The 233185-nt window shown below is 44.9% G+C and overlaps 2 protein-coding genes across 2 annotated transcripts; both read left to right on the top strand.

Annotated features, from left to right (window-relative positions):
- Window positions 1-29923: 29923 nt before the first annotated feature.
- LOC137361451 (NACHT, LRR and PYD domains-containing protein 3-like) lies at window positions 29924-39903 on the top strand (the record flags this gene model as incomplete). Its single annotated transcript, XM_068026313.1, has 7 exons — window positions 29924-30068; window positions 30171-30394; window positions 31984-32027; window positions 32479-32587; window positions 34007-34178; window positions 34284-34349; window positions 38219-39903. Coding segments are annotated over exons 1-7 (2445 nt in total), but the record flags the coding sequence as incomplete, so codon positions are not given.
- A 12692-nt stretch (window positions 39904-52595) lies between these two features.
- On the top strand, window positions 52596-183591 carry LOC137361457 (NACHT, LRR and PYD domains-containing protein 3-like). The gene is made up of 13 exons (XM_068026319.1): window positions 52596-52747; window positions 53004-53073; window positions 110107-110191; window positions 113534-113629; window positions 117585-117751; window positions 126708-126879; window positions 126982-127047; window positions 130645-132382; window positions 161900-161986; window positions 162225-162395; window positions 176141-176311; window positions 182910-183065; window positions 183234-183591. The coding sequence occupies exons 4-13, from the start codon at window positions 113620-113622 to the stop codon at window positions 183319-183321; spliced, it is 2826 nt and encodes a 941-aa protein (XP_067882420.1). The 5' UTR covers window positions 52596-52747; window positions 53004-53073; window positions 110107-110191; window positions 113534-113619; the 3' UTR covers window positions 183322-183591.
- The last annotated feature ends 49594 nt before the right edge of the window (window positions 183592-233185 follow it).

The following is a 233185-nucleotide window of genomic DNA, read 5'->3' as shown; positions in this document are numbered from 1 at the left end:
GGACCTTTTTGGGGATTATCAGGAAGTAGGAACAACATTTAAAAAACAGGTCCTCAAGGGTTATAATCTCTGGATTATTACCCGAACCACATGCAAATTGGCTTCGGGATAAGAAAATCATGTAAGTAAACACATGGCTAAATGAGTGGTGTGGGAAAGAGGGGTTCCATTTCATGGGGCACTGGCCTCAGTATTGGGACAGGAGGGTACTGTACCGTTAGGACAGACTCCACCTGAACCGATCTGGGACCAGTGCCCTAGCGGAAAGGATAAATAGGGTGGTCACAAGGACTTTAAACTAGTAAATGGGAGGTGGTGGGGGGGAAGACTCAGGGAATGTCAATACAGTTTCAAAAACAAGTAACAGGGCAGAAAGTAAAGGAACAGTCAGGAACCCTCCTGCAGGTAATGGCAAAACTGCAAGAAGTATACTGGTTAAACCAGAAGAGAGAAATAATAAACAGGCAAATAAAGCATCAGTGCTGAGGGGCAGGTTAGTGGGTATAGCTCAAATAAGAGTTCTTTATACAAATACACGGAGTGTAAGGAATAAACTAGATAAGCTGCAGGCGCAAATTCAAATGGAAGATTATGATATGGTGGCCATTGCGGAGACGTGGCTGCAGGATGGTTGGGACTGGGAACTAAGCATACATGGTTATAAAGTTTACAGGAGGGACAGGGAAAATGGCAGAGGGGGTGGAGTATCCTTACTGATTAGAAATAATATCACCTCATTGGTGAGGAAGGAGATAATGAGGTGAAAGCATCCAGTGGAGACTTTACGGGTGGAACTGAGGAACAGAAAAGGATCTAAAACTGTAATAGATGTTGTGTATAGATCCCCTGGTAGCAGTTCTGAGGTGTTAGATTGTATAAGTGCACAAATTAGGCAAGTATGTATCAAAGGCAGAGTAGTATTAATGGGGGATTTTAACTTACACATAGATTGGGAGAGGCAGACTAGCACCTGTCAGAAAGGTAGTGAATTTCTGGAATGTGTCTGGGATAGTTTCCTACAGCAATATGTCCTAGATGTAACAAGGGGACAGGCAATATTAGATTTAGTTATAAGTAATGAGCCAAATTTAATTAGTAGCCTAACTGTGCGTGAACATTTATCAAATAGTGATCACAACATGATCGAATTCAAGGTAGTGTTTGAAAGTGAAAAGCACGGATCAGCTACTGGAATTTTAGACTTGGGTAAGGCTGACTTTACTGGGATGAGACAGAGACTGTCCACGGTAAACTGGGAAGATCTGTTAATGGGTCAAACGACTGAAGAACAGTGGAGGATATTTAAAGAAACATTGAATGAAATACAGAGCGAGTGTATACCCCTGAGAGGAAAAAGCTCCACTTCACAGAAAAAAACAGTCATGGACAACCAAAGAGATTAGGGACAGCATAAAAGTAAAAGAAAAAGGGCCTACAAAAATGCAAAACGCAGCCCAGATCCGGCCAAATGGGATCGATACAAAGACCAGCAAAGGGTCACAAAGCAGCTTCTCTCTCTCTCTCTCTCTCTCTTTGGCCTCCTTGTCTCGAGAGACAATGGGTAAGCGCCTGGAGATGGTCAGTGGTTTGTGAAGCAGCGCCTGGAGTGGCTATAAAGGCCAATTCTAGAGTGGCAGACTCTTCCACAGGTGCTGCAGATATATTTGGTTGTCGGAGCTGTTATACAGTTGGCTCTCCCCTTGCGCTTGTCTTTTCTCCTGCCAACTGTTAAGTCTCTTCGACTCGCCACACTTAAGCCTCGCCTTTATGGCTGTCTGCCAGCTCTGGTGATCACTGGCAACTGACTCCCACGACTTGTGATCAATGTCACAGGACTTCATGTTGCGTTTGCAGACGTCTTTAAAGCGGAGACATGGACGGCCGGTGGGTCTGATACCAGTGATGAGCTCGCTGTACAATGTGACCTTGGGGATCCTGCCATCTTCCATGCAGCTCACATGGCCAAGCCATCTCAAGCGCCGCTGACTCAGTAGTGTGTATAAGCTGGGGATGTTGGCCTCCTCGGAGGACTTCAGCGTTGGAGATATGGTCCTGCCACCTGATGCGAAGGATTCTCCAGAGGCAGCGAAGATGGAATGAATCGAGACGTCACTCTTGGCTGACATGCGTTGTCCAGGCCACGCTGCTGTAGAGCAAGGTACTCAGGACACAGGCTTGATACACTTGGACTTTTGTGTTCCGTGTCAGTGTGCCATTTTCCCACACTCTCTTGGCCAGTCTGGACATAGCAGCAGACGCCTTTCCCATGCGCTTGTTGATTTCTGCATCGAGAGACAGGTTACTGGTGATAGTTGAGCCTAGGTAGGTGAACTCTTGAATCATTTCCAGAGTGTGGTCGCCGATATTGATGGATGGAGCATTTCTGACATCCTGTCCCATGATGTTTGTTTTCTTGAGGCTGATGGTTAGGCCAAATTTGTTGCAGGCAGCCGCAATCCTGTCGATGAGTCTCTGCAGACACTCTGGTGTATGAGATGTTAATGCAGCATCGTCAGCAAAGAGGAGTTCCCTGATGAGGACTTTCTGTACTTTGGTCTTTGCTCTTAGACGGGCAAGGTTGAACAACCTGCCCCCTGATCTTGTGTGGAGGAAAATTCCTTCTTCTGAAGACTTGAATGCATGTGAGAGCAGCAGGGAGAAGAAGATCCCAACCAGTGTAGGTGCGAGAATACAGCCCTGTTTCACACCATTCAGGATAGGAAAGGGGTCTGATGAGGCACCGCAATGCTGAATTGTGCCTTTCATATTGTCAGGGAATGAGGTGATGATACTTAGTCGCTTTGGTGGACATCCAATCTTTGCTCGTAGTCTGATGAGACCACGTCTGCTGACGAGGTCAAAGGCTTTTGTGAGATCAATGAAAGCAACGTAGAGGGGCATCTGTTGTTCGCGGCATTTCTCCTGTAGCTGGTGAAGGAAGAACAGCATGTCAAAGGTGGATCTCTCTGCCCAAAAGCCACACTGTGCCTCAGGATAGACACGCTCAGCCAGCATCTGGAGCCTGTTTGAAACAACTCGAGCAAAGACTTTCCCCATTATGCTGAGCAGGGAGACTCCATGGTAGTTGTTGTAGTCACCGCGGTCTCCCTTGTTCTTATAGAGGGTGATGATATTGGCATCGCGCATGGTCTGTGGTACTGCTCCCTCATCCCAGCACAGGCAAAGCAGTACATGGAGTGCTGAGAGTACAGCAGGCTTGGCACTCTTGATTATTTCAGGGATAATGCCGTCCTTCCCAGGGGGTTTTCCACTGGCTAGAGAATCAATGGCATCACTGAGTTCCGATTTTGTTGGCTGTTCGTCCAGCTCATCCATGATTGGCAGGGACTGGGCTGCATTGAGGGTGGTATCAGTGACAACATTTTCCCTTGCATTGGTCAGTGATTATGTCCCTGATTTAGACTTGAAGGGGGCGATCTTCTTGATGGTTGGCCCAAAAGCTCTCTTAATGCCATCATACATTCCTCTGATGTTTTGGTGTCGGAGGCCAGCTGAATACGACTGCATAGGTGTTGCCAGTAGTCATCTGCGCAGCGCCTGGCTGTTCTTTCTGCAGCGCTTCTGGCTGCTTTAAGTGCTATGGATGTTAATTCGCTTTCTTGTAGTTCAACAGTGCAATGCGCTTCGTGGCTATGACAAGTTCCAGCTCTTCAAAGTGAGATTGAAACCAGTCTGCATTCTGCTTCACACGTTTGCCATAGGTGGTCATTGCTGAGTCATAGATGGCGCCTCTGATATGGGCCCACTTGGTCTCTGCATCCTCTGTAGGAGTGTTTTGAAGGGCTTTTCAAGTGAATTTAGAAACTTATGTAACAGCTGTGGAGAAGAAATTCTGCTAGTGTTGTGCGGGCGGCTTATAAGAGCTTATAAGCAGCTGATGAGAGCTACTAAAAGGGATTATGAAATGAAACTTGCAAGGGACATCAAAATCAATGAGAAGAAATTTTATAGTTACATAAAGGGAAAGCAGGTGGTCAAGAGCAATGTAGGCCCACTAAAAGCTGAAACTGGAGATATTGTCATTGATAATGAGGAAATGGCAGACATGTTGAACAATTACTTTGCCACAGTATTTATAGTTGAAAAAGCGGATAACTTGCTGGAAGTTCCCAAAAGATTAATAGCCAATAGGGACAGGGTCTTAATACAATTAACGTAAGTAAAACATCAGTAACAAGGAAATTAATGGAACTAAAGAGTGAGAAATCCCCAGGACCTGACGGTTTCCATCCGAGGGTGTTAAAGGAAGTAGGGGAGCACATTGTAGATGCCCTAACTATAGTCTTTCAGAGTTCCCAAGATTCGGGAGTTGTCCCTCTGGATTGAAAAGTTGCACATGTCACTCCACTTTTTAAGAACAGCGAAAGGGGAACCAAAGTAATTACAGACCAGTTAGCCTGACATCTGTGGTGGGCAAGTTGCTGGAGTCTATAATCAAGGATAGGGTGACTGAACACCTAGAAAAATTTCAGTTAATCATGGACAGCCAGCATGGATTCATGACGGGAAGATCATGCCTGATAAATCTCATTGAATTTTTTGAAGAGGTGACGAAGATAGTGGACAGGGGAATGTCTATGGATGTTATATGGACTTCCAGAAGGCATTTGATAAAGTCCCACATAACAGACTGTTAACTAATGTAGAACCCCATGGAGTTCAGGGCAAATTACATGGTTAGGAAGTTGGTTGAGTGGTGGATGACAGAGAGTGGGGATAATGGGTAAGTACTCTGATTGGCAAGATGTGACTAGTGGTGTCCCACAGGGAACTGTGTTGGGGCCTCAATTATTCACATTATTCATTAATGACTTGGATGATGGCATAGTGAGTCATATATCCAAATTTGTTGATGATACAAAGTTAGGTGGCATTGTAGACAGTCTAGATGATAGCATAAAGTTGCAAGGAGATATTGACAGACTAGGTGAATGGACAAAACTGTGGCAGATGGATTTCAATGTGGGCAAGTGTGAGGTTATCCATTTTGGTCCAAAAATGAATAGCGCAGGGTACTTTCTAAATGTGAAGAGGTTAAGTACAGTCGATGTCCAAAGAGACTTGGGGGTTCAGGTGCATAGATCTTTAAAATGCCACGAGCAAGTGCAGAAAGTATTCAAAAAGGAGAATGGAATGCTCACCTCTATATCTAGAGAACTGGAGTATAAAGACACAGAGGTTATGCTGCAGCTGTACAAAACCCTGGTTAGACCCCACTTGGAGTACTTTGAGCAGTTCTGGGCACCACACCTTAGGAAGGATATATTGGCCTTGGAGGGAGTGCAACGTAGGTTTACAAGAATGATATCTGGACTACAGGGGTTATGTTACGAGGAGAGATTACACAAATTAGGCCTATTTTTGCGAGAATTTAGAAGGTTAAGAGGTGATCTGATTGAAGTCTTCAAAATATTAACAGGAAAAGACAGGCTAGATAAAGATAAACTATTTCCACTGGTTGGAGAGTCTAAAAATTAGGACCAGACCATTCAGGAGAGATGTTCGGAAGTACTTTTATTTATTTTGATTTACAGATACAGCACTGAAACAGCCCCTCCAGTCCACCGAATCTGTGCCAACCATCAACCACCCATTTATACGAATCCTACATTAATCCCATATTCCCTACCACATTCCCTCAATTCCCCTACCTACACTAGGGGCAATTTACAATGGCCAATTTACCAATCAACCTGCAAATCTTTGGCTGTGGAAAGAAACTGGAGCATTCGTCAGAAACCCACACGGTCACAGTGAGAACTAGCAAACCCTGCACAGACAGGACCCAAAATTGAACCCGGGTCGCTGGAGATGTGAGGCTGCAGTGCTAACCACTGCACCACTGTGCTGCCCAAAGGGTGGTAGAGGTGTGGAACTCTCTCCCACAAACAGCAGTTAAAGCTGGAACAGTTGTGAATTTTAAATCTGAGATAAATAGATTTTTGTTAAGCAAAGATATTAAGGGATATGGGCCAAAGGCAGGTATATGGAGTTAGGCCGCAGATCAGCCATGATCTCATTGAATGGCGGGACAGGCTTGAGGGGCTGAATGGCCTACTCCTGTTCCTATCTTAGTAAGGAGGACTTTGCAGGGTCGACAGGGTTGGGCTTGCCGTTATCGTTTCCGGTGTATAGGTCGCTACCGGATGGTCCGTCCAGTTTAATTCTTTTTTATTGACTGCGTAGTGGTTAGATACAACTGAGTGACTTGCTGGGCCATTTCCGAGGGCATATAAGAGTCAACCACATTGCTGTGGGTCTGGACTCACATGTAGGTCAGACCAGATACGGACAGCAGGTTTCCTTCCCTAAAAGGACATTTGTGAACCAGATGGGTTTTTACAACAATTGACACTGGTTCCATGGCCATCATTAGACTAGCTTTTAATTCCAAATTTATTAATTGAATTCAAATTCTACTTTCTGCTGTGGAGGATTTGAACCCATGTCACCAGAGTAATACCCTGGGGACACTGGGTTATTAGTCCAGTGACAAAATCAGTGCACCACCACCTCCACTACAAGTAAAGGTTGCAATTTAGGGAATTGAAGGTAAATTATTGACTTGTTTAGGAACTGAACGACAGGAGACAGAGAATAAGGATAATGGGCAGGTATTCTCATTAGCAGGATGTGACTAGTGATGTCCTGCAAGGATCTGTGTTGGGGGCCTGAACTATTCACTGTATTTATTAATGACTTCGCTGATGGGATAGAAAACCACAGTGTAAGTACCCTGGGAAATTCCTATATTGGGTTTTCTTGCTAATTCATAAAAAAGCAACTTTCATCCTATAACTGACTGTGCACTGTAATTTCATTGTTATACTGAATCATAGAATCATAGCAATAGTTTTAATCCTGTTTGTGAAATTCTCAGGATAAAAGTGGCTGAGATGTGACATGATGGGAAACTATGAATTGGGCCTTCATTGACCAAGTGTTTTATTGCTCCGCAATGTTTAAAAAGAAAAAAAACTGGTCAAAAGTAAATTCAACAGAGATCCAGTAGAGTGTGAAAACAGGTGGCCTGCTGTGTGAGAATTAAAAGATAAAAGACCTTCGCAGAATCTCAGAGGCCCAGGTATAGGTGATGCTGAGGCAAAATAACTGGGTACTGAGGCCACATCATTTTTATTGCTTTTGCCAGGCATTAACATTGGATTGTTTATGAGCTGACAGGAGTCCGCGAGGGGGAAACCAGAGATTTTGACAGTCTGACCTGGCTTGGCTGCATAGAAGGTTACATGACATATTTGATAAATGGGCAGTTCACACAATAGCAAGGTCAGGATTGGGTTAAATCAGTCTCCATGGATTTTGCTATGACCAGAAAATATAAGAAGGGATTCCCTGAGCAGGGAGGGAGAATATTTTGGCCAGAGAAGGTTTGTCACATCCCACAGACAGGTCCTCGCAGAAGAATAGGCTGTCAGAGGGATCATATGTGCATGTTTCGCATTGACTGGGAGCACAGTACCTGGGGCACGACCGGAGAGCAGATACCTGGTAATTCCACATGAAATAGGAGCAGGGGTTAGATGATACAGCCCCTCGAGTCTCCTCTACCATTCAATACGATCATGCCTGATCCTCGGCCTCAACTTTGCTTTCATGCCCACCCTGATATTCCTTGATTCCCTGAGAGACCAAACATCTATCTCAGCCTTAAAGATATTCAATGATGGAGCATCCACAACCCTTTGGGGTAGAGAATGCCAAAGATTTACAACCCTTTGAATGAAGTAACTTCTCCTCATTACAGTGCTAACTGATCGGCCCCTTATCGTGAAACTGGGACCCCGTGTTCTAGATTCCCCTGCCAGGGGAAAGAATCTCTCAGTACCAGCCTAACAAGCCCTTTCAGAATAATGTATGTTTCAATGAGCTCATCTTTGATTATTCTAAATGCCAGAGAGGATAAACCAAATTTACTCAGCCTCTCACCATAGGACGACCCTCTCATCACAGGAACCTATCAAGTGAAACTTTGCTGTACCACCTCCAATGCAAGTATATTCTTCCTTATATATGGAGACCAAAATTACACACCCTGCTCCAAGTGTGATCTTACACAATTCCTATACAATTGTAGCAAGATTTCTTTACTGTTGTATTCCAATCCCCTTGAAATAAAGATTAACATGTCATTTGCCTTTCTAATTAGTTGCTGTACCTGTGTGCTAACTTTCTGCTTTCCTTGTACGAGTGCACCCAAATCCCTCTGAAAATCAGCATTTACAAGTTTGGCATCTTTTATGCTTTTCTATTCTTACTACCAAAGTGAATAACCTCACACATTGTATTCCATCTGCTACCTTTATGCCCACTCATTTAACTTGTCTGGATCTCTTTGCAGCCTCTTTGTGTCCTCACAGCCTACATTCCCACCTGGCTTTGTATTGTCATCAACCTTAGATACATTATTCTCAGTCTCTTTGTCTAAGTCATTAATATAAATTGTAAATATTGGAATCCCTCGCACTGATCCTTGCAGCACTCCACTAGTCACAACCTGCCAAGTTGACAATGTCCAGTTTATTCTATTTCCTGCTTCCCTTCCGTTAACCAATCCTCTATCTGTACTAATATATTACACCCAACTCCATGAGCTCTTATCTTGTGTATTAGTGTTTCGTGTGAACCTATTAGTTACATCCACAAAAAACTCTAACAAATTTCTCAAACATGATTTCCCTTTTGTAAAGCCATGTAGACTTTGTCTGATCATACTATTATTTTCCAAGTGTATTGTTAAGACGTTCTTAATAACAGATTTTATCATTTTCCTGATGACTCGTGTCAGGCTAACTGGCCTGCATTTCCCTGTTTTCTCTCCCTCCTTTCTGAACAGCAGTGTTATATTTAAGAATTGATGAAAATAGAGACATGTCAAAGTTTTTCATCTTGCACTCATCAGGACAACACACAAAAATAACCAATGTAAGGGAACACAACAACGTATAAGGCATGAGAAGAGAGTACTGCTTGGTTGGCAAGTGAACTCTAATTGGTAGAGGTGTTTCCGTGGAGAATGCACCAGTTTACGGTGACTGACAGTTAACTGCTGAGCTTTATTTGAAATTTAAACCAAGCAGCTTGACTCTGATTGGTCAAGACATTGCCCTGAGGAATAAACCAGCGACTGGCTGTCACTTATTTTGTTCAGCTGAAACAGGTGCAATGTGTGTCCATGTTCTTTCTGTCTGCAGAGAACAGGGCCCTGTGTATTAATATATGTAGCTGTCAGTACATGCACACGAGCCACACTGCAAGCCCTACTGACAATCTTAAATTGGTTGTTAGGTTAATTCTTAGTCCACTGCGGATAATTTAGCAAATGTTGTCCAATCATGGAATCACATCTAATGTTGGACACTGTGTTTTGATTTTTGCAAGCATTGGCTGTTTGGGTACGGCCTGTACCTTGCCCATTGCAAATAGAGGAAGGGACATGTTGTTTTACACGATCCGCTAGTCTTTGGGACGTATAGCCTATATACCCAGCATCACACTGGCATTGAAATTCATATATCACATTACTCATCTGTGTGAGTACTATGTTATTACTTTTACGATGAGATTACTAATCAGCACTGCCTCATTGCGCTTCTACACAGGGCATAATGGTAATGCTGTTGTGCTTTGATACTGCTGCTCAGACATTAGCATGTAGCAAGTCTAACTTATCCTGAATAAAATATAACCACTAGCACCAATAAATAAGATTATCACTTTGTATCATTTACGAAGGGGCGAAAAGATTAATTGATTTTGTTACCCCCAGTTCCAAAAACAGCCAACATTATTAATGGCACAATGATAGGTGGCATTGTGAGCAGTGTAGGTAGTAATATAAAATTACAAAGAGATATTAATTGATTATGTCAGTAGGCAAACTCTGGAAAGTAGATTTCAATGTAGGGAAGTGTTTGGTGTCACCCACTTTGGACCTAAAGAGGATAGAACAGATATTTTATAAATGGTGAATAGCTAGAAACAGTTAAGGACCAAAGAGACTTGGAGATCGATGTACATAGATCATTAAAATGTCATGAACAGTACAGAAAATAATCAAAAGAGCCAAACAAATGCTAGCCTTTATATTGTGAGAACTAGAATATCGGGGGCTATACAAAGTCCTGGTTAGATCACACCTGGAATATGATGAGCAGTTCTGGGCACCACACCTTAGGAAGGATATATTGGTCTTGGAGTAAGTGTAGGGTAGATTTACCAGAATGATATTTTTGATCCAAGTTTAAATGACGAGGAGAAACTACACGAACTGTGGTTGCATTTCTTGGAATTTCACAGGTTGTGGGGGGATTTGATAGAAGTTTTCAAGAGATGAAGTGGAACTGATTGGATAGTTGGAAATTCTTTATGCTGGTTGGGAGTCTAGGATTAGGGGACATAGTCTAAAAATTAGAGCCAGAACTTTCAGGGCTGAAATTAAGAAACAATTCTACACACAGAGGGTGGTAGAGGTTTCGAACTCCCTTCCACAAACAGCAATTCATAATAAATCAATGATTAATTTTAAAACTGAGACAGAGAGGCTTTTGTTATCCAAAGGTATTAAGGAATATGGGGCAAGGGCAGGCATATAGAGTTCATAGAGTCACTTATGACACAGAAGGAGGCCATTTGGCCCATTGAATCAATGGAGCTAGGTTGTAAATGAAGCATTTACCAGATTGGTTCCAGGGATTTTAGTTACAAGGTTAGGTTGGGAAAGCTGGGCTGTTCTCCCTGGAGCTTGAGGGGAGATTTGATAGAGGTGTACAAGATTATGACAGGCTTAAATAAATTAGGCAAAACTGTTCCCATTAACTGATGATACAAGGACTGGGGGGAACAAATTGAAGATTTGGGGCAAGAATGTGAGGAAGAACTTTTTTCTGCAATGACCTGGAACTCATTGCCCAAAAGGGTGAAGGAATCTGAGACACTCAATGATTTCAAAGGAAATTAAATGGCCACTTGTAGGAAATAGACTTCCAGGGCTACAGGGATTGAGCCAGGGAGTGGGACTGACTGGATCGCTCTGTCAAGAACCGGCATGGACTCGACGGGCCGAATGGCCTCCTTCTGTGTCATAAATGACTCTATGACCTCACTGAATTTTGAAACAGGCTCAAGAGACTAAATGACCTACTGCTGTTCCTTTCATTCCCTCTATACCTGGTCATCTCATTGGCCTGTCTACTATTGTCTCAACAACAAAGTCATCTTCAATCACTTCCACCTTTCCCTCACAACTCACTTCCAACACCATTTCTTCTTGTGCCTGCCACTGCTCCAAACTCTCCCCTCAGTAATTTACTATTATAATTTTTAGTTGCCAACTATCTAACCATCAGATCCCCTTTTGTCATGATATTCCTATTGCTGTCAATCTGCCCCTCCCCCAATGATGACCTGGATCCCAGTAAATTCTTTCTGGTCCAACCTCCATTTTAGACAATTCAAAGCCGTACAGACGTTAACGTATCTGGTGGACAACTAGTTCAACCATCCATCAACAGATCTGACTGAACCACATCAAGCACTACAGGACCCTGCTCTCTGTCAAACCTATTCATTATTCCAGCAGCATCCTGAATTACAGTTCACTGTTACAGGATGATCATAGCAAGTAAAGATAACCCTTCTTATTTTCTCCACTGCAAACTTAAACACTTTAAACTCTGTTCCTCCACTCACATCACTCTCACCTCCCACAAGAAATGTTCTTAGACTCAGTGTCGATATTTATCTGATTCAGCTTCTGTGAAGCACCTTTGGATGTTTCATTATGTTAAAGGGGCTTTGTAAATATAAGCTGTTGCTGTCTTTGAACTTATTACTTTTATTCTTGATTAATGAGAATATACTTGGAAATGTGTTCCTGTGTTTCCATTTTGCGGCAGTCCAAGAACTTCAGTACCAGCAGTCTAATGTGAAATGGAGCTGACCATTCTGCTGAATCACAGTCCCACTTCCCCAAACTGGCAAGTAGAACATAGAACATAGAACAGTACAGCACAGTACAGGCCCTTCGGCCCAAGATGTTGTGCCAAACCTTTAACCTACTCTAGGATCAAACTACCTACATACCCTTCATACTACTATCATCCATGTACCTATCCAAGAGTCGCTTAAATGTCCCTAATGTATCTGCTTCTACTACCACCACTGGCAGTGCATTCCACGCACCCACCACTCTCTGTGTAAAGAACCTACCTCTGACATCTTCCCGAAACCTTCCTCCAATCACCTTAAAATTATGCCCCCTGGTGATAGCCCTTTCCGCCCTGGGAAAAAGTCTCTGGCTATCCACTCTATCTATGCCTCTCATCATCTTGTACCCCTCTATCAAGTCACCTCTCATCCTTCTTTGCTCCAATGAGAAAAACCCTAGCGCCCTCAACCTTTCTTCGTAGGACATGCCCTCCAGTCCAGGCAGCATCCTGGTAAATCTCCTCTGTACCCTCGCCAAAGCTTCCACATCCTTCCGATAATGAGGCGACCAGAACTGAACACAATATTCCAAGTGTGGTCTAACCAGGGCTTTATAGAGCTGCAGCATAACCTCGCGGCTCTTAAACTCAATCCCCCTGTTAATGAAAGCCAACACATCATACGCTTTCTTAACAACCCTATCAACTTGGGTGGCAACTTTGAGCAATCCATGGACATGGACTGCAAGATTCCTCTGTTCCTCCACACTACCAAGAATAGACCCAGAGTCCTATTCCATTATTCCAATTGGGATATTCAGAGGACCAGCCTGCTTTGGAAACTTTATTTTCAATTAAATGTTTTGAACCCAGAACACTCAGCTCAGAGCATCCAGGGAGCCCCAGAGGCAGGAGTTGCAACAGGAGATCGCTCGTCTCTGCCGACCAGCAGCTACATCCCAAGATCCAACTCCTAGCTTTTTAACTGCAGCAGCTTTAATGTAGAGTATTCTAGCTGGAATTACGGTGACTGCTGGCACCAGACTTACCCTCCAATAGATCCTCATTAAAGGATTTACTGACAGATCATAGAGTCACAGCGATAAACACCGCAGGTAAGGATGTGCCCCATCAGACCGAGAGCCCGGGAGAAAGGATGCAGCATGGGGCAGGGAGTGTGATAACCTCACACACCATCCCCATTAAACTGCTTGGTCTGGACAAATAGTTTTGTTTTTATATTCTTCACAAAGATGTACCGACACCTTCATCTGTTGTCAAGGTTTTTTCACTGTCTTGAGAGATGTTTTATTTTGCTCTGTGTTTGTTCTGCGGTCAAAGCTGATTTCTCTGAGTTGGTCCCAGAATTCAGTCTCGTTAAGTTTCAGCTGTGTTCCACTTGTTAAAATGGAGGAGCGAGATCATGTGGGACAGCTACTTGAATGGGTCCAGCTACGGGACCCAGGGACTGCCTTTTTCAGCCTGCCTGAATTTAAAACTGGAGCAGTTGAGGGTACATCTTGTTCCAAAACCACAGCTGCCTTGGGCAGAACCAGAGCTGCATTCAAGCTGCATTGACTGCACTATAAGACCTTCCAGAAAGAAAGGTTCAAGCAGAGAGAAAGGCGAGGCAGTTGGAGGCTGCCAGGGAAAATCTCTCTTCACCCAGTAACCGCCAAATCTCCCTAACCCAGAATCAGGCTTTGAGACATTTAAGTATGCCAAGTTCATACAAAAAAATTGAAGAGAGTGAGATAGAATCCTTTGTTGTCACTTTTGAGAAGGTAGTGGGACAGCTACGATGGCCACAAGAAATGTGGACCCTCATAACTCAGGGTCAGTTAACAGGGACGGCTCAAGAGGTCTATTCAATGCTGATTCCTGACATGTCTGTTAATTACGAGCAGATCAAAGCTGCACAAGTGGTTCCAGAGGCATATCGCCAGCAATTCAGGAATGCTAAAAAAAAAAGTCCCATGCAGAGTTATCTGAATTCGACAGGCTGAAGCAAACCCCTTAGTCCGGTGGTCCAGTCTGTAAAAATACAGCACACCTATGAGAAATGACGTGAGATAATATTGCTGGAGGAATTCAAAAATTGCCCACCACCCCCCCCCCCCCCCAACCTAAGAATGCACTTAGAGGAGCTGAGAGTCTGCACAGCAAGAGAGGCTGCAGTCGATGCCAATAGCTATGAACTCACACATAGTCCTGGCAACTCAGGCAGATCCTTCCAAAGCCACCCCCCAAAACTGTGGGTGCATGAGAAGGGAGAATGGGATAGAAAGGGAGCCACACCTGGAAAGGGGAGTCCACCCCAAGCCCACAAAGAGAAACCCCAGAGACCAGTGTGCTCCCACTGCAACAAAGTGGGTCACTCCAAACTAGAATGCTGGAGGCTAAAAGGAAAGCCAGTGGGTCTAATAGGTCTCTGCAAGGGAGGTCCCAAGGAGGAGAACCCAGTAAGGATCATAGCAGGACCAGCAGAGGACCTCACTGTCGAGCCTAGACCGTCTGAGGGTATTATCCTATGCATTGCTGGACCAAACAAAATCCCCGAGAATTACTGGTGTTTTGTCCTTGCAGGAACCGTGCCCCCTTATCCTTCCCAGGAGATTATCAAGTCCATTGTACTGCTCAGGGATACAGGGGCCACTCAGTCCTTAATGTTAGAGAACAGCCTAAGCCTCCCACATGAAACCTCCATGAAAGACAAGGCCCTGATCAGTGCAGTGGGAAGAGGACACCTGTCTGTTCCTTTCCATCAGGTTCACCTATAGTGTGACCTAGTCTCAGGTCCCATAATCGTAGGAATTGTCCCAGAGTTACCAGTAGCAGGGATAGACCTCCTAGTAGGGAATGACTCAGCTGGCAGCAAGATAATAGCAACCACTGTAATCTCAGACCAGACCAGCGAAACCAGGGAAACCGAACAACTACAAGAAGTAGTACCAGGGATCTTCCCCAATTGTGTAGTGACTCGGTCCCAAGCCAGACAAGCCAGATTAGTTGAAAGGGAGTCTGTGCCCCAGCTGGATGAGCCGGAGGCCTGATTAGCTGAAACTTTCTTCAAGGACCTGCCCGAAATGGAGGAGGTGCTTAGCCGAGCCTCCCTATTTAATGCTCAGATGGCAGACCCTGAAATAAAACATATAGCACAGACTGTTTGTTCTGAGGTAAAGGCCACTAAGATCCCTGAGTGTTATTATGTATGTGATGGGGTAGTAATGCGGAAGTGGAAACCCGCGGAGGAAGTATGGACAGTGCTCCACCAGATTTCAGTGGCCCCAAAATACCAGCTAGACATTTTAAGGATATCCATTGCTGCTCCAATGGCTGGAGATGTGGGTATTTGGAAAACTTTAGCCCGAGTAAGCAAACTCTTTAACTGGCCTCGCCTCTGGTCTGATAATTATAAAACCTGCCATGTCATCGAGAGATGCAGCACTGAAATAGGCCCTTCGGCCCACCAGGTCTGTGCCGACCATCAAACACCCATTTATACTAATCCTACATTAATCCTATTTCCCTGTCACATCCCCACCTTCCTTCAATTCTCCTACCACTTACCATTTACAATGGCCAATTTATCTAACAACCCACAAGTCTTTGGCATGTGGGAGGAAACCCACACAGTCACAGGGAGAACTTGCAAACTCCGCACAGGCAGGACCCAGAACCAAAGTCAGGTCACGGGAGCTGTGAGGCTGCAGTGCTAACCACTGCACCACTGTGCCGCCCACATTGCAGGCATACCCCAGGCCACAATTAAACTGGCCCCCCTCAAACCCATTCCGGTGTTCGGTGAACCCTTTGACCGAATAGTGATAGACTGTGTGGGGTCACTACAAAAAATCAACACTGGCTATCAATACCTCCTCACCATAATGGACTTAGCCACCCGATTCCCCAAAGTCATAGGTCTCAGGAAAATCACAGTTTAGGCTGTGATCAAAGGAGTAATCCAGGTCTGCCGAGGGAGATTTAATCAGAGCAGGAATCTAACTTCATGCCCAGAGTGTTTCAGGAAGTTGTATATGGCTTAGGAATCACTGAAGTCCTCAGTGTATCACCCTCAGTCCCAGGGAGCACTAGAGAGGTATCACCAGACCCTGAAAACCATGATTTGGATTTACTGCTCTGAGTATCCACATGACTGGGACAAAGATTTATAACCTGCAATATCTACGTGGAAATAGAGAGACAGAACATCCGAACAGGATCAGGGTAAGGGTAATGTAGCTTCTAAGCTGCAGTTATGTATTTTATTCTTTCATTGCTCCCTTTCCTCTTCCTGTCTAAAAGCCTATTTCCAGCGGTCTGATATGTTCCTCTGCTCTGGGTGGAGTTATTTTGTGAGTGCGGAATCAGACAGTGACAGCAGTCAGTCCATATAACACAGGGTATTTCAGGACTGAATCTACTCCTAGTCCCCAGCAGTCTCTCCACAGACAAATGTATGAACATTTTCGAGACTGAAAACCCATCTTAGTCCAGTAATGCTTCCTTATTTTAGAATTTGCGGGATCTTTAGCAAAAGCGTCAGTGTTAGCGAACTTTCCTGGAACAAGAGATAAAGGAACATTTCTAACTAACTTTGTTAACAGTTTAAACGGCAATGAATTGTGAAGCAGGTTCAATTTAATGTAAGCAGGAAGGTCTGTACCATGTTCTGGAATGTTTGAATTGAAATCCATCCTGTATCCTGGCAGCAGCTTTCACAGAGGGTGGAGGGTGACTGAATTTCACACAATAAAGATCAGATCAAATTCCCAATTTGTAACTTCACAAAACAATTCCAGGAATTTCTACCTGATTGGTTGTAATGAAATAACAAGGACAAAAGTCTCAAACTCTGCACGGAAATAGACAGAAAATCCTTGCGGGATCAAGGTAAGTTTCATTCCTATCTTATTCTTTAATTTCTCTCTTTAATCTTCCTTTTTGCCGCAGTTTCCCACAGTCTGGTATATTCCGCAGCGCAGGGTTTACAGTTATTCTGAAAGTTTGCGATGGCTGTAACTGCCGGACAGTTCATTTTATACCGGGGATTTCAGGAATAAACCCAATCCCGGTCTCCACCAGTCTCCCCGTGGACACGTTTTATGAACCGTTGCGAGACAAATCAACAAAACGAGCTCTGGAGATTTAATCCAAACCAGTGTAACAGCGTTTACTGGTTTAGAATTTGCATTTCAGACAGATAGAGTTGGGGGAGTAATAAAAGCAAAATACTGCGGATGCTGGAAATCTGAAATAAAAACAAGAAATGCTGGAAATACTCAGCAGGTCTGGCAGCATCTGTGAAAAGAGAAGTAGAGTTAACGTTTCAGGTCAGTGACCCTTCTTCGGAACGGGGATAGATTTGGGGACCTGGGCCCCTCTAACACCGTGTGATTTTTTTTTGTGTTTTTTATATATTATCACTTACTGAAACTTTCATTACCCTGTACATTTTAATTTAACTGATGAAAGGTGGGATCAGAGGTTCAGCTCAGTAAACGCCTCACACATTCACACAAGCAGATTATCGCTCACTGCCGAGCACCTGGAAAATCAGCCTCTGGTTAACCTGACACCAGACTGAACACTATCCAGTCTCAGCATCAGATCGACTCGGGAGATATAACTTGTCAATTAATGTGGCAATGACAATTTAACTCAAAGAGGGAAGGATATGAATTCCGTGGATAATAGAGCAGGGATTTGAGTTTTTGCTGCACAGTAGTTTATATTGAAGAGGTGGTTAATGACAAACTGGATGGAAAAATACAGAGGTCACTCCCTTTAAAAAGAACAAACTTGAGAAATATTTTAGATCGAAACCCGTTCAGGCTGAAAGCAGCTTTCTTACAGAAAGAGGGAAACGAATTCTTGATCTTTATATAATAATCCATTCTGAGCCCTGGCAGCAGCTTTCTCAGAGAAAGCAGAGATATGAATCACACAAGAATCAGATCAAATTCCCAATTTGTGACTTGCTAAAATAAATCAAAGAGCTCATAGCTGATTGGTTGTAATGGAATACCAAGGATAATCGTGACAAAATCTGCACAGAAATAGAAAATCATTGCGGGATCAAGGTCAGATTCATTTATGTTTTATTCTTTCATTTCTTCCTTGACTCCTCTTCTCTAAAGCCTGTTTCCCGCAGTCTGATATGTTCTGCAGCACCGGGTTTGTATCTATTCTCAGACCGTGCGGTGACTGTGACTGTGACTGCGGACAGTCCATTTATACCGGGGATTTCAGGATAAAGCCCACCCCCGGTCTCCACCAGTCTCCCATAGACACAGTTTATGAGCACTTGTGAGACAGAAAACAGCAACACGAACTCTGGGCATTTAACCCATCCTCTCCAACACAACATCCTTCCAATTTTACGTAAGGTTGTGAAGCTGCACTTTCTAACTCCGCACGATTTATTTTATTTAATAACAATTGAAGCTTTTATTGCCCCGTATATTTTTTAAAATGTAACTGATCAAAGGCGGGGCCAGGAGGTCAGACTGAACATAACTCAGCTCAGTAAACGGTTCACACATTGGAACAGGCAGGTTATCACTTCAGGAAAATCAGTCTCTGGTTACCTGAGGATGGAATGAACACGATCCAGTCACAACATCAGAGTAACTTGGAAGATAAACACTGACCCTCTTCAATGACAATAATTCATTATTATTTTAGCGGGGCGATGTCAATTTAACTCAGTGAGGAAATGATGGGAATTAGGTCGGAGAATACAGCAGGGCCTTGGGGTTTTTAAAACTGGACAATAGTACATGTTAATGAACTGTAAATACCAAGCTACCTGGAAAATACAGCAGCAGCCTCTCCCTTTAGAGAGGAACAAACATGAGGAATATTTTAAATCGATTGAAAGGATTTTCTGTCTCTCTATTTTGCGAGTTATATTCTTGTTATTTCACTACAAACGAACAGGTAGAAGTTCTTTTGAATTATTTTAACAAGTCACAAATGGTTAATTTTATCTGATCCTTGTTCTGTGGGATTGAGAACTCCGCCCTCTGTGTAAAAGCTGTTACCAGTCCTCAGGATGGATTTGAACTCAAACCCTCCTCAGTTCCTTCAGGTCAGGGCAGATTCCTTTCTGTTCATTCAAATTGAACCAATTTCAGGTTTTACTGTCACTCCAACTGTTAACAAAGTTAGTTATAAATGTTCCTTTTTCTCTTGTTGCAGGAAAGTTCATCACATTTGTTAAAGTTCCCATGGTGCTGTTACCTGTTGGTAATCTGAGTAGTTAGTTATTAAATAAAGATTAGTAATGCGGCCTCCTACCTGTTGTTAATTTGAGTCGTTACTTTGATATAAAGATTGGTGAAGGCGCCCTCCTACCTGTTTCAAGCTGAAAGCACCTTTCTCATAGAGAGGGGAAACGAATTACTAATCTTTATATAATAACTAACTCCACAAATCAGACTAATGGTGATTCAGTCAGAGCAGCGCAGCAAGTGCAGAGGTAACATTTGTCCCAGATTATTTATAATGATAAATTACTGTTTAAGGAAGCAAAGTCAGTTTCAGCCAGCTAAGAACCAATCTCAGTTAGGTTTGAGAATGAAGCAGGGGCTGTGTTTTTGCTAAAATAAGTTGATGCTATTGAGGCAATTTGTGAAACTGACTGGAACAAAACAAAGCGGCCTCTCGCCTTGGATAGAAACAAATGTCAGAATATTGAAGATGGAAACTGGTTGCTGGTTGAATTCACCTCCCACAGATAGGGGGATCCTGATCACCAATCTTGACAGAAAAGGCCACTACTCAAATTACCAACATATACGAGGGTCCCGTCACTAAAGTTTAATGATTATATATTTATTTACGCACAGATTTTTAATTCAAGCATCTGATTCTAAGTCAACAACAGAGTGAAAGTATTCAGGCATCCCTGTAGTCACTGCTTGTCCTGCATCTCCTCAGTGACCACAGTGGTAATTAAAAGGGACGGAGTCATGGAAACCCCATTTAAATCTGTTCATCCCTCAGCTGACATGTTTAAACATTCCTCACAGGTGGCCTTGAAAGTCAAAACTAGAGGCTGGACTTTGAGATCAGCAAATCAATCATCATTAACTCTGTTTAAGCTTTTTCTTGACACTTGGCACTCCATGTGAAGGTGACATCTTTGCTCGCCAGAGGAATTGTCTCAACAGGTTGTCTGAGCTACAGTGATGAAATATATTGTTTTAAAGAGTGATAGATGCGGCATTTCTTGCACTTAAGCAGAAGATTGTACCTGTAATGTTCGATAATAAGATTGGTGAGTTACAGGTGCAGATTGCCATGTGGAAATATGATGTTGTGGCTATAACAGAGACCTGGCTCAGAGGAGGGAAGGAGTGTGTGTAAAATATTCCTGGATACATGGTGTTCAGGAAAGAAAGGAAATGAAGAAAAGGGGAAGGAGTTCAGGGGTCCAAGAGGGGTCAAGGACAGAATCCATTTGGCTGGAGATAAGGACAAAAAAAGGTGAAATTACATTGCTTGGTCAAGTCTATAGTGGTCTATACCAACTAGTGGAAAGGAGGTAGAGGAACACATTTGTAAGGGAATTATAGAGGTGCAAGAATTGTAGAGCAGTTATAATGCGGGAATTTAATTATCCAAAATAGACGAGAATAGCAGTAGTGTAAAGGGTGGAGAAGGGCAAAAGTTCCTAGAGTGTGTTCAGGAAAATGTTCTACAGCAGTATGCTTCCAGTCCAACGAGAAGGAAGGCACTGCTGGATCTGGCTATTGGGAATGAGGTGGAGCAAGTGGATCAAGTGTCAATAGGAGAACATTTAGATCACCGTATCGTAAGGTTTAGGTTGGCTAAGGGAAAGAACAAAGAGCAGTCGAGAGTAAGGATAATTAACTGGGGGAAAGCCAACTTCAAAGGGGAAAGAATGGATCTGGGCCGAGTTAATTGGAATCAAATGTTGGCAGAAAAGACAGTAGCTGAACAGTGGGCCAGCTTCAAAGAAGAGATAATTTGGGCACAGTCAAGATATATTTACTCAAAAGGGAAAGGTAGGACAAACAAATCCCTGCATGACAAAAGAGATACAGATGAAGATGAAGAGGAAGCATGCTTATGACAGATATCAGGTAGATAATATAGTGGAAAACCAGGATGAATTCTGAAGCTTCAGAGAAAAGTGAAAAATTAAGTAAGAAAAGTAAACATGTATGAAAAGTAAAAAGTATGAAAAGAGACTGGCAGCTAACATAAAAGGGAATACCAAAGTCTTCTATTAGCATATAAATAGTAAAAGGCTGGTAAAAGGAGGAGTCGGGCCATTTAGGGACCAAAATGCGGATTGACACAGGGAAGCAGAGAGCATAGCTGAAGAATTAAATAAATACTTTGCATCTGTCTTTACCAAGGAAGATGATGCTACACAGGCCATGGTGAAAGAGGAGGTAATTAATACACTAGAAGGATTTAAAATTGATAAAGCGGAGATATTAGATAGTCGGTATATACTTGCAGCTGATAAAGCACCAGGACTGGGTGAGATGCACCCAAGGATGCTGAGTGAAGTGAGAGGGGAAATTGCAGAGACCCTGGCCATAATTTTCGAGTCTTCCTTACTCTCGGGTGGTGGCAGAGGATTGGAGATTTATAAATTTGAGAGCTAGCTCTAAGGAGGGCAGATCTGTGTATTAAATATTCCTGGATACACGGTGTTCAGGAAAGATAGGAAATGAGGATGCAAAGATAAGCCCAGCAACTACAGGACAGACAGTTTATCATCAGTGGTGGGAAAACTTCCAGAAACAATAATTCAGGAGAAAATTCATATTCACATGGAGAAATATGGCATAATTAAGGAAAGTCAGCATGGAATTGTTAAGGGAAAGTAATGTTAACGAATTTGCTGGAGTTTTGTGTAGTGGCAACAGTGAGGGTTGATGAGGACAATGCTGTTGATGTTGTGTACATGGACTTCTAAAAGGCATTCGATACAGTGCCACACAACAGACTTGTGAGCAAACTTATAGCTGATGGAATAAAAGGGACAGTAGCAACATGGATACAAAATTGACTGAGTGACAGGAAACAGAGGGTAGTGGTCAATGGATGCTTTTCAGGCTGGAGGAATGTTTGTAGTGGAGTTTCCCAGGGATCTGTGTGAGGACCTTTTCTCTTCCTGACATATATTAATGACCTAAACCTTGGTGTGCAGGGCACAATTAAAGTTTTTATATTCGTTCATGGGATGTGGGTGTTGCTGGCCAGGCCAGCATTTATTGTCCATCCCTAATTGCCCTTGAGAAGGTGGTGGTGAGCTGCTTTCTTGAACCGCTGCAGTCCATGTGGGGTAGGTTCACCCACAGTGCTGTTAAGAAGACAGTTCCGTCCATTCTTTATTGACGTTGTAACGGTTAGGTACAACTGAGGGCTTGCTAGGCCATTTCAGAGGGTGTGTAAGAGTCTACCACATTGCTGTGGGTCTGGAGTCACATGTAGGCCAGACCAGGTAAGGACAGCACATTTCCTTCCCTAAAGGACATTAGTGAACCGGATGGGTTTTTACAACAATCGATGATGGTTTCATGGCCATCATTAGACAAGCTTTTTAATTCCAGATTTATTAATTGAATTCAAATTCCACCTTCTGCTGTGGTGGGATTTGAACCCATGTCCCCAGAGCAATACCCTGGGTCTCTGGGTTATTAGTCCAGTGACAATAACACTACGCCACTGCCTCCCCTTATTGCAGATGATATAAGACATGTAAGCATTATGAACTGTGAGGAGGATAGTCTAGAACTTCAAAAGAACATAGACAAGCTGGTGAAATGGGTGGACAAGTGGCAGATGAAGGTCAATACAGAGAAGTGTGAAGTGTTTTATTTTGGTCGGAAGAACATGGAGAGAAAATATAGAATAAAGGGTACAATTCTAAAGGGGGTGCAGGAACAAAGGGACATAGGTGTATATGGTGCACAAGTCATTGAAGGTGGCAGGACAGGTTGAGAGAGAGGTTAATAAAGCATACAGTATCCCAGGCGTTATTAATAGGAACATAGATTACAACAGCAAGGAGGTTATGTTGAACCTGCATAAGACACTAGTTTGACCTCAGCTGGAGTATAGCGTCCAGTCCTGGGTGTCGCATTTCAGAAAAGATGCGAAGGGATTGGAGAGAGTGTAGAAAAGATTCATGAGAAAGGTTCCAGGGATGAGGAACTTCGTTTATGAAAATCGATTGGACAAGTTAGGACTGTTTTCCTTGGAGAAGAGAAGGCTGAGAGGATATTTGATAGAGATATTCAAAATCACGAGAGGTCTGGACAGAGTAGATAGAGAGAAACTGTTCCCATTCATGGAAGGATCAAGAACGAGAGTGCACAGATGTAAGGGAATTGGCAAAAGAAACCACAGCGAATAGGAAGAATGTACAGGGTTATGGGGAGAAGGCGGGCATTGGCACTCAGTGAATTGCTCACTCGTAGAGCCTGTGCAGACACGATGGGCTGAATTCTGTGCTCTAATAAATCTGTGATTCTGTGATAAGCCCGACAGCCAGGCCAGTTTGGTTTGTTGCATGTACCTTTAATTATACAATTTGCCACAATACAAGCCCAGAGTCTCTTAGTGCCTGTGCATTGGATCCCCAGGTAAGACCGAGTTAAATGATCTAGTTGAGTCTTATCTTTCGCAAGTTTTTGCTGAGATGTTCCAAACAGCTGGATGGAAATACTTTGGGTCATGGGACAAGAACCAGTTTAGAGTCTCACTGCACAGAGTCTGTGACGATAAGAGCTTGATTACAGAGTCTCAGTGCAGAAAGTCTGAGTGAGGTAAAGTGCCAGGAGAGAGTCTCACTGCACAGGGTTTGTGAGGCACCGTACCAGATTAGAGTCTTGCTGCATAGTGTTAGTGAGCTGACAGGTTCCCGGTTAAAGCCTTGCTGCACAGGGCCGAGAAGACCAAGTGTCAGGTTCCAGAATGTCACTGCACAGGAGGCTGGATTTTAAATGTCCGCCGCTGTAATTGGTGGTGGACATAAACTATGAGCGGACCGCACATCAGGGAACCACTGTGATATTAAAGGGGGCAGCTCATTTAAATGGCCGGAGTGGGCAATCCGTCCCCGGAAATGGCACCAGTCACTGGCACCATTTTTAAAGGGTTTCGAGCCCTTCCATTTAATTTAATCTTTTTTTTAATTTTTAAAAAATAAATAAGGTTATCCCGATCCTCTCCCCCAACATGAACATCAGATTCATTACTTGCTCTCTTCCCAAAAACCCTTATCTTGTGGTCCTGACCGTCCCCACCCCCACTCCCCAAAGTTTATAAACTTTAAACCTTACCCCTTCCCACCACCCCCTGTATAATGAGACAAGTTTGATTCCCCCGTCCCCAACCATCACCGAAATACTTCCCTGCTCCCCCCTCTCCACCCTGTGTCCCCCATCAGCTTCCCAGACAGGGATCCGAAGGCAAGGGAGTGCCGGCCACCGGCGCCAATATCACACCGGGATGGACAGTGGGAGTGGGGAAGTAATTAATCCATTTATTTAAATACAATTAAATATTGACATTTTGCTGCCATTGCCGAGCGGCAGGGTGGCCCCCATAAGGCCTCATCATCACCAGTAATAATATAACTATATATCCACCTCTCTGTCCAGTCTCCAACTCCAACATCCCTGAAATTGCTGTCACTTCCCAATGCCACCCGTACTGGAATACACTTATTAACATTACAAGTGACATCCTGTTTGCTTATTATATTAGCCCTCCTCAACCTTTTCCATCTCTCTGTAACATGTGCCATGGTCAAGAAGAAAATCTTCCTCTAATGCATTTGCTTAGTTCAATGGGTCATCCCTCACTCGGTTCCACTATTTAGCTGTCCAGTCGTAACCACGGCCTCTCCCAATGGCGCCTCTTACTGCCCCTGCATCACTACTTATGGAGTCATCAAAGGTGTTTCTCACTCAAGACACAATCACACTCACACCCAACACATTCAAACTCACTGTGCAGGTGGGAAACACAGAATAGAACAACTAGCTCACTCTGTAAAACTGCAGACAAATCGATAACATTTATAGCATTTTCTGAGAGTTCAGAATATCTAAAGATGTACAGAAATAAATAAGGTGCTTCAATTAACTGTTTAAATTTACTATATGGCAAATATATATCAATGTTAATGTTCGTAGAACAGTGGTAAGTATTCTCACCTCCTACAGTGTTCATCAGTCAAATGCTGATAACATGAGAGATTATGTAAGTACACTAAAAACAGATACTGACTTAGAAAAATGTCCCTTAACATGGGGACAATGTCACTGCACATAGAGAGAAGGAGAAATTGGATCTGCTGTATGTTGTATATACGGTGCATATGACATTCAGAATGTAACAAAATTTAATGCCAAAATAGTTCATTGTCTAAAACTCAATGAAGGATTAATGAATAAATCAATGATTATCTCACTACATATTTTCCTGCAGAATATTCCCTACATCAGCAACAAAGGTTGGTGCTGGCTAGCATTGTCTGAGTAAATTTTGCCAAGGAACACTCCCAGTGTAGAGTCTCGGCCGGCGGGCACTCAATTGTAGAGATCAACAGGACTCGCTGGATTTCACTGGGCAGCTGTCTGTGTCACATCTGGTGTGAAGTGTTGAACGTAACACTCACAAAATGCCTGATCCCAGAGTTAACAGCTGTTGTACAGATGGGGAAGGAGGGATTTCATAGCATGTCTAAGGAGTCAACATGCTAGTTCTCCTTTTAATATATGTCTGTCCATCCTATTAATATTGTGTCTATTACAGAGCATCATGATCTGGGAATCCCTGTCGCCACTGTGGCTGAAGTTTTAAACAGGGAAGGAGATCCAACATCTTCAATGAGAATGGACACAGGTAGGTTCACAAAATTCTTTAAAATATAAGTTCTGTCCAGACAAATTGTCCAGGTCACCTGTGAGAATGTACAGCCCACACAAGTAGAGACATCCGGGCAGAAGCTGAGCAGAAAGAGGGCAGTGAGTGACCGACCATCTAGATGGGTATCGCAGTCACAGGTGCAGGTACAGCCTGAGTACTGGAACTGTCCAATAGGTACCCGGTATTGATGACTGTAATGTGGAGAGAGACAGTAACTGGGAACAGGGATTTCCTCAGGATTTCCAGTAGGATGGGTTGAGAGGCAGGCGTGGAATTGAAATAGGAGAGTGACAGTAATGGGAGTTTCAATAGTCAGGGAAATAGTCAGACTCTTCTGCAGCCCTGAGCAGGTCCTGATAGTTACCTCCTTGGTACTAGAGGGAAGAACTTTCTGGAACAAGTGGTTGGAGATTGGAAAATAGCCAAAGGTTGGAAGCGATATCACTCAGAGAGGTAAGTTTATCGAGGAATTATTAAAACTTTTTTTTATTCATTCTTGGAATGTGAGCGTGGCTGGCAAGATCAGTATTTATTCCCCATCTCTAATAATCCTTGAGAAGATGGCGGTGAGCCATCGTCTTGAAACCTTTTTTCATTTGTTTTTGGGATGTGGGCATAGTTGGCTAGGCCAGCATTTATTGCCCATCCCTAATTGCCATTGAGAAGGTGGTGGTGAGCTGCCTTCTTGAACCCCTGCAGTCCATGTGATGTAGGTACACCCACAGTGTTGTTAGGGAGGGAGTTCCAGAATATTGACCCAGTGACAGTAAGGAAATGGCGATATAGTCCCATATCAGGATTGTGTGTGATCTGGAGGGGACCTTGCAGGTGGTGACAGACCCATGCATCTGCTGCCCTTGTCCTTCTAGGTGTTAGAGGTTGCGGGTTTGGAAGGTGCTGTCAAAGGAGCCTTGGTGAGTTGCTGAAGTGCATCTTGTAACTAGCACATACTAGGGGACAGTAGCATAATGGTGATATTACTGGACGAGTGATCCAGAGTTCTGACTGATGCTCTGGAGACACAAACTCCAATCCCACCATAGCAGCTGGGGAAATTTAAACTCCATTAATTAATAAACCTGGAATAAAAAACTAGTCTCAGTAATGATGATCATGAAACTACCAGATTGCTGTAAAACCCCATCTGGCTGCCTCATGTCCTTTAAGGGATGAAATCTGCCGTCTTTACCCAGTCCAGTTTCCCTGTGACTCCTGACTCACAGTAATGTGGTTGACTCTTAACTGCCCTCTGAAATGGCCGAGCAAGTGACTCCGTTGTCTCAAACCGTTACAGAAAACTCCAATTAAGATTTAAGATGGAGATGTCTGATTGTTTTCACTGGGCCACTAAAGGAGGGAAATATGAGATACATTAATGAGCTCCTGCATGGCTGCAGCAGGAAGCAGTGTTCAATCTCTTAGAGCACTAGAGTGAGTTCAGGGGAATGGGAAGGGACGAGCACGATCTGAACCGACCAACAACAGTTGTTTCACACGGTAGGTGAATGAAGTAGTGGGAAAGACATCAGCTGACGAAACGAGATGGTAATTTTAAAAAAACAATTGGAGCAGGAACAAATAGTATTGAAAGTTTACTAGCAGGAAATAAGGAAGGTGGTTTTGAAGTAGTGAGAGATAAAGTCACTTGTTACTAAACAAAAAGCAACGACGAAAATGTTACAATATCCCCAAAAATTGGAGTTAGGGTTGAGTGTTGTGTATGTAGCAGACAATTACCAGAGGCGACATGAGGAGACAATTGTTTTACACAGCACATTGTTACAATCTAGAATAAACTGCCTGAAAGGGTGATAGAAGAAGATTCAACCATAACATTCAGAAGGCAATTGGATAAATACTTAAAGGAAAGAGTTATGGCTCTTAGAAAGAGCAGGTGAAGGGAACTAATTGGATAGTTCTCGCACGGGGCCGGCACACACACGATGGGCTGAGTGGCCTCATTCTGTATTGTATCATTCTGTGATTCTATGTGAAATTACAAAGTAATCCAAACTCATTGGAAAGTCAGAAGCATGAGAGATATGATCTAGTTTCTAAGTGAGGTCCTCGGCATCCACAGAAATCCGAGTGAAATACTGGTTATAACTTTTTATAACAAACAGTTACGAACTCCTGCGTGTTAAAGAATTCCAGGACAGTGCATCAACAACAAAAACCCACTTGTATTTAATTCCATTAACGTAGTCATGCATTCCCGGTCACTTCTTGAAAGAGCGCTATCAAACAAAATGTAACACTGAGCCACATATAGAAACATTGATCAAAGAGCCATTTGGTGTAAAAAGAACTGTAACAGTCCTGATAGAAAGTTGATAGTGAGTTTAGTTTTCTCATTTTTGTTCACAGATCCGAACTCCACAATCACTGAGTTCTTGACAAAGTGTAACAATTACCAGTTGTTCCAGTTGATGAAATTCTACCGGGACAGACTAGAACAGGCGATTGAAGCAGGGGTGGACGGAGTCAGCTCATTGTTAACATACCAGAGACATTTCAGTGGACAAGAACATCGGGTGAGTGGGAGAGACACAGAATGAGTTTGAACGATGTAAACATCACAGAACTGACAGGATATCAGATCTTCAAATCATAGAATGTTGCAGAAGAGAAATTGTAAACATCCTGAATCTGAAACAATATGAAGAGGTGAAGATCCATCAGGATCTGTCCATAGGGCTGGTAATGGTTCCGGTATAACTCTTCTGTGGAATGAAATCAAAGGGTGACAGTTTCAGTGGAACTGGGAAGTGCAGAGAGCAGAGGAAACAGATGAGAGGTGGAGGAAAGGTCATCAGTTAATTGATACGGAAAATACTTCAAGGGAATTAAGGAACAGGCAGATGACAAAAATTATCTGCGGAGTTATTTAGAGGCATTTCAAGAACAAAAAAAAAATGTTAAATAAGATAAAATGTATGAACCTCAATCAGAGAATCTAACCAGAAACAAACTGTGGGGATTGAAAGCCCGATGCTGTGTTGGGTTTATTTTCCCCTACAGATTACCGGGGTCAATTACAACTCTGGTGGAGGCTCAGTCTGGGCGATAGAACTTGTAGTGGAGCGTCACTCCCCGAGACAGCACTTTAGGAAATTCCGAGCAAGCAGCCAGTAATGGACGGGCATCCAGTTCCCTTTAACAGAAGAGAAGTAAATGGATTTGATCACCGAGCAGAGTGTATAATGGACGGGCATCCAGTTCCCTTTAACAGAAGAGAAGTAAATGGATTTGATCACCGAGCAGAGTGTATAATGGACGGGCATCCAGTTCCCTTTAACAGAAGAGAAGTAAATGGATTTGATCACCGAGCAGAGTGTATAATGGACGGGCATCCAGTTCCCTTTAACAGAAGAGAAGTAAATGGATTTGATCACCGAGCAGAGTGTATAATGGACGGGCATCCAGTTCCCTTTAACAGAAGAGAAGTAAATGGATTTGATCACCGAGCAGAGTGTATAATGGACGGGCATCCAGTTCCCTTTAACAGAAGAGAAGTAAATGGATTTGATCACCGAGCAGAGTGTATAATGGACGGGCATCCAGTTCCCTTTAACAGAAGAGAAGTAAATGGATTTGATCACCGAGCAGAGTGTATAATGGACGGGCATCCAGTTCCCTTTAACAGAAGAGAAGTAAATGGATTTGATCACCGAGCAGAGTGTATAATGGACGGGCATCCAGTTCCCTTTAACAGAAGAGAAGTAAATGGATTTGATCACCGAGCAGAGTGTATAATGGACGGGCATCCAGTTCCCTTTAACAGAAGAGAAGTAAATGGATTTGATCACCGAGCAGAGTGTATAATGGACGGGCATCCGCTACCATTTATTTATTTGATCATAACTCTTCAGAATCTGAAGATGTGCATGAATTTTTCATTGAATCTGCTCATCTATAGTGGAATGAGCCCAAAGTTCTCAAATCCCTCTCCACAACAGTAACTCCAATAGTTCTGATCACAAGCTAGTGAATTTGTGCAGTGATTTTCCCATTGCTTCTGTTTTCCATCGATGGCGTGTTCAAAAACTGTACACAACAGAGCACATTTCCAGAACCTGTGTTTTTGTAAAGGACCATCACATCCCGGAGATTCATATCCAGAAATCAAGATCATCCAGTCTGCAATGACCTGTCTCTGTGCTCTTCTTGTGGATGGTCTTTCACACAGAACAAACAGGATATTGAGCTCAATCTGTAACTCTGTAACTTTCTGTCAGTTCACCTGAATAGATTGATTTCTGATTTGTTTTGCTTAAGGAGTGAATGCCTGGAAAATGACATATTGGCAGCTTCGTGTTTTATTTTACAATCGGCTGCAGTTTGCAGTAGAAATAATGGTTGGGCTAAATGCGCTCACTGGTATTAAATTAGACAGTAACTTCTGGCGACAGCACATGCCCAGTTCAATGCGAAGATCAAGAAGTTACTCTCAGAGATGTCCTGCTTCTCCAAAAGCTGAGGGAGAACGGTCTGTCACCAAGGTACTCCCCAGTGTTACCTGATATAGACACATTAAACTCGCCAGAAAAAGTTCAGGCTTGTCCGTTCCAGTGCAGGTATTTTTCTAACAGTTTGATAAACCTTAATTACTGTCAAACAAACTCAGCACCAAAAATGAACTTGAACAAGTGTGAAGTCTCAGTCCTTCAGATTTAAGTTATTGTTGGTGATTTAAGAAAATAATAACAAATAAGTTTTAATATTTTCTTTCATTCCCTCTCTTTATTCCGCTATCTGTGTCTGATTTGATGCTGAATTGAATATTCCGACTGACACTTGCTGGTTCAGACTCTCCCCTGCTCATTAATGATTCTTCAATCTGATTGTTTGAGAAGATGCACACTTGCTGGTCAGATTGATACTGTTCCCAGATTCTCAATGGAGAGGGTGCTGTGCTTTTTCCAGAATTGACTGAGAAGAACTCCTATTACAGAAACCAAAAGTCTATGGACAAGGCACTAAATGACTGGCGTTCGTTGCAAAATGAGGCCCATTTTTCTTTCTCTATTTATAATCTATCTTTTTTTTTTTAGCTCCTGTCATTTATTGAGCTTGAAATGTCCTGCAGTTAAATATTGGGATGCCTGAAGTCATCGTCTTCTGCTGCCAACACAAACTCTGTCTCCACGTCATTTTGTTTCTTCCCACTTTCTGCCCACTCTCTGAAACTGAACCAGTCTGTTTACAACCTAAACCTCCTATTTGCTCACCAGCTTAGCTTTTGATCCCATATTTGCTTTATCATAAATACATCATATGTCCACCTCCATAACATTGCCTTCTCCACTCAGCTTTTGAAACCCTCATCCTTATCTTTGTCACCTTTAGACTCAATTACTTATATTATTCCCTGACCAGCCTCCCCTCCTCCAGCCCCATTAAGTTCAGCTCATTCACAACTCCTGCTTGCTCCCTGTCCCACTCAGCTATTAGTCCTGTTCTCAAACTCTTATGTCTGTATCCTCCTCCAGCCCTATAACCTCTGTGGTGCAATTGCAAATCACAGTTTCCTCTGACTCTGGCCTTTTGTGCCTCCTGATCACTACCCCTCCACCCCCATCCCTATCCCCCCCAGTGGTAGCTGAGGTTGGATTAGACTAGGTGTGATGTGGATAACAATATGAATGAAGGAGGAAGGTGGTTCTACTTTCTTGTGTTTGAGGTGGTAATTGCCTGCACTTTGTGTGATGCAATTGCTACCTGACACTTGTCAGCCGAAGCCTCGGTCATGCTCAGTTCTTTCTGCATGTGGTTGCAGATGGTTGGGCCAAGGGCGCTGCCCCATTGAACTCCAGCAGGGATGTCCTAGTGCTGAGATGAATGGCTTTGAACAAGCAAAACAATCTTTATTTGTAGAAGATTAGATTCAAACCACTGGCGAGTTTTCCCCCATTATCTCCATTGAATTCAGATATACTCGGGCTCCTTGATGTTACAGTCAGTGGAATACTGACTTGATTTCAAGGGCAATCACTTTCTTCTCATGTCTGAAATTCAGCTCTTTTGTCCTTGTTTGGACCAAGGCTGTAATAAGGTCTGCAAATGATTGGTGCTGGTTATTGTTAAATAGGTGCTGCTTGATAACACTATTGATGACTTTGATGATGATTCAGAGTAGGCTGCTGGGACGGTACTTGGCCACCTTAGGTTTATCCTGCTCTGTGTATACAGAGCATAACTGAGCAATTCTCCATATTGTCAGGTAGATGTCAATGTTATGGCTGTACTGAAACAACTTGGATTGAGCAAGGGCTAGTTCCAGAGCACAAATCTTCAAAGCTACTGCCAGAATACTGTAGGGATCCCTAGCGTTTGTTTTGTCCAGAAACTGGCCATTAAATTGTGCAACCTGGACTACATTCAGTACACTTGCTGCTCTCAGTCGTTTCTTCGAGTTGAGTTCAATATGGGGAATTATTGATTCATCAGCTTAGAAAAGGTGATAGCTGATCATCAATCGGAGATTTCCATTCCCATGTTTGGTTAATTTTTCAGCAGCTTCTGGAACAGGATGTAACAGGACTGATGAGAATTAACTGGATCCATTGGTTCTGTGATCACTTAGCTCTGTCTATCACATGCTGCTTCTGCTGCTGATGGAGGAGTCTAGGACGTTGACTAATAAATATGATGTTATAATCATGATTGTCACATTCTTGCTTGACAAATATATGGTCCATTTCTCCCCATTTTGGTCTAAGTACCAGATATCAAAGAGGAGAAATTTTCGGGGTCGACTCGGCTGGGTGTTCTTTTATCACGTCCAAATCCATCACCGAGGTCACAGCCAAGTGTTCCATCTGTTTAGATTCTTCTCCATTGTAGCAGCTTGCTAGTCCATTTCAGAGATGACCACATTGGTGTAGAACTGCAGTCATATAGAGATCAGACCTAAAGGATACCAGGTCTTATAACAATATTCTTTACTGATCTCAGCCTTTTATTTCTAAATATTTTAATTTGAAATTTGAATTTGAATTCACAAACCACCAAAAACTCTCTTCTCTAGATTACACGTCCAGTAACATAACCAGCTCACCACCGTAATCGATGTTCTTTTACATTGAAGCCTCTTTATAAATGTAAGATTTGATGAATAATATCCTGAGTATTCCCAGTTACTGAGGTTTCACACTGGCAGTAACTCTGTAAAATAATGGGTGTCAGATAGTTCAAATACTGAGGGAAAATTGATTGGAGTGATTGCATTTTTCATCATGATTATTATTGATCAATTTTCCTGACCGATAAATCAACAGCGGTTATTTCGATTAGTTGGAAATTTTTCAGACAGTTTTCCAGCTGCTTCCCTCAGTTCAGAAATGTCCCTTCCTGGGTATTGGAATTCTGATTCACTGCTGTTTTATTTCTAAGTAAATCACAAAGTGTGACAGAAGGAAGTACATGTGAGAAGTAAATGGATCATATTGTCAATCAGTAATCTGCTGTCATGTTGGATATTGGTTAACATCCTTCCATCTACTAAAGATGTTGGATACACATCAAACAATCCATTTAGGTGGGATGTCTGCTCTTCGTGCACCTTTGCTGATGGCTGTGAAGGCCAATCCTTGAGATACAAGTTCTGCCACAAGTGTTGGATACTGAAGGACAGATAAAATGAATCACATTAAAATTACTCCAATTTGTTTGTGATTCCTCCCTCTCCTAGAACGACATATCTGATTTCTATCTGTCTTCCACCTTATCACACACATTCCCTTGTGTACTTTCCTCATCTGCCCCATCCTTTTGCTGTCTCTGTACATACTTAAAACCTGTTTCTTCTGTACGTTTCTAGTTCCAACGAAAAGTCACTGAACCGAAAACATTAGCTTCCTTTCTCTCTCAACAATGCTGATGACCTATTTCCAACATTGTCTGTTTTTACCGATGATCTCTATTTTAGTTTCATCTGATTGAATTATTGTTAATGACTAAATCAAGATGTTTACAGAATGTTCAGACCATGTTCAAAATAAATCAATACATGGCCCAGTGATTGTTTTACTGTCACTGAGCAGATCCTTTACTTATTCCCCGTGTTTATCTTTCACTCCACTCCTCAATCTATGCATTAATATTCCTTACAGAAAGTCACTGTGCTCGTGGAGAAGGGAAACCGGGCGGACAGTTCTAAACTTCTCCTCAATCTGGTGATGGAGAAAGGCTCTCTGGCACGAAGGGTGATGTGGGAAGCCTTTGTGAAAATGCGTCACGGGTTACCAAAGTTGGAGAAAATACTGAAAGAAATACAGGAACTCAGTACGGTAAAATCACACACTGAATTCAACTTCAGATTCAAACACTGCAGAATTTACTATAATATTACACAAATCTGATTTCATGAAATGTAATTAATTTAAACAGGTTCTGAGCCATTTGATTACATGATTATCACTCGAGCTTTATCTGATGTACCCAAGCACCTGAAAGGTAAGTGAAGAAATGGCAATTTCAAACAACTGAATTTACACAACATCTTTAATGTAGTAAAATATTTCAAAGCGCTTTGCAGGAGCATTCTCAAACAAATGTGACATGGTGGCACAGAAAGAGCTGTTGGGGCAGATGATCAACAGCTCGGTAAAAAAGTAGGTTTTTAGGACTATCTGAAAGGAGGAAAGAGGGTCGAGAGGCAAAGGGAGGGAATTTCAGAACTTAAGGATGAGGCAGCTGAAGCATGGCCAATAATGGAGGAGCAATTAAAATTGGGGATGAAGAGGCCATAACTAGAAGAGCACAGATATTACAGATGGTGTGGAGCTGGAGGGGTTTGTAGAGATTGGGAGGGGAGAGGCTCTGGAGGGACTTGGAAACAAGTATGAGAATTTTAAAATTGAGGAGTTGCTCAACTGAGCGCCAATGTAGATCAGCGAGCAGGGTTGTGATAGGTGAATGGACTTGGTTTGTGTTCGGACGCCATAAACATAGTTTTGGATGACCTTAACTTTAGGGAGGGTGGAAGATGGGAGAACGGACAGGAGAGCTTTCAACTAGTCAAATCTAAGGGCAGAAAAAGTATGGATGAGGGTTTCAGCAGTAGATAAGCTCTGGCAGGTGCAGAGTTTGGCAATGTTATGGAGTTAGAAGTGGTGTTTATGATGAAGTGGATGTGTAGTCGTAAGCTCAACTCTGTTATAACACTTTGGAGAATCAGAAATACTGGAATCTAACTGTTTGTTTAGAAGCTGTCGGAATCTGGAAATCAGAAGCTCAAAGGCTGGGGAAATAGGTTTGGATGTCATTTGGATTTGTCCTGCGTTCTTAACTATTCAGCAGAGGTTCAATTATAATTTACAGGACTTACAAAATACCCTGTAGGTATGTGGACATTGAACTATTTCCCTGAATCGAGATGTTCTTCATTAGATCTTGCAAAACCATATACTCACGTGGCAGGATCCTGATACACTGTGAAACCCCATACACACCTGGCAGGATCCTGATACACTGTGAAACGCTATACAAAGCTGGCAGGATCCTGATACACTGTGAAACCCATACACACCTGTCAGGATCCTGATACACTGTGAAACCCCATACACACCTGGCAGGATCCTGATACACTGTGAAACCCCACACACACCTGGCAGGATCCTGATACACTGTGAAACCCATACACACCTGTCAGGATCCTGATACACTGTGAAACCCATACACACCTGGCAGGATCCTGATACACTGTGAAACCCATACACACCTGTCAGGATCCTGATACACTGTCAAACCCCATACACTCCTGGCAGGATCCTGATACACTGTGAAACCCCATACACACCTGGCAGGATCCTGATACACTGTGAAACCCCATACACACCTGGCAGGATCCTGATACACTGTGAAACCCCATACACACCTGGCAGGATCCTGATAGACTGTGAAACCCCATACACACCTGGCAGGATCCTGATACACTGTGAAACCCCATACACACCTTGCAGGATCCTGATACACTGTGAAACCCCATACACACCAGGCAGGATCCTGATACACTGTGAAACCCCATACACACCTGGCAGGATCCTGATACACTGTGAAACCCCATACACACCTGGCAGGATCCTGATACACTGTGAAACTCCATACACACCTGGCAGGATCCTGATGCACTGTGAAACCCCATACACACCTGGCAGGATCCTGATACACTGTGAAACCCCATAGACCCCTGGCAGGATCCTGATACACTGTGAAACCCCATACACACCTGGCAGGATCCTGATAGACTGTGAAACCCCATACACACCTGGCAGGATCCTGCTACACGGTGAAACCACATACACACCTGACAGGATCCTGATACACTGTGAAACCCCATACGCACCTGACAGGATCCTGATACACTCTGAAACCCCATACACACCTGGCAGGATCCCGATACACTGTGAAACCCCATACACACCTGGCAGGATCCTGATAGACTGTGAAACCCCATACACACCTGGCAGGATCCTGATACACTGTGAAACCCCATACACACCTGGCAGGATCCTGATACACTGTGAAACCCCATACACACCTGGCAGGATCCTGATACACTGTGAAACCCCATACACACCTGGCAGGATCCTGATACACTATGAAATCCAATGGAAATATGGTAGTATATTCAATTACTTTTGCTAGAATTCTCCTATGTGATGCAAATGCACTTGGGGCTCACAAGTAAAGAGCATTTTCTTGAGGCAGATACCAACATAACCTATAGGGAACGAGCTGCAGAAATGTGAAACTTTAAAATGTTATCATTTCACAGAGCAGCAGAAGGCATCAGGAAGTATATGATCTGATCTGAGATTTACAGATGTCCACACAATAGAACATTAATCCATCAAGAAATATGAGAAAAAGGCAAAGTCCAGGATGATGAGAAAGATATTGACTGCTTTCCCAATTACAGGGCAAGAGAAAACCTTATTCCACGCAAAGAAGTACCCTTTTAATTCAGGACTCTTTTTAGACCCAATGTAATGACTAACAAAGGCATATTTCTAATTTTCAATAATAAAAACAAGAAATGCTGGAACCACTCAGCAGGTCTGGCAGCATCTCTGGAAATAGAAGCAGAGTTAATGTTTGATACTATCTTTAATGTTTGTTGCTAGATCTGTTCAAAATTTATTCCATTTTGCACAGTTTCGAAGAAGGGTCACTGACCCGAAACGTTAACTCTGCTTCTCTTTCCACAGATGCTGCCAGACCTACTGAGTGGTTCCAGCATTTCTTGTTTTTATTTCAGATTTCCAGCATCCGCGGTATTTTGCTTTTATCTTTTTTAATTTTCAAACCTGCAATATGGGAAACTAAGACCAAAATGAAACAACAGAGTATAACTATTGGTAAAACAACTGAAATGAACTGCAAATATTTTCTGCTTTAACATTAAAGTGAAGAGGGTTGGAGTTCAAATGCTATTTCGAATCGGTGATATGATGGGCTGTTATTAAAACATATTCAATGAATGTCTGTGTAAAACTGCTGAAAAACTTCACAATTTCTGAAACACAACACAAAAATGATTAGGGACAGGAAAAGTTCATTCAGCACAAAAAGCCTGTCCCTGTCAGAGATGAATCCCTGTGTTCTTCCACTCAGTGCATCCACAGAAAAACGTTCCACTGTTACTTAGGTTCTGATGAAAGGTCATTGGACCAAAACCGACAAGTGCCGTCAGACCTGCTGTGTTTCTCCAGCATTTTCTGGTTTTATTTCTATTGTCATTAACCACTTACACTGCCCCTTTCGTGTCTTTCCCCAGTATACCTGCTCTACTATCCATTGGGTATAAAATTACCTTGATGTCCATTCTGATTCAGACTTTCATTTTTCACCTATTAATTATTTTGGGAATTGTGAGCTTGTTTCCTTCTCTAATGTAATGAATTCAATTAAAACATTTCAATACTCAAGTCTCTTGCCCAAACAAAATGTGTCAAATGTTCCCACCCTTATCTGATAGAGTTTTCATGAATTGAATCATTTTTGGAATTCCCTATGTATCTTTGTACTGGCAGTAACCTTTACCTGTTATCAGATGTCTATTGAGGAGCAGGTAATACACCAGATAAACTATACGAGCCCTGAAACAGGAGCAATTTCACAATGCACAGTCTGTCCCTCTGTTAATGCACACAAAACCCAGATAATGTGAGGTATCCAGAACTGAGTTTTAAATTCACCGATAGTGAAGCTGTGAATTAAATCTTGTAATGCTTCACAGAATAGTGAAATGATATCCAGAAGTTGTTTTTATATCAATACAACTAACATTGAAAACCACTTTCTGTCTGTTCTAATTGAAGATGTTCAACAGAAACACAAGGAAACACTCCGGGTACAAACTGAAACACTGAGAGTGAACACTATCCTAATAAAGGAGAAGGTTAAGATTTTCCAGCTGGTTGATCGATACGCTGAGCTAACGGTCATTTCTGCTGTTCAAGATCGGACACTTGTAGAACATGAACTGCTGGCAAGAGGCCGAGACCATGAAGAGTGGAGAGAGAAACATCTCCGGAAAGAACTGGAAAAAATCCGAACTGATCAATTGTTCCAGAGCAGTTTTTCCCTGAGAAAATCCAAATCTGGGAGTTCAGCAGCAGTGAGTGGAGTCCCGGGGATTGGAAAAACAACAATGGTACAAAAGATTGTCCATCACTGGGCCACTGGGAAAATATACCCAAACAAAAAATTTGTTTTCAGTTTTAAATTCCGAGAGTTGAACACTATCAACTGCAAAATAAACCTGTGGAACATAATATTGCTTTTCTATCCATACATGCAGAATATTTTGGAAGAGCTCTGCAACAGCCCAGATGGATTGCTGTTTATATTTGATGGTTTGGATGAATTCAAGGACACGATCGATTTTGGTGACAATCGGAGAAATACAGAACCTCAGTACATGTGCACAGATCCCGAATGCTGGTGTGAAGTGTCTGACATTGTGTACAGTTTAATACAACACAAGCTGCTCCCAGGATGTTCAGTGTTAGTGACCAGCCGTCCCACTGCATTACATTTATTGGGAAAGACTGAGATCAGTGTCTGGGCTGAAATCCTGGGATTTGTTGGTGATGAACGGAAGGAATATTTCAACAAGTTTTTTGAAGATCAGACGGTGGCAGCAGCTGTTTTCAAACACGTGGAGGAGAACGAGATCCTGTACACCATGTGTTACAACCCTTCCTACTGCTGGATCCTCTGTCTGTCACTGGGTCCCTTCTTTACACAAAGAGACAGGAAACAGCAGCAAGTTCCCAAGACCATCACCCAGCTATATTCCTACTATATTTACAACATTCTGAAAAACCATAGCCGAGAGATTGAAAACCCCCGTGATGTGTTACTGAAGATCGGTGAGATGGCCTTCACAGGAGTCTCCGAGAAGAAGATTGTGTTTAGAGATGGAGATTTGATCGAGTACAATCTGCAACCTTCCCAGTTCCTGTCTGGATTCCTGATGGAACTTTTGGAGAGAGATGATTCTGTCCAGAGTGTGGTTTACACATTCCCACACCTCACTATCCAAGAGTTTGTTGCCGCACTCACACAATTCCTGACTCCAGATCCCAGGGACATCCGGCATCTCCTCAGTGATGCTCACAGTGAGGAAGATGGGAGATTTGAGATATTTCTGCGTTTTGTTGCTGGTCTCTCCTCCCCACAGGCAACTCGACCCCTGGAGGAGTTTCTGGGTCGATTTCCTCATCAAACAACCTGCCGAGTGATTGACTGGGTGAAGGAGAAGGTTGAAGGAGAGATTGGAAAGAGTGCAACAGGTAAAAGGAATCTCCTGAATACATTGCATTACCTGTTTGAGTCTCAGAGTACAATCCTGGCTCGCACTACAGTGGGATCTGTGGAAACACTTACATTTAGTGGATTGCGGCTGATGCCGATTGACTGTGCAGTCCTGTCTCAGACCATTGGACTCTGTGAAACATTGAAAGAACTCGATCTGGAGAATTGCTATATTCAGATTGAAGGACTCCAGTGTCTGGGACCCGTACTGCATAAATGCCAGGAGTTGAGGTAACAGTTTATTTTTCTCTAACTGTTGGGTGAATTGTGGAGCAGTCATGGATTGTGTTGTTGCTCCATAATGAAGGGGAATGAACAGTTCAGTTAAATCGGAGAGTAGTAAATTCAATACAAATATGACAATTAATAAGAGGATCAGTCAGTAATTCCCTAAGAATTGGAGTATGTAAAATGGATCCTTGTGAACAAGTAGGGATGTTACAGTCTTTATCGGTTAATACAGGTCAGTGAGAGTCTGATCATTTAATTAACTGTTTTTCATATTGACTAAGATATGCCCATTGAAGAAGTTGCTCCTTACTGTTATTACCACATAGACTGAAATAACTGCAGCAGTCCATGTGTCTAAGCATCCCACTCTCTTCACCAGGTGTAGGAATCATAGAATAGTTACAGCACAGAAGGAGGTCATTTGGCACTTTGCCTCTGTGCGGGCTCTCTGCAAGAGCAACTCAGTTACTTTCACTCCCCCTCCCTTTCCATATAGCCCTGCATTTAGTTTTTCTCTACAGATAATTGTTCAATTCCCTTTTGAAAACCGGAGTTAGTGAACCCAGGAATTTCCCATAACCTCCCCCGTGTGTGTGAGAGGCCCCATGTGGGGAGGGATCTTCCAAAAATGCCACAAAAACTGTCAGACTGGTTACACCAGAAATAAATGCAGCACTAGTTCAATGGGGAATAAAGTGAGACTCCCCTCCCCTGTACTTTAGAGTACAGAAACATTTAAAACTTGCAACAGAGAGAATAAACTCTTCCTGCTACAAAAAATCCTGGAAGATGTATTTTACAGCAGCAGCTAGCACCGTTTCTACATGTAACTCATTCCGCAATATTATACAGATTATTATGATGCTCAGAATATATACTGCAGGAAGTCACCCCTAATTTAATTGGGTAAAAATTGCTCCATTCCCATAATATCCGGGAAAGGACCTGCAGATATAAGACATTTTTCCCTCAACATGACCAGGCTGTCACTGAGCTCCAGGAAGGTAATTCTGCTCAGGGAATGAAACCAGACTGAGTGACATTTAAATGCTTCACATAGACAGTACTTAATTTAATAAATACATTTAATAAGTACATTACTGACAGTTCCTGAATATATGGGGAGTCAGACAAAGTGAGATTCATTGCCAGTGTCAGGAAAATCAGGCGATTAATTTTCCTGAGGTTTTTCTGTGTTTTTTTTCTGTATCCAACAGAGAAACGTTGTCTCAGATTCAGGATTTGATTCAGTTTGTGTCTCATTCTTTGTTTGTCTTTAGACTGGGGATCAATAAACTGGGAGATTCAGGAGTGAAACTATTGTCTGCAGCTCTGAGGAACCCGGACTGCAAAATCCAGGAACTGGGGTAGGAATCAGACTGTGTGAGATTGTGTTTATAATACTTGGATGGCTGACTCTGCACAATATTAATGAACACCATGTTATTAGTATCTGTAATATTTTCATTAATAAACACTGAATATTATTTTATTAATAATTTTAATAATAAACTCCAGATATTTATGCTAAAAAAATCTCTCACTCTGTTTCCCTTTTTATTTCTCTCTCTGATCGGCAGCCTGAATGAAAACGGTCTCACAGACTCTTCTGCCGAGGATCTAACCTCCACTTTCTGTACAAACCGGTCACTGACGGTTCTGGACCTGGGTAATAATAAATTGGGAGATTCAGGAATAAAACTACTGTCTGTCACTTTGAGGAAGCCGGACTGTGGAATAGAGGAATTGATGTAAGTACCAGACTATGTGAGACTGTGCTTAGAATAACTGAATATCTGAAACTACCCAATGATTAATGGTATCAGTAATATTAACAAACACTGTACATTATTATTAGTTTCAGTAAGAGTGTCATTAACAAACATTGGGATTCATCATGATTCATCGTATCCCTGTCTCTTTCCCTCTGAACCCAGGCTGACTAATGTCGGTCTCACATATTCTTGCATTGGGGATCTTGCCTCTGCTCTCAGTACAAACCGGTCACTGAAGTTCCTGAACCTGGGTTACAATAAACTGGGAGATTCTGGAGTGAAACTATTATCTGCAGCTCTGAGGAACCTGGCCTGTGAAATACAGAAGCTGTGGTAATTATCTGACTGTTTGAGATTGTGTTTAATATAACTCAATATCTAACACCATCCATTGTTATTAGTATCATTCACTGTGTTATGAATAAACACTGTACATTATCAGTAATACTGTAATTAACAAAGACTAGGATTGATCATTATAATATTATCTCTTTCTGATCTCCAGGCTAACTAAAGTCTATCTCACAGATTCTTGTGCTGATGATCTCGCCTCTGCTCTCAGGACAAACCGATCACTGATGGTTCTGAACCTGGGTTTCAATAAACTGGGAGATTCAGGAGTGAAACTATTGTCTGAGGCTCTGACCAACCCAGCCTGTAAAATACAGAAACTGCGGTAATTACCTGACTGTGTAGATTATGTTTATAACAACTGGATGTCTAAAACCATACATTATTATTCGTAATAATATGACAAATAATAACCTATATTAGTATTTGTAATCATGTTCCCAATAATTTACAGTTCATATTAGTATCAGTAATAGTGTTAAGTATTTTCTGAACCTGTGTCCATTTTCATTCTTGTTGAAGATGTTGGATCTTCTTTCCTCTATGAACATTCAGTCATGTTGGTGACCAACTTCCAGATTCTGATGCTCTGTAAAAAACATAATATTAATAGGCGGGTTAGATGGAAATATTAAAATGAGAATGAGAACGTTGCCTTGTTAAACATGATATCAGTCCCTCCTCCACCATCAGTACAATAGTTGTTAGCTCTGGGATCGAGCATTTCCCGAGTGTTACTATAAACTCTCCACATCACGTGTGACACAGACAGATTCCCAGTGAAATCCAGTGAGTCCTGCTGATCTCCACAATCCAGTTCCAGACAGGCTCCCATTGGCCCACACTCTGCACTGGGAGAGCCCTTTGGTAAGATTTACTCTCACAGTACAGTGAAATACCAGCCTCATTGGGAACACAGGAACAGGAGTAGGCTATTCAGCCCCTCGACCCTATTCTGTCATTCAATAAGATCATGTCTGACCTGTATCCTAACTCCATCCACCCATCATGGCTTCATAATCACTTAATAAACTTTCCCAGCAGAAATCTATTGATCTCGATCTGCAATGATTAATTGAGCTAGGATGTTCTGCCTTTTATGGGAGGGAGTTGTACATTTCCACCACCCTTTGAGAGACAATGTTTTTCCTTAGTTCATTCTTGAATGGCCTGACTCTGATTTTCAGGTTATGTTCCCTTGTCCTAGATTCCCAACGAGCAGAAAAAGTTTCTGTCTACTCTCTCAATCCATTTCAAAATCCTAAAAGCCTCAATCAAATCACCCCACAACCTTCTAAATGTTATAAATAAATGGATAAAAAGATATAACCTGTCTAAGGTGCAGTACACCGTTCTGAGCTTGTGAATATTCTGCAGGGAAATATGAAACAGAATTAAATGATCCTTCACTCGGTTTTACACAGTGTGCTAGGAAAGTATTATTTTATTCACAGATTTATATTTCATGTTTTGATTTGTTGTACTTTGATATTACATTATGGTAATTTATGAATATATATATATATAATATATCTCGATGTGATTCCTCTAGTCACTATGAACAGTGACATTGTCCATGTTGGTTGGTGTTTCTATTTGAATATATTTACCATATCTCACAGGGTGCCAGCACCTGACTAGTCAGCACTGTAGGAGGTGAGGACATTTACCACTATTAACATTATTCTGCAATGTAATGTTATAAATCATGTGACTTTAAATAGTGACGTGATGCACAGATTGATTTCTGAAATGTTTTTAGGGGTAGAAAATGCCCTAAATACTGAAGTGGTAGATTTGACTCTTTTACATTCATTATCCTCTACAATGTAGGAAATTTAGTTTAGTTTAGTTTAGTGATACAGCACTGAAACAGGCCCTTCGGCCCACCGAATCTGTGCCGACCATCAACCACCCATTTATACTAATCCTACATTAATCCCATATTCCTACCACATCCCCACCTGTCCCTACAACCTACCTATACTAGGGGCAATTTATAATGGACAATTTACCTACCAACCTGCAAGTCTTTTGGCTTGTGGGAGGAAACCGGAGCACCCAGAGAAAACCCACGCAGACACAGGGAGAACTTGCAAACTCCACACAGGCAGTACCCAGAATTGAACCCGGGTCGCTGGAGCTGTGAGGCTGCGGTACTAACCACTGCGCCACTGTGCCGCCCTGTTATAGGCCGGTGAGCCTTACGTCAGTGGTAGCAAAATTATTAGAGAGGATTCTTAGGGACAGGACTTACTCCCATTTGGAAACAAACGAACTTATTAGTGAGAGGCAGCATGGTTTTGTGAAGGGGAGGTCATGTCTCAATAACTTGATTGAGTTTTTTGAGGAAGTGACGAAGATGATTGATGAAGGAAAGGCAGTGGATGTTGTCTATTTGGACTTCAGTAAAGCCTTTGACAAGGTTCCTCATGGCAATCTGGTACAAAAGGTGAAGTCACACGAGATCAGAGGTGAGCTGGCAAGATGGATACAGAACTGGCTCTGTCATAGAAGACAGAGGGTAGCAGTGGAAGGGTGCTTTTCTGAATGGAGGGATGTGACTAGTGGTGTTCCGCAGGGATCAGTGCTGGGACCTTTGCTCTTTGTAGTATATATAAATGATTTGGAGGAAAATGTAGCTGGTCTGATTAGTAAGTTTGCGGACGACACAAAGGTTGGTGGAGTTGCGGATAGTGATGAGGATTGTCAATTATTTTAAAACTGTGATCTCTGGTTGCTGACACTTGCCAGAGGAAACAGATTCTGCAGACTCACTCAAACACAATCTCTCAATGTTTAATATCTCTATTCAATCTGCTTCCCTGCTCGAAAGAGAACAATTTCAGCTTCTCCAATCTCACCATGTAACTGAAATCCCTCACCCCTGGTATCATCCTGGTAAATCTCCTCTGTATCCCCTCCAAGTACTTCCTGAAATGTGGTGCCCAGAATTGTACACAATACTCCAGCTGAAACCTCACCAGTAACCAAATCAGTAACAAGGACTTTAACTGAGTAAATGGAGGGAAGGGATCTGGTAGAAAAGGTAGGAATACAATTAATTATCAATAATAGTTCAAAAGCAAATGAAAGGGAAGAGATTAGAGGAACAGTTCGAAATTGTGCTTCAGGCACTGTAGGTTAAGGGAAAACAAAAAAAATGTGAAGAAATGTAATGGGGAGAAAGGAATAAACGTGTTATTAAATTAGTGGAGCAGAAGCACAGGTTAGGGGGTGTGGTCAAAATCCAAAATAAGCATTCTCAATACAAACGCACAGAGTACATTGAACAAATTAAATTTGGTGTTGAGAGAGACGGATACAATAGAAATGAGGAAAGGTCATTGACCTAATCGGGGGAGGATGGACCAAGTGTGATCAGACAGTGTGTAACCCAAGGAGGATGGACCCAGTGTGATCAGACAGTGTGTAACCCGGGGAGGATGGACCCAGTGTGATCAGACAGTGTGTAACCCGGGGAGGATGGACCCAGTGTGATCAGACAGTGCGTAACCCGGGGAGGATGGACCCAGTATGATCAGACAGTGTGTAACCCATGGGAGGATGGTCCCAGTGCGATCAGACAGTGTGTAACCCGGGGAGGATGGACCCAGTGTGATCAGATAGTGAGTAACCCAGTGAGGTTGGACCCAGTGTGATCAGACAGTGTGTAACCCGGGGAGGATGGACCCAGTGTGATCAGACAGTGTGTAACCCTGGGAGGATGTACCCAGTGTGATCAGACAGTATGTAACCCGGGGAGGATGGACCCAGTGTGATCAGACAGTGTGTAACCCGGGGAGGATGGACCCAGTGTGATCAGACAGTGTGTAACCCGGAGAGGATGGACCCAGTGAGATCAGACAGTGTGTAACCCAGGGAGGATGGTCCCAGTGTGATCAGACAGTGTGTAGCCTGTGGAGGATGGACCCAGTGAGATCAGACAGTGTGTAACCCAGGGAGGATGGTCCCAGTGTGATCAGACAGTGTGTAGCCTGTGGAGGATGGTCCCAGTGTGATCAGACAGTGTGTAACCCGGGGAGGATGGACCCAGTGTGATCAGACAGTGTGTAACCCAGAGAGTTTATGAGGGCAATGCTGGTGATGTGGTATACATGGACTTTCAAAGGGCGTTTGATATCGTGCCACACAGCAGACCTTTGAGCAAACGTGTAGCTCATGGAATAAAAGGGACAGTCGCAACATGGGTAGGAAATTGGATGAGGGACAGGTAACAAAGTGTTGTGGTTAATGGATGTTTTTTGTCTGGATGAAGGTTTGTAGTGGAGTTCCCCAGGGGTCAATGTTGGGACCCTTGCTATTCCTGATATATTAATGACTTGGATCTTGGTGAACAGGCACAATTTCAAAATTGCAGCTGAAACAAAACTTGGAAGCATTGTTGAAATGTGAGGAGGATAGTGTAGAACTTCAAAACGGCATGGAAAAGCTGGTGGAATGGCCACACACATGGCAGATGAAGTTCAATGCGGAGAAAAGTGAAGTGATTCATTTTGGTAGGAAGAAAATGGTAAGACAATATAAAGTAAAGGGAAGGACTCTAAAGGGGGTGCAGAAAGAGAGGGACCTGGTTGTATATATGCATATGTCATTAAAGGTGGCAGGACAGATTGAGACCAATTAAAACATACAGAATGCTGGCCTCTATTAATAGGGACAATGAGTAGAAGTGCAAAGAGGTTATATTGAACTTGTAATAATACACTAGTTTGGCCTCAGCTGGTTTATTGCATCAGGTTCTGGGCGCAATATATATGGAAAGATGTGAATACATTGGAGAAAGTGCAGAAAAGATTCACAAGAATGTTTTCAGGGATGAAGAACTTCATTTATATAGGAACATAGGAGTAGCAGTAGGCCATTTAGCCCATCAAGCCTGCCCCGCCTTTCAATACGATCAAGACTGCTCTTCCACTTCAATCCCTTTTCCCACACTATCCTCCTATCCCTTTACGTCATTGTTATTTAGGAATCTGTCAATCTCTGCTTTAAACATTCTCAACGACGGAGCATTTACATCTCTCTGGGGTAGAGAATTCCAAAGATTCACAACCCTCTGAGTAAAGAAATTTCTCCTCATCTCTGTCCTAAGTGGCTTCCCCCTTATTTTAAAATTATGTCCCCTGGCTCGAGACTCCCTAACTAGGGGAAATATCTGAGCTGCATCTACCCTGTCTATCCCTTTAAGTATTTTGTAGGTTTCAATGAGATCACCTTTCATTCTTCGAACCTCTAGAGAATACAGGCCCAGTTTACCCAATCTTTCTTCATAGGACAGTCCGCCATCCTGGGAACAAGTCTGGTGAACCTTCGTTGCACTCCCTCTATGGCAGTAATATCCTTCCGAAGGTAAGGGGACCAAACATGCACACAGTACTTCAGGTGCAGCCTTTTCTTTTAATCTTATTCAATCCTTAACTTACTTCCTTATCCACCACTGACTGCATTTATTTTTGTGTTTTTATACCTTGAAGGAATTTATAGTTGCTGTAAATTATGTAATATTTCTTTAAAGACTATCCATTGCCCATGTACTGTCATACCTTTTAATGTATTTTCCCAATCCACCTCAGTCAATTTGCCCTCGTACTTTCATAATTTCCTCTGTTCAAATTAAACACCCTGGCTTCGTATTAAACTACATAACTTTCAAACATAATGTAAAATTCTATCATATTATGGTCACTCATCCCTAAAGGTTCTCTTACAACAAGATTATCAATTATCCTTGTCTCATTACATAAAACCAGATCTAAAATAGCCTGTCCTCTTGTCGGTTCCTCAACATACTGCTCTAGAAAACTATCCTTAATACACTCCAGAAACTCATCCTCCACAGCAGTAGTGCTCATTATGTTTCATATACAGATTGAAGTTACCCATGATTACTATATTACTATGCCACATGCTTCTTTAATCTCCTGATTAGTACCATGTCCCACACTACCACTACTGTTTGGTGACCGATAAACAACTCCTATCAATGTCTTGCTGTTTCTTCGCTCCACCCAAACAGATTCCACATTTAGTTCTTCTGATCTGAGATCCTCCCTGACTAATGTACTGAATCCATCCCTTATTTTCAGTGCAATACCACCTCTGTATCCTTTTTGACTTTCCTTCCTACATGTTGAACATCCCTGAATATTCAGTTCCCTTTAAATTCTCTACCTTGTTGCAAATGCTGTGTGCTTCTTGACATTATTCTGCATTTTAAGCCAAGTTGATGCTCACCTTTGTTTTTCCTGCCTTTGAATGTCACTTGCTACTTTTCTGCCTCCTGCTACCAGCTTTACTTTCTTCCTACGAAGAGAGATTGGAGAAGGTGGGACTGTTTTCTTTGGAGAACAGAGGGCCGAAAGGAGATTTGATAGAAATATTCAGAATTATGAGTCTTCTGGACAGAGTAGATGGGGAAAAACTGTTCCCCCTCCTGAAAGAATCAAGAATGAGAGGGCACAGACATAAGGCAGGTGGCAAAAATAAACAATGGTGACACGAGGGAAAATGTTTTCATGCAGCGAGTGGTTATGATCTGAAATGCACTGCCAGAGAGTGCGGTGGAGGCAGGTTCAATCAAGACATTCAATAGGGAATTAGATAGTTATCTGAAAAGGAGGAATACACAGGGTTATGGGGAGAAGGCGGGGGAATGGCACTAATTGAATTGTTCACTCAGAGAGCCAGTGCAAACATTATTGGTTGAATGGTCTCCTGCTGTGCCCTAACAATTCTGTGATTCTGTGATTATTGGGCAAAGGCAGTTATATAGAGTGATCAGCCATGATCAAATTGAATGGCAGAAACGGCTCTAAGGCCTGAATGACCTACTGTAGGTGTAGAGATCAGTGAGGGGGATTGTGATATACCTGAACAAATTAGCATTGGAAGGGAGGAGTATTAGCGGTTTTAGCGGGCTTAAAATTGGATAAATCCCCAGGCCCAGATTAAATGTATCCAAGGCTGCTATGTGTGGAAAGAGAGGAGATTGCAGGGGCTCGGACACAAATTTTCAAATCCTCTGTGGCCACAGGAGACGTGCCAGAGGACTGGAGGACTGCAAATGGTGTACCATTATTCAAGAAGAGGAGCAGGGATAAACCAGGTAATTACAGGCTAGTGAGTCTAACATCAGTGGTAGGGACACTATTGGAAAAAACACTGAGGGACAGGATTAATCTCCACTTGGAGAGGCCGGGATTAATCAAGGATAGTCAGCATGGCTTTGCCACAGGGAGATCATGTCTAACTAACCGGAATGAATTTTTCAAGGAGGTGACTAGGTGCTCAGATGAGGGTAAAGCAGTTGATGTCGTCTATATGGACTTCAATAAGGCTTTTGATAAGGTCCCTCATGGGAGATTGGTTAAGAAGGTAAGAGCCCATGGGATCCAGGGCAATTTGGAAAGTTGGATCCAAAATTGGCTTAGTGGCAGGAGGCAGAGGGTGATGGTCGCGGGTTGTTTTTGCAGTTGGAAACCTGTGACCAGTGGTGTATAGCAGGGATCAGTGCTGGAACCCTTGCTGTTTGTAGTGTACATTAATGATTTAGACATGAATATAGGAGGTATGATCAGTAAGTTTGCAGATGATATGAAAATTGGTGGTGTCGTAAATAGTGAGGAGGAAAGCCTTAGATTACAGGACGATATAGATGGGCTGGTAAGATGGTCAGAGCAGTGGCAAATGGAATTTAATCCTGAGAAGTGCGAGGTGATGCATTTTGGGAGGACTAACAAGGCAAGGGAATATACAATGGATGGTAGAACCCTCGGAAGTACAGAAGGTCAGAAGGAACTTGGTGTAAGTGTCCATAGATCACTGAAGGCAGCAGCACAGGTAGATAAGGTGGTTAGGAAGGCATATGGGATACTTGTCGTTATTAGCCAAGGCATAGAATATAAGAGCAGGGAGGTTATGATGGATCTGTATAAAACTCTAGTTAGGCCACAGCTGGAGTACTGTGTACAGTTCTGGTCACCACATTATATTAAGGATGTGATTGCACTGGAGAGGGTACAGAGGAGATTCACCAGGATGTTGCCTGGGCTGGAGTATTTCAGATATGAAGAGAGACTGGATCGGCGAGGGTTATTTTCCTTAGAGCATAGAACGCTGAGGGGGGACCTTATGGAGGTATACGAAATTATGAGGGGCATTGATAGGTTAAATAGGAAGAAACTTTTTCCCTTACCGGAGAGGTCAATAACCAGGGAGTGTAGATTTAAGGTCAGGGGCAGGAGGTTTAGAGGGGATTTGAGGGAAAAAAATTCACCCAGAGTGTGGTTGGAATGTGGAACACATTGCCTGAAGAGGTGGTAGAGGCAGGAACCCTCACAACATTTAAGAAGTATTTAGATGAGCACTTGAAATGTCATGGCATATAACGCTATGGGCCAAGTGCTGGAAAATGGGATTAGAATAGATAGGCTTCATGGTTGCACGGTTACGATGGGCCGAAGGGCCTGTTTCTGTGCTGGATAACTCGATGATTCTATGACTCTACTGTTGTCCCTATGCTCCAAAGAGCTCCAGATGTCCCAGCTATAGTTTCTTGACTAATATTTGCTGAGTTTGGAGCAGAGATTGTGGTGAATGAGGAATAATTTTGTTCCACAGGAACATCCGGAAGAGCGGAGAGTATGTACAGTGATGTATGACTGGAAGGGATTAATGAAAGAGGGAGGGAATCAGGCAAGAAGGGTTTGTAATATGCAGGCAAAAATCTTCAAACCAATTTACTGGTGGACTGGGAGCCAGTGGAACTTGGCACAAAGGCAGTGAACAGGCGTGTGGAACTTTATCCAGGTCAACCATTACAATGTGACACTGAGAATCGTTTCTGAAATTGGCTCAGTGACAGGACACAAAGGGTAATGGTCGATGGATGTTTTTGGAATGGAAGGCAGTTTCCAGTGGCGTTCCACAAGGGTCAGTGTTGGCCCCTTGCTGTTTCTGGCATATATTAATGATTTGGACTGATATGTGGGAGGCATGATTGGGAAATTCACAGGTGACACAAAAATTGATCATGTAATTGATAGTGAAGAGGATAGCTGTCGACTCCAGAATGATATCAATGGTTTGGTTGAGTGGGCGGAAAGGTGGCAAATGGAATTCAATCTGGAGAAGTGTGAGGTAATGCATTTGGGGAAGACAAACAAAGCAAGAAAATACACAATAAACAGGAGGATATCGTGAGAGGTAGAAGAAGTGAGAGACCTTGGAGTGCATGTCTGCAGACCCCTGAAGGTGGAAGGACAGGGAGATAGATTGGTGAAGAAGGCATATGAAATGCTTTCCTTTATTGGCCGAGGTATAGAATACAAAAGCAGGGATGTAATGCTGGAGCTGTATAAAACACTGGTTAGGCCACAGTTGGAGTATTGTGTACAGTTCTGGTCACTACATTACAGAAAGGACATAATTGCTCGAGAGAGAATACAGAGGATATTTACAAGAATGTTGCCCGGGCTTGAAAGTTGCAGCTAACAGGAAAGATTGGATAGGGAGGGTTGTTTTCCTCAGAACAGAGGAGGCTGAGGGATGACTTAATTGAAGTGTACAAAATTATGAGGGGCCTAGACAGATTTATCACGAAGGAGCTGCTTCTCCTAGCGGAGACGTCAATTACCAGGGGGCACATATTTCAGATGATTGGTCGAAGGATTAGAGTTGACTTGATGATAAACATTTTCACCCAGAGGGGGGTGGGTATCTGGAATTCACTGCCCTGATCAGTGGTGGAGGCAGAAACTCCCAACTCATTTGAAAGGTACCTGGACCTGCACATGAAGTGCTGCAACCAGCAAGACTACGGAGCAGGTGCTGGAAGGTGGAATTAGATTGGGAAACTAGATTTTTTTCAGCCAGTGCAGACACGATGGGCTTAATGGACTTTCTCTGTGCCTTAACTTTTCTCTGGTTCTATGGGAGAATTAGGATTGTAGGAGGTGAGGGAGGAATGAAAACTTCAGAAGTTAGGACCATAATAGGTAGACAAACCTGCAAGGAGTAACACGGAGACAGAGGAAAGGGAATTAGACATGGGGGAGTCAGGAGAAATATAATTTTAAGCAAGAAATTAATTTTCAAATTCCTTGAAACGCAATGAATTGAATCATGTCAGAATTTTTAAAAATGAAATTAAAGTATAAATTTACAGTCAGACCAATAATAGGGAATTAGTCAATGTTACAGTTGTTTCACTTATTTATGACACACATTTGCTGATTCAGTTCCAGTAAGTGAGACTTGGAGTATAATACTCATGGGGGTGAACATTCTGATCAAGGTTGATCAATGAACTGAAGACTGTCTGCTGAATTTTATAATCATTGATCTTTTGTTAATAAATTACAATGATTGGTTGGCTGTGCATTTTATTCTGGTGTTTGATTCTAAGAATCGTGATCTTTATTCCTTGCTATCTGTGTCTTTTTATAGTCCGATAATAAGCAGGCTTTGTGGTGAACAATGAAATCGGAAACACCCTATTTCTGTGGGGTCTTCTGAACCACGGAATCGTTACAGCGCTGAAGGAGGCCATTCGGCCCAACATGTCGCCACCAGCTCGCTGAATGAACAATTCACCTAATATCACCCCCGTGCCTTCTCCCTGTAACACCGCACATTCTTCCTGTTCAGGTAACAATCTAATTCCCTTGTGAAAACCTTGATCGAATCTTCTCCCACCACACTCACAGATGAGGTGGTATTTAGACATTGTTACCATACACAGAATCCATGACATTAGATAAAAGATCAGTGATTCAGTTCGAATTTGAATGAGACCGTGTGGCATTCAGATTCTCCTTGCTCCAAACAACAGGGCATGTTGTATTGTAATGAAAAGTCTGAAGGTCATCTTTATGACTGAAATGTGGAATTAATCTCTAACCAGGGTGCATGCAGAACACACAACTCGAACCCACCAGACAGTCTGGAACTGCAATCAAGAGACACAGCACAAGGTAAGGACCCTGAATTTACTGAACACAATTATATGTACCCGAATGGACTCGTCGTCTTTTCTCTGCATAGTTGATCAAAGTTATTGATTAGTTGTAATATCCATAATAGATCGAGTTAGAAAGAATTGTTTTATTCAGAAATTAACTTACTGGAAGCAGCACTGTTTAATAAAAAAAACTTCAAAATATAATCTCGCCAGCTAACATTGTACTGTTGTAAATAACGTTTAAATGTATTTCATTTTAATTCATTCACGGGATGTGGACGTCGCTGGCCAGGCCAGCATTTATTGCCCATCCCTAATTGCCCTTGAGAAGGTGGTGGTGAGCTGCCTTCTTGAACCGCTGCAGTCCATTTGGGGTAGGTACACCCACAGTGCTGTTAGGAAGTAAGTTCCAGGATTTTGACCCAGCGACAGTGAAGGAACGCCGATATAGTTCCAAGTCAGGATGGTGTGTGACTTGGAGGGGAACTTGTAGGTGGTGGTGTTCCCATGTACGTGCTGCCCTTGTCCTTCTAGTTGGTCGAGTTCACGGGTTTGGAAGGTGCTGTCTAAGGAGCCTTGGTGCATTGCTGCAGTGCATCTTGTAGATGGTACACACTGCTGCCACTGTGCGTCGGTGGTGGAGGGAGTGAATGTTTGAAGATGGGGTGCCAATCAAGCGGGCTGCTTTGTCCTGGATGGTGTCGAGCTTCTTGAGTGTTGTTGGAGTTGCACCCATCCAGGCAAGTGGAGAGTATTCCATCACACTCCTGACCTGTGCCTTGTTGATGGTGGACAGGCTTTGGGGAGTCAGGAGGTGAGTTACTCGTCTCAGGATTCCTAGTCTCTGACCTGCTCTTGTACCCATGGTATTTATATGGCTACTCCAGTTCAGTTTCTGGTCAATGGTCGCCCCTAGGATGTTGATAGTGGGGGTTTCAGCGATGGTAATGCTGTTGAATGTCAAGGGGAGATGGTTAGATTCTCTCTTGTTGGAGATGGTCATTGCCTGGCACTTGTGTGGCGCGAATGTTACTTGCCACTTATCAGCCCAAGCCTGGATATTGTCCAAGTCTTGCTGCATTTCTACACAGACTGTTTCAGTATCTGAGGAGTCACGAATGGTGCTGAACATTGTGCAATCATCAGCGAACATCCCCACTTCTGACCTTATGATTGAAGGAAGGTCATTGATGAAGCAGCTGAAGATGGTTGGGCCCAGGACACTACCCTGAGGAACTCCTGCATTGATTTCTACTGTATGAAATGGTAATGACGATAAAGTTAGAGTCCAGGATTCTTCAACATAACCCCTATCACCGAAATTCAAAGTTTCCAGCCCTGAGTTTGGGGGAGGGGGTATGGGGTAGTGGGAGTGGAGAGGTGGGTGGTTACGGGATTGCAGGTGGGGGCACTCTTTAATCCATATAGAGTTCAGGATGTTCGGGTTCTTCATTCCCAAAGTGAGTCAAATGCTGCCTTGTTAAGGGGGAATTGCAATCACCATTTCTCTGGAATTTAACTCTTGCATTTGTGAATAAGTCTGAAGATTTCAGGTGCAATATGAACTGAACACCCACAACCAGTTTATTGTTGGGTCAATACTGACATTTAAAGGCACTATTGATGAGTTCATCTATCACTTTGCTGATCATTGTGAGATGGCTGATAGGGTGATATGTTTAGACTTTGTGGATAAGATACAGCCGGTTAATGTTTTATATTGTCCAATATGTCAGTGTCAGATGCTTTGGAATTGCTTTGCTCGGACAGCTTGTTATGATGTTCAGCTCTTCAGCTGCTACTGGTGGAATGTATTCACAACCCAGAGTATTCACTGTGTTCCACCATTTCAGCGTCATCTTAATATCAAGTGCAGTGAACTGAATTGGCGGGACAGTGACTCTGTGAGGGTGACAATCTCTCAAAGAGTTAAAAGAGGATTACTTACTTGGCAGTTTGCACTTCTCTTTTAAACTCACGGGCTGTTGCTCCATTTATTTCAGGATAAGCATGTTCATGGATCCACAGAATCAGGGTTAGTTCCTTGGCTTGAAGGAATTGAAGAACTGAGTTGTAAGATGACAGTTTATGTGGGAAAGATTATAAACAGCAGCAGGTTTCATGGTGAACATTAAAATTGCATTGATGATACAGAAATTATTCAGGCAAAGGAACCCGATTTCCCTTCGGAACAACAAACAGAAAGAACTGGGAGACCTGCAGTCACTGTTACAATGGTTAAAAGATTAGTAATTTCAATGCCATTTAATATTATTAGGACCATGTTGTACAGGGCGGGAGGACAGAGAAGATAGATCCAAACGGAGGAGTCGAGTGATAAGTAAAAAAAGATGTGTAAGCAAAAATTAAAGTAATATTGAAGAGGAATATTAACCAATTGCTCGCCCAGTATTGTAGGTATCATTTTCCCAACCAGTAACTACATTTGGCAGAGACTTTGAATAACTTTGATGAATCCTTTGCAATGGATGGGAAATCCAACTTTCAGCAGGATGGAGAGGGGAGCAGGGATAGTGATCCGACTTGGAAAGGGAATCAAATAAAGAGCTGGGGAGCAAACGGATACAGGAGCAGAATCAGCAACCATGCAAGATGAAATGAAGGGAATTAAGATTATTGTAGGTGAGGCGGGAAGGTAAAATCAGGAGAAACAGGATGTCTTTTCGGTTTGATGACAGCATCCTGTTAGTGGTGAACACCACACGTGTTACTACTGCAGAGTAGCAATGTGAAACATCTATCTTCACCTGCTTATCACACAAATGAGTAATGTGATATGTGAAATTCAATGCCAGTGTGATGCTAGGTATATCGGTCTTACGTTGCAAAGACTGGCAGATCTTATCAAACAACATGTCCCTTCCACTGTTCACAATGGGCAAGGTACAGGCCGTACCCAACCAGCCCGTGCATTCAAAACTCAAAACAAAGTGTCTCACATTAGATGTGATTCCGTGATTAGACACCATTTGCTAAATAATGCTCAGTGTGCTAAGAATTATGCTGACAACGAACTTAAGATTGGAAGTCGGATTTGCAGTGTGGCACATTTGCATGCACTGGATAAAAACGCATATCAATGCACAGGGGCCTATTCTTTACAGACATACACACATTGATCCTGTTTCAGCTAAACAAAATAAGCGACAGCCATTCACTGGTTCATCCATCAGGGCAATGTATTGACCAATCAGAGTCAAGCTGCCTGGTTTAAATTTCAATCAAAGCTTATCAGTTAACTGTCAGTCACCATAAACTGCTGCATTCTCCGTGGCAACACCTCTACCAATCAATCAGCACTGTCTTGCCAGACAGTGTAAAGTTACTTCTTTCCCTTGCATTGGTATTATTTTGAATTTTTTTTTATTCATTCATGGGATGTAGACGTCACTGGTCAGGCCAGCATTTATTGCCCATCCCGAATTGCCCTTGAGAAGGTGGTGATCAGCTGCCTTCTTGAACCGCTACAGTCCATTTGGGGTAGGTACACCCACAGTGCTGTTAGGAAGGGAGTTCCAGGATTTTGAACCTGTTGTCCTGATGAGTAAAAGATGAAAAGCTTCAACAACATGTCTCTATTTTCAGCAATACTAAATGGAAATTATAATTCTGAAATTCATGAACATTTCAGTTTTTCAGTCTCACAATTAATTGAATCTACTGCCAAATCTTTACTTTAATGAAATGAAAAGGTAAATTTGCAATACTAGCCAGCCAATGATACAAAGGATAAAAGCAAAATACTGCGGATGCTGGAAATCTGAAATAAAAACAAGAAATGCTGGAACCACTCAGCAGGTCTGGCAGCACCTGTGGAAAGAGAAGCAGAGTTAACGTTTCGGGTCAGTGACCCTTCTTCGGAATTGACAAATATTAGAAAAGTCACAGGTTATAAGCAAGTGAGGTGGGGGTGGGGCAAGAGATAACAAAGGAGGTTTTGATTGGACCAGGCCACATAGCTGAGCAAAAGGTCACGGAGCAAAGGCAAACAATATGTTAATGGTGTGTTGAAAGACAAAGCATTCGTGCAGATTAGTTGTTAGTACACTGAATATTGAACAGCAGCAAGTGTAAACCTGAAAAAAACAGTGGGTAAGCAAACTGAACAAACTAAGATGAAATGAAATAAATGCAAAAAAAAAAGATTGTAAAAAAGTAAAAAAAAAGAAGAAAAATAACTAAAAGTGAAAGTAAAATGGGGGGCTGTCATGCTCTGAAATTATTGAACTCAATGTTCAGTCCGGCAGGCTGTAGTGTGCCTAATCGGTAGATGAGATGCTGTTCCTCGAGCTTGCGTTGATGTTCACTGGAACACTGCAGCAATCCCAGGACAGAGGTGTGAGCATGAGAGCAGGGCGGAGTGTTGAAATGACAAGCAACCGGAAGCTCAGGGTCCTGCTTGCGGACTGAGCGGAGATGTTCCGCAAAGCGGTCACCCAGTCTGCGCTTGGTTTCCCCAATGTAGAGGAGACCACACTGTGAGCAGCGAATGCAGTATACTACATTGAAAGAAGTACAAGTAAATCGCTGCTTCACCTGAAAGGAGTATTTGGGGCCTGGGATAGTGAGGAGAGAGGAGATAAATAGGCAGGTATTGCACCTCCTGCGATTGAAGGGGAAGGTGCCATGGGATGGAGACGAGGTGGTGGGGTTAATGGAGGAGTGGACCAGGGTGTCGCGGAGGGAATGATCCCTTCGGAATGCTGACAGGGGAAGGGAGGGGAAGATGTGACTGGTAGTGGCATCACGCTGGAGGTGGCGGAAATGGCGGAGGATGTTCCTTTGGATATGGAGGCTGATGGAGTGATAAGTGAGGACAAGGGGAACCCTGTCACGGTTCTGGGAGGGAGGGGAAGTGGTGAGGGTAGAGGTGCGGGGAATGCGCCGGATACGGTTGAGGGCCCTGTCAACCACAGTGGGGGGAAATCCTCGGTTGAGGAAAAAGGAGGTCATATCAGAAGCACCGTCATGGAAGGTAGCATCATCAGAGCAGATGCGTCGGACACCGAGAAACTGGGAGAATGGAATGGAGTCCTTACAGGAGGTAGGGTGTGAAGAAGTGTAGTCGAGGTAGCTGTGGGAGTCGGTGGGCTTATAATGGATATTAGTAGACAACCTATCCCCAGAGATGGAGACAGAGAAGTCGAGGAAGGGAAGGGAAGTGTCAGAGATGGACCATGTAAAGGTGAGAGAAGGGTGGAAATTGGAAGCAAAGTTGATAAAGTTTTCTAGTTCGGGGCGGGAGCAGGAAACGGCACCAATACAGTCATCAATGTACCGGACAAAGAGTTGGGGGAGGGGGCCTGAGTAGGACTGGAACAAAGAATGCTCGACATATCCCACAAAAAGACAGGCATAACTAGGACCCATGTGGGTACCCATAGCGACACCTTTTACTTGCAGGAAGTGTGTGGAGTTGAAGGAGAAGTTGTTCAATGTGAGAATAAGTTCAGCCAGGCGGAGGAGGGTGGTGGTGGATGGGGACTGGTTGGGCCTCTGTTCCAGGAAGAAGCGGAGAGCCCTCAAACCATCCTGGTGGGGGATGGAGGTGTAGAGCGATTGGACGTCCATCGTGAAGAGGAGGCGGTTGGGACCAGGAAACTGGAAATTGTCAAAATGACGTCGAGCGTCAGAAGAGTCACGGATGTAGGTGGGAAGAGACTGGACCAGCGGAGAAAAGATAGAGTCTAGATAGGAAGAAATAAGTTCAGTGGGGCAGGAGCAGGCTGACACAATGAGTCTGCCGGGACAGTCCCATTTGTGGATTTTGGGAAGGAGGTAGAAGTGGGCTGTCCAGGGTTGTGGGACTATGAGGTTGGAAGCTGCAGAGGGAAGATCTCCAGAGGAGATGAGGTCAGTGACAGTCCTTTGGACGGTGGCTTGATGTTCGGTGGTGGGGTCATGGTCCAGAGGGAGGTAGGAAGACGTGTCCGTGAGTTGGCATTGAGCTTCTGCAAGGTAGAGGTCGGTACGCCATACGACAACAGCACCACCTCCAGGTTTTATGACTATGTCGGGGTTAGACCTGAGAGAACGGAGTGCCTCAAGCTCAGAGGGGGACAGGTTAGAGTGAGTGAGTGAGGGGGGCAGAGAAATTGAGATGACCAATGTCTCGCCGACAGTTTTCAATGAAGCGATCAAGAGCGAGTAAGAGGCCAGGGGGAGGGGTCCAAGTAGAGGGAGAATGCTGGAGGCAGGTGAATGGGTCTGCTGGTCGGGGGGAGGACTCCTGGTCAAAGAAGTGAGCCAGGAGGCAGAGGCGACGGAAGAACTTTGTAAAATGCCTGATACTGAGCTTAATACAGCTAGGATTCTATATCGCATTATTGGTAAATTAGAATCAGCTCCAAGAAACAGCTCATGATCTAAAGGAAAGGTAATTCCAAATAAATGCCATGTTAAATCAGATTGTTCACTTTGCCCTTCTCTATGAAGTTTGATCCCAATAAACTAACCACAATCTTCGTCCCTTGCGGACTCTGCCCGTTTATAGTTTGATAATAGAGGATTTATGGTGAACAATGAAACCAAATTCAGGATAAAGATTTGATTCCAGCTACCGAACATGGTTTCAGTGTGGGGTCTTCGAAACAGTTTGGGGGCAGTTTAGTGATTGTATATGCAAGTAATTTTAATGACTGGTTAAAGGATCAGGACAATCTAATCTGAATGAGATGATGTGCGATTCAGATTCAGCCCTGTGCCAGAGAATAGGGCGGGGGAGGATTGAACTGATCAAGCTGAAGGTTGTGTTTATGACTGCCTTGTACAACTGATCTTTACCCAGGGTGTGTTCATTACCTGCAGAACTCACAACACTGACTTACCCGGTGACTCTGGGGCTAGAATCAGGAGAGTGACCAGACCAGCAATATGCTGAGAACAATCATTGTGCTTTACTGTAGAGAAATGGACACATCAATTTTAATGCAGTTTTCCCCAAATATTTTCCATCTGGGATTCAGATGGGTCTACTTCTGTAATTACTTAAATACTTCCACCATTATATTTAAATAACCACCTCCTTCCCTTCCTCGTCCCCATGTTAGTTTAGCTTATAGTTTAGTTTAGAGATACAGCACTGAAACAGGCCCTTCGGCACACCGAGTCTGTGCCGACCATCAACCACCCATTTATACTAATCCTACAATAATCCCATATTCCTACCACATCCTCACCTGTCCCTATATTTCCCGACCACCTCCCTATACTGGGGGCAATTTATAATGGCCAATTTACCTATCAACCTGCAAGTCTTTTGGTGGTGGGAGGAAACTGGAGTACCCGGAGAAAACCCACGCAGACACAGGGAGAACTTGCAAACTCCACACAGGCAGTACCCAGAATTGAACTCTGGTCGCTGGAGCTGTGAGGCTGAGGTGTTAACCACTGCACCACTGTGCTGCCCCACTCCCCTCCTCCATGATTACAGTTGATATTGCTAATGGCTTCCTCCCTTCAGGAACTGTCCTCCTCTGTTTCTGTTGTCATTACCCTCTCCTCAACAGAAACACCCTTGATCCCTCTGTCGTTGCAAACTACCATCCTATCTCCAAACTCTCTTTCCTGTCAAGCTCATGAATGTGTTGTCACATCCACAATGCCTGCCTATCTTTCCATGAATGCCATGTTTGAGTGACTGCCAATCAGGTTTCTGCCCAAACCACAGCACTGATGCAGGCCCTTATTAAAGTTACAAATGATATCCTATGTGACTGTGTTTGTTTGAAGTTCCTTCATGACCAGTCTGCAGATTTTGACATGGTGAACTCACCATCCTCCAGCAACACCTCTCCTCTGTTGTCTAACTGGGTGGGATTATCCTCTCCTGATTCCAATGCTCTCGGAACAATAGTCGCCAGATAATCATCTTCACTCACTGTCAAAGGTTTCTCTTAGAACATAAGAACTAGGAGCAGGAGTAGGCCGTCCGGCCCTTTGAACCTGCTCCGCCATTCAATAAGATCATGGCTGATCTTTTCGTGGACTCAGATCCACTTACCCGCGCTCTCACAGTATCCCTTAATTCCTTTATTGTTCACAAAGATATCTACCTTAGCTTTAAAAACGTTTACTGAAGAAGCGTCAACTACTTCACTGGGCAAGGAATTCCATAGATTAACAACCCTCTGGGTGAAGAAGTTCCTTCTCAATTCAGTCCTAAATCTGCTCCCTCTAATCTTGAGGCTGTGCCCTCTTGTCCTAGCTTCACCTGTCAGTGGAAACATCCTCTCTACTTGTATCTTATCTATTCCCTTCATAATTTTATATGTTTCTATAAGATCCCCCCTCATTCTTCTGAACGCCAATGAATATAATCCCAATCTACTCAGTCTCTCCTCATAAGCCAACCCCCTCAACTCCGGAATCAACCGAGTGAACCTCCTCTGCACCCCCTCCAGTGCCAGTACATCCTTTCTCAAGTAAGGAGACCAAAACTGCACACAGTACTCCAGGTGCGGCCTCAGCAGTAACTTATACAGCTGCAACATAACCTCTCTGCTTTTAAACTCAATCCCTTTAGCAATGAAGGACTCTTCTCATTCCAGCCACAGATTTTTGACATGGCTTGTCCGACATCCAGTATTTGATGAGCATAAATTTACTTGAATTAAATAAATATTGGGGAGACCTAAACCATTGTCTTCGGCCATGATGTAAATTCTGTTCTCTAACCACTGGCAACATCCCTCTCCCCGACAACTGTCTGAGGCCGAGTCGAACTGTTTCCAACCTCGGTGTCCATTTTGACCCTGAATTGAGTTTCTGACCACACATACTCTGCATCACCATGACAGCTTATTTTCACCTCCTTAACATCGGCGACCTCTACTCCTGCTTTTGCTGGTCAGCTGCTGAAACATTCATCCTTATCGTTGTTACTTCTCGACTCAAGTATTTCAGTGGTCTCCTGGTCAGAATCCCAGCTTGACCCTCCATAATCTTCAGCTCATCCAAAACTCTGCTGTCTGTATTTTAATGCACAGCTTGTCCCGTTCACCAATCAACCCTGTGCTCACTGACCGACATTGTCTCCCTGTCCAGCAAAGCTCTGATTTAAAATTTATCTTTATCATTCAGATCCCTCCCTGGTCTCATCCCTCTCTATCTCTGTAATCTCCTCCAACCCTACAATCCTCTGAGATGCCTGCACTCCTCAAATTATGTTACATTCCAGATTTTCACCATTGGGGCAGTGTCTTCAGCTGCCTCGGTCCTAAACTCTGGAATTACCTCCCTAAATCTTTCCTCCTCTCTACCTGTCCTGCCCGTGGACGCTCCTTACCACCTACATATTTTACCAAGACTTTGTGAGATTTAGTTTATTAATACTTCCTGTGAATTGGATTCTGATGAAAGATCTTTGACCTGAAACATTAACTCTGCTGTTCTCTACACAGATGCTGTCTGACCTGCTGAGAATTTCCAACATTTTCTGTTTTTGTTTATGTCACTGGAAATGCCTGGATTACCAGCAGGGAGGAACAGTGCGTGTGTGCAGGAAATCCCGGGTGTTCGAGGAAGCCAGACTGTGTTTGAGCCTGGCTGATTTGCTAGCGATTATTTAAACAAAATAACAATCAGAAAATGTTGGAAAGACTCAGCAGGTCCTGCAGCATCTATGGAGAGTGAAACAGAGTTAACAGCTCAGTATTGTGACCCTCGAGTTGTACTATGGGCGATCATGGTTGAACCTGCGCCGATGTTCTGTAAGCAGTCGCATCTCTCTCCACTGCAGAAAGACCTGGACATCATTCAGGCTTGGGCTGGTAAGTGGAAAGTGAAGGCCTGCTCGGGTCTGCAAATGAAACCCGACCCGGCCCGAGTCCTTTCATTCTTTCCCATGCCCGACCCGACCACCGGAATGTTCAGTAAACCCAGCTTCTGTTTTTTACTTTTTAAGCTTGTGCAGGTAAACAACAAAAACTGTAAATGGACTTGAAAGGTTGTTGAAAAAGTACATTAATACTGGAGCCATGTACTGGAGGTAGTGAGCCGAAGATTGTTACCATAGAAGTTAGTGATTGTTTGGTCACTAGTTAAACAGAAACCCATGGAGTTGTGTCCAGACAGGTTGTCCCACACTGTACCAGTATCTGTATTGCTTAAAATAAACACAGCATTGCCCGAAGGCTCAGAAAATATCATTATACATGACCTAGACTCCTGCTTTACAGGTTGAAATACTTGCTGCAGGTTTATCCAGTGAGCAGCTGAGATGCAGAGACCAGGAAGGTCCTGAGTGATTAATTATAAAATATACATTCCTATATTAAAGAGGTTGTGCTCTACTTTCGATGGAATCATTCACTGCAGAGCAGTGCGAAGTGTTTCCTGCCTTGACGTCCTGCCGTCACTGGATTGAGTCCAGGTCTCTGGATTACTAGTCCAGTAATCTTTGAAATGTATCTCCTTGATTCAATATTTTAATCCAGTAGGTCAGATTTTGCAAACAAAAATATTAACTGATTTACGACCGCTTCGTCACATGAATAAAGGAATTAAAATATATTCAAAATTATATATCAACTGTTAAGTACCAATGCCCAGATTTGTATATGAAAAATGCCTCTTAATTTCATAAATTATCCATAAACACTGAGGCCATATTAAACTAAAAACAGTGATTTATCAGGTCTGACAATTCATTAAATATATTCCAAATTCAAAGCCTAATTCGTTGTCTTTCCCCTATAAATCTCTTAATTTACTTCACAAGCCTCCTTTACTTTCTTTATTCAATACAATATGTTTTGAGGCAGGCACGAGAAGTCTTTCCAACACCTAACGAGATGCAGTCGATTCATTTGAAAACTGTGCAATTAAAGAAAAGGGCCAAGTTCCTATTAATGCAGATTGAAGCTGTTAAACTGCTTTTGTCACCAAGAATACAAAGCACGAAGGGAAACCAAGAGATAAACTAAACACAAAAAATTTAAATTTGTGTCAATGAAAAATAGAACTCATTAAAAACATCTTATTACATAACAGTGCAGCAACTGATTACATTGTAAATATTTCATTATGATTAAAACGGCAAAGACTTTCAACACCCCTAGAATCAGGAAAAGGCAAGAAAGGGCGAACCGGATAATTATGAGCCTGGGGCTGAGTTCTGCTACAGTGTAGGTAAGAACCGTTTATTGATTAGTACACAGTAAGTTGAAATACCAAGCAGAGTAGGAAACACACTTCAAAAGATCTGCGTTTTCTAGTGTTTCACAAACAATTGTTACGCAAGCAAAAACAAGAAATGCTGGATTCACTCAGCAGGTCTGGCAGCATCTGTGGATAGAGAAGCAAAGTTAACGTTTCGGGTCAGTGACCCTTCTTCGGAACTGACAAATATTAGAAAGACCGCAATTGTTGACAACGCGATCGGTAGGTGGCGCTGTTTTGGCACATGCGCAAATACAGCATGTGCCACGAAAACGTCACAGCTTGCGACTGTAGCAGCTGCCAGGACTAAAGATGGCGCTGTTCAAAGAATCACAGAGATGAAACCTGACAATCACGTGGCAGAATACAATGGCCGGAGTGAGAGAGTGGCACGGGCCGGGAAGAGCAGCGCGGGGGCCGGGGAGAGCAGCGCGGGGGCCGGGGAGATCAGCGCGGGGGCCGCGGAGATCAGCGCGGGGGCCGGGGAGAGCAGCACGGGGGCCGAGGAGAGCAGCGCGGGGGCCGGGGAGAGCAGCGCGGGGAGACCAGAGGAAGCGGTGCCGGGGGGCGAGGGGGGCGAAGGGAGAGGGAGGAGAAAGAGGGAGAGGGGGAGAAAGAGGGAGAGGGAGGGGTAAGGAAGTGGGGAGGGAGAGAGCTGGGGGAGAGGGAGGAAGGGGAGAGCAGCGGAACGGAAGAGGAGCGCCTTTTTCTGTGCATGCGCCATAAGCACAATAGCAAAAGACTTACTGGCCAGTCCCTGGACCCGGTGACACCAAGGTCTTCGTACACTCGCTCCCCGCGGCTCTCTACAGCCTCTCGCTTCCGGCCCTCTCCATTCAGCCATTCCCTCCAGCTGCGGATGCCCAATCCAGTTTCTTTCTCCCCTACCCAGTTGCTTTCTCTACTTCTCCACAGTACTTCAGGCATTGCAACTGTCTGGTCCCTGCATTTTGCATGCTCCCTCTCCCCACCCCTCCCCGCTCTCCCCACCCCTCCCCCTCTTCACCCACCCCTCCCTCTACCCCCCACACCATAGTTGAATATCTGAAGTGTAGTTGCAAAGTCGGGGAAACAGCATGCAAAACAAAACCTCAACAATTCTGGGTTTAATTATTGAAAAGTTTTATTAAGTTCATTAAGTATCCGAGGAACTTCTGTGCATGGATACATGAGTGTTGTGTCCAGCATTCCCGTTAGACAGACAGGCCGAGTCTCTGCTATTGAATCTTCAAACTCCAATTCCCCAATCACCTCGAATGTATCTCGAGAGTGATCCCGATAAATCCTCAAACTCCAATTCCCCAATCACATCTATTGTATCTCGAGAGTGATCCTGATAAATCCTCAAACTCCAATTCCCCAATTACATCTATTGTACCTCGATAATGATCCTGATAAATCCTCAAACTCCAATTCCCCAATCACATCTATTGTATCTCGAGAGTGATCCTGATAAATCCTCAAACTCCAATTCCCCAATCACATCTATTGTATCTTGAAAGTGATCCCGATAAATCCTCAAACTCCAATTCCCCAATCACATCTATTGTATCTCGAGAGTGATCCTGATAAATCCTCAAACTCCAATTCCCCAATCACATCTATTGTATCTTGAGAGTGATCCTGATAAATCCTCAAACTCCAATTCCCCAATCGCATCTATTGTATCTCGAAAGTGATCCTGATAAATCCTCAAACTCCAATTCCCCAATCACATCTATTGTATCTCGAGAGTGATCCTGATAAATCCTCAAACTCCAATTCCCCAATCGCATCTATTGTATCTCGAGAGTGATCCTGATAAATCCTCAAACTCTAATTCCCCAATCGCATCTATTGTATCTCGAGAGTGATCCTGATAAATCCTCAAACTCCAATTCCCCAATCACATCTAGTGTATCTCGAGAGTGATCCTGATAAATCCTCAAACTCCAATTCCCCAATCACATCTATTGTATCTCGAGAGTGATCCTGATAAATCCTCAAACTCCAATTCCTCAATCACATCTATTGTATCTCGAGAGTGATCCCGATAAATCCTCAAACTCCAATTCCCCAATCGCATCTATTGTATCTCGAGAGTGATCCCGATAAATCCTCAAACTCCAATTCCCCAATCACATCTATTGTATCTCGAGAGTGATCCTGATAAATCCTCAAACTCCAATTCCCCAATCACATCTATTGTATCTCGAGAGTGATCCTGATAAATCCTCAAACTCCAATTCCCCAATCACATCTATTGTATCTCGAGAGTGATCCCGATAAATCCTCAAACTCCAATTCCAAAATCACATCTATTGTATCTCGAGAGTGATCCTGATAAATCCTCAAACTCCAATTCCTCAATCACATCTATTGTATCTCGAGAGTGATCCTGATAAATCCTCAAACTCCAATTCCCCAATCACATCTACTGTATCTCGAGAGTGATCCTGATAAATCCTCAAACTCCAATTCCCCAATCACATCTATTGTATCTCGAGAATGATCCCAATAAATCCACAGGCTCCAATTCCCCAATCACATCTATTGTATCTTGAGAGTGATCCCGATAAATCCTCAAACTCCAATTCCTCAATCACATCTATTGTATCTCGAGAGTGATCCTGATAAATCCTCAAACTCCAATTCCCCAATCACATCTATTGTATCTTGAGAGTGATCCCGATAAATCCTCAAACTCCAATTCCCCAATCACATCTATTGTATCTCGAGAGTGATCCTGATAAATCCTCAAACTCCAATTCCCCAATCACATCTATTGTATCTTGAGAGTGATCCCGATAAATCCTCAAACTCCAATTCCCCAATCACATCTATTGTCTCTCGAGAGTGATCCTGATAAATCCTCAAACTCCAATTCCCCAATCACATCTATTGTCTCTCGAGAGTGATCCTGATAAATCCTCAAACTCCAATTCCCCAATCACATCTATTGTATCTCGAGAGTGATCCTGATAAATCCTCAAACTCCAATTCCCCCATCACATCTATTGTATCTCGAGAGTGATCCCGATAAATCCTCAAACTCCAATTCCCCAATCACATCTAATGTATCTCGAGAGTGATTCCGATAAATCCTCAAACTCCAATTCCCCAATCACATCTATTGTATCTTGAGAGTGATCCCGATAAATCCTCAAACTCCAATTCCCCAATCACATCTATTGTATCTCGACAGTGATCCCGATAAATCCTCAAACTCCAATTCCTCAATCACATCTATTGTATCTTGAGAGTGATCCCGATAAATCCTCAAACTCCAATTCCCCAATCACATCTATTGTATCTTGAGAGTGATCCCGATAAATCCTCAAACTCCAATTCCCCAATCACATCTATTGTATCTCGAGAGTGATCCCGATAAATCCTCAAACTCCAATTCCCCAATCACATCTATTGTATCTCGAGAATGATCCCAATAAATCCACAAACTCCAATTCCCCAATCGCATCTATTGTATCTCGAGAGTGATCCTGATAAATCCTCAAACTCCAATTCCCCAATCACATCTATTGTATCTTGAGAGTGATCCCGATAAATCCTCAAACTCCAATTCCCCAATCACATCTTTTGTATCTCGAGAGTGATCCCGATAAATCCTCAAACTCCAATTCCCCAATCACATCTATTGTATCTCGAGAGTGATCCCGATAAATCCTCAAACTCCAATTCCCCAATCACATCTATTGTATCTTGAGAGTGATCCCGATAAATCCTCAAGCTCCAATTCCCCAATCACATCTATTGTATCTCGAGAGTGATCCTGATAAATCCTCAAACTCCAATTCCCCAATCACATCTATTGTATCTCAAGAGTGATCCCGATAAATCCTCAAACTCCAATTCCCCAATCACATCTAATGTATCTCGAGAGTGATTCCGATAAATCCTCAAACTCCAATTCCCCAATCACATCTATTGTATCTCAAGAGTGATCCCGATAAATCCTCAAACTCCAATTCCCCAATCACATCTAATGTATCTCGAGAGTGATTCCGATAAATCCTCAAACTCCAATTCCCCAATCACATCTATTGTATCTCGAGAGTGATCCCGATAAATCCACAAACTCCAATTCCCCAATCACATCTATTGTATCTTGAGAGTGATCCTGATAAATCCACAAACTCCAATTCCCCAATCACATCTATTGTATCTCGAGAGTGATCCTGATAAATCCTCAAACTCCAATTCCCCAATCACATCTATTGTATCTCAAGAGTGATCCCGATAAATCCTCAAACTCCAATTCCCCAATCACATCTAATGTATCTCGAGAGTGATTCCGATAAATCCTCAAACTCCAATTCCCCAATCACATCTATTGTATCTCAAGAGTGATCCCGATAAATCCTCAAACTCCAATTCCCCAATCACATCTAATGTATCTCGAGAGTGATCCTGATAAATCCTCAAACTCCAATTCCCCAATCACTTCTATTGTATCTCAAGAGTGATCCCGATAAATCCTCAAACTCCAATTCCCCAATCACATCTAATGTATCTCGAGAGTGATTCCGATAAATCCTCAAACTCCAATTCCCCAATCACATCTATTGTATCTCAAGAGTGATCCCGATAAATCCTCAAACTCCAATTCCCCAATCACATCTAATGTATCTCGAGAGTGATTCCGATAAATCCTCAAACTCCAATTCCCCAATCACATCTATTGTATCTCGAGAGTGATCCCGATAAATCCACAAACTCCAATTCCCCAATCACATCTATTGTATCTTGAGAGTGATCCTGATAAATCCACAAACTCCAATTCCCCAATCACATCTATAGTATCTCGACAGTGATCCCGATAAATCCTCAAACTCCAATTCCCCAATCACATCTATTGTATCTCGACAGTGATCCCGATAAATCCTCAAACTCCAATTCCTCAATCACATCTATTGTATCTTGAGAGTGATCCCGATAAATCCTCAAACTCCAATTCCCCAATCACATCTTTTGTATCTCGAGATTGATCCCGATAAATCCTCAAACTCCAATTCCCCAATCACATCTATTGTATCTCAAGAGTGATCCCGATAAATCCTCAAACTCCAATTCCCCAATCACATCTATTGTATCTTGAGAGTGATCCCGATAAATCCTCAAACTCCAATTCCCCAATCACATCTATTGTATCTCGAGAGTGATCCCGATAAATCCTCAAACTCCAATTCCCCAATCACATCTATTGTATCTCGAGAGTGATCCCGATAAATCCTCAAACTCCAATTCCCCAAGTACTGTTCATATTTCTAAAGATAGTGATTTGATGCCTCTTCAGACTAAGTCTAGGCTGTATTTAATTACGCAGTCTACTTTAAATCATTCAGTTACTGATTCTAATTTTCACTCATAGCGATTTTGTTGCAGACATGTAAATGTATATTGTCCAGTTGTGCATGTAAATTGCCATTCACAAAAAAAGAAAAGCAAGTTCATTGCTGATGGCTTCCAATTTTACTCATTCACTGCATGCACTGTCTCTAATTGGGAACTGAAGATAGAGACATGGGGAATGAACTGTTACTAACTGGGGACAGAACCTTGAGACATGGGGAATGAACTGTTACTAACTGGGGACAGAACCTTGAGACATGGGGAATGAACTGTTACTAACTGGGGACTGAACCTTGAGACATGGGGAATGAACTGTTACTAACTGGGGACTGAACCTTGAGACATGGGGAATGAACTGTTACTAACTGGGGACTGAACCTTGAGACATGGGGAATGAACTGTTACTGACTGGGGACAGAACCCTGAGACATGGGGAATGAACTGTTACTAACTGGGGACTGAACCTTGAGACATGGGGAATGAACTGTTACTAACTGGGGACTGAACCTTGAGACATGGGGAATGAACTGTTACTAACTGGGGACTGAACCTTGAGACATGGGGAATGAACTGTTACTAACTGGGGACTGAACCTTGAGTCATGGGGAATGAACTGTTACTAACTGGGGACAGAACCCTGAGACATGGGGAATGAACTGTTACTAACTGGGGACTGAACCTTGAGACATGGGGAATGAACTGTTACTAACTGGGGACAGAACCCTGAGACATGGGGAATGAACTGTTACTAACTGGGGACTGAACCTTGAGACATGGGGAATGAACTGTTACTAACTGGGGACTGAACCTTGAGACATGGGGAATGAACTGTTACTAACTGGGGACTGAACCTTGAGACATGGGGAATGAACTGTTACTAACTGGGGACTGAACCTTGAGACATGGGGAATGAACTGTTACTAACTGGGGACTGAACCTTGAGACATGGGGAATGAACTGTTACTAACTGGGGACTGAACATTGAGACATGGGGAATGAACTGTTACTAACTGGGGACAGAACCTTGAGTCATGAGGAATGAACTGTTACTAACTGGGGACAGAACCTTGAGTCATGAGGAATGAACTGTTACTAACTGGGGACTGAACCTTGAGACATGGAGAATGAACTGTTACTAACTGGGGACAGAACCTTGAGTCATGAGGAATGAACTGTTACTAACTGGGGACAGAACCTTGATTCATGGGGAATGAACTGTTACTAACTGGGGACAGAACCTTGAATCATGGGGAATGAACTGTTACTAATTGGGGACTGAACCTTGAGTCATGGGGAATGAACTGTTACTAACTGGGGACAGAACCTTGAGTCATGAGGAATGAACTGTTACTAACTGGGGACTGAACCTTGAGACATGAGGAATGAACTGTTACTAACTGGGGACAGAACCTTGAGTCATGAGGAATGAACTGTTACTAACTGGGGACAGAACCTTGAGTCATGAGGAATGAACTGTTACTAACTGGGGACTGAACCTTGAGACATGGAGAATGAACTGTTACTAACTGGGGACAGAACCTTGAGTCATGAGGAATGAACTGTTACTAATTGGGGACAGAACCTTGAGTCATGGGGAATGAACTGTTACTAACTGGGGACAGAACCTTGAATCATGGGGAATGAACTGTTACTAATTGGGGACTGAACCTTGAGTCATGGGGAATGAACTGTTACTAACTGGGGACAGAACCTTGAGTCATGAGGAATGAACTGTTACTAACTGGGGACTGAACATTGAGCCATGGGGAATGAACTGTTACTAACTGGGGACAGAACCTTGAGTCATGAGGAATGAACTGTTACTAACTGGGGACAGAACCTTGAGTCATGAGGAATGAACTGTTACTAACTGGGGACTGAACCTTGAGACATGAGGAATGAACTGTTACTAACTGGGGACAGAACCTTGAGTCATGAGGAATGAACTGTTACTAACTGGGGACTGAACCTTGAGTCATGAGGAATGAACTGTTACTAACTGGGGACTGAACCTTGAGTCATGAGGAATGAACTGTTACTAACTGGGGACTGAACCTTGAGTCATGAGGAATGAACTGTTACTAACTGGGGACTGAACCTTGAGACATGAGGAATGAACTGTTACTAACTGGGGACAGAACCTTGAGTCATGAGGAATGAACTGTTACTAACTGGGGACAGAACCTTGAGTCATGAGGAATGAACTGTTACTAACTGGGGACTGAACCTTGAGACATGGAGAATGAACTGTTACTAACTGGGGACAGAACCTTGAGTCATGAGGAATGAACTGTTACTAATTGGGGACAGAACCTTGAGTCATGGGGAATGAACTGTTACTAACTGGGGACAGAACCTTGAATCATGGGGAATGAACTGTTACTAATTGGGGACTGAACCTTGAGTCATGGGGAATGAACTGTTACTAACTGGGGACAGAACCTTGAGTCATGAGGAATGAACTGTTACTAACTGGGGACTGAACATTGAGCCATGGGGAATGAACTGTTACTAACTGGGGACAGAACCTTGAGTCATGAGGAATGAACTGTTACTAACTGGGGACAGAACCTTGAGTCATGAGGAATGAACTGTTACTAACTGGGGACTGAACCTTGAGACATGAGGAATGAACTGTTACTAACTGGGGACAGAACCTTGAGTCATGAGGAATGAACTGTTACTAACTGGGGACTGAACCTTGAGTCATGAGGAATGAACTGTTACTAACTGGGGACTGAACCTTGAGTCATGAGGAATGAACTGTTACTAACTGGGGACTGAACCTTGAGTCATGAGGAATGAACTGTTACTAACTGGGGACTGAACCTTGAGACATGGGGAATGAACTGTTACTAACTGGGGACAGAACCTTGAGTCATGAGGAATGAACTGTTACTAACTGGGGACAGAACCTTGAATCATGAGGAATGAACTGTTACTAACTGGGGACAGAAACTTGAATCATGGGGAATGAACTGTTACTAATTGGGGACTGAACCTTGAGACATGGGGAATGAACTGTTACTAACTGGGGACTGAACCTTGAGACATGAGGAATGAACTGTTACTAACTGGGGACTGAACCTTGAGACATGGGGAATGAACTGTTACTAACTGGGGACTGAACCTTGAGTCATGAGGAATGAACTGTTACTAACTGGGGACTGAACCTTGAGACATGGGGAATGAACTGTTACTAACTGGGGACTGAACCTTGAGTCATGAGGATGAACTGTTACTAACTGGGGACAGAACCTTGAATCATGGGGAATGAACTGTTACTAATTGGGGACAGAACCTTGAGACATGGGGAATGAACTGTTACTAACTGGGGACTGAACCTTGAGACATGGGGAATGAACTGTTACTAACTGGGGACTGAACCTTGAGACATGGGGAATGAACTGTTACTAACTGGGGACTGAACCTTGAGACATGGGGAATGAACTGTTACTAACTGGGGACTGAACCTTGAGACATGGGGAATGAACTGTTACTAACTGGGGACTGAACCTTGAGACATGGGGAATGAACTGTTACTAACTGGGGACAGAACCTTGAATCATGGGGAATGAACTGTTACTAATTGGGGACAGATCCTTGAGACATGGGGAATGAACTGTTACTAACTGGGGACTGAACCTTGAGTCATGGGGAATGAACTGTTACTAATTGGGGACAGAACCTTGAGACATGGGGAATGAACTGTTACTAATTGGGGACTGAACCTTGAGACATGGGGAATGAACTGTTACTAACTGGGGAGTGAACCTTGAGTCATGAGGAATGAACTGTTACTAACTGGGGACTGAACCTTGAGTCATGGGGAATGAACTGTTACTAACTGGGGACAGAACCTTGAGACATGGGGAATGAACTGTTACTAACTGGGGACTGAACCTTGAGTCATGGGGAATGAACTGTTAGTAACTGGGGACTGAACCTTGAGTCATGGGGAATGAACTGTTACTAACTGGGGACTGAACCTTGAATCATGGGGAATGAACTGTTACTAATTGGGGACAGAACCTTGAGTCATGGGGAATGAACTGTTACTAATTGGGGACAGAACCTTGAGTCTTGGGGAATGAACTGTTACTAATTGGGGACAGAACCTTGAGTCATGGGGAATGAACTGTTACTAACTGGGGACAGAACCTTGAGTCATGGGGAATGAACTGTTACTAACTGGGGACAGAACCTTGAGACATGGGGAATGAACTGTTACTAACTGGGGACTGAACCTTGAATCATGGGGAATGAACTGTTACTAATTGGGGACAGAACCTTGAGTCATGGGGAATGAACTGTTACTAACTGGGGACAGAACCTTGAGTCATGGGGAATGAACTGTTACTAACTGGGGACAGAACCTTGAGTCATGAGGAATGAACTGTTACTAACTGGGGACAGAACCTTGAGACATGGGGAATGGACTGTTACTAACTGGGGACTGAACCTTGAGTCATGAGGAATGAACTGTTACTAATTGGGGACAGAACCTTGAGTCTTGGGGAATGAACTGTTACTAATTGGGGACAGAACCTTGAGTCATGGGGAATGAACTGTTACTAACTGGGGACAGAACCTTGAGTCATGGGGAATGAACTGTTACTAACTGGGGACAGAACCTTGAGACATGGGGAATGAACTGTTACTAACTGGGGACTGAACCTTGAATCATGGGGAATGAACTGTTACTAATTGGGGACAGAACCTTGAGTCATGGGGAATGAACTGTTACTAACTGGGGACAGAACCTTGAGTCATGGGGAATGAACTGTTACTAACTGGGGACAGAACCTTGAGTCATGAGGAATGAACTGTTACTAACTGGGGACAGAACCTTGAGTCATGAGGAATGAACTGTTACTAACTGGGGACTGAACCTTGAGACATGGAGAATGAACTGTTACTAACTGGGGACAGAACCTTGAGTCATGAGGAATGAACTGTTACTAATTGGGGACAGAACCTTGAGTCATGGGGAATGAACTGTTACTAACTGGGGACAGAACCTTGAGTCATGAGGAATGAACTGTTACTAACTGGGGACTGAACCTTGAGACATGGAGAATGAACTGTTACTAACTGGGGACAGAACCTTGAGTCATGAGGAATGAACTGTTACTAATTGGGGACTGAACCTTGAGTCATGAGGAATGAACTGTTACTAACTGGGGACTGAACCTTGAGACATGGAGAATGAACTGTTACTAACTGGGGACAGAACCTTGAGTCATGAGGAATGAACTGTTACTAATTGGGGACAGAACCTTGAGTCATGGGGAATGAACTGTTACTAACTGGGGACTGAACCTTGAGACATGGGGAATGAACTGTTACTAATTGGGGACTGAACCTTGAGTCATGGGGAATGAACTGTTACTAACTGGGGACAGAACCTTGAGTCATGAGGAATGAACTGTTACTAACTGGGGACTGAACATTGAGCCATGGGGAATGAACTGTTACTAACTGGGGACAGAACCTTGAGTCATGAGGAATGAACTGTTACTAACTGGGGACAGAACCTTGAGTCATGAGGAATGAACTGTTACTAACTGGGGACTGAACCTTGAGTCATGAGGAATGAACTGTTACTAACTGGGGACTGAACCTTGAGACATGAGGAATGAACTGTTACTAACTGGGGACAGAACCTTGAGTCATGAGGAATGAACTGTTACTAACTGGGGACTGAACCTTGAGTCATGAGGAATGAACTGTTACTAACTGGGGACTGAACCTTGAGTCATGAGGAATGAACTGTTACTAACTGGGGACTGAACCTTGAGTCATGAGGAATGAACTGTTACTTACTGGGGACTGAACCTTGAGACATGGGGAATGAACTGTTACTAACTGGGGACAGAACCTTGAGTCATGAGGAATGAACTGTTACTAACTGGGGACAGAACCTTGAATCATGAGGAATGAACTGTTACTAACTGGGGACAGAAACTTGAATCATGGGGAATGAACTGTTACTAATTGGGGACTGAACCTTGAGACATGGGGAATGAACTGTTACTAACTGGGGACAGAACCTTGAGACATGGGGAATGAACTGTTACTAATTGGGGACAGAACCTTGAGTCATGAGGAATGAACTGTTACTAACTGGGGACTGAACCTTGAGACATGGGGAATGAACTGTTACTAACTGGGGACTGAACCTTGAGTCATGAGGAATGAACTGTTACTAACTGGGGACTGAACCTTGAGACATGGGGAATGAACTGTTACTAACTGGGGACTGAACCTTGAGTCATGAGGATGAACTGTTACTAACTGGGTACAGAACCTTGAATCATGGGGAATGAACTGTTACTAATTGGGGACAGAACCTTGAGACATGGGGAATGAACTGTTACTAACTGGGGACTGAACCTTGAGACATGGGGAATGAACTGTTACTAACTGGGGACTGAACCTTGAGACATGGGGAATGAACTGTTACTAACTGGGGACTGAACCTTGAGACATGGGGAATGAACTGTTACTAACTGGGGACTGAACCTTGAGACATGGGGAATGAACTGTTACTAACTGGGGACTGAACCTTGAGACATGGGGAATGAACTGTTACTAACTGGGGACAGAACCTTGAGACATGAGGAATGAACTGTTACTAACTGGGGACAGAACCTTGAGTCATGAGGAATGAACTGTTACTAACTGGGGACTGAACCTTGAGTCATGAGGAATGAACTGTTACTAACTGGGGACTGAACCTTGAGTCATGAGGAATGAACTGTTACTAACTGGGGACTGAACCTTGAGTCATGAGGAATGAACTGTTACTTACTGGGGACTGAACCTTGAGACATGGGGAATGAACTGTTACTAACTGGGGACAGAACCTTGAGTCATGAGGAATGAACTGTTACTAACTGGGGACAGAACCTTGAATCATGAGGAATGAACTGTTACTAACTGGGGACAGAAACTTGAATCATGGGGAATGAACTGTTACTAATTGGGGACTGAACCTTGAGACATGGGGAATGAACTGTTACTAACTGGGGACAGAACCTTGAGACATGGGGAATGAACTGTTACTAATTGGGGACAGAACCTTGAGTCATGAGGAATGAACTGTTACTAACTGGGGACTGAACCTTGAGACATGGGGAATGAACTGTTACTAACTGGGGACTGAACCTTGAGTCATGAGGAATGAACTGTTACTAACTGGGGACTGAACCTTGAGACATGGGGAATGAACTGTTACTAACTGGGGACTGAACCTTGAGTCATGAGGATGAACTGTTACTAACTGGGTACAGAACCTTGAATCATGGGGAATGAACTGTTACTAATTGGGGACAGAACCTTGAGACATGGGGAATGAACTGTTACTAACTGGGGACTGAACCTTGAGACATGGGGAATGAACTGTTACTAACTGGGGACTGAACCTTGAGACATGGGGAATGAACTGTTACTAACTGGGGACTGAACCTTGAGACATGGGGAATGAACTGTTACTAACTGGGGACTGAACCTTGAGACATGGGGAATGAACTGTTACTAACTGGGGACTGAACCTTGAGACATGGGGAATGAACTGTTACTAACTGGGGACAGAACCTTGAATCATGGGGAATGAACTGTTACTAATTGGGGACAGATCCTTGAGACATGGGGAATGAACTGTTACTAACTGGGGACTGAACCTTGAGTCATGGGGAATGAACTGTTACTAATTGGGGACAGAACCTTGAGACATGGGGAATGAACTGTTACTAATTGGGGACAGAACCTTGAGTCATGGGGAATGAACTGTTAGTAACTGGGGACTGAACCTTGAATCATGGGGAATGAACTGTTACTAATTGGGGACAGAACCTTGAGTCTTGGGGAATGAACTGTTACTAATTGGGGACAGAACCTTGAGTCATGGGGAATGAACTGTTACTAACTGGGGACAGAACCTTGAGTCATGGGGAATGAACTGTTACTAACTGGGGACAGAACCTTGAGACATGGGGAATGAACTGTTACTAACTGGGGACTGAACCTTGAATCATGGGGAATGAACTGTTACTAATTGGGGACAGAACCTTGAGTCATGGGGAATGAACTGTTACTAACTGGGGACAGAACCTTGAGTCATGGGGAATGAACTGTTACTAACTGGGGACAGAACCTTGAGTCATGAGGAATGAACTGTTACTAACTGGGGACAGAACCTTGAATCATGGGGAATGAACTGTTACTAATTGGGGACAGAACCTTGAGTCATGGGGAATGAACTGTTACTAACAGGGGACAGAACCTTGAGACATGGAGAATGAACTGTTACTAACTGGGGACTGAACCTTGAGACATGGGGAATGAACTGTTACTAACTGGGGACTGAACCTTGAGTCATGAGGAATGAACTGTTACTAACTGGGGACTGAACCTTGAATCATGGGGAATGAACTGTTACTAATTGGGGACAGAACCTTGAGTCATGGGGAATGAACTGTTACTAACTGGGGACTGAACCTTGAGTCATGAGGAATGAACTGTTACTAACTGGGGACTGAACCTTGAATCATGGGGAATGAACTGTTACTAATTGGGGACAGAACCTTGAGTCTTGGGGAATGAACTGTTACTAATTGGGGACAGAACCTTGAGTCATGGGGAATGAACTGTTACTAACTGGGGACAGAACCTTGAGTCATGGGGAATGAACTGTTACTAACTGGGGACAGAACCTTGAGACATGGGGAATGAACTGTTACTAACTGGGGACTGAACCTTGAATCATGGGGAATGAACTGTTACTAATTGGGGACAGAACCTTGAGTCATGGGGAATGAACTGTTACTAATTGGGGACTGAACCTTGAGTCATGAGGAATGAACGGTTACTAACTGGGGACAGAACCTTGAGACATGGGGAATGAACTGTTACTAACTGGGGACAGAACCTTGAGTCATGGGGAATGAACTGTTAGTAACTGGGGACAGAAACTTGAGACATGGGGAATGAACTGTTACTAACTGGGGACAGAACCTTGAGTCATGGGGAATGAACTGTTACTAACTGGGGACTGAACCTTGAGTCATGAGGAATGAACTGCTACTAACTGGGGACAGAACCTTGAGACATGGGGCATGAACTGTTACTAACTGGGGACTGAACCTTGAGTCATGAGGAATGAACTGTTACTAATTGGGGACTGAACCTTGAGTCATGAGGAATGAACTGTTACTAACTGGGGACAGAACCTTGAGTCATGAGGAATGGACTGTTACTAACTGGGGACTGAACCTTGAGTCATGAGGAATGAACTGTTATTAATTGGGGACTGAACCTTGAGTCATGAGGAATGAACTGTTACTAATTGGGGACTGAACCTTGAGTCATGAGGAATGAACTGTTACTAACTGGGGACAGAACCTTGAGTCATGGGAATGAACAGTTACTAACTGGGGACAGAACCCTGAGTCATGAGGAATGAACTGTTACTAACTGGGGACAGAAACTTGAATCATGGGGAATGAACTGTTACTAATTGGGGACTGAACCTTGAGTCATGAGGAATGAACTGTTACTAATTGGGGACAGAACCTTGAGTCATGGGGAATGAACTGTTACTAACTGGGGACAGAACATTGAGACATGGGGAATGAACTGTTACTAACTGGGGACTGAACCTTGAGACATGGGGAATGAACTGTTACTAACTGGGGACTGAACCTTGAGTCATGGGGAATGAACTGTTACTAACTGGGGACTGAACCTTGAGACATGGGGAATGAACTGTTACTAACTGGGGACTGAACCTTGAGACATGGGGAATGAACTGTTACTAACTGGGGAATGAACCTTGAGTCATGAGGAATGAACTGTTACTAATTGGGGACTGAACCTTGAGTCATGAGGAATGAACTGTTACTAACTGGGGACAGAACCTTGAGACATGGAGAATGAACTGTTACTAACTGGGGACAGAACCTTGAGACATGGGGAATGAACTGTTACTAACTGGGGACAGAACCTTGAATCATGGGGAATGAACTGTTACTAATTGGGGACTGAACCTTGAGTCATGAGGAATGAACTGTTACTAACTGGGGACTGAACCTTGAGTCATGGGAATGAACTGTTACTAACTGGGGACTGAACCTCGAGACATAGGAAATGAACTGTTACTAACTGGGGACTGAACCTTGAGTCATGGGAATGAACTGTCACTAACTGGGGACTGAACCTCGAGACATAGGAAATGAACTGTTACTAACTGGGGACTGAACCTTGAGTCATGAGGAATGAACTGTTACTAATTGGGGACTGAACCTTGAGTCATGAGGAATGAACTGTTACTAACTGGGGACTGAACCTTGAGTCATGAGGAATGAACTGTTACTAACTGGGGACAGAACCTTGAGTCATGAGGAATGAACTGTTACTAACTGGGGACTGAACCTTGAGTCATGAGGAATGAACTGTTACTAACTGGGGACTGAACCTTGAGTCATGGGGAATGAACTGTTACTAACTGGGGACTGAACCTTGAGACATGGGGAATGGACTGTTTCTAACTGTGGACAGAACCTTGAGTCATGAGGAATGAACTGTTACTAACTGGGGACTGAACCTTGAGTCATGGGGAATGAACTGTTACTAACTGGGGACAGAACCTTGAGTCATGAGGAATGAACTGTTACTAACTGGGGACTGAACCTTGAGTCATGGGAATGAACTGTTACTAACTGGGGACTGAACCTTGAGACATGGGGAATGGACTGTTTCTAACTGGGGACAGAACCTTGAGTCATGAGGAATGAACTGTTACTAACTGGGGACTGAACCTTGAGTCATGGGGAATGAACTGTTACTAACTGGGGACAGAAACTTGAATCATGGGGAATGAACTGTTACTAACTGGGGACTGAACCTTGAGACATGTGGAATGAACTGTTACTAACTGGGGACAGAACCTTGAATCATGGGGAATGAACTGTTACTAATTGGGGACTGAACCTTGAGTCATGAGGAATGAACTGTTACTAACTGGGGACAGAACCTTGAGTCATGAGGAATGAACTGTTACTAACTGGGGACAGAACCTTGAATCATGGGGAATGAAGTGTTACTAATTGGGGACTGAACCTTGAGTCATGGGGAATGGACTGTTACTAACTGGGGACTGAACCTCGAGACATAGGAAATGAACTGTTACTAACTGGGGACTGAACCTTGAGACATGGGGAATGAACTGTTACTAACTGGGGACTGAACCTTGAGACATGGGGAATGAACTGTTACTAACTGGGGACTGAACCTTGAGACATGGGGAATGAACTGTTACTAACTGGGGACTGAACCTTGAGACATGGGGAATGAACTGTTACTAACTGGGGACAGAACCTCGAGACATAGGAAATGAACTGTTACTAACTGGGGACTGAACCTTGAGACATGGGGAATGAACTGTTACTAACTGGGGACTGAACCTTGAGACATGGGGAATGAACTGTTACTAACTGGGGACTGAACCTTGAGACATGGGGAATGAACTGTTACTAACTGGGGACTGAACCTTGAGACATGGGGAATGAACTGTTACTAACTGGGGACTGAACCTTGAGACATGGGGAATGAACTGTTACTAACTGGGGACTGAACCTTGAGACATGGGGAATGAACTGTTACTAACTGGGGACAGAACCTTGAGACATGGGGAATGAACTGTTACTAACTGGGGACTGAACCTTGAGTCATGGGGAATGAACTGTTACTAACTGGGGACTGAACCTTGAGACATGGGGAATGAACTGTTACTAACTGGGGACTGAACTTGAGACATGGGGAATGAACTGTTACTAACTGGGGACAGAACCTTGAGACATGGGGAATGAACTGTTACTAACTGGGGACTGAACCTTGAGACATGGGGAATGAACTGTTACTAACTGGGGACTGAACCTTGAGACATGGGGAATGAACTGTTACTAACTGGGGACAGAACCTTGAGACATGGGGAATGAACTGTTACTAACTGGGGACTGAACCTTGAGTCATGGGGAATGAACTGTTACTAACTGGGGACTGAACCTTGAGACATGGGGAATGAACTGTTACTAACTGGGGACTGAACCTTGAGACATGGGGAATGAACTGTTACTAACTGGGGACTGAACCTTGAGACATGGGGAATGAACTGTTACTAACTGGGGACAGAACCTTGAGACATGGGGAATGAACTGTTACTAACTGGGGACTGAACCTTGAGTCATGGGGAATGAACTGTTACTAACTGGCGACTGAACCTTGAGACATGGGGAATGAACTGTTACTAACTGGGGACTGAACCTTGAGACATGGGGAGTGAACTGTTACTAACTGGGGACTGAACCTTGAGACATGGGGAATGAACTGTTACTAACTGGGGACTGAACCTTGAGACATGGGGAATGAACTGTTACTAACTGGGGACTGAACCTTGAGACATGGGGAATGAACTGTTACTAACTGGGGACTGAACCTTGAGTCATGGGGAATGAACTGTTACTAACTGGGGACTGAACCTTGAGACATGGGGAATGAACTGTTACTAACTGGGGACTGAACCTTAAGTCATGGGGAATGGACTGTTACTAACTGGGGACTGAACCTTGAGACATGGGGAATGAACTGTTACTAACTGGGGACTGAACCTTGAGACATGGGGAATGAACTGTTACTAACTGGGGACTGAACCTTGAGTCATGGGGAATGGACTGTTACTAACTGGGGACTGAACCTTGAGACATGGGGAATGAACTGTTACTAACTGGGGACTGAACCTCGAGACATAGGAAATGAACTGTTACTAACTGGGGACTGAACCTTGAGACATGGGGAATGAACTGTTACTAACTGGGGACTGAACCTTGAGACATGGGGAATGAACTGTTACTAATTGGGGACTGAACCTTGAGTCATGGGGAATGAACTGTTACTAACTGGGGACTGAACCTTGAGACATGGCGAATGAACTGTTACTAACTGGGGACTGAACCTTGAGACATGGGGAATGAACTGTTACTAACTGGGGACTGAACCTTGAGACATGGGGAATGGACTGTTACTAACTGGGGACTGAACCTTGAGACATGGGGAATGAACTGTTACTAACTGGGGACTGAACCTTGAGACATGGGGAATGAACTGTTACTAACTGGGGACTGAACCTTGAGTCATGGGGAATGAACTGTTACTAACTGGGGACAGAACCTTGAGTCATGAGGAATGAACTGTTACTAACTGGGGACAGAACCTTGAGACATGAGGAATGAACTGTTACTAACTGGGGACTGAACCTTGAGACATGGGGAATGAACTGTTACTAACTGGGGACTGAACCTTGAGACATGGGGAATGAACTGTTACTAACTGGGGACTGAACCTTGAGACATGGGGAATGAACTGTTACTAACTGGGGACAGAACTTTGAGTCATGGGGAATGAACTGTTACTAACTGGGGACTGAACCTTGAGTCATGAGGAATGAACTGTTACTAACTGGGGACAGAACCTTGAGACATGAGGAATGAACTGTTACTAACTGGGGACAGAACCTTGAGTCATGAGGAATGAACTGTTACTAACTGGGGACAGAACCTTGAGACATGAGGAATGAACTGTTACTAACTGGGGACTGAACCTTGAGACATGGGGAATGAACTGTTACTAACTGGGGACTGAACCTTGAGACATGGGGAATGAACTGTTACTAACTGGGGACAGAACCTTGAGTCATGAGGAATGAACTGTTACTAACTGGGGACAGAACCTTGAGACATGAGGAATGAACTGTTACTAACTGGGGACTGAACCTTGAGACATGGGGAATGAACTGTTACTAACTGGGGACTGAACCTTGAGACATGGGGAATGAACTGTTACTAACTGGGGACTGAACCTTGAGACATGGGGAATGAACTGTTACTAACTGGGGACAGAACCTTGAGACATGGGGAATGAACTGTTACTAACTGGGGACAGAACCTTGAGTCATGGGGAATGAACTGTTACTAACTGGGGACTGAACCTTGAGACATGGGGAATGAACTGTTACTAACTGGGGACAGAACCTTGAGTCATGTGGAATGAACTGTTACTAACTGGGATATTAACCTTGAGTCATGAGGAATGAACTGTTACTAACTGGGGACAGAACCTTGAGTCATGGGGAATGAACTGTTACTAACTGGGGACAGAACATTGAGACATGGAGAATGAACTGTTACTAACTGGGGACTGAACCTTGAGACATGGGGAATGAACTGTTACTAACTGGGGACTGAACCTTGAGACATGGAGAATGAACTGTTACTAACTGGGGACTGAACCTTGAGACATGGGGAATGAACTGTTACTAACTGGGGACTGAACCTTGAGTCATGGGGAATGAACTGTTACTAACTGGGGACAGAACCTTGAGACATGGAGAATGAACTGTTACTAACTGGGGACTGAACCTTGAGACATGGGGAATGAACTGTTACTAACTGGGGACTGAACCTTGAGTCATGGGGAATGAACTGTTACTAACTGGGGACTGAACCTTGAGTCATGGGGAATGAACTGTTACTAACTGGGGACAGAACCTTGAGACATGGAGAATGAACTGTTACTAACTGGGGACTGAACCTAGAGACATGGGGAATGAACTGTTACTAACTGGGGACTGAACCTTGAGACATGGAGAATGAACTGTTACTAACTGGGGACTGAACCTTGAGACATGGGGAATGAACTGTTACTAACTGGGGACTGAACCTTGAGTCATGGGGAATGAACTGTTACTAACTGGGGACAGAACCTTGAGACATGGAGAATGAACTGTTACTAACTGGGGACTGAACCTTGAGTCATGGGGAATGAACTGTTACTAACTGGGGACAGAACCTTGAGACATGGGGAATGAACTGTTACTAACTGGGGACAGAACCTTGAGACATGGGGAATGAACTGTTACTAACTGGGGACAGAACCTTGAGACATGGGGAATGAACTGTTACTAACTGGGGACAGAACCTTGAGACATGGGGAATGAACTGTTACTAACTGGGGACTGAACCTTGAGACATGGGGAATGAACTGTTACTAACTGGGGACAGAACCTTGAGACATGGGGAATGAACTGTTACTAACTGGGGACAGAACCTTGAGACATGGGGAATGAACTGTGACTAACTGGGGACTGAACCTTGAGACATGGGGAATGAACTGTTACTAACTGGGGACTGAACCTTGAGTCATGGGGAATGAACTGTTACTAACTGGCGACTGAACCTTGAGACATGGGGAATGAACTGTTACTAACTGGGGACTGAACCTTGAGACATGGGGAGTGAACTGTTACTAACTGGGGACTGAACCTTGAGACATGGGGAATGAACTGTTACTAACTGGGGACTGAACCTTGAGACATGGGGAATGAACTGTTACTAACTGGGGACTGAACCTTGAGACATGGGGAATGAACTGTTACTAACTGGGGACTGAACCTTGAGTCATGGGGAATGAACTGTTACTAACTGGGGACTGAACCTTGAGACATGGGGAATGAACTGTTACTAACTGGGGACTGAACCTTAAGTCATGGGGAATGGACTGTTACTAACTGGGGACTGAACCTTGAGACATGGGGAATGAACTGTTACTAACTGGGGACTGAACCTTGAGACATGGGGAATGAACTGTTACTAACTGGGGACTGAACCTTGAGTCATGGGGAATGGACTGTTACTAACTGGGGACTGAACCTTGAGACATGGGGAATGAACTGTTACTAACTGGGGACTGAACCTCGAGACATAGGAAATGAACTGTTACTAACTGGGGACTGAACCTTGAGACATGGGGAATGAACTGTTACTAACTGGGGACTGAACCTTGAGACATGGGGAATGAACTGTTACTAATTGGGGACTGAACCTTGAGTCATGGGGAATGAACTGTTACTAACTGGGGACTGAACCTTGAGACATGGCGAATGAACTGTTACTAACTGGGGACTGAACCTTGAGACATGGGGAATGAACTGTTACTAACTGGGGACTGAACCTTGAGACATGGGGAATGGACTGTTACTAACTGGGGACTGAACCTTGAGACATGGGGAATGAACTGTTACTAACTGGGGACTGAACCTTGAGACATGGGGAATGAACTGTTACTAACTGGGGACTGAACCTTGAGTCATGGGGAATGAACTGTTACTAACTGGGGACAGAACCTTGAGTCATGAGGAATGAACTGTTACTAACTGGGGACAGAACCTTGAGACATGAGGAATGAACTGTTACTAACTGGGGACTGAACCTTGAGACATGGGGAATGAACTGTTACTAACTGGGGACTGAACCTTGAGACATGGGGAATGAACTGTTACTAACTGGGGACTGAACCTTGAGACATGGGGAATGAACTGTTACTAACTGGGGACAGAACTTTGAGTCATGGGGAATGAACTGTTACTAACTGGGGACTGAACCTTGAGTCATGAGGAATGAACTGTTACTAACTGGGGACAGAACCTTGAGACATGAGGAATGAACTGTTACTAACTGGGGACAGAACCTTGAGTCATGAGGAATGAACTGTTACTAACTGGGGACAGAACCTTGAGACATGAGGAATGAACTGTTACTAACTGGGGACTGAACCTTGAGACATGGGGAATGAACTGTTACTAACTGGGGACTGAACCTTGAGACATGGGGAATGAACTGTTACTAACTGGGGACAGAACCTTGAGTCATGAGGAATGAACTGTTACTAACTGGGGACAGAACCTTGAGACATGAGGAATGAACTGTTACTAACTGGGGACTGAACCTTGAGACATGGGGAATGAACTGTTACTAACTGGGGACTGAACCTTGAGACATGGGGAATGAACTGTTACTAACTGGGGACTGAACCTTGAGACATGGGGAATGAACTGTTACTAACTGGGGACAGAACCTTGAGACATGGGGAATGAACTGTTACTAACTGTGGACAGAACCTTGAGTCATGGGGAATGAACTGTTACTAACTGGGGACTGAACCTTGAGACATGGGGAATGAACTGTTACTAACTGGGGACAGAACCTTGAGTCATGTGGAATGAACTGTTACTAACTGGGATATTAACCTTGAGTCATGAGGAATGAACTGTTACTAACTGGGGACAGAACCTTGAGTCATGGGGAATGAACTGTTACTAACTGGGGACAGAACATTGAGACATGGAGAATGAACTGTTACTAACTGGGGACTGAACCTTGAGACATGGGGAATGAACTGTTACTAACTGGGGACTGAACCTTGAGACATGGAGAATGAACTGTTACTAACTGGGGACTGAACCTTGAGACATGGGGAATGAACTGTTACTAACTGGGGACTGAACCTTGAGTCATGGGGAATGAACTGTTACTAACTGGGGACAGAACCTTGAGACATGGAGAATGAACTGTTACTAACTGGGGACTGAACCTTGAGACATGGGGAATGAACTGTTACTAACTGGGGACTGAACCTTGAGTCATGGGGAATGAACTGTTACTAACTGGGGACTGAACCTTGAGTCATGGGGAATGAACTGTTACTAACTGGGGACAGAACCTTGAGACATGGAGAATGAACTGTTACTAACTGGGGACTGAACCTAGAGACATGGGGAATGAACTGTTACTAACTGGGGACTGAACCTTGAGACATGGAGAATGAACTGTTACTAACTGGGGACTGAACCTTGAGACATGGGGAATGAACTGTTACTAACTGGGGACTGAACCTTGAGTCATGGGGAATGAACTGTTACTAACTGGGGACAGAACCTTGAGACATGGAGAATGAACTGTTACTAACTGGGGACTGAACCTTGAGTCATGGGGAATGAACTGTTACTAACTGGGGACAGAACCTTGAGACATGGGGAATGAACTGTTACTAACTGGGGACAGAACCTTGAGACATGGGGAATGAACTGTTACTAACTGGGGACAGAACCTTGAGACATGGGGAATGAACTGTTACTAACTGGGGACAGAACCTTGAGACATGGGGAATGAACTGTTACTAACTGGGGACTGAACCTTGAGACATGGGGAATGAACTGTTACTAACTGGGGACAGAACCTTGAGACATGGGGAATGAACTGTTACTAACTGGGGACAGAACCTTGAGACATGGGGAATGAACTGTGACTAACTGGGGACTGAACCTTGAGACATGGGGAATGAACTGTTACTAACTGGGGACAGAACCTTGAGACATGGGGAATGAACTGTTACTAACTGGGGACTGAACCTTGAGACATGGGGAATGAACTGTTACTAACTGGGGACAGAACCTTGAGACATGGGGAATGAACTGTTACTAACTGGGGACTGAACCTTGAGACATGGGGAATGAACTGTTACTAACTGGGGACAGAACCTTGAGACATGGGGAATGAACTGTTACTAACTGGGGACTGGACCTTGAGACATGGGGAATGAACTGTTACTAACTGGGGACTGAACCTTGAGTCATGGGGAATGAACTGTTACTAACTGTGGACTGAACCTTGAGACATGGGGAATGAACTGTTCCTAACTGGGGACTGAACCTTGAGACATGGGGAATGAACTGTTACTAACTGGGGACTGAACCTTGAGACATGGGGAATGAACTGTTACTAACTGGGGACTGAACCTTGAGTCATGGGGAATGAACTGTTACTAACTGGGGACTGAACCTTGAGTCATGGGAATGAACTGTTACTAACTGGGGACAGAACCTTGAGACATGGGGAATGAACTGTTACTAACTGGGGACTGAACCTTGAGACATGGGGAATGAACTGTTACTAACTGGGGACTGAACCTTGAGACATGGGGAATGAACTGTTACTAACTGGGGACTGAACCTTGAGACATGGGGAATGAACTGTTACTAACTGGGGACTGAATCTTGAGACATGGGGAATGAACTGTTACTAACTGGGGACTGAACCTTGAGACATGGGGAATGAACTGTTACTAACTGGGGACTGAACCTTGAGTCATGGGGAATGAACTGTTACTAACTGGGGACAGAACCTTGAGACATGGAGAATGAGCTGTTACTAACTGGGGACTGAACCTTGAGTCATGGGGAATGAACTGTTACTAACTGGGGACTGAACCTTGAGACATGGGGAATGAACTGTTACTAACTGGGGACTGAACCTTGAGACATAGGAAATGAACTGTTACTAACTGGGGACAGATCCTTGAATCATGGGGAATGAACTGTTACTAACTGGGGACTGAACCTTGAGACATGGGGAATGAACTGTTACTAACTGGGGACTGAACCTTGAGACATGGGGAATGAACTGTTACTAACTGGGGACCGAACCTTGAGACATGGGGAATGAACTGTTACTAACTGGGGACTGAACCTGGAGACATGGGGAATGAACTGTTACTAACTGGGGACTGAACCTTGAGACATGGGGAATGAACTGTTACTAACTGGGGACTGAACCTTGAGACATGGGGAATGAACTGTTACTAACTGGGGACTGAACCTTGAGACATGGGGAATGAAATGTTACTAACTGGGGACTGAACCTTGAGTCATGGGGAATGAACTGTTACTAACTGGGGACTGAACCTTGAGACATGGGGAATGAACTGTTACTAACTGGGGACTGAACCTTGAGACATGGGGAATGAACTGTTACTAACTGGGGACTGAACCTTGAGACATGGGGAATGAACTGTTACTAACTGGGGACTGAACCTTGAGACATGGGGAATGAACTGTTACTAACTGGGGACTGAACCTTGAGACATGGGGAATGAACTGTCACTAACTGGGGACTGAACCTTGAGACATGGGGAATGAACTGTTACTAACTGGGGACTGAACCTTGAGACATGGGGAATGAACTGTTACTAACTGGGGACAGAACCTTGAGACATGGGGAATGAACTGTTACTAACTGGGGACAGAACCTTGAGTCATGGGGAATGAACTGTTACTAACTGGGGACTGAACCTTGAGACATGGGGAATGAACTGTTACTAACTGGGGACAGAACCTTGAGTCATGTGGAATGAACTGTTACTAACTGGGATATTAACCTTGAGTCATGAGGAATGAACTGTTACTAACTGGGGTCAGAACCTTGAGTCATGGGGAATGAACTGTTACTAACTGGGGACAGAACCTTGAGACATGGAGAATGAACTGTTACTAACTGGGGACTGAACCTTGAGACATGGAGAATGAAATGTTACTAACTGGGGACTGAACCTTGAGTCATGGGGAATGAACTGTTACTAACTGGGGACAGAACATTGAGACATGGAGAATGAACTGATACTAACTGGGGACTGAACCTTGAGTCATGGGGAATGAACTGTTACTAACTGGGGACAGAACCTTGAGACATGGGGAATGAACTGTTACTAATTGGGGACAGAACCTTGAGACATGGGGAATGAACTGTTACTAACTGGGGACAGAACCTTGAGACATGGGGAATGAACTGTTACTAACTGGGGACAGAACCTTGAGACATGGGGAATGAACTGTTACTAACTGGGGACTGAACCTTGAGACATGGGGAATGAACTGTTACTAACTGGGGACAGAACCTTGAGACATGGGGAATGAACTGTTACTAACTGGGGACAGAACCTTGAGACATGGGGAATGAACTGTGACTAACTGGGGACTGAACCTTGAGACATGGGGAATGAACTGTTACTAACTGGGGACAGAACCTTGAGACATGGGGAATGAACTGTTACTAACTGGGGACTGAACCTTGAGACATGGGGAATGAACTGTTACTAACTGGGGACAGAACCTTGAGACATGGGGAATGAACTGTTACTAACTGGGGACTGAACCTTGAGACATGGGGAATGAACTGTTACTAACTGGGGACAGAACCTTGAGACATGGGGAATGAACTGTTACTAACTGGGGACTGAACCTTGAGACATGGGGAATGAACTGTTACTAACTGGGGACTGAACCTTGAGTCATGGGGAATGAACTGTTACTAACTGGGGACTGAACCTTGAGACATGGGGAATGAACTGTTACTAACTGGGGACTGAACCTTGAGACATGGGGAATGAACTGTTACCTACTGTGGACTGAACCTTGAGACATGGGGAATGAACTGTTACTAACTGGGGACTGAACCTTGAGTCATGGGGAATGAACTGTTACTAACTGGGGACTGAACCTTGAGTCATGGGAATGAACTGTTACTAACTGGGGACAGAACCTTGAGACATGGGGAATGAACTGTTACTAACTGGGGACTGAACCTTGAGACATGGGGAATGAACTGTTACTAACTGGGGACTGAACCTTGAGACATGGGGAATGAACTGTTACTAACTGGGGACTGAACCTTGAGACATGGGGAATGAACTGTTACTAAATGGGGACTGAACCTTGAGACATGGGGAATGAACTGTTACTAACTGGGGACTGAACCTTGAGACATGGGGAATGAACTGTTACTAACTGGGGACTGAACCTTGAGTCATGGGGAATGAACTGTTACTAACTGGGGACAGAACCTTGAGACATGGAGAATGAGCTGTTACTAACTGGGGACTGAACCTTGAGTCATGGGGAATGAACTGTTACTAACTGGGGACTGAACCTTGAGACATGGGGAATGAACTGTTACTAACTGGGGACTGAACCTTGAGACATAGGAAATGAACTGTTACTAACTGGGGACAGATCCTTGAATCATGGGGAATGAACTGTTACTAACTGGGGACTGAACCTTGAGACATGGGGAATGAACTGTTACTAACTGGGGACTGAACCTTGAGACATGGGGAATGAGCTGTTACTAACTGGGGACTGAACCTTGAGACATGGGGAATGAACTGTTACTAACTGGGGACTGAACCTGGAGACATGGGGAATGAACTGTTACTATCTGGGGACTGAACCTTGAGACATGGGGAATGAACTGTTACTAACTGGGGACTGAACCTTGAGACATGGGGAATGAACTGTTACTAACTGGGGACTGAACCTTGAGACATGGGGAATGAACTGTTACTAACTGGGGACTGAACCTTGAGTCATGGGGAATGAACTGTTACTAACTGGGGACAGAACCTTGAGACATGGAGAATGAACTGTTACTAACTGGGGACTGAACCTTGAGTCATGGGGAATGAACTGTTACTAACTGGGGACTGAACCTTGAAACATGGGGAATGAACTGTTACTAACTGGGGACTGAACCTTGAGACATGGGGAATGAACTGTTACTAACTGGGGACTGAACCTTGAGACATGGGGAATGAACTGTTACTAACTGGGGACTGAACCTTGAGACATGGGGAATGAACTGTTACTAACTGGGGACTGAACCTTGAGACATGGGGAATGAACTGTTACTAACTGGGGACTGAACCTTGAGACATGGGGAATGAACTGTCACTAACTGGGGACTGAACCTTGAGACATGGGGAATGAACTGTTACTAACTGGGGACTGAACCTTGAGACATGGGGAATGAACTGTTACTAACTGGGGACTGAACCTTGAGACATGGGGAATGAACTGTCACTAACTGGGGACTGAACCTTGAGACATGGGGAATGAACTGTTACTAACTGGGGTCTGAACCTTGAGACATGGGGAATGAACTGTTACTAACTGGGGACTGAACCTTGAGTCATGGGGAATGAACTGTTACTAACTATGGACTGAACCTTGAGACATGGGGAATGAACTGTTACTAACTGGGGACTGAACCTTGAGACATGGGGAATGAACTGTTACTAACTGGGGACTGAACCTTGAGTCATGGGGAATGAACTGTTACTAACTGGGGACTGAACCTTGAGACATGGGGAATGAACTGTTACTAACTGGGGACTGAACCTTGAGACATGGGGAATGAACTGTTACTAACTGGGGACTGAACCTTGAGACATGGGGAATGAACTGTTACTAACTGGGGACTAAACCTTGAGACATGGGGAATGAACTGTTACTAACTGGGGACTGAACCTTGAGACATGGGGAATGAACTGTTACTAACTGGGGACTGAACCTTGAGTCATGGGGAATGAACTGTTACTAACTGGGGACAGAACCTTGAGTCATGGGGAATGAACTGTTACTAACTGGGGACTGAACCTTGAGTCATGGGGAATGAACTGTTACTAACTGGGGACTGAACCTTGAGACATGAGGAATGAACTGTTACTAACTGGGGACCGAACCTTGAGTCATGGGGAATGAACTGTTACTAACTGGGGACTGAACCTTGAGACATGGGGAATGAACTGTTACTAACTGGGGACTGAACCTTGAGACATGGAGAATGAACTGTTACTAACTGGGGACAGAATCTTGAGACATGGGGAATGAACTGTTACTAACTGGGGACAGAACATTGAGACATGGGGAATGAACTGTTACTAACTGGGGACTGAACCTTGAGACATGGGGAATGAACTGTTACTAACTGGGGACAGAACCTTGAGACATGGGGAATGAACTGTTACTAACTGGGGACTGAACCTTGAGACATGGAGAATGAACTGTTACTAACTGGGGACTGAACCTTGAGACATGGGGAATGAACTGTTACTAACTGGGGACTGAACCTTGAGACATGGGGAATGAACTGTTACTAACTGGGGACTGAACCTTGAGACATGGGGAATGAACTGTTACTAACTGGGGACAGAACCTTGAGACATGGAGAATGAACTGTTACTAACTGGGGACAGAACCTTGAGACATGGAGAATGAACTGTTACTAACTGGGGACTGAACCTTCAGACATGGAGAATGAACTGTTACTAACTGGGGACTGAAACTTGAGACATGGGGAATGAACTGTTACTAACTGGGGACTGAACCTTGAGACATGGGGAATGAACTGTTACTAACTGGCGACTGAACCTTGAGACATGGGGAATGAACTGTTACTAACTGGGGACTGAACCTTGAGTCATGGGGAATGAACTGTTACTAACTGGGGACAGAACCTTGAGTCATGGGGAATGAACTGTTACTAACTGGGGACTGAACCTTGAGACATGGGGAATGAACTGTTACTAACTGGGGACTGAACCTTGAGATATGGAGAATGAACTGTTACTAACTGGGGACTGAACCTTGAGACATGGGGAATGAACTGTTACTAACTGGGGACTGAACCTTGAGACATGGGGAATGAACTGTTACTAACTGGGGACTGAACCTTGAGTCATGGGGAATGAACTGTTACTAACTGGGGACAGAACCTTGAGTCATGAGGAATGAACTGTTACTATCTGGGGACTGAACATTGAGTCATGAGGAATGAACTGTTACTAACTGGGGACTGAACCTTGAGTCATGGGGAATGAACTGTTACTAACTGGGGACTGAACCTTGACACATGGGGAATGAACTGTTACTAACTGGGGACTGAACCTTGAGACATGGGAAATGAACTGTTACTAACTGGGCACAGAACATTGAAACATGGGGAATGAACTGTTACGAACTGGGGACAGAACCTTGAGACATGGGGAATGAACTGTCACTAACTGGGGACAGAACCTTGAATCATGGGGAATGGACTGTTACTAACTGGGGACTGAACCTTGAGTCATGAGGAATGAAGTGTTACTAACTGGGGACTGAACCTTGAGACATGGGGAATGAACTGTTACTAACTGGGGACAGAACCTTGAGACATGGGGAATGGACTGTTACTAACTGGGGACTGAACCTTGAGACATAGGAAATGAAATGTTACTAACTGGGGACTGAACCTTGAATCATGGGGAATGGACTGTTACTAACTGGGGACTGAACCTCGAGACATAGGAAATGAACTGTTACTAACTGGGGACTGAACCTTGAGACATGGGGAATGAACTGTTACTAACTGGGGACTGAACCTTGAGACATAGGAAATGAACTGTTACTAACTGGGGACTGAACCTTGAGACATGGGGAATGAACTGTTACTAACTGGGGACTGAACCTTGAGACATGGGGAATGAACTGTTACTAACTGGGGACTGAACCTCGAGACATAGGAAATGAACTGTTACTAACTGGGGACTGAACCTTGAGACATGGGGAATGAACTGTTACTAACTGGGGACTGAACCTTGAGACATGGGGAATGAACTGTTACTAACTGGTGACTGAACCTTGAGTCATGAAGAATGAACTGTTACTAACTGGGGACTGAACCTTGAGACATGGAGAATGAACTGTTACTAACTGGGGACTGAACCTCGAGACATAGGAAATGAACTGTTACTAACTGGTGACAGAACCTTGAATCATGGGGAATGGACTGTTACTAACTGGGGACAGAACCTTGAGACATGGGGAATGGACTGTTACTAACTGGGGACTGAACCTTGAGACATAGGAAATGAACTGTTACTAACTGGGGACAGAACCTTGAATCATGGGGAATGGACTGTTACTAACTGGGGACAGAACCTTGAGACATGGGGAATGGACTGTTACTAACTGGGGACTGAACCTTGAGACATAGGAAATGAACTGTTAATAACTGGGGACAGAACCTTGAATCATGGGGAATGGACTGTTACTAACTGGGGACAGAACCTTGAGACATGGGGAATGAACTGTTACTAACTGGGGACTGAACCTTGAGACATGGAGAATGAACTGTTACTAACTGGGGACAGAACCTTGAGTCATGAGGAATGAACTGTTACAAACTGGGGACTGAACCTTGAGTCATGGGGAATGAACTGTTACTAACTGGGGACTGAACCTTGAGTCATGGGGAATGAACTGTTACTAACTGGGGACTGAACCTTGAGATATGGAGAATGAACTGTTACTAACTGGGGACAGAACCTTGAGACATGGAGAATGAACTGTTACTAACTGGAGACTGAACCTTGAGACATGGAGAATGAACTGTTACTAACTGGGGACTGAACCTTGAGACATGGAGAATGAACTGTTACTAACTGGGGACAGAACCTTGAGTCATGGGGAATGAACTGTTACTAACTGGGGACAGAACCTTGAGTCATGGGGAATGAACTGTTACTAACTGGGGACTGAACCTTGAGACATGGGGAATGAACTGTTACTAACTGGGGACAGAATCTTGAGACATGGGGAATGAACTGTTACTAACTGGGGACCGAACCTTGAGTCATGGGAAATGAACTGTTACTAACTGGGGACTGAACCTTGAGTCATGGGGAATGAACTGTTACTAACTGGGGACAGAACCTTGAGACATGGGGAATGAACTGTTACTAACTGGGGACTGAACCTTGAGACATGGGGAATGAACTGTTACTAACTGGGGACAGAACCTTGAGACATGGGGAATGAACTGTTACTAACTGGGGACTGAACCTTGAGACATGGAGAATGAACTGTTACTAACTGGGGACTGAACCTTGAGACATGGGGAATGAACTGTTACTAACTGGGGACTGAACCTTGAGACATGGGGAATGAACTGTTACTAACTGGGGACTGAACCTTGAGACATGGGGAATGAACTGTTACTAACTGGGGACAGAAACTTGAGACATGGAGAATGAACTGTTACTAACTGGGGACAGAACCTTGAGACATGGAGAATGAACTGTTACTAACTGGGGACTGAACCTTGAGACATGGAGAATGAACTGTTACTAACTGGGGACTGAACCTTGAGACATGGGGAATGAACTGTTACTAACTGGGGACTGAACCTTGAGACATGGGGAATGAACTGTTACTAACTGGGGACTGAACCTTGAGACATGGGGAATGAACTTTTACTAACTGGGGACTGAACCTTGAGTCATGGGGAATGAACTGTTACTAACTGGGGACAGAACCTTGAGTCATGGGGAATGAACTGTTACTAACTGGGGACTGAACCTTGAGACATGGGGAATGAACTGTTACTAACTCGGGACTGAACCTTGAGATATGGAGAATGAACTATTACTAAATGGGGACTGAAACTTGAGACATGGGGAATGAACTGTTACTAACTGGGGACTGAACCTTGAGACATGGGGAATGAACTGTTACTAAATGGGGACTGAACCTTGAGTCATGGGGAATGAACTGTTACTAACTGGGGACAGAACCTTGAGTCATGAGGAATGAACTGTTACTAACTGGGGACTGAACCTTGAGTCATGAGGAATGAACTGTTACTAACTGGGGACTGAACCTTGAGTCATGGGGAATGAACTGTTACTAACTGGGGACTGAACCTTGAGACATGGGGAATGAGCTGTTACTAACTGGGGACTGAACCTTGAGACATGGGAAATGAACTGTTACTAACTGGGGACAGAACCTTGAGACATGGGGAATGAACTGTTACGAACTGGGGACAGAACCTTGAGACATGGGAAATGAACTGTTACTAACTGGGGACAGAACCTTGAGACATGGGGAATGAACTGTCACTAACTGGGGACAGAACCTTGAATCATGGGGAATGGACTGTTACTAACTGGGGACTGAACCTTGAGTCATGAGGAATGAAGTGTTACTAACTGGGGACTGAACCTTGAGACATGGGGAATGAACTGTTACTAACTGGGGACAGAACCTTGAGACATGGGGAATGGACTGTTAGTAACTGTGGACTGAACCTCGAGACATAGGAAATGAACTGTTACTAACTGGGGACTGAACCTTGAGACATGGGGAATGAACTGTTACTAACTGGGGACTGAACCTTGAGACATAGGAAATGAACTGTTACTAACTGGGGACTGAACCTTGAGACATGGGGAATGAACTGTTACTAACTGGGGACTGAACCTTGAGACATGGGGAATGAACTGTTACTAACTGGGGACTGAACCTCGAGACATAGGAAATGAACAGTTACTAACTGGGGACTGAACCTTGAGACATGGGGAATGAACTGTTACTAACTGGGGACTGAACCTTGAGACATGGGGAATGAACTGTTACTAACTGGGGACTGAACCTTGAGTCATGAGGAATGAACTGTTACTAACTGGGGACTGAACCTTGAGACATGGAGAATGAACTGTTACTAACTGGGGACTGAACCTCGAGACATAGGAAATGAACTGTTACTAACTGGGGACAGAACCTTGAATCATGGGGAATGGACTGTTACTAACTGGGGACAGAACCTTGAGACATGGGGAATGGACTGTTACTAACTGGGGACTGAACCTTGAGACATAAGAAATGATCTGTTACTAACTGGGGACAGAACCTTGAATCATGGGGAATGGACTGTTACTAACTGGGGACAGAACCTTGAGACATGGGGAATGAACTGTTACTAAATGGGGACTGAACCTTGAGTCATGCGGAATGAACTGTTACTAACTGGGGACAGAACCTTGAGTCATGAGGAATGAACTGTTACTAACTGGGGACTGAACCTTGAGTCATGAGGAATGAACTGTTACTAACTGGGGACTGAACCTTGAGTCATGGGGAATGAACTGTTACTAACTGGGGACTGAACCTTGAGACATGGGGAATGAACTGTTACTAACTGGGGACTGAACCTTGAGACATGGGAAATGAACTGTTACTAACTGGGGACAGAACCTTGAGACATGGGGAATGAACTGTTACGAACTGGGGACAGAACCTTGAGACATGGGAAATGAACTGTTACTAACTGGGGACAGAACCTTGAGACATGGGGAATGAACTGTCACTAACTGGGGACAGAACCTTGAATCATGGGGAATGGACTGTTACTAACTGGGGACAGAACCTTGAGACATGGGGAATGGACTGTTACTAACTGGGGACTGAACCTTGAGACATAGGAAATGAACTGTTACTAACTGGGGACAGAACCTTGAATCATGGGGAATGGACTGTTACTAACTGGGGACAGAACCTTGAGACATGGGGAATGAACTGTTACAAACTGTGGACTGAACCTTGAGACATGGAGAATGAACTGTTACTAACTGGGGACAGAACCTTGAGTCATGAGGAATGAACTGTTACTAACTGGGGACTGAACCTTGAGACATGGGGAATGAACTGTTACTAACTGGGGACTGAACCTTGAGTCATGGGGAATGAACTGTTACTAACTGGGGACTGAACCTTGAGATATGGAGAATGAACTGTTACTAACTGGGGACAGAACCTTGAGACATGGAGAATGAACTGTTACTAACTGGAGACTGAACCTTGAGACATGGAGAATGAACTGTTACTAACTGGGGACTGAACCTTGAGACATGGAGAATGAACTGTTACTAACTGGGGACAGAACCTTGGGTCATGAGGAATGAACTGTTACTAACTGGGGACAGAACCTTGAGTCATGGGGAATGAACTGTTACTAACTGGGGACTGAACCTTGAGTCATGGGGAATGAACTGTTACTAACTGGGGACTGAACCTTGAGATATGGAGAATGAACTGTTACTAACTGGGGACAGAACCTTGAGACATGGGGAATGAACTGTTACTAACTGGGGACTGAACCTTGAGATATGGAGAATGAACTGTTACTAACTGGGGACAGAACCTTGAGTCATGAGGAATGAACTGTTACTAACTGGGGACTGAACCTTGAGTCATGGGGAATGAAATGTTACTAACTGGGGACTGAACCTTGAGATATGGAGAATGAACTGTTACTAACTGGGGACAGAACCTTGAGACATGGAGAATGAACTGTTACTAACTGGGGACTGAACATTGAGACATGGGGAATGAACTGTTACTAACTGGGGACTGAACCTTGAGACATGGGGAATGAACTGTTACTAACTGGGGACTGAACCTTGAGACATGGGGAATGAACTGTTACTAACTGGGGACAGAACCTTGAGACATGGAGAATGAACTGTTACTAACTGGGGACAGAACCTTGAGTCATGAGGAATGAACTGTTACTAACTGGGGACTGAACCTTGAGTCATGGGGAATGAACTGTTACTAACTGGGGACAGAACCTTGAGACATGGGGAACGAACTGCTACTAACTGGGGACTGAACCTTGAGACATGGGGAATGAACTGTTACTAACTGGGGACAGAAGCTTGAGACATGGGGAATGAACTGTTACTAACTGGGGACTGAACCTTGAGACATGGGGAATGAACTGTTACTAACTGGGGACTGAACCTTGAGACATGGAGAATGAACTGTTACTAACTGGGGACAGAACCTTGAGACATGTGGAATGAACTGTTACTAACTGGGGACTGAACCTTGAGACATGGAGAATGAACTGTTACTAACTGGGGACTGAACCTTGAGACATGGAGAATGAACTGTTACTAACTGGGGACTGAACCTTGAGTCATGAGGAATGAACTGTTACTAACTGGGGACTGAACCTTGAGTCATGGGGAATGAACTGTTACTAACTGGGGACAGAACCTTGAGACATGGGGAATGAACTGTTACTAACTGGGGACTGAACCTTGAGTCATGGGGAATGAACTGTTACTAACTGGGGACAGAACCTTGAGACATGGGGAATGAACTGTTACTAACTGGGGACTGAACCTTGAGACATGGGGAATGAACTGTTACTAACTGGGGACTGAACCTTGAGACATGGGGAATGAACTGTTACTAACTGGGGACAGAACCTTGAGACATGGGGAATGAACTGTTACTAACTGGGGACTGAACCTTGAGACATGGGGAATGAACTGTTACTAACTGGGGACTGAACCTTGAGACATGGAGAATGAACTGTTACTAACTGGGGACAGAACCTTGAGACATGGGGAATGAACTGTTACTAACTGGGGACTGAACCTTGAGACATGGAGAATGAACTGTTACTAACTGGGGACTGAACCTTGAGACATGGAGAATGAACTGTTACAAACTGGGGACAGAACCTTGAGTCATGGGGAATGAACTGTTACTAACTGGGGACTGAACCTTGAGACATGGGGAATGAACTGTTACTAACTGGGGACTGAACCTTGAGACATGGGAAATGAACTGTTACTAACTGGGGACAGAACCTTGAATCATGGGGAATGGACTGTTACTAACTGGGGACAAAACCTTGAGACATGGGGAATGGACTGTTACTAACTGGGGACTGAACCTTGAATCATGGGGAATGAACTGTTACTAACTGGGGACTGAACCTTGAGACATGAGGAATGAACTGTTACTAACTGGGGACAGAACCTTGAGTCATGGGGAATGAACTGTTACTAACTGGGGACTGAACCTTGAGACATGGAGAATGAAATGTTACTAACTGGGGACTGAACCTTGAGACATGGGGAATGAACTGTTACTAATTGGGGACTGAACCTTTAGACATGAGGAATGAACTGTTACTAACTGGGGACAGAACCTTGAGTCATGGGGAATGAACTGTTACTAACTGGGGACTGAACCTTGAGACATGGGGAATGAACTGTTACTAACTGGGAACTGAACCTTCAGACATGTGGAATGAACTGTTACTAACTGGGGACTGAACCTTGAGACATGAGGAATGAAATGTTACTAACTGGGGACTGAACCTTTAGACATGAGGAATGAACTGTTACTAACTGGGGACTGAACGTTGAGTCATGAGGAATGAACTGTTACTAACTGGGAACTGAACCTTGAGACATGGGGAATGAACTGTTACTAACTGGGGACTGAACCTTGAGTCATGAGGAATGAACTGTTACTAACTGGGGACTGAACCTTGAGACATGGGGAATGAACTGTTACTAATTGGGGACTGAACCTTGAGTCATGGGGAATGAACTGTTACTAACTGGGGACTGAACCTTGAGACATGGGGAATGAACTGTTACTAACTGGGGACAGAACCTTGAGTCATGGGGAATGAACTGTTACTAACTGGGGAGTGAACCTTGAGACATGGGGAATGAACTGTTACTAACTGGGGACTGAACATTGAGACATGGGGAATGAACTGTTACTAACTGGGGACTGAACCTTGAGACATGGGGAATGAACTGTTACTAACTGGGGACTGAACCTTGAGACATGGGGAATGAACTGTTACTAACTGGGGACTGAACCTTGAGACATGGGGAATGAACTGTTACTAATTGGGGACTGAACCTTGAGTCATGGGGAATGAACTGTTACTAACTGGGGACAGAACCTTGAGACATGGGGAATGAACTGTTACTAACTGGGGACAGAACCTTGAGTCATGGGGAATGAACTGTTACTAACTGGGAACTGAACCTTCAGACATGTGGAATGAACTGTTACTAACTGGGGACTGAACCTTGAGACATGAGGAATGAAATGTTACTAACTGGGGACTGAACCTTTAGACATGAGGAATGAACTGTTACTAACTGGGGACTGAACCTTGAGTCATGAGGAATGAACTGTTACTAACTGGGAACTGAACCTTGAGACATGGGGAATGAACTGTTACTAACTGGGGACTGAACCTTGAGTCATGAGGAATGAACTGTTACTAACTGGGGACTGAACCTTGAGACATGGGGAATGAACTGTTACTAATTGGGGACTGAACCTTGAGTCATGGGGAATGAACTGTTACTAACTGGGGACTGAACCTTGAGACATGGGGAATGAACTGTTACTAACTGGGGACAGAACCTTGAGTCATGGGGAATGAACTGTTACTAACTGGGGACTGAACCTTGAGACATGGGGAATGAACTGTTACTAACTGGGGACTGAACATTGAGACATGGGGAATGAACTGTTACTAACTGGGGACTGAACCTTGAGACATGGGGAATGAACTGTTACTAACTGGGGACTGAACCTTGAGACATGGGGAATGAACTGTTACTAACTATGGACTGAACCTTGAGACATGGGGAATGAACTGTTACTAATTGGGGACTGAACCTTGAGTCATGGGGAATGAACTGTTACTAACTGGGGACAGAACCTTGAGACATGGGGAATGAACTGTTACTAACTGGGGACAGAACCTTGAGTCATGAGGAATGAACTGTTACTAACTGGGGACTGAACCTTGAGACATGGGGAATGAACTGTTACTAACTGGGGACAGAACCTTGAGTCATGTGGAATGAACTGTTACTAACTGGGATATTAACCTTGAGTCATGAGGAATGAACTGTTACTAACTGGGGACAGAACCTTGAGTCATGGGGAATGAACTGTTACTAACTGGGGACTGAACCTTGAGTCATGGGGAATGAAATGTTACTAACTGGGGACTGAACCTTGAGATATGGAGAATGAACTGTTACTAACTGGGGACAGAACCTTGAGACATGGAGAATGAACTGTTACTAACTGGGGACTGAACCTTGAGACATGGGGAATGAACTGTTACTAACTGGGGACTGAACCTTGAGACATGGGGAATGAACTGTTACTAACTGGGGACTGAACCTTGAGACATGGGGAATGAACTGTTACTAACTGGGGACTGAACCTTGAGACATGGAGAATGAACTGTTACTAACTGGGGACAGAACCTTGAGTCATGAGGAATGAACTGTTACTAACTGGGGACTGAACCTTGAGTCATGGGGAATGAACTGTTACTAACTGGGGACAGAACCTTGAGACATGGGGAACGAACTGTTACTAACTGGGGACTGAACCTTGAGTCATGGGGAATGAAATGTTACTAACTGGGGACTGAACCTTGAGATATGGAGAATGAACTGTTACTAACTGGGGACAGAACCTTGAGACATGGAGAATGAACTGTTACTAACTGGGGACTGAACCTTGAGACATGGGGAATGAACTGTTACTAACTGGGGACTGAACCTTGAGACATGGGGAATGAACTGTTACTAACTGGGGACTGAACCTTGAGACATGGGGAATGAACTGTTACTAACTGGGGACTGAACCTTGAGACATGGAGAATGAACTGTTACTAACTGGGGACAGAACCTTGAGTCATGAGGAATGAACTGTTACTAACTGGGGACTGAACCTTGAGTCATGGGGAATGAACTGTTACTAACTGGGGACAGAACCTTGAGACATGGGGAACGAACTGTTACTAACTGGGGACTGAACCTTGAGACATGGGGAATGAACTGTTACTAACTGGGGACAGAACCTTGAGACATGGGGAATGAACTGTTACTAACTGGGGACTGAACCTTGAGACATGGGGAATGAACTGTTACTAACTGGGGACTGAACCTTGAGACATGGAGAATGAACTGTTACTAACTGGGGACAGAACCTTGAGACATGTGGAATGAACTGTTACTAACTGGGGACTGAACCTTGAGACATGGAGAATGAACTGTTACTAACTGGGGACTGAACCTTGAGACATGGAGAATGAACTGTTACTAACTGGGGACTGAACCTTGAGTCATGAGGAATGAACTGTTACTAACTGGGGACTGAACCTTGAGTCATGGGGAATGAACTGTTACGAACTGGGGACAGAACCTTGAGACATGGGGAATGAACTGTTACTAACTGGGGACAGAACCTTGAGTCATGGGGAATGAACTGTTACTAACTGGGGACAGAACCTTGAGACATGGGGAATGAACTGTTACTAACTGGGGACTGAACCTTGAGACATGGGGAATGAACTGTTACTAACTGGGGACTGAACCTTGAGACATGGGGAATGAACTGTTACTAACTGGGGACAGAACCTTGAGACATGGGGAATGAACTGTTACTAACTGGGGACTGAACCTTGAGACATGGGGAATGAACTGTTACTAACTGGGGACTGAACCTTGAGACATGGAGAATGAACTGTTACTAACTGGGGACAGAACCTTGAGACATGGGGAATGAACTGTTACTAACTGGGGACTGAACCTTGAGACATGGAGAATGAACTGTTACTAACTGGGGACTGAACCTTGAGACATGGAGAATGAACTGTTACTAACTGGGGACAGAACCTTGAGTCATGGGGAATGAACTGTTACTAACTGGGGACTGAACCTTGAGACATGGGGAATGAACTGTTACTAACTGGGGACTGAACCTTGAGACATGGGAAATGAACTGTTACTAACTGGGGACAGAACCTTGAATCATGGGGAATGGACTGTTACTAACTGGGGACAGAACCTTGAGACATGGGGAATGGACTTTTACTAACTGGGGACTGAACCTTGAATCATGGGGAATGAACTGTTACTAACTGGGGACTGAACCTTGAGACATGAGGAATGAACTGTTACTAACTGGGCACAGAACCTTGAGTCATGGGGAATGAACTGTTACTAACTGGGGACTGAACCTTGAGACATGGAGAATGAAATGTTACTAACTGGGGACTGAACCTTGAGACATGGGGAATGAACTGTTACTAATTGGGGACTGAACCTTTAGACATGAGGAATGAACTGTTACTAACTGGGGACAGAACCTTGAGTCATGGGGAATGAACTGTTACTAACTGGGGACTGAACCTTGAGACATGGGGAATGAACTGTTACTAACTGGGAACTGAACCTTCAGACATGTGGAATGAACTGTTACTAACTGGGGACTGAACCTTGAGACATGAGGAATGAAATGTTACTAACTGGGGACTGAACCTTTAGACATGAGGAATGAACTGTTACTAACTGGGGACTGAACCTTGAGTCATGAGGAATGAACTGTTACGAACTGGGAACTGAACCTTGAGACATGGGGAATGAACTGTTACTAACTGGGGACTGAACCTTGAGTCATGAGGAATGAACTGTTACTAACTGGGGACTGAACCTTGAGACATGGGGAATGAACTGTTACTAATTGGGGACTGAACCTTGAGTCATGGGGAATGAACTGTTACTAACTGGGGACTGAACCTTGAGACATGGGGAATGAACTGTTACTAACTGGGGACAGAACCTTGAGTCATGGGGAATGAACTGTTACTAACTGGGGACTGAACCTTGAGACATGGGGAATGAACTGTTACTAACTGGGGACTGAACTTTGAGACATGGGGAATGAACTGTTACTAACTGGGGACTGAACCTTGAGACATGGGGAATGAACTGTTACTAACTGGGGACTGAACCTTGAGACATGGGGAATGAACTGTTACTAACTGGGGACTGAACCTTGAGACATGGGGAATGAACTGTTACTAATTGGGGACTGAACCTTGAGTCATGGGGAATGAACTGTTACTAACTGGGGACTGAACCTTGAGACATGGGGAATGAACTGTTACTAACTGGGGACTGAACCTTGAGACATGGGGAATGAACTGTTACTAACTGGGGACTGAACCTTGAGACATGGGGAATGAACTGTTACTAACTGGGGACTGAACCTTGAGACATGGAGAATGAACTGTTACTAACTGGGGACTGAACCTTGAGACATGGGGAATGAACTGTTACTAACTGGGGACTGAACCTTGAGACATGGAGAATGAACTGTTACTAACTGGGGACAGAACCTTGAGTCATGGGGAATGAACTGTTACTAATTGGGGACTGAACCGTGAGTCATGGGGAATGAACTGTTACTAACTGGGGACTGAACTTTGAGACATGGGGAATGAACTCTTACTAACTGGGGACTGAACCTTGAGACATGGAGAATGAACTGTTACTAACTGGGGACAGAACCTTGAGTCATGGGGAATGAACTGTTACTAATTGGGGACTGAACCTTGAGTCATGGGGAATGAACTGTTACTAACTGGGGACTGAACCTTGAGACATGGGGAATGAACTGTTACTAACTGGGGACTGAACCTTGAGTCATGGGGAATGAACTGTTACTAATTGGGGACTGAACCTTGAGACATGGGGAATGAACTGTTACTAACTGGGGACTGAACCTTGAGTCATGGGGAATGAACTGTTACTAACTGGGGACTGAACCTTGAGACATGAGGAATGAACTGTTACTAACTGGGGACAGAACCTTGAGTCATGGGGAATGAACTGTTACTAACTGGGGACTGAACCTTGAGTCATGGAGAATGAACTGTTACTAACTGGGGACAGAAACTTGAGACATGAGGAATGAACTGTTACTAACTGGGGACAGACCCTTGAGTCATGGGGAATGAACTGTTACTAACTGGGGACTGAACCTTGAGTCATGGGGAATGAACTGTTACTAACTGGGGACTGAACCTTGAGACATGGGGAATGAACTGTTACTAACTGGGGACAGAAACTTGAGACATGAGGAATGAACTGTTACTAACTGGGGACAGACCCTTGAGTCATGGGGAATGAACTGTTACTAACTGGGGACAGAAACTTGAGACATGAGGAATGAACTGTTACTAACTGGGGACTGAACCTTGAGTCATGGAGAATGAACTGTTACTAACTGGGGACAGAAACTTGAGACATGAGGAATGAACTGTTACTAACTGGGGACAGACCCTTGAGTCATGGGGAATGAACTGTTACTAACTGGGGACAGACCCTTGTGTCATGGGGAATGAACTGTTACTAACTGGGGACTGAACCTTGAGACATGGGGAATGAACTGTTACTAACTGGGGACAGAACCTTGAGTCATGGGGAATGAACTGTTACTAACTGGGGACTGAACCTTGAGTCATGGGGAATGAACTGTTACTAACTGGGGACAGAACCTTGAGTCATGAGGAATGAACTGTTACTAACTGGGGACAGAACCTTGAGTCATGGGGAATGAACTGTTACTAACTGGGGACAGAACCTTGAGTCATGGGGAATGAACTGTTACTAACTGGGGACTGAACCTTGAGTCATGGGGAATGAACTGTTACTAACTGGGGACTGAACCTTGAGTCATGGGGAATGAACTGTTACTAACTGGGGACTGAACCTTGAGACATGAGGAATGAACTGTTACTAACTGGGTACAGAACCTTGAGTCATGGGGAATGAACTGTTACTAACTGGGGACTGAACCTTGAGTCATGGGGAATGAACTGTTACTAACTGGGGACTGAACCTTGAGTCATGGGGAATGAACTGTTACTAACTGGGGACTGAACCTTGAGTCATGGGGAATGAACTGTTACTAACTGGGGACTGAACCTTGAGTCATGGGGAATGAACTGTTACTAACTGGGGAGTGAACCTTGAGACATGGGGAATGAACTGTTACTAACTGGGGACAGAACCTTGAGTCATGGGGAATGAACTGTTACTAACTGGGGACAGAACCTTGAGTCATGGGGAATGAACTGTTACTAACTGGGGACTGAACCTTGAGTCATGGGGAATGAACTGTTACTAACTGGGGACTGAACCTTGAGTCATGGGGAATGAACTGTTACCAACTGGGGACTGAACCTTGAGACATGGTGAATGAACTGTTACTAACTGGGGACTGAACCTTGAGTCATGGGGAATGAACTGTTACTAACTGGGGACTGAACCTTGAGTAATGGGGAATGAACTGTTACTAACTGGGGACTGAACCTTGAGTCATGGGGAATGAACTGTTACTAACTGGGGACTGAACCTTGAGTCATGGGGAATGAACTGTTACTAACTGGGGACTGAACCTTGAGTCATGGGGAATGAACTGTTACTAACTGGGGACTGAACCTTGAGTCATGGTGAATGAACTGTTACTAACTGGGGACTGAACCTTGAGTCATGGGGAATGAACTGTTACTAACTGGGGACTGAACCTTGAGTCATGGGGAATGAACTGTTACTAACTGGGGACTGAACCTTGAGACATGGGGAATGAACTGTTACTAACTGGGGACTGAACCTTGAGTCATGGGGAATGAACTGTTACTAACTGGGGACTGAACCTTGAGACATGGGGAATGAACTGTTACTAACTGGGGACTGAACCTTGAGTCATGGGGAATGAACTGTTACTAACTGGGGACAGAACCTTGAGTCATGGGGAATGAACTGTTACTAACTGGGGACTGAACCTTGAGACATGGGGAATGAACTGTTACTTACTGGGGACTGTACCTTGAGTCATGGGGAATGAACTGTTACTAACTGGGGACTGAACCTTGAGACATGGGGAATGAACTGTTACTAACTGGGGACTGAACCTTGAGTCATGGGGAATGAACTGTTACTAACTGGGGACTGAACCTTGAGACATGGGGAATGAACTGTTACTAACTGGGGACTGAACCTTGAGTCATGGGGAATGAACTGTTACTAACTGGGGACTGAACCTTGAGTCATGGGGAATGAACTGTTACTAACTGGGGACTGAACCTTGAGTCATGGGGAATGAACTGTTACTAACTGGGGACTGAACCTTGAGACATGGGGAATGAACTGTTACTAACTGGGGACTGAACCTTGAGACATGGGGAATGAACTGTCACTAACTGGGGACTGAACCTTGAGACATGAGGAATGAACTGTTACTAACTGGGGACTGAACATTGAGACATGGGGAATGAACTGTTACTAACTGGGGACTGAACCTTGAGTCATGGGGAATGAACTGTTACTAACTGGGGACTGAACCTTGAGTCATGGGGAATGAACTGTTACTAACTGGGGACTGAACCTTGAGACATGAGGAATGAACTGTTACTAACTGGGGACTGAACCTTGAGACATGGGGAATGAACTGTTACTAACTGGGGACTGAACCTTGAGACATGAGGAATGAACTGTTACTAACTGGGGACTGAACCTTGAGACATGAGGAATGAACTGTTACTAACTGGGGACAGAACCTTGAGTCATGGGGAATGAACTGTTACTAACTGGGGACTGAACCTTGAGTCATGGGGAATGGACTGTTACTAACTGGGGACTGAACCTTGAGACATGAGGAATGAACTGTTACTAACTGGGGACAGAACCTTGAGTCATGGGGAATGGACTGTTACTAACTGGGGACTGAACCTTGAGACATGGGGAATGGACTGTTACTAACTGGGGACTGAACCTTGAGACATGAGGAATGAACTGTTACTAACTGGGGACAGAACCTTGAGTCATGGGGAATGAACTGTTACTAACTGGGGACTGAACCTTGAGTCATGGGGAATGAACTGTTACTAACTGGGGACTGAACCTTGAGACATGGGGAATGGACTGTTACTAACTGGGGACAGAACCTTGAGTCATGGGGAATGAACTGTTACTAACTGGGGACTGAACCTTGAGTCATGGGGAATGAACTGTTACTAACTGGGGACTGAACCTTGAGACATGAGGAATGAACTGTTACTAACTGGGGACAGAACCTTGAGTCATGGGGAATGAACTGTTACTAACTGGGGACTGAACCTTGAGTCATGGGGAATGGACTGTTAATAACTGGGGACTGAACCTTGAGTCATGGGGAATGGACTGCCTCTAACCATGGACTGAAGATTGAGACATGAGAAATGAGCTGGCTATACCCAGGGACTGACTATCGGGAGACATGGAATTCATGATCTCCTTGAACAAGGGACTGAAGAATTAGTTTCTCACATGCTGTGGCTGCGGCTTTAAAGGGACTTGGAATGTTGGAGCACAGCTACTTGAGGCTGTTTATTAAATGAAATATTTATTGTATTTAATTTTGTTACCTTTTTTATTAAACCTTAGAGAACAAATGAACATTGCATTTATCTTGAGGGAAACAATGTTATTCTCATTTTCTGCCCCGCTATAGTTAGATCTCCTGGTGAATGACGGAGTGATGAGAAAGGTCCACAGCTGGAAGTAAGCAGGGATTGTCGACTGAGGAACAACAGCAGGTGAACCAGCACAGGATTGTGAGACCACCAACCAGAGAGAACCCTTCCCATTCAATCAGCTGTCATAGATCAACTGGGGAGAAAGGCAAGAGAAAGTCCCATTTACTCTGAGAAACACTGGTCCTGTAGACAGTACACAAAGGTTACAGGGTGAGGCAGGAAATGGTGAGACTGAGACTGACAGAGTCTGACCACGGGGAACAATTCTCCAGCATGAGGCCGAGTAATGGATTGTGAAGTGAGATCAGTTTCTGTCTCAAAACACACAGGATTGAGTGAATGTTGTGTGTATTTTAGAGTCAAAATGTTTCTCATCTTGGGGGCAGCACAGTGGTGCAGTGGTTAGCACTGCAGCCTCACAGCTCCAGGGACCCGGGCTCGATACTGGGTGCTGCCTGTGCGAAATTTGCAAGTTCTCCCTGTGACCGCGTGGGTTTTCGCCGGGTGCTCCGGTTTCCTCCCACAGCCAAAGACTTACAGGTGATAGGTAAATTGGTCATTGTAAATTGCCCCTAGTGTAAGTAGGTGGTAAGAAATATGGAATTACTGTAGGGTTAGTATAAATGGGTGGTTGTTGGTCGGCACAGACTCGGTGGGCTGAAGGGCCTGTGTCAGTGCTGTATCTCTAAATAAATAAAAAAAAAAGAAATCAAGAACCAGGGGGCACAGTTTAAAAATAAAGGATTTCCCATTTATGACAGAGATGAGAAGCAATTTCTTCTCTCAGAGGGTTGTTCATCTTTAGAATTCTCTGCCCCAGAGAGCAATGGAGGCTGGGTCATTGAATATATTCATGGTTGAGTTCGAATGATTTTTGATCTGGTATCAGGTCAAACACGGGCAAGGGAACCTCCTACTGATTACCACCGACTGCTCTCCCTCAGCGGATGAGTCAGTAATCCTCCATGTTGAACACCACTTAGATGAAACACTGACGGTGGCAAGGGCGCAAAATGCACTCTGGGTGGGGGACTTCAATGTCCTTCACCAAGAGTGGCTCGGTAGCACTACTACACATCGAGCAGGCCGAGTACGAAAGGACATAGCTGCTAGATTGGGTCTGTGGCAGGTGGTGGGAGAACCAACAAGAGGGAAAAACATACTTGACCTCGTCCTCACCAATCTGCCTGCCACAGATGCTTCTGTCCATGACAGTATTAGTAGAAGTGACCACCGCACAGTCCTCGTGGAGACGAAGTCCCGCCTTCACATTGAAGATACCGTCCATCGTGTTGTGTGGCACTATCACCGTGCTAAATGGGATAGATTTCGAACAGATCTAGCAATGCAAAACTGGGCATCCATGAGGCGCTGTGGGCCATCAGCAGCAGCAGAATTGTACTCAACCACAATCTGTAACCTCATAGCCCGGCATATCCCCCACTCTACCATTACCATCAAGCCAGGAGACCAACCCTGGTTCAATGAAGAGCGCAGGAGGGTATGCCAGGAGCAGGAGCAGGAGCAGCACCAGACATACCTCAAAATGAGGTGTTAACCTGGTGAAGCTACAATTCAGGACTACTTGCATGCCAAACTGCGTAAGCAACAGGCGATAGACAGAGCTAAGCAATCCCATAACCAACGGATCAGATCTAAGCTCTGTAGTCCTGCCACGTCTAGCCGTGAATCATGGTGCTGAAGACCTGTGCTCCAGAACTTGCTGCGCCGCTAGCCAAGCTGTTCCAGTACAGCTATAACACTGGCATTTACCCAGCAATGTGGAAAATTGCCACGGTATGTCCTGTACACAAAAAGCAGGACAGGTCCAAGGTGGCCAATTACCACCCCATCAGTCTACTCTCAATCTACTCTCAATCATCAGTAAAGTGATGGAAGGTGTCATCAACAGTGCCATCAAGCAGCACTTACTTAGCAATAACCTGCTCAGTGATGCTCAGTTTGGGTTCCTCCAGGGCCACTCAGCTCCTGACCTCATTACAGCCTTGGTTCAAACATGGATGAAAGAGCTGAACTCAAGAGGTGAGGTGAGAGTGTCTGCCCTTGACATCAAGGCAGCATTTGACTAAGTATGGCATCAAGGAGCCCTAGCATAACTAATGTTAATGGGAACTAGGGGGAAAACCCTCAGCTGGCTACAGTCATACCTAGCGTAAAGGAAGATGGTTGTGGCTGTTGAAGGTCAATCATCTGAGCTCCAGGACATCACTGCAGGAGTTCCTCAGGGTAGTGTCCTAGGCCCAACCACCTTCTGCTGCTTCATCAATGACCTTCCTTCATTCATGAGGTCAGAAGTGGGGATGTTCGCTGATGATTGCACAATGTTCAGCAAGATTCGCGACTCCTCAGATACTGAAGCAGTCCGTGTAGAAATGCAGCAAGACCAGGACAATATCCAGGCTTGGGCTGTTAAGTTGCAAATAACATTCGTGCCACACAAGTGCCAGACAATGACCATTTCCAAGAAGAGAGAGTCTAACCATCTCCCCTTGACATTCAATGGCATTACCATCGCTGAATCCCCCATTATCAACTTCCATTGACCAGAAACTGAACTGGAGTAGCCATATAAATACCGTGGCTACAAGAGCAGGTCAGAGGCTAGGAATCCTGCGGCGACTAACTCACCTCCTGACTCCCCAAACCCTGTCCACCATCTACAAGGCACAAGTCAGGAGTGTGATGGAAGACTCTCCACTTGCCTGGATGGGTGCAGCTCCAACAACACTCAAGAAGCTCGACACCATCCAGGACCAAGCAACCCGTTTGATTGGCACCCCATCTGCAAACATTCACTCCCTCCACCACCGACGCACAGTGGCAGCAGTGTGGACCATCTACACGATGCACTGCAGCAACGCACCACACCAAGACTCCTTGGACAGCACCTTCCAAACCCACGACCTCGACCATCTCAAAGGACAAGGGCAGCAAATGCATGGGAACATCACCCCATGCAAGTTCCGGTCCAAGTCACACACCATCCTGACTTGGAACTCTATCGCCGTTCCTTCACTGTCGCTGGGTCAAAATCCTGGAACTCCCTTCCTAACAGCACTGTGTGTGCACCTACCTCACATGGAATGCAGTGGTCAAGAAGGCAGTTCACCAACACCTTCTCAAGGGCAATTAGGGAGGGGCAATAAATGACGGCCTGGCCAGTGATGCCTACATCCCATGAACGAATTTTATGAAAAGCTGTCTGTGTCACATCTGGTGAGCAGAGTTGATTGTAACACTCCAGAAATACTCGATCCCAGAGCTAACAAGTATTGCACTGATCGGGGAGCAGGGACTGATATCAGGTTTAACAAGGCAACGTTCTACCTCTCATTTTCATACTTCTGTCTAACTTTCCCATGAATATTGTATTTATTACAGCACATGAGAATCCGGGAACGCCTGTCACTGCCAAGGCTGAAGGTTCAAACAGGGGAGAAGATCCAACATCTTCAGTGAAAATAAGAATGGACTCAGGTAGGTTCACAACCTTCTTTGAAATATAATTTTGGTCTTGAAGAAGGGCCCAGATCTCGTGTAAGATGCTGCAGCTCACACAGGAAGGAGGAGAAGGAAAGGGGCTGAGTAGAAAGTGCGAAGTGAATGACCATCTAGAGGTCACTGCAGTCACAGGTGGAGGGAGTACTGGCACTGTCCATTGGGGACAGTGGAATGGGGGAGTGTAAGGGGGATAGAGACAATGAATCAGAGCAGGGGCTTCCTGAGCGACAGTGCCACACCAGGGAGCAGGAGGCCTCCCCGAGTGCGGCGGTGGGGAGATGTAGGTGGGACACAGGAATAGCGGAATGATAGTGGTGAGAGATTCAATAGTCAGAGGAATAGACAGATTCTTCTACAGCCCTGAGCGGGTGATGATTAATAAGTTACCTCCCTGTACCAGAGGGTAGAACATCCTGCTTAAACCATCTCTGGGGAAGGAAGAAGAGCAGAAAATATCCCATGGTCAGTACCAATGACACAGACAGACATTTGTTTATCAAGGGAATACTGAGACTGAGGTATTAATCTGAAAAGTGGGCCCTCCAGGTAATGATCTCTAGGTTGTTTCGCACTGGGCTGCTTAAGGTAAATATGAGGCAGGTGAATGTGTGGCCGCAGGGCTCGATCAGGAGGGTGAGGGTTCACGTTTTTCGGGCACTAGAGTGTGTTCAGGGGGAAGGGAAGGGACGGTCATGATTTGAACTGACCAGTAGAAAATGGTTTCACACAAAAGATGAATGGAGCAGTGGGAAGGGCATCAACTGATGTGACTGGAAGGTGGGAAATATCCAGATCTGAGACTAAAGAGTGGAATTAATAAAACTATTGGAGTAAGACAGAAATTTTATTGAATAGTGAAAGTTGCTAGAAGGAAAAAAGGAAGATTTACAGGTACATAGGAACATAGGAGCAGGAGTAGGCCATTTAGCCCATCAAGCCTGCCCTGCCATTCAATATGATCATAGCTGACCATCCACTTCAATGCTTTTACCCCACACTATCCCCATATCCCTTTATGTCATTGGTATTTAGAAATCTGTCAATCTCTGCTTTAAACATACTCAATGACTGAGCTTCCACAGCCCTCTGGAGTAGAGAATTCCAAAGATTCACAACCCTCTGAGTAAAGGAGTTTCTCCTCATCTCTGTCCTAGAGTCATAGTTATACAGCACAGAAACAGGCCCTTCGACCCACCCTGTCTGTGCCGGCCATCAAGCTTATCTATTCTAATCCCATTTTTTAGCACTTGGCCCGTAGCCTGGCACGCTATAGCTTTTCAAGTGCTCATCTAAATACTACTTAAATGTTGTGAGGGTTCCTGCCTCTACCACCTCTTCAGGAAGTGCGTTAAAAAGTCAAACCACCCACTGGGTGAAAAGATTTTTCCTCAAATCCTCTCTAAACCTCCAGCCCCTTACCTTAAATCTCTGCTGTCTGGTTATTGACACCTCCGCTAAGGGAAAAAGTTTCTTCCTATATACCCTGTCAATTTCCCTCATAATTCTGTATACCTCAATTGGTCCCCCCTGCTCTAAGGAAAACAACCCCAGCCTATCCAGTCTCTCTTCATAGCTGAAATGCTGCAGCCCAGGCAACATTCTGCTGAATCCCCTCTGCACTCTCTCCACTGAAATGAAGCCTAAATGGCTTCCCCCTTATTTTGAAATTGTGCCCCTTGGTTTGAGACTCCCCACCCAGGGGAAACATCTTAGCTGCATCTACCCTGTCTATCTGTTTAAGTATTTTGTAGATAGTTTCATGGCACCATTACCAAGACTAGCTTTCAATTCCAGATTTTTGATTATTAATTGAATTTTAAAATCCACCAAGTACCGTGGTGGGATTTGATCCCATGTTCCCAGGACATTAGCCTGACATTACCACTGTGCCACTGTCTCCCAGTGGGAAGTGAGTGATGAAGTGACTTGGTTTAAAAAATGTAAGATGAGAATGTGTTCACATTCCAATAGTTGGAGAGAATGTTGAATGTTGTCTGTAAATGTACAAATCAAAGTCAGAAGCATGAGAGAGTTAAACTAGTATCTGAAACAGGGTCTGTGTTTTTACAGGGCTCAGTGAAAAATAGTTATGGATGCCAGTATGATTAAAGAGTTACATGAACATTCCACAAACGTAAACTTATATTTATGTGACTTTCTAAACGTATTAAAACACAGGAGTGTTATCAAACGCAATTTGAAACCGAGTTACATACAGAGTTGTGAATAAAAGCTTGGTGATAGAAGTAGACTTATTGAGGAAAGACATAGAGATGTGGAGAAGTTTAGGACATAATGATGTCCCAGGGAGCTATGCTAATTTAGAATCCATATGTACACAGTTTAGCTTTAGGTCGGGAAGTAGCACAATTCCTGGTAGGTTTACAGGCCAGCAAGCAGTTAGGGTTAATTACAGGAGGATCCAAGGGAAACTAACTGTGGACAGTGCAGTTTGGCAACAATATGAAATATTTCCCTTAAATTCTAAAAGTGATGCTGAAAGTGACAATGTTGGTGAAATAAAGGAGGTCCCGGGTCCGTAGTTAAAGGTCACTGCAGGGAATGATTCAGAGCTGGTCAAAATAGCCCAGGTGGATAAGTCCTTGGGACCAGTGATAATGCAACCGCGGCTGTTAAAGGAAGTCAGAGAGGTGATAGGACAGATTCTTGCCACAATTTTTCAATTCACATTTGATATTAAAAAAGGGGGATGAGGGTGGGGGTGCAGTGCTGGGGTGGCGGGTGCAGTGTTGGGGTTGGTGCTGAAAGAGACCAAGCAGTTGTCTCTGTAAAAACAAAGTGAGAGGTGAGAGGGGATAACTGGAGACCTTTTAACCTCCATATGTTGTGGGCAAACTCGTCAAATCTGTTAATCCAGGTTGGAATAGTGAGAACATTGTGATACAAGGGATGATGAGGATATCGCCAAGTTGTATTTGACAAACCTGTGAACATGATCCCTTTTTTTACCATGTACCTGTCCACAGTTTTTTTTTCATGTTTGTGCTTTGGTCCAGGGCTATTCTATTTTTCTGTCCATTAACACCCTCTCTGCACTAATGCTTTGTCTTTTACCACACCATTAACATACCGTTTGTCTTTGCTCCATGACCTTCTGGTCAGTTATTCTCTGTGACCCTGTCCTATCGATACCTTCACGTTTGTTATCTCTTTCCCCACCCCCACTTTATTTGCTTAAAACCTGTTACATTTCTAATCTTTGCCAGTTCTGATGACAGGTCATTGACCTGAAATGTTAACTCTGCATTTCCCTCCACGGATGCTGCCAGATCTGCTGAGTATTTCCAGAATTTCTTGTTTTTATTTCAGATTTCCAGCATCTGCAGTTTTTGCTTTTATATTATTATTTATGTGAGGAACCCAAAACTGGTTACCCTGTTCTCAAGGCAATTAGGGATGGGCAATAAATGCCAGCGACTCTCCCATTCCAAGAACAAATTTAATAAAATCCCAAGTGAGGTTTGACCAATGTCTTGTACCAGGACAAAATAGAATCCCTCGTCTGATAATCAATTGTCCTATGTATGCACCTCAATGACTGTTTGCCCTAACTATCACTTCACAGCGTTATTTGTTTACTGTTAGAGATAGACACACTAGAATTCCCAGACCTCTCTCTTTCTCCACTGTTTTTAATACTTTTCTTTGAATGTTGTATGAATGTGAACACTACACTTATCCAAGTTGAACATCATTTGCCAGTCATGAGCCCAATCTCCCAACACATTAAGATACAGCTTTGTTAAGACAGGATGGGATAGCATGATGAAATGTAGCACATCCTGTATATGTCGCGTTTCTGTTTGTTACTGTGACTCTCAGGAGGTGTCAGTCATTTAGTGCAAAGTAAATGTTGCAGCCTGGATGGAACGTGGATAATGTGTTTAGTTTTCTCCATTTTTGTTCACAGATCCAAACTCCACAGTCCCTGAGTTCTTGGCAAAGTGTGATGATTACCAACTGTTCCAATTGACAAAATTCTACCGGGACAGACTAGAACAGGCGATTGAAGAAGGAGTGGATGGAGTCAGCTCATTGTTAACATACGAGAGACATTTCAGTGGACAGGAGCATCGGGTAAGTGAGAGGGACACAGAATGAGTTTGGATTATTTAAATAGCACGGAAGTAACATAATTTCAAGTCTTAGAAATATAGAGTGTTAGAAAAAAAGAGAAAAAATAGAAAGAAATAGATAAAGCTGAGAATATTATGAATCTGAAACAATGATACGAAGAGGTGAAAATAGCCAGCAGATCCATCAATACCTGGACAAAGAACAGACGAATGGTTCAGGTAGAATTCCTGGGTGGACTGAGAACAAGGGAAAATGTTTTAGTGGGACTGGGAAAAGGAGTGATTAGAGGTAACAGACAGGACTAAGACTGAAGGTCATCAGTTGACTGACTTGAAAATTACATAAAGGAAATCAAGGAACAGAAAAATGACAAAAGTTATCTGCAGAGAAAATGAGAGAAATTTGAAGAACAGAAACAACAATGGTTGTAATGTAATAAACCAGATCAAACTATGAGGATTGAAAACTAGATGCCTTGCAGGGTTTTTTCTCCCCATACATCACTGGGGGTCATATCCAACTTTGGCAGAGGCACAATGCAGGGAATAGAAATTGCTGTGGAGTGTTACTCCCTGGGACAGCACTTTAGAAAATTGCACGCATGCAGTTTGTAATGTTATGTCACTTCCCTGTAGTGGAAGAGAAGTAAATGGAAATGATCATCTGTCACGGCATTTAATGGATGGTCAATCTGCTGCTACCCACACAAGTGGAAAATCTGGGCAACTGAGTCTTATCCCAACCTCCTGTTCATTACTCATTACTGTTAAAATCCCAGCCCCTAGTCTATTGCCAATCTTCTGTTCACTCTCCAGACTCCAGCCTTCCTTTTTATCCACGCAACTACAGAATTCTGATTTCTAACATTCTGTTCTCTTGTTTTGATAATAGTTAATTAGACTGAATTATGCTTTCTGATCAGTTCATGTGTGATGAACAATGTTCTGTCTAAGCTGTGCAACCACACAGCAACTGGGAAGTTTCTACACAGGCCACACACTATGCGGCCCATTTAAGTCATCGCACATGCAGGACCACCCCAAAATAATTAATCATATCGTCCACTTACTCCCAAAAATTACAGCATGCATTGGTGAAGAAGATTGACTCGACTGATTCCTGAAATGAAGGGGTTATTTTATGAGGAAAGTTTGGACAGGTTTGGCCCACATTCATTGGCGTTTAGAAGAATGAGTGGTGATTAAAGGCCTGCTCAAGTCACAAAAAAACCCGACCCGAGTCCGACCCAGCCCGAGTCCCTCTATTTTTGCCCCCGAGCCCGACCCGAGCCTAACCCGACCACCGCAATGTTCCCTTTAACTTACCTTCCAACTCCCAGTGTGAAGGAAGCTCTAACATGAGCCTGATGACATCATCGCGATGCGCATTCGCTCACTGCGCAGACTCAAGAGTTTCCTTCTTTGACATCATTACTCATTACTGTTAAAATCCCACCCCCTAGTCTATTGCCAATCTTCTGTTCACTCTCCAGACTCCAGCCTTCCTTTTTATCCACGCAACTACAGAATTCTGAAGATGCAGATGAGGAGAATTCTTTTCTGTCTGAGGTTTGTTAGTCTAAGGAATTCTGTCTCCCAGAGAGCAGTGGAGGCTGGGTCATTGAAAACTTTTAAGGCTGAGTTAGATAGATTCTTGATTGACAAAGGAGTCAAAGGTTATAGCAGCTAGACAGGAAAGTAAAGCTCAGGCTGCAGTCAGATCAGCCATGATCTTATTGTCGTGCCTAATTTAACTCTGAATCGGAAGATTGACCCCTTTTCCAATTATGTCAAACTCCCAGGCACCAGACACCGGAATACAAACTTATGACAAGGAGAAGTTTAGTACAACAGTTTTATTTAGACACCAAATAAGTACATGTCTCACTTCTTGTCCAAGATACTACCCGTCAATACAGAGGTGATCAGTCTCTCGTCACGGTTGATCACTGAGCCTCCGTACTCAGGGTCCTGCCTTCAAGAGTTGTTCCTAGGTTCCTGCCGAGGATATACTCAAGCGTTAACCCTTATATATTCTTTAAAGGCTCATTGCTCAACACATGACTCATATGATTGTGTCTTGCATGGTCTTTAAGATAAAGCTCCAAACATTAGCTCATCTTTGATTAGCAAGCGTTAGTGGTTTAGCTGCCTAAGCAGATGTCCAGACTTGTTTGTGACACCCATTGTTTGTTCCCCTTAATCTGCTCCCCTTTATCTGCACCGTTCAACAGTCACTGATTTGTTCCCCTTTGTCTGCACAGTTCAGCAATCATGTGCCTTAACCACAAGTTTCGACATGTCTGTAAGCTTACTTCAGCAAGTTCTGCATCTGTCTTAGCTGCCTTAGAGCATGCTGGGTATAGAACAATACCAGAATAATTTTTCAAGGCTTACATTATCAAATGGCAGAGGAGGCTGGAGGGGCCGAATTCATATTCTTGTATGAAATACATCCAACTTTATCCAGATTGCTTTGCATTAAGGGAAGTAGAGCAATTAAATGAACAACTGGCAAAGACACAAAAGGATAGGGATGCTTGGAAGGACCGGGTCCACCAGCTCTCAGGACAGTCAGTGTAAAATATCATTAAATATTTGATAATTCTTCAGACTCTGAACACTTACAGAAACTCCTCAGGTAGATAGTTTGCTGGTCTGACAAACAGATTTTTGGTCTCTCTGGGAAAGTGGAGTTGAAGCCTATGATCAGCCATGATTGTATTGAATGGTGGAGCAGAAATGATGGGCGACATGGTCTACTCCTGCTCCTATTTCTTATGTTTTTGTGTGTTCGCACTTAATCTCTCCACCTCCCATGGAAGTAGCCCAAAGTTCTCAAACTCCTTTCTAACATTAACTCCACATCCCTGGTAACATCCTAGTGAATCTGTATGGCAATTTTTCAATTGTGTTTTCTCCCATAATTTTCAGAACATCAAGAAATCATCTTCTGCCCTTGTTCTTCTAGCTGGTAGCTGGTAGAGGTTGTGGGTTTGTAAGGCTCTGTCGAATGAGCCTTGGTGAGTTGCTGCAATGCAACTTGTAGACAGTACACACTGCTGCCACTGTGCATCAGTGCTGAAGGGAATGGATGTTGAAAGTGGTAGATGGGGTACCAATCAAGTGGACTGCTTTGTCCTGGATGGTGTTGAGCTTCTTGAATGTTGCTGGAACTGCATCCATCTACTTGTTACAAGAGTTCCATTTTTTGTTAAAAACTTGGGAATCTATATTTAAGGAAAAACTAAAAATGATTTCATGGACATTGAAACATCTGGAGATGGCTGAACTTTGTGTCTTTTTTTGAAGAAAAAATGGTTTGGGACTGAGTTGACCTGAGAGTGGAATGTAAACACTTGCTGGAAAACACCTGTTTACAAAGAACCCAACAGGGGGGTTGTTTTCTAACCTAAAGGGACAGATGTTGACAAGCAAGTGACAAAGGAGTGATTAATGGTGGTCATGTGACTTGTTTCTGGAGGTTTAGTTTCAATTTGAACTGTTGAAACAATCAGTTGTTGTTTCTGCCTGGAGAGGAGAAAAACTTCCCACCTTTCTCTTTGAAAAGGAATCCTGCATCTCTTGAGAAGAAACCCTGTATTTCAATTGTTGCGGATTTCTATTTCCTCCTGTCTCTGAAGAATCCCCGCGTCAAGCTGTACTCTTGCATCCTCTGTTTTAAAATGTCCTGAATCTTTGCAGAAACTTTGAATCTTTAAAAGATTTGAACCGAATGTGTAAAAATTGACACTTGTTGCTGCACACCTGATGGAAGACCTATGTGAAGCTTCTGCAGTTGACTTTCTTGACCCAAAACGGACTGTTTATCAATCTCGCCTGGAAAGACTCTGAGTGGCATCCATCTATTCAACTTTGGGACACCTCGCCAAAGCAAAGGACTTCCAACTCTTTGCTTCAGTATAAGTTTATTTTCCCCCTTCTTTTTCTAGGTAACAGTCGGGAACAGAAATCCCTTTATTCCCTGGTTAACCAGTTTTTGGATATATATGCGTGAGGGCTAGGGAAAAAATAAGGAGCTTTAATATTTCAATTCGTATATATATAAACTTAATTATTGGTTATGACTTGGCTTTATAGTAAATGGATAATTTTGCTGTTTATTAAAGAAACCTGGTTGGAGCTCTTTATTCTGGGGATAAATAGAACATCTAATTGGCTGTGTCAGTAAATAGGAAACTTTATTGATATGCTGTTACCTGTGGAGAAGTGGGACTGAGTTAACAATGCAGTCCTCCCGCCTCGGTCATAACACACTCCTGACTTGTGCCTTGTAGATGGTGGACAGGCACTGGGAAGTCAGGAGGTGAGTTACTTGCCATTTCTGACCTACTCTTGTAGCCACAGTATTTATGTGGCTGGTCCAGTTCAGTTTATGGTCAATGGTACCCCCCAGGATGTTGATAGTGGGGGATACAGTGATGGCAATGCCATTGAACATCAAGGGGAGATGGATAGATTCTCTCTTGTTTGATATAGTCATTTTCTGGCACTTTTGTGACGCAAATGTCACTTGCCACTTATCAGCCCAAGCCTGGATATTGTCCAGGTCTTGCTGAATCTAGATACGAGCTGCATCAGTATCTGAGGAGTCGTGAATGGTGCTGAACATTGTGCAATCAGTGCACATTCCCACTTCTGACCTTCTAATGGAGGAAAGTTCATTGATGAAGCAGTTAAAGATGGTTGGGCCTAGGACACGACCCTGAGGAACTCCTACAGTGATGTCCTGGGATAATTGACCTCCAACAGCCACAACCATCTTCCTTTATGCTAGGTCTGACTCCAACCAGCGTAGAGTTTTCCCCCTGATTCCCATTTACTCCTGTTTTGTGAGGGTCCATTGTTACCATACTCTGTCAAATGATGTCAAGTGTAGTCTCTCTCACCTCACCTCTTGAGTTCAGCTCTTGTGTCCATGTTTAGACCAAGGCTGTAATTAGGTCAGGCTGAGTGGCCCTGGCGGAACCCAAACTGAGCATCACTGAGCAGGTTATTGCTGAGCACTATCGATGACCACTTCCATCACTTTGCTGATGATCAAGAGTAGACAGATGAGGCGTTAATTGGCTGGTTTGGATTTGTCCTGCTTTTTTGTGTATGGGATATAATTGGGCAATTTTCCACATTGCCGGGTAGATGCCAGTGTTGTAGCTGATGTCACTTTCACCTCGCCTCTGGAATTCAACTATTTTGTCCATGTTTGGGCCAAGTCCATAGTGAGGTCTGAAGCCGAGTGGCTGTGATGAACCCAAACTGAGCATCAGTGAGCAGGTTATTTGTGAGTAAGTGCTTCTTGATAACATTGGTGAGAACTTCTTACATCACTTTGTTGATGATTGTGAGTAGCCAATTGGGATAGTAAATGACCCTGGTTCGGTTTGTCAGTCTTTTCATGTACAAAACATACCTGGGTAATTCTCTACATTATCAGGTAGATGCCAGTGATGTGGCAGCACTGGAACAACTTGTCTTGACCTACGACTAGTTATAGAACTCACGTCTTCAACTCAACAGCCAGAATGTTGTTGGAACCCATCTACTTTGCCGCGTCTATTCCTCTCACCCCTTCCATGATATCATGTGGAGTGAATAAAATTGTCTGGAAACTGGATATCCTCCAAGTGGTGTTCAACATGGAGGAGTATTGATCTTTGGCTGAAGGAGGACGGTATGTGGTGATCAGAAAAAGATTTCCTTACCCGTATTTTCCCTGAAGTGACAAGGTGACGTGGGGTCCTGAGTCAATGTTGAGGACATTCAGGGTCACTGCTAGCCGAATGTATACCATTGTGCCCCACCACAGGTCAGTCTGCTCTGCCGATGGGACAGGATATACTCAAGGATTCTGATGAAGGACTCTGGGATGGGCGCTAATAAATATGATTTTGTAAATATGAGTGTGTTACACTTGCTTGATAAATGTGTGGTCCTCCTGTCCCACATTGGCTTTAGTTCCCAGATGTTAGTGAGGAGTACCTTTCAGGCTTGACTGGGCTGGGTGTTCCTTCATTCTACCCAAATCCCATGCCAAGACCAAAGATCAGTGACCGGCCCAGATTTATTCTTAAAAATCCTTCATTGTCGAGGCTTGCTAGGCCACTTCAGCGGCGACCACAGTGGTGAAGGACCGGAGCCACGTATCGACCAGACCTAAAGGACATTCAGTTTTACAACAATCTTCTTTATCGCTACCAGATTTTTTTTTTAAATTTCCAGATGTTAGAAATTGTAATTTGAATTCAAACTCACAAAATGCCTTGCAGAAATTTGATATTAGGTCTCTGGATTACTGGTACTATAACATTTCATAAGAACATAAGAAATAGGAGCAGGAGTAGGCCATTCAGCTCCTCAGGCCTAGCCCCGCCATTCAAAAAAGATCATGGCTGATCTGTCCCAGTCCTCAACTCCGCTTTCGGGTCTGCTCTGCCTCACCCTCGACTCCCCGAGATTTCAAAAATCTATCTACCTCCTCCTTAAATACATTTAGTGACCTGGCCTCGACAACTCTCTGAGGCAGAGAATTCCAGAGATTCACCATCCTCTGAGAGAAGAAATTCCTTCGCATCTCAGTTTTAAATGTGTACCCCCTTATTCTGTAATTATGTCCCCTAGTTTGAGATTCCCCGACTAGTGGAAACATATTCTCAACATCTACCCTGTCGAGCCCCCTTAAAATCTTATATGTTTCCATAAGATTACCTCTCAGTCTTCTAAACTCCAATGAATAAAGGTCTAACCCCGTTTAGACGTTCTTGATAAGACAACCCCTTCATCCGAGGAATCAGCCTAGTGAACCTTTTGTGAACTGCCTCCACTGCTAGTATATCCTTCTTTAAATACGGGGACCAAAACTGTCCATAGTACTCCAGGTGTGGCTTCACCAACACCCTGTACAGTTGTAACAGAACTTCCCTATTTTTAAACTCTAACCCCCTAGAAGTAAAGGCCAAAATTCCATTTGCCTTCCTAATTACTTGCTGCATCTGCATGCTAACCTTTTGTGTTTCCTGTACAAGAACACCCAGATCCCTCTGTGCTGCCGTATTTTGTAGTCTTTCTTCATCTAACTAATAATCTGCCTTTTTATTCTTCCTACCAAAGTGGATGACCTCACACTTTCCAACATTGTACGCCATCTGCCAGGTTTTTGCCCACTCACTTAACCTATCTATATCACTTTTCAGATTCTTTGTGTCCTCACCACAACATTTCTTCCCACCTATTTTTGTATTGTCAGCAAATTTGGATACAATACACTCTGTCCCTTCCTCTAAGTCATTAATGTAGATAGTAAATAGCTGAGGCCCTAGGACTGATCATTGCACCCCAACAGTTATGACTTTCCAAACTGGGAAAGACCAAATAATCCCGACTCTCTGCCTTCTGTGTATTAGTCAATCCTCAATCCAATCCAACACATTACCTCCAATACCCTGAGCTCCTATTTTGTGCAATAACCTTTTATGTGGCACCTTATCAAACGCCTTTTCAAAATCCAACTACACAACAATAATTATCCACTTTGCTTGTCATATCCTCAAAGAACTCTAACAAATTTGTCAAACATGATTTCCCTTTCGTAAAATCATGTTGACTCTGATTGCATAATGATTCTCTAAATGTCCTGCTATTTCTTCCTTCATAATCGACTCAAGCATTTTCCCAATGACTGACATTAAGCTAACTGGTCTATAGTTTCCTGCTTTCTCTTTCCCTCCTTTCTTGAATAGGGTTGTCACATTAGCGGTTTTCCAATCGGCTTGTATCCAGTGAGTTTTGGTATATTATCAACAGTGTCTCCACTATCTCTGCAGTCACTTCTTTTAAAACCCTTGGGTGCAGACCTTCAGGTCCTGGCGACTTTTCTGCCTTTAGTCCCATTAGCTTGTCCAGCACCTTTTCCCTCGTGATATTGTTACAACTTTCTCCCTCCCATTTACACCTTGTTCATCTATTATTGATGTGGTGTTTATAGTGTTCTGCACTGTGAAGACTGATGCAAAATATTGGTTTAAATTATCTGCCATTTCCCTGTTATTAATTCCCCATTCACATCCTCTAAGGGCCCCACACTTACTGTCAATTTTCCACATTAAAGCCTCTATGTTACTATAAACTGTAGGTGAAAGTCCTGACTGCTTGTGCCTCGTGCCAGATATATGTTCCCAGTGACTGAGGTTTCAAACTGGCAGAGGGTGTGTAAACTAATGGGTGACACACGTTTCAATGACTGAGGGGAAAAGCAATTGGATTTTTCATCCTTATTGTTAATTCGCCTGACTAATAGATCAGCAGTGATTGTATTGATTAGTCAGTGGTGATCAGTTAGACAGTTTTCTAGCTGCTTCCCTCACTTCAGAATCAATGCTTCTCTGTCACTTGAGTTCTGATTGTGATTTACTGAAATAAAACAGCAGCCAAAGTGTGACAGCAGAAAGTAAGTGGGAGAAACAAGTGGATCATATTGTTATTCAGTATCTGATGCGATGTTGGAGACTGAAGGACAGAGGAAACTAATCCTAGTGAAACGACTGCAGAGCATCAGTGATTCCTCACTCTTCCAGAACAATACTTCTGATTTCTATTTTGGTTTCATCTACTTTCCATGAATGAATTAATCAAGATCTGAGATCGATCGATCTTTGCGAGCCACGTATATTAAGGGATATGGAGCCAAGGTGAGTGGATGAGGTTAGGATATCAATCAGCCATGATCTCATTGAATCGTAGAAGAGGCTTGATGGGCAGAATGGCCTGCTTCTGTTCTCATGTCCCTCGAAGACGCTTGCAGAATATTCAGCCCATGTTCGGAATAGATCAGTATGTACTCCAGTGACTGTTTCCTGTGATTAAAAAAAGGCTGGGATCTTTTCATTCTCAGTGTCCAGCGATCACTCCCCTCCTCAATATATTCATCATTATACTTACAGAAAATCATTGAACTCACAGAGAAGGGAAACAGGGCAGACAGTTCCAAACTTCTCCTAAATCTGGTGATGGAGAAAGGCTCTCGGGTCCGAAGGGTGATGTGGGAATCCTTTGTGAAAATGCGTCACGGAGTACCAAAGTTGGACAAAATACTGAAAGATATACAGGAACTCGGTATGGTAAAATCACACACTGAATTCAACTTCAGATTCAAACACTGCAGAATTTACTATATTACACAAATCTGATTTCATGTAAATTAATTGATTTAAACAGGTTGTGATTCATTTGATTATACACGCATCGCAGGAGGTTTATCTGAATTACCCAGTCACCTGAAAGGTAAGTGATGACATGGAGATTTCAAACATCCTATTTCACTTCTCAGAAACCGACTGTCGCCGTTTGTTTCTGGGAATCAGAAGTTCAGAGGCTGGAGAAACACGATTGAAAGTTGCTTGCATTTATCTTAAATCTTAGATTTGGTTTCTGATATACGCTGTAAATGTATGGACTTTGCAAATACTTCACTGAATCCACTGACTTCGGAATGTTGTGTATAGGATCCTGACACGCTATGAAACACCATACACACCTACAGGATCCTGATACACTGTGAAACCCTGTACACAGCTGGCAGGATCCTGATACCCTGTGAAACCCTGTACACAGCTGGCAGGATCCTGATACACTGTGAAACCCTGTACACAGCTGGCAGGATCCTGATGCACTGTGAAACCCCAGACACACCAGGCAGGATCCTGATACACTGCGAAACCCCATACACACCTGGCAGGATCCTGATACACTGTGAAACCTCATACACACCTGGCAGGATCCTGATACACTGTGAAACCCTGTACACAGCTGGCAGGATCCTGATACACTGTGAAACCCTATACACACCTGGCAGGATCCTGATACACTGTGAAACCCCAGACACACCCGGCAGGATCCTGATGCACTGTGAAACCCCATACATACCTGGCAGGATCCTGATACACTGTGAAACCCCATACATACCTGGCAGGATCCTGATACACTGTGAAACCCCATACACAGCTGGCAGGATCCTGATACACTGTGAAACCCCATACACACCCGGCAGGATCCTGATACACTGGGAAACCCCATACGCACCTGGCAGGATCCTGATACACTGTGAAACCCCATACACACCTGGCAGGATCCTGATACACTGTGAAACCCCATACACACCTGACAGGATCCTGATACACTGTGAAACCCCATACACACCTGTCAGGATCCTGATACACTGTGAAACCCCATACATACCTGGCAGGATCCTGATACACTGTGAAACCCCATACATACCTGGCAGGATCCTGATACACTGTGAAACCCCATACACACCTGTCATGAGCCCTCAACTCACAGGGAAATAATAGCACCTTGAGTCAGAAGTATTGACTCCTGTAGCTCTATCCTATAGATTGACAATAAAGAGGAGGAGAGATGTGAAAAACGAAAATAGAATTAAATGTAGTCTAGCACAGAAGCAGGCCAATTGGTAGCGGTAAAGAAGGTCTTGTCGATATATAGCTCCAGCTCTTCACCAATGTGGTCACCTCTGAAATGGCTGAGCAAGCCTCGACAATGAAGGATGTTTAAGAATGAATCTGAGCAGATCACTGATCTTTGGTCATGGCATGAGATTTTGGCCGAATGAAGGAACACCCACATGGGCCACCTCCCACCCATCTTCCTCTAACGCTATGACGATATCCTTTTATTCCTTTTCACTTCCCAGCTTCCCCTCTTCAGCTGAACTACTCCTTTGGTAGTGAACTCCACATTGCAAACACTCTGGCTAAAGATGTTTCTCCTGAATTACCTATTGGACTTATTGGTGGCTATCTTCATTTACAAATGGCAATCTCCTCTCTATGTCTACTCTGTTAATCCTCATTCGTATTATTAATCACCTCGATTCGGGAAACCTCATCCTTATTTTTTTTTCTAGAGAATAGAGCCCCAGTTTGTTCAGTCTCCCTTGACAAATATCACCTACCAGTTTTGTTATCATCCTCGTGATTCTTTTTTTACGCCTTATCCAGTGGCTTTATCATCGAGATTATATGGAGACATGAGCTGTGCACATTGCTGTAAGGTAGTGTTTTTTGCACAGCAGAGAATGACCAGTCAGAATCCTTTTCATCTCCTCTCAGATGTGAACACAATAGAACATTAATCCATTAATCTAAGAATATGATGAAAATATTGTTCTGGGTGATGAGAAATTTATTTGCTATTTTCCCACTGGCAACAAACCAGTTGAAATGTGCAGTGAAATTTCTTTTGCTCCATGATGGTTCCTTTTAGACTCAAGTCAATGATTAACAGAAACCTATTTTCTAATTTCCAGCACTGCATTAGAGAAAACTCAGAACAAGATTAAACAACACAATGGAATTATTAGTAGGACAGTTGAAATGAAATGTTAAGGTTTTCTGCTCTAACATTAAACTGAGTGAAGTGTGCAGTAGCTTTCTTTTTGATTTTAATTGGTGTTCAGAAAGGACTGTTACGTCAACACAATTATTTGTTGCATGTTTGATATAACAGGAGAATGTTTCAGAATAGAAAAAGGCTATCAGTCTCAAATAAGCCAGCTCCTGTTGGAGATGAACACGCTTACCCCTCCTTTCAGTGTATCCACGGAAACATATTCAGTTGTCCTTAGACCGACTTGCACTGTTCATTTATTGTCCTTCTAAATCATCATTAATTTCATGAGCAATGCTCACTGCATAATTTCAGTTTATCCATTATGAAATATTTTCATTCATTGTGAGTCACTTTCTTGCATTAATTTGATGAATTCAGTTCATATATAGATCAAAATTTCAAAATCTGATGTCTCATCCCACAAACAATGCAAATCTATCTCTGATGCCATTTCCTATGTCTTCGTTGAATGAAGCAGTGATCGTTTTAAAGGCAGAGAAGGGAAAGAATTTTTAAAACAAAAGCAGAAATTGCTGGAATTACTCAGCAGATCAGGCAGCTTCTGTGGAGAATAAAATAGAGTTAACGTTTCAGATCTGTGTACCTTTCATCAAGAATTTTTGAAGTGTGTTCAGGAGAATTATGTTGATCAGTATGTTTCCTCCTAATGAGGAAGGAGACATTATTGGATCCAGTCCTGGGAATAAAATGGGACAAATTTCATAAAGCTAATATCATGTGTGGATTTGTAATGAAATGCCTATAACAGAGGGCAGACCTGTTAGTATTAACCATAGGGTGGCTATTCATCTAGAAGCACTTGGCACTATTCTAGTACCATATGCCCTTAGATCCAGTATTTTGAAGTTTGCAATGGTACAGCCCAGCCTGAGGGGAAGGTCAATTCATTCACAGGTACTCACCAACCAGTGTGGTGATGATTTAAAATGAATGATACTAAAATCGAGCAATTAGAGGTTGAAGAGTTCCAAATGGTCCACCCATCCTAGTCTTTATACATATATTAGTTATTATACTGCCTGTATTATGAGTACTGTTATTATTGGTAATTGTTACTTAAACTTAATCCAGAAAGTGATTCGGTGTGCAAAAAATGCAATTGCGATGCTCCATGCTAGTTTTAAATAATTGTATCGACAGGCCTTCAGCTAGTAGCCATTTCTGCATGTGCATATGTGCAGGGGTTGGTGGGTTAATTATCCATCAGAGGGAAACTATCACCTTTGTAGAAATCTCCATGTTCAGTATACATTAGAATCAGGTGAAAATTTGAAACTTTTTTCTGCCATCATTCACTTTCAAGCGAGGTTTCCATTAACTGAGATTGAATTTCTATGTGAACCTCTATTAACGCTGTGAATTAAATGTGACATTTCACTGGATAGTGAAGTTTTTTTTACATCAGTGCAGCTAACATTGAAAACCACTTTCTGTCTGTTCTAATTGAAGATGTTCAACGGAAACACAAGGAAACACTCCGGGTACAAACTGAAACACTGAGAGTGAACACTATCCTAATAAAGGAGAAGGTTAAGATTTTCCAGCTGGTTGATCGATACGCTGAGCTAACGGTCATTTCTACTGTTCGAGATCGGACACTTGTAGAACATGAACTGCTGGCAAGAGGCCGAGACCATGAAGAGTGGAGAAAGAAACATCTCCGGAAAGAACTGGAAAAAATCCGAACTGATCAATTGTTCCATTGCAGTTTTTCCTGGGGAAAATCCAAATCTGGGAGTTCAGCAGCAGTGAGTGGAGTCCCGGGGATTGGAAAAACAACAATGGTACAAAAGATTGTTTATGACTGGGCCACTGGGAAAATATACCCAAACTTTCAATTTGTTTTCAGTTTTAAATTCCGGGATTTGAATACAATTAACTGTAGAATAAACCTGAGGAATCTGATACTGGATCAGTATCCCTACTTTGGGAATATTTTGGGAGAGCTCTGGAAGAATCCAGAGGGATTGCTGTTTATATTTGATGGTTTGGATGAATTCAAGGACACGATCGATTTTGGTGACAATCGGAGAAATACAGAACCTCAGTACATGTGCACAGATCCCGAATGCTGGTGTGAAGTGTCTGACATTGTGTACAGTTTAATACAACACAAGCTGCTCCCAGGATGTTCAGTGTTAGTGACCAGTCGTCCCACTGCATTACATTTATTGGAAAAGGCTGAGATCAGTGTCTGGGCTGAAATCCTGGGATTTGTTGGTGATGAACGGAAGGAATATTTCAACAAGTTTTTTGAAGATCAGACGGTGGCAGCAGCTGTTTTCAAACACGTGGAGGAGAACGAGATCCTGTACACCATGTGCTACAACCCTTCCTACTGCTGGATCCTCTGTCTGTCACTGGGTCCCTTCTTTACACAAAGAGACAGGAAACAGCAGCAAGTTCCCAAGACCATCACCCAGCTATATTCCTACTATATTTACAACATTCTGAAAAACCATAGCCGAGAGATTGAAAACTTCCGTGATGTGTTACTGAAGATCGGTGAGATGGCCTTCACAGGAGTCTCCAGGAAGAAGATTGTGTTTAGAGATGGAGATTTGATCGAGTACAATCTGCAACCTTCCCAGTTCCTGTCTGGATTCCTGATGGAACTTTTGGAGAGAGATGATTCTGTCCAGAGTGTGGTTTACACCTTCCCGCACCTCACCATCCAAGAGTTTGTAGCCGCACTCACACAATTCCTGACTCCAAATCCCGGGGACATCTGGAAACTCCTCAGTGATGCCCACAGGACGAAGGATGGGAGATTTGAGATATTTCTGCGTTTTGTCGCTGGTCTCTCCTCCCCACAGGCAGCTCGACCCCTGGAGGAGTTTCTGCGTCCATTTCTTCATCAAACAACTTGCCAAGTGATTGACTGGGTGAAGGAGAAGGTTAAAGGAGAGATTGGAAACACAGAGAGTGAAACTGGTAAAAGGAAGCTCCTGAACACATTGCACTACCTGTTTGAGTCTCAGAATAAAGCACTGGTTCAGGACACAGTGGGATCTATGCACAAACTTACATTTAATAGATTGCAACTGACCCCAATTGACTGTGCGGTCCTGTCACACATTATTGGTTTCTGTGATACCATAAAAAACATTAATCTATATGACTGCAACATTCAGTGTGAAGGACTCCAGCGGCTGGGACCCGTACTGCACAAATTCCAGGAGTTGAGGTAACTGTTTATTTGTCTCTAACTGTTGAAATGTTGAACAGTCACAGATTGTGTTGTCGCTCAGTAATGAAGTGAAAGAAACAGTTCTGTTGACCCTCAAACTCGGGTGTCAACTGACGTGGCAGACAAAAGACACCTGCACGAGACACTTGGTATAAACACCTTTATTGTTACTTAAATCACTTAACTACTTGTTATTTCACTTGTTAAACTACTTGTTACAATAAATCCCAAGACTCACGGCTTGGACTTCAATACTACCCGTTGTGAGGTGAGGTGATCAGTCTCCCTCTCATGGGTTCTCTTCACTGAAGTGGACTCAGGGTTCCCTTTCCGTGATGGTCCTGCAGGTCTTCTCCTTTCGGGGCTCCTAGCCTCCCCTTCTTATCCAGTTTCTCCCAGCATCGCAAATGTTCTTTGTCACGTACACTCAGGGCCTGGAGTCGTCTGTCTGCTTAGTTTTAAAATCAAAATACATCTGCTGGCCTTCCTTCTTATCTGCAACCTTGTTATCACAGCATCCCACAGTCTCATTGAATGTTTTATCACCCACTGCCTAGCAGGCTGGAAAATAATGACTTCAGCTGCTTCACAGCTCCTTCTCCTTGTGCAAAGCTGGCAACTTTTCCCATCATACCTTGCACAGTTTTAGCTGTTAACCTTCGGCTGCAGTTCAGTTGAACCAGAGAGAAACAGATTTGACACAACGATGACAAATAATAAGAGGATTGTTTAGTTTTACCACCAGGACTGGAAAATCTAAAATGGATCCTTGTGAACCATCAGGGATTTTACAATCTGTATGGAATCAGTAAATACAGGTCACTGAAAGGGTCTGATAATTTAATTACAATAAATCATCATCAACAAAGGACTCGGTTGTGTGTAGATAAGGTAAGGCTTTTTCTACTTTTTTATCGTGTGATTGGTAAAAACTTTTCGTTCCTTTTTCATTTTTTTCTAAGTTTCAGACTAAGTTAAGCTTAAGATTAAAAATGGCAGGAGATCTCAGACCCGTGTTATGCTCCTCTTGCTCAATGTGGGAGCTCAGGGACACGGCTGATGTCCCTGACTCCTTCACGTGCAGGAAGTGTGTCCAGCTGCAGCTCTTGTTAGACCGCATGACGGCTCTAGAGCTGCGGATGGACTCACTTTGGAGCATTCGCGATGCTGAGGAGGTCGTGGATAGCACGTTTAGCGAATTGGTCACACCGCAGATTAGGATTGCTGAGGGAGAAAGGAAATGGGTGACCAAAAGGCAGAGAAAGAGTAGGAAGGGAGCGCAGGTGTCCCCTGCGGTCATCTCCCTCCACAACAGGTATACCGTTTTGGATACTGTTGAGGGAGATGGCTCACCAGGGGAAGGCAGCAGTAGCCAGGTTCATGGCACCGTGGCTGGCTCTGCTGTTCAGAAGGGCAGCAAAAAGAGTGGAAGGGCCATAGTCATAGGGGATTCGATTGTAAGGGGAGTAGATAGGCGGTTCTGTGGTCGAAAACGAGACTCCCGAATGGTATGTTGCCTCCCAGGTGCACGGGTCAGGGATGTCTCAGATTGGCTGCAGAACATTCTGAAAGGGGAGGGTGAACAGCCAGTTGTTGTTGTGCACATAGGCACCAATGATATAGGTAAAAAACAGGATGAGGTCCTCCAAACAGAATTTAGGGAGTAAGGAGCCAAGTTAAAAAGTAGGACCTCAGAGGTAGTAATCTCAGGATTGCTACCAGTGCCACGTGATAGTCAGAGGAGAAATGAAAGAATAGTCAGGATGAATGTGTGGCTTGAGAGATGGTGCAGGAGGGAGGGGTTCAGATTTTTGGGACATTGGGACCGGTTCTGGGGGAGGTCGGACTATTACAAATTGGACGGTCTACACCTGGGCCGGACTGGAACCAATGTCCTTGGGGGTGCTTTTGCTAACGCTTTTCGGGAGGGTTTAAAATAATGTGGCAGGGGGTTGAGAACCAAATGAGGTCAGTGGACAGTAAGGAGGTAGTAACTAAAGCCTGTAAGGAACTAGATAATGAAGTCAGCGTGACTAAGGGAAAGAGTAGGCAGGGAGCAGATGATGAAAGCAAAGGGACTGGTGGTCTGAGGTGCATTTGTTTTAATGCAAGAAGTGTAGTAGGTAAGGCAGATGAACTTAGGGCTTGGATTAGTACCTGGGAGTATGATGTTATTGCTATTACTGAGACTTGGTTAAGGGAAGGGCAAGATTGGCAACTAAATATCTCAGGATATCGATGCTTCAGGCGGGATAGAGAGGGAGGTAAAAGGGGTGGAGGAGTTGCATTACTGGTCAAAGAGGATATCACAGCTGTGCTGAAGGAGGGCACTATGGAGAACTCGAGCTGTGAGGCAATATGGGCAGAACTCAGAAATAGGAAGGGTGCGGTAACAATGTTGGGGCTGTACTACAGGCCTCCCAACAGCGAGCGTGAGATAGAGGTACAAATATGTAAACAGATTATGGAAAGATGTAGGAGCAACAGGGTGGTGGTGATAGGAGATTTTAATTTTCCCAACATTGACTGGGATTCACTTAGTGTTAGAGGTCCAGATGGAGCAGAATTTGTAAGGAACATCCAGGAGGGTTTTCTAGAGCAGTATGTAAATAGTCCAACTCGGGAAGGGGCCATACTGGACCTGGTGTTGGGGAATGAGCCCGGCCAGGTGGTTGAAGTTTCAGTAGGGGACTAGTTTGGGAATAGTGATCACAATTTCGTAAGTTTTAGAATACTCATGGACAAAGACGAGAGTGGTCCTAAAGGAAGAGTGCTAAATTGGGGGAAGGCCAACTATACCAAAATTCGGCAGGAGCTGGGGAATGTAGATTGGGAGCAGCTGTTTGAAGGTAAATCCACTTTTGATATGTGGGAGGCTTTTAAAGAGAGGTTGATTAGCGTGCAGGAGAGACATGTTCCTGTGAAAATGAGGGATAGAAATGGCAAGATTAGGGAACCATGGATGACAGGTGAAATTGTGAGACTAGCTAAGAGGAAAAAGGAAGCATACATAAGGTCTAGGCGGCTGATGAAAGACGAAGCTTTGAAAGAATATCGGGAATGTAGGACCAATCTGAAACGAGGAATTAAGAGGGCTAAAAGGGGTCATGAAATATCTTTAGCAAACAGGGTTAAGGAAAATCCCAAAGCCTTTTATTCATATATAAGGAGCAAGAGGGTAACTAGAGAAAGGATTGGCCCACTCAAGGACAAAGGAGGAAAGTTATGCGTGGAGTCAGAGAAAATGGGTGAGATTCTAAACGAGTACTTTGCATCGGTATTCATCGAGGAGAGGGGCATGACGGATGTTGAGGTTAGGGACAGATGTTTGATTACTCTAGGTCAAGTCGGCATAAGGAGGGAGAAAGTGTTGGGTATTCTAAAAGGCATTAAGGTGGACAAGTCCCCAGGTCCGGATGGGATCTATCCATGGTTACTGAGGGAAGTGAGAGAGGAAATAGCTGGGGCCTTAACAGATATCTTTGCAGCATCCTTAAACACGGGTGAGGTCCCGGAGGACTGGAGAATTGCTAATGTTGTCCCCTTGTTTAAGAAGGGTAGCAGGGATAATCCAGGCAATTATAGACCGCTGAGCCTGACTTCAGTGGTAGGGAAGCTGCTCGAGAAGATACTGAGGGATAGGATCTATTCCCATTTGGAAGAAAATGGGCTTATCAGTGATAGGCAGCATGGTTTTTTGCAGGGAAGGTCATGTCTTACCAACTTAATAGAATTCTTTGAGGAATTGAATACGTTGATTGATGAGGGAAGGGCTGTAGATGTCATATACATGGACTTCAGTTTGATAAGGTTCCCCATGGTAGGCTGATGGAGAAAGTGAAGTTGCATGGGGTCCAGGGTGTACTAGCTAGATGGATAAAGAATTGGCTGGGCAACAGGAGACAGAGAGTAGCAGTGGAAGGGAGTTTCTCAAAATGGAGACGTGTGACCAGTGGTGTTCCACAGGGATCCATGCTGGGACCACTGTTGTTTGTGATATACATAAATAATTTGGAGGAAAGTATAGGTGGTCTGATTAGCAAGTTTGCAGATGACACTAAGATTGGTGGAGTAGCAGATAGTGAAGGGGACTGTCAGAGAATACAGCAGAATATAGATAGATTGGAGAGTTGGGCAGCGAAATGGCAGATGGAGTTCAATCAGGGTAAATGCAAGGTGATGCATTTTGGAAGATCCAATTCAAGAGTGAACTATACAGTAAATGGAAAAGTCCTGGGGAAAATTGATGTCCAGAGAGATTTGGGTGTTCAGGTCCATTGTTCCCTGAAGGTGGCGATGCAGGTAAATAGAGTGGTCAAGAACGCATACGGCATGCTTTCCTTCATCGGACGGGGTATTGAGTACAAGGGTTAGCAGGTCATGTTACAGTTGTATAGGACTTTAGTTCGGCCACATTTGGAATACTGCGTGCAGTTCTGGTCGCCACATTACCAAAAGGATGTGGATGCTTTGGAGAGGGTGCAGAGGAGGTTCACCAGGATGTTGCCTGGTATGGAGGGCGCTAGCTATGAAGAGAGGTTGAGTAGATTAGGATTATTTTCATTAGAAAGACGGAGGTTGAGGGGGGACCTGATTGAGGTGTACAAAATCATGAGAGGTATAGATAGGGTGGATAGCAAGAAGCTTTTTCCCAGAGTGGGGGATTCAAATACTAGGGGTCACGAGTTCAAAGTGAGAGGGGAAAAGTTTAGGGGGGATATGCGTGGAAAGTTCTTTACGCAGAGGGTGGTGGGTGCCTGGAACGCGTTGCCAGCAGAGGTGGTAGATGCGAACACGATAGCGTCTTTTAAGATGTATCTAGACAGATACATGAATGGGCAGGAAGCAAAGAGAGACAGACCCTTAGAAAATAGGCGACATGTTTAGATAGAGGATCTGGATCGGTGCAGGTTGGAGGGCCGAAGGGCCTGTTCCTGTGCTGTAATTTTCTTTGTTCTCTTTGTTCTATTAATAAGGCTGGACAGCAGAATGCAAATATAAAATATAAACCAGCAGAACAGAAAATTAATGTCAAATATTTTCCACATCCATCATTTTAACTAGAAACAGGACAGAAACCCGAGTTTAAATAATTAACATTAGATATTTAATCCAATCCCATGCAGGATGTGTGTGTCGAGGGAGACATTTCCTGGATTGGGAGTATTGGGAAAACAGGAATTATTTTAGCAGTAAATGTTTAGAATTATTCACAGTCCTGAACATTAAGTAAAGAGTGACATTTGGGAGGTTAAACTTGCTGATAAAAAGGTTCCAATCTAACGTGTTGTGGGGTATTAAACCCGGAGTACAGACACACACCGGTCAGCGGTGGGGCCTCACAGCAGCAGCTCCTGGGAAAAACCGGGAGCCTGAGTCCGGGAATTACCCATAATCTGTCCCCTGGTGTGAAGCCCCAATCGGGAAGGGAACTCCCAAAGATTCCCCCAAACTGTCGGATCAGTTAATGTTTGAAATAAATGCAGTGCCAGTTTAATGGGGAATAAAGTGAGAGACTCCCCTCCCCTGTAAAATAGGAGCACAGGCACATTTAAAACTTACAATGGGACAGAATCAATTCTCCTTGTTATACAAAGTCCTGGGGAATGGATTTTACAGCAGCAGTTAGCACCATTTCACAATATAACTCACCCCAGGTATTATACAGATTGATATACTGTACAGAGTAAAAAGTACAGGAAATCACCGTTTTATCATTTAATTCAGGGTCTGGATTTACTTTAATGCATTTAATACAGAGTGGTGTGGTGAGTTGAAGAGACTTAGCAGTTGGCAGGATAAAAGGCAGAAGCGCAAAGGGACAGCCAACTGTGTAACAGCCCCGACAAACAAATTTCTCTGCAGCACCTGTGGAAGAGTCTGTCACTCTAGAATTGGCCTTTATAGCCACTCCAGGCGCTGCTTCACAAACCACTGACCACCTCCAGGCGCTTACGCATTGTCTCTCGAGACAAGGAGGCCAAAGAAGAAGAAGAAGATATACTGTACAGAGTAAAAAGTACAGGAAATCACCGTTTTATCATTTAATTCAGGTGAAATCACCCCATTCCCATAAAATCCAGGATTTAAGAAGTGACAGAAATGAGACCATTTCCCCCAAACATGACGAGGCTGGTCACTAATCTCCAGGAGGGTAATTCTGATCATCAGGTAATGAGACCAGACTGAGGGACAGTTAAAGACTTCACACAGACAGTACTGTATTACATAGGATATACAGCACAGAAACAGGCCATTCGGCCCAACCAGTCCATGCAGGCATTTATGTTCCACTCGAACCTCCTCCCGTCTTTCCTCATCTAATTCTATCAACATAACTCTCTATTGTCTTCTCTCTCATCTGATTATCTAACCTCCCCTTCAATGTATATAAACTATTCACCACAAACACCTACTGTGGTAGCGGGTTCCACATTCTCATTAGAGAGTCTTTCTGCCACAGAAGGAGGCCATTTGACCCATTGAGTCCATGCCAGCTCCCTGTATTGTAGTTCACTCAGTCCCCTGCTCTATCCCCATAGCCCTGCAAGTTTATTTCCATCAATTGCCGATCCCATTCCCTTTTGAAATCCTTGATCATCTCCACTTCCACCACCCTCATAGGCAGTGAGTTCCAAGTCATTACTACTCATTAATGGCCCTGGAAATAGTGGATGTATTGGTGGTCATTTTCCAAAATTCTGTCGACTCTGGAGCAGTTCCTACAGATTGGAAGGTGGCAAATGTAACCCCACAATTTAAAAAAGGAGGGAGGGAAAAAAACAGGGAATTACAGAATAGTTAGCCTTACATCAGTAGTGGGGAAAATGCTAGAGTCTATAATAAAAGATGTGATAACAGAACACCTGGAAAGCATAAACGGAATTGGAGTTAGCATTGGTTTATAAAAGGGAAATCATGCTTAACAAATTTACTGGAGTTTTTTGAGAATGTAACTAGTAGAATAGATAAGAGAGAACCAGTAGATGTGGTGTATTTGGATTTGCAGAAGGCTTTTGATAAGGTCCCGCATAAGAGGTTAGTGTGCAAAATTATAGCACATGGGATTGGGGGTAATATACTGGCATGGATTGAGAATTGGTTGACAGACAGGAAACGGAGAGTAGGATTAAACAGGTCTTATTCTGGGTTGCAGGCACTGACTAGTGGGGTACCGCAGGGATCAGTGCTTGGGCCCCAGCTATTCACAATATATATTAATGACTTGGGTGAGGGAACTGAATGTAACATTTCCAAGTTTGCAGACGACACAAACCTGGAGGGGGAATGTGAGCTGTGAGGACTTTCCAAAAGGGTCCAATGTGATTTGCACAAGTTGGGTGAGTGTGCAAATGCATGACAGATGCACTGTAACGTGGATAAATGTGAGGTTATCGACTTTGGTTGTAAAAACAGAAAGGCAGATTATTTGACTGGTAATAGATTGGGAAAGGGGGAGGTGCAATGAGACCTGGGTGTGCTTGTAAACCAGTTGCTAAAATCAGGCATTCAGATGCAGCAAGCAGTGAGGAAGACGAATGGTATGTTGGCTTTCATTGCAAGAGGATTTGAGTACAGGAGCAAGGATGTCTTACTGTAGTTATACAGGGCCTTGGTGAGACCACATCTGGAGTTTTGTGTGAAGTTTTGGTCTTATCTGAGGAAGGATGTTCTTGCCATGGAGGGAGTGTAAAGAAGATTTACTAGGCTGATTCCTGGGATGGCAGGATTAATGTTTGAGGAGAGATTGGGTTGACTAGGCCGATATTCACTCGAGTTTAGAAGAATGAGAGGGGATCTCATAGTAACCTATAAAATTCTAACAGGACTAGACAGGCTAGATGCAGGGAGGATGTTCCCGATGGCTGGGGAGTCCAGAACCAGGGGTCACAGTCTCAGGATACGGGGTATGCCATTTAGAACCGAGATGAGGAGAAATTTCTTCACTCAGAGAGTGGTGAACCTGTGGAATTCTCTCCCACAGAAGGCAGTGGAGGCCAAGCCATTAAATATATTCAAAAAGGAGATAGATATATTAGTGCCAACGGGATCAAGGAATATGGGGAGAAAGTGGGAACAGAGTACTTAATTAGAACATCAGCCATGATCTTTTCTGAATGGTGGAGCAGGGCTGAATGGCCGAATGGCCGACTCCTCCTATTTTCTATGTTTCTATGTTTCTCACTGTCAAAAAAAAGTTACTCCTCATGTATGTTTTGCTCAAAAACTTAAACTTTGTCCAGTCCTTGTACCATCAGCTAATGGGAACAAATATTCTTTGTCTCCCTTATCTAAACCTTTCATAATCTTGTGCATCTCTATCAGATCTCCTCACAACCTTCCTGGTGCCATGGCATTTTACCAGCAGTGGGAACCTCAGTGGCACTGCCACCCACCGGGCAGCCAATTGAGGCAATTAAGTGCCCAATGAAGAAGCACCTCCCACCCTCACTGATATGGGGAGAGTGCCAGGTAAATCCTCCTTTATGGCTGCTCTTGGTCCATGAAGAGGCCTCCTGCTCACAATGGTCACCCTCGTGGTTAGCACCAACGATGGAAGAGGAATTTACCCCTCCTCCCGATCGCCGAGGTCTGCCTGCCTGTCGGGCACCGGCGGAGTTAAAGAGTTAAAGTCTGAATTGGCTGCTTCTGTTAAAATGCTGCTCCAGGGTCCCATCACCCACCGACACGGGGTCAGGTACCGCCACCCACAGGCACGGGGTCGTGTCCCACCACCCACCGACATGGAGTCAGGTCCCATCACCCACCGACACGGGGTCAGGTACCGCCACCCACAGGCACGGGGTCGGGTCCCACCACCCACCGACACGGGGTCAGGTACCGCCACCCATCGACACGGGGTCGGGTCCCACAACCCACTTGCACGGGGTCGGGTCCCACCACCCAACGGCACAGGGTCAGGTCCCGTCACCCACCAGCACGGGGTCAGGTCCCGTCACCCACCGACACGGGGTCAGGACTCGTCACCCACCAGCACGGGGTCAGGTCCCGTCACTCACCGGCACGGGGTCAGATCCCACCACCCACCGGCACGGGGTCAGGTCCCGTCACCCACCGGCACAGGGTCAGGTCCCGTCACTGACCGGCACGGGGTCAGGTCCCGTCACCCACCGACACGGGGTCAAGACCCGTCACCCACCAGCACGGGGTCAGGTCCCGTCACCCACCGACACGGGGTCAGGTCCCGTCACTCACTGGCACGGGGTCAGGTCCCGTCACTCACTGGCACGGGGTCGGGTCCCACCACCCACCGGCACGGGGTCAGGTACCGTCACCCAACGGCACAGGGTCAGGTCCCGTCACCCACCGACACGGGGTCAGGACCCGTCACCCACCAGCACGGGGTTGGGTCCCACCACCCACCGGCACGTGGTCAGGTCCCGTCACTCACTGGCACGGGATCGGGTCCCACCACCCACAGGCACGGGGTCAGGTCCCGTCACCCACCAGCACGGGGTCAGGTCCCGTCACCCACCGACACGGGGTCAGGTCCCGTCACCCACCAGCACGGGGTCAGGTCCCGTCACCCACCGGCACGGGGTCAGGTCCCGTCACCCACCAGCACGGGGTCAGGTCCCACCACCCATCGACACGGGGTCAGGTCCCACCACCCACCGACACGGGGTCAGGTCCCATCACCCACCGACACGGGGTCAGGTCCCACCACCCACCGACAGGGGGTCAGGTCCTGTCACTCACTGGCACAGGGTCAGATCCCACCATACATCGGCACGGGATCAGTTCCCGTCACCCACTGACACGGGGTCAGGTCCCATCACCCAACGGCACAGGGTCAGGTCCCGTCACCCACCGACACGGGGTCAGGTCCCATCACCCAACGGCACAGGGTCAGGTCCCGTCACCCACCGACCCGGGGTCAGGTCCCATCACCCACCAACACGGGGTCGTGTCCCGTCACCCACCGGCACGGGGTCAGGTCCCATCACCCACCAGCACGGGGTCAGGTCCCACCACCCACCAACACGGGGTCAGGTCCCATCACCCACCGACACGGGGTCGGGTCCCACCACCCACCGACAGGGGGTCAGGTCCCGTCACCCACCGGCACGGGGTCAGGTCTCACTTTCAGTCCTGGCGACGGGATTTCTTAGCTGCTGATAAAATTCAGTCCGAATTCTCTATCGACATCCCGTGTGGTTTTCTGTTGGATTGTTTTTGTGATCTCCTAATGAACTGTCTACTCGAACTTGCTGAAATCCTGGTTTTATAATCTTACTGGAAAAATACTGTTTGTACTTTTCCACACACTCTCCCTCTTTCTCATAGTTTCAAACAGATTGTTACTACAACATCTGATGCTGACAAGAGCTTCTCACAGATTTTCAAAACCTTGCAACTGTCTTATCTTTAACTTTCTAGACAGTTTGCTGAATAAGACATTTCGAATGCAGTCACCCTTACCATCATGCTGTTGATCAGTCCATTTAACAGTTCCTTTGTTAAATTAATACCTGAAACAAACTCAGATCCTTTCGCAGGTAATTAATCCTTAAAACTGGCATCGGAAAATCCAAAATCCTTCAGGTGTTTGGTTCCCAGCTCAGGTTTGTGCAGTGATTGGTGGACCAGACCAGGAATGTATGTGATCATAGAACCACAGAAAAATTACAGCACAGAAGGAGGCCATTAAACCCGTCATGTCCCTGTCGGCCGAAAACTATCCTCCCAATTTAATTTCACATTTCAGTAACTGGTCCATAGCCCCACAGGTTACAGCACTTCAGGTACAAGTCCAGGTATGTTTTAAAAGAATTGAGAGTTTCTGCCTCCACCACCATTCCTGGCAGTGAATTCCAGACACCCACCACCCTCTGGGTGAAAACAGTTTTCCTCATGTCCCTCTAATCCTTCTACCAATCACTTAAATCTGTGCTCCCTGGTAATTGACCTCTGCGCTAGTGGAAACAGGTCCTTCCTGTCTACTCTATCTAGGCCCCTCATAATTTTGTACACCTCAATTAAATCACCCCTCAGCCTTCTCTTCTCTGAGGAAAACAGTCCTAACTTCCCCAGTCTATCTTCATAACTGAAGTTCCTCATCCCTGGAACCATTCTTTTTAATCTTTTCTGTACTTTCTCCAAAGCCCTCACGTCTTCCCTCAAGTGTGGTGCCTAGAATTGGACACAATACTCCAGCTGAGGCTGAAGTAGTGTCTTATACAAGTCTTACACAGTCATTTGCTGTGATCTGGATTGCACTGCCTGAAATGACAGTGAAGCAGATTCAATCATAACTTTTAAAAGGGAATACTTGAAAGGAAAGATTTGCGGGGGGATAGCATTAGGTGAATTGCTCATTCAGAGGGCTGGTGCAGACACGATGGGCTGAATGGCTTCCTTCTGCACTGCAACAATTCTGTGATTCTGAAATTGTCCATTTTGGCAGGAAGAATAAAAGAAGCATATTATCTAAATGGTGAGAGATTGCAGAGCTCGGAGATGCAGAGGGATCTGGGTGTCCTAGTGCATGAATCACAAATAGTTAGTATACAGGTACAGCAAGTAATTAGGAAAGCTAATAGAATGTTATCCTTTATTGTGAGGGGAATTGAATACAAAAGTAGGGAGGTTGTGCTTCAGTTATACAGGGTATTGTTGAGACCACATCTGGAGTAATGTGTAGAGTATTGGTCTCCTTATTTAAGGAAGGATGGAAATGTATTGGAAGCAGTTCAAAGAAGGTTTACTAGAGTAATACCTGGAATGGGTGGGTTGTACTGTGAGGAAAGGTTGGACAGGCTGGACATGTATCCGCTGGAAGTTTAGAAGAGTAAGAGGTAACTTGATTGAAACATATAAGATTCTGATGGTCCTGACAAGGTGGATGTGGAAAGGATGTTTCCTTTTGTGGGAGAATCTAGAATCAGGGGTCACTGTTTAAGAATAAGGGATCGCCTATTTAAGACAGAGATGAGAATTTTTTTTTCTTTCAGGTTCGTGAGTCTTTGGAACTTTCTTTCTCAAAAGGCAGTGGAAGCAGAGTCTTTGAATATTTTGAAGTCAGAGGTAGATAGATTCTTGATACGCAAGGGGGTGAAAGGTTATTGAGGATAGGTAGGAGATCAGCCTTGATCCTATTGAATGGAGTAGACTCGAGGGGCTGAGTGGCCTACTCCGCCGACTAACTCTTATGTAAGGAGAACAACCCCAGATTTTCCAATCTAACCTTGTAGCAAAAATCCCCCATCCCTGGAACTGTTCTGCTAAATCTCCACTGCACCCTCTCAGGGACCCTCACATCCTTCCTAATGTGTGGTGACCAAATCTGGGCGTAATACTCCAGTAGTGGCCTAACCAGAGCTTTATAAAGATGCGACATAACTTCCCTGCTTTTGTACTCAATACTTCTATTTATGAAGCCCAAGATCCCTTGGAGGAAGCACTGGGGGTGGCAAGGGCACTAAATGAACTCTGGGTGGGGGAATTCAATGTCCATCACCATGAGTGGCTCGGTAGCACCACTACTGACTGAGCTGGCCGAGTACTAAAGGACATAGCTTCTAGACTGGGTCTGCGGCAGGTGGTGGGGGAACCAACACGAGGGAAAAACATATTTGACCTTGTCCTCACCAATCTGCCTGCCGCATATACTTCTGTCCATGACTGTATTGGTACGAGTGACCACCACACAGTCCTTCTGGAGACGAAGTCCTACCTTCACATTGAGGATACCGTCCATCGTGTTGTGTGGCACAATCACTGTGCTAAATGGGATAGATTTCAAGCAGATCTAGCAATGCAAAACAGGGCATCCATGAGGCGCTGTGAGCCATCAGCAGCAGTAGAATAGTACTCAACCACAATCTGTAACCTCATAGCCCGGCATATCTCCCACTCTACCATTACCATCAAGCCAGGAGACCAACCCTGGTTCAATGAAGAGTGCAGGAGGGCATGCCAGGAGCAGCACCAGACATACCTCAAAATGGGGTGTCAACCTGGTGAAGCTACAACCCAGGACTACTTGCATGCCAAACTGCATAAGCAGCATGCGATAGACAGAGCTAAACGATCCCATAACCAATGGATCAGATCTAAGCTCTGCAGTCCTGCCACATCCAGTTGTGAATGGTGGTGGACAATTAAACAACTAACTGGAGGACGTGGTTCCACAAATATCCCCATCTTCAATGATGGGGAGCACAGCACATCAGTATGAAAAATAAGGAAGAAACATTTGCAACAATCTTCACCCAGAAGTGCCAAGTTGATGATCCATCTTGACCCCTTCCTGAAGTCCCCAGCACTACAGATGCCAGACTTCGGCCAATTTGATTCACTCCGCGTGATATCAGCACCATTCGCGACTCCTCAGATACTGAAGCAGTCCGTGTAGAAATGCAGCAAGACCTGGACGATATCCAGGCTTGGGCTGATAAGTGGCAAGTAACATTTGTGCCATCCAGGTGCCAGACAATGACCATCTCCAACAAGAGAGAATCTAACCATCTCCCCTTGACATTCAATGGCATTTCCATCGCAGAATCCCCCACTATCAACATCCTGGGGGTTACCATTGACCAGAAACTGAACTGGAGTAGCCATATAAATACCACGGCTACAAGAGCAGGTCAGAGGCTAGGAATCCTGCAGCGAGTAACTCACCTCCTGACTCCCCAAAGCCTGTCCACCATCGACAAGGCACAAGTCAGGAATGTCATGGAATATTCTCCACTTGCCTGGATGGGTGCAGCTCCAACAACACTCAAGAAGCTCGACACCATCCAGAACAAAGAAGCTCGACACCATCCAGAACAAAACAGCCCGTTTGATTGGCACACCATCCACAAACATTGACTCCCTGCACCACCGACGCACAGTGGCAGCAGTGTGTACCATCTCCAAGATGCACTGCAGCAAAGCACCAAGGCTCCTTCGACAGCACCTTCCAAACCCGCGACTTCTACCACCTCGAAGGTCAAGGGCAGCAGATGCATGGGAACATCACCACCTACAAGTTCCCATCCAAGTCACACACCATCCTGACTTGGAACTATATCGCCGTTCCTTCACTGTTGCTGGGTCAAAATCCTGGAACTACCTTCCTAACAGCACAGTGGGTGTACCTATCTCACATGGACTGCAGCGGTTCAAGAAGGCAGCTCACCACCACCTTCTCAAGGGCAATTAGGGATGGGCAATAAATGCTGGCATAGCCAGTGATGCCCACATCCCATGAATGAATGAAAATCATTTTAAAAATCCGATAAGCTTTGTTAACTACTCTCCCAATCTGTCCTACCTTGTTCAAAGACCCATGCACATGAATCCCCAGGTCCCTCAGTTCCAGCACACTCTCGAACTGTGCCATTAAGTCGATATTGCCTCTCCCCATCCCTTCTGTCAAATGCATCACCTCACACTTCTCTGTATGATATTCCATCTGCTATTTGTCTGCCCATTCTGATAGCCTATCTATGTCCTGATGCAGGCGATTGGTATCATCCTCATAAGAACATTAGAAATAAGAGCAGAAGTAGACCATTCAGCCCCTCAAGTCTGTTCTGTCATTCACTAAGATCATGACTGATCTAATTGTGGTCTTAACTCCGCTTTCCTGCCTGCCCCAAATAAACCTTGACTCCCTTATCAATCAGAAATCTGTCTAACTCATCCTTGAATATATTCAATGATCCATCCTCCACTGCTCTCTGGGGAAGAGAATTCCAAACACTAACAACACTCGGAGAAGAAGTTCCTCCTCATCTCTGTCTTAAATGGGAGGCCCCTTAGTTTGAAACTGTGCTCCCCCACTCCCTGCTTCCCCCCCCCAGTTCTACATTCCCCACAAGGGGAAACAACCCCTCAGCATCTACCCTGTCAAGTCCCCTCAGAATCTTATATTTTTCAATTCGATCACATCTCAATCTTCTAAACTCCAATGAGTATACGTCCAACTTGCTCAACCTTTCCTCATCAGACAAACCCCTTACTGACCCTTTTTCTCTGTAGGGTATCAACTGATGTGACAGACAAAGATTCACTGAAACCAAAGTCTCGTATACAAAAAACAAAGAACAAAGAAAATTACAGCACAGGAACAGGCCCTTCGGCCCTCCAAGCCTGCGCCGATCCAGATCCTCTATCTAAACCTGTCGCCTATTTTCTAAGGGTCTGTATCTCTTTGCTTCCTGCCCATTCATGTATCTGTCTAGATACATCTTAAAAGACGCTATCGTGTCCGCGTCTACCACCTCCGCTGGCAACGCATTCCAGGCACCCACCACCCTCTGCGTAAAGAACTTTCCACGCATATCCCCTCTAAACTTTTCCCCTCTCACTTTGAACTCGTGACCCCTAGTAATTGAATCCCCCACTCTGGGAACAAGCTTCTTGCTATCCACCCTGTCTATACCTCTCATGATTTTGTACACCTCAATCAGGTCCCCCCTCAACCTCCGTCTTTCTAATGAAAATAATCCTAATCTACTCAACCTCTTCACTTCATTAGTACTAGAATCACTTAAAGCATACAAAAGCTTACAACAGTTTTATTTAGACACCAAATAAGTACAAGTCTCACTTCCTGTACAAGATACTACCCGTCAACACAGAGGTGATCAGTCTCTTGTCACGGTTGATCACTGAGCCTCCAGACTCAGGGTCCTGTCTTCGAGAGTTGTTCCCGGGTTCTCGCCGAGAATACCCTCCAGTTTTAACCCTTATATATTCTTTGAAGGCTCCTTGTTCAACCCATAACTCACATGATCTTGTTTTGCACAAATCTTCAAGCATTATCGCATCTTTGAACAGCATTAGCCATTTAGCCACCTGGACAGAAGTCCAGACTTGTTTACAATAACCACTGTTCATTCCCTTATATCTGTTCCTCTTTTATCTTTTCTTGTTCAACACTCTAGTCTAATGGTCACATATCCCTAACCACAAGCTTCGACATGTCTGTTCGCTTACTTCAGCAAGTTCTGCAATTATCTTTAGCTGCCCAAGAGCATGCTGGGTATAAAGTGTTACTTGACCAACTTTTCAGGGCCTACACCCTCATTCAGGAATCAGCCTAGTGACCTCTGAACTACTTCCAATGCAAGTGTATCCCTCCTTAAATAAGGTGACCAAAACTGTACAGAGTACTGCAGATGCGGACACAACAATGCCCTACTGTTGCAGCAAGACTTGCCTATTTTTATACACCATCCCCTTTGCAATGAAGGCCAACATTCATTTGCCTTCCTAATTACTTGGTGTTCCTGCATGCTGACTGTTTGTGAGTCATGTGCAAGGTCACCCAGGTCCTTCTGGACCACAGCATTCTGCAGTCTCTCTCCATGTAAATAATTGTATTCCTGCTAAAGTGGACAACTTCACATTTCTCACATTATACTCCATCTGCCATCAGGAATAAAATTATTTACATGGAGAGAGACTGCAGAATGCTGTGGTCCAGAGGGACCTGGGTGACCTTGTACATGACTCACAAACAGTTTTTTCCCACCCACGTAACGTATCGATATCCCTTTGCAGACTCCTCACAACTTGCTTTCATACCTATCTTCATATCATGAGCAAATTTGGCTGCAATACATTCAGTCTCTTCATCTAAATCATTAATATAGATTGTAAGTAGTTGAGACCTCAGCACTGATCCCTGTGGCATTCCACTAGTTACAGTTTGCCATCCTGAAAATGACCCATTTATCCCGACTCTCTCTTTCCTGTCAGTTAGCCAGTCCTCTATCCATGTTAATATATCGCCCCCAATACCAGGAGCTCTTATCTTATGCAGTAACCTTTTATGTGGCACCTTATCGAATACCTTTTGGAAATCCACATACACTACATTTACTGGTTCCCCTTTATCCACCCTGCTTGTTACATCCTCAAAGAACTCTCATAAATTTGTCAAACACGATTTCCCTTTCACAAAACCATGTTGACTCTGCCTGATTGTATTGTGATTTTTCCAGATGTCCTGCTACTACCTCTTTAAATAATGGATTCTAGCATTTTCTCAACAATAGATGTTAGGCTAACTGGACTGTAGTTTCCTGCTTTCTGTCTCTCCTTTCTTGAACAGAGGTGTTATATTTGTGTTTTTTCCAATCCACTGGGACCTTTCCAGAATCTCGGGAATTTTGGAAGATTAAAACCAATGCATCCACTATCTCTGCAGCCACTTCCTTTAAGACCCTCGGATTCAGGCCATCAGGTCCAGGGGACTTGTCAGCCTTTAGTCCCATTAGTGTTCCCATTACTTTTTCTCTCATGAGGGTGATTGTTTTAAATTCCTCCCTCCCTTTTGCTTCCTGATTTTCACTGTTTGCCACATCTCCAAGTTTGGTATCATTGGCAAATTTTGAAATTCTACTCTGTATTCCAATATCCAAGTCATTTGTATATATCAAAAAAGCAGTGGTCCCAGTACTGACTCCTGTCTACCATCCTCAACTCTGAAAAACAACACGACTCATAGATTTTACAAATCTATGCTGGCTCTCCTTAATTAACATCAACCTCTCCAAGTGCTGATCAATGTTTTTTCCCTGATTATTGTTTCTAAAACCTTACCCACCACTGATGTTAAACTGCCCGTCCTGTAGTTACTACGAATGTCCTTGCACCCTATTTTGAGTCAGTGTGTCATATTTACCACTTTCCAATCCTCTGGCACCTCCCCTGTATCTAGGGAAGATTGGAAGATTATGACAAGCCCTTCTGCTCTCTCCACCCCACCTCCCTGAGCAACCTGGGATGCAAGCCATCCGGACCAGACGACCTATCCACTCCAAGCAAAGCCAGCCTTTCTAGTCCATCCGGCCGAGCAATTTTCACCCTTCCATTACTTCCAGCATCTCCATTTCTGCTATTTTGTCAGCATTATCTTCCTTAGCAGACAACAATACAAAGTACTCATTAGGTATTTTAACCTTACCCTGTGTCTCTAAACATATATCACCTTCTTAGTTACTAATAGTCCCCACCCTGCCTCTGAGTACCCTCTTACCATTTACATGCTGGTAGAAGATTTTTGGATTCCCTTTTATATTAACTGCCATTCTATTCTCATCTTCTCTCTTTGCCAGTCTTACTTTGCTCTTCACTTCCCCTTTCAACTTATTGTATTTGTCCTGGTTCTCTCATGAAGAATCCAGCTGACATGAATCATACACCCTTTTCTTGTTTCAGTATATTCTCTATCTCGTTCATCATCCCAGGAGTCCTGGCTTTGGTTCCACTAACTTTTACCCTTGTTGGAATGGACTGAACCTGTACCTGAAACATCTCCTCCCATTGAAGACTGCTGAGAATGACAACACATTGGAGAGCAGTCCAGACCATGGCACCAATGAGCAAGGGACTGCACAGGGGGGAACAGCAAAGTGTAGAGTGGTTATAGGAGATTCCATAGTCAGGTATTTCTGTAACTCTCATTGTGAGTCCCACATGGTGTGTTGCCTCCCTAATGCCGGGGTAAAGGAGAGAGTGTCGAATAGTTTGCAGGGGGAAGGAAGCAAGCTCGAAGTTGTGGTACACATCAGTACCAAGGACATAGAGAGGGCAGGTATTGCGGTCCTATAGTCTGATTTTCAGGAGCTCAGGGGGAAGTTAAAAAGTCAGACCGCGAAGGTAATCTTTCTTTCTTTGGCCTCCTTGTCTCGAGAGACAATGGGTAAGCACCTGGAGGTGGTCAGTGGTTTGTGGAGCAGCGCCTGGAGTGGCTATAAAGGCCAATTCTAGAGTGACAGACTTTTCCACAGGTGCTACAGATAAAATTGGTTGTCGGGGCTGTTACACAGTTGGTTCTCCCCTTGCACATCTGTCTTTTCTCCTGCCAACTACCAAGTCTCTTCGACTCGCCACACTTTAGCCCCGCCTTTACGGCTGTCCGCCAGCTCTGGCGATCACTGACAAATGAATCCCATGACTTGTGATCAATGTCACAGGACTTCATGTCGCGTTTGCAGACGTCTTTAAAGCGGAGACATGGACGGCCGGTGTGTCTGATACCATTGACAAGCTCGCTGTACAATGTGTCTTTGGGGATCCTGCCATCTTCCATGCGGCTCACATGGCCAAGCCATCTCAAGGGCCGCTGGCTCAGTAGTGTGTACAAGCTGGGGATGTTGGCCACCTTGAGGACTTCAGTGCTGGAGATACGGTCCTGCCACCTGATGCCAAGTATTCTCCGGAGGCAGCAAAGATGGAATGAATTGAGACGTCGCTCTTGGCTGACATACGTTGTCCAGGCCTCACTGCTGTAGAGCAAGGTACTGAGGACACAGGCGTGAAACACTCGGACTTTTGTGTTCCATGTCAGTGTGCCATTTTCCCACACTCTCTTGGCCAGTGTGGACATAGCAGCGGAGGCCTTTCCCATGCGCTTGTTTAATTCTGCATCTAGAGACAGGTTACTGGTGATAGTTGAGCCTAGGTAGGTGAACTCTTGAACCACATCCAGAGTGTGGTCACCGATATTGATGGATGGAGCATTTCTGATGAACTGTCCCATGATGTGTCGGTTTCTTGAGGCTGATGATTAGGCCAAATTCGTTGCAGGCAGCCGCAAACCTGTCGATGAGTCTCTGCGAACACTTCAGTGTGAGATGTTAATGTCGCATCGTCAGCAAAGAGGAGTTCCCTGATGAGGACTTTCCGTACTATGGTCTTCGCTCTTAGACGGGCAAGGTTGAACAACCTGCCACCTGATCTTGTGTGGAGGAAAATCCTTCTTCTGAAGACTTGAACGCATGTGAGAGCAGCAGGGAGAAGAAGATCCCAAACAGTGTAGGTGCGAGGACACAGCCCTGTTTCACGCCACTCAGGATAGGAAAGGGGTCTGATGAGGTGCCGCGATGATGAATTGTGCTTTTCATATTGTCATGGAATGAGGTGATGATACTTAGTAACTTTGGTGGACATCCGATCTTTTCTAGTAGTCTGAAGAGACCACGTCTGCTGGTGAGGTCAAAGGCTTTGGTGAGATCTGTGAAAGCAACGTAGAGGGGCATCTGTTGTTTGCGGCATTTCTCCTGTAGCTGGCAAAGGGAGAACAGCATGTCAATGGTGGATCTCTCTGCACGAAAGCCACACTGTGCCTCAGGGTAGACACGCTCAGCCAGCTTCTGAAGCCTGTTTAAAACGACTTGTGCGAAGACTTTCCCCACTATCCCGAGCAGGGAGATTCCACGGTAGTTGTTGCAGTCACCGCGGTCACCCTTGTTCTTGTAGAGGGTGATGATATTGGCATTGCGCATGTCCTGTGGTACTGCTCCCTCATCCCAGCACAGGCAAAGCAGTTCATAGAGTGCTGAGAGTATAGCAGGCTTGGCACTCTTGATTATTTCAGTTGCAATGCCGTCCTTCCCAGGGGCTTTTCCACTGGCTAGAGAATCAATGCCATCACTGAGTTCCTATTTTGTTGGCTGTTTGTCTAGCTCATCCATGACTGGCAGAGACTGGGCTGTATTGAGGGCAGAATCAATGACAACATTTTCCCTGGAGTACAGTTCTAGGTAGTGCTCCGCCCAGCGGTCCATTTGCTTGTGTTGGTCAGTGATCGTGACCACTGATTTAGACTTGAGGGGGGCGATCTTCTTGATATTTGGCCCAAAAGCTCTCTTAATGCTATCATACATTCCTCTGATGTTTCCGGTGTCGGAGGCCAGCTGAATACGTCTGCATAGGTGTTGCCAGTAGTCATTTGCACAGCACCTGGCTGCTCTTTGTGCAGCGCTTCTGGCTACTTCAACTGCTATGGATGTTAACTCGCTGGGGGCTTTCTTGTAGTTCAGCAGTGCAATGCGCTTAGCGGCTATGACAGGTTCTAGCTCTTCAAAGTGAGATTGAAACCAGTCTGCATTCTACTTCTCACGTTTGCCAAAGGTAGTCATTGCTGAGTCATAGATGGCATCTCTGATGTCGGCCCACTTGGTCTCTGCATCCCCTGTCGGAGTGTTTTGAAGGGCTTTTTCAAGTGAATTTATAAACTTATGTAACAGCTGTGGATAAGAAATTCTGTTAATGTTGATGCGTGGGCGGTCCTTCTGCTTGGAGTAATGTAGCTTCTTTGTTTTGAGTCTAACTTTGCTGCACACCAGGGAGTGGTTGGTGTCACCGTCCGCACTGTGGAAGCTGCATGTGATTTGGACACTGCTTATAGAGACTCGCCTTGTGACGATGAGGTCCAGCTGATGCCAACGACGTGATCTTGGGTATCTCCATGAAACCTGGACACCCAAATCCCTCTGTACTGCAATTCTGCAATTTCTCTCCATATAAGTAATATACTGCTTTTCAATTCTTCCTGCCAAAGTGGACAAGTACACATTTTCCAACATTATACTCCATCTGCCAAATGTTTGCCCACTCACTTAACCTATCTATATCTCTTTGTAGACTCTTTATTTACTTCATTGACTGTAAAGTACTTTGAGACGTCCGGTGGTCACGAAAAGCGCTGTAGAAATGCAAGTCTTTTTCTTTATATGGAGACATTAGATCAGGTGACCAAAAGCTTGGTCAAAGGTAGGTTTGAAGGAGTGTCCTATTGGAGGAAAGTGATCTGGGGAGGGTATTCCAGAGCTTGGGGCCTAGAAAACTGAAGGTCACCAATGGTGGAGCGATTAAAATCAGGGATGTACAAGAGGCCAGAATTAGAGGAGCACAGATATCTCGGAGAGTTGTGGGGCTGGAGGAGATTACAGAGATAGAGAGATTAAGAAGGATTACATGGATTACAAAAACATGTTTAGACATGTGTGTATAAGCACAAAGTGTGGTGAATCAGTTTGTTGAACTACAAATACAAACAGCATGTGGGAATATGAAATAAAAACAGAAAGTGCAGTAAATACTCAGCAGGTCTGGCAGCATCTGTGGAGAGAGAAGCAGAGTTAACGTTTCAGGTCTGTGACCTTTCATCAGAACTGATGTAAAGATAGGGAAGGATAAAAGGGAAGTGTGCTGACAGTACTGATTAGGGAAGACATTGTCCCTCTGTCCCTCCACACTCTTTAGAACTATGGCATTAAGTCTATATTGCCTCTCCCTCCCCATTCTGCCAAAATGCATCACCTCACACTTCACTGTATTAAATTCCATCTGCCACTTGTCTGCCTATATTACTAGTCTATCACTGCCCTGTTACAGTCGATTGGTGACATCCTCACAGTCTGCTACATCTCCGAGTTTGGAATGTTCAGTAAATTTTGAAATTTTACTGTGTTACAACATCCAAGTCATTTAGAAATGTCACAAATAAAATCAGTGCACCAGCACTGACCCTTGCGGAATATCAATGTCTATCATCCAGTAGTCTGATAAACAACCATTTACCACCACTGGCTGGTTTCCATCCTGAAACCAGTTTTTTTGTCTAAGCTGACACTGACCTTTCTATTCCAGGCACCTCGATTTTTTTTTTATTAACCAGCCTTTTATGTGCAACTTTGTCAAAAGCTATTTTAAAATCCATATCGAGAACGTCCACCGAATTCCCCTCATCAACCTTCTCTCTTACATCATTAAAAACATTCAGTTAGATTAGTCAAACATGATCTGCCTTTTACAAATCCGTACTGACTCTCCTTAATGAACTCAAACCTCTCCAAATACCTGTTAATAATTTCCCTGATCATTGGTTCCAAAATCTGACCCAACAGTTAAACTGTCTGTTCTATAGTTACTACACATATTCTTACAAACTTTCTTGAACAAGGGTGTCACATCTGCCACTCTCCAATCCTCTTGCAGCTTCCCCATATCTTGGTGAAGATTGGAAGTTTAGGGAAAGCCCTTCCATATCTCCCATCCATTACCCCTACCATCTCCACTTCAACCGCTATTTTGTCACATTCCACTTCCTTAGTAAACACCGATACGAAATATTCATTTCATGTTCTAGCCTTGCCCTGCACCTCTGAGCATATATCACCCTCTTTGACCCTAAGAGTCCTCACTCCACATCTTACTACCCCCTGAAGCCCTTAATGTGATTGGTAGAAGGATTAGAGGGCACATGAGGAGAAACGTTTTCACCCAGAGGGTGATGGGTGTCTGGAATTCACTGTCAGGAATGGTGGTGGAGGCAGAAACTCTCAATTCTTTTAAAAGGTACCTGGACATGTACCGAGGGTGCTGTAACCTGCGGGGCTGTGGACCAGGTGCCAGAAGGTGGGATGAGTTTGGGTGGATTGCTTGTTTGGCCAGCACGGACACGATGGGCTGAATGGCCTCCTTCTGTGCTGTACTTTTTCTGTGTTTCTATGTTTCTTACCATTTACAAACCATTAGAAGATTTTTGGGTTCCCTTTTATGTTAACTGCCATTCCATTCTCAGATGACCACACACATCAGAGCCACAGCAATCTCCCGCACGGCAGCTCATTTAAATAGCCGGTACGGCCTCCCCCGACAACGTGGAGAGGGTGAGCTGTCTGACATCGTCAATGGTGTCAGATATCTGTGCACAGGCACTGCCGCCATCTTTCAAGGGCAGCCAGTTCTGCCGCCAATTTGAATTTTTAAAGAAGTATCCCCGCCCCCAAAATTAACCAAATAAAATTGTAACGCCCCTTTCCCACCCCCAATAAGAATTACATTAACTATTTGCCCTTTCCCTGCACACAACACTTACCTTTGAAATGTGACCTTTCACCCCTGCCCCCCAGACTGTACAATGTTTAAAGTTCATCCCTTCCCACAATCCCCGATACTGATGATGATTATTTGACCCCGTCCCCCCCATCACTGCTCCCCCCCCACATGAAAAATCTTAATTCCCCCACCCCACCCCACACCAGTGTCCTGCCTGCTTTTCCCAGACGGGGAAGTGAAGTTGTGGGAGTGCCGGCTGCTGCACTGGAGATCGTGGTGGGCCCGGAAGATTCGAGGTAAGGTTATTTCAATCTATTTATTAAAATATTTAAATGCAGGTCCCGTTGCCCAGCGACAGGGGTGCCGTCACAGAGCCTTGTCACCACCAGGAGGATCAGGCCGGGCCCTCCCGGAGTCGGGCTCCATGGTGAGCCTCTGCCAGAAGCATCTTCCGGCCTTCCCCACCATGGAGCCTGAAATCAGGGGCTCGGTAAAATCCAGCCCATTGTGTTTGGCCTGCTTTGCGCTTGAAGAATTCACCTGACATGCTTCATACACTGTTTTTTAATTTTGTCATATTCTCTATCTCCCTCATTATCCAAGGAGCCCTGGCTTTGTTTCCCCGACCTTTCCAGCTTGTTGGAATGTACTTAGCCCATTCTCCGTGATGTCCTTTACCCCAGTACCAGGGAGGTAACACATCATACAGGACTGACCAATCTGAATTCACTGTTTGATTTGTGGGTGACTATCTTACATTGATGGCCTCTAGTTTTGCTTTTCCCCACAAGTGGAAACATTCTCTCTGTATCTCCTCTATCGAAACCTTTCATACTTTTAAACACCTCTATTAGGTCACCCCTCAGCCTGCTCTCTTTTTAGAGAAAAGAGACCAGCCTGTTCATTCCCTCCTGATCGGTATTCCCTACATTTCTGGTATCATCCTTGTAAATATTTTGCACCCTCTCCAGTGCCTCCATATCTTTTTTATAATATTGTGAACAGAATTGTCTGCAGTATTCCAGGTGTGGTCCAACCAGGGTTTGACACAAGTTTAGCATAACTTCTATACTTTTCAATTCTACCCCCTAGGAATAAACCTTAGTGCTTGGTTTACTGTTAACCTGTGTAACTACTTTTAGTGATTTGTGTATTTGTACTCCCAGGTCCCTTACCTCCTCTGCCCCATTTAGATTCTTATTTTGTAAGTAATATGTAATCTTCTTACTTTCCAAAATGTGATGTCTCACATTTATCTATGTTGATATTAATTTGTCAATTACATGTCCATTCGGCAAGTTTGTGAATATCTTCATGTAATTTGTTGCTATCCTCCTCAGATTAACTATCCCCCCAACCCCAAGTTTGATGCCATCTGAAGATTTAGAAATTGTGTTTTTGATTCCAAAGTCTAAATCATTAATATAAATTGTAAAACAGTGATCCCAGCACTGATCCTTGTGCAACACCACTTTCCACCTTCTGCCATTCTGAGTAACTACTCTTTATCCCTACTCTCTGCTTTCTGTTTTGAAGCCAGCTAGCTGTCCATTCTGCTTGTTCCCTTATCCTGCAATCTCTGGCCTTATTCATTAGTCTGTTCTGTGATACCTTATCAAAGACTTTTTGAAAATCTGGATAAATTGCATCTACTGCATTAACATTGTCTACTTTCTCTGTCACCTCTTCAAAAAATTCAACATGGTTGGTTAAGCAAGACTTTCTCTTTAAATCCATGCTGACCTTTCATTATTATATCTTTGGTTTCTAGATGTTCTCTATTCCCACCTTTAGTAGAGATTCCATTATTTTTCCTACCACTGATGTTAAGCCAACTGGTCTATAGTTCCCTGTACATGTTCTATCTCCTTTCTTAAATATCGGTATAATGTTAGCTATCGGCCAGTCTTCTGACACTACACCTTTCTCTAAAGAATGATTAAAAATGTGTAGTAATGTCTCTGCTATCACTTCCCGAGATTCTTTTAAAATGTTTGGATGTAATCCATTTGGACCAGGGGTTTTTATCCTCTGAGTTTGATTAGTTTATTTAAAACTTCACCTTTTTATTTTCAATGCTGTTATCTGATTTCTAATCTGTTCACCAATCCTGTTTTCCTGGTAAATATTGAAGCAAGGTCATTATTTAATATTTCTGCCATTTCTCTATCGTTTCCTGTTGTGATATAATCCTGACCATCAATAATTGGCCCTTTTCCATCATGATTTTCCTTTTTTTATTTATATGCCAATAAAATATTTTACTATTTGCTCCTTGATAATTTAATTGTTCCTATTTGTCCTTTTTAAAACAAAATTCTAATCTCTTTGTCGTGCTCTCCCATGCTGCTCGTATACTTAATGTCTGTCTTTTTCCAAGACCTCATTTTTCTTTATCTGATGTCTTTATTTATCCATGGTAACTCATTAGTGTTTCACTTGTTCTTGTCTTTTTAGCAGAATATATTTTTCCTGGACTATGTCGAACATGGTTTTAAATGTTTCCCATTGCTGTTCTATATCACTGTTTGACAATATTGTTGTCAGTTTTATTTTCCTCGGCTCTATTCTCAGCCCCTCAAAATCCACTTTTCTCCAATCTATTCCCTGGTCTTCGTCATACTTACCTCCTTCTCAATTATTATCTTAAAGTATATAATATTAATGTTCACTATTGTCTCGATGTTCCCCTACTTTTACTTCTTTTATCTCCTCTGGCTCATTCCCCATTACTGGATCCAGTAGGGAATCCTCCCTTGTTGAGCTTCTTACATATTGGGTTAGAAAGGAGTCTTGTACACATTGTAGGAACTCCATTCCCTTATTTCCTTTACATATCTCTTCTGGCCAATGAATCTCATGTTAGTTGAAATTCCTCATTATTATTATTCCATGTTTTTTATTCATTTCCCTAATTTCTTTGTATACTTCTTCCTGACTTTCCTTCCACTATTAGGTGGTCCATAGACTATCCCTGTTAATGTGGTTGATCCTTTATTATCTTTTATCTTTATCCATGTGGATTCTATTTCTGTCTTGCTGATGGCCGTGTCACTTTTTGCTCCTGCCATTGTTTTCAGTATTAAGTACAGCTACTCCACCTCCCCAATTTCCTCTCTCTCTTTTCTAAGTAGTTTATATCCTGCAATGTTTAATGCTCAGTCCAGATTTTTCCATAGCGATGTCTCAGTAATCCCTAATATGGTTCCTCACAATGTAGTATTGTCTCCAGTTCCCCTGTTTTATTACACTGTGTGTATTGCTGTGTGAAAAGTTTAACTCAGTTGTAATAACAGTTCCTCTTACTTTTTTTAACCATCTTTTTATAATCACACTCCATAATTCTATTTACCTCCTTTCCATCGATGTCCTCTCTTTTTTTTTCTTTCCAATACTCCGCTTTTCTGATTTGTTTACATTCAGGCTGATTTCATTTTCTGTTCATCCCTCCTCATCTCCCCCACACCCCCACCCTGTCCCGTCTTATTAGTTTAAAACCTTTACCACCTCCCTATTTACCCTTTCCACTCGGATACAGGTCCCATCCTGGTTCAGGTGCAGTCTGTAAACTCAGTACAATTCCTTCCTGTGCTGGTACCGGTGCCAGTGTTTCATTTAAAGATTAGAGATAGATTAGAGATACAGCACTGAAACAGGCCCACCGAGTCTGTGCCGAACATCAACCACCCATTTATACTAATCCTACACTAATCCCATATTCCTACCAAACATCCCCCACCTGTCCCTGTATTTCCCTACCACCTACCTATGCGAGTGACAATTTATAATGGCCAATTTACCTATCAACCTGCAAGTCTTTTGGCTTGTGGGAGGAAACCGGAGCACCCGGAGAAAACCCACGCAGACACAGGGAGAACTTGCAAACTCCACACAGGCAGTACCCGGAATCGAACCCAGGTCACTGGAGCTGTGAGGCTGCAGTGCTAACCACTGCGCCACTGTGCCGCCCAAAGGAACCCCTCTTTCCCACACCAGCTCTTTAGCCACACGTTAATTCTCCTGCTCTGACTGTTTCTTTGCCAATTTGCATGTGGATTGGGAAATAATCCAGTGATTATTGCCCTTGAGGTCCTGCTTTTTAATTTAGCTCCTAACACCTGATATTCCCTCAGCAGGATCTCCTCCCGGTTCCTACATATGTCGTTTGTTCCAACATCGACCACGACAACTGGATTATTCCCTCCCCTTCCAAATTGCTCTCCTGCCACCATAAGATATCCCTTACCCTGGCACCTTGTAGACAACGCACCCGACAGGATTCTCATTCGTGTCTGCAGAGGACACTATCCATCCCTCTAATTATAGAAATCCTTATCACTACCGAGAGAGTGTGGGAAAATGGCGCACTGATACGGAACTCAAATGTCCAAGTGTTTCACGCCTGTGTCCTCAGTACCTTGCTCTACGGCAGCGAGGCCTGGACAACATATGTCAGCCAAGAGCGACGTATCAATTCATTCCATCTTCACTGCCTCCGGAGAATCCTTGGCATCAGGTGGCAGGACCATATCTCCAACACAGAAATCCTCGAGGCGGCCAATATCCACAGCATATACAGCCTACTGAGCCAGCGGCGCTGGAAATGGCTTGGCCAAATGAGCCACATGGAAGATGGCAGGATCCCCAAGGACACATTGTACAGCGAGCTCGACACTGGTATCAGACCCACCAGCTGTCCATGTCTCCGCTTTAACGACGTCTGCAAACGCGACATGATGTCCTGTGACAGTGATCACAAGTCGTGGCAGTGAGTTGCCAGCGATCGCCAGAGCTGGCGGGCAGCCATAAAGGCGGGGCTAAAGTGTGGCGAGTCGAAGAGACTTAGCAGGAAAAAAGACAGAAGCGCAAGGTGGAGAGCCAACTGTGTAACAGTCCCGGCAACCAATTTTATCTGCAGCACCTGTGGAAGAGTCTGTCGCTGTAGAATTTTCCTTTATAGCCACTCCAGGCGCTGCTTCACAAATCACTGACCACCTCCAGGCGCTTACCCATTGTCTCTCGAGACAAGGAGGCCAAAGAAGATATCACTACCACATTCTCTTCTGTTCTTTTCCCCCTTGGACAGTCTTCTGAGCCACAGTACCTTGGTCTACATTGTGACTGTCCTCCCCACAGTCTTTCTCCTTGTCCTCACAGGTAACAAGTACATTGTACCTTTTGGACAACACCTGTGTTTGAGGGACCTCCTTCTCAATCTCTCCTCAGTCCTCACCACGCTGCTCCCTAATGGTTACACCCTCTTCTTGAACCTGTGATTTTCTCTGAGCTGTGACTGTGTTCTGGATAAAACTGAAGAAATTCCTCCCCCTTCCTTATGTTTGGGAATGTCTCCAACTCACATTCCAGCCCATTGACTCTGAGCTGGAATGACAAAAGACGGAGACATTTCCTGCTGGTGTGGGAATGCGGGACAGTCTCGCTATCCACAAACTCCCACATCCTACAGTCCCAACACGTAGCCTGCCCTGTCATCTCTAGTCTTTTATAATTAATTTGCTTATTGATAACCTGAATAAATGTAATTAGGTCTTTAAAAACAATTCACAATAAATGTATTAAATAATTGATTTATCTGATTAATTTAATAAAATAATAGATTTATTTCCCCAAGCAATACTTTATTCAAATGCTGTCACTTGGAGAGACAAAAACACACTGTAATACTCAACAACCAATCACCTACCTTCTGTCCTGTTACTTCCCTCTTTGATGTTTATTGACAGCTCCTGAATATATGAGGAGTTCGACAGTGTGAGATTCATTGTCAGTGAAAGGAAAATCTGTTTGTTAATTTCCTCAAGGCTTTTTAAGTATTTCCTGTAACATTCAACAGAAAGTGAATTGTATCCGGTCCAGGGTTTGATTCAGTTTGTTTCTCACTCTCTGTCTGTTTGTGTTTAGCCTGGGTTCCAATAAACTGGGAGATTCAGGAGTGAAACTACTGTCTGCGGCTTTGAGGAACCCGGACTGTAAAATACAGAAACTGTGGTAAGTACCAGACTGTGTGAGATTGTGTTTATAATAATTTGGTATCTGACACTGTACATTACTATTAATATCAGTAATGGTGTTATTAATAAACACTGTGCATTATTATTAGTATCAGCAATGGTGTTATTACTAAGCACTACATATTACTCTAGTAATAACACCATCAGTAATAATGTTATTAATAAACACTGGGGATTTACTCTGATGCCTGTTATTTCTCCATCTTTGATCCCAGGCTGGAAAGAAACAATCTCACAGATTCTTGTTTCGAAGATCTCTCGTCCGCTCTCAGTACAAAGCAGTCACTGACGGATCTGAACCTGAGTGATAATAAACTGGGAGATTCAGGAGTGAAACTACCGTTTGAGGCTCTGAGGAACCCGGACTGCAAAATACAGGGACTGGAGTAAGTGCTAATTATATATTAATTGTGTTCAGGTAGTGGGCAGTAACTGGGGTTTCACTTGAGCATGTATAAAGAGACACTTATTGATATTGTGGTGTGGTTGAGTGAGGAGGTGTATGTTTGTAATGCTAAACTCTAAATTAATGTAAGACTGAGTAAAGATTAGCTCCAGTAATATTCTTCACCAACTGGATTTCCAGAGTAGAATATGATAACAGAGAATGGGCGCCTCAAGGTGAAGGTCAAAGGCTACGAAAAAAAGGCTGCGTTTGCTGACAATGTAACCACTAGGTGGCGCTGCACTGGCACATGTGTAAATGCAGCCTGCTGCACTGAAACGTCACTGTCTGCGGCGTTCGGGTACCTGCCAGGATAAAGATGGCGCTGCTCAAATAATCACAGAAAGGAAACCTAAACCCATGGCAGCACACAATCACTGGACAGGGAGCTCGGGCGAAGCGGGGAGTGGGTGTGGGGGGGGAAGGGGCGAGAGGGGGGGGGCAAGCGGGTGGGGGAAGTAGCGGAGAGTGGGCGGGGTGGGGAAGCGTGTGGCCAGAGAGAGGATGGGGGGCGGTGAGGACTGGGCGGGGGGGGAGGAACGGGCAGGGGCGGAGGGGGGATGTGATGGGGAGTAGGGTGGGGAGTGTGGAGCAAGGGGATAGGGAGTGGGGAGAGTGGGGGTGGGGAACGAAGGCAGGGTGGGGAGTGGGGAACGAAGGCAGGGTGGGGAGCGGGGAACAAAGGGAGGGTGGGGAGCGGGGAACGAAGAGGGGGTGGGAGTGGGAAGCGAGGGGAGGTGAGGAGCGGGTTGGGGGCGAGCAGGGAGCGAGTGAGGAAGGTCGAGTGCAGGTGGCGGGAGCAGGGAGGGAATGGGTGAGCAGAGGGAAGGGGGTGTGAGTGGGAGGGGGGAAGTAGGGAGTGAGTGGGCGAGGTTGGAGGAAGCGGGGTGTGAGCAGCCTGCAGTCAGTGGCCGGGGAGGTGGGGAGGAGGAGTGCGCAGTCGCAGTCGCACCCGCCGCCACCAAGTTCTTTGGGCTGCTCGCCCCCGCCTTCCTCCTTACTCTCTCCCTGCTTCTCGCTCCCTTTCTCACCACTTCCCCCTCGCTCTCTACCCACCTCCACCTTGCTCTCTCTCCACTTCCCCCCACCGCACTCTCCGCACTCCCGCCATCGCACTCTCCGCAGTCCCCCATCTCGACACTCTCCCTCTCCGCACTCCACCCTCTTCACCCCATTGCACTCACCCCCGCATTCTCTGCACCTCCCCCCCGCATTCTCTGCACCTCCCCCTGCACTCTCTGCACTTCACCCCGCACTCTCCGCACTTCACCCCGCACTCTCCGCTCTTTCCCCCCGCTCTCTCCTCCCTTCCCCTGCACTCTCCTCCCTTCACCCCGCTCTCTCCCCCTTCTCCCCGCTCTCTCCCCCTTCCCCCCGCTCTCTCCCCCTTCCCCCCGCGCTCTCCCCTGCCCCCCGCTCTCTCCCCTGCCACCCGCTCTCTCCCCTGCCCTCCGCTCTCTCCCCTGCCGTCCGCTCTCTCCCCTGCCCCCCGCTCTCTCCCCTGCCCCCCCGCTCTCTCCCCTTCCCCCCGCTCTCTCCCCTTCCCTCCCGCTCTCTCCCCTTCCCCCCCCGCTCTCTCCCCTTCCCCCACGCTCTCTCCCGCCTTTCCCCCCGCTCTCTCCCCCTTTTCCCCTGCGCTCTCTCCCCCTTTTCCCCTGCTCTCTCCCCCTTTCCTCCTGCTATCTCCATCGCTCTCTCGCCGCTTCCCCCCTCTCCCTGCTTCCCCAGCATCTTGAACTGCTGCAGCGCGTGTTACTCATATGTTACTCCAATCGTGCTGTTTGATAGGGAGCTCCAGGATTTTGACCCAGTGACAATGAGCGAACAGTGTGTGCTTGGAAGGAAACTTGGAGGTGGTGTTATTCCCATGTGCCTGTCTGCTTTGTTCTTTATCTGCTATCGGTCGCAGGTTTGAAATGTGTTGTCAAAGTATCCTTGGTGAGTTGTTGCAGTGCATCTTGGAGATAATGCACAACAAAAGCAGGTTGCGTTGCTGGTGGAGAGAGTTAATGTTTATTGGATGCCAATCATGCAGGCTGTTTCTTGGTCCTGGATGGTGTCGAGTTCCTTGAGTGTTGTTGGAGCTGCACTCATCCACACTTCTGACTTGTGCCTTCTCGGTAGTGGAAAGGTTTTGATAGTCAGGAGGAGAGTCACTTGCTGGTCCAGTTAAGTTCCTGATCAATGACAACGCCCAGGATGTTGATGGTGTGAGATTCCATCATGGTAATTTCATTGAAAGACAAGGGTAGATGGGTAGACTCTCTCAATTTGAAGGTACTCATTGCCTGCCAGTTGTGTGGCACAATTTTGCTGAACATTTTTCAGCCCAAGTCGGAATGTTGTTCAGGTTTTGCTTCATGCAGGACATGGACTTCTTCAGTGTCTGAATGGTTGAGAATGGAATTTAGCACTGTTTAATCAAAGCTTTTTCCCAGGGTGCAAGAGTCAGTTACTGGGGGACATAGGTTTAAGGTGCAAGGGGCAAAGTTTAGAGGGGATGTGCGAGGCAAGTTCTTTACACAGAGGGCGCTGAGTGCCTGGAACTTGCTGCCAGGGGAGGTGGTGGAAGCAGATACGATAGCGACGTTTAAGAGACATCTTGACAAATATATGAATAGAAAGGGAATAGAGGGATATGGGCCCTGGAAGTGCAGAAGGTGTTAGTTTAGGCAGGCATCAAGATCGGCGCAGGCTTGGAGGGCCGAATGGCCTGTTCCTGTACTGTACTGTACTGTTCTTTGTTCTTTGTTCTTTTTATCACCGAGCATCCCCACTTCTGACCTGATGATGGAGGGAAGGTCAAAAGCAGCAGACTATGATTGGGTGTAGGACACTACCCTGGGGAACTCCTGCAGCACATGCTAGGGCTAATATGATTGGCCTTCAACAACCAGAAACATCTTTTATGCCAGGAATGACATCAGGCAGTGGATAGATTTCCCCGATTCCCACTGACTTATATTTTACCATGGCCCCTTATTACCACACTTAGTGAAATGCTGCCTTGATGACAGGAGCAGTCACTCTCACCTGACCTCTGGAATCCAACTCTTTTGTTTGTTTGGACCAAGGCTGCAATGAGGTCTGGAGCTTACCAGTGTTGACAGAATCCAAGCAGGACATCAGTGAGCAGGTTTTCGGTCAGTAAGTTTCTGGATATATACTTGAGGTGCTGAAACCAGCAGGGCTATGGACCAAGAACTGGAAAGTGCCATTTAGACTGCATAACACTTTTTCTGAAGGCACAAAAACATTATGGTTTGAATGGTCTCCTTCAGAACCATAATATTTTCCATCTTCTAGGTTTCTATAAAGCCCAGGGAATGGACTGAAGCAGATCCCAGTAAAGGCGATGGTCCAAGATATAAAACCGAGAGGAATGAACTGAAATGGGCCATAACACAGAGCATTGTCTGGGATATAAACCCCAGGGGATGGGCTGAATCTGGTCAGAAAAGTGGGGACATTCTGGGAATGGGGTTTGGTATGGTTAGTGTGGTTTACAGAAAATGACACATTTGCACTTCTATGAGTGAAAATACAGCTGTGTCAGATGAATGGACTTTGAGAGAACAAAAAACTTCAAGCGTAACAAACAGACAGACAACGTGTAATCCAGGGAGGATGGGCCCAGTGAGATCAGACAGTGTGTAACCCGGGAAGGATGGACCCAGTGAGATCAGACAGTGTGTAACCCGGGGAGGATGGACCCAGTGAGATTAGATAGTGTGTAACCCGGGAAGGATGGACCCGGTGTGATCAGACAGTGTGTAACCCGGGAAGGATGGACCCAGTGAGATCAGACTGTGTGTAACCCGGGGAGGATGGACTCAGTGTGATCAGACAGTGTGTAACCCAGGGAGGATGGACTCAGTGTGATCAGACAGTGTGTAACCCGGGGAGGATGGACTCAGTGTGATCAGGCAGTGTGTAACCCGGGGAGGATGGACCCAGTGTGATCAGACAGTGTGTAACCCGGGGAGGATGGACCCAGTGAGATCAGACAGTGTGTAACCCGGGGAGGATGGACCCAGTGAGATCAGACAGTGTGTAACCCGGGGAGGATGGACCCAGTGTGATTAGACAGTGTGTAACCCGGGGAGGATGGAGCCAGTGTGATCAGACAGTATGTAACCCGGGGAGGATGGACCCAGTGAGATCAGACAGTGTGTAACCCGGGGAGGATGGACCCAGTGTGATCAGACAGTATGTAACCCGGGGAGGATGGACACAGTGAGATCAGACAGTGTGTAACCCGGGGAGGATGGTCCCAGTGTGATCAGACAGTGTGTAACCCGGGGAGGATGGACCCAGTGAGATCAGACAGTGTGTAACCCGGGGAGGATGGATCCAGTGAGATCAGACAGTGTGTAACCCGGGGAGGATGGTCCCAGTGTGATCAGACAGTGTGTAACCCGGGGAGGATGGACCCAGTGAGATCAGATAGTGTGTAACCCGGGAAGGATGGACCCAGTGAGATCAGACAGTGTGTAACCCGGGAAGGATGGACCCAGTGAGATCAGACAGTGTGTAACCCGGGGAGGATGGACCCAGTGAGATCAGATAGTGTGTAACCCGGGAAGGATGGACCCAGTGAGATCAGACAGTGTGTAACCCGGGAAGGATGGACCCAGTGAGATCAGACAGTGTGTAACCCGGGGAGGATGGACCCAGTGAGATCAGATAGTGTGTAACCCGGGAAGGATGGACCCGGTGTGATCAGACAGTGTGTAACCCGGGAAGGATGGACCCAGTGAGATCAGACTGTGTGTAACCCGGGGAGGATGGACTCAGTGTGATCAGACAGTGTGTAACCCGGGGAGGATGGACTCAGTGTGATCAGACAGTGTGTAACCCGGGGAGGATGGACTCAGTGTGATCAGGCAGTGTGTAACCCGGGGAGGATGGACCCAGTGTGATCAGACAGTGTGTAACCCGGGGAGGATGGACCCAGTGAGATCAGACAGTGTGTAACCCGGGGAGGATGGACCCAGTGAGATCAGACAGTGTGTAACCCGGGGAGGATGGACCCAGTGTGATGAGACAGTGTGTAACCCGGGGAGGATGGACCCAGTGTGATCAGACAGTGTGTAACCCGGGGAGGATGGACCCAGTGAGAGCAAACAGCGTGTAACCCGGGGGAGGATGGACCCAGTGTGATCAGACAGTATGTAACCCGGGGAGGATGGACCCAGTGAGATCAGACAGTGTGTAACCCGGGGAGGATGGTCCCAGTGTGATCAGACAGTGTGTAACCCGGGGAGGATGGACCCAGTGAGATCAGACAGTGTGTAACCCGGGGAGGATGGACCCAGTGAGATCAGACAGTGTGTAACCCGGGGAGGATGGTCCCAGTGTGATCAGACAGTGTGTAACCCGGGGAGGATGGACCCAGTGAGATCAGACAGTGTGTAACACGGGGGAGGATGGACCCAGTGTGATCAGACAGTGTGTAACCCAGGGAGGATGGTCCCAGTGTGATCAGACAGTGTGTAACCCGGGGAGGATGGTCCCAGTGTGATCAGACAGTGTGTAACCCGGGGAGGCGGGACCCAGTGAGATCAGACAGTGTGTAACCCGGGGGAGGATGGACCCAGTGTGATCAGACAGTGTGTAACCCAGGGAGGATGGTCCCAGTGTGATCAGACAGTGTGTAACCCGGGGAGGATGGACCCAGTGAGATCAGACAGTGTGTAACCCGGGGGAGGATGGTCCCAGTGTGACCAGACAGTGTGTAACCGGGGGAGGATGGACCCAGTGTGATCAGACAGTGTGTAACCCGGGGAGGATGGACCCAGTGTGATCAGACAGTGTGTAACCCGGGGGAGGATGGACCCAGTGTGATCAGACAGTGTGTAACCCGGGAGGATGGACCCAGTGTGATCAGACAGTGTGTAACCCGGGGGAGGATGGACCCAGTGTGATCAGACAGTGTGTAACCCGGAGAGGATGGACCCAGTGTGATCAGACAGTGTGTAACCCGGGGGAGGATGGACCCAGTGTGATCAGACAGTGTGTAACCTGGGGAGGATGGATCCAGTGTGATCAGACAGTGTGTAACCCGAGGAGGATGGACCCAGTGAGATCAGACAGTGTGTACCCCGGGGAGGATGGACCCAGTGTGATCAGACAGTGTGTAACCTGGGGAGGATGGACCCAGTGAGATCAGACAGTGTGGAACCCGGGGAGGATGGACCCAGTGAGAGCAAACAGCGTGTAACCCGGGGGAGGATGGACCCAGTGTGATCAGACAGCGTGTTACCCGGGGAGGATGGACCCAGTGTGATCAGACAGTGTGTAACCCAGGGAGGATGGACCCAGTGTGATCAGACAGTGTGTAACCCGGGGAGGATGGACCAGTGTGATCAGACAGTGTGTAACCTGGGGAGGATGGACTCAGTGTGATCAGACAGTGTGTAACCCAGGGAGGATGGACCCAGTGTGATCAGACAGTGTGTAACCCGGGGAGGATGGACCCAGTGAGATCAGACAGTGTGTAACCCGGGGAGGAAGGACCCAGTGTGATCAGACAGTGTGGAACCTGGGGAAGATGGGCCCAGTGTGATCAGACAGTGTGTAACCCGGGGAGGATGGACCCAGTGAGATCAGACAGTGTGTAACCCGGGGAGGATGGACCCAGTGAGATCAGACAGTGTGTAACCCGGGTAGGATGGACCCAGTGTGATCAGACAGCGTCTAACCTGGGGAGGATGGACCCAGTGTGATCAGACAGCGTGTAACCCGGGGAGGATGGACTCAGTGAGATCAGAAAGTGTGCAATATAAGAACATAAGTAATAGGAGCTGGAAATGTTCGCAATAACCTGCACCCGCCATACAGCAGCCTAAAAGGTACCATGCAGACCTTTTGTTGCAACTAACATGTGAGTGCGGCCGTGCTGAAAAAAACGCTTGTGAAACCAAGCCACACAGAACAACTCAGGTTTACATTGAACAGCTGAAGTAGGTCATTTATCTCTCAGACCCTCCTTTGCCATTCAACGATATCATGGCTGATCTTCTACTTCAGCTCCTCCTTCCAGCATTTCCTCCAAAACCCTGAATTCCATTATTATCCTCCAATCTATACTCAACGACTGAATACCCATAACTCTCTGGGTTACAGAATTCCAAAGATTCACAACTCTTGAATGAAGAGATTTCTCATCATCTCAGTCATAAATAACTGAGCCCTGATTCTGCGATGATGACCCTGTATTCCAGAGTCACAAGCCAGGGGCAGCATTCTGTCAGCGTTTACCCTTTCAAGCCCTTTAAGAATGTTATCTGTTTCAATTCGTTTACCTTTCATGCTTATAAACTCCAGGGCTTATAACCCAGCCTACTCAGTCTCTGCTTATAGTGTTAATTGCATGTTAGTTTTGTTTAGTTGTGTGCAGGTAGTGAGCATTAATTAGTGATTCACTTAACTCCCTATTAATGGACACAGACTAAAACAGTTTCGGGGGTAGGAGGTGTATGCTTGCAATATATAGCTCTGCAAATAAATATATAAATGCCTAAGGATCTATTCAAGTTCTATACTTCATCGACTTGCTTTCTGGAGCAGAATACATAAGACAATTCTCTCATTCCAGGAACCCTAACTTGAGAACATAAATTGTTCTGACTCTTGGCAAGTATTTCCTTCCTTGGGTACGTAAACGAAAGCTGCACACTGTATTCCAAGTGTAGCCACATCAATGCCCTAGTAAGACTTAATTACTGTTATACTCCAATCCCTTCGCAACCAAATAAAACATATGTTATTCAAGAGAAGGAAATCCGCCGGCCTTGCCTGGTCCGGCCTACATGTGACTCCAGACTCACAGAAATGTGGTTCACTTTTAACTGCGTCCCCACTCCCTGAAGTGACCTTGTGAGCTATTCAGTTTTCAAGTACAATTGGGGATGGACAATGATTGCTGGCCTAGCCAGCGATGCTTCCATCTCATGAAAGAATAATAACAATAGTCATATTAATAATATAATTTGTCTTTCTACCTGCTTGCCGTACCTTCAAGTTAACTTTCTATGCTTCAAATGCAAGGATGCCTCGGTCGTTCTAACTGCAAACATTTCCCAGTCTCTCACAATTTAAAACATTTTTTTCTGAAGCAAATGGAGGACATGAGACTTTGCCACATTGAATTACATCTGCCATGTTTTTGCCTACTCACTCAATCTGTCTACATCCCTGTGCAGCCTCTTTGCTTCCTGCTCACCGCTTAATGTCCACTTAACTTTGTTTCATCAGTGAACTTGAATATGTTCCTTTCAGTACTGTCACCCAGCAGGGAATGCATGATAATAAACTGATCTCTGGTTGTATTTTGTGGGTTGGACCAGCTACAGATGTGCCGGGTTAGGGCACTGCACAGCCGGGACCACAGAACCACCCCTCCCCTGTACACTGTGGTGGATTATTTAATTTATGCTGATGCCAGTGAGCCTGAGAGTCAAAGAGTCATAGAAAGATACAGCACTGAAACAGACCCTTTGGCCCACCGAGTCTGTGCCGTCCATCAACCACCCATTTATACTAACCCTACATTAATCCCACATTCCCTACCACATCCCCACAATTCCCCTACCACCTACCTACACTAAGGGCAATTTACAATGGCCAATTTACCTATCAATCTGCAAGTCTTGTGCATTGGTGACAAACATCAGCAAATTCCGGGTGCGCTGCCATTGGTTAATGGACAGAAAGTCCTGGGCAGAGAATCCACCATTCTCTGGTGTACAGTGTCCATGCCAAAAGCACCAACTCGGAAAAAAGCAATCTTTATGGTCCCTGTCATTTTTTTTATTCGTTCATGGGATACGGGCATCGCTGGCTCGGACAGCGTTTATTGCCCATCATTATATTAATAATACACTGCATGTTTCTGTTGTGCCAGCCATGTTACTGAAGTAATATGCATTTCATATCCAACTGTCAAAATAAACGGACAAGTCGCAACCAAAAGCTGAGTTTTGCTATTCGCTTATTTCCCAGTATTCCATCTATTTCTCGATTGAACACTTACTATTGGATTTAATGATTGATTGAATGTAAACTGGTCATCAAAATTATAACAATGTTATTTTCGTAGTGAACATTTTTAAACCTGACTAAAGTAATTATTTTGCATTGTCAGAATTAAGGGTTCTCAAACAGTATATTACAGGTAAGAGAGTAGCTAAAGTGAATATTGGTCCTTTGGAGGATGAGACTGGGGAGTTAATAGAGGAGAACACAGAAATGGTGGAGACACTAACTTGGTTTTTTGCCACAGTTTTCGTGGTGGAGGACACTAGTAGCATCCCAATGGTAACAGGAAATGCAGAGGTTATAGGAAGAGAGGAACTTAGAAAAATCATCATCATTAGGCAAAAAGTACTTAGAAAACTATTGGGATTGAAGGCAGACAAGTCCCCAAGGCCTGATGGCCTACATCCTAGGGTCTTAAAGGAAGAGGCAGTGGAGATAGTGGATCCATTGGTTATAATATTCCAAAATTCTCTGGGATGCGGGAAAGGTTCCAGTGGATTGGAAAAAAAGCTAATGTAACGCCTTTATTCAAAAAGGGAGGGAGGCAGAAAGTAGGAAACTATAGACCAGTTAGTGTAACATCTTTCATTGGGAAATTGTTAGAATTCATTATTAAGGAAGTAATAACAGGACATTTAGAAAGTCAAAATGCAATCCATCAGAATCAGCATGGTTTTATGAAGGGTAAATCGTGTTTGACTAATTTGCTACAGTTCTTCGAAGCTGTAACAAGTAAAGTGGATAATGGGGATCCTGTAGATGTAGTATATCTGGACTTCCAGAAGGCATTTGATAAGGTGCCGCACAAAAGATCAAAACACAAGGTAAGATCACATGGGGTTAGGGGCAATTTATTAGCTTGGATAAAGGATTGGCTAACCAACACAAAACAGAGAGTCAGGATAAATGGGTCTTCTTCTGGTTGGCAAGATGTAACTAGTGGCGTGTCACAGGGTTCGGTCCTTGGGCCCCAACTATTTACAATATATCTGAATGACTTGGATTCAGGGATAGAAGGTACTATAGCCAAATTTGCAGATGGCACTTAAATAGGTGGAATAGTATGTTGCAATAAATAAATAAGAAATGTACAAATGAATATGGATAGGTTAGGTGAATGGGCCAAAATTTGGCAGGTGGAGTTTAACGTGGATAAGTGTGAGGTTATTCACTTTGGTCGGAAGAATAGAAAGGCAAATTATTATCTAAATGGAGAGAAACTTCAGAATGCTTTGGTGCAGAGGGATCTGGGTGTCCTCGTGCATGAATCACAGAAAACCAATATGCAGGTAAAGCAGATAATAAGGAAGGCAAATGGAATTTTGGCATTTATTGCTAATGGAATGGAATATAAATGCTGCAACTGTACAAGGTATTAGTGAGACCATACCTGGAGCACTGCATACAGTTTTGGTCCCCTTACTTGAGGGGGGATGTAGTTGCATTGGAGGCAGATCAGAGGAGGTTCACTAGATTGATTCCAGAGATGAGGGGGTTGTCTTTTGAAGAGCGATTGAGCAGTTTGGGCCTTTACGATCTAGCATTTAGAAGAATGAGAGGAGATCTAATTGAGCGATATAAGATGATTAAGAGGATTGACAAAGTATACATAGAGAGAATGTTTCCTCTTGTGGGCAATATAGAATGAGAGGTCATAGTTTTAGGATAAGGGCTAGCAGATTTAAAACAGAGATGAGGAGAAATTACTTCTCTCAAAGGGTTGTGAGTCTGTGGAATTCACTACCCCAGAGTGCGGTGGATGCTGGGACATTGAGTAAATTTAAGGAGGAGATAGACAGGTTTTTTTAATTAGTAAAGGGTTGAAGGTTTGTGGAGAACGGGCAGGAAATTGGAGTTGAGGTGGAGATGAGATCAGCCATGATTGTATTGAATGGCGGAGCAGGCTCGAGGGGCTGAATTGCCAACTCCTGCTCCTAGTTCTTATGACCTTATGACCTTACGTCATTAATGCAGATTGTGAATAGCTGAGGCCCAGGTACTGATTCTTGTTTCCCCCTGTTAGTTACAATTTGCCAACCTGAAAATGTCCCATTTATTCCTACTCTCTGTTTTCTTTCCATGAACAGCGCTCACCCATGCTAATATATTAACCCACAATTCAATGAGTCCTAATTTTGTGTTGTAACCTTTTGTGTGAGATCATTTTTGAAAATCCAGATAGTTTACGCCCATCTTATGTTAGACTCTTGATTCATTGTTCTCCATCATAATGCCACCTGTCTCTGTCTCTAATGGGCCAATGTTTACTTTCAAGAATCTTTTCCTCTTAACATACCTATCGAAATCTTTGCAATCTCTTTTGTGTCTCTACCCAGACTACTCTCATATTCTCTTTTCTCTTTCCTTATCAATTTATTTATCATCCTTTGCTGAATTGCAAATCCCCCACCCCGAAAATCCTCAGGCTTCATACTCTTTTTGTCAACATTACAAATCTCTTCCCTTGATCCATTACTATCTAACAACTCCTCTTCTAAGCCACAGTTTTTATGCCATAAAGGAATGTATATTTGTTGCAAATTATGCATTCATCTATTAAATGTTAGCCATTGTTTGTCTATCATCATACCTTTTCATATATTTTTCATCTTCTTTTACCAACTCTCCCCTCGTACCTATGTGATTTGTTTTGTTTTAGATTTAAGACCTTAGTTTTAGACTTAACTAAATCACTTTCAAACTCAGTTTAAAACTATATCGTATCACGGTTACCCTTTCTGAAAGATCTCTGTACTACAAGTTTATTGATTAACTCGTTCTCGTTGCACAATACTAGATACAAAATAGCAGTTTCTCTAGTTTGTTCATCCACATTCTGATCAAGAAAACTATCTTTTATAAATACCATGAACTCATGCTCCACATTATTCCTGCAAATGTGGTTTGCAGAGTCTGTATGAAGATTAGAATTCCCCATGATTACTGTATTGTCCCATTTATTATCCCATCCTCTCTGCCGTCGGCACTCCTGGTATTTTATTATAACAATTACATTTTTGCGTTAGGACTTGTTGAAACTAAAACCTACTGCTTGCGCGGTGAGGAAGCATTTTTATCTGAATGTCTGAATGTGAGATTAGAAATCGCTGTTTACATTTCTAGACCATCTATAGAATCGTGTTCGTGTTTAAAAAGACCGCCTAAAATCAGGGGATGTGGGGAGAAAATCATTTGGATGGAAGCACAGTATGGGCAGTGTTGCACTGGCCGTTTGTTATACCTGCCACACCGTACACCGTTCCCTTGAAGTCAGTGGAGCTGAATATGGGGCTGGGTGTTCACCAGCGGCCGATGTGAAATAATCCATTTTGCACCTCTGCTCAAGTCGATTTTCTACTCTTAACGCACTCAAGTTCACCAACGTGCCATGTGTATCATTATATTTTGTAGTGAAACCGACCCATGGTATATTTGAGAATTTGTGACCGTGTACTTGCTATTTTTGTTTATTTGATTTATTAACAATTTACAATGGGATGTGAAAGTCACTGCCAATGCTGGCCTTGATTGTCGATCGCTTATTGCCTTGATACAACTGAATGACTTTCTCAACAACTTCAGACAGCGGTTAACTGGAGTCATAGGGAATACCGGATAAGGAACCCGGACTGTAAAATACAGAAACTGTGGTTAGTACCAGACTGTGTAAGATTGTGTTTATAATAATTTGGTATCTGACACTGTACATTACTATTAATATCAGTAATGGTGTTATTAATAAACACTGTGCATTATTATTAGTATCAGTAATAGTGTTATTACTAAACACTGTGCATTATTATTAATATCAGTAATAGTGTTATTACTAAACACTGTGCATTATTATTAATATCAGTAATAGTGTTATTACTAAACACTGTGCATTATTATTAGTATCAGTAATAGTGTTATTACTAAACACTGTGCATTATTATTAGTATCAGTAATAGTGTTATTAATAAACACTGTGCATTATTATTAGTATCAGTAATAGTGTTATTAATAAACACGGTGCATTATTATTAGTATCAGTAATAGTGTTATTACTAAGCACTACATATTACTCTAGTAATAACACCATCAGTAATAATGTTATTAATAAACACTGTGCATTATTATTAGTATCAGTAATAGTGTTATTACTAAACACTGTGCATTATTATTAATATCAGTAATAGTGTTATTACTAAACACTGTGCATTATTATTAGTATCAGTAATAGTGTTATTACTAAACACTGTGCATTATTATTAATATCAGTAATAGTGTTATTACTAAACACTGTGCATTATTATTAATATCAGTAATAGTGTTATTACTAAACACTGTGCATTATTATTAGTATCAGTAATAGTGTTATTAATAAACACTGTGCATTATTATTAGTATCAGTAATAGTGTTATTACTAAACACTGTGCATTATTATTAGTATCAGTAATAGTGTTATTAATAAACACTGTGCATTATTATTAGTATCAGTAATAGTGTTATTAATAAACACGGTGCATTATTATTAGTATCAGTAATAGTGTTATTACTAAGCACTACATATTACTCTAGTAATAACACCATCAGTAATAATGTTATTAATAAACACTGGGGATTTACTCTGATGCCTGTTATTTCTCCATCTTTGATCCCAGGCTGGAAAGAAACAATCTCACAGATTCTTGTATCGAAGATCTCTCGTCCGCTCTCAGTACAAACCGATCACTGACGGATCTGAACCTGAGTGATAATAAACTGGGAGATTCAGGAGTGAAACTACTGTCTGAGGCTCTGAGGAACCCGGACTGCAAAATACAGGGACTGGAGTAAGTGCTAGTTGTATATTAATTACGTTCAGGTAGTGGGCAGTAACTGGGGTTTCACTTGAGCATGTATAAAGAGACACTTATTGATATTGTGGTGTGGTTGAGTGAGGAGGTGTATGTTTGTAATGCTAAACTCTAAATTAATGTAAGACTGAGTAAAGATTAGCTCCAGTAATATTCTTCACCAACTGGATTTCCAGAGTAGAATATGATAACAGAGAATGGGCGCCTCAAGGTGAAGGTCAAAGGCTACGAAAAAAAGGCTGCGTTTGCTGACAATGTAACCACTAGGTGGCGCTGCACTGGCACATGTGTAAATGCAGCCTGCTGCACTGAAACGTCACTGTCTGTGGCGTTCGGGTACCTGCCAGGATAAAGATGGCGCTGCTCAAATAATCAAAGAAAGGAAACCTAAACCCATGGCAGCACACAATCACTGGACAGGGAGCTCGGGCGAAGCGGGGAGTGGGTGTGGGGGGGGAAGGGGCGAGAGTGGGGGGGGCAAGCGGGTGGGGGAAGTAGCGGAGAGTGGGCGGGGTCGGGAAGCGTGTGGCCAGAGAGAGGATGGGGGGCGGTGAGGACTGGGCGGGGGGGGAGGAACGGGCAGGGGCGGAGGGGGGATGTGATGGGGAGTAGGGTGGGGAGTGTGGAGCAAGGGGATAGGGAGTGGGGAGAGTGGGGGTGGGGAACGAAGGCAGGGTGGGGAGTGGGGAACGAAGGCAGGGTGGGGAGCGGGGAACAAAGGGAGGGTGGGGAGCGGGGAACGAAGAGGGGGTGGGAGTGGGAAGCGAGGGGAGGTGAGGAGCGGGTTGGGGGCGAGCAGGGAGCGAGTGAGGAAGGTCGAGTGCAGGTGGCGGGAGCAGGGAGGGAATGGGTGAGCAGAGGGAAGGGGGTGTGAGTGGGAGGGGGGAAGTAGGGAGTGAGTGGGCGAGGTTGGAGGAAGCGGGGTGTGAGCAGCCTGCAGTCAGTGGCCGGGGAGGTGGGGAGGAGGAGTGCGCAGTCGCAGTCGCACCCGCCGCCACCAAGTTCTTTGGGCTGCTCGCCCCCGCCTTCCTCCTTACTCTCTCCCTGCTTCTCGCTCCCTTTCTCACCGCTTCCCCCTCGCTCTCTTCCCACCTCCACCTTGCTCTCTCTCCACTTCCCCCCACCGCACTCTCCGCACTCCCGCCATCGCACTCTCCGCAGTCCCCCATCTCGACACTCTCCCTCTCCGCACTCCACCCTCTTCACCCCATTGCACTCACCCCCGCATTCTCTGCACCTCCCCCCCGCATTCTCTGCACCTCCCCCTGCACTCTCTGCACTTCACCCCGCACTCTCCGCACTTCACCCCGCACTCTCCGCTCTTTCCCCCCGCTCTCTCCTCCCTTCCCCTGCACTCTCCTCCCTTCACCCCGCTCTCTCCCCCTTCTCCCCGCTCTCTCCCCCTCCCCCCCGCTCTCTCCCCCTTCCCCCCGCGCTCTCCCCTGCCCCCCGCTCTCTTCCCTGCCCCCTGCTCTCTTTCTTGCCCCCCGCTCTCTTCCTTGCCCCCCGCTCTCTCCCCTGCCACCCGCTCTCTCCCCTGCCCTCCGCTCTCTCCCCTGCCCTCCGCTCTCTCCCCTGCCGTCCGCTCTCTCCCCTGCCCCCCCGCTCTCTCCCCTTCCCCCCGCTCTCTCCCCTTCCCTCCCGCTCTCTCCCCTTCCCCCCCGCTCTCTCCCCTTCCCCCACGCTCTCTCCCGCCTTTCCCCCCGCTCTCTCCCCCTTTTCCCCTGCTCTCTCCCCCTTTTCCCCTGCTCTCTCCCCCTTTCCTCCTGCTATCTCCATCGCTCTCTCGCCGCTTCCCCCCTCTCCCTGCTTCCCCCCTCATCTCTCCCCCTTTACCCCCGCTCTCTCCATCGCTCTCTCCCCGCTTCCCCCTCTCCCTGCTTCCCCCTCGCTCTCTCCCCCTTCCCCCCTTTCACACCGCTTCCCCCCTCGCTCTCTCCCCCATTTCCCTCCCCTCACTCTCTACCCGCTTCCCCCGCCCCCTCCCCCGCTTTCTCCCCATTCCCCCGCGTTACGTGATGACATCTTCTGCCCATGCACCAACCAGTCCTGGCAATGCGGAATGCCACACACGTGCAGAGAGTAGGAGCCCGTTTGCACATGTGTACAGCTCGGTGTAGTCTGATGATGTCAGGCTGCTCAATTCAACACAAAACAAGAACAATTGAACCCGAACTGCCTCACCCCTCAATAGCAGTGATCACCAATTCCACCCCCCGTCAAATACACCACTCCCTCCCGCGATTGCCGCTTCTCTTTCCCTCTCCCTCCCACACACATCTTCCTGCCACTCCCGACTGCTCACCACTCCATTTCACCATTCTCTCCCGTACCCGTCTGCTCGCTGTTCCCTCCCGCTGCTCGATCCCCACCTCACCACCCAGAGAAGAAGCGGGGGTGCTGGGGCTGTGTGTGTGGGTGACAGAAGTGAGAACGGCAGGAAGTGAGTGGCGGGATGGAGCAGCAGAAATGGCCGGGGTAGTTGGAGGGTGTGGGTGGGGATTTAGCAGCGAGGCAGGATGGAGCAGCGAGTAGTCGGGAGTGACGAGCAGGCGGGCACGGGAGAGAACAGTGGGAGAGAGTGAGGAAGAGAAGCAGCCACTGAGGCGTGATGGTGGGAGGGAGTGGGGTACTGTTGGAGGGATAGAGATTGTGAACACGGCCATTGAGGGGTGAAGCAACACTCGGACATTATTACGTCTGATGTCATTACGTGGTGACGTTGACACACACGTGCACAGACCCATACTGGCAAGCTGACAAATGTTCAGACACAGTGATGACGTCAATGATCGATCTGCACATGCTCTGCATTGTCAGGAGATATTCCGAAAAAAATAACAGACAAAAAACTACAATCCTAGCAGCAATGATCAGAAATAGCCGAAAGCAAGTGTAAATTGTTGGGCTTTGATTACCCTCCGATGTTCTCGGAATCTGAACCATATGACCGGGTGAGGTGAAAGTGATTGTTCTTGATATCGAGGCAGCATTTAACCAAGTGTGACATCAAGGAGCCCGAGGCAAATTGAAGTTAGTGGGAATCAGGGGGAAAACTCTCCACTGGTTGGTGTTATGAGCGAGGATGGAGGAGTGCACTGTCTTTCTCTAGTTCCACTTCTCCACAGGTCACAACATATATTTAAATGTTTTACCCAGTTACTGATACAGCCAATTATATACTTCATCTATTTCAGTTTCTGAATAAAAATCTACCAACCAAGTTTCTTTAATAACAAACAAAATTATAAATTTATTATAAAACAAGACTCATTTCATAAAGATACAAAGGTTATTAACACACAGGTTGAAATGCGAGAGTATAAATATATTCCCTTCGAACATCAACACTTACAAGTTTCACACCATTTAAAAAACACTCTGCTTTTCTATTTTTACAACCAAAGTGAATAACTTTACACTTCCCTACATTATATTCCATCTACCATTCTCAACTGCTCAGATACTGAAGTAGTCCATGTCCCCATGAGGCCAGACCTGGACAATATCCAGGCTTGGGCTGATAAGTGCTAAGTAACATTCATGCCAAACAAGTGCCAGGCAATGCCCATCTTCAACAAGAGAGAATCTAACCATCTCCCCTTGACATTCAACGGCATTAACATCACTGGATCCCCCACTATCAACATCCTGGGTGTTACCATTGACCAGAAACTGAACTGGAGCAGCATTATAAATACCGTGTCTACAAGAGCAGGTCTGAGGCTGGAAATTCTACAGTGAGTAGTCAACCCCCTGACTCCCCAAACCTGTCCACCATCTACAAGGCACAAATCAAGAGTGTGATAGAATACTGTCTACTTGCCTGAATGAGGGCAGCTCCAACAACACTCAGGAAGTTCAACATCATCCAGGATAAATGCAACCAATTGATCGACACACCATTCACCACCTTAAACATTCACTCCCTCCACCAGGGACGGACAATAGCAGCAGAGTGTACCAGATACAAGATGCACTACAGCAACTCACCATGCCTCCTTCAACAGCACCTTCCAAACCTACGACCTCTTCCACCTCGAAGGAAAAGGCAGCAGATGCGTGGGAAGTTTTCCTCCAGGCCACACACCATCCTGACTTGGGAATATATCACCGTTCCTTCACTGTTGCTGGATCAACATCCTGGAATTCCCTCTCTAACAGCATTGTGGATATACCTACACCAGATAGACTGCAGAGGTTCAAGAAGGCAGCTCACCACCACCTTCCCAAGGGCAATTAGGGATGGACAACAAATACTGGTCTTTCCAGTGACGCCCACATCCCACAAAACAAATAAGTATAAAAAATAACCAGTGGAAGAATGAAGTGGAGATGTGGATATGGGTTGTGTCCCGATGAGAAATCTGGAGAAATGTGTGTTTAAGTTCCCATCCCTAGGTGACCCAAAGAACATGAAACTAGTCATTTTTAGCGATGGTTCACATGCTAATCTTCCTGATGGGTATTCTAGTGCAGCTGGTTTCATAATATTACTGATGGGTGAAAATGGGAGATACTGTCCTTCAGCTTGGGAAGCTCCGAAAATAAAAAGGGTTGTTAAAAGTACTTCAGCTGATTGACACACTGACCCTTGTGGAGACAGTGGATATGGGATTCTATTTGTCAAATATTGTAAGTGAGATTCTATACAAGGGGTTTACTGAAGATCACATACTCATTGAATGTTATATAGATAATTGTTCATTGTTGGCTGATGCACATTCTACTAAAAGTGTCAGAAAAGGTTCCAGATCGACCTTGCTGGCTTGAAAGAAATGCCGGTTTAGTCTGAAAGAACGAGTTTGTGATGCAGAGGTTATGATAGATACACAACACCAGCAGTCTCTGTCCATTCTAATTCATCCTTCCAATGCCATAGCGCCCGAGGCAGGAGGGCCATGAATCATGGTCGGCCCCAACCCTGGCATTAAAGTCCCCCAGCAGGAACAAATGTTTGGTATTAGGAATGCTACTAATGACATTATGGAATTCCTTGTAGAACTGGTCTTTAACTTCAGGTGGGGAGCAGAGTATTGGAGCTTAGATGCTGAGTAAGTGTACTGGACCAGAGACAGTGAGCAGTCCAATGGACAGTATGCATTCTGAGCCATTTGAAGGTGGCTCTATCATGCTGAGCAAAGAGTTTCTGATGGCGAAGCCCACTCCATGTTGTCTTGGTTCTTCAGGATCCCTACCCTGCCAGTAGAAGGTGTAGTCTTACTCTCTTAGAGATCCGCTCGCAGGCAGGCGTGTCTCCTGAAGTGCTGCAATGTCTACATTGAGTCTACTGAGCTCATTGTCAATGATGGCGGTCTTCCGAGAATCGTTGGTTTGTGTAAGGTTTTCCGACAGGCCAGGACATATAGTTCTGACGTTCCAGTTTTCAAAACGAAGGGCTAGTACCTTCTTTCCCTTTTTTTGGTCATGCTGTTTGGTGCAATGTTACAGTTCACTTGTCAGGCAATGACCCTGAGCTCCAAGCACCCATTGAAGCAAGTGGACTGTGGCAGGACAGAACCTTAGTGACCAGGGGCTGCCTGGTTTGAGGCGGGCAGAAGGGGGTGCGAGTGGGAAGGGGGGAAGAGGGCACGAGGAGGGAGGGGGTGCGAGGGGGAGTGGGTGTGAGTGTGAGGGGGAGGGGGTGGGGTAAGTGGTGCGAGGGGGTGGGGGAAGGGGTGTGAGGGGGAAGAGGTGGGGGAAGGGGTGCGAGGAGGAAGGGGGTGGGGAAAGGGTGCGAGGGGGAAGGGGGTGGGGGAAGGGTGAGCGAGGAGGGAGTGGGGGAAGGGTTGCGAGGAGGGAGGCGAGGGGGAAGTGAGGGGCAGTGGTTGTGTGGGGGAAGGGGGTGAAAGGGGGAGGGGAGTGGGGAGGGGAGTGGGAAGGTGGTGCGAGGGGGGAAGGGGGTGCGAGGGGGGAGGCGAGGGGGAAGTGAGGGGCAGTGGTTGTGTGGGGGGAAGGGGGTGCAAGGGGGAGGGGAGTGGGAAGGTGGTGCGAGGGGGGAAGGGGGTGCGAGGGGGGAAGGGAGGGAAGAGGGGAGGCGTCCGGCGGAGGTCGCGGCCCTGGCCAGCGGGCCAGCCCACAACCTCCTCCATGTTGCCGTCCTCCAGGCTGACTCTGCCCTCCTGGTCGCCATCCAGCTCACGGTGGAACTTCTTTCCCGGCTCCCAGCTGTGACGGTGGAAGGGTGACCGAGGCCGGAATGTGGTCCTGAGTCTCGGCGACCACCTCATGGGCACTCGGGTCACCTGCTCCTCCCCATCGAGCTCCCAGTAGGTGAATGAAGGGTTCACTGAAATAGCTGAACATTAAAGCTGCTCTTGTACATTCTTGTGTATTCCAGCCTGAATTTCTCTCTCACCTGCTCTCCCTGGCTGCAGCTCTTAGTCCAGTCTTTCCTGTTTAGTTTGTTCAAATCCCATCTACTTTGTGGAAATGGTGAAGAATCTTTCAATATCTTTACTAATTCATATTATTAATTATTATATAATTATTATTTATTAATATCAGTAATAGTGTTATTAATGAACACTGGAGATTTACACTGATTCCTGTTATTTCTCTCTCTGATCCCCAGTCTATCGGATGTCGGTCTCACAGATTCTTGTGCCTCTGCTCTCAGTACAAGCCAGTCACTGAAGTATCTGAACCTGAGATCAAACTCCTTCACAGATCGATCTGTCCCCGCTCTCCGCCGCCTCATACTGAACTGCAGGAGTCTGGAGCGAATCCAGTGAGTGTTTGTGTTAATGTTTAATGTAATAAATAAAATATAAATGGGATTCAGTCACTCTTATCAGTAATATCTCTAATTATTATTGAAATATTAATCCCAGTCTCCCTGTTATTTACACTATTGTTCAATCTGTTTATTTCCTGTTTAATCTTTAATCTGTTTCAGGTTGCGGGGGAATGAGTTCAGTTCAAATGGAGTGAATCAGTTGAAGTCGCTGCAGGATACAAGACCCAGACTGAATGTGGATGTGTGAGCGTTTCAATTTGTAAACATCACTGGTCTCTCTATATGAACATTTTCGGCCAATTTTCTGTCCTTCCCCTTTAATTGGCCGCGCTCCAGGTTTAAATCCTATTGGCTGTTTCACTGTTTCTGGTTCGAGCTGAGCGAGTGTCATCTCCCATTGTGACATCAGAGGCCCAGTAACAGGGTCACGTGACTCAGCCGCCCGGCCCCACAGCGCTGCTTCTGCAGGATATCCGGGACTGAATGTTCCCCAATGGGGCACTGGGGAAATGTACAGACAGGAAGGGTCCAGGGTGGGGCTCAGTCTGGGCTGCAGTGGGACACTGGTAGTTACACTCAATATCCCTGAGTTTGGCAATTACATTATCCAGGGTTACCACTCAGTATCAGGACCCAGTGACCCTGCTGGGAAGTGAACCTGTGTGTGTTCAGGATGGAGACAGGCTCTGTTCAGCTTGGATAGATCCCACCGTCCAATAGATACCAATACCCAGTGTCTGGGGTCACCCAGAGAGAGTATCCTATTGGGGAGGTTCCTGAAACTGGTGCACCCAGGATGGGTCAGCACTGCGAGAGGAGAAATGGGGAAAGTGCCAGTCGGGAATCCCACTGTTCTGTCTGGGTGATGGTGAGCATTTGTAGTGTTTAAGGATCCTGAACTTAATGTGTTTCTGGCACCAACATGGGAGCAGGTACTGGTGTTACCATGGAAATTAAACATTGTGTACTTACTGTGGACTGAATTTTCAAACGGAATCACCTGAGACTGTAAACCATGAGATTGTGAAAAGGTGCAATGACCCTGTGAAACATCCTGAGGAAACTGAGGGGTCGATGAACGGACTTGTTACCTGTACTCACCTGGATTTGTATAATGACTTCCACTTGGAAATGTTTCATTAAACTTCACCTCTGTATCACTGCCTCCTGGATGATGTAACAGTACTGATGAGAATTGTTATTGTGTGATGTTGAATTAAATGATACATTATCTTAACAAGTACATCTCAGGACTTCTTACCAATTTCAAATTTGAGAATAGTAGGGAAGTGTTGCTACAGCTGTTCAGGGCATATGTTAGAGCACATCTGGAGTACTGTGGACTGTCTTGGTCTCCTTACTTAAGAAATTATATAATTGCATCAGAAGTAGTTCAGAGAAGGTTCACTAGGCTGATTCCTGGATGAAGGGGTTATCTTATGAGGAAAGGTTGAACAGGTTGGGTCCATACCCACTGGAGTTTAGAAGAATGAGAGGTGATCTAATTGAAACATCTCAGGTCCTGAGGGAACTGGACAGGGAGGATTCTGAGAGGATGTTTCCACTTGTTGGGGAGACTAGAATTAGGGGACACAGTTTAAAAATTAGGGGCATCCCATTTAAAACTGAGATCAGGAGAAATGTTTTTCTCTCAGAGGGTGGTTGCATGCAAGACTACGGGTCCAGTGCTGCAACATGGGATTAGAATTGATGGCTGGCACAGACACGATGAGCCGAATGGCCTGTTTCTGTGCTGTATAACCCGATGACCTCATGTCTCTATGAACATCCAAGAGTGCTGGACATTAAGTACAACAGCAACCAGCCTCTGAGGTTATAACTTAGTCAGACATTGTTTATTCATTCAGGGGATGTGGGCGTGGTTGGAAAGTCAAACGTTTATTTAATCATTCCTAATTGTCCCTGAGGAGGTGGTAATGAGCCAGCTTCTTGAACTGCTGCAGCGCGTGTTACTCATATGTTACTCCAATCGTGCTGTTTGATAGGGAGCTCCAGGATTTTGACCCAGTGACAATGAGCGAACAGTGTGTGCTTGGAAGGAAACTTGGAGGTGGTGTTATTCCCATGTGCCTGTCTGCTTTGTTCTTTATCTGCTATCGGTCGCAGGTTTGAAATGTGTTGTCAAAGTATCCTTGGTGAGTTGTTGCAGTGCATCTTGGAGATAATGCACAACAAAAGCAGGTTGCGTTGCTGGTGGAGAGAGTTAATGTTTATTGGATGCCAATCATGCAGGCTGTTTCTTGGTCCTGGATGGTGTCGGGTTCCTTGAGTGTTGTTGGAGCTGCACTCATCCACACTTCTGACTTGTGCCTTCTCGGTAGTGGAAAGGTTTTGATAGTCAGGAGGAGAGTCACTTGCTGGTCCAGTTAAGTTCCTGATCAATGACAACGCCCAGGATGTTGATGGTGTGAGATTCCACCATGGTAATTTCATTGAAAGACAAGGGTAGATGGGTAGACTCTCTCAATTTGAAGGTACTCATTGCCTGCCAGTTGTGTGGCACAATTTTGCTGAACACTTTTCAGCCCACGTCGGAATGTTGTTCAGGTTTTGCTTCATGCAGGACATGGACTTCTTCAGTGTCTGAATGGTTGAGAATGGAATTTAGCACTGTTTAATCAAAGCTTTTTCCCAGGGTGCAAGAGTCAGTTACTGGGGGACATAGGTTTAAGGTGCAAGGGGCAAAGTTTAGAGGGGATGTGCGAGGCAAGTTCTTTACACAGAGGGTGCTGAGTGCCTGGAACTTGCTGCCAGGGGAGGTGGTGGAAGCAGATACGATAGCGACGTTTAAGAGACATCTTGACAAATATATGAATAGAAAGAGAATAGAGGGATATGGGCCCTGGAAGTGCAGAAGGTGTTAGTTTAGGCAGGCATCAAGATCGGCGCAGGCTTGGAGGGCCGAATGGCCTGTTCCTGTACTGTACTGTTCTTTGTTCTTTGTTCTTTTTATCACCGAGCATCCCCACTTCTGACCTGATGATGGAGGGAAGGTCAAAAGCAGCAGACTATGATTGGGTGTAGGACACTACCCTGGGGAACTCCTGCAGCACGTGCTAGGGCTAATATGATTGGCCTTCAACAACCAGAAACATCTTTTATGCTAGGAATGACATCAGGCAGTGGATAGATTTCCCCGATTCCCACTGACTTATATTTTACCATGGCCCCTTATTACCACACTTAGTGAAATGCTGCCTTGATGACAGGAGCAGTCACTCTCACCTGACCTCTGGAATCCAACTCTTTTGTTTGTTTGGACCAAGGCTGCAATGAGGTCTGGAGCTTACCAGTGTTGACAGAATCCAAGCAGGACATCAGTGAGCAGGTTTTCGGTCAGTAAGTTTCTGGATATATACTTGAGGTGCTGAAACCAGCAGGGCTATGGACCAAGAGCTGGAAAGTGCCATTTAGACTGCATAACACTTTTTCTGAAGGCACAAAAACATTATGGTTTGAATGGTCTCCTTCAGAACCATAATGTTTTCCATCTTCTAGGTTTCTATAAAGCCCAGGGAATGGACTGAACCAGACCCCAGTAAAGGCGATGGTCCAAGATATAAAACCGTGAGGAATGAACTGAAATGGGCCATAACACAGAGCATTGTCTGGGATATAAACCCCAGGGGATGGGCTGAATCTGGTCAGTAAAGAGGGGACATTCTGGGAATGGGGTTTGGTATGGTTAGTGTGGTTTACAGAAAATGACACATTTGCACTTCTATGAGTGAAAATACAGCTGTGTCAGATGAATGGACTTTGAGAGAACAAAAAACGTCAAGCGTAACAAACAGACAGACAACGTGTAATCCAGGGAGGATGGACCCAGTGACATCAGACAGTGTGTAACCCGGGAAGGATGGACTCAGTGTGATCAGACAGTGTGTAACCCGGGGAGGATGGACTCAGTGTGATCAGACAGTGTGTAACCCGGGGAGGATGGACTCAGTGTGATCAGACAGTTTGTAACCCGGGGAGGATGGACCCAGTGAGATCAGACAGTTTGTAACCCGGGGAGGATGGACCCAGTGTGATCAGACAGTGTGTAACCCGGGGAGGATGGACCCAGTGAGATCAGACAGTTTGTAACCCGGGGAGGATGGACCCAGTGAGATAAGACAGTGTGCAACCCGGGGAGGATGGGCCCAGTGTGATCAGACAGTGTGTAACCCGGGGAGGATGGGCCCAGTGTGATCAGACAGTGTGTAACCCGGGGAGGATGGACCCAGTGTGATCAGACAGTGTGTAACCCGAGAGGGATAGACCCAGTGAGATAAGACAGTGTGTAACACGGGGAGGATGGACCCAGTGTGATCAGACAGTGTGTAACCCGGGGAGGATGGACCCAGTGTGATCAGACTGTTTGTAACCCGGGGAGGATGGACCCAGTGTGATCAGACAGTGTGTAACCCGAGAGGGATAGACCCAGTGAGATAAGACAGTGTGTAACCCGGGGAGGATGGACCCAGTGTGATCAGACAGTGTGTAACCCGGGGAGGATGGACCCAGTGTGATCAGACAGTGTGTAACCCGAGTGGGATAGACCCAGTGAGATAAAACAGTGTGTAACCCGGGGAGGATGGACCCAGTGTGATTAGACAGTGTGTAACCCGGGGAGGATGGGCCCAGTGTGATCAGACAGTGTGTAACCCGGGGAGGATGGGCCCATTGTGATCAGACAGTGTGTAACCCGGGGAGGATGGACCCAGTGTGATCAGACAGTGTGTAACCCGGGGAGGATGGACCCAGTGTGATCAGACAGTGTGTAACCCTGGGAGGATGGACCCAGTGTGATCAGACAGTGTGTAACCCGGGGAGGATGGGCCCAGTGTGATCAGACAGTGTGTAACCCGGGGAGGATGGACCCAGTGAGATCAGACAGTGTGCAACCCGGGGAGGATGGGCCCAGTGTGATCAGACAGTGTGTAACCCGGGGAGGATTGGCCCAGTGTGATCAGACAGTGTGTAACCCGGGGAGGATGGACCCAGTGTGATCAGACAGTGTGTAACCCGGGGAGGATGGTCCCAGTGTGATCAGACAGTATGTAACCTGGGGAGGATGGACCCAGTGTGATCAGACACTGTGTAACACGGGGAGGATGGACCCAGTGTGATCAGACAGTGTGTAACCCGGGGAGGATGGACCCAGTGTGATCAGACTGTGTGTAACCCGGGGAGGATGGACCCAGTGTGATCAGACAGTGTGTAACCCGAGAGGGATAGACCCAGTGAGATAAGACAGTGTGTAACCCGGGGAGGATGGACCCAGTGTGATCAGACAGTGTGTAACCCGGGGAGGATGGACCCAGTGTGATCAGACAGTGTGTAACCCGAGAGGGATAGACCCAGTGAGATAAAACAGTGTGTAACCCGGGGAGGATGGACCCAGTGTGATCAGACAGTGTGTAACCTGGGGAGGATGGACCCAGTGTGATTAGACAGTGTGTAACCCGGGGAGGATGGGCCCAGTGTGATCAGACAGTGTGTAACCCGGGGAGGATGGACCCAGTGTGATCAGACAGTGTGTAACCCGGGGAGGATGGACCCAGTGTGATCAGACAGTGTGTAACCCGGGGAGGATGGACCCAGTGTGATCAGACAGTGTGTAACCCGGGGAGGATGGGCCCAGTGTGATCAGACAGTGTGTAACCCGGGGAGGATAGACCCAGTGAGATCAGACAGTGTGTAACCCGGGGAGGATGGACCCAGTGAGATCAGACAGTGTATAACCCGGGGAGGATGGACCCAGTGTGATCAGATAGTGTGTAACCTGGGGAGGATGGACCCAGTGTGATCAGACAGTGTGTAACCCGGGGAGGATGGACCCAGTGTGATCAGACAGTGTGTAACCCAGGGAAGACAGAGCCAGTGAGATCAGACAGTGTGTAATCCAGGGAGAATGGGCCCAGTGAGATCAGACAGTGTGTAACCCGAGAGGGATAGACCCAGTGAGATCAGACAGTGTGTAACCCGGGAGGGATAGACCCAGTGAGATCATTCAGTGTGTAACACAGTGAAGACAGAGCCAGTGAGATCAGACAGTGTGTAACCCGGGACGGATGGACCCAGTGAGATCAGACAGTGTGCAACCCGAGGAGGATGGACCCAGTGAGATCAGACAGTGTGTAACCCAGGGAGGATGGAACCAGTGAGATCAGAGAGTGCGTAACCCGGGGAGGATCGACCCAGTGTGATCAGACAGTTTGTAACCCAAGGAGGATGGACCCAGTGTGATCAGACAGTGTGTAACCCGGGGAGGATGGACCCAGTGAGATCAGACAGTGTGTAACCCGAGGAGGATGGACCCAGTGAGATCAGACAGTGTGTAACCCGGGGAGGATGGACCCAGTGTGATCAGACAGTGTGTAACCCGAGGAGGATGGACCCAGTGTGATCAGACAGTGTGTAACCCGGGGACGATGGACCCAGTAATATCAGACAGTGTGGAACCCGGGGAGGATGGACCCAGTGTGATCAGACAGTGTGTAACCCGAGGAGGATGGACCCAGTGTGATCAGACAGTGTGTAACCCGGGGAGGATGGACCCAGTGTGATCAGACAGTGTGTAACCCGAGGAGGATGGACCCAGTGTGATCAGACAGTATGTAACCCGGGGAGGATGGACCCAGTGAGAACAGTCAGTGTGTAACCCGAGGAGGATGGACCCAGTGTGATCAGACAGTGTGTAACCCGGGGAGGGTGGACCCAGTGTGATCAGACAGTATGTAAAACAGGGAGGATGGACCCAGTGTGATCAGACAGTGTGTAACCCGGGGAGGGTGGACCCAGTGTGATCAGACAGTGTGTAACCCGGGGAGGGTGGACCCAGTGTGATCAGACAGTGTGTAACCCAGGGAGGATGGACCCAGTGTGATCAGACAGTGTGTAACCCGGGGAGGATGGACCCAGTGAGATCAGACAGTTTGTAACCCGGGGAGGATGGACGCAGTGAGATAAGACAGTGTGCAACCCGGGGAGGATGGGCCCAGTGTGATCAGACAGTGTGTAACCCGGGGAGGATGGGCCCAGTGTGATCAGACAGTGTGTAACCCGGGGAGGATGGACCCAGTGTGATCAGACAGTGTGTAACCCGGGGAGGATGGTCCCAGTGTGATCAGACAGTGTGTAACCCGAGAGGGATAGACCCAGTGAGATAAGACAGTGTGTAACACGGGGAGGATGGACCCAGTGTGATCAGACAGTGTGTAACCCGGGGAGGATGAACCCAGTGTGATCAGACTGTGTGTAACCCGGGGAGGATGGGCCCAGTGTGATCAGACAGTGTGTAACCCGGGGAGGATGGGCCCATTGTGATCAGACAGTGTGTAACCCGGGGAGGATGGACCCAGTGTGAACAGACAGTGTGTAACCCGGGGAGGATGGACCCAGTGTGATCAGACAGTGTGTAACCTGGGGAGGATGGACCCAGTGTGATCAGACAGTGTGTAACCCGGGGAGGATGGGCCCAGTGTGATCAGACAGTGTGTAACCCGGGAAGGATGGACCCAGTGAGATCAGACAGTGTGTAACCCGGGGAGGATGGACCCAGTGTGATCAGACAGTGTGTAACCTGGGGAGGATGGACCCAGTGTGATCAGACAGTGTGTAACCCGGGAGGATGGACCCAGTGAGACCAGACAGTGTATAACCCGGGGAGGATGGACCCAGTGTGATCAGATAGTGTGTAACCTGGGGAGGATGGACCCAGTGTGATCAGACAGTGTGTAACCCGGGGAGGATGGACCCAGTGTGATCAGACAGTGTGTAACCCAGGGAAGACAGAGCCAGTGAGATCAGACAGTGTGTAACCCGGGGAGAATGGGCCCAGTGAGATCAGACAGTGTGTAACCCGGGGAGAATGGGCCCAGTGAGATCAGACAGTGTGTAACCCGAGAGGGATAGACCCAGTGAGATCAGACAGTGTGTAACCCGGGGAGAATGGGCCCAGTGAGATCAGACAGTGTGTAACCCGAGAGGGATAGACCCAGTGAGATCAGACAGTGTGTAACCCGGGGAGAATGGGCCCAGTGAGATCAGACAGTGTGTAACCCGGGGAGGATGGACCCAGTCTGATCAGACAGTGTGTAACCTGGGGAGGATGGACCCAGTGTGATCAGACAGTGTGTAACCCGGGAGGATGGACCCAGTGAGACCAGACAGTGTATGACCCGGGGAGGATGGACCCAGTGTGATCAGATAGTGTGTAACCTGGGGAGGATGGACCCAGTGTGATCAGACAGTGTGTAACCCGGGGAGGATGGACCCAGTGTGATCAGACAGTGTGTAACCCAGGGAAGACAGAGCCAGTGAGATCAGACAGTGTGTAACCCGGGGAGAATGGGCCCAGTGAGATCAGACAGTGTGTAACCCGGGGAGAATGGGCCCAGTGAGATCAGACAGTGTGTAACCCGAGAGGGATAGACCCAGTGAGATCAGACAGTGTGTAACCCGGGGAGAATGGGCCCAGTGAGATCAGACAGTGTGTAACCCGAGAGGGATAGACCCAGTGAGATCAGACAGTGTGTAACCCGGGGAGAATGGGCCCAGTGAGATCAGACAGTGTGTAACCCGAGAGGGATAGACCCAGTGAGATCAGACAGTGTGTAACCCGGGAGGGATAGACCCAGTGAGATCATTCAGTGTGTAACCCAGTGAAGACAGAGCCAGTGAGATCAGACAGTGTGTAACCCGGGACGGATGGACCCAGTGAGATCAGACAGTGTGCAACCCGAGGAGGATGGACCCAGTGAGATCAGACAGTGTGTAACCCAGGGAGGATGGAACCAGTGAGACCAGACAGTGCGTAAGCCGGGGAGGATGGACCCAGTGTGATCAGACAGTTTGTAACCCAAGGAGGATGGACCCAGTGTGATCAGACAGTGTGTAACCCGGGGAGGATGGACCCAGTGAGATCAGACCTTGTGTAACCCGAGGAGGATGGACCCAGTGAGATCAGACAGTGTGTAACCCGGGGAGGATGGACCCAGTGTGATCAGACAGTGTGTAACCCGAGGAGGATGGACCCAGTGTGATCAGACAGTGTGCAACCCGGGGACGATGGACCCAGTAATATCAGACAGTGTGGAACCCGGGGAGGATGGACCCAGTGTGATCAGACAGTGTGTAACCCGAGGAGGATGGACCCAGTGAGATCAGACATTGTGTAACCCTGGGAGGATGGACCCAGTGTGATCAGACAGTGTGTAACCCGAGGAGGATGGACCCAGTGTGATCAGACAGTATGTAACCCGGGGAGGATGGACCCAGTGTGATCAGACAGTGTGTAACCCGGGGAGGGTGGACCCAGTGTGATCAGACAGTGTGTAACCCAGGGAGGATGGACCCAGTGTGATCAGACAGTGTGTAACCCGGGGAGGATGGACCCAGTGTGATCAGACAGTGTGTTACCTGGGGAGGATGGGCCCAGTGTGATCAGACAGTGTGTAACCCGGGGAGGATGGACCCAGTGAGATCAGACAGTGTGTAACCCGGGGAGGATGGACCCAGTGTAATCAGACAGTGTGTAACCCGGGGAGGATGGACCCAGTGTGATCAGACAGTGTGTAACCTGGGGAGGATGGGCCCAGTATGATCAGACAGTGTGTAACCCGGGGAGGATGGACCCAGTGAGATCAGACAGTGTGTAACCCGGGGAGGATGGACCCAGTGTGATCAGACAGTGTGTAACCCGGGGAGGATGGACCCAGTGTGATCAGACAGTGTGTAACCTGGGGAGGATGGGCCCAGTGTGATCAGACAGTGTGTAACCCGGGGAGGATGGACCCAGTGAGATCAGACAGTGTGTAACCCGGGGAGGATGGACCCAGTGAGATCAGACAGTGTGTAACCCGGGGAGGATGGACCCAGTGTGATCAGACAGTGTGTAACCTGGGGAGGATGGGCCCAGTGTGATCAGACAGTGTGTAACCCGGGGAGGATGGACCCAGTGAGATCAGACAGTGTGTAACCCGGGGAGGATGGACCCAGTGAGATCAGACAGTGTGTAACCCGGGGAGGATGGACCCAGTGTGATCAGACAGCGTGTAACCCGGGGAGGATGGACCCAGTGAGATCAGAAAGTGTGTAACCTGGGAAGGATGGACCCAGTGTGATCAGACAGTGTGTTACCTGGGGAGGATGGACTCAGTGAGATCAGAAAGTGTGCAATATAAGAACATAAGTAATAGGAGCTGGAAATGTTCGCAATAACCTGCACCCGCCATACAGCAGCCTAAAAGGTACCATGCAGTCCTTTTGTTGCAACTAACATGTGAGTGCGGCCGTGCTGAAAAAAACGCTTGTGAAACCAAGCCACACAGAACAACTCAGGTTTACATTGAACAGCTGAAGTAGGTCATTTATCTCTCAGACCCTCCTTTGCCATTCAACGATATCATGGCTGATCTTCTACTTCAGCTCCTCCTTCCAGCATTTCCTCCAAAACCCTGAATCCCATTATTATCCTCCAATCTATACTCAACGACTGAATACCCATAACTCTCTTTGTTACAGAATTCCAAAGATTCACAACTCTTGAATGAAGACATTTCTCATCATCTCAGTCATAAATAACTGAGCCCTTATTCTGCGATGATGACCCAGTATTCCAGAGTCACAAGCCAGGGGCAACATTTTGTCAGCGTTTACCCTTTCAAGCCCTTTAAGAATGTTATCTGTTTCAATTCGTTTACCTTTCATGCTTATAAACTCCAGGGCTTATAACCCAGCCTACTCAGTCTCTGCTTATAGTGTTAATTGCATGTTAATTTTGTTTAGTTTTGTGCAGGTAGTGAGCATTAATTAGTGATTCACTTAACTCCCTATTAATGGACACAGACTAAAACAGTTTCGGGGGTAGGAGGTGTATGCTTGCAATATATAACTCTGCAAATAAATATATAAATGCCTAAGGATCTATTCAAGTTCTATACTTCATCGACTTGCTTTCTGGAGCAGAATACATAAGACAATTCTCTCATTCCAGGAACCCTAACTTGAGAACATAAATTGTTCTGACTCTTGGCAAGTATTTCCTTCCTTGGGTACGTAAACGAAAGCTGCACACTGTATTCCAAGTGTCGCCACATCAATGCCCTAGTAAGACTTCATTACTGTTATACTCCAATCCCTTCGCAACCAAATAAAACATATGTTCTTCAAGAGAAGGAAATCCGCCGGCCTTGCCTGGTCCGGCCTACATGTGACTCCAGACTCACAGAAATGTGGTTCACTTTTAACTGCGTCCCCACTCCCCGAAGTGACCTTGTGAGCTATTCAGTTTTCAAGTACAATTGGGGATGGACAATGATTGCTGGCCTAGCCAGCGATGCTTCCATCTCATGAAAGAATAATAACAATAGTCATATTAATAATATAATTTGTCTTTCTACCTGCTTGCCGTACCTTCAAGTTAACTTTCTATGCTTCATATACAAGGATACCTCGGTCGTTCTAACTGCAAACATTTCCCAGTCTCTCACAATTTAAAACATTTTTTTCTGAAGCAAATGGAGGACATGAGACTTTGCCACATTGAATTACATCTGCCATGTTTTTGCCTACTCACTCAATCTGTCTACATCCCTGTGCAGCCTCTTTGCTTCCTGCTCACCGCTTAATGTCCACTTAACTTTGTTTCATCAGTGAACTTGAATATGTTCCTTTCAGTTCTGTCACCCAGCAGGGAATGCATGATAATAAACTGATCTCTGGTTGTATTTTGTGGGTTGGACCAGCTACAGATGTGCCGGGTTAGGGCACTGCACAGCCGGGACCACAGAACCACCCCTCCCCTGTACACTGTGGTGGATTATTTAATTTATGCTGATGCCAGTGAGCCTGAGAGTCAAAGAGTCAGAGAAAGATACAGCACTGAAACAGACCATTTGGCCCACCGAGTCTGTGCCGACCATCAACCACCCATTTATACTAACCCTACATTAATCCCACATTCCCTACCACATCCCCACAATTCCCCTACCACCTACCTACACTAAGGGCAATTTACAATGGCCAATTTACCTATCAATCTGCAAGTCTTGTGCATTGGTGACAAACATCAGCAAATTCCGGGTGCGCTGCCATTGCTTAATGGACAGAAAATCCTGGGCAGAGAATCCACCATTCTCTGGTGTACAGTGTCCATGCCAAAAGCACCAACTCGGAAAAAAGCAATCTTTATGGTCCCTGTCATTTTTTTTATTCGTTCATGGGATACGGGCATCGCTGGCTCGGACAGCGTTTATTGCACATCATTATATTGATAATACACTGAATGTTTCTGTTGTGCCAGCCATGTTACTGAAGTAATATGCATTTCATATCCAACTGTCAAAATAAACGGACAAGTCGCAACCAAAAGCCGAGTTTTGCTATTCGCTTATTTCCCAGTATTCCATCTATTTCTCGATTGAACACTTACTATTGGATTTAATGATTGATTGAATGTAAACTGGTCATCAAAATTAGAACAATGTTATTTTCGTAGTGAACATTTTTAAACCTGACCAAAGTAATTATTTTGCATTGTCAGAATTAAGGGTTCTCAATCAGTATATTACAGGTAAGAGAGTAGCTAAAGTGAATATTGGTCCTTTGGAGGATGAGACTGGGGAATTAATAGAGGAGAACACAGAAATGGTGGAGACACTAACTTGGTTTTTTGCCACAGTTTTCGTAGTGGAGGACACTAGTAGCATCCCAATGGTAACAGGAAATGCTGAGGTTATAGGAAGAGAGGAACTTAGAAAAATCATCATCACTAGGCAAAAAGTACTAAGAAAACTATTGGGATTGAAGGCAGACAAGTCCCCAGGGCCTGATGGCCTACATCCTAGGGTCTTAAAGGAAGAGGCAGTGGAGATAGTGGATCCATTGGTTATAATATTCCAAAATTCTCTGGGATGCGGGAAAGGTTCCAGTGGATTGGAAAAAAGCTAATGTAATGCCTTTATTCAAAAAGGGAGGGAGGCAGAAAGTAGGAAACTATAGACCAGTTAGTGTGACATCTTTCGTTGGGAAATTGTTAGAATTCATTATTAAGGAAGTAATAACAGGATATTTAGAAAGTCAAAATGCAATCCATCAGAATCAGCATGGTTTTATGAAGGGTAAATCGTGTTTGACTAATTTGCTACAGTTCTTCGAAGCTGTAATAAGTAAAGTGGATAATGGGGATCCTGTAGATGTAGTATATCTGGACTTCCAGAAGGCATTTGATAAGGTGCCGCACAAAAGATCAAAACACAAGGTCAGATCACATGGGGTTAGGGGCAATTTATTAGCTTGGATAAAGGATTGGCTAAGCAACACAAAACAGAGAGTCAGGATAAATGGGTCTTCTTCTGGTTGGCAAGATGTAACTAGTGGCGTGTCACAGGGTTCGGTCCTTGGGCCCCAACTATTTACAATATATCTGAATGACTTGGATTCAGGGATAGAAGGTACTATAGCCAAATTTGCAGATGGCACTTAAATAGGTGGAATAGTATGTTGCAATAAATAAATAAGAAATGTACAAATGAATATGGATAGGTTAGGTGAATGGGCCAAAATTTGGCAGGTGGAGTTTAACGTGGATAAGTGTGAGGTTATCCACTTTGGTCGGAAGAATAGAAAGGCAAATTATTATCTAAATGGAGAGAAACTTCAGAATGCTTTGGTGCAGAGGGATCTGGGTGTCCTCGTGCATGAATCACAGAAAACCAATATGCAGGTAAAGCAGATAATAAGGAAGGCAAATGGAATTTTGGCATTTATTGCTAATGGAATGGAATATAAATGCTGCAACTGTACAAGGTATTAGTGAGACCGTACCTGGAGCACTGCATACAGTTTTGGTCCCCTTACTTGAGGGGGGATGTAGTTGCATTGGAGGCAGATCAGAGGAGGTTCACTAGATTGATTCCAGAGATGAGGGGGTTGTCTTTTGAAGAGAGATTGAGCAGTTTGGGCCTTTACGCTCCAGCATTTAGAAGAATGAGAGGAGATCTAATTGAGGGATATAAGATGATTAAGAGGATTGACAAAGTATACGTAGAGAGAATGTTTCCTCTTGTGGGCAATATAGAACGAGAGGTCATAGTTTTAGGATAAGGGCTAGCAGATTTAAAACAGAGATGAGGGGAAATTACTTCTCTCAAAGGGTTGTGAGTCTGTGGAATTCACTACCCCAGAGTGCGGTGGATGCTGGGACATTGAGTAAATTTAAGGAGGAGATAGACAGGTTTTTTTAATTAGTAAAGGGTTGAAGGGTTGTGGAGAACGGGCAGCAAATTGGAGTTGAGGTGGAGATGAGATCAGCCATGATTGTATTGAATGGCGGAGCAGGCTCGAGGGGCTGAATTGCCAACTCCTGCTCCTAGTTCTTATGACCTTATGACCTTACGTCATTAATGCAGATTGTGAATAGTTGAGGCCCAGGTACTGATTCTTGTTTCCCCCTGTTAGTTACAATTTGCCAACCTGAAAATGTCCCATTTATTCCTACTCTCTGTTTTCTTTCCATGAACAGCGCTCACCCATGCTAATATATTAACCCACAATTCAATGAGTCCTAATTTTGTGTTGTAACCTTTTGTGTGAGATCATTTTTGAAAATCCAAATAGTTTACGCCCATCTTATCCCTCTTACTAGTTATATATTTCAAAAGCTGAGATTTGTCAAACACAATTTCCTGTCATAAATCCATGTTGAAGCTGCTTCCTCATATTATGATTTATACATGCCCAGTTGTAATATCCATAATAATAGATTCTAGAATTTTGACTACTAATGATGCCCAGTTATGGGGCTATAGTTGCCCATTTACACTCTTGCTGTACTCTTAAAAAATGGCATTATGTTTGGTACTTTTTAATCCTTGCGAATCTTTCTACAATCTAAGGAATTCTGGAAGATCAAAATCAGTGTATCCACTATTTCTAGAGTTACCTCTTTTAAAGGCCTAGGAGGCAAGTTGTCAGCTGTAGGGTATTTTAACCATCTAGTCCCATTAATTTGTCCAGTGATACTTCTGTAATTACACTGATTTCTGTAAGTTCCCATTCATGTTAGACTCTTGATTCATTGTTCTCCATCATAATGCCACCTGTCTCTGTCTCGAATGGGCCAATGTTTACTTTCAAGAATCTTTTCCTCTTAACATACCTATCGAAATCTTTGCAATCTCTTTTGTGTCTCTACCCAGACTACTCTCATATTCTCTTTTCTCTTTCCTTATCAATTTATTTATCATCCTTTGCTGAATTGCAAATCCCCCACCCCGCCAATCCTCAGGCTTCATACTCTTTTTGTCAACATTACAAATCTCTTCCCTTGATCCATTACTATCTAACAACTCCTCTTCTAAGCCACAGTTTTTATGCCATAAAGGAATGTATATTTGTTGCAAATTATGCATTCATCTATTAAATGTGAGCCATTGTTTGTCTATCATTATACCTTTTCATATATTTTTCAATCTTCTTTTACCAACTCTCCCCTCGTACCTATGTGATTTGTTTTGTTTTAGATTTAAGACCTTAGTTTTAGACTTAACTAAATCACTTTCAAACTCAGTTTAAAACTATATCGTATCACGGTTACCCTTTCTTAAAGATCTCTGTACGACAAGTTTATTGATTAACTCGTTCTCGTTGCACAATACTAGATACAAAATAGCAGTTTCTCTGGTTGGTTCATCCACATTCTGATCAAGAAAACTATCTTTTATAAATACCATGAACTCATGCTCCACATTATTCCTGCAAATGTGGTTTGCAGAGTCTGTATGAAGATTAGAATTCCCCATGATTACTGTATTGTCCCATTAATTATCCCATCCTCTCAGCCATCGGCACTCCTGGTATTTCATTATAACAATTACATTTTGCGTTAGGACTTGTTGAAACTAAAACCTGCTGCTTGCGCGGTGAGGAAGCATTTTTATCTGAATGTCTGAATGTGAGATTAGAAATCGCTGTTTACATTTCTAGACCATCTGTAGAATAGTGTTCGTATTTAAAAAGACCGCCTAAAATCAGCAACATCAATTGAAATGTGGGGAGAAAATCATTTGGATGGAAGCACAGTATGGGCAGTGTTGCACTGGCCGTTTGTTATACCTGCCACACCGTACACCGTTCCCTTGAAGTCAGTGGAGCTGAATATGGGGCTGGGTGTTCACCAGCGGCCGATGTGAAATAATCCATTTTGCACCTCTGCTCAAGTCGATTTTCTACTCTTAACGCACTCAAGTTCACCAACGTGCCATGTGTATCATTATATTTTGTAGTGAAACCGACCCATGGTATATTTGAGAATTTGTGACCGTGTACTTGCTATTTTTGTTTATTTGATTTATTAACAATTTACAATGGGATGTGAAAGTCACTGCCAATGCTGGCCTTGATTGTCGATCGCTTATTGCCTTGATACAACTGAATGACTTTCTCAACAACTTCAGACAGCAGTTAACTGGAGTCATAGAGAATACCGGATAAGGACCACCATTTCTCTTTACTTTCACCAATATGACAGCTTCGTGATCATTTTTGTTGATTATTTTTATTATTTCGAGATTGAAACTTATTGCAAATACTCAACTGGAAATGGTGAGATGTGAACTCACATTCTCTGGATTATTAGCCAAAAGCTTTGAATTGCCAGCCCAGACACATAACCACAACATGACCATAATAATGGACATCATTATTTATTGTGGCAAAATGTTTCTGTCAAAGTCATTTTGAAATACTTCTCATCACATTACACGACTAAAAGTTCGGGAGCTCAACAGATCAGCAATGTCTCCATCACATCTCACTATGTTTAAATTGTGGAATGTTTTAAAGAGTCAATTTCTAACTGCATGATGCTGCAGACTACACTAACCATTTCATTGAACTTTGTTGAGCTGCATGAAGCACATTGCAGGATGTTAATTGTCATAACACTAGCAGGTTATTTAACTTCGCTGTACACCGCTAAGCGGATGGAAATTCTGGACATAATTTTAACTTTGGACGAGGGCCTGCACCATTTAATGGAAGTAAATGGAAGAAAGCGGGTTTGGTCGCTAGGTATGGGATCAGTCGTTATTAGTTGCGGAACCTCCAAAGCTGAAGGAACTGACTAATTTGAACATTGGCCAGTGGTATAACTGGGTGATAATGAATTAGCCGCCTATTATACACCATGTCTGATATCCGATTCTGCTCACTCCAAATCGATCTCGCCAGTTTTACAGCATTTACAGCAGTTTTACAGCTAACAAGTTTTGACTTTTTTTTTGGTTTTTCAGTAGATTTGTTGGGAATTTAGAATAGTGGGAATGGAGGTTAAGGCAGTTGAATGTTCCTCCTGCAGAATGTGGGAAGTAAGGGTCGCCAAGAGTATCCCTGCTGAATGCATCTGCGGGAAGTGCACCCAACTCCAGCTCCTCACAGACCGCGTTAGGGGACTGGAGCTGGAGCTGGATGAACTTCGGATCATTCGGGAGGCGGAGGGGATTATTGAGAGGAGTTATAGGGAGGCAGTCACACCTCAGGTAAAAGAAGTAGGCAGATGGGTTACCATCAGGGGAAGGAGAGGGAACCAGCAGGCAGTGCAGGGATCCCCTGTGGCCGTTTCCCACAACAACAGGTATACCATTTTGGATACTGTTGCGGGGGACGACTTACCAGGGGTAAGCAATGGGGTGCAGGTCTCTGGCACAGAGTCTGTCCCTGTTGCTCAGAAGGGAAAGGGGAAGAGGAGCAGAGCATTAGTCATTGGGGACTCCATAGTTAGGGGAACAGATAGGAGGTTCTGTGGGAACGAGAGAGACGCACGGTTGGTGTGTTGCCTCCCAGGTGCCAGGGTACGTGATGTCTCGGATCGTGTTTTTGGGATCCTTAAGGGGAGGGGGAGCAGCACCAAGTCGTGGTCCACATAGGCACCAACGACATAGGTAGGAAGAGAGATGGGGATTTAAGGCAGAAATTCAGGCAGCTAGGGTGGAAGCTTAGAGCAAGAACAAACAGAGTTGTTATCTCTGGGTTATTGCCTGTGCCACGTGCTAGCGAAGAGAGGAGGAATAGGGAGAGAGAGAAGTTGAACACGTGGCTGCAGGGATGGTGTAGGAGGGAGGGTTTTGGTTTCCTGGATAATTGGGGCTCTTTCTGGGGTAGGTGGGACCTCTTCAAACAGGATGGTCTTCACCTGAACCAGAGGGGTACCAATATCCTGGGGGGGGAGATTTGCTAGTGCTCTTCGGGGGGAGTTTAAACTAATTCAGCAGGGGAATGGGAACCTAAATTGTAGTTCCAGTGTACAGGATGTTGAGAGTAGTGAGGTAGGGGATAAGGTTACAGGGACGCAAGATGGCACTGGCAAGCAAGAACTTGGTTTAAAGTGTGTCTACTTCAACGCCAGGAGCATCCGGAATAAGGTGGCTGAGCTTGCAGCATGGGTTGGTACCTGGGATCTCGATGTTGTGGCCATTTCGGAGACATGGGTAGAGCAGGGACAGGAATGGATGTTGCAGGTTCCGGGATTTAGATGTTTCAGTAAGAACAGAGAAGCTGGTAAAAGAGGGGGGGGGGGGGGGGTGTGGCATTGTTAATCAAGGAGAGTATTACGGTGGCAGAAAGGACGTTTGAGGACTCGTCTACTGAGGTAGTGTGGGCCGAGGTTAGAAACAGGAGAGGAGAGGTCACCCTGTTGGGAGTTTTCTATAGACCTCCGAATAGTTCCAGAGATGTAGGGGAAAGGATAGCGAAGATGATTCTCGACAGGAGCGAGAGTAACAGGGTAGTGGTTATGGGGGACTTTAACTTTCCAAATATTGACTGGAAATACTATAGTTCGAGTACTTTAGATGGGGCTGTTTTTGTCCAGTGTGTGCAGGAGGGTTTTCTGACACAGGATGTAGACAGGCCAACCAGGGGCGATGCCACATTGGATTTGGTACTGGGTAATGAACCCGGCCAGGTGTTAGATTTAGATGTAGGTGAGCACTTTGGTGATAGTGATCACAATTCGGTTAGGTTTACCTTAGCGATGGGCAGGGACTGCAGGGCAAGAATTATAGATGGGGGCAAGCAAATTATGATGCGATTAGGCAAGATTTAGGATGCGTAGGATGGGGAAGGAAACTGCAGGGATTGGGCACAATCGAAATGTGGAGCTTATTCAAGGAGCAGCTAATGCATGTCCTTGATCAGTATGTACCTGTCAGGCAGGGAGGAAGTTGTCGAGCGAGGGAGCCGTGGTTTACTAAAGAAGTTGAAGCGCTTGTCAAGAGGAAGAAGAAGGCTTATGTTAGGATGAGACGTGAAGGCTCAGTTCGCGCACTTGAGAGTTACAAGCTAGCCAGGAAGGATCTAAAGGGAGAGCTAAGAAGAGCAAGGAGAGGACACGAGAAGTCATTGGCGAATAGGATCAAAGAAAACCCTAAGGCTTTCTATAGGTAAATCAGGAATAAAAGAATGACTAGAGTTAGATTAGAGCCAATCAAGGATAGTAGTGGGAAGTTGTGTGTGGAATCAGAGGAGATAGGGGAAGCGTTAAATGAATATTTTTCATCAGTATTTACAGTAGAGAAAGAAAATGTTGTCGAGGAGAATACTGAGATTTAAACTACTAGGCTAGATGGGATTGAGGTTCACAAGGAGGAGGTGTTAGCAATTTTGGAAAGTGTGAAAATAGATAAGTCCCCTGGGCCAGATGGGTTTTCTCCTCGGATTCTCTGGGAAGCCAGGGAGGAGATTGCAGAGCCTTTGTCCTTGATCTTTATGTCATCATTGTCGACAGGAGTAGTGCCGGAAGACTGCAGGATAGCAAATGTTGTCCCCTTGTTCAAGAAGGGGAGTAGAGACAGCCCTGGTAATTATAGACCTGTGAGCTTTACTTCGGTTGTGGGTAAAATGTTGGAAAAGGTTATAAGAGATAGGATTTATAATCATCTTGAAAAGAATAAGTTCATTTGCGATAGTCAGCACGGTTTTGTGAAGGGTAGGTCGTGCCTCACAAATCTTATTGAGTTTTTCGAGAAGGTGACCAAACAGGTGGATGAGGGTAAAGCAGTAGATGTGGTGTATATGGATTTCAGTAAGGCGTTTGATAAGGTTCCCCACGGTAGGCTATTGCAGAAAATACGGAAGTATGGGGTTGAAGGTGATTTAGAGCTTTGGATCAGAAATTGGCTAGCTGAAAGAAGACAGAGGGTGGTGGTTGATGGCAAATGTTCATCCTGGAGTTTAGTTACTAGTGGTGTACCGCAAGGATCTGTTTTGGGGCCACTGCTCTTTGCCATTTTTATAAATGACCTGGATGAGGGTGTAGAAGGGTGGATTAGTTAATTTGCGGATGACACGAAGGTCGGTGGAGTTGTGGATAGTGCCGAAGGGTGTTGTAGGGTACAGAGGGACATAGATAGGCTGCAGAGCTGGGCTGAGAGATGGCAAATGGAATTTAATGCGGAAAAGTGTGAGGTGATTCACTTTGGAAGGAGTAACAGGAATGCAGAGTACTGGGCTAATGGGAAGATTCTTGGTAGTGTAGATGAGCAGAGAGAGCTTGGTGTCCAGGTACATAAATCCCTGAAAGTTGCTACCCAGGTTAATAGGGCTGTTAAGAAGGCATATGATGTGTTAGCTTTTATTAGTAGAGGGATCGAGTTTCGGAGCCACGAGGTCATGATGCAGTTGTACAAAACTCTGGTGAGGCCGCACCTTGAGTATTGCGAACAGTTCTGTTCACCGCATTATAGGAAGGATGTGGAAGCTTTGGAAAGGGTGCAGAGGAGATTTACTAGGATGTTGCCTGGTATGGAGGGAAGGTCTTACGAGGAAAGGCTGAGGGACTTGAGGTTGTTTTCGTTGGAGAGAAGGAGGAGGAGAGGTGACTTAATAGAGACATATAAGATAATCAGAGGGTTAGATAGGATGGATAGTGAGAGTCTTTTTCCTCGGATGGTGATGGCAAACACGAGGGGACATAGCTTTAAGTTGAGGGGTGATAGATATAGGACAGATGTCAGAGGTAGTTTCTTTACTCAGAGAGTAGTAGGGGCGTGGAACGCCCTGCCTGCAACACTAGTAGACTCACCACCTTTAAGGGCAATTAAGTGGTCATTGGATAGACATATGGATGAAAATGGAATAGTGTAGGTCAGATGGTTTCACAGGTCGGTGCAACATCGAGGGCCGAAGGGCCTGTACTGCGCTGTAATGTTCTAATTCTAATATTAATATCTTGCAGATCCTTGTTTCCGCTAGTCCCTTGATTCTCCATTATTTCTGGGAGGTTTTTAGTATTTTCCTCCATGAAGACAGGCACAAAGTATTTGTTTAGTTTCTCTACCATTTCTTTATTCCCCATTATAATTTCTCCTGACTCCATTTGTATTGGACCCACATTTGTTTTTGCTAATCTTTTCCTCTTTACATAACTATAGAAGCTTTCACAGTCCATTTTTATGTTTCTCATAAGTTTACTTTCATTTTTTTTTTCCTCTTCCTTAATCTTTTTCTTGGTCCTCTGCAGAATTCGAAAATGCTCACAATCCTCAGGCATACCATTTTTTTGGGCAACTTTATACGCCTCTTCCTGTGATCTAATCCAATCGTTGATTTATTTTGTTAGCCACGGTTGGACCACTTTCCTTGCTGCGTTTATTTGCATGAACAGAATGTACTTTGTTGTAAACTATGTATTAGTTCTTTAAATGTTAGCTATTGCCTATCTACCATCATACCTTTTAACGTAGTTTCCAAATCTACCATAGCCAATTTTCCCCTCATAGTTTCCTTTGTTTAGATTTAAGACCCTAGTTTCTGATTGTTTAACATCACTTTCAAACTGATTGTAAAATTCTATCATGTCATGGTCATTCTTTCCTAAAGCCTCCTTTACACCAAGATTTTTAATTATCCCTTTCTCATTGCACAATACTCAATCTAAAATAGCCCATTCCCTAGTTGGTTCCTCAATGTACTGCTCTCGAAAACCATCTTGCATACATTCCAAGAATATTTCCTCCACAACATTAGTACAAATTACGTTTACCCAGTCTATATGTAGATTGAAATTCCCCATGATTCCTGTATTATACTTGCCCTCTTTAATTAAGAGAACTACCCCATCACCTTTTCCCATCTTCCTGTCCTTCTTGAATGTCACATACCCTTTGATATTCAGGTCCCAGCTTTGGTTTCCTTGTAGCCACGTCTCTCTAATTGCTATCAGGTCCAACATATGAATTTCTATTTTAGCTGACAGTTCATCTGTCTTTATTGTAAGTATTCCAAGCATTCAGATACAGAACCTTTAATTCATTTTGTTTTTACTGTTTTTGTAAACTCTGGCACTAGCCGCTGGCACACTTTTAAGTTTGCAATCACTATCCCTTCCAACCATACTCTGATTATCATTACCTTCATTGCTACCTTGATCTATTGTCTTGTCATTTCCCTTTAATTTAGTTAATCTTCCCCTACATGATCCTACCCCCCCCCCCCCCCACTCCCCCCAACACTATTTAGTTTAAAGCCCTCTCTACTTCACTAGTTATGTGACTCACTGGAACACTGGTCCCAGCATGGTTCAGGTAAACAAAAACAAAAAGTGCTGGAAATACTCCGGAGGTCTGGCAGAATCTGTGGAAAGAGAAGCAAAGTTAATGTTTCAGGTCTGTGACCTTTCATCAGAACTGGTAAAGGTTAGAAAAGAATTAGGTTTGAAGCAAGTGAAGGGGACGGGTGTGTGGGAGAGAACAAAGAGGAAGGTGTTTGATAGGGCAGGAGAGATGAAATAACAATGCTGTCCTGGGACAAAGGCAAAGAGTGTATTAATGCTTGTGGTGAAAGACAAAGCATTAGTCCAGTGAGACTGTTAATAGCTGAATAATGAGCAGCTCAGACCACATGAAAAGCAGGCACAGGGTTATTAAATAAAATATTTTTAAAAGGCCAGTCATGTTCTGAAGTTATTGAACTCAATGTTCAGTCTGCATGGCTGTAGAGTGCCTAATCGAAAGATCAGGTGCTGCTCCTCGAGCTTGCGTTGATGTTCACTGGAACACTAGAGCAGGCCAAAGACAGAAATGTTGGCATGAGAGCAGGGGTCGGTGGGGTGGGGGGGGGGGGGGGTGGGAGGGAGGAGTGTTAAAATGGCAAGCAACCGGAAGCTCACGACCCTCATGCTTTCAGACTGAGCAGAGGTGTTCAGCAAAGTGGTCACCCCATCTGTGTTTGATCTCCCCAATGTAGAGCGGACCACATTGTGAGCAGCGAATACAATATACCAAATTGAAAGAAGGACAAGTAAATCGCTGCTTCACCTGAAAGGAGTGTTTTGGGCCTTGGATTCAGGTAAAGTTTGTCCCAGCAGGACAGCTCCCACTTTCCCCAGGATTGGTGCTAGTGCCCCACAAACTGGAACCAATTCTCCCACACCAATCTTTGAGCCAAGCTTTTAACTCTCTAATCTTATTAATCCTACGTGGCTCGATTAATAATCTAGAAATTTTTACCTTTGAGGTTCTGATTTTTAATTTAGTGCCGAGCTCCTCATACTCCCTATGTAGAAGTTCTTTCCTAGTCCTATTTATATCGTTGGTACCTACATGGACATACGAATTAGGAGCAGGAGGAGGCCACTTGGCCCCTCGAGCCTGCTCCGACATTCTTCAAGATCAAGGCTGAGCCCATCTACCCCCAAGATCCTGTCACCCCCCCCGCTTATCAAGAATCTATCTACCTCTGCCTTAAAAATATTCAAAATCTTGCTTCCACCGCCTTTTGAGGAAGAGAGTTCCAAAAACTAATGACCCTCAGAGAAATAATTCTCCTCATCTCTGTCTTAAATGGGCGACCCCTTATTTTTAAACAGTGAATTCTCGTTCCAGATTCTCCCACAAGAGGAAACATCCTTTCCACATCAACCCTGTCAAGACCCCTCAGGATCTTACATGTTTCAATCAAGTTGCCTCTTACTCTTATAAACTTCAGCATATACAAGCCTAGCCTGTCCAACCTTTCCTCAAAAGACAACTCACCCATTCCAGCTATTAATCTCGTAAACCTTCTCTGAACTGCTTCCAATGCATTTACATCCTTCCTTCAAAAAGGAGACCAATACTGTACATAGTATTCCAGATGTGGTCTCACCAATGCCCTGCATAACTGTAGCAAAACCTCCCTACCTTTGTATTCAATTCCCCTCATAATAAACAATAACATTCTAATAGCTTTCTGAATTAATTGCTGTACCTGCATTCTAACATTTTGCGTTTCATGCACTAGGACACCCAGATCCCTCTTCATCTCAGAGCTGTGCAATCTCTCACCATTTAGATAATAGGCTTTGTTTTTATTCTTCCTGTAAAAATGGGCAATTTCACATTTTCCACATTCTACTTAATTTGCCAGATCTTTGCCCATCACATAACCTAGCTATATCCATTTGTAGTCACCTTTTGTCCTCTTCACAACTTACTTTCTGTCCCTATCTTTGTGTCATCAGCAAATATAGCAACCAGACCTAGGGGTCCATCATCCAATCCAAGTCATTTATATAATTTGTAAAGCGTTGAGGCCCAGCACTGATCACTGTAGCGCACCACTCGTTACATCTTGCCAACCAGAAAATGACACATTTATGCCTCTGTTTCCTGTTAGCTAGCTAATCTTCTATACATGCCAATATGTTACCCCCTACACCATGAGCTTTTATTTTCCGCAATAACCTTTGATGCGTCACCTTGTCAAATGCCTTCTGGAAATTTGAGTACAGTACATCCACTGGTTTCCCTTTATCCACAGCACATGTTACTTCTTCAAAGTACTCGAATTGGTTAAACATGATTTCCCTTTCACAAAACTATATTGACTGCCTGATTACCTTGAATTTTTCTATGTGCCCTGCTGTAACATTTTTAATAATAGCTTCTAACATTTTCCGTAAGACAGATGTTAAGCTAACAGGCCTGTTGTTTTCGACTTTCTGTCTCCCTCCCATTTTTAAATAAAAGGAGTTGCATTCACTATTTTCCAATCTAATACAACCTTCGCCAAATCTAGGGAATTTTGGAAAATGAAAACCAATGCATCAACAATCTTCCTAGCCACTATTTAGGATCTAGGATGAAGTCCACCAGGACCCTGGGACTTGTCAGTCCACAGTTCCAACAGTTTGCTCGGGACTACTTCCCTGGTGATTGTAATTTTATTGAGTTCCTCCCTCCCTTCCATTTCCTGATTTACAACTATTTAGATTAGATTAGATTAGAGATACAGCACTGAAACAGGCCCTTCGGCCCTCCGAGTCTGTGCCGACCATCAACCACCCATTTATACTAATCCTACACTGATCCCATATTCCTACCAAACATCCCCACCTGTCCCTATATTTCCCTACCACCTACCTATACTAGTGACAATTTATAATGGCCAATTTACCTACCAACCTGCAAGTCTTTTGGCTTGTGGGAGGAAACCGGAGCACCCGGAGAAAACCCACGCAGACACAGGGAGAACTTGCAAACTCCACACAGGCAGTACCCGGAATCGAACCCGGGTCCCTGGAGCTGTGAGGCTGCGGTGCTAACCACTGCGCCACTGTGCCGCCAATCTGGGTGTTCTTGTACATGAAACACAAAAGGTTAGCATGCAGGTGCAGCAAATAATTAGGAAGGCAAATGGAATTTTGGCCTTTATTGCTTGGGGGTTAGAGTTTAAAAATAGTGAAGTCTTGTTATAACTATACAGGGTGTTGGTGAGGCCACACCTGGTGTACTGTGTGCAGTTCTGGTCCCCGTATTTAAGGAAGGATATACTAGCATTGCAGGCAGTTCAGAAAAAGTTCACTAGGCTGATTCCTGGGATGAAGGGGTTGTCTTATCAAGAATGGCTAAACAGGTTATGCCTTTATTCATTGGAGTTTAGAAGAATGAGAGTTCATCTTATTGAAACATATAAGATTCTAAGGGGGTTTGGCATGCTGGATGTTGAGAAGATGTTTCCACTGGTGGGGGAATCTCGAACTAGGGGACATAATTACAGAATAAGGCGTCACACATTTAAAACTGAGATGCAAAGGAATTTCTTCTCTGAGGGTGGTGAATCTCTGGAATTCTCTGCCTCAGAGAGTTGTGGAGGCTAGATCACTAAATGGATTTAAGGAGGAGGTAGATAGATTTTTGAAATCTCAGGGAGTCAGGCCCGAAAGAGGAGTTGAGGCCTGGGACAGATGAGCCATGATCTTATTGAGGGGCTGAATGGCCTACTCCTGCTCCTATATGTTATGTTCTTATGTTACTTGTATCCTCTATAGTGAAGATCAGTGAAAAATACATCCTCAATTCATTTGTCATCTCCTTAGTTTCCATGTGGTTAACTCTTACATGCCTCTGAAATGGCCAAGCAAGCCACTCAGTTGTAACTAACCGCTTCAAAGTCTATAAAAAGGAATGAAACCGGACAGACCACCCGGCATCGACCTAGGCACCGCAAACGATTACGGCAAACCCAGCCCTGTCGACTTTGCAAAGTGCTCCTGACTAGCATCTGGGGGCTTGTGCCAAAGTTGGGAGAGCTGTCCCACAGACTAGTCAAGCAACAGCCTGACATAGTCGTACTCACGGAATCATACCTAACAGACAATGTCCCAGACACTGCCATCACCATCCCCGGGTACATCCTGTCCCACCGGAAGGACAGACCTAGCAGAGGTGGTGGCACAGTGGTATACAGTCGGGAGGGAGTTGCCCTGGGAGTCCTCAACATCGACTCCGGACCTCACGAAGTCTCATGGCATCAGGTCAAATATGGGCAAGGTAACCTCCTACTGATTACCACCTACTGCCCCCGCTTCAGCTGATGACTCAGTACTACTCCATGTTGAACAACACTTGGAGGAAGCACTGAGGCTGGCAAGGGCACAAAATGTACTCTGGGTGGGGGACTTCAATGCCCATCACCATGAGTGGCTTGGTAGCACCACTACTGACCGAGCTGGCCGAGTCCTAAAGGACATGGCTGCTAGACTGGGTCTGCGGCAGGTGCTGGGGGAACCAACACGAGGGAACAACATACTCGACCTCGTCCTCACCAATCTGCCTGCCGCAGATGCATCTGTCCATGACAGTATTGGAAGGAGTGACAATCACACAGTCCTTGTGGAGACGAAGTCCCGCCTTCACATTGAGGATACCGTCCATCGTGTTGTGTGGCACTATCACCGTGTTGAATGGGATAGATTTTGAACGGATCTAGCAATGCAAAACTGGGCATCCATGAGGCACTGTGGGCTATCAGCAGCAGCAGAATTGTACTCAACCACAATCTGTAACCTCATGGCCCGGCATTTCCCCCACTCTACCATTACCATCAAGCCAGGAGACCAACCCTGGTTCAAAGAAGAGTGCAGGAGGGCATGCCAGGAGCAGTACCAGGCATACCTCAAAATGAGGTGTTAACCTGGTGAAGCTACAACCCAGGACTACTTGCATGCCAAACTGCATAAGCAGCATGCGATAGACAGAGCTAAGCGATCCCATAACCAACAGATCAGATCTAAGCTCTGCAGTCCTGCCACATCCAGCCATGAATGGTGGTGGACAATTAAACAACTAACTGGAGGAGGTGGCTCCACAAATATCCCCATCCTCAATGATGGGGGAGCCCAACACATTAGTGCGAAAGATAAGGCTGAAGCTTTTGCAACAATCTTCTGCCAGAAGTGTCGAGTTGATGATCCATCTCGGCCTCCTCCTGAAGTCCCCAGCATCACAGATGCCAAACTTCAGCCAATTCGATTCACTCCACATGATATCAAGAAATGACTGAAGGCACTGGATACTGCAAAAGCTATGGGCCCTGACAACATTCCGGCAATAGTACTGAAGACCTCTGCTCCAGAACTTGCCGCGCCCCTAGCCAAGCTGTTCCAGTACAGCTACAACACTGGCATCTACCCTGCAATGTGGAAAATTGCCCAGGTATGTCCTGTGCACAAAAAGCAGGACAAATCCAACCTGGCCAACTACCACCCCATTAGCCTACTCTCAATCATCAGTAAAGTGATGGAAGGTGTCATCTACAGTGCCATCACGCGGCACTTTCTTAACAACAACCTGCTCAGTGATGCTCAGTTTGTGTTCTGCCAGGGCCACTCAGCTCCTGACCTCATTACAGCCTTGGTTCAAACATGGACAAAAGAGCTGAACTCAAGAGGTGAGGTGAGAGTGACTGCCCTTGACATCAAGGCAGCATTTGACCGAGTATGGCATCAAGGAGCCCTGGCAAAACTAAGGTCAATGGGAATCAGGGGAAAACCCTCCGCTGGCTGGAGTCATACCAAGCGCAAAGGAAGATGGTTGTGGTTGTTGGAGGTCAATCATCTGAGCTCCAGGACATCGCTGCAGGAGTACCTCAGGGTAGTGTCCTAGGCCCAACCATCTTCAGCTGCTTCATCAATGACCTTCCTTCAATCATAAGGTCAGAGGTGGGGATGTTCGCTGATGATTGCACAATGTTCAGCACCACTCGCGACTCCTCAGATACTGAAGCAGTCTGTGTAGAAATGCAACAAGACCTGGACAATATCCAGGCTTGGACTGATAAGTGGCAAGTAATATTCGTGCCACACAAGTGCCAGGCAATGACCATCTCCAACAAGAGAGAATCTAACCATCTCCCTTTGACATTCAACGGCATTACCATCACTGAATCCCCCACTATCAACACCCTCGGGGCTACCATTGACCGAAAACTGAACTGGAGTAGCCATATAAATACCGTGGCTACAAGAGCAGGTCAGGGGCTAGGAATCCTGAGGCAAGTAACTCACCTCCTGTCTCCCCAAAGCCTGTCCACCATCTACAAGGCACAAGTCAGGAGTGTGATGGAATAATCTCCACTTGCCTGGATGGGTGTAGCTCCAACAACACTCAAGAAGCTCAACAGCATCCAGGACAAAGCAGCCCTCTTGATTGGCACCCCATCTACAAACATTCACTCCCTCCACCACCGACGCACAGTGGCAGCAGTGTGTACCATCTGCAAGATGCACTGCAGCAATGCACCAAGGCTCCTTAGGCAGCACCTTCCAAATCTCTACCAACTAGAAGGACAAGGGCAGCAAATACATGGGAACACCACCACCTGCAAGTTCTCCTCCAAGTCACACACCATCCTGCCTTGGAACTATATCGCCGTTCCTTCACTGTCGCTGGGTCAAAATCCTGAAACTCCCTTCCTAACAGCACTGTGGGTGTACCTACCCCACATGGACTGCAGCGGTTCAAGAAGGCAGCTCACCACCACCTTTTCGAGGGCAATTAGGGATGGGCAATAAATGCTGGCCTGGCCAGCGACGCCCACATTCCGTGAATGAATAAACATTTTTTTTTTTGCAGTTTACAGCTGTCAACTTTACTATCAACTACACGGCCAATTGTTGTGTTGTCTGCAAATTTCCCAATCATGCCACCCACCTTTAAGTCCAAGTCATCAATATATACCAAAAACAGCAAGGGACACAACACTGAACCCTGTGGAACGCCATTGGAAACTGCTTTCCATTCACAAACAAATCTGTCGACCATTACCCTTTGTTTCCTGTCACTAAGCTAATTTTGGACCCAATTCGCCACATTCCCCTGTATCCCATGGGCTTTCATTTTACTGACCAGTATGCCATTTGGGACCTTGTCAAATGCCTTACTAAAATCCATGTAGACCACATCCACTGCACTACCCTCATCAATCTCCCTTGTTCCTTCGTCAGAAATTTAATCAAGTTATAAAGACACGATATTCCCCTAACAAACCCATGCTGACTATCCCTGATTAATCTAAATTAAAAGCAAAATACTGTGATTGCTTGAAATCTAAAATAAAGACAAGAAATGCTGGAAATACTCAGCAGGTCTGGCAGCATCTGTGGAGAGAGAAGCAGAGTTAACGTTTCAGGTCAGTGACGCTTCTTCAGAACTGGCTATCCCTGATTATTCCACGCCTTTCTAAGTGGCAGGTTACCTTGTCTCTCAGAATTGATTCTAATAATTTACCCACCACCGAGATCAGACTGACCAGTCTTTAATTATTTGGCATATTCCTCACACCTTTTTTAAACAATGGTACAATGTTCACAGACCTCCAATCTTCTGGTACTTCACCTGTATCTTGTGAGGATTTGAAGATGATCCACAGAGCATCTGCTATTTACTCCCCGGCTTCCTTTAACAACCTGAGATACAATCCATCTGGCTCTGGTCATTTAACCACCTTCAAGGATTTCAGACACTCTCGTACTTCCCTCATTATGTTTATCATATCTAATATTTCACACGCATCCTCTTGTACTACAATGACTGCATCATCCCTGTCCTTTGTAAAGATAGAGACAAAAAACTGATTAAGAACCCTGCCCACACCTTCTGCATCCATGCATAAGTTCCCTTGTACATCTCTGATAGACCCTACTCTTTCTGTTATCCTTGTTCTCTTAATGTACTGAAAATATACTTGGGTTTTCCTTCATTTTGCCGACCAATATTTTTTCATGCCCTCGCTTTACTTTCGTAATTTTCGTTTCTACTTCACCTTTCTATACTCCTCTAGACTTTCTACAGTATTAAGATTTTTGTGACCGTAATAAGATTTCTTTTCCTGCTTAATCTTGCCCTGTTTGCTTCTAGATACCCAGAGTGCTCTAGAGTTGGCCGTACCACCCTTTATCTTTGTGGGGACATGTCTACACTGTGCCTGTAGAATCTCGCTTTTGAATGTGTCCCACTGGTTTGCCAATAATTTCCCTTCAAGTAGTCCACTTTCGCCAGATCACCTCTCATCTTCATAAACGTTGCTTTCCCTAATTTAGAGCTTTGTCTCCTGTTTTATCTTTGCCCTTTTCCATGATTACACTAAGACTAACTGTATTATCGTCACTGTCTCCAAATGGTCACCCACTGCTACTTCCTCCACTTGTCCAGCTTCATTACCGAAGACGACATCTAGAATCGCACTCCCTAAAAATAAATTTTCTTGAATGCAGTTCAAGAATTTTGTGCCCTCTGTGCCTTTCACACTGTTTGTATCCCAGTCCATATTAGGGTAGTTGAAATGCCCAAATATTATTGCCCTCATGTTGTTGTACTCAAACATTCACCTACGTATTTGTTCTTCTATCTCCCTTTCTCCATATGGGAGTCCACAGTACACTTCTAGTACTGTGGCAGCCCCTTTTGAATTTCACAGCTCAACCCATATGACATCATTGGATGAAGCATTTAGCATATCATCTCTCCTCACAGCTGTTATTGATTCCTTAACCAATAAAACGCTGCACCACTTCCAAGTTCCCTTCCAAACCACATACCTTTCATTCACTGTCGCCGGGATAAAATCCTGTAGCTTCCTTCCTAACAGCACTATGAACATGCCTTCACAAATGGACAGCAGCCTTTCAAAAAGGTGTCTCACCATCACCTCCTCCTCCTGAACAATTAAAAATGGTCAACAGAAGCTGGGATTTCCAGCCACGCCATATCCTGTGAATGAATAAAAAGTGTCTCACCAATGTATAACCTTAGGGTCTCGTTGCTGTTGTGCTGAAAGCTCAGCCTCCTTTGATACTGACTTATAATGATAGGTTAATTGCCTGGACAAGCTTCGCTACATAATTTTGTTAAGTAACTACCCATTAGTGTTTTAGTACTCAGTTGCCAGATAAATCTTTTTATATGTGTTAATGCCTATTAAGCTTCTGTGTGCCTAACTTTAGTTTTCAGTTCTGAATTGCGATCGTTAAATTTGTTTAGTGCATGATGTAGGGTTGGATTTTCCTTCATTGTTTTGGAGAAATTCTCTCATTATGATGATTGATGATAACTTGATTGATGGGTCATAAATTGCATTCTTTTTGATCCAAACTGGGTTCAAAGAAACAGAGGTCATGAACGGAGTCAAACATCATTCATCCCTCCACCTCTACTGGGAGTAAACCACCCAACCCAATCTCCTCCCACCAATCCCAGACAATTCCTTAATCAGGAGTTAAAGGAAGGAATGTGAGATCCGTCTGATTTTTCAACTGTTATCTTTCAGGATACCAAAACTCAGCTTTCTTACAACAGGATCTCCACAGTTTAGGATAGTACTTGGATTCAGAGCACATGATATTCCGTGCGCCTGAGGCTGTGTATGGGCTCGGTAAATACAATACGATGAGAATTCCATTATTTGAACTTCAAGAAAGTGCAGCTAACTGAATTGCCAGGGTTTTTTTCTTTTTATTTATGAAAGGAGGGACAGGTGCCACAGACTATCCCATTACAAACTGTCAGGAGAAAATTGTGAATTTCTGTCATACCATTAAGTATTAGAATTCTCATTCTCTTCTACTACACTGAAGTATATGGCCTGCCAAGACTATTCCATTTCTAAATTCACAGTTTGTAGATTGTTATGATGCGGAACATACTGCCTGAAGGGGTGGTAGAGGCAGGAACCCTCACAACACTTAAGGAGTATTTAGACGAGCACTTGAAACGCCAGAGCATGCAAGGGCCAAGTGCTGGAAAATGGGATGAGAATAGATAAGTGCTTGATGGCCGAGACAGACATGATGGGCCGAATAGCCGGTCTCTATGCTGTTTAACTCTATGACTCTATTGAACCCGTGTCGCCGTGATGAAATTGAGAAAAAGAACTTTGTCCATCTCCTTATTATCTTAAAACCGACATTTATTTGAAGGAATCCTGTGTTCTGATGACATAAAGTGCAATTTTGTGTAATTTCTTCAAAGCTGGAATTGTGAATTCCTGGAATTTCTGCAAACGATGCGGAATTATGGGGTGGAGTGGGAAGTCTGGCACTGCACAGAGAGGTAGTTACATATTGAAAGTAGACTATTTACCGAAAGCAACCTGCAAGGTAATGGTGTCTATTGAAGCTCTGGCATCTTCTTGTTAACAGATTATTAAATATGTTCTGTTTAATATAATCTCAATGGGGTTGACAGTATCTTAGTAAAGAAAATGAAAATCATGCCATATCGGTAATACAATAAAAGCATTGATATATTCTGGGTGGGATTTGATCATTTGTCTATCTGTACTGGTTCTTGGATTACAGCATTACTCTCATCTTTCCACAGACATTTAAATTCTCTGCTTCAAATATACATCTGTTTTCCCCTTAACTATTCTCTGTGGCAAAACATTCCATTCTCCAACAACCTTTGCATATTTTTCTGCAAATCCCTCCGCTTATTTACTTTGTGACCATGTTACGCTGATCCCCTTTACCAGTGACTGAACAACAGGGCAGAATAATCTCGCTCTCTTCATTTTGCAAATGGTCCTATATGCATTCCTTTAGGATTTGATTTCGGACACTGGGACAGAATAGTAATACTATTGCTCATGGTACTTTTATCAACTGAACAAAATAAAAACAGCAAGCTCTATCTATGATGAGTGAGAGACACCAGTCAGTGTACAATTAACATTTCAATTCAGTATCTGGGGCAAAAGAGGCAAAACATCACATTGATCGAATTCTGACAGTTTCCTCCATTTGAAAACTTATCCTGTGACAAGATCCCCGTAGCACTTGTCAATGAGGAATGACATCAGATAGTGAGATGCACTCCTGCAATGCTCGCACCAAGCTTCCCAGAATGTTACCGGTATTGACCATCGCAGCAGTCATGTTTCTACACCAAATGAAGCCTGACATAGAACATAGAACATAAAACATTACAGCGCAGTACAGGCCCTTCAGCCCTCGATGTTGCGCCGACCTGTGAAACCATCTGACCTACACTATTCCATTTTCATCCATATGTCTATCCAATGACCACTTAAATGCCCTTAAAGTTGGCGAGTCTACTGCTGTTGCAGGCAGGGCGTTCCACGCCCCTATTACTCTCTGAGTAAAGAAACTACCTCTGACATCTGTCCGATATCCATCACCCCTCAACTTAAAGCTATGTCCCCTCGTGTTTGCCATCACCATCCGAGGAAAAAGACTCTCACTATCCACCCTATCTAACCCTCTGATTATCTTATATGTCTCTATTAAGTCACCTCTCCTCCTCCTTCTCTCCAATGAAAACAACCTCAAGTCCCTCAGCCTTTCCTCGTAAGACCTTCCCTCCATACCAGGCAACATCCTAGTAAATCTCCTCTGCACCCTTTCCAAAGCTTCCACATCCTTCCGATAATGCGGTGACCAGAACTGCACGCAATACTCAAGGTGCGGCCGCACCAGAGTTTTGTACAGCTGCAGCATGACCTCATGGCTCCGAAACTCGATCCCCCTACTAATAAAAGCTAACACATCATATGCCTTCTGAACAGCTCTATTAACCTGGGTAGCAACTTTCAGGGATTTATGTACCTGGACACCAAGATCTCTCTGCTCATCTACACTACCAAGAATCTTCCCATTAGCCCAGTGCTCTACATTCCTGTTACTCCTTCCAAAGTAAATCACCTCACACTTTTCCGCATTAAACTCCATTTGCCATCTCTCAGCCCAGTTCTGCAGCCTATCTATGTCCCTCTGTACCCTACAACACCCTTCGGCACTATCCACAACTCCACCGACCTTCGTGTCATCCGCAAATTAACTAATCCACCCTTCTACACCCTCATCCAGGTCATTTATAAAAATGGCAAAGAGCAGTGGCCCCAAAACAGATCCTTGCGGGACACCACTAGTAACTAAACTCCAGGATGAACATTTGCCATCAACCACCACCCTCTGTCTTCTTTCAGCTAGCCAATTTCTGATCCAAAGCTCTAAATCACCTTCAACCCCCATACTTCCGTATTTTCTGCAATAGCCTACCGTGGGGAACCTTATCAAACGCCTTACTGAAATCCATATACACCACATCCACTGCTTTACCCTCATCCACCTGTTTGGTCACCTTCTCGAAAAACTCAATAAGATTTGTGAGGCACGACCTACCCTTCACAAAACCGTGCTGACTATCGCAAATGAACTTATTCTTTTCAAGATGATTATAAATCCTATCTCTTATAACCTTTTCCAACATTTTACCCACAACCGAAGTAAGGCTCACAGGTCTATAATTACCAGGGCTGTCTCTACTCCCCTTCTTGAACAAGGGGACAACATTTGCTATCCTCCAGTCTTCCGGCACTACTCCTGTCGACAATGACGACATAAAGATCAAGGACAACGGCTCTGCAATCTCCTCCCTGGCTTCCCAGAGAATCCGAGGATAAAACCCATCTGGCCCAGGGGACTTATCTATTTTCACACTTTCCAAAATTGCTAACACCTCCTCCTTGTGAACCTCAATCCCATCTAGCCTAGTAGTTTGAATCTCAGTATTCTCCTCGACAACATTTTCTTTCTCTACTGTAAATACTGATGAAAAATATTCATTTAACTCTTCCCCTATCTCCTCTGATTCCACACACAACTTCCCACTACTATCCTTGATTGGCCCTAATCTAACTCTAGTCATTCTTTTATTCCTGATTTACCTATAGAAAGCCTTAGGGTTTTCTTTGATCCTATTCGCCAATGACTTCTCGTGTCCTCTCCTTGCTCTTCTTAGCTCTCCCTTTAGATCCTTCCTGGCTAGCTTGCAACTCTCAAGTGCGCGAACTGAGCCTTCACGTCTCATCCTAACATAAGCCTTCTTCTTCCTCTTGACAAGCGCTTCAACTTCTTTAGTAAACCACGGCTCCCTCGCTCGACAACTTCCTCCCTGCCTGACAGGTACATACTGATCAAGGACATGCATTAGCTGCTCCTTGAATAAGCTCCACATTTCAATTGTGCCCATCCCCTGCAGTTTCCTTCCCCATCCTACGCATCCTAAATCTTGCCTAATCGCGTCATAATTTGCTTGCCCCCATCTATAATTCTTGCCCTGCAGTCCCCGCCCATCGCTAAGGTAAACCTAACCGAATTGTGATCACTATCGCCAAAGTGCTCACCTACATCTAAATCTAACACCTGGCCGGGTTCATTACCCAGTACCAAATCCAATGTGGCATCGCCCCTGGTTGGCCTGTCTACATCCTGTGTCAGAAAACCCTCCTGCACACACTGGACAAAAACAGCCCCATCTAAAGTACTCGAACTATAGTATTTCCAGTCAATATTTGGAAAGTTAAAGTCCCCCATAATCACTACCCTGTTACTCTCGCTCCTGTCGAGAATCATCTTCGCTATCCTTTCCCCTACATCTCTGGAACTATTCGGAGGTCTATAGAAAACTCCCAACAGGGTGACCTCTCCTCTCCTGTTTCTAACCTCGGCCCACACTACCTCAGTAGACGAGTCCTCAAACGTCCTTTCTACCACCGTAATACTCTCCTTGATTAACAATGCCACACCCCACCCCCCCTCTTTTACCATCTGTTCTGTTCTTACTGAAACATCTAAATCCCGGAACCTGCAACATCCATTCCTGTCCCTGCTCTACCCATGTCTCCGAAATGGCCACAACATCGAGATCCCAGGTACCAACCCATGCTGCAAGCTCAGCCACCTTATTCCGGATGCTCCTGGCGTTGAAGTAGACACACTTTAAACCAAGTTCTTGCTTGCCAGTGCCGTCTTGCGCTCCTGTAACCGTATCCCCTACCTCACTACTCTCAACATCCTGTACACTGGAACTACAATTTAGGTTCCCATTCCCCTGCTAAATTAGTTTAAACTCCCCCCGAAGAGCACTAGCAAATCTCCCCCCCAGGATATTGGTACCCCTTTGGTTCAGGTGAAGACCATCCTGTTTGAAGAGGTCCCACCTACCCCAGAAAGAGCCCCAATTATCCAGGAAACCAAAACCCTCCCTCCTACACCATCCCTGCAGCCACGTGTTCAACTCCTCTCTCTCCCTATTCCTCCTCTCTTCGCTAGCACGTGGCACAGGCAATAACCCAGAGATAACAACTCTGTTTGTTCTTGCTCTAAGCTTCCACCCTAGCTGCCTGAATTTCTGCCTTAAATCCCCATCTCTCTTCCTACCTATGTCGTTGGTGCCTATGTGGACCACGACTTGGTGCTGCTCCCCCTCCCCTTAAGGATCCCAAAAACACGATCCGAGACATCACGTACCCTGGCACCTGGGAGGCAACACACCAACCGTGCGTCTCTCTCGTTCCCACAGAACCTCCTATCTGTTCCCCGAACTATGGAGTCCCCAATGACTAATGCTCTGCTCCTCTTCCCCTTTCCCTTCTGAACAACAGGGACAGACTCTGTGCCAGAGACCTGCACCCCATTGCTTACCCCTGGTAAGTCGTCCCCCGCAACAGTATCCAAAATGGTATACCTGTTGTTGTGGGAAACGGCCACAGGGGATCCCTGCACTGCCTGCTGGTTCCCTCTCCTTCCCCTGACGGTAACCCATCTGCCTACTTCTTTTACCTGAGGTGTGACTGCCTCCCTATAACTCCTCTCAATAATCCCCTCCGCCTCCCGAATGATCCGAAGTTCATCCAGCTCCAGCTCCAGTCCCCTAACGCGGTCTGTGAGGAGCTGGAGTTGGGTGCACTTCCCGCAGATGCATTCAGCAGGGATACTCTTGGCGACCCTTACCTCCCACATTCTGCAGGAGGAACATACAACTGCCTTAACCTCCATTCCCACTATTCTAAATTCCCAACAAATCTACTGAAAAACCAAAAAAAAAGTCAAAACTTGTGAGCTGTAAAACTGCTGTAAATGCTGTAAAACTGGCGAGATCGATTTGGAGTGAGCAGAATCGGATATCAGGCATGGTGTATAATAGGCGGCTAATTCATTATCACCCAGTTATACCACTGGCCAATGTTCAAATTAGTCAGTTCCTTCAGCTTTGGAGGTTCCGCAACTAATAACGACTGATCCCATACCTAGCGACCAAACCCACTTTCTTCTATTTACTTCCATTAAATGGTGCAGGCCCTCGTCCAAAGTTAAAATTATGTCCAGAATTTCCATCCGCTTAGCGGTGTACAGCGAAGTTAAATAACCTGCTAGTGTTATGACAATTAACATCCTGCAATGTGCTTCACGCAGCTCAACAAAGTTCAATGAAATGGTTAGTGTAGTCTGCAGCATCATGCAGTTAGAAATTGACTCTTTAAAACATTCCACAATTTAAACATAGTGAGATGTGATGGAGACATTGCTGATCTGTTGAGCTCCCGACCTTTATTCGTGTAATGTGATGAGAAGTATTTCAAAATGACTTTGACAGAAACATTTTGCCACAATAAATAATGATGTCCATTATTATGGTCATGTTGTGGTTATGTGTCTGGGCTGGCAATTCAGAGCTTTTGGCTAATAATCCAGAGAATGTGAGTTCACATCTCACCATTTCCAGTTGAGTATTTGCAATAAGTTTCAATCTCGAAATAAAAAAAATAATCAACAAAAATGATCACGAAGCTGTCATATTGGTGAAAGTAAAGAGAAACGGTGGTCCTTATCCGGTATTCCCTATGACTCCAGTTAACTGCTGTCTGAAGTTGTTGAGAAAGTCATTCAATTGTATCAAGGCAATAAGCGATCGACAATCAAGGCCAGCATTGGCAGTGACTTTCACATCCCATTGTAAATTGTTAATAAATCAAATAAACAAAAATAGCAAGTACACGGTCACAAATTCTCAAATGTACCATGGGTCGGTTTCACTACAAAATATAATGATACACATGGCACGTTGGTGAACTTGAGTGCGTTAAGAGTAGAAAATCGACTTGAGCAGAGGTGCAAAATGGATTATTTCACATCGGCCGCTGGTGAACACCCAGCCCCATATTCAGTTCCACTGACTTCAAGGGAACGGTGTACGGTGTGGCAGGTATAACAAACGGCCAGTGCAACACTGCCCATACTGTGCTTCCATCCAAATGATTTTCTCCCCACATCCCCTGATTTTAGGCGGTCTTTTTAAATACGAACACGATTCAACAGATGGTCTAGAAATGTAAACAGCGATTTCTAATCTCACATTCAGACATTCAGATAAAAATGCTTCCTCACCGCGCAAGCAGTAGGTTTTAGTTTCAACAAGTCCGAACGCAAAAATGTAATTGTTATAATAAAATACCAGGAGTGCCGACGGCAGAGAGGATGGGATAATAAATGGGACAATACAGTAATCATGGGGAATTCTAATCTTCATACAGACTCTGCAAACCACATTTGCAGGAATAATGTGGAGCATGAGTTCATGGTATTTATAAAAGATAGTTTTCTTGATCAGAATGTGGATGAACCAACCAGAGAAACTGTTATTTTGTATCTAGTATTGTGCAACGAGAACGAGTTAATCAATAAACTTGTAGTACAGAGATCTTTCAGAAAGGGTAACCGTGATACGATATAGTTTTAAACTGAGTTTGAAAGTGATTTAGTTAAGTCTAAAACTAAGGTCTTAAATCTAAAACAAAACAAATCACATAAGTACGAGGGGAGAGTTGGTAAAAGAAGATGAAAAATATATGAAAAGGTATGATGATAGACAAACAATGGCTAACATTTAATAGATGAATGCATAATTTGCAACAAATATACATTCCTTTATGGCATAAAAACTGTGGCTTAGAAGAGGAGTTGTTAGATAGTAATGGATCAAGGGAAGAGATTTGTAATGTTGACAAAAAGAGTATGAAGCCTGAGGATTTTCGGGGTGGGGGATTTGCAATTCAGCAAAGGATGATAAATAAATTGTTAAGGAAAGAGAAAAGAGAATATGAGAGTAGTCTGGGTAGAGACACAAAAGAGATTGCAAAGATTTCGATAGGTATGTTAAGAGGAAAAGATTCTTGAAAGTAAACATTGGCCCATTAGAGACAGAGACAGGTGGCATTATGATGGAGAACAATGAATCAAGAGTCTAACATGAATGGGAACTTACAGAAATCAGTGTAATTACAGAAGTATCACTGGACAAATTAATAGGACTAGATGGTTAAAATACCCTACAGCTGACAACTTGCCTCCTAGGCCTTTAAAAGAGGTAACTCTAGAAATAGTGGATACACTGATTTTGATCTTCCAGAATTCCTTAGATTGTAGAAAGATTCGCAAGGATTAAAAAGTACCAAACATAATGCCATTTTTTAAGAGTACAGGAAGAGTGTAAATGGGCAACTATAGCCCCATAACTGGGCATCATTAGTAGTCAAAATTCTAGAATCTATTATTATGGACATTACAACTGGGCATGTATAAATCATAATATGAGTAAGCAGCTTCAACATGGATTTATGACAGGAAATTGTGTTTGACAAATCTCAGCTTTTGAAATATATAACTAGTAAGAGGGATAAGATGGGCGTAAACTATCTGGATTTTCAAAAATGATCTCACACAAAAGGTTACAACACAAAATTAGGACTCATTGAATTGTGGGTTAATATATTAGCATGGGTGAGCGCTGTTCATGGAAAGAAAACAGAGAGTAGGAATAAATGGGACATTTTCAGGTTGGCAAATTGTAACTAACAGGGGGAAACAAGAATCAGTACCTGGGCCTCAGCTATTCACAATCTGCATTAATGACGTAAGGTCATAAGGTCATAAGAACTAGGAGCAGGAGTTGGCAATTCAGCCCCTCGAGCCTGCTCCGCCATTCAATACAATCATGGCTGATCTCATCTCCACCTCAACTCCAATTTCCTGCCCGTTCTCCACAACCCTTCAACCCTTTACTAATTAAAAAAACCTGTCTATCTCCTCCTTAAATTTACTCAATGTCCCAGCATCCACCGCACTCTGGGGTAGTGAATTCCACAGACTCACAACCCTTTGAGAGAAGTAATTTCTCCTCATCTCTGTTTTAAATCTGCTAGCCCTTATCCTAAAACTATGACCTCTCGTTCTATATTGCCCACAAGAGGAAACATTCTCTCTATGTATACTTTGTCAATCCTCTTAATCATCTTATATCGCTCAATTAGATCTCCTCTCATTCTTCTAAATGCTGGAGCGTAAAGGCCCAAACTGCTCAATCTCTCTTCAAAAGACAACCCCCTCATCTCTGGAATCAATCTAGTGAACCTCCTCTGATCTGCCTCCAATGCAACTACATCCCCCCTCAAGTAAGGGGACCAAAACTGTATGCAGTGCTCCAGGTACGGTCTCACTAATACCTTGTACAGTTGCAGCATTTATATTCCATTCCATTAGCAATAAATGCCAAAATTCCATTTGCCTTCCTTATTATCTGCTTTACCTGCATATTGGTTTTCTGTGATTCATGCACGAGGACACCCAGATCCCTCTGCACCAAAGCATTCTGAAGTTTCTCTCCATTTAGATAATAATTTGCCTTTCTATTCTTCCGACCAAAGTGGATAACCTCACACTTATCCACGTTAAACTCCACCTGCCAAATTTTGGCCCATTCACCTAACCTATCCATATTCATTTGTACATTTCTTATTTATTTATTGCAACATACTATTCCACCTATTTAAGTGCCATCTGCAAATTTGGCTATAGTACCTTCTATCCCTGAATCCAAGTCATTCAGATATATTGTAAATAGTTGGGGCCCAAGCACCGAACCCTGTGACATGCCACTAGTTACATCTTGCCAACCAGAAGAAGACCCATTTATCCTGACTCTCTGTTTTGTGTTGGTTAGCCAATCCTTTATCCAAGCTAATAAATTGCCCCTAACCCCATGTGATCTTACCTTGTGTTTTGATCTTTTGTGCGGCACCTTATCAAATGCCTTCTGGAAGTCCAGATATACTACATCTACAGGATCCCCATTATCCACTTTACTTGTTACAGCTTCGAAGAACTGTAGCAAATTAGTCAAACACGATTTACCCTTCATAAAACCATGCTGATTCTGATGGATTGCATTTTGACTTTCTAAATGTCCTGTTATTACTTCCTTAATAATGAATTCTAACAATTTCCCAATGAAAGATGTTACACTAACTGGTCTATAGTTTCCTACTTTCTGCCTCCCTCCCTTTTTGAATAAAGGCGTTACATTAGCTTTTTTTCCAATCCACTGGAACCTTTCCCGCATCCCAGAGAATTTTGGAATATTATAACCAATGGATCCACTATCTCCACTGCCTCTTCCTTTAAGACCCTAGGATGTAGGCCATCAGGCCTTGGGGACTTGTCTGCCTTCAATCCCAATAGTTTTCTAAGTACTTTTTGCCTAATGATGATGATTTTTCTAAGTTCCTCTCTTCCTATAACCTCTGCATTTCCTGTTACCATTGGGATGCTACTAGTGTCCTCCACCACGAAAACTGTGGCAAAAAACCAAGTTAGTGTCTCCACCATTTCTGTGTTCTCCTCTATTAACTCCCCAGTCTCATCCTCCAAAGGACCAATATTCACTTTAGCTACTCTCTTACCTGTAATATACTGATTGAGAACCCTTAATTCTGACAATGCAAAATAATTACTTTGGTCAGGTTTTAAAATGTTCACTACGAAAATAACATTGTTATAATTTTGATGACCAGTTTACATTCAATCAATCATTAAATCCAATAGTAAGTGTTCAATCGAGAAATAGATGGAATACTGGGAAATAAGCGAATAGCAAAACTCAGCTTTTGGTTGCGACTTGTCCGTTTATTTTGACAGTTGGATATGAAATGCATATTACTTCAGTAACATGGCTGGCACAACAGAAACATGCAGTGTATTATCAATATAATGATGGGCAATAAACGCTGTCCGAGCCAGCGATGCCCGTATCCCATGAACGAATAAAAAAAATGACAGGGACCATAAAGATTGTTTTTTTCCGAGTTGGTGCTTTTGGCATGGACACTGTACACCAGAGAATGGTGGATTCTCTGCCCAGGATTTTCTGTCCATTAACCAATGGCAGCGCACCCGGAATTTGCTGATGTTTGTCACCAATGCACAAGACTTGCAGATTGATAGGTAAATTGACCATTGTAAATTGCCCTTAGTGTAGGTAGGTGGTAGGGGAATTGTGGGGATGTGGTAGGAAATGTGGGATTAATGTAGGGTTAGTATAAATGGGTGGTTGATGGTCGGCACAGACTCGGTGGGCCAAAGGGTCTGTTTCAGTGCTGTATCTTTCTCTGACTCTTTGACTCTCAGGCTCACTGGCATCAGCATAAATTAAATAATCCACCACAGTGTACAGGGGAGGGGTGGTTCTGTGGTCCCGGCTGTGCAGTGCCCTAACCCGGCACATCTGTAGCTGGTCCAACCCACAAAATACAACCAGAGATCAGTTTATTATCATGCATTCCCTGCTGGGTGACAGTACTGAAAGGAACATATTCAAGTTCACTGATGAAACAAAGTTAAGTGGAAATTAAGCGGTGAACAGGAAACAAAGAGGCTGCACAGGGATGTAGACAGATTGAGTGAGTAGGCAAAAACATGGCAGATGTAATTCAATGTGGCAAAGTCTCATGTCCTCCATTTGCTTCAGAAAAAAATGTTTTAAATTGTGAAAGACTGGGAAATGTTTGCAGTTAGAACGACCGAGGCATCCTTGTACATGAAGCATATAAAGTTAACTTGAAGGTACGGCAAGCAGGCAGAAAGACAAATTATATTATTAATATGACTATTGTTATTATTCTTTCATGAGATGGAAGCATCGCTGGCTAGGCCAGCAATCATTGTCCATCCCCAATTGTACTTGAAAACTGAATAGCTCACAAGGTCACTTCGGGGAGTGGGGACGCAGTTAAAAATGAACCACATTTCTGTGAGTCTGGAGTCACATGTAGGCCGGACCAGGCAAGGCCGGCGGATTTCCTTCTCTTGAAGAACATATGTTTTATTTGGTTGCGAAGGGATTGGAGTATAACAGTAATGAAGTCTTACTAGGGCATTGATGTGGCTACACTTGGAATACAGTGTGCAGCTTTCGTTTACGTACCCAAGGAAGGAAATACTTGCCAAGAGTCAGAACAATTTATGTTCTCAAGTTAGGGTTCCTGGAATGAGAGAATTGTCTTATGTATTCTGCTCCAGAAAGCAAGTCGATGAAGTATAGAACTTGAATAGATCCTTAGGCATTTATATATTTATTTGCAGAGTTATAGATTGCAAGCATACACCTCCTACCCCCGAAACTGTTTTAGTCTGTGTCCATTAATAGGGAGTTAAGTGAATCACTAATTAATGCTCACTACCTGCACACAACTAAACAAAATTAACATGCAATTAACACTATAAGCAGAGACTGAGTAGGCTGGGTTATAAGCCCTGGAGTTTATAAGCATGAAAGGTAAACGAATTGAAACAGATAACATTCTTAAAGGGCTTGAAAGGGTAAACGCTGACAAAATGTTGCCCCTGGCTTGTGACTCTGGAATACAGGGTCATCATCGCAGAATAAGGGCTCAGTTATTTATGACTGAGATGATGAGAAATGTCTTCATTCAAGAGTTGTGAATCTTTGGAATTCTGTAACCCAGAGAGTTATGGGTATTCAGTCGTTGAGTATAGATTGGAGGATAATAATGGAATTGAGGGTTTTGGAGGAAATGCTGGAAGGAGGAGCTGAAGTAGAAGATCAGCCATGATATCGGTGAATGGCAAAGGAGGGTCTAAGAGATAAATGACCTACTTCAGCTGTTCAATGTAAACCTGAGTTGTTCTGTGTGGCTTGGTTTCACAAGCGTTTTTTTCAGCAGGGCCGCACTCACATGTTAGTTGCAACAAATAGTCTGCATGGTACCTTTTAGGCTGCGGTATGGCGGGTGCAGGTTATTGCGAACATTTCCAGCTCCTATTACTTATGTTCTTATATTGCACACTTTCTGATCTCACTGAGTCCATCCTCCCCAGGTTACACACTTTCTGATCTCACTGAGTCCATCCTCCCCGGGTTCCACACTGTCTGATCTCACAGGGTCCATCCTCCCCAGGTTACACACTGTCTGATCTCACTGGGTCCATCCTCCCCAGGTTACACACTGTCTGATCACACTGGGTCCATCCTCCCCGGGTTACACACTGTCTGATCTCACTGGGTCCATCCTCCCTGGGTTACACACTGTCTGATCACACTGGGTCCATCCTCCCCAGGTTGCACACTGTCTGATCTCACTGGGTCCATCCTCCCCAGGTTACACACTGTCTGATCTCACTGGGTCCATCCTCCCCAGGTTACACACTGTCTGATCTCACTGGGTCCATCCTCCACAGGTTACACACTGTCTGATCACACTGGGTCCATCCTCCCCGGGTTACACACTGTCTGATCTCACTGGGTCCATCCTCCCCAGGTTACACACTGTCTGATCTCACTGAGTCCATCCTCCCCGTGTTACACACTTTCTGATCTCACTGAGTCCATCCTCCCCGTGTTACACACCGTCTGATCTCACAGGGTCCATCCTCCCCGGGTTACACGCTGTCTGATCACACTGGGTCTATCCTCCCCGGGTTACACACTGTCTGATCACACTGGGTCCATCCTCCCCGGGTTACACACTCTCTGATCACACTGGGCCCGTCCGCCCCAGGTTACACACTGTCTGATCTCACTGGGTCCATCCTCCCCGGGTTACACACTGTCTGATCACACTGGGTCCATCCTCCTCGGGTTACACACTGTCTGATCTCACTGGGTCCATCCTCCCCAGGTTACACACTGTCTGATCACACTGGTCCATCCTCCCCGTGTTACACAATGTCTGATCACACTGGGTCCATCCTCCCTGGGTTACACACTGCCTGATCACACTGGGTCCATCCTCCCTAGGTTACACACTGTCTGATCACACTGGGTCCATCCTCCCCCGGGTTACACACTGTCTGATCACACTGGGTCCATCCTCCCCAGGTTACACACTGTCTGATCTCACTGGGTCCATTCTCCCCTGGTTACACACTGTCTGATCACACTGAGTCCATCCTCCCCAGGTTACACACTGTCTGATCACACTGGGTCCATCCTCCCCGGGTTGCACAATGTCTGATCACACTGGGTCCACCCTCCCGGGTTACACACTGTCTGATCACACTGGGTCCATCCTCCTCGGGTTACACACTGCCTGATCTCACTGGGTCCATCCTCGCCGGGTTACACACTGTCTGATCACACTGGGTCCATCCTCCTCGGGTTACACACTGTCTGATCACACTGGGTCCATCCTCCCCGGGTTACGCACTGTCTGATCTCACTGGGTCCATCCTCCCTGGGTTAAACACTGTCTGATCTCACTGGGTCCATCCTCCTCGGGTTACACACTGTCTGATCACACTGGTCCATCCTCCTCGGGTTACACACTGTCTGATCACACTGGGTCCATCTTCACCGGGTTACACACTGTCTCATCACACTGGGTCCATCCTCCCCGGGTTACACACTGCCTGATCTCACTGGGTCCATCCTCCCCGGGTTACACACTGTCTGATCACACTGGGTCCATCCTCCTCGGGTTACACACTGCCTGATCTCACTGGGTCCATCCTCCCCGGGTTACACACTGTCTGATCTCACTGGGTCCATTCTCCTCGGGTTACACACTGTCTGATCTCACTGGGTCCATCCTCCCCGGGTTACACACTGTCTGATCTCACTGGGTCCATCCTCCTCGGGTTACACACTGTCTGATCTCACTGGGTCCATCCGTCCCGGGTTACACACTGTCTGATCTCACTGGGTCCATCCTCCCCGGGTTACACACTGTCTGATCACACTGGGTCCATCCTCCCCGGGTTACACACTGTCTGATCTCACTGGGTCCATCCTCCCCAGGTTACACACTGTCTGATTACACTGGTCCATCCTCCCCAGGTTACACACTGTCTGATCACACTGGGTCCATCCTCCCTGGGTTACACACTGTCTGATCACACTGGGTCCATCCTCCCCAGGTTTCTCACTGTCTGATCTCACTGGGTCCATTCTCCCCGGGTTACACTCTGTCTGATCACACTGAGTCCATCCTCCTCAGGTTACACACTGTCTGATGACACTGGGTCCATCCTCCCCGGGTTACGCACTGTCTGATCTCACTGGGTCCATCCTCCCTGGGTTACACACTGTCTGATCACACTGGGTCCATCCTCCCGGGTTACACACTGTCTGATCTGACTGGGTCCATCCTCCTCGGGTTACACACTGTCTGATCACACTGGTCCATCCTCCTCGGGTTACACACTGTCTGATCACACTGGGTCCATCCTCACCGGGTTACACGCTGTCTCATCACACTGGGTCCATCCTCCCCGGGTTACACACTGCCTGATCTCACTGGGTCCATCCTCCCAAGTTTACACAGTGCCTGATCTCACTGGGTCCATCCTCCCCGGGTTACACAGTGTCTGATCACACTGGGTCCATCCTCCTCAGGTTACACACTGCCTGATCTCACTGGGTCCATCCTCCCCGGGTTACGCACTGTCTGATCTCACTGGGTCCATCCTCCCTGGGTTACACACTGTCTGATCACACTGGGTCCATCCTCCCTGGGTTACACACTGTCTGATCACACTGGGTCCATCCTCCCCAGGTTTCACACTGTCTGATCTCACTGGGTCCATTCTCCCCGGGTTACACACTGTCTGATTACACTGAGTCCATCCTCCCCGGGTTACACAGTGTTTGATCACACTGGGTCCATCCTCCTCAGGTTACACACTCTCTGATCACACTGGGTCCATCCTCCCCGGGTTACGCACTGTCTGATCTCACTGGGTCCATCCTCCCTGGGTTACACACTGTCTGATCTCACTGGGTCCATCCTCCCCGGGTTACACACTGTCTGATCTCACTGGGTCCATCCTCCTCGGGTTACACACTGTCTGATCTCACTGGGTCCATCCGTCCCGGGTTACACACTGTCTGATCTCACTGGCTCTGTCTTCACTGGGTTACACACTGTCTGATCTCACTGGGTCTATCCTCCCCAGGTTACACACTGTCTGATCACACTGGTCCATCCTCCCCGTGTTACACAATGTCTGATCACACTGGGTCCATCCTCCCTGGGTTACACACTGTCTGATCACACTGGGTCCATCCTCCCTAGGTTACACACTGTCTGATCACACTGGGTCCATCCTCCCCCGGGTTACACACTGTCTGATCACACTGGGTCCATCCTCCCCAGGTTACACACTGTCTGATCTCACTGGGTCCATTCTCCCGTGGTTACACACTGTCTGATCACACTGAGTCCATCCTCCCCAGGTTACACACTGTCTGATCACACTGGGTCCATCCTCCCCGGGTTGCACAATGTCTGATCACACTGGGTCCATCCTCCCGGGTTACACACTCTCTGATCACACTGGGTCCATCCTCCTCGGGTTACGCACTGCCTGATCTCACTGGGTCCATCCTCGCCGGGTTACACACTGTCTGATCACACTGGGTCCATCCTCCTCGGGTTACACACTGTCTGATCACACTGGGTCCATCCTCCCCGGGTTACGCACTGTCTGATCTCACTGGGTCCATCCTCCCTGGGTTAAACACTGTCTGATCTCACTGGGTCCATCCTCCCCGGGTTACACACTGTCTGATCTGACTGGGTCCATCCTCCTCGGGTTACACACTGTCTGATCACACTGGTCCATCCTCCTCGGGTTACACACTGTCTGATCACACTGGGTCCATCCTCACCGGGTTACGCACTGTCTCATCACACTGGGTCCATCCTTCCCGGGTTACACACTGCCTGATCTCACTGGGTCTATCCTCCCCGGGTTACACACTGTCTGATCACACTGGGTCCATCCTCCTCGGGTTACACACTGCCTGATCTCACTGGGTCCATCCTCCCCGGGTTACACACTGTCTGATCACACTGGGTCCATCCTCCTCGGGTTACACACTGTCTGATCACACTGGGTCCATCCTCCCCGGGTTACGCACTGTCTGATCTCACTGGGTCCATCCTCCCTGGGTTACACACTGTCTGATCTCACTGGGTCCATCCTCCCCGGGTTACACACTGTCTGATCTCACTGGGTCCATCCTCCTCGGGTTACACACTGTCTGATCTCACTGGGTCCATCCGTCCCGGGTTACACACTGTCTGATCTCACTGGGTCCATCCTCCCCGGGTTACACACTGTCTGATCACACTGGGTCCATCCTCCCCGGGTTACACACTGTCTGATCTCACTGGGTCCATCCTCCCCAGGTTACACACTGTCTGATTACACTGGTCCATCCTCCCCGGGTTACACACTGTCTGATCACACTGGGTCCATCCTCCCTGGGTTACACACTGTCTGACCACACTGGGTCCATCCTCCCCAGGTTTCACACTGTCTGATCTCACTGGGTCCATTCTCCCCGGGTTACACACTGTCTGATCACACTGAGTCCATCCTCCTCAGGTTACACACTGTCTGATGACACTGGGTCCATTCTCCCCGGGTTGCACAATGTCTGATCACACTGGGTCCATCCTCCCGGGTTACACACAGTCTGATCTGACTGGGTCCATCCTCCTCGGGTTACACACTGTCTGATCACACTGGTCCATCCTCCTCGGGTTACACACTGTCTGATCACACTGGGTCCATTCGCACCGGGTTACACGCTGTCTCATCACACTGGGTGCATCCTCCCCGGGTTACACACTGCCTGATCTCACTGGGTCCATCCTCCCAAGGTTACACACTGCCTGATCTCACTGGGTCCATCCTCCCCGGGTTACACAGTGTCTGATCACACTGGGTCCATCCTCCTCAGGTTACACACTGCCTGATCTCACTGGGTCCATCCTCCCCGGGTTACGCACTGTCTGATCTCACTGGGTCCATCCTCCCTGGGTTACACACTGTCTGATCACACTGGGTCCATCCTCCCCAGGTTTCACACTGTCTGATCTCACTGGGTCCATTCTCCCCGGGTTACACACTGTCTGATCACACTGAGTCCATCCTCCCCGGGTTACACAGTGTCTGATCACACTGGGTCCATCCTCCTCGGGTTACACACTCTCTGATCACACTGGGTCCATCCTCCCCGGGTTACGCACTGTCTGATCTCACTGGGTCCATCCTCCCTGGGTTACACACTGTCTGATCTCACTGGGTCCATCCTCCCCGGGTTACACACTGTCTGATCTCACTGGGTCCATCCTCCTCGGGTTACACACTATCTGATCTCACTGGGTCCATCCGTCCCGGG

Source organism: Heterodontus francisci, unplaced genomic scaffold (assembly GCF_036365525.1).
Source record: "Heterodontus francisci isolate sHetFra1 unplaced genomic scaffold, sHetFra1.hap1 HAP1_SCAFFOLD_106, whole genome shotgun sequence".
NCBI classification, from domain to species: Eukaryota; Metazoa; Chordata; class Chondrichthyes; order Heterodontiformes; family Heterodontidae; genus Heterodontus; species Heterodontus francisci.
The sequence above is the reverse complement of the archived record's forward strand: the minus strand, read 5'-3'. Positions and strand labels throughout refer to the sequence as shown.

Excerpts from the sequence above, each read along its gene's own strand:
- LOC137361457 (XM_068026319.1), top strand. Across the intron at positions 127,048-130,644 it reads ATTACCCAGTCACCTGAAAG|ATGTTCAACGGAAACACAAG; the intron begins GTAAGTGATGAC and ends TTCTAATTGAAG. Across the intron at positions 162,396-176,140 it reads TGCAAAATACAGGGACTGGA|GCTGGAAAGAAACAATCTCA; the intron begins GTAAGTGCTAAT and ends CTTTGATCCCAG.